The 243,793-nt window shown below is 46.4% G+C and overlaps 3 protein-coding genes and 2 long non-coding RNA genes across 10 annotated transcripts in view; 3 read left to right on the top strand and 2 right to left on the bottom strand.

Moving 5' to 3' along the window:
• Nucleotides 1-2,285: 2,285 nt before the first annotated feature.
• Nucleotides 2,286-53,394, top strand: LOC310900747 (uncharacterized protein). Its single transcript, XM_083839174.1, has 7 exons — nt 2,286-2,416; nt 6,256-6,369; nt 27,582-27,641; nt 28,244-28,308; nt 28,888-40,244; nt 48,123-48,330; nt 48,789-53,394. The coding sequence occupies exons 1-5, from the start codon at nt 2,384-2,386 to the stop codon at nt 28,937-28,939; spliced, it is 324 nt and encodes a 107-aa protein (XP_083695300.1). The 5' UTR covers nt 2,286-2,383; the 3' UTR covers nt 28,940-40,244; nt 48,123-48,330; nt 48,789-53,394.
• A 501-nt stretch (nt 53,395-53,895) lies between these two features.
• On the top strand, nt 53,896-178,017 carry PRKCH (protein kinase C eta). Of its 3 annotated transcripts, none has more exons than XM_083839154.1 (15): nt 53,896-54,040; nt 58,324-62,009; nt 89,101-89,164; nt 109,777-109,927; nt 110,745-110,779; nt 112,267-112,355; nt 114,046-114,175; nt 115,086-115,213; nt 117,363-117,506; nt 118,253-118,426; nt 132,135-132,289; nt 157,895-158,033; nt 158,853-159,041; nt 175,378-175,521; nt 177,002-178,017. In XM_083839154.1, the coding sequence occupies exons 2-15, from the start codon at nt 60,561-60,563 to the stop codon at nt 177,146-177,148; spliced, it is 3,138 nt and encodes a 1,045-aa protein (XP_083695280.1). In that variant the 5' UTR covers nt 53,896-54,040; nt 58,324-60,560; the 3' UTR covers nt 177,149-178,017. The 3 variants fall into 3 exon arrangements, with proteins under 3 accessions (XP_083695280.1, XP_083695279.1, XP_083695281.1); XM_083839153.1 differs by lacking the exon at nt 53,896-54,040 and adding an exon at nt 55,312-55,447; XM_083839155.1 differs by lacking the exons at nt 53,896-54,040; nt 157,895-158,033; nt 158,853-159,041; nt 175,378-175,521; nt 177,002-178,017 and adding an exon at nt 132,392-134,472 and having other exon boundaries at nt 60,421-62,009.
• Nucleotides 178,018-203,899: 25,882 nt separating this feature from the next.
• On the bottom strand, nt 203,900-211,974 carry LOC310899737. Its single transcript, XR_014584602.1, has 4 exons — nt 210,795-211,974; nt 209,794-209,876; nt 204,313-204,448; nt 203,900-204,038 (listed from the first exon to the last, which is right to left on the bottom strand). It is a non-coding gene; the product is annotated as an uncharacterized lncRNA (long non-coding RNA).
• A 4,066-nt stretch (nt 211,975-216,040) lies between these two features.
• The window catches only part of HIF1A (hypoxia inducible factor 1 subunit alpha), a 33,601-nt gene continuing 5,848 nt past the window's right edge, over nt 216,041-243,793 (top strand). Inside the window, exons 1-13 of one of the 4 annotated variants that reach the window (XM_083839158.1) lie at nt 216,044-216,764; nt 230,687-230,877; nt 231,672-231,817; nt 231,918-232,002; nt 234,858-234,970; nt 236,068-236,270; nt 237,616-237,722; nt 237,870-238,017; nt 238,805-239,025; nt 239,210-239,490; nt 240,020-240,142; nt 240,377-240,771; nt 241,605-241,713. In XM_083839158.1, the coding sequence (XP_083695284.1) occupies nt 216,730-216,764; nt 230,687-230,877; nt 231,672-231,817; nt 231,918-232,002; nt 234,858-234,970; nt 236,068-236,270; nt 237,616-237,722; nt 237,870-238,017; nt 238,805-239,025; nt 239,210-239,490; nt 240,020-240,142; nt 240,377-240,771; nt 241,605-241,713 (2,157 nt within the window). In that variant the 5' untranslated portion in view covers nt 216,044-216,729. Of the gene's footprint in view, nt 216,765-228,798; nt 228,831-230,158; nt 230,185-230,686; nt 230,878-231,671; nt 231,818-231,917; nt 232,003-234,857; nt 234,971-236,067; nt 236,271-237,615; nt 237,723-237,869; nt 238,018-238,804; nt 239,026-239,209; nt 239,491-240,019; nt 240,143-240,376; nt 240,772-241,604; nt 241,714-243,793 lie in introns of those variants that run through there. The other 3 variants (XM_083839159.1, XM_083839160.1, XM_083839161.1) reach the window with 3 other exon arrangements.
• On the bottom strand, nt 228,690-240,495 carry LOC310900750. Its single transcript, XR_014585362.1, has 3 exons — nt 240,361-240,495; nt 235,305-235,467; nt 228,690-228,809 (listed from the first exon to the last, which is right to left on the bottom strand). It is a non-coding gene; the product is annotated as an uncharacterized lncRNA (long non-coding RNA).

The raw sequence follows: 243,793 nt of genomic DNA, 5'->3' as shown, positions 1-243,793 counted from the left end.
CCATGCTCCTTTTCTATGCTTGGTGTGGACACAGCAAGAGGCATGGGAAGATGGGCAGTGCATGCTGTTCCCTGGGAGAGCAGGCTCCCAGGCGTTTGGTCTCTGGTCAGTGGTGGTGGCAGAGCTGCTGTCTTCCCGTCTCCTCTGAAATGGCTCCTTTATTTAGCAGCAGCTGAAAAAAATAAATATAAAATAATAATAATAATAACAACAACAAACAATGAGCAGAACATAGGGCAAATAGTTAGAAACTGAGTTGCAAGGATAGAAGGATATCAAGACATTCCCAAGACATTTCTATTTCCTTTAATAAAGGGGCTGAAGCTATCTAATTGAGCAGAATGGGCAAGAACAGCAAGGAAGAAAGCAAACAGAGCACACCCTGAAGCAGAACAAAGAACACCGGCTCTGGGGCAGCGTGGGCCCTTCCAGCATGACGCCTGACGGATGGACAAAGCAGCAGCCTCCTGCTATGTGATCCCACCGTGCCCTGGCAAAGGGGGATCAGTTTGCGTTTCCTAAAAATAAATTGAGTACGGCAGTGAAGTGGCATCTGACTACAACTCAACATATGTATTCTCTGAATACATATCTGAAACCATCCGGGTCGAGGGAGGTGACCAGACATCCACATGTGTGTACACGTGTGTTGTACTGATATACCAGCAGTTACAGGTGTCTATATGTTGGTTATTTAAAAAGTTACAGAATTGCCCAATAACTGCACCAAAAGCAACACCCATTTGCTTTCAGCTCCTCTCCCCTCCAAAGAACATAAAAATCCCTCGCCTCTTGGGTCTGATATAGCCTGCTGTGTGCACAAAGAAGGTGCTAAAGTAACTGTTTCTTTTATGGGAAGGCGGGTTCCCAGTTGTAAAAGAGGAACATGAATTTCAGACACGCAGAACAGCCTGGATTTGCTTTGGTTCCAATACTCCTGCTCCCTCATTCTTTGAACAGTCATTTCTTTTGATCCCTGTCTGTTACCTCCTTGTTGCATCTCAGCTTTTGATATCAGAGGACACCTTTTGTGGGAAAAAAAAAAAAAAAAGTGAATTTTGAAGTGGACTCTGAATGCTTTGCATTTCTTCATCCTAACATTAACAGGAGGACATTCACGTCCTCAGTCTATGCTAAGACAATGTGTGTTCTCTGCGTATGAGAACTCCCCTGCAAGCATTCTTCTACCCCCTTCCAGCAGTGGGCCTTGAGCAGGTGAGCAAAGCCTTCGGTTTCTCAGTAGACTTGGGATCAGTCTACACTGAGTCCTGACCAGTGTGTTCCCTGGGTGTAGAAAGGATTGTTACTGCTTGTTGGGATATAACCCAAGCATTGCGCATAAAGCATTAAAAAATGCATGATAAAACTCTCACTTGATCACAGGCATGTATCTGATTTTAGAAGCCAGTAGAGCATGTAGTATAAATAAATAACCTTGTTTCCTAACATATTCCTGTACTTCAAAGCATAGAATAGTGGTGTAGCCTTTTTGTTTCCAGAAATGAGATTTGCTGATAATGCAAAATCTAGTTCTCACCCGTATAAATTACTACTTCACTTCAGAAATTACTGTGACTCTTAAGGTTCATGTGTCTTGAGAATTTGGCTTAGAACAAAGAGCTGTTAAACAGCTGTAAACCTTAATGTAGCCACAGTAGTCCTCAAGTCAGCAGACTGGAGAAGAATTGGAGCACATTTCAGGAGGAATCAGAGGGTTTGTCACTAACTAAAACCCAAGAATATCTTAAAACATCACATGACAGTTGTTAAGCGGGTGCGACTCCCGCTAGCTGCCTTGCCAGCCTCAGGAAAGAATGTGTGTTGTGTTTGGTTTTGTTTTTTAAATGCCACTGGGTTTAGCTGCTGAATGCCCTTCTAATCTGTGAGCAAGGGCTCCACTTTGGGGCTCTTCCAAAGCTGACACGTAGCAAGCTACTAAAGTGAACAGTTAAACTTTTCCATGGGATCAAACTTTTTTTTTCCTCTTTCAAGACATTCAGGAAAACAACCCCAAACTGTTATCCGGGGATTAAAACGTGGAATCTAGATATTTTTTTTTTTTTCAGCATCCCAGGCCTACAGCCCAGACGGGAGCAGTGGCGGATGCAGAATTGCCATCACTTTTCCTAGGCCAGCGCCTCAGGGCTCAGACCACCTGCACAGCACCTGCAGGCAAATTATCAGAGGTAATTAGCCTGAAGATCTCCACCTGCTGTCAGCTTCCCCTCCTCATTCATATCAGACCCTGAGCTCTGACAGAGATTCTGTGACGAGCATTTTACTTGAAAACAAGGGCCTCATGTTTCCTCTGCTAGAGGTACTGGGGGATTTAGCTATGCTTCAGCTGTTGTTGTTGTTTGTAAGGTAGACAGAAGCCTTAGGAATGCTGCCAGCAACAGAGAATGCCCTATTTCAGGTAACACAAAAGTGCTGATATTCTGAATATTCCCTTGATTTCCACTGAGCTACCTTTGCTGTGTTCTGCAGCATGGACCGTAATTTTGGTCTGTTTCTGTCTGTGATGCCATTCACAGGACATGAACGTGCTAAAATGGAGGCAGAAAGAGTGAAGTATTATGTTGTATAGGTCAGCCTTGGGGACTGGTGGCAAGCTAGAGCTCAGGCCTCTTGTCCCGCTGTGGTACGCGCTGCAAAGTGTGTGTGAGTGTGGGGAGCAACGGGGCAGCTGTGAAGACTGCTCCCGTGGGGCAGGTCTAGGGACAAGCCTGTGGGCAGGGGCAGCAGTGTGTCTGTGCACTGAATGTTGTGAGATGCTGAGCTCAGCGCTGGGAGAGGCAGAAGCATGAGTCTTCCTCTGTGCTGCTTGTTCAGCTGTTCCTTCTGTATGATAGATCTAATCCATCTCACTCTGTCTGTTGCAGGGGTAAAAAACTGGCTCTGAGGGTTGCACGTAGTGAGCAATGCCTGGCAGGGCTGGTTATCTCCTGTAGAATACAGTCTTTCTCATGTTGGAGGTTGAAATCCCACATCTCTTCCTGTGATGTGTTTTCCTCTATTTGACCTTTCTAAGGGGACTGATGTGTGCACTGCTTGATGGGACCTGGACTGGGGGGCTTCCCCTTGACCACCTGAGCCAACCAAGGGGATGTGGCCCTCTCTTTTGGCTCAGGGGATGCTTGTCCTGGATCAGGCCACGTGGCGGGGATGCCCCTTGTCATGAGGCCTACTGTGGGCTGGGCCAAGGATGTTGTGTCCTGGGCCTTATTGTTCTGGAGGTGGCGATGGCAGCAGGCCCACAGTCCCCGTGATGCAGATTGGTAGCTGCTGGGGAAGAAATGTTCCCCTGAGCTGCGAGGGAGGAGGCTGCACCAAGATGGTGGCTCCCCATGCTGTGTGCGCGCAGGGCCTTGCTCAGTGTGTCAGGGGACTTTGTGCCAGAGGGTCAGGAACTGCTCTGGTATATCATCAAGAAGTGGTTTGTACATCAGTGTTTGGGAACATTGGATTTCCCAATTCATCTGGCTTTCGGTCCTTTATCTAGCAACCACACCTTTTTAAGGGAGGGCATGCCAAGGTAGATTCCTGTAAACATGCAGAGCTCCAGTGTTTTTCTGCAGTGGCTTACCATATGATGGCTCTTCTTTGCTGTAAGAAAAAAAATGTTCAGAAACAAGCCCAAGCCACGGATTTCAGATCAGGATCCAGACTTTTTTAAAATACCCTGAAGTTAGGAAGCGCTTGCCCTAGAACAACAGTTGGACTGTGTTCAGCTTTCTAAAATAACTCTGCCCAAAATCCAGATTCTGAACCCCACCCTCCAGGCTCATGCCTCTTTCTTTTAAAAAAGGGGGAAATAAAAGTTGATTTTTTTTTTTCTGTCCAAAATTTTACTTCACATTCCATATTTTAGTTTTGCTTTCTTAATAATTCCTGGCTGCTCTAAAACTGATCTTTTTGACTTCTCTTGCCTTCTCAACCAGCAACTTTCCAAGTGTTGTCCTTCAGGGGTTAAGCAAAGGAGGCCTGAGAGAAACTGCCACTAATTAACTTTGACAGCTGAAATCCTTGAAATTGCTATTGAACTTGGAACCTTGTGTGCTATTGTTCTTTGCTCCTCTGCTGGAGTTTTGCGTGATGGTGGTTTGGATGGAAACATTTTTGGGCAGGTCCTTGGAAAAACAATGGGAAAAAGCCCTTTTAAACAACCCTGCAAAAGCCAGCAATGGCAATACTGACCAGAATTTACAGATATAATTTCATGCATCTGGAATCGAAGGGGAGCTTTCCCCCAGGTTGATGGCAAGCTTCCACCTGTCCATCAGGGCTCAGGGAAGGAGGGACCAAGCTTCTTTCCAGGCATAAGGACGAACTGATGGTGCAGCATATCTATCTGGGTGACAACTGTGGGTTGAAAATACCATGTGGGTGAAATGGGTTGTTTTCAGCCTAGCAGTCGGTTGCAAATTGTAATCTTGAAAGTGTAACCTATGACAAGGTTTCCTCTTGAGATACTCTTCGACTATTTTTCCTAATGAGCACAGCAGATCTGCCGAACTGAGCATTGAAATCTTCTTCTGGTTGTCTATACCTGCCCTGAGCATGACACAGAAGGAGAATTTAAAAAAAAAAAAAAAAAAAAAGGAATATGATGAAATTTGGTTCTCGTGCACTTGTGAGCAATACTGGTTTTGGTCCGATAGTTTTATTCCCTAACAGCATTAATAAGGACAGACTTATAAAATTATTTTGCTATACTATTTCAGCTTTGGTAAGGCATAAGGCTTGGGATCCCTCGATAGATACTCTTATTCTTTGTGGAATATTTTTAAGCAGAGGACTTCTGGATTTGGCCCGATATTTTTCATCTGGGGAATTATGGTTTTCTGGTCTTTCCAAATAAGAATACTATATCCATGTGTGTGTACTTGTGTCACCCAGTCCTTTTTTTAATTAAGATGATCACTAGATTCATATGAACCAAAGCAGAAATGTGGGACAGCATCCACAAGTTCTCCTCTGGCTTACCTAGGGTATGTTCCCTTACCACTTTCTTACCCATCAGAGAAGTATTACAGGAGCCAAGCAGGATGTATTTAAGTGTATTTTGTGATGCAGTGCTGTTGTTTGGGCAATCTCACCATGCTCCTGGTGGGACCCATGAAGGCTGTCGTGCTCTGGAGAAATTAAACCCAGACCTGCCTGCCTACAGCACAGTGCTATACCCTCTTCCCTGCAAAGCAGCATCCCACTCCCCAGCACAAACGTATGTCCAGACAAGAGAGAGACAGAAATGACTTTGCTTCCTTGGCGTTAGTTCCTGTATTAATCCCCGCAACAAGCGGCACAGAGTTTTGGAGTCTCAACTGGCTCTGGATGAGCTGTGTAATAATAAAAATAACACAGGAATATGAATCCTGTAAATCACTGCCCATATCTGAAAGTAAAATTAATCTCTTTAAAAAAAAAAAAGCGTTTAAGATTCATTTAGCTCTGTTTTTATGGCCAGCTTTTATGCTATAATGGTATGGCCCACTCTTCAGCTCCCAGAGGTTACACTAAAACTGTTTCATTTTTGATTTACAATTGCCTTGGTGAGACAGTCCCTGTGCTATTTCTATTCAGATGAGAAGCTCATGGAAGTTATCAGAACATATTGCACTCAATTTTTTCTGACTTTGGAGGAAGATAAAGCAGATCTTTGGAAGCCTCTTGAATTAGACTGATATACTTTGACTTTTTTTTAATATATTTTTTAAAAAAACTTTTGATTTGCATCTGTGATCATTCCTGCAAACTTATCAGGCCCTTGAATTTATTTCAGCATGTCTGAATGGCTGATTCTATTTGCTTGCTTTGTGATTAAAACTATCAGGAACAGAGCACAAATTCATTCTCTGTTTCTTTATAGCAAAGTAATTACAGAGGAGGCTTTGAAAGTTTATTTGCAATAAAGTTTGTCAATTTTTTATTTTTTTTTTTTAGTGGGGGATATGCCCACTTTTTTGAATATATACTTTCCATGTTTTTAGAAAGCTTATGGGGTTTATTCATACTTTAATGTCTGGCAAGAAATGCTTGTCAAACTATCACTTCTGCTCTTAGAGACTCATAGATAATTCATTGTCTTGCCATTTGTTAACATATCCTGAGCTTGAAATCCCTGTCATGTACTTGATACGAATGTATCTGTAACTGGAAAACTTAATTTTCCATGAAAATCTTAGCAAAGGCACTTCTGAGAGTACAAGCAGGACAGTGCACAGCACTGATTGTAATTTTGTGTTTGTATGTAAGAACAGTGGACTGGACAAGGGAGCAAACAGAAAAGGCAACGAGGGCCCTGAGCTGCAGCCAGACATGGTCAGACTGACCTTGAGAAAAGAACACAGAAGGGGAGAAAGAATAATGGTGAGTAGGTGTCTGCAATAGGACCAGGTGACGTCCCACCTGTTATTTGATTCCCACTCTGTTCAGAGAAGCTAAATTTTGTTAATAAAGAGGATTTGAATTCATAAAGTGGTTTTAATTAGGAACATGAAGAAGAAATTAACTTTTTAATAAATGCATACTACTGAGCTGCTGGAAGATACCATGGCAAGGACCAACTATAGCACTCGAGCAGTACAGAACAATAGTGCAATTTCTATAGCACAGGGTGACTTCATCCCTGTTCTCTTGGACCTCTTTTGTAAGAGCAGAATGGCCTAGGGGAGGCTGAGAAATACAGCCACTTCCCTCCTCATGCAGATCCTGCTTGGTGCATCAGAAAGCACAAAACAGGGCCAAGAAGACAGCTGCCTGGAGTCACCAGCGTGCTGCTGAGCCTGCTGAGGTTTTACAAACCCCCTTGTGTGAGGGGTGGTTGGCCAGGGTCACCCCGGGCACACGTCTTACCACCAAACTGGTCGGGTTATAAATCCTCACACAGACTGGACAGCGAGCTGTCCAAACCCATGGAAAAGGAACATCAGCCTTCGGTCTATGGTTGTTGATAATGGCTAGAAATGTTCATTTTAGCAAATGAGGTAAGTGTAAAGTTACTATAAGGTGGAAAGCTTCCAAGCCGGATCCTGCCATGTGCCCCTGCTGTTCTTCGGCCTGAGACCAGGCCCTAGTGGCAAGCTCTACCCTGCAGCAAATATTTACTGTGACGTTGTAGTCCCTCAGGGGGGAAAAAAGGGTTTATGATGGAAATGATGATGGAGTATTAAGTGCAGTGGCGCTCGTGAGCGGCACAGCTATAACAACAACCTCAAACCAGTAAATAGGAAAAAGGCCTTCTCTGTCCAGATGGTGAGGCAGGCAACATAGCCCTACCGTATGCAACACCAGAGACTTTCCAAATCCTACTCCAAATCTTTTAATCCCTTCAGTCCTTAACGGTTCAAAATTACATCATCATTTCCTCCATTTCAGACAGAGCTTTACCCCTTCTGCTTCATAGCTGCAGTCTAATAGGGCTCATACTTCTTAATCTTAAATGGAAAAATGTATGTCAAGTCAAAACAAAGCACAGTTTCTAGATCTCCACAGGGGGTGTGGGGGGTGTCTCATAAATCTGTATATGATTAAAGGCAGCTGCAGATTGACATGGACATTCTGAGCCTGTCAGTCCTTTGCGTGATGTATAGCTATTGCAGCAAGCCAGCAGTGGCAAGCTGAAGACAATGAATTTCCTGCACTTCCTAGTCTTATTGCCAAGGACCAGGAAATAGATGCCTAATCAGCCTTGAATTTGTAAAGGCCCTAACCTAAACCCCAGCACAAGCACTGCTAGTTCTTGGCCTGGTCATTTATTCTAAGATCTTTCAATCTCTTGTTTCACTAGCAGTGAATGTGGAGAAGTACACCAAATTCCTTTCTGGTAACCTGAGAATATCAGCTAATGGAAAAAACAAAAAGCGCTCTGCAACTATATTAAATTTTCCGTTTTTTTCACTCCTGCCCCCAACTGGCTGATATTAACATTTTTCTAATGTCTTTGAGATTATGGCAAACAGCTTGTGGGGGGCGTGGGGGATGACACCCAAGCTCCCTGAACAGCTTGAACCACATCCTCAGTTGGCATAAAACATAGGAGCTCTCCTTTTTATACCAGCTGAGAAGCCAGGGTACTGCTGCTTTTGTTTCCAGCTTTGCAACACAGTTACTGTAATAAAAGTAAGATATTGAGAAGCTTTGCTCCAAGTGACATCATAAGTTAGTGGGGAGCAAGAAATGTGTTGGCAGAGCTGAATGGGGTGCTGTGCACAGAGGCCGTTTGGCACTAGCAGCCAGACGCCAGGATCCATGGAGATGAATCCAAGGACATGACCTTGCGTTTTGTCTCCTGTTTTTACGAACGTCAAACTGCTCTGTGCATTTAGAAATGAAGGAAGGGAAAATAACGATGAAAACATACATCTGTAGCATGGTGGCGTCTCTGATTATGTAGCATGTTTCACTATAAAAGTCGAGTGATTTAAGAATTATCTCATTGTCTGTGAAGTCCTACCCATTGCCTACCTGTGCTGATATTTCTAGGCAAGCAGCTCCCTACTGATGTATGAGGCAAGTAACAGGTATGTAAGAAACACAGAAAGATGTAGCTGGTGGAAATTATCATGTTAATACCTCCAGGGTCAGCACCACTCCTGCATTCAGATCTTAACATTTTGGCTTAGACATAACCAGTTCAGATGTTTTCAGTCTCCCATGGACATTAGAGCAGCTGAAAATCAGGATAAAACAAAATGTCCCAAATAAGCAGTGAATGTCATGGCTGAACACTGGTTCAGGACATTAGCTTTCATCCCTGCTGAAGAAATCTTCCAGCTGGACAGATTTGACCAACTCATAACAATTCAGAGCCCTCACCTCAGCTTAAAGAGAAAAGAACATCTGGCCTATGCTCATCTTCAGCTTTCCATGCTTTTAGGAAAAGCAGAGAACTAGCTTATCCTTGTCTATACCCTCTGCAGGAGGATAGTCCTATATCAAAGGCATCTAATAAAGGCCAAAGCCAATAATTCCTCTATCAGCATGGTATTAAGTTTGAAAGATGGATCAACAGATGTCAGTTTTCCTCCTAAATCTTGGGAAGGCAATGAAGCTTAGGCTGATATTACAGTGCTTTTAAGTACATGGAAAAAGCCACAAAGCTAAGTTAGTTACCCAGGCTTTCTTGACAGCTCAGGAGGAAATATATGCACTCATAAATGGCATGTACGAGGCAAGTTTATTGAGCTGGAAGCTGCATAAACAGGTCAGTAGGAGAACCTGGGATGAGGTTGTAGCAGTAACCTCTTCCCAACTTTGGTAAATAGCCCCCAAAGGCTGGGTTTCAGAGAAGCACCTTCCTCTGCCATTCTCAGTTCGAGGATTGTGGTCATACCTAAAACCATCTGGAAGGAGAAGGTGCCGCCCAGTCTGAGGCATGAATTTAAGTGTCCAGCAAACTTTGCTGGTGGGCACTAGGGTTCCTTGGTGCTTGCAGGTTACAAAGTTGTCTGAATAGGAGTTTGAGGATCAAATTTGGGCCTAAATGCAACTCCCAAATCTCTCACAGGCTGTGGTACGGATTCTTATTTTATCTGGGAATAATGGTATTTAGGGTCCAGGAGCTTAAAAGTTGAAAAGCTCCTACTGATACCAGTAAGAGCTAAAACAAAAGGCCCTATTAAAATCAGAAGGACTATAATGTTCTCCAGAAGAACTTTTAGAAAAGCTGACTCCAGGTTTTAGCATTTGCTAACTGGAAGGCCTCATGGTTTGTGTTTGGGGGGCTGAAAATAACTGCATGGAATTTGGAAGCAATCTTTTCAGAAATGAATTCTTCAAAGACAAAACAGAAGTAAAGAACCTGAAGATCACTGTTGTCTTGTATAAAGTGGGTAATAACTGCTTTTTGGGCAATCTCCCTGCATTTTAACGACGTTGCAATGCATATTCCAACCATCTATAGCATAAAAATTTTCGCCTGGCCCCAGATGGCAGGCTTGGCAGTAACTTGTTTCAGAACTCTGAAAATGAGATTAATGAAGAAAAAGGTGTTGAGAAAGGGAGCCAGGGAAGTTGGAGATTGATGTTTTTTTAGCATGGACATCCTTGTAGCACTTACCAGGGTTTCCTGCTTTTAATTTATTCTTACATTATTCAGCTGGAAAGAAAAAAAATCTTAACTTTATGCACTTCATTGGAACATGCTGGTCTCCAAGAGAGATGTTAGCTATTTTCAAGTGAGAATGGTTACCACTTGGCATCTATTTTAAATTCAAAGCATATTGGGTTAATTCATCCTTGTAGCCTTCTCAAATCATAGAGTTACCAGTATGTATGTATACATTTGGTCCAGGGTGCTCTGCCTGTTTTGGCTCCAGTACTATATGAGATTATATTAGTTCCATATCCCCTGAAGGATAATATTCCTCCTTGGGCACTAAGCCCATTCTCGTCCCTGTGTACCCCTGAATTAGGCTATAAGGGATAGGTGTGAACACTGCCTAGGACCTTTACTGATCATGTCAATACCTTTTTAGGTAGCACTTTGAAATAACTTAGTGGTGGGCTTGGTGCATCCTACCCAGACGTGAAGGGTCTGAGTCCTTCTGCACAGCTACCCTTAATTTTGAAAAAGAATTTAGCAAAAAGGATAGAATCCTGCCAACCCCTTCAAAACATTGCCTATAACAGAAGTGCCCATTCAGCTAGTGCAGTTACAGCACCTGGGCTGTTCTGCTGTCTGGGAAATGTCCTGCATGCCTAGACCTCCAGCCTGCCCAGCCTTCAGCTCCAGTTGGGAAATCTCCAAAGTAAACTGCTCCCTTCCCCTTCCCAGGTGCCCCACATTCCTTGCTCCTAAGCTGCACAGAGCTCAGACGGTGCCCTCTCCACAGCAGCAAATGGTGCTGCTTACGGACAGAGGTGAGGAACTCAGTGGGCACTTCGGCGAATGCGATGTGGATCCCTTGTAGCAGCTTCATACGTGTCTGAACATTGCCACGTAGCTCTTACTGCAGCACGACACTACAGAAAAATGAAATACTGTCCTGGCCAAGGAGGAGAAGGGGAGCATGGTGTAGGGCCAGGGGTGCACAAGAAATCTGAAATGACCCTCTGCTCTGAACGCCACAACAATCTCCCTCAGCCATGCAAGTCTGAAGGGCCTCTGTGCAGCGCACAGGTGGGAAAGAAGTAGTAACAGAAGAGATGAGCTGTCGTGTTTTGCTGCTGTTTGATGAGATGTCTTGACCGGGAACAGAAACTGAACCTGCTATGTTTGGGGCTCTCGCCTCAGATGTAGAAGTGTGTGTGAAGACTTGGGGCATAGTTTTCCTACAGTCTTGAGTAAATCACTCATTTCTTATTTGCAGAAAGAGATAGTAGGCCTGTGCTTTTCTGTCTTGCCCTGGTAGACTTGAAGGTGCTTTGTCAAGGCCATAGTTTTGGAGGTGTTAAGCAAGTTCAGCTGAGACCCTTAGGTGTTGCTGTAATGCAAGGCAGGAAGGGCAGCAAAATTTAATGGGAGTCTCCCTGAAGAGGGAGGAAGGGCCTTTATAGAGCTGAAAACTGATGTAGTCTGTATTGCCTGCAAAACTAGATTGAATTTCAAGGTAAATATAATTTCTTCTCTTGTCGTCTTTACTAAAGCAAAAAGCAAACAAACAATAAGTTCTAAAAAATATTAAATGTATATCTAAATGACTCAAGATTCATAAGAAAACCAGTCTCCCATCTGGGAGTAGCCCATGCAGTTTTCACTGTAACGGGCAGGCCATAACCCCTCCATAGGCAATACAATTACTCAAATAATAAAATTATGTTTAAGCCAGTGCTGATGATAATTTCAAGGGATAAAGATGATTATTCTGGCTCACAAATAAAAAACAAAAGTAGTTGAAAGTTAGGAGACAGAGCAAATGGACGATTCTGAATCCTCCCTTTATTGTTGAGCTGTACAAATCTATTGCTTTTCTAATAAATAATCCCAGAACAGAGCATTTTCTTGCCAATATTTTCAGCAGCAGAAGCCAAGCCAGAAGGTTCTGAAACCAACATATTGGCATGGGTGTTTTTTTTCTCCTTCTCCTAATATACCATGGAATCTAGTTAAATATTTTTCCACTCCTTGCTTCTCTCTGCGTCTTCTGGAGAAAATGTGAGTCCTATTTCCTCATAAAAATATCTTAGCATTTGACAGGTTGGGTGTCTTTGATCCTGAAATGTTTTTGGATGATTTTTCTCCCCCACTTTGACTTTGTAATATAACGCTCCATAAAAAGTATATGCATATATGCAACTTTAAAAGGGGATCCTTATTTGAAATTAAACTTTTACACCAATTAACCTCCTCCCAGTGCGCTATAAAGTGCAGTAAAAACAGTGCTCTTACAGAGACCCTTGCAATTCTCAGATTGATGCCTCCCTGGCTGTGGAACCCAGAACATCTGCTTTAAATTAGCTCTGATGGAAGGTCTACTTGTAAATGCATGACTTAATCAGCCTTACTAAAGTAAATGGCACATACTGTAGCAGAGGGTGCTTCAGAGTCAGACTCAAACCTGTCTTTCTTTTGAAGCAGAGAAGGGGGGAAAAGAGGGGGGCACAGAGGGGGCAAACTTTAAACCAAAGGCGATTTCTTTTTTTTGTCTTTTATGAGCTGACATTAGCAGACGTGTGGCTGTACCATAGCCAGTCTAACTCCCAAGCAACATGTGCAGCTGCACAGGGAAAGCCTCCCTTGCTCCTCCCCATGCTCATACACCCATGCTTTCAGGCCCCATTTAGGTGAAGACTGAAGTTTATTTGTAGAGGTGTGCTAGACAGTCTTCTGGTTTGCTTGTGCGCTCTCTCCAAGCCTTTCTGAGAGTGCCCAGCTTGTCCTGAGAAGAGCACGGCCACGGCTCAGCCAGATGACTTTGCACAAAGATGGGTCTCTCTGTAGCGCCCAGGCTCTGCTCGCCTTCCTTGGGGGGGGGAAAAAAAAAAAGACCCACACGTTTCCTGTTGGTTTTTAATGGTGAGGATTGTGAAGGGTGAAGCATTGCAGAAGGTCCTCATGAGGCTGAGTGACTTGGCAATAAAATGACAGATGAAATTCAGTGTATATAAACATAAAGCAATGCATGTGAGGGAACAACAATCCTAGTTTCACTATAAAATGATGGGCTCTGGGCTGCCTATTAACACTAAGAAGTGAATGTTGAATGAAAACATCAGCTCAGGGTTCACAAGCCATCAAAAAAGCAAATTAGGAATGATTAGGAAAGGAATAGAAAGCGAAACAAAAATCACTTCACCACTCTGTGTGGCCATGGTTTACCCATACCTAAAAACAATGTGTGTTGCTCTCCCCTCATCTATAGAAAAGGATGTAGTAAACTGGAAAAGGTTCAAAAAAGAATTATCTGATGGTTGAATAACTCCTTTATAAGAAATGAACACCACAGATGGAAGGAGAGGTTGAGCCGGGATCAACTGTTCGTGGTCTCTTTTGGCACAAGTACTAGTGGGCATGAGACGGAGCTAGTAAGAGCCAGGCTAAAAACAAAAGTTACTGTTTCTCACACAGTAACTACCATACAGGAGTAACGGAACTGGAAATCCCTGCCAGAGGATGTTCTGGATGCAAGAAGTTTAGCATTTTCAATATAACTTAGAAGAGAGGAATAGAGCAGGGAACCTGAGGATGGAAAATAAAGACAATGCTGCTAACTAGAAAAGACCTAGAGAGGAACAGAATAGCAAAGGGGAAGTTTGCAATGAGAGAAGAGAGTGGGAAGACAGAAGAACTGAGCTGGAAAAGGGCTGCTTGCCCAAGCAAGGTGCATAAGATGCATGGGGATGCCAACAAAAGGAGATAAGAAAAAGGAGAGGGGCACAAAGGTAAATCTGTCAGGACTGGAAAATACCAAAGAGATTGGAGAGAAGAAGAAAAAGTGAAGTGGGAGAAATACTCAAGGAAGTAACTGCTGAGGAGATGGAGCTGCACACTGGGGACAGCAGAATGACACCATTTGGGGCAGCTCGTTACTTCATACTGGTTGTGTGAGGCATTACGCATCTCCAGTAAAAATAAACTGCAGGAACAACATCATGGATGCAAAATGGGGTCCACAAAACTCAGAAACTACCCAAACTAAGGCTGCCTGTGCAATCTTAAATTGGCCCTATTGTTCTTTACAGTACAGTCTAACTACACGAGTACAACCTTTTCACAAAGTCAGCCTATACACCTCATTTCCTCTGTCCTTGTCCAGAACAGCTTTTATCCCCTCTACATTTGAGTAAGTCTGCTCTCTACTTTGTGCTGGTTGAGCGCTAGGGGAGACGCTACAGAAGAGACACGGACTTCTCAGTGTCCATGTCCTCATACCCAAATGACAGAGCAATAATTACAGAGAAAGTCCTCCCGAGTCCCCACAGGCACCCATAATTGCCCTGTGGGGAAGTCCCAGCCCAGACTGAGCAGCACTAGGAGCAGTGAGGTAGCTGAACATGCTCAGTAAAAGTGGACATTTTTAGTTTTAAGTCTTAAAATGTCTCTTCTGAGCTTGTGGGAACTGTGACTCTTCAGAAGCTTCTTGAATGTGTTGTTAGGGGAGATTTTATAGGCACAGCAAAAGTCACCTTCCAATGCTTACCAGCTTTTGAGTTCTTCTCTCAGAAGGTAAGAAGCACTACAGCTATTCACTGAAAAGGCACTAGAATTGTTTTAACATAGATAAACAATGTGATTCTCCCAATCATATTTTTTTAGAGACAACTCCTGTTTTGAACAAATAAATCTTTACTGTATATATATTAATGTATTCAACTTGAGGCTTCTAGAATATATAGAAAATCTCAGTGCATGCAATTGCATTTTCATAAGTTACAAGCAATCAAAATGATATTACAGTGGACAATACTGAGCAATTGTAATAAGAGGCAGTACAATTGGTCCTACATGTAATGCAGTTATCGCTATCATTATGCAGTCTTTTTCATTATTTTGGAAATACCTGTACTTGGGAAGAGAGACATTTTAAAATAATGAGAATATGCTAAGAATACTGGAAAAGAAATGTGGAAAATGTAGATGCTATACCAACAGATATGGATTTCATTGATATCTTTATTGTCTGCAGTGTGCTTCACGATTGCATGCTAGGGAACATGAGGTTGGTCCTGGTGGATTCAGAAAAACCTTCATGTATGCTTAAGTGTTCACTTAAATTGGATTGAGGCTTTTCCAAGCCAGAAATCATACATTAATAAAAATTTTGATAGGCACGTTAATTTAACATTACCGTTCATATCCACACTCATTGAAGTGGGTAGGTAGACTTATAGACTGAGAAAATTTAGGGTCAGTGTGCACCATCAGATTATCTAATCTGGTTTAGCAGAGAATAATTCACTTACCAAGGGTAACTCTCTTTTGAGACCAACAATTTGTGTTTGGCACAAGACAAAACTGGGTTTGGCTGAAACCCCTTCTCCAGGAAGGCATCTTGTCTTGATTCAAACACAGACAGAAAGCTTCTCACTTTCCTTGATGATGAGTCCCTGCACCTAACTACTCTATCTGTTCAGTATTTCCTTCCAAGAGTTAAAAATCTTGCTTCCATCTATTGATTTTGTGATGCTGTTCCTTGCTAGGCCTTTAGTACTTCACATTTTTATGGAGAGACTTGCATACTGTTATTAAGTCACTTCTCAGTCTTGTTTGTTTTTGGTGAGCCAAACAGACACGGCTTTTTAAGTGTCTATCCGTCATTTTCTCCAGACCTTGATCAGCATTTTTGGCGCATAAAAACTCAACATCCAAAACATTCAGTGACCGCTCTCATTCATGTGGCTTACTGTATTTTAGACCTTCCTTCCCACCCCACATGTGACAGCACTGGACTCGTTCAGTAATCCTCTTGATGAGCCATATTACCAAAATGCTTAGATTTAATTTTTTTTCTGAAAGGAAAGCTCTGCAATCATGGCTAGTGTCTGTTTGGCAAGCAGCTTTGTCTTCCATTTCCTCTGTTGGGATACTTGGGACTCTTTTCTGAGTTGCTCTACACTTTACAATATAAAAATATGGCTTGTGGAAAAAGCCTCCTTTCCCTCTGCTGGTTCCATTCAAAACAACTAAGCCAGAGTTAAATGGGAGCTTTCAAACCCCAACATTTCCTGGGGGCCTGCTCTTTGCTATCAATCCATCATTTCTTTACAGCTCATTTTCAGATGCATTTATTAGAAGTTTTTCTCTGGCTACACCCTTCTTCATGTCATAAATCAGTTGCTTCTGGCCTGGACGCTGCTCAGGAGCAGTGCCACTCCTGCCAGCCCTCACAAAATGCAGCAGGCTGAGTCATACCTCAGCAAAAGGTTTGCAATTGCCCAATTTCATGTCATTTCTTTTCCATTAGGGAGCAAAACCGGGGGTGACCATTTACATTTTTGGGGTAATACATATTCTAAATAACACCTTGTTGCTGTTGTCTTTTTCCCCCTCTTCTCCTTTGTTTCTGTTTTATTCATTATATGTGAGCCTAAAAAGTATTTATTTAGCATTGGTCTTTTAGTGTTAGAAAATGGGAGACATATTGATTGGTAGTTGCTCATGTGAAGTTGTTTAAATAGTACTTTAAAAGACATTAAGCAGCATTTCACATCAAAAACCACTCAGACATGTATTTGGAAAGATACTGACTAGACTCATATTTCCTGTATTAAAATACTTGTATAAAAATGTGTTCTTCTCTGATTTATCAAACAAGCAAATGACCCTCTGGAGAGTTTCTGGTTCAGACGTGAATACCTAAGCAAAATCTTGGTGAATCATTTGAAATTGCTAGAATTTTCCATATGAAGACCATTATAAATGTATCAATATTATGGTGTGTGAATATTCAATACATGCCTGAACTCTGTATTTTTACAATGTTAGTTCTCGAGATGCATGAGTATAAATGCATACAAGAATGCCAGGAAGACACGCAGAGAATATCAATTCCTTATTCACATTTGGTTTGCAACATGCCGACAAAATGTTTAGCTGAACTTATCTCCTCAGCTCAGCGCCATAAATTTCAGCTGAGGTAGGAGGAACTCTTTTTCACATAATTGTTTTGCACATTTCGAGACAAGAAAACACTAGGGTGAGACCCACTGAGCAGATCTTAGCAGATAATTTGACCCATCTGTAGGATTTAGGAGTAGGTTGAAAGATGTCACAATATTTTAAGCAATTTAAAAGTCATGTGTCTAATTCAGCCCTCAGATATAGACGCATAAAAAACTCAGCCAGATGTTATAAGGAAGACAGGGAATTGTGGCAGACATGAAAATCAGAGTGAAAAGAGAGAGGACAACACACAGATCTTGGCATAGAGCAGGCCTTCAGGTCCTGATCTGAAACCCAACAGGGCTGATGGAAAGATTCCTATTGTTCTCAAAGGCTTTGGGCTTGTATTTCCTAAAAAACATTAAAGGTAGTGAGGCGCAGGGATGGCAGCTACAGTGCCTCGTAAAGATTACAAGGACTTTGGCTTGAGCCTGAATGAAGCTGAGAGACAAACATATGGATGATAAATGTGGGTGTGAGTATGTATGTGTGTATATGTTTAGTGTGGGTTTTATGGAATTACTCTCTGGCTTTTCCGGTTTGGATGAAGTTCATTTTCTGTCAGTCACCTTACCATCCCTTCCAACAAACTGCCATTGCCTGATTTTTCAGCTCTAATTCTATATAACCAGAAGACTTTCATTTTATATAAACCAGAAGAAATGAGGCCTGGGAGGAATGTGTTCCAGCCCCATCAGAGGCCAGACCTGAGAAAGCGTGACGGTCTAGGTGTGCTTCTGGTCCCCAGGCTACCAACAAGGAGCTAAATGCCCTTGTAGGCACAGAGGAGGAAAGCTACCTGATGTGCTGGTGCTACAATGAGGAGCTCCAGCTTGTTTGGCTTCTCAGATGATGTGGAACCTCCTGAGCTCTAAAAGAAAGTACCAAAAAAAAAAAAAAAAAAAAAGTTCCTCTCTTGGGAGGAGCTGGATTTCCCTTTCCACCACAGGAAAAGCCTGCTGCAGACTGTGGGGCCAGGGAAGAGCAGAAATTGAATTTTTGTTTGTATTGTCAAATACTGGAAGCTAAAACTTAGCCATTAAGTAGCGAGATATTAGATATTAGAGAAATATTAGTTAGGCATTAAAGAAGGAAAGAAAGCTACAGCTGACTGGCAGGCTGACGGCTCGGCTCAGGTGTGTAGGAACCTCTCGGTATTAGGACTGCTGACAGAAACCTCCTGTGAGAAAACAGGAATGCTCTCGGAGTGGGGGAAGAGCCTGCAAGTAGGCTACAGCTGGATGTGGTCACGCTTCAGGCTCTCTGGTACGCACCAGCCAGCGATTCTGGTCTGTGATCAGCAGCACGGGTGCCTGAGCAGTTCTGGGGATGGCTTTGGTGAGAAAGTCCCCAGGAAGTCTAGATGGGTCTGGTATCAACCTTAAAATAAGACAGAGAGTGGGAGGAAAATCGCCTAGTATACGTTCCCTGTGGTTTACATTTTTATACCGTTAAAATTTTTCCATAATCCAAGTGCTTGAACATCAGTTGATTTTGGACACTTCTATGAAATCTCTCTTTTGAAGGTGATTTATTTTAGGCTGGTAAACCAGACAGCATAGGAAACAGCTAGAGAGAAGCTGAAGGAGCAAAATGGGATGCAGTTAAAGTGCTACCTTCCCAGGGGGACTCAGTGCAGAAGGGATTTCTGAATATCCTCATGTGCTGGGACATCCAGAGGTTAAGGGAGAAAAAGGCCTTCTACAGCTTGTCAGCTTTGGGGTTTGGGGGAGGACAGGCTTTGGGGGCAAGGAGGAGACTCCCCCATGAGGAAACCCTTGGCGATCTGTCCCTAGCCACAGGTAGGGGCCCTTCTCCTCTGCGCATGCAGGTGTAGCCAGTTCTTCTAACGGCAGTCGCGCAGCTGTGGCGTGGGTATTACACAATGTGCAAAGTCACAACCCGTCACCGCCATCCTGCCTGCCCCTGGGGCTGGGGATGCTTCGTGCTTTGTGCCAGGGCTGCCATGAGGAGAGCTCACCTGCGCTGAGGGGAGGCAAAGCTGAGAGGAGCGAGCTGGGCCTGTGGGGTGCGCAACGCTGGTAGGGACTGGGGCATGGGGGTGCGGAGGATCCCTTAGGAGGGTCAGGTAGGAGGTAGGGCAATGCTGGGCTCCGAAGGACTGCAGTGTCCTCGTGGTAAACCAGACAGAGAGCTTGTTGCTTTGCGTACGCTTTGCCTCGGTGTCTTATGATGGGGCTCACATCTCAGGCTTGTTGGGTAAAGGCCTGTTCTGTCATAACGGGCCAAAATGTCCCGATTGTACGTGGCAGCCTCCCGTGGCTGTTGCACTTTTGCAGATCTCTGCTTTGGACAAGTGTCCACACGGAGTTAGCTAGGAAAATAGTGCCAGGAATTACGTGTATTTTTCTACTCAGCACTGAAACATATTCCCTTATGGACCCTCGGATTTCTAGACCTCTGCTAAGACGAGGCTGGTCAGCACTGCTGGAACGACAGTTAACCACAGGACTTCACTCAGACTATTTGTAATAGAAAGGCGTTGTAGGCTGAATATCATATTCAGTGACTCCATGCAGAAGAGTGTCTTTACTAATTGTTAGCGTTAGCATGTGAAAAGCTTAGATAAAATGGTCTGTGTTTCAGCATCAGGCATGAGTGTCACTAGGTATCCTCCATAAACTGCTGCCTGATGATGGTAATCAGCACAGTGGTCTCGGGTGTTGCTGTTCTGCTCTGTTACTGAAATGTGAGCACACCCCAGTTCACATGGGTATGTGTCTATCCATGTACTTCTGCAAGTGTGGGAATTAACTCTCACTGTATTTGTTTTTATAAGAAGGGATGATTTCTTTCACTTTATTCACAACAAGAGTTTGACTGTAGCATGTGCACTCTAGAGTAATGCCTTGTACTTCAGGAACTTCAAGGTTTGTAAACCCTCAATGGTTTCACTGCTGTGTTTGTTATTCTGTATTTGCCTTCCCTTATATATCTCACTGCTTCTTCCTTTTAGTTGTTAAAATGTATGCTATGATGGCCCAGGATGAAGTATGTAGACCATATCTGCATGTGGAATAAGCTATAGAAACTACTCCACGGTTTCCTTTTCAGTAAGAGGGCTTCGCGACACGAACATAAATCTTCAAAGTATGTGTTGAGCCAGCTGCTACATCATTTAAAAATAGTTAGGTTGGTGCCAACAAGACAGATCACTCGACTTGGGGGCCATAAACAGAAATCAAAGGCATGCATTAGCAATGCCCCAGTGTTTGTATGGTTCCACGAGGAACCCTCTGCCCCTTCTAGCACGTCTGTGATGGTGTTGCAGAATTGTCTGCTATCACTTCTATAATGCATCAATGCCGCCCAGCCTAGGAGGGTGCAGTATGTTGGAGGCTGTATGAAGGCGGAAGACATTTTTTAACTTTTTTTTTTTTTTTAATATGTTAGACTGTAGTCATTTTTCTCAACTTGACAATAAAGGAGAGTTTTAAAGAGTGCTTGGTCTTACATCCCCAGCAGCTTGGGTGACATGCCATTTGGATGTTAAATACTTGAAAAAGGTCAAAGCTTATGAAGTGGTCAAAGGGAAAAGAAACAAGGTCAAAAGTTTAAGCTATGGTACACGGTGGACAAGGAGAACTCATATTTTAAGCAGTCTAGACAGCATATTAGCAGAGGAGGCTTACTGTGTTGTACTCTGTTTATGGGAGCTTTCCATAAACTGCAAAAAATATTAGGAATGCAGCATAACCAAAGCTTTGCCTTTTCCTGTTGAGAATAAATTGTTGTGCAGTTTATGTTCAAAGAAAATGGCACCTATATAGACTTAATTTAAGTGAAAGGGCCACAGGGCTTCAGGGGAAAAGATGGGAAAAAAAAAAAAAAAAAGATTATTTAAGATGATTTTCCCCCCCTTAAAAAAAAAAAAAGAGGAAAAAAAAAAGAAAAAAGTAATTTACGTATCTGTCTGGAGAAAAGTATAACATAGCCATTGGTGCTTTATAGCAGATTTAGGAGGCGACTGCAGTATTTAGGCACCTGTGTTTTTTATGTTCACATGTATATATTTTCATGTTTGTAGAATGAAAGATATGCAGTCTTGATTCATTTACTTTGCTCGGCTTGTTTCAGGCTTTTTTTTTTCTTTTTTTTTTTTTTTTTCTCACTGAATAAAAAGCAAAGTATGTGGCATTTTCAGTCCATAAATCTTGCTTGCTGTGGGCCAACTTCTGCTCACAGCTCTTATTTACAGTAAGTTAATGAGGCCAATACATACCCCAGGGCAGAGTTTGGACCTCTGAGACTACCTGGGTAAAGCTGCCTAAGTGGAGGGATGGTTAAAGCACCGGCTGGGGACCTGAAAGGCTTGGGTTCAGCTCAGTTCAGCTCAGCTCTGTGATGTGACCTGTGAGCTCTTGGGGAAAGTTGCTTCCACTCTTCTGAGCTCCATGGCTGTGCTCCACAATGGGCCTGAATTACATCTCTTTCCTCTGGTTTTATGCTAAAAATTTGCACCCTCATCTGTCCCCATGCAGCACTGCAGAAGGGGAAATGATGGATATTTTGGTCTGCCCTGAATGCCAGTTCTTCAGGGCAAGGACCGCTTTTTTTTTTTTTTTTTTATTCCTTTCTACTAGCAAGTAAAATTGTCTGAAATGATCTGTTCAGCAGCACCATCAACAAATCTGATTATCGATGTACCATACATTTAACATTTATTAGCCCTAATCAAGTAATCCTTGCCAAAACTCACTTAGGAAATACTGCTGTTACCCTCTGAGGTTACCTGCAGATATGTAACTGAAAAGCAGGCACTGAAATTCTGCGAAATAGCTGCCCACGTGGGTGCACATCTAAAATATGTGTACCATGACAGTTTTATGCAGAACACCTCAACTGTTCCAGCTCTGCCTTTCACTCGGACAGACTGACAGTCTAAATTGTGAACACGTTCGTAGTCCTCACAAGGAAGAACCCCCTATCTGGACTCTGGCCTATAAACCACCATCAGTTAGGTTTTTCAAGGGAACACAGTATTCCTTAGGAATTGTTTCTGAACTTTAGTTCCCGGAGTTTAAAATACTGCAGTGGGATTTTCAAAAGCTCCCTTTAGGAGCTGTATTGGGCCAACACAGAGCAGTTTTGAAAAACCCACCGTAAGTATTTTGAGTTATGCTGACACTTACCTGCAGGTGCTTTATGTATTGTTGAGCATTTTGCTTTATTTGTGTGTATGGCTAACACTGCAAGGTGTGGCTGGATTTGTATTTTGTAAAGTTGAAACCATCAGAATAAGAAAAATGAGAAAAATCAAGTGGAATTGAGAAAAAGAAAGGCAGAAATATGGAAGAAAATAAAGATATGGGAGCTATATGAAAGACTAGGGAGGGAATAGAGAAAAGATATTAATAAACAAATATTATCTCTAACAAGTGTTTAATAGTCCACTCAGCTCCAGCCTCATGAGATGTGCCTCATCTGATACAAATATTATGGTATTGTGAAAGAGTTTTAAATTTTTATGATTTGTTCTTATTGCTTGTATATGTGTGTGATCTCAGAGCTTCACTGACCAGGGGCTGAGAGGTGGCAGAGCGAGCAGCAGTTCCCTGCCGGGAAGGTAGCTGGGATTTGAATCCCAAATAGGACTGCACTTTGCAGTGGCCCTTGCAACAAAGTCACGGTGCTGCAGGCCTGTTCACTGTGATGGAAGGAAAAAGGGAACTTCTCTTCCCTGAGGATGCCTGAACTTCTAGCAAGGTAAATTCACATAGAACAGAAGCCTTACTGTGAAGATGAGATGAGGGAGGATTTTTAGCAATGTGCAGTGATGAGTCATTGCAGCTTCTATTAATATAATTGGCACGTATGTAAATAAATTCACATGTGCTCCTCTGAAAAGTTAGCTCATGAGGTCAGGCAGCAATAATAAACCAAGAAAAAACGTAATTTTATAAAGATGGTGAGCCATGGCATTATTTTCCAGGCATTTTAGAAAGAAAAGGAACAACATGGTTATTTGCAGTGGGAGAAATGACTGTGTATCTCAGATCGTCTTGTAGCTCTGCGCAGGTATGTTTCATGCACTTCAGAAACCACGTTCATTTGCATGTGGTTTCCTAGAAAAGTTTGCTGAAGAGATCTGCACGTTCTCTGATTTCTCAAGGACAACGTGTGGTGTTTAGATATGTGGCCAGAGCTGGGAGTGCAAATCAGCACTGAGTGGAGCTTCACTGTATTGTACCAGTCGAGGGGATCTGACCGTGTATAACAGGAGCTGGGTGAAATCCTTTCATGTTTCAGGTGGTGTTATACTTTAGCACCAAATGCAGGGCTGCCTTTTTCCCTCCCCTCATAAAAGTCTGAAACCTGTTGCCTATTATGCCCTTAGCCACCCATTCATAGTTCAGATACCCTTGAGTCCAACAATGTACAAGAAGAAACTTGTGTTTGTTGAACAAAAGCTGCTGCTGCTCTTAGGGTGGGACTTTCCAGACTTATGGGTTATCCTAATAAAACCCAGGAATGTTTTAAAGGCAGTAGCACTAGAGACCACCAACTATTTTATTGTTGAAGGCTAAAAGAAAAATCTATTATACCTGAGATTGACCCTGTAGCTGTTTCTGTTAGCAGGCTTCTTAGAAAAGTAAAAGGGCTGAATTTTTACAAGGGCATTAATGCATTATTTTAAATTGCATGAGTCTGGATATTTACACACAAATATATAATAAGCTGATAAGAAAATAAGCTGGATTTGGACACTTCACATATCCTTTCTGAAAGAGAGTGCAGAAGAAACAGTGTAAACAAAGAGGACCAAATCTTTCCTGTTCAGTGTGACCATGGCAGGGGGGTTGGAATTAGATCATTTTTAATGTCCCTTCCAACCCAAGCCATTCTATGACCATTACTTTTCTAGATGTGTCCTGGCCTCGTCAGTGTTATAAGGGCAAAAATACACACATAAAATACGTCAAAACATATATACATCCCCACAATATTCCCTTGAAACAGATCACAGTTAATGAACAGGGATTTTATGGGTAGAAAACTGGATCACCAAGAGCAGTCACTTCAAAATAGTTCAGTGCATGATTTCTGTTGACATAGATGCAATAACGAACTGTGTTTGATGGATCTGGGCTTCCCATGCCCACGGCTGTGTAAGACGGCATCAGGTAATGACTCAGTTTTTCCTGAGAGCTCAACCAATACAGACACACAGACCACCATTTGTTTTAACACTTGTCCTGCTGAAGGTAACAAAGCAGATGATGTGAAAGCAAGCCACGGTCCATAGTTAATGAAAGTGTTAAGAGGCTGTTGTCATGGGCACGTAGCTTTACATTTGAGGAAATTATGGTAATAGGCTTGTTTATGGTACCCCAGCTTAGGTTCAGTGATTCAAATGCTTCTTCCAGGTTCCTGGCTGGTCGTATGGTTCTGCAGGATATTCCCTAGCCGTACCTTATGCCATTATTACAGCTTTGTTGGTTGCAATGTTAATATTTCTATCATGAAATACTGACTATGGAAGATGTGGAAATGTAATGCAGATTTTCAGAGGTGAGGATTTAATTACACGAGTATTGCTTACTCTCTCAAAAGAGCAATGTCCACAGTCTCTCTGAGTACAGGATGATATATGTAATTCAGAAGATCTGAGCCCAGCCATAAAACTCACTGTAGCCCTGACACTTGAGATATAGGGCCAGGTTGTCAAGCTCTCAGACAAAGAACAGTTGTTCAAAATACACTGAGGGAACCCGCACATGTGAATATCTGCCACAGTGTATGTGGTAGCCTAATTTACGCCTACAAATCCCAGGGAGTATTTGTACTGTTTGCTGGTAGTAAACATTACAAGAACTGATCTGAGAGAAGGCCTACAGAATTGGCTCCTTGCCTGATTAGTTTAGAGGGAGATTCTTGCTGGCTTGGCTGCTTTTAAGTCATACTTCAGATGACAGAAAACCAGAAATTAAGAGTGTTGGATACATTTTGGCATTAAGATAGTTTGATTTAAATTAATGTGTGATACTTGACATGGGACTATTTCTTAAAACCTCCTGGTTTGATTCCCCCTCTGAATCAGAAGGGGGGGGAACAGACACAAAGAAACAATGATCAAGATCTAGAGATTTAAAAATCAGCTGCTGTGCTTAGTCCAATCTATTCCCTGATCTGCCTACACATTTATTCTTTTGCTCACACACAGACAGAATTAATTCATCCCAAGATGCAATCGTGCATCTGTTTTATATATCTGACTAGTCACTTCAGAAATATTTTCAACTCATGGGGAGCATTTACAAGTGTAAGAGCAAGAAAGGTGACAAATAAAGGCGAGAGTATACATTTGCCAGACAAGAATAATGAGACGTAATCACTATGGACAAAAATCCACTTTTCTGTGATCCATCCTGTATGTAAACCCCAGGAGGGATTCGGTGATTTCACCTGGAAAGTATTGAGAGGTTGTAAGGAAATCCTGCCTGTTAATAGAAGGCATAGGTAGGAGTCAGCTCTTCCACATCTACAGTAGCACAAGTTTATGCTGCTTGCTTTGAAGGTAATTTCGAGCTGTCAGTTAAAGCGGGCCAGCTGCTATTAGCTGCTCATCCCAACCAGCACATGACAATATGAAGCAACAGTCAGGAATGTACAAGGCAGGATAAAGTCTAAATAAAGGACCCTGTCGCCTTCCAGACAAACTCCTTGTTTCCTCAGGTGAACTTTTGCCTTTGTTCCTACTCATGAATTCTTAATCTTCCTACTAAAAAACACAGTTGTTTTTCTCTCTGCCAGCAATTGGGTCTTATTGCCACTGTTTTAGCTGTGTTTGCTCTTGGTCTTAACGAGAGACCTGGCTTAATTGACCCTCACACAAGTGTGAGCTGAAAATCTGTCTCTGTTCTGAGCCCCTGCTTCTCTCCAGGTTACTTAAGCTGACAGGGTTTTGTCTTTCCTTCTTATCTGGCTATCCATACTGACCGGGCTGCAGCGAGGAAAAGAGGCTGACCACAAAATGCTGAGAAGTGAACTACCTCCGGCTTCCTTCGAAACCTCCTCCCAGCCCCAGAGGAATGCATTCGGAAGGCCAAGTGTCTCAGGAAGCAGCTGCCACGCTAAATACTTCTAGTTGGGGATCGGTCCTGAGACGGTGGGAAAGTTGAACTGGTTTGGAAAATGTTAGTGAAATTGCTGTCGAAACCAGCTTAGCAAAGAGCTGCCACTCAGCTCATGTTTCAGTGGCTTAGAGCAGATAAGAAACCCCCCTCACAGCTCAGAGGCAAGGAGCTTTTAGCACTTGATAAGTCAAATCGTGTTTAGGGTAAATAAGCGAAGCTGCAGTGCTTCGTTGCTTTGGAACTAGGGTGATTTTGTTTCTCCTGGAAGATGGCAGTCGATTTTTTGCAGTACACCCAAGGGTTGCAATGTCAGGAAAAGATGTCTGCATTCATACATTTGAGTACTGCAGAGTTAGAGAGGGATTTCACGCCTGCTGTAGTCTCCAAGGTTGTGTTCTGGTACAGCTTCAGGAGCAAGGCTGCATCCAAACGGGGAGAATGTGTGTTCATTTACAGGAGCAGCAGAACTGATGGCGTTAGCAGTTTGCTCTGTTGCCCATCTTGTGGCCAGAAAACCTTGGTTAGTGCAAGTGCAAACGTTGGGCTTAAAAGGGCAATAAAAAGACTTGATTTAGCATATTTATATCAAAACTCACTGGATGTGACCGGTTTATTCTCAATTACCAGAGTTTTGGGGGAAATAAGATTTATCATTTGCTCTTTTCTTAGGATAAATAATTTAGGAGCGTCATGATCACTATTTTTTTAACATAAATTATTATAAAAACAGTGCATCTCTGTTGTATAGATAAAGTTAATTTTGGGAAAGAAACCTTCTAATCCCAGAAGAGTTTTAGGCAAGCGGAATACACCTACCGTATACAGAGCAAGAGGGGTTTGTGAAGTGTTGCAGGCAAGACCGACCTCTGCAGGACGAAGTGAACAAGTCTAAGGAAATTTAGACTAAATGAAGCTGTGGCTTGTAGTAGTAGCACCAATAAAAACCAACTGTTCACCCATCTTTTGGAGAAAGTCTTTCCCTGTTTTCTTGAGCCAAGCTCATGGTTTACAGAATGGGGCAGGTGAAAGTTTGGTCTGAGCTCCAGCCCTCCTGAGACAGGACTTCCTTTGCTCCAGCTGATACGTGGAAAGGTTGTGAAGGGTATTAAACTCTAGCCACTAGTTCTGTTCAGGGTGAAAAACTCCTTCCAAAGCATTTCTCAGGCCCTAAGTCATGCTACGCTTTCCTATGAACTTGGAAGTTCACATGATGGTGAAACTCAGGCTGACACTGCAAAGGGTATTAACACTTTTGCAAGCCCCCTAGGACCAAACTTGAGATGGGGACAGAGTGTGTGTGGCAGATTGGGAAGTGTTTCTCCTCCTACGTGCTGATTTTTAGTTTAAATTTTTTTTTTTTTTAAAGAGTCCTGGATCAAAAAGTTGCCTCGACTCTTTTAATGGCTGTTCTGGTTCTTTTCCCTTTAATTACTTGCCAGAGCCAGAGTGAGTTGTTCTTGTACAGTCAGCACTGCAGATTCTTCAGAGACCCCAAATCAGTTGAGTAAAACCTAGTAAATCTCACAAGTTGCTCGGTGAGCAGTGGAACTTGTGAAGTCAGGCTTCCTGTGCCTCTTCAGCGTGGATTCTCTGGTGTCTAATAACATCAGTGTCTCTGAAGTGGTTGCACATGTGTATTCTCCGGTGGCTGATAAGAGGTGAGCTCACACTGTGGCTTTTTTCCTCTGAGGACTTTCTGGCTTGGATCTCTCCCCTCTTCCAACGTCTACGTAAGAGGTAGGAACTCAGTGTGTTTGAGTCCTCAGCCCTGCTGTCACATTTGGTTGAAGTTACCAGACAATTTTAAGAGCTATGGAGGGAGAGGGAATGAACAGCAAAGACTGATGAACACGTGTGCATGCCCACACACAGGCAGTTGGGTGACCCTTTAAGCTGGCCACTGCGAAACGCAGCGCCTCGCTCCCTCCACGCTCACTGCGGGCTGCCTGGTGCTTTTCTCTGAGTGTGCTTGGCACAGGCGTTCACATAGCTGGGTGGTGAACTGATCACACTCAGAAATGTGTGAATAATTGGGTTGGGATGTTAGGTTTGTGTTAATAAGGCTGCTTGGCTTATCTTTTTATTTTATTTTTTTCTTCAGCCAGCACCTGCTGCAAGGCTGCACAAACACCTCCTACAGAGGCAGAAGTGGGTGGCCAGGAGGAGGTAAGGAGGTACAGACACTGTGACGGCACAACAATGACAACTGCAAGTCATTGTTCTGGGTACGGGAATGTCAGGGTTGCATTATGCTGGAGATCACATTTGGTTATCACAATGATTCCTTATGGCCTAAAAATCCTTTTTGATAACAGTGCTTAGGCTTTGGCTACTGAAACAAACAAACAAACAAACAAAACAAAAACCAAAAAAATCAACAAACAAACAAACAAAACCCCACAGGTTATTGCTGAAATTCAGATTTGAGACCTGGTTTCAAAGTGCTGGAATGTTCTTGGTTTTCTGACGTGCTTTGTATGAGGTTCTCGCACTTTGGCACTGAGAAACAGAGCCTTGGTTCCTGTTCCTTTTGCAATGTGCTGTTAGTCTTGAATTCTGTTGCCACTAATGGTTTTCCAGAGCCACAGCTGGCAACAAAGACACTCTGATTCTGGTTTGGATGTCACATTTCTGGACCTCTACAGAGTTTCAGGATTTGCTTCTTACATGTCCAGGAATATTCTAAGTCCCTGCAGTTATTTATTGTTCACTATCACTGTGACTCTCTGTCCTTATTTTCACCAGTGTTGAAATAAACCCAGAAGAGCAGGATGAGCTCTCACCCCCAAAGACCTGATTGTTTTCACTACATGTTGAATACATCTGGCCACCAGCATACTGCTTTCATTCTCCTAACCCTGCACTACTCAAAGGGAAGCAGCTAAGGAGGAACTTATTCTCAAAATACTATTTTGGGAAGAAATGTTACTTCAGGTGGAAAGAAATGACAGACTCTGAGCACATGGATTTCCCCTTCCATGGTCAGTGTAACTGTGATGACTGCTGGGCTAGCTGTTTTGGAATTGCACGTCAGGAAACCCAACCAACAGTGTCACGGTTGGTAATCATCCGACAACTGACCCCTTTTCTGCTTAGTGCCAGCTGGCAAACACCTACCATAACCAATGCGGTGGAAAAACAGCAATGCTACGTCCAGCAATACCTACATTATTTCCCATATTCCCACTTCAGCATTTTACTGAAAATTTAATTATGGCCCTAATTACTCTTCTGTAGTCTATGTGCTGCAGCAGTACACTGGAGCTGATTAAAATGCCTATATTTTTTGCCCAGGGCAAAGTACTGAAGTAATTGATTTGAAGCAGGGTTTTGTTTAGACTATACCACAGTCACTGGGCTCGTGAGCTGCATCGGTTCCCTTCTTAGAATCGTAGGATGATGGAATATGCTGAGTTGGAAGGGACCCACAAGGATCATCGAGTCCAGCTCCTGGCTCCACAACTCACACAAGTGAGCGTTACTCGTACTGGAATGGGAAAACAGTTTTATTCTGCTTTCTTCCCCTGGAAATCTCTTCCTGTAATGGTTCCTATTTACATGTTGAATAATCTGGAAGTAAAAAAACTCACTTCTTGCTTCCATGAAGCTTTCTTTTTGAATAAACTCAATTTGTGCTCCTCAGCTATTTGACTTCCAGCATTTTCATCCCAATCCTCTTCATACACAAGCACGGATTACAGGAGTTTGTTCCAGCTCCAGATAAGTAGTAGCTAGATTTTTCTGTCCCAGTTGCCAAGCTGCCACAGTCCATCACAGAAAACATAGTTCAGCTATGCATCACAGCCTACAGGGCCCTGCGGTACTTGGCCTGCAGCCCCTATTTTGGCGACTCACGTGCATACAGATGTGAATATTGACCGAAGATAAATATCCCAGGTTCCCAATAGGGAAATAAATAAGTGTGTGCAAAGTTGATTACAGAAATCAATGTTTTCTTTCTTGAGGACGTTTCATTATTGCTATTCCACCAGAAAATGTAAACCAGCCCTAGTTAAACATGAGGAGTGGGTTTCATTCGTTCGAGTGGAAATGCCTACAGTGTAGTCCTTTATGCGGTGTTAATATTGCACATTTCTTTTTAGTCCACAGAGAGAGAGGCGCACCGTGTGTGATTTATCTTATTGCAGACCTCCAAAAAAATTTCAGAGGAACCAGGCCTGGAATTGCTTCATTCCCTCCAGTGGCTAAATGGAGCATAAGTGATTACAAAACAGACCTCTAACTGGAAAATTCACTCCAGCTCCTTAGAGAAATAAGATGTGAGAATGTCTGTAAATTTGTTGATTCCGGTAATGCAATTTTTTCGACATGTTTAGGCAAGCACCTACTAGACGTGAGTATTTTAGGGTGATTCCAACAATCAGGTATTGCAGTTGTGACATTGTTACCATAAGCTGCAGCTCAGAAATTCCGCCAGATTAGTTGAAATGTGCTCCCCATCAATATCAGGTAGGGACACGTCTCTTTGTCTTCCTTTTTGTTTGCAGGGAGGGGGCAGGGGAGCAAACCACATCTTCTGCAATTCAAAACTGCCAGAGTTCCCGTATGAATTTCCTATAGTACGCTGGGATCTTAAGGAACAGAGGATCTTGTTTCACACACATCTGTCTTTTTCGAACCCACATCACCACAACAGCAAACACTTGGTTTTAGTGACCTCCTGTGCCAGTACTTCTGTCTCATTGGGAAGGGAAAGGATTTTCCTCACTTGGCAGGTGAACGTCTAGATCGTGTCTCATATTCCATCTTCTCCGAGCCAAGGCTTGCAGAACATGCATTATGAAGGCAGCAGTCTTAAGGCCTCGGGAGAATGAGCCTATGTTATTAAACCTGTGCTTTTTTCTTTTTGCAACAGTGTTTTTCAACCTGTGGTCTCTGTACCTCTGGGAGTCTGTAGAATGCTTCCAAGAGGTCCATGAAAAACAACTAACAGAAGCAAGCCTATTGTCAGTTGGTTTAAATTCTCTATTCAAAGATCCATACCTCTTCTGTAAAAATTTTAGGGGGCTTGTAAATTGAAAACTGATGAAAACTGCAGCTCTATAATGTCATGGAGTAATTTTTCTAAATGCTCACATGCATGAAGGGTCAGAGAGTGAATTATTCAGGCTTGGTGGTTAGCACAGTCGCTTAGGGAACAGCAGTTGCCCCAGTAAGCATTTAATTATTTTGTATAAATGAGAGTCTGAACAAGACCAACCTCAGAATATCTGATACTGCAGTAATTAGGAAAATCTTTAGGAAGGTGAGAAGCTCAAATTGGGCAGGAAAAAATGTGAAGTTCAGCACATCGTGGGGAATGTCCCTGTGTTCCCAATACTGGATATAAAAGCAACACCTTTCCACCATCTCTCTTATTGATGTTTAGTACTGTGTGAGATCTGGTAAACATTTCTTGTCATGCATGTGCACAGTGGTGGAGCAGTTGTACGCATGCATGGCTTTGAGTGTGGTAATCTGGATATACAGGCTCAAGTAGCACTGTGGCTGGCATACTGAGGATCTGTATCTGTGAGTGAGGTACCACAAGATGCTTTGTGATTAAGCCCTTCATGATTTGCCCAAGGCCTCGCAGGAGGCCTTTGGTAGAGCAAGAATGTAAGCCTGACTTTGCCAAACATGAGGTCAGTACCTTAATTATAGGTCTGTGTGTCTTTATTTGTAAGATACACGTTATTTTTATTTTATTTTTTTTACAAGAGAGGCAGTGACCAGATTAAGGGTAAGCAAGAGATGCTTTTTTCCCTACAGACTGTTTTAAAAGGGAACCAGTAACATGGGAGTGCTCTCAATAAGCACGCTGTGCCAAAGGGGAAGAAGGAGAGAAGGACCAAGCTCTGGGTTGGGTGTGCAAAGGACAGATGGTGCAGAAAGAAGTGTGAGGTTAGGCTTGTAGATCCAAGGGGGTTTTACAAAGAAAAAGGGTTTTGCTGCTGCCCCACATTGTGCTTCCTATTGGGTTTCCACGTAGAGTTCATAGCATCCTAATGAGAGCCAGACAAAGATAGGCTCATGGTTCTAGTAGAAACAATATTTGGTTAAAAAAATGGGATCAACTTTGAGGATGAACAGCTTCTTATTCCTAGAAAGAGCTGTAATTGAAATCAAGACAATCTACTACTTCCCAAGGGCTTTGTCATACTGTTCAGAAATCCTGAGGAACCATAATTGGATTTTTACCATAAACAAGTGTTGAGAAACATGTTTCTTATTTAGGTTGCTTCATGTGTTCATGTCCTTTTTTGCTTCCTTGTTAGTCAACAGCATTTCTGTTGACACAAGTGGGAACAGGAAGTAAATATTTCAAGTGGGGAAGGGCAAACCTCCGAAAGTTCACAGAACTCAAAACTATTAACCTATTTTGGGGATTTGAAAAACAAAATGTTTACCTTCACAAACTTGTTTTGTCTGTAATTTAAACGCCTTTTCTCTCCTGTGCTGTTTAAGGAGATTACATTTCAAAAACAAACAGATTTTCTAGGGAGCCAACTTATGTATTAAAGATGACTGACAAAAGCAAAGCAGCCACAGATCAGTCCTCTGCAAAGATTTGTGTATGTCCTTTCATCAGACTTCCCAGCGCTTCCTCTGTTTTATTTATGTTTTTTAATTGTTGTATTTATTGTTTGTATTTATTTGTATATTTTTGTTCATATGTTTTTGTTTGTATTTATTATATTTATTGCAGCCTCTGTTTGTTTCTGTGCCTTTTCATTTATTGTGTCTCTGCCAACTTCTCTTGTGTGTGTTTTGCATTTTCTAGTGGGAGGTTATATTCTGTTTAGAAAACATGAATCCAATAATGTGGGAAGTAACTTTCAAACCTAATTTATTGGCATTGTCAAAGAATTTGGACAATTTCAACCTTCAAGGGAAGTACAGCTCAGAAAGCAAATGTTTAGATATGCTAAAGCTTGGATGATCACGAGTTATCCTTCTTCAAACTTATCTTTCCCGTCAATGGCATTTTGACACTTAGACCTGAGTCATTTTTACAGACTGGGTACTGTGCTTGTAAGTGAATAAAGTTCCTCTTCGTATTGCAGTAACAGCCAAGTGACTGATCGCACTATGGAGATCTTCTTTTTCTGAGTCATGAGGTACTGACGGGAAGAGCAAAAGTTGAGCTTTCAGCTGTAACTTGGCATGTTCTGACAGTCGTGTATTTGCTTTCTTAGCATTATGGTTATCTGCTAACCCAGAAAGGCTGGAACAAGGTTTGGAAACTCAGCGAGAAGATGGGGTTGCACTGTCCCTGGAAGTAAACAGTGTGAAAACAATTTGGCTGTAATATTTTAAACAGTGGTTTAAAATGAAAGGCTTTTTTATTTATTAAGGAACAGCAGCATTTCTAAATCTCACTTACATCTTTGTAACCTACATCCGGTATCATTGTGTTTGTTGTGGCTTTTAAGGAGCTACGTTTTATTCTTTTATCTACTCAGAAAGTTTTTGAACATATCAGTAGCAAAAAATGAAGGGTAGGTGGTTTCCGAAATGCAGCGCCGAAGAGCCAGACCCACATCCCATGGAAATCGGCGGATATATTCTCACCCCATTCGCAGTGGGTTTGAGTCAAAACCTCATGAAATCATTCTGAGCCTTCCCTTTCACTCGAGTTGTCTTTGGCTCACCTCCAGTGAACGGGGAGCCAGTTGACTTGTATTGCTGACCCCAACTTATTTTTATTTATTATGAGTGGACACCAGCTGCTGCTTTGTTGTCTAAAATATACTGTCTGCCCTTGAACTTCAACATTTTCCTTTCAAAAGGATGATTTAGACTTTGTCCATGGTTTGCCAAACCAGCAGGCTACATCATACTTTTGGACTTCCGACAGACCATGAGTGGCTAATCCCCCACCTAATTTTGGCGAGATACATAAAGTAAAATATGAAAAACACGCACAAGGCCTTATAGAATGGAGGAATTGATCGACAGGGCCACAGTCGGTGTGTCTCGCCTTTGCTGATATGTTCAATTAACAGTCTTGTCGAGCAGAACCTGGTTTGGGTCTCTCGGCCTTACTTCATTTAAGTTGATAGTCCTCAGTATCCAACAGTGGGATAAACCAGATTCCTTAGCTTTGTTTGTTTTGGCCTACCGTGTCTCTTTATGAGGAAAATGGTCAAAGTAAAGTGCTTCCTCTGTGTATTTTGACAGGAAACAGTACTAATATGCTTTCCTTTTGTCGTATGCCTTGCTCTTTTCTCCCAGTGTTGTTTAAATATTTTCAGTCCAATGACATATTTATTAACCCACCACTCTCTGCATGGGGTAAGACTTTGATTGGCCCATCTGTAAAGACTCTCGGTTAAGGTGGTTTTTTCAGCGAGAGTTAATAATATTACTACTATTCACGTAAAACTCTGAGACAATCTCTTTAAAAATGGAGCACATTTATCTAAAACAGCTGGTTAAGAGAGCATGAGGGCCCAGCTAGAGTCGGCAAGGTCGGGGGTCAGGGTTAACACCAATCTCTGTGGAACTTTGAAGCTGACATTTTACAGATTATATGTGTCTCAGTGCACAGTGGGCATGGCATATAAATTGGTCTTAGAGGCCCCTATTTGTTCTCTGCATTTTTATGAGCCCACAGAGTTGTTCTTTGAAGCAGCACACACAGAAAATAAAAACTCATTTTAATGTTGTGGAACTATTTGCAGTAAATCATGTTAACATCCTGGCCTTTCTTTAGAGAGATGCAGTGTGTATTTTCCCTGTTCTTGGGTGCTGCAATTGCTTCAGACGCAATCCTCTATTTTTCCACTAAATATCCCTTCATACATCTTGTCTTCTTTCCTGTTCCCGACTTTGGTATCTGCACAGTTGTCCTGTATGCCTGACCAACTTTAAGCTAGTAAGGACACCTTCATCTTGCTTCGTGCAGTGACCTAGCTATTGTAAGTCCTTACTCCTTCGTCTATCAAAAATCCCCTGGCACTATAAACCTCTTGCTATTGTATGGTACTGTAGCCTTACAAGAAAGCATCTGATTTCAAAGAGACTAAGTTCCATTCTGGAACTAATTATATCATTTACTTTATGGATTTTTTTTAATTGCTAGGTGTTTTAACTGGAAAATACTGAATTCTGGAGAGCCACAAGGAACAGACACGGTTAACAGAATCTGCTGGAGGTATTTTAGCCACCTAATTAATTTTCAATAAATGCTTCCAATAGGTAATTTGCTTCTGGCCAAATGTAAATCAACCGGAGACAAATAGGGTTAAAATTGGAAATGCGTGATGGGGACAATGTTTATGGACAAAATAACCTGGCACTCCTAGAAATAATTTGCTGACAGTAATAGAAAATTAGACCACACAGATGTTAACAAAAACTGAGCATTGCGTGTCACATGGCCCCAGCAGAGTTCCTCCAGCTGGACACAGAACTGGCTCCTGCGTGTGGGTCTCACCACACAAGGCCTGCCCATCCTTAATTTTCCCTTGGTATGGATTGTGTCTAACATGGCCTCCGTTCTCCTCTATCTGGCATGCTCCTAAGATGACTTTTCTCTGTTACCATTTGCAATCTTACTTGAGAACTCCACAGAGCCTCAGAGACACTCCAGCTGGTATGAATATCCTCTGCAGAGCTCCAGGCTTTTACAGTCCTTATTCTTAGAGGCCATCTCTTCGAAAGCATGTAGTAGCTGAAACACAGATACCTGATGAATGAAGTTTTCTAATTTTATTAATTAGTAACAGTATTGAGCTACTTCAGCTTCTGAAGGAAATACACAAGTCTTGAAAAAATAAGTCTGTCTTGCATATTTGCTTTTTTAAGTTTCTTCATCCATCTCACATGCTCTTCACTCAGAGCCTTCTAATTCTGGGATAAATCCTCTTGTCTTCTCCTCTAGAAAACAAAGTCAGTGTCTGTCCCTCCCTAAGAGAGCTGGTAAGAGATTCTTCTTACAACTTCCAGCCTCCCATGCTGGGTAGCCCTTGGACAGGTCTGTCAAATGACCAGGGTCCCCCATGGAGCAACATGTTGCATAAGTTCCTTCTTGCCCTGAAATTCAAACTATAATAAGTTTGACCTGGATAGTAGTAGACTGTTTACCAACGGAGACTTTCATATGAGAAGAAGATCGTTGAGGTTTGATGCCTCTTTATTATGGGTCTTATGTCACTTACCTTTGTAATTTGGAATACATTAGACAGCTTGGTTTAGAGAGTATTACAGGTTTGGTGTTACTTGCTACTGAGAATGCCTGTGACCTGCGGGTACTGGAACAGCCTTCAGATCAGCCTTCAGATAAGCATGGAAATATCTCAAAGCTGGCATTCATGGGCAGACTAGCAGCAGCACTAATAAGATGTGGTGGATTTGCATGGCATTTCTGGCCTGAAAAACAGGTCACAGATAGCTATGCGGTACTGGACATGACAAACATAGGCAGCTAATAAATAAACATATGGACAAGTCACCTGCAGAGGCATGCAATTACCTGTCTAGAAGGAAGCTTGCTTGAATATTTAGGATTATCTGAAAGCAAAAGTCAATGACACAGGCTTGTGATTTGTATAATCTTCTCTAAACATAAAGGTGACAAAGCGAACTATCACAATTCTCCAAGCATGTTCCTAGCCTCTGTTACTGGAAAGATCCTCCCATAGTCTTCCTGAATGTTCTCAATGTTTTCCTGAGTTTCAGTGGATTTAGGTCTGGCCATGTTCTATTGATGGGATCTCTGTCAACTTCAGGAAAATAGCTTGGGAGCAGATTTGCTGGTTGGTCTAGCAGGAGCTTTTAACAGCATAAAATCATGAGGGGGTCTGGAAAATTTTGTTCATCTTTCTGAAGTCTCCGAAGTTTATTTCTGTCACTTTATTTTTCCGTGATGGCCAGTGTATGGAAAATGGCAACATATCAGACTCCATTCCTGTCTCAAGCAGCCCCAAACAAGGTTGTGTGCTGGCTCCCACGCTGTTTTCCTTCTTTTTCTTGGCTGTGCTGGCGGAGGCATTTTGCTGACATTGAGAGAGGAGTATTTATTTAGTTCTATACCAATGGAAAGTTTCTCCATATGCAGTGCCGCTCATCAGAGATCTTCTTTTTTCAAATGACTTTATGCTGGTAACCTCTTCAGCTGAAGACATTTGTTTAATCAATGATCATTTTGCTAAGCAGTTGGTCAAGCTGATTTCATGACTGGACAACAGAATACCCATTGCTGCTTCTCTCCTGTCCAGGAGAGCTGTGCTGGTTAGTAAGAATGCTGTATCAGACGGCCCTACCTGCTGACGAGACGAGCCATTGCATGGCTTTGCATTTTGGCTGTGGTCGCACCTCTGTAGAACATCCAGGTTGTGAAACTAAGTAATAATAATGTCTGTCAAAACGTCCAGCTCCTAATAATCCTTCCTGGTTGTGAGACATGGGTAACATACCGTTGCTCCCTCAGAATACCGAAGCTATATAGCCTATGTGCTTTGGTTTGTCCTATTTGTGAGATTAAATGATGAGGGGAAATACCTGGTACTCAAATCCATGTATATTGATAATTCTTTTCCTTGCTGAGAGCTGAAAATGCCCGGACACCTTACAATATGGCTTGAAAATTCTTAAGGAAATATTTTATGCTCAAAACCACCAAACCAGCTGTTCCCATTTTGCTGGGATAACACAAATCCATCTGGAAATTGTGCTGGATTGACCCTTACTGAGGAGGCAGCAGCCCACAACTGAGCAAGGTGGTGGCAGTGGTTCTGTAAGCGTCTTTGGAACAAGTTGTGAGTCGTATGAAGAAAGAACACCATGCCTTGATATCCTGGATAATTCCACTTGTTCCACGTCCAGCTATTCTTATGACTTTTGCATAGGTCTGGTTTCCAGCATACCTGTCCAAGTTGCCTGTTTTCTGGATTCATTTAGGCTGAAATCAGCATGAGATTTCATCATTTTGATGAGATAACAAGGAATGCAGGTAAGTGCCAAATTCAAACCGAGTTGTTCATCTTGATGCAGAATCCCATTATCAAATGGGTATTTTAGATGGGTTGCCCAGAGTGATGTTCTAAAGTAGTTTAAAAATGGACAAAGGAAGTAGCTGGATAGAAAAGATTTTGTAGAAATGAGGACAGATCCTCAGCTGGCATAAATTTACATAGCTCTGATGAAGCCAGTGGAGCCAAGCCATTTCATACTAGATGGTGATTCAACCCATAATGTTGGCCTTCTATATCCATCCATGTATAAGCCATATTTTCGAAATTCATAGCCAGACAAATAATTCTGTACTTAACATCATGACTAATCATGCATTAAAGAGTTACAGGAAGGGGGACAAATAAATGTAAAGACCAATATGTGAGCAATACTTCTCTGACAAGAGAATCTGATTCTGTAAGGTATTTTAAAAATATTTTTCTGCTGTATTATGGAGGAGATGACTTAATTAATCCTGAACTACAATTAATAATCAAGATTCAAACAATCAATGATGTGATCTAGGAATTCTGGTTTTATGACCCATCTACCCACAACAGCAAGTTATATTCACTGTGTTTACGATGAAGTTACTGTGAGCTCTTTTCACCGCTAAAAGAACTGATGGTCGTAACAGCAGATAAGTGAATCAGTTTTGGATAACAGAATCTCAACTTCTGGAGAATGACAGTTTTTCTATTCCTAAAATTACATTAAGATAAATAACAGCAATTTTTCTGTAATCTCAGAACTATCCAGTAGTACAGGTTAGTTAATAAGTGACTTATAAGTTGTTGGAAATATTTTATTTTTGAATTTATGGACATTTGATATAGTGCTGAATCCATATATTGCCTTTAAATGTAAAAAGCATAACAAAACTCTACATTTTCTGCATTAAGCTAGATGTATTTAATTAGCAGTAAAGCACAAGGCTAGGAGCCAGGAGGTCTGGGCTGTAACTGCTACGGGGATCCTTTGGAAGCATTTGCCTTGCCTGTCAGCTGGGAATAAAAGTCTCTCCAGGGAAGTTTTGCCACAATGGAACTTAATTTACTGGTGTTTTTAAAGCATTTTAAGGGGCTGAAATGGGAGGCACAGGAGAAATGAGGATTGTGTGTAACTACTGTACATCCTAATACCCTGGTAACTGTTAATGATGGGCATGTTTCAGAAAGTTGACAGATCAGCTTAGCTAGCCATGTCTTTGGGTACACACCAAACTTAAAGCCTGTTGCTGCTGAAATCAGTTGAAGTCCTATGCTAAGCTTAATGAAAGTGAGAGCAATCCTTGCTCTGGCTCTGTGTGAAAAAATGGCACAAGTACATGTTCTCATAAAATTTTCTCACCAAGACTGCCTGTATCACATTGACCTAGAAATTGCAAAAGAAGAGGAAAGTGAGAAGTGTATCTTTGTAAATTAAATGGAATTTTAGTTTTAATCTCAAGACAGGCTTTTCTTGAATGCTGTGCACAGATTTATTTTACTTTGCTATTGCCCAATTTCTGGAGCTGCTGCCGGTCATAATTAATTTGAGCTCTTACATCGTGATTAAACACGTTGAGTGAATGAATGAAGATGGGAAACGCCAGCCTACATAAATCACAGCAGACTGCCAGTTGTTCTCCATTTGCTTCATTCTCCTCTCCCCACACCCACAATCAATGCTGTTTCCTGTTTGCTTTACTCAAATGGAGATGCAGCCTGATCCTGCCTGCCTATACACAAAGTTTATAAAAGCTTCTCTCTCCTTCTGCCAAATACCTCTTGTTTCTTGGGGAAGCCTCAGTGAGCCCAGTTGTAACGCTCAGATGACTCAAACCCAATGGCCTCCATCAAAATTGTAGGGCAAGAAAAAAAATCAGCTTGAGTTTTCAGTCTTCAGTCACATGAGAAATGCCATTAATGTGGGAAATGCTGTAATAGTTAACTTACTCATATGTGTTCTCCTGTGTCTACTCCAGCAATGGCTTCTACTCCTGGTCAAAGTGTCTTTAACCTTGTTGCCTGTGGAGGAAAATGGACAGAAAAGCTACATTTTAGCTCTGATGGTTGAAGATAAGAAACATGCTCTGGGCTGCTAGCAGCTGTTTCTTTGGAAGAAGGTCACAAGCATGATAAGTGAAACAACAAGAAATGGTAAGTCAATGAGAAAAACTAGATCTATTTTGTTTTGTCCCAAAGTGTTTCATTATAATCATAAACTATAAGGTGTTAAAGGGGTTAACAGGCTCTCAACTCATTGTCAACTAATTATCTTTAAGGTGTTGTCATCACATACTAATCGCTGGGTTAATGCCAGTTCCACCACTGGGAGGTGCCCAACCCCAGGGTGACCTTCTCTCACCTAACAGATGCTTACTTCATTAACTTCAACCATCACTTGCACAAAAAAAGCTTTTAGGGACTTTCATCTTTTTAAAAGGGCAGGGAAAAAAACCCTAATAAACTGGTAGCCTGGTTAGCAGTAGGGGATAGCTTAAGCTTAAGGCACCATGGGTGGCTAAGATGTATGAGAAACAGATGTAAGGTCTTTGGTGATAGGTCTGCACTTTCTATTTATTGACAAATGAAATAGGCAATAGAAGGCAATTAAAAGCCAATGATTGCACACAAACAGTGCAAACCATAACAGCAGAGAGGAAAGAAAAGCAACAACACTGTGCAGCTCAGCTCGTTCAGGGCCAAGTGACGTTGATTTGGGAAGCAAAACTGTGATTTCTTTTTAAAGAAAATGTTTTGAGCTTAGAGCTAAGGAAGCTTGATATTTGTTCTTGCTTTTGTGTTCTGTTTTTCTCACAATGCTGCCTGGCTACAAGGCACTTTCCATTTGTTTGATATCAGTTTTGGGGGGGGGGCCTTCAAAAACGAGGTTTGGTATTGTGGAATTCCAATTGATGGAATGAATGAAATAGAGAATCACATGTGAATAGGCAGCAAAGGGACAGCTCTTTCTTGATGGGTCTGTGATTTGACGTCAAACTGCAGGTTTGATAACCTCTTTAGATTTTAACTTTTTCTTAACAGGCGGTTGAGACCTGAACATGAAAAGACAAACCCAAATGCCTTTACTCAGCTTCTCCTAAGAGAGAGATTTATCCGTATTTTACTAATCTTCTGTCCTTAGGAAATAAGCTTGCAAGATCATTTATCTCCTAAAGAACTTGAGGAGTGTGTGTTCTGCTTGCGGGCTGACCTCCCGACCCCAGAACGTAGGGATAGGTAATATGGGGAAGAGGAGATCTTCTTTGCAGGCATTTTAACAGCTGTTTTATGCTCAGACCTGGGATAACACCTACTTTTCACTTAATATGATGAAGGTGCAAATCCATAGGCCTAATTTAAATGCGCCTTTCTTCTGCAAACTATAATTTTGCACCAGAGGCAAGGGGAAAACCAGCTCACCCTCCCAGGATGATGTTACGGCCGAGCAGAATCTCATTAAAAATCAATTCCTCATGTCCATAAAACAAGTTTATTTTATCTTGTGGGAGCCTGCTGTTAGCACTCACACAGTCCCATTGTGTGGAATTCTTGCCTCTAGTTGTATGCCAAACTGCACAGCGTACCATTAACGAGTTTCAATTTTATGCTAAGCTTTTCAATATTTTTGGTGTCATTTACTGCAGGTTATTTTGCCAGCATGTGGTGTCTTATAACATATGTTATTAATAGTGATGACATGTTTAGGTTCTGAAGGTTTAAACAAGACCTCCAATATTTACATTTATAAAAACGGGAAATGATGAGAGAAGGACTGTGATTGGCCACTGAAGGCTCCAGCTGTGCAGGTATTCATCCTAACCTTTGCAGGTCAAGGTTTGCTAGCCAACTGTTACAAAAACATAATGCAAAACACATTTTATAAGCACCACAAGACAAGTCGATACATGTTAATTAAGTATTAATCTGCCCTTTTTGCAGAGGGTAGTAGGAAGCACGTTTTTGACCTTGTGCTTCGCAGTACCCCATATAGCCAAGGTGCACAGGGGTGATTACACACCTCTCCGGATGATGCAGGGAGTGACACGGGGCTCAGGTGCCCTAGGGACTGGCTTAACGCCACAACTACTCAGTACTTCTTCACTGGGGCCATGCTTTTAACCTGCAACAAAATCAAGGTAGGACACATCCACATAAATCTCAGTAAAAGAGGTTTGACTTAATGCATTTTATGTCTTATCTGCAATAGATTAAGAGTACGCTCATGCTCAGTAACCACAGTTCTGTTGACCTGTAGTACTTTAAACTGCTGTAACTTGATTGTTTCTCTGGGCCTTTTATTTACAGGCTTTTACATCTCTGTTTATCTGTGTTTCCTTTTCAAAAATTGCTATTTGGGATTTTTAGGCACTATTATAATCAATAAATAATGATCTCATATAAATTAAGAAATGTCACTGTTGAAAGCTGGGAAGAAAACATGATATGCTTAAAGTATTTCTAATCTTGTCTGTGTCTGGGGAGGGGGTGGGCTTTAGTCCTAAGTACCAGATATGATTAGGACAATTAGTCAAAGTTGACTACACTGTTGATTGTGGTGCTTGAGTGATGCTGTGTAGTGCTAGAAAATTACTCATGTCTAGAAATGATAAATACAGAGTCTTAAATGAATTATAATGTATTGTATTTAGTAATAATGGAAGAAGGAGTCTCAGTGTATTTCTGCTGCACCTAAAATTCCTAGGATTTTCAAAAGGACACTTTCAGTTTTATTTAGGCAGCCAACTGCTGTTGACTTTACTTGCTTAGTTTCACTTAGAAATTCCAGTGACACTAGTGGAAGTTTTCATTTCACCAAAAAATGCACGTGTGGAAAATGGCAGCTTAAAGTGCTACCTCCTATGAGCTACACAGAGTGGCTGTGTTTGGAAGAGGTAGATGTAGGTAGCAAGGAACTGATGGTCATAAACTTGCTTTTGGGCACAGATGCAAAACTTCCCATATGTTTAACAGAATTAGGCATGAGCATGAGATCTCTTGGGAGAAGGCAACTATTTTTTTTTTATTCTGTACTTGCTCGGCACAATAGCGTCCTTGAGGGCATCATCTGTTTGTTCAAAGCATTGAGTAAATGCAATATATTAAGTAATAAAATGATGTTTCCTTCTGATCAATTCTGACAATTCATCAGGTTTTTTAGATGCTTTGTATTCTAAAAGTCTTCTTATCCAGAATGAAACAAAATGTATTGCACTCAGAAATCATGCACAGGACCCTCACTTATTAAAATCAGTCCTGTTCATAGTAGAAGCCTTAGCAATATAGGAATGCCACTTCACATCTTTTGTCCAGTTGAGGGCAATGGCATGTACGTATAAAGAGGCCTTGAATATCAGTAATCTTTATCCTACATTGTGTCATGAGGTTTCACTACGTAGGAAATATCTATGAACCTTTTTATATCCGACTGGTGTCTGGTGGCTGAGGGCAGCAAGTAAATGACCGAGCCATTATTATGCTTTATATAACAGCAGTGTTATTTGCTGTAATCTCAAATGCTTGAATTAAAATACAGATAATAAAAAATATAACATGACCTCATGCTGGTATCTCTGAGAGGGATGGTTACAGAGCACAGCCAGGAGCTCTGTGACATGTCAGTTGTTTGGACCACCACAGAGCCCAAAGTCCCTAACCATCTCTGGGCATAGGAGATGTTATGGTTAGTCAACTTACTTTCTTTTCCTAGTATTTTGAATTGGAATTTCACAATAAATAAACTCATTGATAAAGTATTACTGAAAATATGGTTATGGATAAGGAAACAAAATTACCTTATACATCATTACAAAATTACCTTATACATTACCTTATACATTTTTTACCACACCTATGCTTTTTGGCTTACATTCACCCCAGAAAACTTTTTGTTTTAAAGGAATTTCAAGCAAATCAGACAAACAAGAGGATTCAAAATAGTGATTCAGAAAGGTATCCTATAGGTTTTATGGAAAAAAAAGGCATCTGTGCAAAAAAGAAAGATCTAAGCGAATACCCACATTGAGAGAGAGGCTGTAGCAGTCTGCTATATTAATAGAGATGGGAATTACATGAGGAGCAGTCATACTGAAGACCCCAAGAACAGAAGTCACCACTGCAGTTCATGCTGTCAGACAGCGTCATCCAAGTGTGAGACAGCCACAAGAAACCGGGATCCACAAATTACACTGCTCACAGAAGCCCTTGATTTTAGACCTCCACCATGAGAAATTACGGTTCAGTTTGAATTCACCATCATAATAAAACACGTATGAATTGGAATACTTGCCCTGTGGTCAGGACACTTAAGAGTGCTTTCTATTTTCTTTAAAGACTTGTTTTTATGAGTTTCACAAGGTTCCCTCAAAGGTTGCACAGAAAAGAAGTCATTTGTCCTTAAATTTCTTGAAGAAGTCAGGACATATCACTCAAATTTTATTTTCTTTTTGATAGTTAATATATTTCTAAATAATATTCGCTGAAGTTTTTCAAGGCAAACGAGCAAGTTAGGCATGCATCTCCTGCTGGCTTTCAATGGGAACTCAACAATTCACTGTCATATTTTTACTTTAAAAATCTCCCCCACCGGTATGCAAGTATTCATTTGGGCAGGACTAATTTTGTATAGAAGGAAGTGCCAGGACATTCACACGACTTGCCAGTAACAGCAGGCTCAGCTGGGCGGCGATCTAGGTTCTGTCTCGCCACGCCACAGCGCTCGCAAAAGCTAGGCCTGGTCTGAGGCTTCCAGCACTAGCAACGCACACTGGAAAAATAAAGCTGGTGACTTTTTGTTTTATTTTTATTGATCTCCTCGTCTTAAAAGTCTCCAGGCTGGCTAGAATTTCTCAGCAAGGCCCCCTGATGTCGGCGGGAGCAAAGTAGTTGGTTGGAGTCGGAAAAATCTGGAGAGCCAAAGCGATCTGATTTTCTTATTGATCCTCTTGGTCCAAACTGTGTTCTGTTTTGGGAAGTTGTCACCACCTCGGTAAGGCGTCCCTTAAAGGTCACCCGTGAAACTCTTCAGACTTTTAAGAGCCCTGGCCTTTCTGCAGTTCATGGGGTGGCGAACAGGAGGGGGAGCACAGGGCCTGGCCGCAGGCCCTGCGGAAGGGAAGCACGGCGTGGGCTCGAGCGTGCGTAGGCCGCGTGCGGTGACCGGCTGCTGTGCTGCGATCTGGACTCACTGCCAGGTTAACTGGGGGCTGAGTCCTGGGCATAACCCCACTGCAGGATCTGTTGCCTCTTCGCTGAAATGGGAGTTACTGGCCCAGCAGCTGAACACCCTCACGACCAGTGTTGTTCTTCCTCCTTGCCTAAAACTGCCCTTTGCTAGGGCTCTAACCTTGCAGTTCACTGCTTTGGGGACACAAGATGGTGGAAGCACAAAGAAACTCGAGTTTTCCAGCAGGTTCTATATCCAGTTACTGTTTTGAAGTGATTACTGTAAGCAGCCCCAAAATCATATAGACTCAAATGCACTTCCCTGCTTTCCTCATTTTTACGTACTCGTTGGGATCAAGTCAGAGCTCTTGCAGGTCCGGCCCCCTCACTCTTCCCGCCTGTGTCTTCCCTTCAGGACTCAGGAGCCTTTTCCCTCTCCTCCTTGGCTGGATTTCTTCATCTCAGCTGTTCTTGCAATTAACAAATATTCCTCTGTTACAGAAGTTTGCCCACCATCTCCTGTTTCCTGCACAAGGTGTCTTTCCCAGAACATACAGTCCCTTTGGTCTCTTCACTCCCAATTCACCCAGCACTGCTTTCTGCTCTATCCTCCTTTGTAGGTGACCCTGAGCAGCCTCTGAAGTGATCAAAGACCCCTACCCTATTTCTTTTCCCCACCTTAGTGCTCTTCCCTCCCTGCCCCTTAAGTATTTATCAGACTTAACAAAGGAGGTGGTAGCCTTCTCTTTGTCCAAGGCTGTTGCATCTGAACAGGCTATCATCAACATTTAATGACCCTCTTCTTTTTTTATTAGCTCTGTGCAAAGGCACAAAACTTTCTCCGATCACCTCCTGTAGATTCTGGGACACTGCAAGCCAAGGGGGCGCCAAGAAAGAAAAAAATTGCCTGCTCAGAATGGAGTTTGCAGCCTTTCAGACATGCAGCGAGAGCCCCCTGTATCGAGCAGAATTCACAAGCTCTATGTGGAGAGATTGCCCAAATTGTCACTTAAGTTAACATGAGTTTTTATAGTCTTTCCCTAGGAACGTATATTACTTTAACAAAATAAAAAAGACTTTCCCCTTATCAAGCATTATTCTTTACCATTTACAGTTTTCCTGACATACAGGAGTAATATTCCATGGTTTGCTACAACTTATAAGTTTATGACCCTTCTGTGGCAGATCAGACTAAACATAATTCATTCACAGCTACTTAGTGTTCTGGGAAATAACCCCCTGAACTTAAATAACTATAGTGTGACCTCTGTAAAATATTATTTATGGGTTAAGAACTATTATTATGTACATATCAAGTTGTGCCAAAGGATATAAAACAAACACTAGTCAGCAAAGTGCACTGTTTACTGGCCTAGTCACTCGTGGCTTTCTTTCTGGTTATAGTCCTACAAATATATGTAAATGGAGAAAACTGTTACTTGGCTGCCTCGGTAATTAGAACAAAGTTGATGCTATGGACCACTAAGGATTCAATAACAAATAATTCTTTATCATAAACAGAATGCCAAAATACAGCTAACGATTCAGTTGAAATACATGGTGTTCTTTGTTAAAAAACATTGATTGCTACAAGGGTGCAGCCACTGTCAAAATCAGCAGGGAAATGACAGTCATTCATCTGCTATTCATTTTGTAAATCAGTCAATCGAATCCAGGGAGAAAGCTCCAGGCACGTATGTAAGGCTTCCAATAGGGAGTTTCAGGCTCTGTTTCTGATATCTAATGACCCACAGGGGTTTTGGGGAGCGTGTGATTGTGCATTCATTGTACCACTTGTTCGTGTATAATCCACCTATATCAGAACACATCTTGTGCACAAAGCTCCTAAAATGTTTTACAGGCAAAGCTGTATAGACACATACATCAGAAACATTCACATTAGTCAAAACCACATAATATAATTTTATGTGAGAAATCTGTCCTAGTTTATTCCCCCTCACCACCACCCCCCCAAAAAAAAAGTTTGAATGAGAAATGAACCACCAACTTTATTTGGACAAGTTTTATAATAGTCAAGTTTAATGTTGCAGGACTGATCCTTGTATCCCTTTCTCAGACAGGAAAGTTCCCCAGTAATATCATAGGGTTTCCGTAATTATCCCAGTGAGGACAGACGTATACAGGTTTTCCTGACTTTGTCCACTAGTGCTCAGCTCTAGTGATGTAGTGATCTAATCTTTTCCATCCAACTCTGTCTTTAGACATCAGGGATGGTTTCTGGCATGCAAAGTAGATGCTAAGTGATTAGTGTGGGGAAGCAAATAATTTATCAGCCCTCTGAAGATTTTTTTTTTTTCTGTTATTAAATCTTTTTTTTTTTTCCCCCTCTCCTTTTACTACAAAAAATGCTGAGTGAATAAGAGGGCTGGTGCCAAAATAGCAAATAGCCCTGTGGTTAGGGCAGTCCCTGGAGGTGTTGAAGACCCAAGTTCAAGTCCTTTTTCAAATGTAGGATTTACACCTTGGTGTGCCACATCCCATGAGAGCGTCTTGTCTGCTGACCTGTATCTAACACTGACCACAATCCCATCCTGTGCTGAGCTGACTTCCCCTCGGGAGCTGGGTGGAAACCAGCACTTTTCCCATCCAAGGGTTTTGATTCAATGGAATGCTTCAATCCATTTTGCTGAAAGACTCCTTGCTGCCCTACCAGTTAATGATTCTTCTATTGTATTTGCTGTGAGGATACGAGGGACCTCAGGCTGTTATGTGTCTTAACGTTTCTTTCATAATTCCTTCATGTGATCCCTTCACATCAGTGATATGCCTGGATCAATTCCAAATACTCACACAAGCTGTCATTGTCATTGGTTTGAGGCTGTTAATTTTTTTTTATTTTTTTATTTTTAGGATATACAAAGTTGCATGTATTTTCCCTTGATGTATTCTAACCTGGGAAAACACCATGCTGTCCGATTAACCCGGCATCCACCTTTCATATTCCACCTTCATTGATGTCTAAAGAGTGGCGAGCAGGAAAGGACCTGTTGGAAAGTGGGTGCTGATGGAATGAATGGAAGAAAAAAGTGAGAGAAAAACTTTTCCTGTAGCTTCTAGAGTAAGTATGCAAATTTCTACCTGCTTTCTACCAGTTTGGAAGAGAGCAAAACAGATCTTAACAGCCACCTAGAGCAGACCAGGGGCAGGAAGTTCCAGAATTGAGGAGGATTTTGCTCCGTGTAGCCAAGAGCTCTCACTTTCCCTGGAAGTGTAATGGAGTTGCATGAATTCAGTAATTTTTAGTAACAATGAAAACTGACCATTGGCACAGCCAGTTACATGAGCCAAAGTGCTCACCGAATCCTTCTGAGCTTCCATTAGAATATGACAGATGCAGACGTTACCGCCAGTCTCCAGGGGTATAGGAGGTATTGGAACAGGCAGAGCTTGAAGTGCTGGGTTTAGTTTCCATTGACACAAAAATAAGTGTCATTTCCAAATATTTGGTTCTTTTTTCTAGGTCACAGTTTAGGCTAATGTTTGCTCACGCTAGTTCTTTCTTGTGACCTGCTTTAGTCTAGCTGAAACTGAGCTGCGGGGGACCTGGCGTTCAGAAGAGCTGTACATCCATGTTTGTAACGGAGCTGGAAGAAACAAAATACAGTGAACCAGGACATGCTGTGCACAGACAGCAATTGAGACAGCGTGAGCCAAGGAGGTGACTCTGGTAGGAGAACTGGGTGACCTGGGTCCTGCTCCCGGCTCTGTCCCATCTGCAGGGTGGTCTTGGGACACTTCTTTATCCTACTTTGCTGTGTTTTCCTTCCTTCTCTGTGCCTTGTCTATTTAGATTGCAAGTTACGAGGAACAAGCTGTGTGCTCCTTACTAGGTGTTTGTCCACTTCTGAACGCAGAGCAGGCCTGTGCTCATTTGGTTCCCCTTAGGCACTGCTATAATAAGTAATATTAGAGATCTGAACGTTTTTGCTCTTATCCTTCTAATAAAATTAAACATGTATTTTAAATGTGAGCTCCTGTGGGCCTCCTGTTTTTTATTTTTATTTATATATATTTTTTTTCCTTTACTCCCCAGGGTCATTTCCAGCTCTGATTGCACGTGAGGCTCTAACAGTTACGTTTCAGGCTGGAGCTGTTAGTTGAAAGCACAGCCGTACGCTGCACGGTGCGGTCCCAGCCTGCCCAGGGGGCTGCTCTAACTAAACAGAGTCAAATTAAAGCGCATCATAAAATTACAGCATGCTTTTCTGTAAAGTTTGATTTTTTACTTTCCTGTGCCTGGCCTTCAGGTTTCATTAGGAGCAGCATTCAGCAGAGCTTCCTGCGTGGCACCAGTGTGGGGCGAGGGTACCCTCTAGTGGAACAGGCGCTGGCAGCACTGAAACACAGCAGCTGACAAGGGAGGGAGGGCAGGGATGTCCTGCCTTCCGTGGGGCTTTTTTAGGGCTGGTGAGAAATTATGGGAAATGAAATGCTGGCTTTGGACCCTGCCCATGTGTGCTCGTCACCCCGTGCAAGGATAACAGGGTGCAGGTGGGTTTAGGGGTGATGCTTAAAGGGAGATGTGTGCTGCCTTAATCCTTCCAAAATCAGGGCTTTGCTGTCCTTGGGCCTGGCAGTGATATTGCGGTGCAAACAGGGGTGTAACATTGTTAGTATTTCCTTCTGTCTGGCATGGTTGTACCCTCAGGGCTCATTCTCCAGGCTTACAGGATATCAGGCTGAACGTGACACTCGCATGGTCAATTCTCTCCAGACTGGCTGGCCCTGCTGGAACCATTGAACTCCAAGGCTACCGCTGTGCCCAGAAGGGACAGGGCTCCCAGAGATGAACTCCCCCATCACAGGAGGCAGAGGAGTTCTTCAGTGTCTCTGTTTTTATAGTGTTTCCCTCTTCAAAGGGGTCTAGTTCAGCACTGAGCTGAGCTCCCAGTGCCACAGCACTGAGATAAATTAGCATGGCTGATCCCTGTCCTGCTGGGGATCTGGCATATTGATGACATTCAGGTCTCAGCACTCCGCCATCCACTTTGGCTCTCTTCTCACTCCCCAACATTGCTCTTCTGGAAGGGGTTACTTTGTAAATTAGTACAAGGGCACGGGTATCGTGGCTAGTGTCAGAAGGATTACAAAAATGCTCAGAATATCTAATGACAGCAAAACATGCATGCTAAAGGATGTGTACATTGCTGCAAATGCCTAAGCTTGCTTCCCTTACAAAGCATTAGATTTCTCTTGCCTTGCCTTACGCTGGCAATGCCTCACTATCTGATGCTTGGCTTGAAAAGAAAAGGGGTAGCTCCATCTAGAGGCGTTGGATAATAGAAGAAAACCTGGTTTTCTTAGCTCTGCTCTTACAGTTCCTGGCCGATGCAGCACTGTGTGCATGGGGGTGCTTTCTCTTGTGCAGCGTGGTTATACCTGGTCTCTAAATGTTTTACAGGTTCTAAGGTTTTGGAGCAAGGCCTTGAAGTTTTAGAGCAATCCTGAGATACTGATTTTCCTCCCCCGCTTATTTCAGAGCGAGCTGCAGCTCAGCAAGAACATCCGTGTGTGTACAGTTGGCAGCATCTGTGCAGTTTGGGGCTTCTCAGCAGAACTGGGATGGACAGGGATGTCCTCACCATTATTTCGTTATTGTTTCTCTCTATTTCTTCGCAGACATCTCAGAATTTCTCAGTGCCTATTTGAGAGGACTGTGCTTGAGCCTACAGTGGTGTTTGTTGTCTGAGCCTATACTCTGATTCGAAAGGGGAAGAGTATCACTGTGGTACCCACCACAAAGTGGGGATGGGGACATGCAGGTAACTTTAACGTGTAGGTGTGCACAAAGAGTGGCATTATTTTAAATAATTAGGAATCTAACAGTTTGTATCAAGGATACTCGGGATAGCATCTTGGTATCACAGAGTTATGATTTCCTGAGCTTTTAAAAATCTCAGTAAAAGTGCATACACAGCATGTGTTCTTGCTATCAGCAATGAGGGAAGCAGAAACAGAGAAGCACATCTGATATCCTAGAAGTACAGGCCTGCCACAGCACTGCATTTGTATGCTGAGGCATGTTTTAGGGTTTGCATTTGAACCAAGAGGAGAGTTCTTTGTAATGGACTGCAGAAATAAATCTATATTCCTTGTGTAGAGCTTAAAGGCTAATAATGCCCAGAAGTACCTCCTATGTGTTTCTTTTTCTTCTTGTCACCTAGTCTGGGTAATTGTTCCCTTCTCCCTTTGGACATTCTTCTTTATCACTATATTCTCTGTAGTAGACTCACCTCGATATACTTTGAACTCCATTCATTCTAACCCTTTCCTGCTTGCTTTTCAACTTCAATCTGCTCTATAGATATGAAAGACGATAGCTCTTGTGGTTACTAGAAAATGTACAGATAAATAGAGATTATTGGTGAACTCTTGCGTTTCAGTGAGCAGAGTTCAGCACTTGCGATGATAAAAAGAATGTGCAGTTCTCAGCAGATGGGATTTTTTTTCCTTTTTTTTGGTGAGAAAAAGGAATCTAATGAGAGACATGGCAGGAAACTGAAAGATCAGGCTAAATCCTGTCCAAAAGGAGAACCTTGAGGGCTTGTTTATCCTTTGTTAGTATTGCAAGAGCCAACTCAGTTAGGTATTGTTAGCTAACATAGTGAGTCTGCAACATGTAGTCATAATAGTCCCATAACTTTAATGCATTTATTTTTCTCTCTTCTTTAGCCTACTTACTGTTAAACAATATCTACTATTGTTTTAGCATGGGTCATAGTTCAGTCTTTTGAAGACTTCAAAAAAACGCAAAGTTAAACTACTCAGGAAAAGAACAACATCCTACTGCTTAAGGAATAATATTCATATTAAACACTTCTGGGGAACATTTGGAGGGTTTAATTCTCAAACAGATCTCCAGGAACCACTGCAGTGGTTTTGTGCATCAAGCTCGCCACCACTTGCTGTTTCACCTCTTTCAAACTCTCCCACGAGAACCAGGCAGCTAGGCACAATTCACGCTGATTTCTCACAGAGATTATTTCTCGCTCAATGCAAGCAGACGGGGTGTCTCTTTGTCTCCTGGGGGCCAGAGCACGGCAGCCCTCGAAGCTGTCTGCCAAACTTCTCCGAGTCTCCTCAGCAACGCAAACCCCAGCTCTCCAGAGCCAGCAGAGTTCCTCTCCCAGAGTCGTCGTGTTGGCACCTGCACAAGGTCTCGTGCAGCTGGGACTCTGCTGGTGATTCAGAGGCGTGCAAGCTGAATACACCTTACCCTACTTTGCCCTCTGCTCTTCTGGAGCAAACTCCAGTGAGATGGCAGAGCTCTGTAACTTTGCAGCTATTGCATTCTTCATAGCTACCTCCTAGTAGCCTTAGGAACAGTTAGTGAGCATGTGCCCAGGCCTTCGTGCCTATGAATCCTTTCACTATGTCTTTAATGAGAGTGGAACTTAGAACTTCTCCGGACTGTAATACAAACCATCTGTGATACCTGTCAGTATCACAAAAAATACACTTGCCCAGGTATAAAAGTGGTTGGACAAGGTTTGCTTGTGGGTACCACTCAGAGTCGGGGTTCAACAGTTGCATCTTTGGTAGTGGAGATAGAGCAGCAGCCCAGGTTACAGAATTGAAGTTCTGTTTGTCCTACAGTGCTATCCCGTGATGCCCTGGCTGGGCTTCTCCTGCACTCTTTTCATTTAATTCATAACTGAGACCTAACCAACAGGACCTCAGGACTTACTCCTTTCCTCAGCCAGAGGACTGTAGGAGATGTCCCTCTGCTGTGATGCAGGTTGGCCAGGGACAGCATTAGGATGCTAGGTGGCTCAAGGGAGCACTGCCCCCAGGTCAAGACTATCAGCTGGTGTCCAAAATACATGCACTTGCTGGATGAAGTCTTGATGGCCCAGACTCTTAGACCCTGGCCATTGCTCAGTAGGTGGATCCCTGCAGCAGGGACAGAAAAAGGATAGAAAAAGTTCTGGAACAGGAAAACGGACAGGAATGAAACGAGACGAGGTTTTCTGGTCAGGTGAAGTAGAACAAAGGTGCTTTCCCAAAAGTCCAGACTTTGTATGTTCATTAGCATTATTCATCTTGCCTTCAACTTGTTCCTTGGGGTTTTCTTGTTTTTGTCTGAGTAGCTCAGGAGCCCAGGAAATGGGCTGTCACCGTGAGGATTTCATTGCACAGTGGCAGCCAGAAGCTATTTTTCCTCCAGGGTATCTTGGCAGCTTTTACTTCAGAGATCTGCATCTGTGCCTGCTCAGGTGTGTGCTGCAGAGACAAGGGAACCACAGATTTAAAAGCTCAGTTCTGGGCCTCACTAAAATCTTGCTTCTCTGTTTGGGAACACAGGGGTTAGGTTTCCTTGATCTGAAATAAAGCTACATACTGTTGCAGCGAGAGGCCCTGGCCTGACACTCCCCTCTGAATCCTAACATAATTTCCTAGTTCAATTTCTTTTAAAATGAGCTGAACGTGAAGCTTTTGCCACCTGCAGTTAGGGCTCAGCAACTTGGCTCAGGTGGTAGCTTGTGACCTGAGTAGTATGGAGAGAATAAACAAAGCCATCTCACAAACGGAAGCATCAGCCTGTTGGTGCTGGCTGGATGGGTCCACTAGCAAACGGTAACGTAATTTTTGTTTGCAGTGACAGGATCTCTTCCTCTGCTGACACCCAGATCCTTGGAGAAAGAAAAATGATCCAGTGGAAGAAACAGAAGAAATAACATGCTTCATGAAAGGCACGGTGACTGGTTTGAAAGACCCATTCTCGCAAGGGAAGCTGGAGGCAGAAGGACGTGAAACAGGAGAGGGAGGTTGGTGAAGCTGCACGGCATCTCATGCAAGACCAGGGAGCAAGGAGCTCAGACTCTTTGTAGCAAGGGTCTGGAAAGCAGCTCTGACACCTGCTTCCTGCACGTAAAGCACAGACTGCGTTGTCTCCTCTGTGTTTGAACACTCCTGCTGTCCATGGAAAATCCTGGGCTTTAATGTTCTGAGCTGTACCAGGAACTAGAAGAGGCAGAGATGCTCTTTTTATTTGCCCCTCTTGGTCACTACAAGGTAGGGAGGATGCATATGTGCCCAAGGATCTGGGGCCATTCCTAGCAAGTCTCCACTGAGTCAGCTTCTTAATGGTATAATGTGCTCGTCTTTGGGCTTCTTAAATACATTCCCATTTCTTGTCTAACTGGTTCTGTTGCACAATATGTTAGCACGTGCTAGCTTGGGAAAGAGGGTAGGAAGGAAGTTGTTATCAGAAGCTGATAGGAGGGAAGTTGTATCCAAAGCGTCTCAATTATAGGCAGGAGCAGATAAGCTGACTTGTATCTTTCAGTCCGCAGCACTTCAACATTACACTTCCCCATGCACATACCACGGAGACACAGGCATGGGCACACAGAAGAGACTTTAACCTCTGCACCAGGGGTGGTAGAAAAGCTTTCTAATCACCTGTGCTGGTCATACAAACCAGCAGTGTCCTGTGCCTGCTCTTAGCAAAATCTCTCACCTTTTTTCCTCTTGAAGCTGCATAGTACCCTTTGGCTGCCATAGCATCCAAATGGATTTGCAGGTAGCAGGGGGCTATTGTAATTTGGCCAAATTTGCATGCCGCTGTGGCCCTCTGATCACTTTGTGCGTAATCAAACCGTGGTAAGACCCTATTTGATCAGCCAAAGAGGATCGGTGGGACGTCTCCAGTGCAGCATGCTCAGACACCGCACTGTGAACCACCTCAGTTGAAGGAGTGCGGCCTGTCGTCTTCGGGCAGTTAAGCACCCAGTGGTGTCACTACTGTGCTGGATACGGCCCTACCTTTCTGATCCACCAAAGCCTTTAGTGAATGGGTAGCATCATTTATACCAGACATATCCTTGTGCCTTTGTAGGAGGAGAGAACTTATGACTAGACGTAGCCCAACAGCTCAGAAACTGAGTTATTGCAGCCTCATTACACATATCCCACAGAGGGTAAGGCACAGTCTCTTCACGTATCTCCACCTCGGAAGCACTGATAGTTGTCTTGCAATACCAGTCTGCTCTAACACTGGCTGGTGTGAGTCCGGAAGATCCTGTTTCCAAAGAGGACTAACAAATCTGTGGGTGTCTCCTCCCTCGTTTGTGTATCGCGGCAATGCAGGGTGAAGAGAGCTGCTCAGACTGCTTGATGAAAGCCACCTTCATGACAAGCCTTTGTTGGTCCTTCGTGACAATGTAACGCTGGTATTGTTTTTCTGTTGCTTTGAACTAAATCAGGGTGAAGAAAGCAGAGCAAGGAAGGTGTGTGTCAGGGGTCTTTAGCATTCAGAACCTGGGAGGTCTCCCCAAGCTTAATAACAGAGTGATATTCCTCATGTACAAGTGTTTGCTCTAAGCTAATTTGTCAGCCAGAAGAGACCTCTGAAATTATCTGGTTTAAATGTCTGTGCGAGGCAGAAAGAGATCACCATTACTTGATGCATCAGTCCAAACAAAGAAGTAAAATATACATTTAAACTTGCATGTTGGATATCAGTGAATTAGGAAGGGAGGGAGAGGAAGAGAGAGAGACAGAGAGACAGAGAACCATGGCTGAGGCACGGGATCTTACAGCCTCCTAGATACACATTATTTTATCTTTTACTTAAATCCCATCCTTTTATATATGGATGGAAGCTGCTGCCCAACAAAAAGCTACAGAAAAATCAGAAAAACGGGCCGCTGCAGATGCCTGGTACCTTGCAGCTCTCTGGTTTAAAAGAGAGGTTTATGGGGCTGGGGGGCTGGCAGGAGGGGCTGTCTACATGGGTGACTTTGAACCCAGTCTTGAGCGTGTCAGTTATGTTTGGGAATAAGCAAGTGGCTGAATTATAAATAATAGGGCAAGACTGCTGGGAAAGAAATACACCCCAGTAAACCAAAACAATCAGTTTGTTCTCCAGTGTTTCCTGTACAAGTAATAAAATCTAATAACTGAGTTGCTGTTAACTGTTAATGACCACTGCATTTGTTAATTGAGCCAGACAAATGAGATCAGTTTAATACAACAAACAGGCCATTAATTGTATTAATGGTTGGCTTGTAGGAGTTAGTGCTCTTATAAACTATATTCTGCAGTTTATAACACCAGCACTTTATAAAATGACTTGGTGTTTTCCAAAATAAATAAATAAATAATAAAGTAACAAGGATCATGTGAGTTCCAGTTTAGCTGTGGAAAATAAGTATGCATCTTAAATAAGAAAAGCTGATATTAGGCTAAATGTCTCTTTCTAGTTTGCACTAGAACTATAAACCCGGAGTGACAGCAGACATACAACCCAGGGCTGATTCTTACATAGCAGCTTTGCTTGTAATTTCAGTAAGTTTTGGATTGATCCTGTAATTATTATCATTAGAGAGGAATTTGATCTTTTTTTTTTTTTCCAGACCACAAATGATTCCACACATGGGATATTCAGTTTTTAGCAGCTGTCATTATTTAGACATTTAACAAGCGCTCTTATAGAAAGAACTATAAAAGGGAAGTTGTATAAATAGGCTAAAATTAATAGAGGAACCAAATAGAGTTAGTTCCTGCTTTACTAACCTCCACAGCTCTTTTACTTTTTGTGTTTTTAAAATGTATTTAACTGCAGTTCCATCTACAAGAGATGTCAATAACATTTTTGCAACGGTGGTTGTGAAAGCCAAGGTTTTTCCATCACTTTACTGACTCACTTCTGAATGTACCCAGTGTTTGGTAGCAATTTCAAGTGGAGCAGTTCGAGCATTTGCTCTTAACTTGCCAAATGGGGACGATACTAAATTATTAGAGAATTATAGGTTATTGGTGAAGGGAATAGTGTACACTTTAGAAGGAAAAAGGAAGTGGAGGCTTTTACATGACGTGTGAATGGGCTCTGATTTGTGCATAGCTGTAGTGTGAAATGAGGCCAGCCTTAAATCATAAATTTAAATCATAGACTGTCTGCAAAACTAAGTGGCAAATTTCCCAGATAGGCTACCAAAAATATAAGAGGGATCTGGCATAAACTTATCCTTAAGGTTACTGTGACCTGAAGGAAGAATGCAAGAGTAATCTCAGGGAGTTGGTCCCTTCCTTGGCCATTTCCTCATCTGCAGGAAAGGTGACTAAGCCGGTCTCAAGAAGTGTCATTCCTGAGCTTTCTCACTTAGATATGGAAATTACAATCCACAGGAACAGAACAGGCATATTCATTCTCTCCTAGATTCATCGTACTTCAGCCATACTGTTCCAAAAAGTGGCCAGTAGCTGAGGCTTCAGAGTAACAAATAAGATGCTTAAGCATAAAAGAATAAGAAATAAGAGAAATACAGAGTGTTCCTTGCTCTGGTGAATCCTCCCAGCTGGCGATTTGTGGTTAAAGGATTTCCTGAGTTTGTCTGCTGGTCAGTAGCCACCACTAAGTCTATCCTCCCTAAATGTATAGCCCCTTTATGAGGCTGTTTATATTTCTGGCATCCATTTTTGGCAATGGATTCTATATTGTAGCTACACACAGCATGAAAAGGTGTTTGCTTCTGTATATTTTAAACTTGCTACCTCATAATTTCAGCAAGTGCCCCTTAGGTCTTATGTGGGAAAAAATGAAAAACCCTTCCCCATTCATCCAGCTCATATGGTGTGTGACTGTACAAATCTCCCCCACATTTTCCCCTTCGGTCATTCTTTCCCATACTGAGAAATTTTAAGCTAGTCAGTCTCTCTCCCTCCACAGCCCTGTTTCATGCCTTTGATCACATTTGTCATCTTTTTTCTGTGCCTTTTCTAATTCTGGTTTGCGCTTTGTGAGGTGGTGGGAGAAGCAGAGTTGCACACAATATAAGGTATGGGTGTATCATTTGTACTGTGCCTCAGTGGCGGCTTTGATCTCAGTTCTGTTCCTAATAATTACTAATAGTAATTATTAGTAGACTAATAGTCTGTCTTTCTGATAATCAGTGAGCACTAAGCTGATTTTCCAGGGGTCTCTTCACCACTGCTCTAAAATCTTCTCCTAGAGTGGTAGGTTAGTGGGAGTGCCTGTTCTCTGTTAATCCTGCAATTCACCTGTAATTCCGATTGTATTGCCTTGTGCTTTATTTTGTCTTTGTAGCCATTGCATGCTATCTGCCGTCCTGCTGCTCAGGCACAGCACCAGGAGATCCATGCCCTCTTCACAGTCCATTTCTTCAACAACTGTGTGTCATCGGCCGACGGCTCAGGAAACCATGCAGCTGGGCAGGAACTGCCAGGAAGAGCTCAGCCTCCCTGAACTCTCGAGGGCACAAAATGAATCAACCTGCCCATGTCAGGAGCCAGTTCTCCGAGCTCCTGCTGTGGAGGAGAAGAGAAGCCACGCTCCTGGAGACATCCCAGCTCCTGCCTGGCACCGAGTGCTGTGCAAGGAGGTTCAATGCAGCAGCCATCACCAGATGGTGCTGCTGCATACAGCCTTGCAAGGTCACGGTGTGCAGGGATGTTTTGATTCTTGGAAGAAAATACTCAACTGGGGATGTTTCTCCGCTGCTTGGGTGTCTGGAGAGTAGGCAGGGTATGTTCTGACTTTATGTCACTAGCCAAGTCTCTTTGAGAATGGGTCACTTGGGTTTTGGCTGGGAATTCAGAACAGGGGTGGGTTCAGGTGCTGTTTGAGATGATCTGTTCCAGAGTGGTTCAAGTGGATAAACAAAATTAATTATGTTCACATCATATGATCGCACAGGATCGATTTTTTCCTCCAGTGGAAAACTGGCTGGCAACGGGTACTGCCGCTAATCAGAAACATGTATCGCTACAGTTCACCTGCATTTTCCGTAAGCTTTACAATCTTGCTGTTTTTTTAAGGCCCAGGTCCAGGAATCATGTTATCACAGGAGAATCCAGTGTGCCACTGTGTAGAAAAAGTGATGTCCCCTTTCCTACTGCTTTTATATGTGAAAATTCAGTGCAGCAACGAACTTCAGCTTATGCGATTAAGCAGAGGAAACAGCATTGCCTGAACCTTTAACTACCAGATTTTAGTCTTCTCCCTGTTTGTGTCAGTAAATACGTGATTACTTCTAACAAGTTGCTTGAGAAGGCTTTCATCTCTGCTTCCTCAGAAAAAGGTCAAGGGAAAAGGCTAAGCCAAAAATTGTTCTTTTTAAATCAGCATTCTTGATTGCTATTGCACTGAGCTCTCTGAAGGCCTCTGGGCAGAGTAAAATCTACGTTTGATGATTTGAAGTTTACAGAGTAGGCACTCCAGACTTTATAAGGCCTTCAGCCTCAGCCTGTGGACATTCATGGTGGGTGCTTTAAAGTTCACTGTCTTTAGGTCTCATCTCCAGTTGTTATGGAGTCATGGTGAAGTTTTGTAAGAACTGTGGTTTGACCATCCTGGTCAGTACAGGATCTGTCCAGACTTCAAGGGACAGCTCATGGCTAGGAAAGACAGAGATGATGAAAGTGCAAAATGACAAATGATGATACACTTCAGAAAGTAAATGATTTTTTTTTTTTTATGGTATCATGAAAGAAGAATAGTTGTGAAGCAAAACTAGAGAGATAGCAGATGCACAACTGATGAAAAGAAACTATTTTTTTCTGACCAACTCACTGCTGTGGAATAGAGAAATCCAAGAAGGCACGAAGATTTAAAAAAGGACTGGATCTTTAGGGAGAAGAAAACTACCCAGAATGATGATAGTTAATGCTGAAGTGTATTTTGGAAGGAATATCAGACCAACAAGAATTTCCCTGAATCTTGAAGTAGATTGGGACAGGATACTCTGTGCTTGCTTAGCCATACCTTCTGTTAAAAGGCCTGGAGCTGGACTTTGCTAGAGACAAGATCCTGGAGCCCGTGGTGGCTGCATATCCTGCAGTTTGGCAATTTCTGAAATTGGACCTGTGTTCCTCCGCAGGATGACCTGTCCTAACCAAGCTCAAAAATTCTTAAACACTGCTTATCTCCAGCTAATAGTTATAGATCAAGGGCCTTATAAGCCTTGCAGGCTGCTTGTCAAAAGTCTGATTTTAAGGGTCTGCAAGGTTTTCTGGCAGAACCGTTTCCTCCCTGTTAGGAATTATCCCATTACTGAACCTGTTCCACCTGCTCTCTCCCGAGGAGGGAACAGGAGCCCTGCTCTGTCTGAGGCTGACGGGAGCCTTGGCTTGGTGCTCCTGCACCCAGCTCCTGTGAAATGTGGAGCACCTGGAAGGAGAAAAGGGTGAGGAAACGGTGGGAAACCAGAGGCAGCCTGCTACGTAGAATGTAGAAGATAAAGGGCCGAGGGCTGAGGAATAGGCTGAAAATGTGAAAGAAAAGAAAAAAATGAAAGAAACACACAAAAAGAAGAGAGCAGGGAGATGCGAGAGGGACAGGAAGGAGTGAAAATAGAAGACAGGACAGAGGGGGAAGGAGGACACCTCCACACCTGCGCAGGACTGCGATACACACAGCAGCTACAAGGAAGGAGCCGGATTAGGGCAGGGAGGGCTGCTTGGGTTAGGGCCAGACGGGAGGAGTCGGAGCAACACGGAGTGAGGCCAGCAACTCCTTCCACCGCATCCCAACCTGGGGCACCGCGGGGCTGCCCCCGTGGCCCTTTAGTGTCCGAGGTGCTTGCCCCTAGCGAGGGCCCAGCTCCCAGCAGGGCTCGGTGGCTGCGAGTCCTCGTCCCCAGAGGGGACCCTTGGGCGACCACGTCCCCTGCCGTGGGGATCGCTGCGTCGCTCGGGTGGCAGCTGAAGCGTCGCGGGGACGGCAGGATTTTGCTGTTCCCCGAACCCCGCTTCACGCCATTTCTCCTGCGGAGTCCGGAGCGTCGTTCCAAAGCACTTGACTGCTGGCTTTACCAAGCGCAGGCAGAGACGGGCAGACGCGCACCCCGCGACGAAGCCCTGCGTGCCAGCCGCGTGAATCACGCGCCGCTAATCCCAGCGGGCAGGGCTGGACCAGCAAACTTCGCGGCGAGCGAAAGCGCCGTGTCTGGAGGCTCGCTGCAGCCGCTGCCCTCGTTAAACCCCGAGCCAGAGAACACCACAAAGACACGGAGCCGCTCAGCTCTCCCGGCCGCCCTCGGCCCCTTCTCCCCGCAGCCACCGACCCCCAGGCCCGTCCCGCCCGCCCAGCCCCGCCGCTCCCAGCCCGGGCCCGGGCCCGCCCTCACGGGGCTGGCGGCTCCTCCCCGCCCGGCGCCGTCCCACGATCCAGGTGTCCCCGGAGCCGCGCCGAGCCGAGCCGAGCCGAGCCGTTCCCTCCTCGGCACGAGAGCCCCGGGCCGGGCGGAGAGGCGGGCGGGGAGCGGGGGCGGCGGTTCCGGGGCCCCGGCATGGCCCCGGGGAGGCTGCGCCGCCGCCGCCCGGCCCCCTGAGGAGGAGCGGCGGGGCTGGCTGCGGGCACGGCTCGGCGCGGCTCGGCTCGGCGCGGGTCCCGTTCTCCTCCCGGGGCCGGCCATGTCCGGAGCCATGAAGTTCAACGGGTACCTGAAGGTGCGCATCGGGGAGGCGGTGGGCTTGCAGCCCACCCGCTGGTCCCTCCGCCACTCGCTCTTCCGCAAGGGCTACCAGCTGCTGGACCCCTACGTGACCGTCAGCGTGGACCAGGTGCGCGTCGGGCAGACCAGCACCAAGCAGAAGACCAACAAGCCCACCTACAACGAGGAGTTCTCGGCCACGGTCACCGACGGCCACCAGCTCGAGCTGTCCGTCTTCCACGACACCCCCATCGGCTACGATGACTTCGTGGCCAACTGCACCTTGCACTTCCAAGACCTCTTGCGCTCGGCGGGCCCCAGCGACAGCTTCGAGGGCTGGGTGAGTCGGTTGGCCCGGCGTGAGGCCGGAGCTGGGCTCCTCCGAATGAATGAAGGCGCTCCAGGGGTGCTTGCAGAGCCGGGGCTTGCCCTTGCTTGCCTGCGCCGCAGATGCACGCGGCGCGGTGTTGCCTTGACGCAGGTGTACCCTCGTGGGGCGTTAGGTTTGTGGCCGGACCGATGGGGGTAAGCGGCCAGCGTCGTTTCAGGTGACGCGTTTTGGGACCCTGAGAGCGAAGTCTCAGCTGTCGTAGCTGGAAGGCCGAGACTTCGTGGCTGAGGGCTGTGAAGTCTCTCCCCGTTGTAGCCTGGCAGAGAGGAGATTTGTGATACGTACCCGCCAAAGTACACCTGCAGACTCGCAGGATTTTGTTTTGCTTTGCACGCAGGGACCTACTTGGAAACGCACGTACCCGGGGAGGGATGCATTTCTCCTGAGCTCTACACCTCCTCGCACGATTGTTTGATGTGTGCATGCAGGTTTCTTGGTCTTTCTAGCAGAACGGCAGGACTAGTCTCGCATGTGTTATGTACACCCCTGTGCTGGTTGAGCACGGTTTCACTTGCAGTTAATTCTAGGTTATTTCCAAGTCACTTACATCCGGCCCAGAGAACCTCTTTTATGTCTTAGTCCTAAGTGAAAGGAGTAGCACGGGCTGTAAAGCTGTGCCTTTGCTTCCAGTGCTGTAGCAGAGGAGGAAGTGGAGGTATTGATCCAAACTGGTTTGCTTGTAAGTATTAAGTTAAAAAATAAATACTTCCAGGCAGAGAAGGTGCAGAACACAGAATTTCTGAGGCTAGCACAGGTATTAACTTTGAGACCAGGAAGTTCAGTACCTGTGGTCAGGTAACCACCACAATAAAATCAGACGTGGAGGAAAGAGAGCTGACAGTGTAGAGAACAGATCGGTATCTAGATGGTATCGTTGGAGAGAGCGCTGGTGCTTTCTGTTCTCAGCCAGTGCCTGTGACTGGGGTGTGATGCTCCATCTCTGGGGTGACTACGGGGAAATACCAGCTGCAGGAGCGCTTAACAGACCTATATTGGTGCCTTTTTTTTTTTTTTTTCTCCCCCTTCAGCATTCTTAGGTACCAAGTTCATCAGGGTGAGCTCCGTGGGTGCATACCCAGCTTGCCAGGCTAGTTGTGCTGCCGGGGAGAAACTGCTCCTGCGACTTGTGCTAAAACAGTTTTAAATATGGAGCAGACCTGTGTGGGACAGGGCAAGGGAGTGTGCTCAGCATATAGGGTCGTGGATTTGAGGATATTTTTGTTTGTTTGATTTGTTGGGAGTGATTCCTATTTGCTGTTGAGAGTGACCTTACCCTCTTAGAAGGCTGGAGTCCTGGTTGTGCAGGGGCTGGCCTGCGTGTGGGGTTTGGACATGCCCTGTTGTGGGGTGTTGGCCTTATTTACGTTACCAAAATATCTATAGTAATATTACCTCCTGTGTGGATGCATACATGTCCAGGGGCCCACTGTTTCTTTCCCTTCATGCATCCCGCGGCTGCTGATTTTTAAGATGGATGCAGTGTAGGGCCTGCCAAGGTGCTTGAGATGCTCGGTGGCGAGGGAGGAGTTTCTCCTCCCTGTTGGACAGGCACATGGTCTGCGAACTTCTGTGTCTGGGAGTTGAGGGCTGCAATGGGATGGGAAGGCAGCAAGTTTTATAACTCGACTGATGTAAGCTGATGTTTTATAGGGCACGTAGACAGAGATGAAGGGTTGCTTCTGGCCTTTCAGTTAGTGTCCAAAAAAAACAACCAGGGTGGATTTAGTGGGGAGGATGACCAAGTGTTTGTCTTCTGTCCCTTTCTCCTGCCTTCCCTTTCGACTTGCTCCGTTAGCATCTCGTGTAGCGTGCAGGCAGAATCGCATGATGACATGGGAACAAGATCTTGCCCTGATAATTTAATATTTCTTGATAAATCCAGCAAGGCTGTCACTGGGTTTTGTGCAGTCTGAAGGATAGGAAGTGCTGCTGTGTACTAACACAAGGTCCGTGAACTACCGGCATGATAAAAGACACCGCAAGGGTTTTATAGATGATTTGCAACATCTCCACTCTGAAATCCCTCATGCTGCCCTTTTTCCAACCCCAAAGAACAAAAGCACATGGGCTAATACAGGCAGGGAAGGAAAGGAATGAAGTGAGGGGAAAATCAGTGAATCCTCAGAGTTTAACTTGGCTTATCCTTGGCTGTATATAAAAAAATCACTGCAATAGCAGTCAGATTTTTTTTTTCCCCTAAAGTTATGTAGTCCTTTGATATAAAATGATTGAAAAACAGTCATGAAGAATATCCTGGGGGATAGAGCACCCACAATGTTCAGGTATCCCGAGAGAGAACTGAAGGGAGAGCAGAGCTGGAAAGAATTTTGAGTGTCTGGTAAAGGAGATCTGGGGCAGAGGGAAGTAAAGGATGGCTTTTCATTTTGATTTGAAATAGAATGTTTATGTTTTCACTTCAGAGAAGATGCAAGGACAACAATACGTTGGTAAACTCCAAATGCACCTGGTGTGATGCAGCCCCTGCTCCCTGAGCGCTCCTCCAGAGAGGGGGGAGCGCAGGAGAACAGCCCGGGATTACCTGGGACGTTCCCTCAGCTCCCACAGTGCCTGAAAGGTTTGGTGTGAGCTCTCAGGCTCTCGCTGTTCTGTTGGTAAACCTGGGTCTTCTTGTGGGGAAAATAAGTGCTCAGTTACAGTTCTCGCAAGGTCTGGTGACGAATGTTGTAGGAAGTGTCGGTGAGAAGCGAGTAGGAGCATTCGGTGTGTAAGCGCTGGTGCTTCCCAGCTGACTTGCAGGTACATCGCTGCAATTATCACCCCAAACACTTATGCAGATGAGTAAGCGTATGGACATGAATCGTCTCATCAGTAATGCTTACACACCTGAGTCATCCCGCTGGGTACTGGACAGGGTATCGTGGTCGTAGTTTGCTTTAAAATCCGTGTTCTGGAGACTCTTTAAAAATTACCTTTTTCTTCTAACCATTTTGTTTGTTTCCCGCAATCTTTCTGGTAGACAAATCACCACAGCCTGAATATTTTTTAATTTTCATATTAGTTGTAAAACACATTTGACAAACTTTACACAAATCAAATCTTTAAAAGCTTATTAACTTCAGCATCCTGCTCTCTGTTTCCCATTTTTTATATTTACTTGTCAAGCGGCGGAGTAGCAGTAGTTTTTATTAATCCTGTCAAATAAATGCCATCTTGCCTTCAGCATGCTTTGATGTAGCTGAAACCGGCGGCGATCTCGCCGGTACCATGCTCTTTCTGGTAGGCATTTTCCTGTGGATGAGTGGGTGTGAAATTGTGCAAACCTGAATGGTAGCATTTTACGCAGGTGCACATGACCCTGCCAGGTGCAAAGCAGTACAGAATTAAGCCGGTTGTTACCTGAAAGCTATGAAGTTGTGATTTACAACAGGTGTTGAATAGTTTCTTTTAAAGCACGTCTTTAATTCTGCTCTAGCATATACTGACATCTTTTTTTTTTATTCTGCGTATGCACCTCTACAAGGTGTTTTCTCCTTTTCAGCTGTCTCTGAGTGCAGTGTAGGAAACAATCGTACGTCAGTGAGACACCAGAAATAATTCAGCTAATACTGAGCTGTAGTTGAAATGGAGAAGTTTACGATATGTAGAGTTATTCCTACAAGGCATACGTAGTAGCAGAACTCATTTTTAAGCTCGGGGAGATACTATTTACAGGAGACACTGAGCTGCATCGCTACCAGGGAATGAGTTAATTGTGAGTGTAAAAATTGGTAGTCGATGGGTAGAGGTGTCATTCCTAGCACTTGAACAAGGAGTTAAAATTAAACCTTCTGTGACTCAATCTTGAAATAGCAAATTATCACAGTATACTGAAGGAAATTAGATAACAGATGGACTATTAGATTAATGAGCCAATTGCAACTTCCTGATGAGTTTGTTACCATGTGCTCATGTGAGAACTGCTAGGTTTGTTTGCAGGAAGAGATTTAAACAAATAATTCCCGTGCATTGCTTAACCTGAACTCTTTTATCTGCTCCCTTTCCTATGATTTTTTCCTTTCTTAAAGCAAAAAGAATTGTTTTTTACCCTTGTTTGTATAAAACTGTATAATTTATTGAACATTAAATTTAAGAGTTAAAGGAGGACACAGCTTCTTCCCCTGAGCGTGGTGACCTTGTCAGAGAGCCAAGGCGTGGTGGGCCAAGTACTACAGGGCTCACAGGTGGACAAAACTTGCATCAGGAAGCCAAAAATATTGTATAGCTGTTGACAGAGTACGTCGTGATGTGTATGGTCACTGTGAGTTTTCGGAAGGCCTGCTTGAAAAGGAGGTTTGAAGAGAATGATGTGACTGCTGGGCAAAACGTCAGGTGAGGCTGTCCGAGTACAAAAAGAGGATGCTGTCCAGGTTGCTTCTCGTCCCTCCGCATCAGCCTGTGCCCATCTGCAGGGATGGACTGCGTCTTGTAGAGCTGGAGTAAATGGTTTGTCTGTCCACAGGTCAGTTGTAGGCTGAAATAGCGGTAGTATTCTGGGTGTATGAGTTCCCATCTCCACATATGGGACAACCACGTAGATGGTGTAGTTCTCTGACCTATATGAAAGTTGAGCTGCACGTTAATTGCAAACCGGGCTTGAGTAAATTAAGGTCCGTCCCTGTTTCTTGTGAAGTTTTCAGTTGTTTCTGTAATTGTTATTACTGATACGCTGTCACATTGTTGAATGGGAATAGTGGGGAAACACACTCACTGCGTGAAGGTAAGATAGTTCTTGAAAGCTCCCACACTTTTGTCTCGTTTGGCATGTAGCTGGACTTGGTGCCTACGAGCAAACCCCTCCAAACACCAGTTCAGTGCACCAAGGCTACTTGAGCATGCCTTGCAGCCTCATACAAGAGTTGCAAAAAATAAAGAAGAAAAAAATGTTGCTGTTTGTCAAGTATTTATACAATCCTGGGCTGTGTTGCTAATAACGGTTCTGCTGATCAAGGCAGGTGAGAGAGAATAGAGCTGACTGCGTGGCAAAGAGCTGCATGCTTACTGCCCTGTTTCAGCATCGGGGGTTGAGCCAAGCCAGTTCTCTACGTCTCTCATCCACGAGCTCCTCCCTAAGAAAAGGCCTGTCAGGCAACCGTGAGCATCCTTGGAGAACGCAGGCGTTTTGCTTGAGAGTTGTTTTTTGTTTCTTTCCTCCTAAGGATATCCAAGGCTTGAAATGTTTGGTCAAACCGTGAGAAAACCCAATTTCCAGTGATCAGAGCCACTGGAATGCCACGGGTCTGTGGGAGTGGTGCTTGTGCCCTGGCTTTGAGATGGATGCAGCAGGCTAGGAAGCTGTCTCTTTTTTACTCGGCCAGGTGCCTGGTCCTGCCACAGCTGCAGTTGGGAAGGGTGCTGGGAGCCGGAAGCGTGCATGGAGAGGATGCACACCAGCATCACCACCTCGCCTTCCCCGGCTGCGAGGAGCTGCGATGCCAAGAGCTCACCCCAGTCCCACCCAAGGGTCCCCAGTGCCTCATCTCCGTGGCGAGTGCGTGCTGGGCTCAGGTTTGCAGCAGGAGCCCAGCCTGCTCTCTACACGGTGTGCTGTCGGCGGAGCTCAAAGCGAAACTTCAGCCCGTGCTGGCTTCTCCTGCCCACGCGTGCGCCGGCGCGGGGCCGTGGGCTGGCGCTCGGCACCTGGACTTGGTGGCAGCTTCCAGGCACGGGGTGGAGCGGGTGGCTCCCTTTCCTGCAGACACCCAAGGCTTTCTGGAGCTGTTTTTTCAAGCCCTTGCTAATTTGGAGGCAGGTGGTGGGACGCAGGGTCTCCTTCAGCAACGTCAGCGTCAGAAAAAGCTCGTGGGGGTGTTTGCGGACCGGCCATCACCTCGCTGCTGTACAAGAGGCCGCTTGTGCAGGCGGAGGAGTGAGGCCGGGGCAGCAGCAGCAGCATGTGCACATCGAGCGCTGCAGGAAGCTCTCAGTCCCGGCCGTGCTCTGTGCAGCCCCTGCCGCTTGCACCGGCGGGGGGAGGCCTCGGTCTGTCCGCGTTTTATTTTCAGCTGTTACCACAGGTTTTTCTGTTAAAACGCGTCTCATCCAGGCCGTCCGTGGCTTTCTGTTTTTGAGTAGTTTCTGAGTAATGATTTGGTTTCTAGCCATCTCGAGCTTATAGGCAATAAACCCCCGCAGAAAAGATTGTCAAGGGGGCAGTTTGAGCTATTGAAATGCCATTAAAAAGTCAACTGGTTTACGGTGTAATTCAATATGAAAGCATATCCCTTACTGAACCGAGGCAGACTCCCACCCTTCCTTTGCAGACTGTTAAAGCTCTTTTGATGTTTTAGGACGATTGTAGCTGTTGTGCTTTGCTAATACAATCAAGAAGTCGGGGACTTCTTGCGTAACCGTGGGGAAAAAAGACAAGCAGGATTGTTGCTGGCAGCTTCCGTGAGGGATTCTGGATCAGGCATCACGCCCTGCCTCCGACATCTCAGCCGATTTAAGCACGCACTTAATGCATGTCAAACCCTGCCGTAGACCTCATTTCTTCTGGCGACAGCGAGCAGTTTTGGTCTGATTGCTTATTCCTCCCCTGCGCTGCGAGCGGGGCTGTGCAGCGCGCGGGCTGCAGCCCTGGCTGACGAACCCAGCGCAGGTCACCCCGTGGTTCTTCCTCCCCGAGCCATGCCCTCGGTTGTGCTGGAACAAGGAGCGATGGCTGGATGTGAGGGAGAGGCTTGCTTTATAATTATATCAAAGATAGCAAATGTACTTCTAAAAACAAAGTGCATCCTGGAGCATCCAATTAATGTTGCTAAACCACTTAAGGTAAGCCAGACAAACGACTGAAATTTCTGCAACGCCAAGGACGTTTTTTATCCTTTGACGTCACGAAATGTTCTGATCGCCCAGTGAAGTCAGTCGCTGAGGAAAGCATCCTGCTCTATTTTTAAGGGCAGCACCGCGAGCGGATGCAAGCCACGTTCAGGCGCGCTAGCACGACGCTACGTGAGAGCAAGCATTTCTCGGCCATCCTGCCGCCGCTGGTATTTGATGCTAAAATCTTGGCGTCTGTGCTGGGCCCAAGGTGATGGAAAAAGTGCTTTTTTCTTCCCGTGTGAGGCCTCGCGTGCCCTTGTGCCCTTGTTACATGAGACCAGAGGCACGTAATCAATGACGGGATCTGTCCCGCAGGCTGCCGGAGCACTTTTGCTGGCTGCCGGCCTGCTCCCTGCTTTGTTCCTCGCACGTTGGGCAGGGGGGACGCAGAAGAGTTGCTCTGGCAGCTGCCAGTTTGTTTTTGACGCCTGTTTTCCTCATGGGACCGGTGTCTGCTGACTCCTCCAGCCAGCCTCGTGCTCCCTGGCCCACCGGTGCCCCGTGCCCTGGCGGAAACTCGCAGGGAGCGATGCCTGCATTTTGTCCGTGTGATGGATGCGTGGCAGATCCAGGTGGCAAAGGGATTGTGCCCTCTGAGGACAACCTTGCAGACAGACAAAGAGCAGGCTGGGAGCCCTGGCTCAGGGCTATGCAGACACGAGGCACGTTGAGGACAAGATTTCGGCTCTTCCGCCAGCCCTCCTGGATGCCGCACACAAATCACTTCTGCGTGCCTTTGTTCGGTGCAGACCTGCCCTTCGGGTTGATGCAGCTCATACCAGAGTGAAAGCACACGGCTATAGCTAGCCTGAGCTTTGCCAATACAAAAAAAATGTTGGCAGGGGAAGAGGGAGGGGAGTGTGAACCCGTAGATGACACTACATAAAAACTTTTTCTTGGTGTGCACCTGCCAAGTTTCGTAAGTATCGAGTTTCATTAGTTAGGTGATTGTGTCTGAAGCGGTGATGGGGTGGCAGCTCTCCAGACTCCTTCCAGGAGAGGTTTCCTTGCCATTGAACAGATAGGAGGTGAAGTGTTGGTGCAGAAGGAAAAGTTGGGCAGCTTCTGTTTGTGATGTGGGAGAGAGATTTATTATTTTTTAACTAAAAGGATGTTGCTGGCACAGGCCTTACTGGAAATTATTTGACCATTTATTTATTTTTAGTTTCTTGCATTACAGGTATATTCTCTCAAATGTATCCATAAAGGACATATTTCTAAAAGTATGATACGTGAGTAGTACGTGTCTTCTCTGCCATTTAAAAAAAAAAAAAAAAGGCAAAAAAAAAAAGATGATTTGCAGTGCAAAATCACTTGACAGATCAGCAGTAACCTCTCTGATGCAGGCTAGTGAGGGAGAGGATGTGAGAAGCAGGATGTGTATCTGTTCTGTCGCAGGCCATTACAACTAGTTTACTACTAGTTGTATTCTGACAGCGTGCATCCAGGGGTTTAGAGGGATTTGAGATGATAGTTCCCTATCCAAACATCGTTTTTCCTGCCTTTGTCTCCTATGTTTACTATCAGCCATCCTCAAAGGCTGCATTTTGACTGCCAGCCGGTCTGATTTGATCTGAAAATGCAGCTCGTCCCTTCCTACAGCGCCTCTGGTTTCTAGCCCTCCGTCTAGCCTGTTTTGTGGTTTCTGTTTTTTCTTTGCTTGTTTCTCATTTGCTTCGTGGCTCTTTGTCAGTGGTCTCCATTTTGGCCTAGTACCAGACTTCGTGCTTCTCTCTTGAGTGAATTTATTTTACTCCGTTATGTAAGCAAGATGCCACTTGTAAATTATTCTTTATACATCTCCGCTTGCTTTTGTGTCTTAGACCTCCTACAGTAGCAACAGGGTCTTAGTTTGCAAATCTTTTTAGTGCTTTTGGGTAGAAAATATTTGCAGTCATTCAGGTTTATAGAGGAGGTTCAACCTGGGACCAGTCATAACTGTGCTGAGTGCTGTAGGCCTGAAGAAGAGAGTGGCGGGCACGGTCAGATCATTTGGGATGGTGTCAGCTCGCTGGAGCTGGCTGGCCCTGTAGTCGGAAGGAAGGAGGGTGACAGTTTTACTACAACAGTGAAAATGGGATGTCCGTGTTCCCAAGAGCTTTTATGTGACAGAACAGCTGAAACAGTCTGATGTCTCTGGTAGTGTCGGGGCTGGCTTGTGGACGCCTGAGTTAATCTCCAGAGTGCTTCTCTCCGTCCAAACTGGTCAATGTGCTCATTATTACATGTATTCAGTTCCGGGTTGAGTTGATTCAGAATAAGGAAGGTCTTGTGGATGAAGAACTGGTAAAAGACTAGCTCATCCTGTTTGAATTCCTACTTTGTCCTGCATTTATTTTCCTGTGTAAACAAGGCCATGCAGCCTGTCGGCTTTTTGCCCAGGATCCAGAAGAGGAAAAGTATGTTGGTCTACGGGCTGCAATCTGGGGAGTGATTCACTGAATGTTTTCTTTTATCTTGTCTCTCTTATTTAATTTCATTTAGATTTAAATGCTTTAAATCTGAAGAAGAGAGAGAGAAATCTTTCCTGCGTGGGGCCCGGTTCCTGTCCTTCCCCCAGACTCTGTCACGCTCCATGTGACGCTGCTCTCCGTATCTCACTTCTTTCTAGCATTTGTTCTTAATAACCTTGAAGTGAAAGTCATCTTCTTTCTCATTTGTTGTGAAATGTTACCGTAAAAAGTTCATCCGCATGTTTTATGGGATGTCAGCACAACAGGAGCCCAGCGATTTCTTCTGTTCCTGCTTGCCAGGTCTACACCGGTGATTTCCAGTGGCACCGGTGGAGGTGCCCACTTTGCACCACTGTAACTGGGAGAAGAACTGGACATGCTTCTTTCCTCCTTCCTGCATGCAACAAGGATTTATGATAGCTGGGTTATACATTATTTACGGAGCACGAAGAGTGCTCCTGGAGCCCTGAGAAAGAGGAAGAAATTGGCTTCTGTGCAACGAGTTTATTATCTAGGTCATTCGCAGACTGAGGCATCTCACATTAATATATTCAATGACAATTTATTCTGTAAGGCAGCTTGCTGCTAAGCCTGGAAGAAAATGTAATCATGTGAGGAAAATGTTCCTGTGTGGTCCAAATCTATGGTGGGATTTCTTGTCAAAGTTGGTACACGCTCTTTTATACAAAATCTACAGCGGTGTCAAATGTGTAGGGTGTTCAGCCATCTCCTAACAGGGCTTTGTAGGAGTGTTGCTGATTATCATCGTTTTGCAAGATAGAGCCCTAAACTTAGCACTTCGTTATCTGTTTACTTTATGACAGTAAAAAGTCGAAAGGAGGAGCTTTGAGCACCCGCAAGAATCGCTCCCACAAGACTGACTTGTGAGAGGGGGTCACTCACAGGACACCGTCTGTCGGGCCATTACCAGCCCTTCCCTTTCTTAGAAGTTTCAGCCTCTTGTTTCTGGAGGGGATTCACGATGTGGCAGCTTACAGACCTGCAGGAAGAAAAATGCTGTTTTATTAAGTCTTCTTAATGAAGTGAGATGTAATTGTGGTGGTTTAGTAGCTACGGTACAAGCAACTGAGCTGTGCTTCGTTTGGAGTAGAGCAAAAATGGGTAGAAACCCACTTAGGCTAGGGTAAGCTGTCTTCCCTTATGAAAATAACCCCATCAGTTCTTAATGATAGTAACTGATTCTGATCACATTTTCAAATAATAAGCTAAAGTAACATTTATCCTGTCTTGCCAGTAAAGGTAACAGAAAGTTTTCTCCCATCCTCTTGAATCTGTGAAGGAACGTGCTTCACCTTCCTTAGTAAGCTCGCACTAAACAATTTCTGGAGTGAGCCTGGAGAAGTGTCATGTTCGTAGTGCTCACCATGCTGGTCAGCCCAGCCAGCAGGGCCCTGTCCTCTGCCTTTGAAAGACAAAAGGGTGTAGGGAAGACAAAAGAAGGAGTAAAGCATCAAAAATCCAGGGTATAATGCATATATAGGAAGGCTTTCAGCACCTTGTAGACAAAATACGTTCTTGCGTTAGCTAAGGATGAAACATTTGGGTGAATGCTTACAAAGTCATCCAGTTTAGGAATGGGTTTCGTGTTCAGCCACGATGGAGCCCTTTTTCAGCAGACTCATGACTTTGTGGCAGCTGGCACAGGGCAGATGGAAGAGGATGCCCAGCAGATTTGTCCCCTTGTGCCGCATGGGCAGCCCCTGTGCCGCAGGAGAGGTGGAGAGCTTCCTGCTTGTGGCTCTGCTTCTCACCTACCAATTTCACAGCCCAGTGCGATGAAGAAAACATCAGTCAAAGCAGAGTGAGTTGACGTAATGGGCTGAGAAGTGTGGTTTTGGGGATGTGTGAAGGCAGCGTCCATTCTGCTGCCCATGCAGGGCAGTGCTAACGTCCGGAAGGAAAGGGGGGCTGGGTACAGTTATCTCCTTCTGATCAAAGGCTGATGTCGAGATGGCTTTTCCCTTTATTTCGTGTCTACTGTAGAGCTTGGCTGATGATTTGTCAGTTCATAATCAATCCTATGTTCTTCCCGGCATTTAGCTACTGCTGTTGGACATACACAGTATCAGAATATATAACCCTCTCCTCTGCTCATTGCCATTTAATGCATGCTGAAAGCCATGCCTTTTAGCTTGTCTTGGGTGGGCAGTTGCTGCACCTTTGCAGAAAAAAAAAAAAGTGTTAACTCTGGTGGTGTAGAAGTGCCTGTAAATGTGTGCGCGGTGAGAGGCAGACAGGACGCGGCACGTACTCGTTTCAGTGCTCACTTAGCGCTGTGCCTACCAGAAATCCCTCTGGTTGTGTTCCCTCTGGTTGTGGCTCTGCTGGGTAAAAGTCTGAGGGTTAAGAACTTCAGAAGTTCAGAATTTTAGAAGAACCTTAGAACTGAGAACTAAGTCTGCATTTGTAATCGTCGGGTGATTCATTTTAGAATTACTCTTCTGATTTTTGTCAAGAATAAAATTGTAGGGTCTGGGTGGTTTTCTTTAAAGAGAGGGAATGATCCTTCAAGTCGTCACATTTTAGCTTATATGGAAGTGATCTCAGAAGGCGTCTGACACTTCCTTCCAAGTTTGTCATTTCCCTTTCCGTAGAGAAAAGTCTGCTCATGATTAATACAAGGCCGGTGGGTTTATTTCTATATATAAATAAGCTTACCGCAAATATTCGCCTCAGAAATGGGTATGCAGTATTCATTGTTTTTTAAGCAATATCACTTCCCATTTTTGTAACATCTTGTAAGTGCCCGTTTCTGTTCTGGATGTGAAAATTAGGTGAGAGAAATTTTCCTGAGGTTTGCTGGTTTTAAACAACCTTTGGAGCCCCTGTGCTCGACTCCTGGGAGATTGTTCAGAAAGAATCTTCTTGACCTCAGAAAAGGTCCTCAGCGTTTTCCCAACATAAGTTTCGTGGTTTAGTTCCTAGGTTGGCTAAGCAGCCTCCTTGTATTAATAGTTCTGGGCATATAAAATCTTACTTGCAAAGAAATCTGTTTTCTTTCAGTTATTTCAGCCACACAACAATAGTCCCTCTCTGTGCCTCGTAGTTTCATTGACTATCAGCAATAAGAGCAGGACTTTTTTTTTTTTTAAATATATATATATATCTCCAGTAAATAGGTAGTTGCCAAAATCTATACATCTATAGTATTTTTTATTCCATCTCTTGAAATATAGTAAGCAACTGTTTCCACAGGAACAGTGCTCTTTACAATAGACAGTGTTGTGGCTGCTCCGAAGCCACAGGCAGAAGGTGTAGGTGTCTGAAGGGCACCAGATCTTTCCGTCTATTGCTATGAATTTTCCAGTGGGTCATTACTTGTTCAGACTTTGTATCTCCCTATCCAAACCACTCTAGTGCTTCGTATTACTGTGTGTGGTAATGTCACAGACATTTTAAGGGCTGCAAGAGGAATCCTCAGAGTCATACGAAGCCGAAACTCACGGTGCAGCCACAGCAAGGTCTACTCAGCAGCTCCAGTTCAGCTGGTTGAGGATTTCCCCACTAAGGATCTAACTCTTCACTTCTGTAATCTTATCTATGGCTCTTTTAATACCACGCACATTAGCTGGATAGCTTTAGGTAGTTTATCCCCTTTCTTAGGGGATTTCATCTGCAATGGTTCACTTCGCTGGATGTGCGGCAGTTATTAGGACTGTATCTCTTTCATTTTCTTCCCCCACAAGGTCATTACCAGGCGTGCTGCTTGTACAGAGGCGAGGAACTGTTTGACTGGCTTCCTAGCTTTATATTACAGGGCTTGGTAAGCCTTAAAGAAGGCAAGTTGTTTGGTTTTATTTTGAAAGAAGATAAATGCTGTCTGGGGGATTTCTGTCCTCAGCTGGTGAAAGCTCTCTGGTTAAGGTTATAGAACTAAAATTGATGTGGCTTTTCCTGGAGTGAATAAAATTTTGCTTTGGGAATTAAGGTAGGGTGCCCCCTCCTCAGCAAGGGCTCTTTGTCAGTGGGAAGAGGAGCATAAGGTCCACATTAGCAGTGCCACCCAGGTAGGGAAGTACTTTTCTCCAGAGGGGAATTTATACTTTTAAAAATATTAGCTAGTGGGCTGGAGTTAAAAGCATGTGTATTTGTAATATAAAGCACATGCATCACTGGCTGTGCCATGGATAAAATACCAGGCCTTCTGTTCGCAAAGAAACTAAACATTTATTAAGGAGGGAACATGACAGCAATTGTCCTAAATAGGATGGCTTCATAACAGCCTGTCCTGTTTCTGGCTTACCTAGGTTTGCCGTGTGCTTGGACTCCCAGTGACCCCCATCAAAAGCTCAGTTTGGAGAGGAGAACATTTGTCTGCAGCTCTGCAGGTTGTGTTACATCTCGGCAATGCTGAGCTTCGGATGGGAGCGTGGTCAGCACCGAGTTGTGTTTTTGATGGACATCTGAGCAAAACCGCTACAAACTGTGTTCTGACCTTTTTCCTTTATAGACCCTTTCTGGGTTTCCCTTCCCCGCTCCCTCTGTAATCTCCTTTAATCCAAGGCACATCTTGGTCACACTGCGAAACGCTTTCTCATCTCGAAACCATGCTTTAGAAAGGGAAAAAGAAATATTAATAAGGGGAAATACGTGACAACGCGCTGTCGTTAGATGCTGACATGCTGCCTGTCAGCTCGCAGTTGCACGCGAAACCCAAAAGTGCATCCTCCTTCAGATGGAGGCAGATGGCTGGGTCAGCTGAACAGCGTTTCCCACAGTGATGCTGCACCTCGTCACCCACCCAGTGGCCTGCAGAAGGCTGGGGGCTGGTGCTTCTCAGCTCCTTCCTGTTTCAGCCCGGTTGCCGGAGTCACAGCTATGACTGTACGGTCACAAGTGCGTGCTGAGATCATCTCCCTCATGAGGTAGATGAGGAAAACTGTAGTCACAGACTTGATGGGACTAAAAATTGCCTGGTCCTGAACAGTCTGTCTCTTACTGCAGTGCTTGGCTTCAGGATTTTAATTCCTTTTTTTCCTAATTCGTTCTGTACAAATATACGAGCCAGTCCTTCGCTATGAAGAGCCTCATCTATGCACCCTTCTTTTAGCCACTCTTGTACAGAAATATGTTATTGTACCTCCCTGACCCTGCCCCCCCCCCCGAAAAACCCCAAACCACTAAACAAACAGAAAAACAAACGCGCAAAGAAAAAACACGATACAAACAGGGCACGAGCTAACTTGACAAAGCAAATGCTGGCAATGGCTTGTCCTGTCGGGGTGTTGCCAGCTGCCTTCTGGATCCCAACCTACATTCTTCGTGCTCCATGAGGACTTGCCGATGACTCCCAGCGCTGGATGTCGTGGGATTAGAGCGCAGGCACGAGCAGTAACATCTGGACACCAGGAGTGAGCATCATACCTTCAGGAATGCTGGGGGAGTGCATGCCTTGGCACTCCTTTTTTGTACCTTCAGAAATGTCTAATTGGTTATGTGGCTAAAAATTGCTACTGCTTTTACATGATGTTCTGGGATGTGTTGTACCAAGGGATGTTAAACGATCCCATGAGCAGTGGTAAGGAATGGGAGAGGAGTTAGTGTGCAGTCTAAACTACTTTTAACCTTCTCCTCCAGCTTTCCCTGTGCCCTGAGTAGATTCTCTCCTGTAAGACACCACCCATATTCGTTAGCTTGTTTTCATTTCTTCTCTCTCAAATCATTTTATTAATCGACTTGCAACATGGAATGTGAAAGGAGGTGTGGTGGATTAATATTAGCTGGATGTAAAAGCTAGTTCATAATTGTTTCAGTGTGAAGAAACTGCCAGATGAGGAGGGAGGAAGTCACTGAGATTAATTCAAAATTGGGAAAGAATGGTCAGAGCATAGGTGGCTGCGCTTTTCCGTGGTGTCGCAGCCCATACCAGGACCCAGGTTTCAAAAGCTGCTGGAACTAATCCCTCTTATTCGTACCCTCGCTAAGGATCCGTAATGCAGTTAGGGCTCTGCATGGGGATATCCATCACGGGATCTGTTCTAAAGACTGGCGTGCCGCTGAGACCTGATGTCGGAAACCATGCATTTTGTCAGAAGTATTACTGATAACTCGATTCTGCACGTAAGCTAATTCATTGCGATACTGACAGGGTGGTTTTTTATTTGTGCCGTTGTCCTTATTTTTACCCCCAGTAATGCACTTAGAGCAAGGCTTTGCAGTCACAGAAAAGAATGACGGCTTCTGGTGCCGTGGGGAAAGGCAGCTTCTCGTTCACAAAATGAGCAGTTGGCTCTTGTTGACGTCTGGACCTCTGAAGTCCAGACGCGCGTTGCTTGCATGGGTACTGCAGAGCCTTCCTTGCAGTTCTGCAAGCCCGCGAGCCTGCTGTGCAGTGTGCGAGATCAGGCTTTGGGAGCCCACAGAAGGTTCCTGGCTCTGTTCCTGCAGTCCCCAGACATGGCTTTCCTTGTCTGTAACGGTGTAAGGTTTCCCCCAGCACCTCAAGGGGCTTTGAGGTCTTTGGGTGAAAAGGTGGAGAGTTATCTCGTGTGTGCAGCTCCTTTTCCTCTCGCACCCTGCCTGTAGGTGGGCAGCGCCAGGGCTGCAGCAGGGGAATGGCAGCCTGAGCAGGAAGCTTCCCCGAGTGAAAGCAAGCAGGCAAGAACCTCTTCTGGTGCAGAGGTTCCCCACCATCCACCTTTGGGGTTTTAAGTGTTGCCAGTGTGGTCTTACAGCAGCTCTGGAAGTTGAGCTGAGGTGAGTGATGATCAGGACAGATAGCTGTTGGCTCTGCATTCAGCCAACACATTTGCCAGCCCGACAGTGAGGTATTGCAAGGCCTTCCACTAATACAGATCTCCTCAGAAATGCTTGCTGTCTGAGGGAAAGAGTGGGCAGGTACCTGCAAATCAAGCCCTTTGCAGAGTTTTTTGGCTGATGTTTGAATCCCTGCATCGCGGAAGCCCAGCTTCCTGCATTCAGGCTTTAGGCAGTGAGATATTTATCTAATTGCACTTGGGGATCCTTTGAAGCTGCTGCTACTGGGCAAAAATGGGAAAGCAGCAGTGCACCAAAGTGAATTGTGTTTAGTAAGAAGATGCTGTAGAAATGGTGACACACCTAATGGGGACTTGAATGAGAAGAATTCCACAGAAGTTCGAGACAATGCAATAAAACCTGTGAAGAACAAGAAAATATTTTCCAGCATTAGATATTGGAGAATAAAATAAGTATGTAAATGAGTAAGTCCCTGGGAAGACAACTGCAAATGGATTCTTTGCAGAGTTTTGCAGCTGTTCTTAGGTGTCCACCATGCCTTGGGTTAGATTCATTAACAGGATATTGAGGGCCCCGTTCTGCATTGTACAATCCATGGATTTCCCTCAAGTTACTCAGCACTTTCCTGCTGTAGCCATGTGGCTGGCAGTCCCGAGGTGACCAGCGAGAATGCCTTGAACAGAGAACCTCAGACCATGACGCAGACTTTGCTGCTTAACTTAAAATAATGAATCATTCATAGGCCAGCTTAGATTTGTTAATAAGGTTAATTAAAACTGCAGGTGAGTGCAGTGCCTTGGAAGACTTCTCCTTGAGACCGAGAGCCCAGTCTTTTTGTTTGTCCCCTTCTGTTTCCTTCTGGTGCCTCTTCTGCTTCTCTCCAGGCAAAACCCAAGTCTCTCTGTGGGCTGTCTGGTTCCTGGGCTCACACACTCACACTCAGCTGCCATCTCCTTGTCAAGGGACGCTCTGTCAGTGAGGAGCTGTGTCAGTGATGTTTGTATTTTGAGGAAACTCCGCTCACCGACTCGTTGCTGCAGCCCTTGGTCCGTTTCCAAACGGGAAGTGCCACCAACGTGCCTGCTTGGCACCCGTCACTGATTTATTTCTCTATTACCGTGGGCAGCAAAACTGGCACAGTTTCCTGGGTTTTCTGCCAAATTATATTGAGTTAATAAAGATGATGGAAAATGTGTTTGATCCTCTCCGGAACTTGGGGATAGAAAACAGTACTTTGTGCGTTGGGTACTCAGAGACCTAAACTTTGAGTTGTCATCATCGTCCCTTTGCAAGTAATGTGTCCGAAGCGCAACAGCTAACGTGGTGCCTCGGTGGCTCTGTGGCTATTGAAGGATTTTTACTTCATTGGTAATAATTTTGATTCCTTTGCTAAGCAACTGGCTGTTGAGGTCTATTGATTTGTTGTTACTGTTCATTGAGTGGAAATTGGAGGGGTTTTGTTTTTGTGTTTTTTTGTTGTTGTTTTTGTTTTTTTTTTGTCAAAGGTCCTAAGTCCTACCAAGAACGGAGATCTTGTCCTACTTTCAGCCTATTTTACCTGCAATTGCATATGGTTGCTTGTAGGCAGATTTCCATACGTTGCATGTGTAAAGCCGATAGTCAGCAGCTACCAGGTGTGTTTATGGCCATACTTACTGTAACTGAGTTTTCAAGCAGCTGAAATAAAGCCCTATATTGCCACCCTTTAAGTTAGTGGTCCTGCATTGTTGTCAGCATCTTCCTTGTAGGAAATGAAAGTAATCTGTGTTTTCCCTAAGCCCTTTTAAAAAAATAATAATAGCTTTAGGAAGAGGGCAATAATAGTTGGGAGGAGGATCCAGTGATGGATGGATGTGGTGGTATTTGGTTTGGTATTACCAAGCAAGATCTATGTTTATTACTTCGTGCAGAAGAGCTAAGCCTCTGCTTGTACACATGCGTGATAGGGAAAGGCAAAATATGTCCTGCCTGTGTGATTTTTGTTTCATGTGGGCTACAGCCATGCAACCCGCGGGGGAAAGAGGCCCGGGGGTGTCCTGTGGGCCTGCCTGGGGTGCTGCCTTCCTGCCGCCCTCCTCTAAGATCAGCTGGCTTGTGAGGATGCTCGGAGCTGGCACAGAGCAACCCGTGCCCACCTCTGCTCACTTCCTAAGCCTTCCACATGCTCGGCTGACGGTCCCTAGGGCCATCGAGCTGCCGCTGGCCTGCCAGGTGTGGAAGCGGAGCAGGGTGGCCCTTGACTCGGTGTCTCCCCACTGCGCCCCTGGCTCCAAGCGGGCTTTGGGCCTCCTCGCTCCCCTCTGCCCCCCGCAGCTTCTCCAAAACGGGGAAGCCTTGGCCTTGTGCTGCTCGCCCGCTGGCTCTGTGTGGAAGCAGTGCAGCTCTCGGGCTCGCCCCCCTCACAACTCTGTGCTGGGGGCAGGAAGCCGCTCGCCTTCGCCTGGCTGCGCCCCGCTGATCGTCTGTGGTGTGCTCGGGCTGCGCGCCCCGCTTCCGAGGCAGCCGAGAGCGAGCTGGCAGCAGCAAGCAGACCACCTTCCTCCCGCGGGCCCGCTTCGGCAGGGTTGACAAAACACCCGCTGACTCGAGAACAAAGGCCTCGAGGTGGGAGCTTCAGCACCTGCGCCGCTGGTTGCGGGTAGATGTGCAGAGCCGTCCCACGCGTGGTCTGCGCTGGGCCCTCACAAACGGGGCCCTCGTGGTAGGGTCCGGTCATCTGCGCCGCCTCCTCAGCCCACCTGCCATCCCCGGGATTTCTATCCCTGCGCTTACTTGGGGGTTGGGGATGGGAGACCTCCTCTGTAGCAGAATTCAGTCATGTATATGTGACTTTGCCAGATTATTTTCCCCAAGTTGCTTTGAGTTTGACTTAAATTTCTGAAAGAACAGGTTTTTGTTCAGAGAGAAGGTGGTGTTGGGGACAATACTTTGTCCTGGACAAGCTTCAGTACTGTTGAACCCTCCCCATTCCTCCATCGGCCCACCGTATAACTCAGGAAGATCTGAAATCCCTCCGGAGAGTAGCTGTTGTCTTCTTTAAAAGTGTAGGGAGAACAAAAATATTATTTAGTTCTTCAACCAATTGTCTGTCTCTCATTCTTAATTTTATGAGTGCTTTTTTTTCCCAAATATCGTAAAAAGCACCCATCTGCAACCATTAATAAATCATTCATTAATGATCATAACTACTATAATTAATGAGAAGTCCTTCATTGCCTTGTTTTAGAGGTAGGGCTTCTCAAAAGCAATATAAGGTGGTGTACCTCCAGTAGGAGCAGGCTTTGGCTCATGCCTCTGAAAATCTTTATTTTTTTCTTAAAGTTTGAAACCTCCTTTTTTGTCTATATTTTATTTGTAGCCCTCCAAGCGGGTTTTCTTGGCAGGAGTCTTCATGGGAAAGGATAAGTCGCCTTGCAGCCCTTCCTCTTCTGAGCAGATCTCCTGTTGAGATGGGGAATCTCGAGTGAAACCAGGCTAAAATTGATTAAAGAGTCCGGGATTAGCTAAGAGTGGTTAGTTATCCGTGATTGTTCGTGGCTGGGACTCAGCTTATAATTACGCAGCCTGACTGAAAACAAAAGTAATATTTTAAACAGGTGTCCTGGAACAAAAAATTAGAATGACAATATTACAGTAATAGCTGGAATAACTGGTTGTAGGAGTTAGGAGCGAGACAAACTTTCCACCCATTTGCGGGTTTACCTCCAGAGCGTCCAACACACGGCAGTAGCAGTCACTGGGAGAGTTTCTTTTCCCCACTGAAACTCGGACAGTTGCAGTCACAGGAGGGATGTAGAAGCCCAGGTTTCTGCTCGCCAGGGGCAACGGGCAGCCCCCGGAGACCTGGTGTCAAAAGTGAATCCTGGTAGGAGCAGGGAGATGCTGCTGTCAGACAGCTTCAGATTTGTAGCTTGGGTAGGATGGGAGCTAGGGGCACTGCTTTGCGCCAAGTGGTGTCACTTAAGGTCCCCTGCGCACGCAGAAACTACCCGTGGGTGCCCTTGGCACCTGGGTGGAAACGAGTGCCCTAAGCACTTGGCGGCAGTGAGAAGACATTTGGCACCCCGGGCTTTTTAGGCACCCTGATTTCAATCCTAATGCATGCGGTGCTTTTTTAGGAAACGTACCTTAATCTGCTGTCGGTCTGGAAATGTAAAATCCTCTTTCTATTAGAGAGCTCTAGGGAGTTTTTGGAGGTGTTTCACTTGATGTGCAGGTGTCTGTCAGGCTCAAAACATCCAAGAGGGCCTGATTAATCCCGATGTGTATTTGGCTGAGAAAGTTGCTACTTGACCCGTCCAACTGAAGCCTGCTCAGGTGGAGGCTCAGGAGGATAGCTCAGGAGGCTATGTTATTAAAATGCAGAAAGAGCTGACATTCCAGAAGCATGACTTGGTAGGAGCTTAAACAAGAAAAAAGAAAAGAAGTAACTAGAGGCATGTGAAAAAACAGCTTTGGACTAACCCAGACTCTTCGAGACTTTCAGCTTCACGACTGAACAGAGCCTTGGGAATTGCCTCTACAAATGACTGATTATATATGCAGTTCTGTTAATTAAATGTAAAAATTGTGTAGGAAGTCAAAAGATACAGCTACTTGTTTAATTAAGCTAATTAAGTCCCCAGGTAGCTTTTATATTTGCTTTATTCACTGCAAGTGTCTGGCTTGTTCTGTTTTTGAAGCCACGTCAGCACTGACATGGCTCAGAAAGAAGGTTGTACTTCTAGGATGCTGACTAACTGTGCCTGCGGGGAAGAAAGGACGGGGCAGCAATGGGAGAAAGGATGTTCTGGGCTCCAGGGTAAACGACTTGTCTTTCGTGTCTGATCCAAAGACAATAAAAAGAGCTCCATTGATTTCAGCGTACTTGAGCTCAGGCTTCCCAGCCTGGATTATCTGTTGTGGGGAGGGGACAAAACATTTAAGTTTACAGGAATTACCGCTCATGCCAGAGGCAGTGCTGAAGATGCCTTTTTATCCCGGGGGTCCATCTGACTCACATTTACGCAGCTCCCCGTTTCAGAGGCTTGCAGGCAGGCAGCCACCCTTGGCGTTTGCCTCTTCCCATCCGCGGGGAGGTTTTTCGGAGAGGCATGCCAGGCTCTTTGCGAGGCTGACTGACTATACCTGCTCTTCGAGTTCAGCGGATGCTTCAGTTGGGTGTTGATACGTTGCCTGAGAGATTACCCTCCTTCTGAAATTGTTTTCCAAACCTCTTCCATTGATGAATCACGCACGACCAGTTTTTATGATGTGTGTGAAGGCATATGATTAACGAGTCCTGTTTTGGTCTCTCTGCATCTGTTCGCTCGTTTGCTACTGAACTAGCTTTTGTTTTTTTGTTTTAACACAGGTAGGGGAGAGGGGGAGTTACTAACACCTGCCTAGTTGTCTGGAGTGATGTTAATGCAGTTCTTTTGGGGAGAAGGTGTGTATAAGATGATTGACTGGGGCCCCTCCTGTGGGAAACAGATCCCTCGCAGCTCCCTTTGAAGTCGCACGGAGCTGAGCGATCTGAGCAAGTTCAGGCATGGGCCACGGTGTAAGTGGTTTGAATTACTGAGAAAAGTCCTCCGCGGTCCTGTGCTGAGCCGTGCTGCCAAAGTGCTGCATTTCACAACGAGAGCGTAATGAAACCGTAGCTGAACTCATCGCTCCGTACCTGCTCGTTTCCAGCTCACTTGCCAAAATCCTCCAGAGCTTGTTTTCTCTTAGGTATGTCTGTAAAGTTCAACAGAAGTTAAAGTATAGGCTTAGCTCTTGGCCAAATTCCTGCTTTCTTACAGATATGAAGGGGGTTAGTAAGCTCGAACAGTCAATCCTACCCATGGTTTGTGTTACAGAGAAATGTGCCATCTTCCATTTGCTTGAACTAGAAGAGAGCGGTGATTAGAGGTTTCACGACTGATAAGCACGTACTCCTCTCCCAGTTAGCTAAAACTTTGCCAATTTACCTCTGAAAGAGCCAAAAAGTCCGTGTTTTTCTTCCAGTTGTTCTCTGGGGATGAAAGCACCGGAGTGGGGAGCATGATTACCGTTTACAGCTACGCGTGCCGACCTTACGCTGTTGCACCGTGTGGGCTGCTCACTGCGCTGCACGCCACCGGTTTGGTTATTTGGGGGTCAGCACCTTTGCAGCATTCTCAGTGCTCCACGTGCCAAAAATCTGTGCTTCTCCCAGCGTAGCAGGACTTCTCCCACTGTGGTGTGTGTGCTGCTCTGATACTAGACCTTGCAGACAGTATGCTGTTTCCTAAAGGAAACCATCCTGTACCAAACAGAAACTTTTCTCTGTAGAAGCACCCTCTCTTTTAATATCATGTAGTGCTCTCTGAATATCACTGTCAAGTACATGCAGATGATCACATTCCCTTATCGCTTATCTCACATTTCATACACAGCTCCTCCTTTGTGTCATATTTTCGCACTGATGATTTTTTTCTCTGAGCCTCTCCAGCATTGGCTTCACCGTTGACCCAAACTGACTGCACGGCCTGTTTTTGGCTTTAGTAATTCTGCCAAGAATTACACTGTGGCTCCTGCTTCTCTCTAAAAACACGGTTTTTGTCTTTAAGCAGCCACGGTTGATGCTGGGAAGAAAAGAAAGGAAAGAAATGAGAAGCAAAGCTTGGTGGGTGCACAGTATGTGTGTTGCTGGATCCCACGGGTGCAGCTCTGCTGGATAGGGGTGTCCCTTCTGCGGCTGCACGGCCAGGCCCTTGCCAGCTGCGTCCTTCTGAAGTGCTCAGATGTCATTAAATGCAGAGCGTAGTGAGAAATCTGCTCGTGCTGGGGAAGTGCATGCTAGCGATAGATGCTCTTCACTGACTGAAGAGATTGAACGAGGGCTTGTGTTAGGAGTTCCTCCTCTGGGGGAAGAAGTGGGGTACCACGCTTCTCGTTTGTGGGTGGCCGGCTTCAGATTGGTGCGGGCACGTTTCCTCGTGCCCAAACGTGGCCGCGGTCGCTTGCTGGGTCGGTAGGGCTGTCCTGAAGCGCGGGCTGTTTCTGTAGCTGCAGCGCTGAGCATGAAGGCGCTACTAAAGGTGTAAAGCAGGGACGGGAGCACCGGGAGCCGTGCCGCGGGGATCGCAGAGGTTGGCCCCGGGGCCTCGGTTTAGCGAGCGGCTCAGCGATGTATCACCGCGGTGCGTGGTCGTCGTCTGCTCTCAGCAGCACTGCAGCTTCCAGTGCCCCGAGTGCCAGGAGCCAGCACGAGGCCCCTCCACGATGCATGGCCGTGGGACATCGAGAGGAAGCACGTCCCGTCAGGTGGGGCTGCTGTCGGGAGCTGCTCTGTCATCTGGTCTCGGGCAGGCTCGTCTGCGGTCAGGCATTAAGGCACCAGTTTGCTTTCGGTTTTCTAGGTCAGAGATTATTTTCTGTTTCAGGCACTTTCCACGTAGCTGCAGGTTGATCTCAGATACCCGGCTGGCTGCCGCTTGGCTGGTCACATTTCATCTTTAAAGAAAATGAGGGCGGTTCCAAAAGCCACACTTCTATCAGGAGAGTATTAAATTCAATGATTTTATTCCACTGTATCTTATCTTGTTGCTGCTATCAGTGTCAGACCAGGGAGACTGTTAAGATGGTCTGGTTTAACCTCTTGCATAACACAGGCTGTATGTTTCACAGAATCACAGCATGGTTTGGGTCGGCAGGGACCTCCCAGCCCCTGCCATGGGCAGGGACCCCTGCCCCCAGCCCAGGCTGCCCCCAGCCCCATCCAGCCTGGCCTTGGGCACTGCCAGGGATGGGGCAGCCACAGCTCCTATGGGCAGCCTGGGCCTGGGCCTTGCCGCCCTCAGAGTGAAGAATTTCTTCCCAATATCTAATCTAAACCTACCCTTTTTGGTTTAAAATCATTACTCCTTGTCCTGTCACTCAACACCCTCAGCCTGTCCACACAGCAGAGGTGCTCCAGTCCCTTGATTATTTTTGTGGCCTCCTCTGGACTCATTCCAATACTTCCACATCCTTCTTGTGCTGGGGCCCCTGACCTGAACGCAATACTTAGGTGGGGTCTGACGAGAGCAGAGCAGAGGGGGACAATCCCCTCCCTCGCCCTGCTGCCCACGCTGCTGTTGATGCAGCCCAGGACATGGGTAGCTTTCTGGGCTGCAAGCACGCGTTGTGGCCAGCTCATGTCGAGCTTCTCATCCACCACCACCCCCAGGCCCTTCTCCTCAGGGCTGCACTCAATCTATTCTCTGCACAGCCCGTGTTTGGGTTTGGGATTGCCCCGGGCCAGGTGCAGGACCTTGCACTTGGCCTTGTTGAGCCTCATGAGGTTCTCTCAGGCCTGCCCAGGCCCCTCTGGGCGGCAGCCCTTCCCACACAGCTTGGTGTCATCAGCAAACGTGCTGAGAGTACACTCGATCCCACTGTCCGTGTCACCAACAAAGCTGTCAGAGGATGTCAGAACAGACGAAGATGTTAAACAGTTCAGTCAGTCGTGCATCCAGCAGGGTGCTGGTGTGCCAAAACACATTCTGCTTCTGCAACACCTGGTGTGTTGGGGCTTCGCTCCTCATTTTGGAGCCTTTCGGCTGTAATGTTTCACTAGATCCTGCCGACGTGTGCCATGAGGAGGTCTTGAGTGTAGCTACGTCCTCTTAATTCAGTGCTCTTGAATTGTTGTATAACATGAGCACGGCTGCTGAGTTGGTGTAGGGGATTTGAGTGGTCTTTAATCTCAGAGTCTGGAGGGGAGAGAGATTGCTTTATAAACCTCCTGCTACTACTTGCACAATGTTTGTTCTTTGTTTTGTGAGACTGTGCTACCCTGGGCAGAGGGATCTTCTTTGCAGGGAGGGAGAACAAGGTGTGTCACGGAGCTGCGACCAACTTTTGTCTGTGACCTGGTGGATGAGGCTTCTGTTGCATCTCCTGGCCTCAGGCTGGCTGCTTGTATCTCGACAAACCTTGTTTTCAGGACAAAACAGAGGGCTCCTCCTTGCACTGCAGACCATACATTTCAGAAGAAGTGAGAAAAGATTCTCTTTGTGAATGTGAAAGCAGGAGTCTAACATATCACTGTCCGTGGAGGTTGGTAGAAAAACGATACGCGCTGAAGGATGACTTGGAAACCTATGTGAACAAGGATTTTGCCCTACGTCCTGAAATCTTGATGTTCCATAAATCAGTTTGGGGGACTGTATGTATATGCTGTAAATACTATGTGTTTTGAGAGAATTATTTCTTTTCAAAGTTGCATGTCTCCCCATTGAACTGAAATTTAGACAAAAATGGTGTATGGTATCACTAAAACTGAACTTTTGGGGGGGAGTGTTTTCCACGTTAATGGGGACAGAGGGCTGTTCAAACACAGCTGCTGTGAGCCAGTGCAATAGGCAGCCCCAGCAAACCCCAAATTAATCCTGAATCAAAGCTAAACATTTAATTCAAATTTTTGCTGAGGAGTGTGTATGTGTACATATATACATTTAGAGGGTGGAAAACAGGGTATCCATAAAATCAGCATTATGATAAGGTTTTCCCAAGCAATTCTAGTTTCCGTGATTTGCATCCCATGAAGACCGTCTCCTCTTGGCTCTCGGCACGGAGGCTGCAGGTAGCATCCCTAGGAGCGGTGGTGTGCTGGGGCTGGTGGCCCCGGCAGAAAGCACTGCTCTGTGGCTCTCCCACTAGATATATAGAGCTCAACTTTCTCTTTTTACCTATATTTTAATGTCCATCCCTTAGAAAGTTAGTGCAGATCCCTGGATTAGCCCATACGCTTTGCCACGAAGCGTTGGAAGGTTACGTATGGTTCCTAAGACAAAAAAGGGAGCCCGTCCTTTCTTGCAGGGCAAGGAAATACTTTTCTGCTCCACAGTGGGCACACAAATCAGAGAATAAAATGGCTCGGGTTGGAAGGGACCTTAAAGATCACCCAGTTCCAACCCTCCTGCCGTGGGCAGGGATGCCACCCACTAGATCAGGTTGTTCATGAAGGTGTGTTAAATGCACCTCCGTGAGGGAAGTTGGCGCTGTTGATGGGGGAGGCTTGCTTTTCTTTTTGGCGGACCAGGAAAAGGTGACTGCGCAATGGCAAAAACGGTTTGAAACGCTGCTATTTAGTCATCCCTCCAGAGAGCTCTATTTTCAGAATTCCTGTTCCACACGGCTTATCAATACTCACGAGGTGTGAAGCTCCTCTTCGCTAATTTTATCCGTGCAATTTGGGGGTGTACGGAGGGGGTGCTTTTTTTTTTTCCCCCTTTAAGTGAGGTTTCTGTGTGACAGTTGACACAAACTTCAGGGCTTCTCAGCTGCGACTTTGCTAAAAATTAGTTGGTGAACAAAAAAGAGAAACAAGACCTTAAATAAAATTGCAACTGAAAACTAAAAAGCTGTTAACCCCGCTCAAAACAAACAAACAACAACAAACCCCCTCCTTTCAAGGGCGACTTGACTGACACTGGGATTGAATCTCTAATCCCTAAAATGCTAGTCTGTATCTCTACCTGATTTAGATTAAATAACAAGTCTTTAGGGAAAGCACTGACCGTTCCCTGTTTTCCTGTGGTTTAAGGTCAAAAGGTGATTTATATCAGAAACGGGAGTTTACCCTGGCACAGATGGTATTTTGAGAGGCTGAAACAATTTCAATGGGATAAGATAATAGGGAAGAAATAAGCATATAATGCACTAAACAGATAGAATTGAATCTTTTGAAATAATTCTGTGTGTTTAGTGTTATTCCTGCTTCGCTTATCTGACAAACTGGAACACTATTAACCATTTCTTCTTTTAAATTTATTTTATTTTAATCATTATTTCTTCTAGCAAGAAGAAGAAAGTGTTGAACAGTCTCTCCTTAAAAAATAAGGAACTTATTCCTTCTTTTTCTTAGAAGTGCGGAACAATTTGAGCCATGGATGCTTAATTTCTTGTAAAATTAAGGGTGAGCATGAGAGTACATATAGCTTCATATGTTATCATACGTTGGTAGGATCTGTCATGCAAAATCCTGAGAAAAGTCTTTGAAAAACACTCTCCTAACGTTGCCTTTACTTTTTCAGGTGGATTTGGAGCCAGAAGGTAAAGTGTTTGTCGTCATAACCCTTACCGGCAGCTTCACAGAAGGTAAGGGCCTTATTTTTGGCTTGTTTCGGTTAAGAGCTCACCTTTGGTGTGTGCTATTGCCATCGGTCACCAAGCAGTGTGCAAGTGAACGCCTTTGCCCACGCAGGTTGCACGTTGTTGCACACCAAAGGCTTCCCAAGCGGCTGGCAATTTTGGAAGGGCTGCTGCTAACCTCGCGTGCTGGAGTCCATCTGGTCTCTTGTTGCTCTGATCTGGGGCCCAGGGAGCTGATTCGTGCTCAGCCTGGTTTATTTATCTGAAGTTGTCCTTCAAACGTATTGTTTTTGTCACTTGTACTTTTCACCTGGGTGCCTCTTGAAGGGCAAGATCAGGAGCATGTAGAACATGTTTCAGACATCTGGATGGCTTTTATTCCATAATGATTCCCATCTACTTCATGTGCATTTCTGTTCCCAGAGTTCACTTTGCACAGGAAACTTGGAAAATTTCTAGTGCAAAAGCTGCCCTGAAAAAGTATATGGGCAGATGCTTCTTTCCATAGCCATCTTTTACAGTGTGATGGTTTTAATTTCCCTGCTGTTTGTTGAGATAGCAGTGAACTCTGGTGTAAGTGTGGATGTGAGCTGTGGCGGAGGAACCCAGGAAATCTGTAACAGGGCTCAAAAAAAAACCAACAGCTTATTTTCCTCAGACCTTTACAGTTGTTACTTGTTTTAGCTGCAGCCTTGAACTTTGTTTGGGGGACGTTTTCTGTACAGAAGCCAAGAGTCAAGGCAAGACCTGCTCCACTGCCCTTTACCTTCAGTCTCGGGGTGCTGGATTTCTAATGCTTTCTCTCATTCGACGCGGGAACACGTTGCTTGGTACAGAGGGAGCGCCAGGGCTGCGGCAGGGGCAGCTCACCCTGCTGCTGCTCTGTCCTGGAGGCGAGGAGGGCTCAGGCTGCAGTGGTTGCTGCAGGGGCTGCAGGCGGCTCTGTTCGGCTGCTGGCTCACGTAGCTCACGCGTCGCGCTAGGTGCCCAGGACAAAGTGTGTCAAAACCCCCGCCTTTTGTTTTTCAAACACGGGTTTGAAAATAAGCTCGTGATTTGCTCTGACCCTTCTGGGGAGCTGTGTCTCTGCTGGTTCTGCAGCCTGCTGTGGTAGGTAGGGAGCTGCTGCATCGCGGGAGCTGACGAAGAGCTCAGCTCATTAGAGGTGATGCATACCACAGGTGTGTGCTGCTCTTTGCAGGGCAGCTGTGGCCTTTTAAAGCGTTTGAGCCCAACGTGTAACCAGCTGAGCTGTACCTGAGGGCCAGGCAAGGGTTTGCAGAGAGACGGTGTGCTCTGCAGCAGCGTTCCTGGTTGGGTGGTGTGGAAGCAGCAGGGCTTTGCAGGTATCTCTGCATGCAGCCTGGGGCTGCTCGTACCCCTAGGGACCGTGGGCAGGGCGTAATCCTGCTCGTAGGAGGTATGTTAGGAGAGAGCAGCAAGCCTGGGTTTGACGCCTGAGGAAATTTATGGTCTGGGAGTGATGAAGAAGACAGGGAGTATCATACCACTGTGCTGAACTTTTCCAAGTAAATATCAGGTGGCTTTGTGCCTCTGCCTGTTCCTGGGGTAACAGAGGTGCACAACTGCATTTTAGCTTCTGTATTGCATGTCCATAAATGACCAACAGCAAGAAGGAGGATCAACAGCTTTTTGAAGGGCATCTCAGTAGGCTGAAGGAGCTTTAGTCAATGCTGTTATCTCCTGTTAGTGACCAGAGCTAGAGAAAGGAGAGAATAGTGCCCAGAGGTGCTGCAAGGACCTTTCCTTGGCTCGTTTTGGTGGCTTAGCAGAAGGAACCTCCAGGCTAATACGTTGCCTTAGATGCATCTAAATGGAGAGCTGTTCTTCAAGATGTGTTGCACTGGGGGAAACCTGGAACACGTGGGGGAGAGGGGCTGTTGGTTAGGGAGGTGGGGATGCTTCGTGTAGCCATGGCTCAAGGCAGCAGGCCAGGTGAGTAGCAGGGGTGTTGGCCTGGGCCTGAGCTGATGGGGGACTGGCTCTTTCTCATCCTGTCTCCCAGTACGTCATTACAGCAAGTAGTGGTGCTGCTAGTGGGAGCAAAGGCCGCTGGCGAGCAGCACGTCGTTGATTTGTAGGGTGTCCTGATGTTCTTAGGCTATGATTGATGCAAGAAGTCAAATAGCATCATCGGGTGTATAGTGAAAGCCAGTGGCTTCTCGGTACAGCAGCGATGCAGTCTGCTCCTCTTGTTTTCAGAGGATTAGGGAATAAGAGTGAAGAAAAGCCCCTTGGCAGGGCCTCGCAGCAGTGCAGAGAAGACCAGAGTTCAGTTTTCCGTTGAAACTCACTTTCCGCGTAAATCTGTGCTGGCCGCAAAGTATTGCTTCAACTTTCAGTTCTTTATCTGTCATAGAACATGTGTTTTTCCATCTACATATGGACGCTGGGGTCTGGTAAGCACCCTTGTGGCATACAATGCAAGCAGATCATTTACCATTTCTCCTCTGAGGGATGCTCCCTACAATTGTGCTTTGGCAAGGGACTGTAGGGGATGTGCAAATGGCTTTTTTGAGTTAATTTGGGAAGAGCAAATTTGGGAAGACCTCTGGTTTGTCACCAGAGATAAGGGAGAATACAAAGGTGTGCTAGGGAGGAGTTTACTCTTCTTGGAAGCCTGGAGGCTCTTAGGCAGCAATAGGGGTGAAAAGACATTAGAAACAGTGTTAATTGTCTAAGTTTTGTTGCTAATGGGGTCTCAAAGGAGAGAGATGGAGAACTTGGATGTCTGTACTGCTTCTGCTGTCAGAGGAAAACGGGCAATGTTGGAAATAGTTTACTTCTCTTTCTCCTGTAGTAATTGGAAACGTATGGACTTACAGAGCAGGAAGATCAAGGACAGCTCTTAGGGCCTTTCTTGACTGGTCAGTCCCATGCGTGGTCATATTTAGGGTTTCCAAGAACAGACGTAATCCAGGGCAAGGCTAAGTGCAAGTACTGTACTGCACTTCTTCCAAGTTGGGAAGCTGAGGCATCAGTCAGGGAGGGGTTTCCTTCTCAAAACCATTGAGGTATTTGTCATAAGATCGTGTTTTATTCTTTTTTTTCCTCTTTTTTTCCTCTTTTTTTTTCTTTTTTTCCTCTTTTTTTTTTTTCTGGAAATGTGGAGACACAGTTGTATTGGAAATTTAATTTTTGGAAAGCAGCCCGTAAGTAACGCACAACTTGCAAGCCCAAAAGGTGACTTTCAGCTTGTTTGCCCCAATCTAGAGGGCAGCCGCTACCACATCCTCACTGCTGGTTATGGCCAGCTTGGCAGAGACTGCTTGAAGGCTGCGTGTGTCTATCTGTACGTACACATAAAACCCAAATCTCTACATTAGGAGCTTGCATTAGACTCCATCGAGGTAGAACATGGAGTTTCAAGCAATGTGATGTTTTAGGACTTCTGTTCATTTTCTTGTGACTTACGGATAGTGTAATTCTGGTGTGTTTCCTGCTTTGAAATGTAGCCAGCAACTGTGACGTGGTGTTGAAGAAAAAAAGAAAAAGTCAAGTAAAGTAAAAAGAAGGATGTGCCAGTGTCAGTAGATCCACTTTTCGAGCCATCCATGTGCTTCCACAGCATCTCTTTCTTACTTCTTTCAATAGACGGTGGAGACAGGAGAAAAATGCAATGGGGTTAGTGTGAACCGTGGGGAGACTCTAACTTTGAGAAAGCCTCCGAGGGCTCTCACTGAGCAAAGGTAGAGAGAGGGTCAGTGCCTGTTGCTGGTCTTCACACTGACTGGCCAGCGTGTGAATCGTTTCAGAGGTGGTTTTTTTGCAGAGCTAATTGTTTGTCTATAGAAATGGCCAAGTTCACTGAACCTCAGCCACCATTATGTAATTCCGGTAAAGCAAAAGACCGAAAAAGTAACTAAAGAGAGGGACAGAGAGGGGAGGAGGGAGGAAGAAAGAAGTCCCAAACGTTAGGTACACCCGAGACTCAATTATTTCGCTGTCCTAGAAAACATACCCAAAATAGACGGTCCCGGTGGTGTTGGCAGCTTGTACTTTTTGGCTTTGGGAGTGGTGGTTTTCTGTTTGATGAGAAGTTCTGTTGACCAAAAATATAATTTGGTTCTGCTTTATCCATTGTGAGAACGGAGGAAGAGGATGGTGCTTCTGTGACTGAAAGAAGCGTTCACGTGCCGTGAAGATGAGTGCCGTATAGAAAATACACGGTTGGTAGAAGATTAGTCCTTTGTAAATTCCTCCATGCCCATCTGTCGCTGCCTCCTGAGGTGTTTTGGCATGGACAGAAGCAGCAGAGCCGTGTTTGGGAGCCCGTTTGTAGGATTCCCACGTGTCCAGCTGGGCCTGGCTCTGGTTGGTGAGGGTCCCCCAGGGGAGGCAGAGGTGAGGCTGTTTGCCTTCCTTTACCTATTTTAAAGTCCAGCACTGGGTTAGTGGTTTTCTTTTAGTGCTGACGTTACTGCTTCTTCCTCAGACCTTTCTTCTCCCAGCGGGTGTCCCAGGGATGGCAATGAGACAGGAGCTTCTTCAGCAACTTGAACCCCCCCCAGATTTTAAATGTGTTACGTTTCCCCTGGAGCCTCTTGCTTCCTCAAAGGGAAACTCCTGTGAACATGGCTCTTCTGCCCATCGGTGGTAACCTGCTGTTCTGAGACAGGGAAGTACACCTGTTTCAGTTGTTAAAAAGAGAGGTAATTTTTCAGGAGAAAGGAACAAAGTGATAGGAAGCGAGGGAGGCCTAGTGAAATTACCCCTGCCCGCCTTTATTTTCCGTACTATGTGTATTTGTTGCTGCGCTAAGCCATATCCGATTATATTAACCCCCCTCGTTCGGCTGCTATTTCCTGTGCAAACTGGCCAGTGCAAAATGAGAATGGAAATCTCCTTACCTCGGGAGCAGATTTACCTCTCAGAGGCACAACCGTGGTCCTGCTGGCGGTGTGTGCGGGGCCTGGCAGCGCTCTCCTCTGCCCCGCATCTCCTTAACAGGCCTGAGACCCTTTCTCTTTTTCAAGTAAATAAAGTGGCTTCTGCTAGAGATGCCTTTGCTGTGAACGTGCTATGTCTATGAACACGAAGTGCGTTTTCAGCTGAGGAGCTGGGGATGGGAGCGGGGAGCAGTGGGACCAAGCAGCGCTGCAGTAAGGCCGCCGGGCTCTGCCGCAGCCCTGAGGACCACGGCTCTCGAGGAGGCTCTTCTGGGAGTCCCACCACTCCGGGAAGGCACCTGGAAGCACCCTGGCATGAAGACAGCGTTGGCAGGAGGCAGCTCCATGCCTCCAGCCCCGTGTGGCTGAGGTCCGTGCTTTTCCCAGCGTGGCACAACTCTTTGGGGTCAGGCTGGGCACCGCGAGGCCCCTGGCATGCACCTGGAGGACGACGTGAGCCTCTCTCCCTTCCAGCACTGGAGCCCCCCAGCTGCTTTGCCTGCAACACTGCCCTGCCCGGGATTCGCCACCTCTCTGGCTTATTTGCTATTTTTAATTTGGAGCGAAGCTAATGAAAGTAATACAAAGTAATGATTTGACTGAATTAATGAATGAAGCAAACTCCGTAGAAAATGAAGTGCTTCTATTTTAGTGCTTTGAACTCTTGTAATTTGCCTTTTTTTTTTTTTTTTCCTGACATTGCCACTCAAAGTGATAATTCTGGCTTGAGGTTCAGTTTTAATTTCAGTGTTGTGAGGTAAGTGGTGGTGGTGTTTTTTTTTTTCTTTCTTTCAGCGTCAGGAAAGACAAAGAAAAATTTGAGTTCTGGGCAAGAAATAGAACAAAGAGAATATTGAAAAGCCAAGTGGTGGAGCAGATATAGCACCCCTTGCTAAATATTTAATGCAGGTAGGCTTTGCAGCGGCAAGGAAGCCTGAACCTGCCTCTGAAGCAGGAAACGTTTCTTCAGCTTGCAGCTGTCACGTGGTGGCTTTGGGATGGTTTGTTCTCAAGCACCACAGGCTTTGTCTTCTGCTGTTGTTTTTCTTAGAACACGTTGTGTTTTTCTAATGCGAAATGGTTTTTGTCGTAAGAAATAGCATTTCCTCAGACAGGCACCAGCGAAGACCTGCAGCCCTGAAGTTTTAAGTGGTACAGCCTTTGTGCTAAAAAGGTCCGCGCTGCGTGCGGCAGTGTGGCTTCTCAGCCCCACCAAAGCTCTGTGGCAGACGCGTTATTAGCTTCTTGCACAAGGCAGAGAAAAAAAAATGTTTACTGGTCCTCAGTGACCTGCAGTAATAACTGTTTTCAGCCTGTTTTTTGAAGTCAGGGGAATAATTATTTGAAACTAGGAACCAAGAATGAAAAAATGTCCTGTTCTCAGCTGCTGGCTAGTTGGGCAACTCCTCTGTTTTGGGTTACTAGCCCGAGCCAGGCAGTTTTAAGGCATGTATTGGACGCTGCCCAGAGATCCTCCTGATCTGAGCAGGAAATATCAGTGTGGGACAGGGTAAAAATATGTTTGGCTGTTTTAGGTGCACAGCCTGAGAACAAGAAGGTCTTTAATGATGAGCCCAAAGTCTTACGTGGGACAGAGCAGCAGGGGAAGTGTTTTTCTATACTCCTGTATTTTTTTTCCCCCGATGCCTGATTGCTTTACAGTGGTCACAAATGTGCATGCTTCAGGCAAGGGATTTCCAGATGCAGCCTGTGTTGGGCCAGCTCTGTTCTTTGAGAAGGGAATAGGTCAGAACAATGTTGAGTTCCATGGGGGGAAAAATCCCCCCAGAGTGCACCCTTGAGAAGGCTGCGTCCTTATAGAGACTGGGAGCATCATCCACAGATGCTCTGCATCTCTGCGTGGGAGGTAGGCGAACTTCGGCACCTTCCAGCAAGGCTGGGGATGCAGTGATCAGTTTGAAAAGTATGAGGCAGTTCCAGAGGCTGATCTCAGCATCTTGATCTGCTGTCGCTCCCCTGGAGGTCACACTATGCCCCCCTGCGCTCCCGAGTCAGCCAGGCCAGCGGGAGTGAGAGTGGCTCCGTCGGCGTCACTAAGCCTGCATGAGCTAACAACAAGGATGTTAAAAATTTTCAGCAGCACTGAAGATCCAAGGAAAGAATTTTAAAGTCTGAACAACCACAAAGGACGACTCGGAGATCCTTTCTGCAGGGAGGTGCCTTTGGGTGATCTGAGAAACATCATTTGGGCTACGAAATGCCGGGAGCAGAAGGGGCTGGACGGCGTCTTCCTTAGGGTTTCATTTTTTTGTACCCTGGCACTCTTACATCTCACATATGACTGTCATCCATTAAAAAAAAAAAAAGGCAGTTTTTGAAAATTGAGTTTTCACAGGTAAGAAGGATTTCAATGAGGGGGGCAGAACTGTCTCCTTATTCTTGACTGCTGGAAGATCTGCGCCCTGGGAAATGAAGTGCTTTACTCGATGTTATGGAGGGGCTCTAATGCAGAGCCAGGAGGTGGACTGCCCCCAGCCCATTGTGCAGTCACCAGACCACCTTTATTTTCTGGAAGATGACTGATTTGAGCTCCATAGGTAGAGCAGTAAATCTAAAGCTGAGGGATTCTTGTAGAAATTCATGACTAGCCAAGATCTGCCAACTGTGTAGATATCCAGCCACTGTAGAAATAGAGCAAACAGCAATATTAGGGTTAACTTCACTTCCAGTGGGCTGTGTTTTGTCTAGGCTCTGAAAACCTAAATATAAATATGCAAGCTTGCAATCTGCTCTGGGATTTCAGTGTTCCTGGCGGTAATGAGGAACAGAGATTTTATTTTGCTTTATTTTGCCGTGATTCCTGGAAGAAGTGACGGTGGTTCCCAGAGGAGCTGCATCTATCTGCTCGGCCTTGGAGGACAGCGCTGTGCCGGAGTGCGTGTTTGTGCTGCAGCACAGCAGAGTGGCAAACGTGGGCTGAAAGGAGCAGAGCACGAAGCTGCTGGAGGTTGGGACCCTGATCCTGCGGCCGGGGATGACGACAGCAGCCCTGTCCTGGCTGCTCCCTGCCTGCTGATCATCCTCTGCTGACAAGGGCACCTGGATCACATCCTGCACCAGGGTGAAGGTGGGGTGCCCCGGGACATCGGCACACCTTCTGGCTGTGTTCGCCTTCCCCTAGGCCACAATTCCCGAGGTACCTGCCTGATCAAATAGGTGAATGGCTTACCAAAAGCCCAAGTAATTTGCATAGGGTCACCCTGTAAATCTGTAGCAGAAAAAGCCTGTATAGTTTGCTGTTGTTGTTTTTGTTAGGTTTTGTTTCATTTTAACCTCACCTCCACCAACTATTAAACTGGGCAACGTACCATTTAATATCCAGGCCTGACAACTCTGGATTTTGGAGGAGACTGCTCGTTTAGCTGGTACCACAACAGGCAAGGGTTTTCCTCGTGTCTGACAGCCCAGCCCGTAAGGAGTCCAGAAGCCTCTGGCACCTTGGGGCAGCGTTGGACTCGATGTGTGAGCAGATCCGCCGGGACTGTCAGCATCAGAGGATGTGCAAGGCTGTGAGGTAACAAAGTCCCAGTGGTCCACAGTGCTTCATTACCTGAGTTTACCTGGAAGGTGTTCATCTGTCGTTAGTGCTTGCTGGCCCCACAGATACGAGGAGAACCGACAGCATCAAGCTGCTTCTTGTTGTAGGTGTTGTGGCAGTCAATTCCTGCACTCTGTGGGAGTAGGATAATGCAAAGCCTTGGGAAATTTCCCCACAATCCTAAGAAAGTCTTTGGGAGGGAAAGAAAGCATCTGGGCTGAGCTGATCAGTGCCAGACAAGGTAAAAAGAAGTACAGGGACGTCTGCCACCTACATGCAACCCTAAATGTGCCCACACTTTTTTTTTGCTATTTAAACCTTGCCTTTCCAGTCTCCTCTACCCTTTAATTTGCTTTCTAAGATGAGGTAGCAACCTTTTTGGGAGAGCTGCTGGCCGCCAAGCAGAACAGGGTCTTCAGCCTTAGGTGAGCTGCAGTGAGCAGAGCTTGTCTTCAAGTGGTGCTTTCAGAGGTGGATCCTAATGCTCACAATTTATACGCCCCTGTTTTGGGCTGTTCCTGAGTGTTCCCAGCCTGAAATGCTGTTTGATGGGGTTTGGTGCCAGATGTTTTATGTTTGTTTTCTGGAATGCTTCAGCCGAAATGATTCAGTTGTTTTCCAGAACGAGATGCTGGATCAAAATACGGCTTTGAACAAAAAGAGCCTGGTGTCATTCTGCCAGGGTGACCTCAAGCTTGGCAGAGGAGAGGGTGGGAGGGATGAGAGCCTCCGCAGTCTCCATCTGCCTTCTGCTGCCTTTGGGAAAATATACCTGGGAAGAAGGACAGAGGACAAGAAGGTAGAAGGACAGAGAAATATAAAGAGAGATGGAAGGAAAAAGGAGACTGGGCAGGATAGAGATGATGCATGGAGGTGGCTAGAAGCTGTCAGGAACAAAGAGCTTAGAGAAGCTCAGAGGGTGGATAGGGGAGAAGAAAGATGTGTGGTGGAGGAGCTGGGGGGACGAGGAAGGGCCACAACAGAAGAGCTGTGACCAGCAGTGCCTGTTTCCAGCTAGAATCCAGAACCAAGTTTTTATTCCAGAATCTCAACTCTTTTCTCCCATCAAGGTGTGAAACTTGTTGAGCCAGTGTGTCCCGCTGTCACCAGTGCTGGATCTGCACAGCAGAGTGCAAACCTTGTACCTGTTTCTCACTTTGTTCCAGGGAGTGAGGACGGCGCTGTGTGCATGGGGCCTCAGCCCTGCTGGTGAGCTAGGGGAAGGCTGCCGCAGTTCCCGTGGCTGTAACTTGTTTTCAGTGATGCTTTAATTTGTTTTGAAATCATCTTAAAAATAAAAACCTTTTAATTTGAGGGATATCACTGAAGTTACAAAATCAAACCCTCAAATGTCAGGAAATGCTGAAATTTGTGCCTAACATCTGGCCTCCCTGTATGTTCGTGGTGCACACCCTGATAGCAGTCGTACTGCAGACCAGCCGAAGGCAGAGGAAGATGTCTCACCTCCAGCCTGCACAGCCCAGAGCACTTCAGGGATGGCTGAAGAATCTGGGGCCCCCGTCTGGTCCTACACACATTTTTCCCTGCATTGCCTTTGGTCCTGTATTTCACCTGCTAATGTGGGGTAAGGCGAGAAAAGCCAGTCCTTCAGAGAGAGGTGCCAGTGTCACAGCCCAAAGGGCTGATGGCCTCCAGCACACCAGGACCATCGCACACCGTAGCTGTTCAGGCACCCTCCACCCCGTGCGCGGGCACAAAGGGCTGAGTCCAGCAGCACGCAAGGCTTCGGGCTGTGCTGTCAGGATGCTTCCGAAGTCTGGATGTCAGTGACACAGATCCTGCAGAAGGCACAACGAAGTCTGGCTTCTTTTCCTCCCAAATTGTTTTCACGCCTCGCGTCGTGCCAACCGGGCTGTTTGTAGGGTGCGCGGCTAAACCAGGTTTGGGACCTGATCCAGCAGAGAAGTGCCTGTGTGGAGGGGAGTGCTGGAAGGAAGGCACGGCGCTGCTGTATGGGGGAAGAACTGCTTAACTCAGTGTAAGTACACTGTTGCGAGCATCAAGCCGTAGTCTGACTTTCATCTCGTGCCATTTGAGCCTAACCAAATTCCCTCCCCGTGTGTTCCTGCTCCATGGGGCACTGGGAAGGAGATGAAAGGAGCTGCAGACTTAGGTGTCTATCGCAAGCTGGTGGGGAAAGTGGCTTTCTTCCCGCTCAGCCACCTCTGCATCTTCATTAGTCGAGGAGGGTGAGATGGGAGAGCCCTCAGGGAGGCAGAGCACGTCCGCGTTACTGCTGCTCTTACACCTCGTGGAAAGGGCCGTCGGTTTGTGAGAAGGAAATTGGTTTGGTGGCGCTGGTGGCTGTTGGAGAGCTGGTGAAACCTGCAGGGGCCCTTCCCTCTGCGCAGAGATCCCGAGCCAAGGCAAGCAACGCCCTCTCCATGTGGCACCCAGCATTTTCCAGGCTGTAGCTGTGTGGATTTGGGACATCTGCTTTTGAAATCTCAGAAATGTATCTCCGAAATGGAGAAATATGTATCACAGTGTGAAAACCCTGTTGGGGGAGAGGTGGGGCAGTGGCATCGGTCGTGTCTGGCTGTGTTAGCCGAGCGGGAGGCTGTCTGGGACAGATGTCTTTTCCGAACACTGCTCCTCCTGGCCCACAGCCCTGCAGGAAATCCCTCTGGGGAACGATGATAATCCGCCGGCCCTGGGACAGGTGCGGTGCGTGGGGCAGAGCAGAAATGGTCCGCGCCATCTGCAGGAGTGCTTTTGGACGGGCTGTGAAGCGAAGCCAAATGCTATCTCTGGGCTGAGCACTTGCAGACAGATTATTTCCTCGCCGCATTACCAAGGTGGGACCGTCCTGACGAGAGGTGCTGCCTTTTGGCAAGCCTCTTCATGGCAGCAATAAGCTTGGGATACAAGAGGCTGAATTTATTTATTTTTTTGACAAATGCTTTGCTGCGGCGGCGTTTTGCTCAGCCTGTGGCGTGTGGGAACCTGCGTGGGAGAGCGACATGGTAAACAACCTGCTTTTTAAGGCTGTTGCAATTAGGGAACTTATTAGCAAGCTGCCACATGGAAATCTCGAGAGTACCAGGGATCGGCTGTGCAATCAGGGCTGAGTGTGCGGCCGGGCCGCTCGGGCTGGCTCTGTGCGACTTGGGTGACCAGTCGGCCGGGAGCTGCTGCAGGGAGGCTGCTGGTGACTCAGGTGCTGGGCATCCCTCCAAGGGAGCACAGAGCAAATGCCCCAGCAAAGACTTGGGAAAGGCTGAGGCACCGGTGATCTCTGCTGCACGGCCCCAACAGCAAGAAAAGGGGAGTGTTGAAGTCGCTTGTCCAACTCTGTTAACGTTCCCAATTAATTTCTGCCTGTCTAGGTTCCAGCTGTGCTTTTGGTTACAATTTGCTTTCCCACCGCAAGGTGCGGTGCCCCTAGTAAGGAAACTTGAGGTTTTATCCCAGGGATGGCTGCAGTGTTTTGTAACGTGGTTGCAATTTGTCAAATTGCTGCAAGACCTCGGGTCCTGCTGGATACAAGCTGCTTGGGTATTCCCATTTCAACAGGCTTTCTCTTCATCCCAGCTTCTTTATGCTTTTTGTCTCGTGTTACATAAAGAATATCTTTCTGGTGCCCCCTCTTTGGGACAGATGTTGAGCCTGTATCTCTCTGGAAAAGCTGCATTGTTTAAATATAAAGGCATGACTTCTAAGCAAATTTACTCGAGCGTAAAACCTTGTGTAACCACGCTTGTTTTAATACTCTTGCCTGATTTTGATTCTGAAGCTGGTCACGCAGCCCAGAAGAAGGACGTCCCTGGAGCATCTACTTAAAAATAGCACGAAGCTGCATCTGGTTAAAAATAGATGCCACTTGGAAACTCATGCTTTCCTGGGTAGGTAGGGCCTCCTCGTCGCGTGTTGTAACACCGACTGCAGAGCTACCGACGAGCGTGAGTTGCTGGCTGTTACAACACACACAAGCCCCGAGGCGTCGGGATCAGGGGAAAGTTCAGGATCTCCCTGCTGTTTGCCCAGCGTGCCAATTATGTGTTTCTCAAGGATTTTGCACAGGTGCTGCTAACTTTGACCTATTAATGCTGTCACCCCATCAGTAGTACTCGTACCCTTCAGCCAGCGCAGCGTAGTTTGAAATCTTCTAAAACTTATGGTACAGAGGGCTTCTGGTGCATGAATTAATCATGGGAAAGATCAAAGTTGCTTTGTTAGTTTTATTTTCCTGTTTTTAATGAATAATATATTTAAATGGTTTCCTTTCCCAATAAATCACATCTCAACATTTTTCTCTTCGGTTTAATAGATGGGAAGGACTAACAGGAGGTTTTACAATGGAAATTCACTTGCCTAAGCAGAAGGAAATAATAATGAGTATAATTGGCAAGGGGAGGAGAGAGAGGAATCGGTTCGTTAAGTCTTTAACGAGTGATGCAGTAAGAAGTACAAGGTACTAGTATTATTTGTACATCTTCAAGCAAGAAGGAGGATTTTCCCCATCTTATGGTAAAACTGAGACTCCAAGCAGATGTTCTGCTCTGTCCCCAGCTGGGGAGGGGACGCGGTTCTTACTGTTGTGTGGGTCAGCTTCAGGTTTTGGTTTCCTTTGTTGTTGCCTGCCCCTAGCCCAGATCAGCGTGACAGGGCTGGGTCACACTTGCACGCGGAGTGAGGCCGACAGGTCCGAGGAGCTGGGGAGGGGAACGCATCGTGAGCAGGCAGCACGGGGCTGGGGCCGGGTGTCTTTGCCCAGCCCGGCTGCACCTGGAAGATCACGTTCAGCTGCAGCCCGAGGGAAGGTCCCGTCTGTCATCTCGCTGGATATGACCTGACTAATTTATCCTGCTTTTACACACCACATGGGTATTGTGTGCCTCCTGCTGGGTACAGGCACAGATAGGAGTGGGCCTTTCAGTCACAGGGCCTATCTGGGGCTCCAGGGGGCTCCGTTCAGCCCTCCAGGTATCTGCTCTCTGTCAAGTCCCTCCTCCAATTTAAAATTAAAAACCTTTTCCCCTGGCATCTCCTCCTTGTGCATGTTGAGGCAGTTCTTAGCTGTTATCAGCCCAGCCTGGTATCTCTTTCAAACAAATATCACGAGGTTACCATCTCCAAACTAATGCAGAAACTTGTAGAGACAAAGACAAACTGAGCGTAAGAAAAACGTTTCTTGCTGTTGGCAGAGAAACACGTAGGTGAAAAATGGAGCTGTCCTTTTCCTTCTCTCACAGTGGTGTGGCTGAAAAGAGAAGGAAGAGGGAAGCACGGGGAAGTGGCTTTCCCATCAAACACATCCTCCTTGGCAGCCAGCATCTCTTCTGCAGCCTGTGGCCTGGACAGCACAAACTAGCTGGCATGTGATGATTTCCATTTCAGAACCTGGTCTTTTGTGGCATGGGGTTGTTCATGTTCATGGAAATCTTCCATTAATCTCCACATCCCGTTTCCTCTTCATTGTTACTCGCTACAGAAATGAATGAAGGAGCCTTACCATCACGTGTTGCAGCCTTGTACAGCATGCTGCGGTGCTTTGCTTCCTAACTGTCAACATCCACAAGCAGACTTCTAAATAAATTTAAAAAATCACAGAATTTATAAGAGCAGACATGGAAAATCAGATTTTTGAATTGCCCTGTGCGTGTCTGAAAAGCTGTGTGGCAATCATCATTAAATCTCTATGCAAAATAACTTGTATAGTATTCATAGCTGGTCTGTAGACTCCAAGTGGCAGCAGAATACACCCTTGCTGGTTGTTTTAAGTTTCTCAAGCTGCCTTCTTCCTCCTCTCTCACTTTCTCACAGGATTTATGCAAACAGATATAAAGCAGCTATTCCTCCTCGAGCCTTAGCACTAGGCTCTGCCTTCTGCTTCTCAGCCCTCTTTTCTCCCGTGCCTGTGGATGGCCCCTTGGCAGCCACGTGCTGGGCTCTCCAGCTCCGCAGAGCTCTCGCCTTGTCCCTGCACTCCTACATCCAAATGCTAGAGACTGCAAAGCAAATTGAACTTCCCCCAAAGGTCCTGGTGCTAACTTGAGACGTGTCTGCTCAGCATTGTGATCTCTTCCTCACCTGCTGTTGCTGCCGGAGCTTTGGCATCACAGTGTGATTCCAGAAATAAGCTTGTGATGGGATTTATAGCAGTAGCTGAACGCTGTCATGTTCACTAGCGCTGTTGATTAAACTTCATTGATCCTGTTCTCACTGCTGCTGCACTCCAAAATCATTATTCAGCCTCGATACTCAAATGCTGCTGATCACTTAGCACTGAGGGTGAGAGCTGAGACCAGTTTGTCTTAAACAGGGAAGAAAAACAAGGAAGGGGGTCTGCCCTACTTCAGCATGTGGGCGAGAACCAAAGGCCTTGCCTTGAGCGCGTAATTCTGTGTGACTTGATGCTCTGTTTGCGGCAACGATGATTGCACGTTCTGTGCATCTCTGAGACTGCTGAGAACACTGCTGCATACTCATGAGTGGGAAAATTCCTTTATTTTGGAGTCAGAGCAAATTGCTCTATTATTTCTTCTTGTTCTTTAAGACAGTGTTGACTGGTTGACATCTTAAAAGATGAACTGCCCATTAAAATGGCTTTTCTGTCAAGTGCCAGTAGAAGACACCCCAGCCCCGCCAGTACAAGCTAGTTCTTTCTCTGGTCTTCGTACCAAACTTCTCGCACTTTCAGAGGGGAAAAACAGCAGCTGGCTCAAACACGAGCCTCAGCCTCTGTTTGATGTGCCACATGTTTTCTTTGCTGTAAGCTTCTACTGGGATTTGAACCGATCTGTTTTCATGCACAGACTGATAGAAATTGCAGGAGGACAGAAGCTCACATGGATGTGAAGTGAAAGCGAACCGCTACCCATGTAGTTAAGAAGTTTTCTGGGGATATGCTGTTTCCCTTTGGCAGATTCACATGTCCAGGTAACTTATGAGGTGAACTGAAGAGAAACCTTTGCAGTCCTTAAGAAAGGAAAGGCTTTCAGTCTACAGCACATGTTCTGGGGAAGCAGAACAATCAGCTGTGGAAGTACAACTTTAGGTCGTAGCTTTGAAATCCTTTTCCCCTTTCAGAGTTGGGCTATCAGCTTCTTCAATGCTGCATTGTGTTTATAATGTTTTAATTAGGAAGGCTTCCTGTGGTTTTGACTATCCGTGGGATTGTGAAGATAAAACTCTTGGTTAACTGATATACCGAGTCCTTGTAAGGGATTTTTTCATAAGATACATGTTTTCCAGCTTGGAAAATAAACATCTGGGTTTAGCCTCTGTTTATTTTCAGTAAATAGGAAGAAGCCTGCTGTTAGGTGAGCATTGAGAGAGCTCCTGCACCACTGATGGCTGGAAGGGATGGGTGTGTGTTTTCCTTCCCGCCTCCGATGTAGGTGATGGTTTTTGTATCTGTTTCCTAATAAACCCTCCCACTACTCGCTGCCAGGACATGGGCTAGGAGGGCTGTCAGCCTGATCCCAGCGGTTGTTACTCTGTGCTGCGGCGCTGGTGAGGGGCTGTGAGCTGCAGCCGCTGGCCTCCAGTCTGCTCACATGCTTTTGGCAGTCTAGTGTGTCCTGTGCTTGGGCTCCACTCCATGCCTGTATGGTGTTCAGTATGATGGGATCTTGCTTGGGGTGCTCCTAGGGGAGCACAGGGTAGCACGCATACTGGTACAAATAAAAAAGGCTTTGTTTTTAATCTATTAGCATTATTGCTTAAGGCTTTTTACATTGTTTTTTGAATGTCTTTCTTTCAAAGGCAAGTTTTGTTGACATGTGCTGAACTATAACACTAGAGAGCTTCGTGTGCCAGGGCGTACCCGAACACTTGTAGTGCCGGCGTTACGGCAGCAGTGCTGAGATTGGTTTCTGATGGGTGAGCTCTGACACGCTTTGACTACTCCGAGGTGAGCAGTGACGCCACAGCACTTCATGCTGCAGCTTTTCCGTCTGTCTTACTGCTGTAGTTACGCCACCGCTGTAAGGACTTAACTGAAATAAACCCTTGGAATAAAAAAATTTTTAAAAAAGTGTTCCAAAAAGGCTTGTTGAGAAATGAATTCACCTGTCTCTCCAGCAGAGCTTGCTTTGTCTTTCCTGCACCAGGAGGAGCTGAGCTCCAGCCAGGGCTGCTGGAAGGAGCAGTGGGTAGTGGCACTGAGCAATACGGATAAATAACTTCGTTACAGCAGTTGTGCTTAATTGTCCGAAAGGTATGCAATGGGGAAAGGGGGTTCTCTGTCCGGGAAGGCAGGCTCAGGTGGGCTCGGGGGCAGGCAGGGCAGGGTGTCTGTGCTGCTGGCTGGGTGAGCGGGGCACCAGTGCCTGCAGCCATCCCCGGATGACTCGGTGGGTTATTTATTCTCCTCTCCCTCCACACGCATAATTTCCACTGGCATAAACACGTGTTGGGCCTGAGTGGAGAAGAGGAAAGGGGAAGAGGCTTTTTAGTACTTGACTTTGTAGTCACTTTTACAGATAGCCAGGCGCAGTAAATACCCCATAGTTACAGACATCCAAATTTAACCATCAACGCAGACAACTCCCTTCACTGGGTAATTACTTGCTTGTTTTTATAGCAGTATGTGGACATCCGAACCATTCGTGGTGGCTTGTTGCTTCACCAGAGATTAGAGGCTTTTAAAAGTCTGGGTCTTCCTAAAGTGGTCTAGAGCTGCTTTGTTTGGCAAAATCCTGTCAGCACGTGAGCAGGAAATCCATGTTCTGTAGGAAACTCTCCAGAGACTGTGAGCAGAAAGACTTCTGCAGCGACCTTACACCCTGTGACACTAAAGGCACGGGGGCTGTGCTGGCCACCACCAGTGGGTGGTTTCGGCCCACAGCCTCTTGAGAGCGATGCTGTGGGTGGCTTGGCGTATGTGGTGCTTGTGTGCTGAGGAATTGCCATCCTGGTGAGGGCTGGCTCTCGGGAATAAGGTGGTTTTGGTGGTAAGGATAGCTGGTGGTGGTGGTCCGCCATTTCAGAATTCAAGGGCCTTGTTGTCGGGGGGCTGAACTCACCCGCTCCGTGCCGTGGTGTGAGGGGTCAGGGAGCGCTCGGGCCCTCTGAAGGAGGAATTTATTCTGTGGGACGTGGCCGTGTATTTGGATCAACCAGATTGCGTGGTGGATGTCCTCCTGCAGCCCTGAGGCGTGCTGGGCTTTCCCTCGCATTTTCAATCCAGACAGCATCAGGAAACGGGGGGAGCAAATACCCAAAAGAGCTGATTCCATGTTGAAAGTATCGCAGGCCCTGCTGAAGTCAGTCTTCTGTTTAATAAACCCTAAATTTGCTGTAACTTAATGGGGGATGAACATAAGCATGGGTGTGAGGATCACCTGGAAGACCTGTACCTGGAGAAATGCACAGGATAATGCAACAGCGTAACGTGGGAAAACGTGAAATTTGAGGAATGTTTTAAATATTAATAACCCTTTGTGAACCATTTCAAAACCGTGGGCTGTCTGAAAGCAGGCTGAGCCCCAGGCCGCGCTGCGTGTCCTGCTTGGTAGTGCCGTGGGCTGCTTTGCTCTTATCCGCCTGGGGCCTGCTCGTGGCGGGGGGCTTTTATCCCATGCTGGTCCCCAGGGGGAACCGTGACAAACAGACCTACGTGAGCTAAACTGGGAACGTAATTCCCTTAAACTCTGGTAAATGGGAGCGCATGAGCTTAGGGGGGTCAGCTGTTGGGCTTCTAAAGGAGCAGCCGGTGCGAAGCAAGCTGGTGACCGGGCTGCTGCTTTCGGTGATTGAAATCTGTGCTCAGCACCCACTCCCAAATGCTTCTCTTCGTTTTCCATTCCTTGGAAGTTCTCCTGTGCGTGCTGAGCTCCAAGCCAGAAAACTGCCAACTGAGGTTTTTGGCCCTGATCCAGAAAAACACTTAAGTGTAAGCTTACACCTAGACAAAGGGTAAGTTCGCTTGAATTTAAAGGTGGGCAAATTCCAAAATAATGGAAGGAAATTTCTGATTTTTTTTGTTTTTTATTCTCTCACACGAAGTTTGAGCTCAGCGAAGGAACTGGCTTCCTCTTTTGGGGAAGAAGGATGAACTGGTTGACCTCTTGAAGTTCTCCTCAGCCATGTTTTCCGTGGTAGATAACAAGGCTATTGAAATTGCGCAGCGATGATTGAATGTTTGGAAGGGATATTAAACCTCCGCACGTCAGCTCGCACTTCTGGAGATCAAAATGACATCTTGTGTGGGGGAAAGAGGCAAATTATCTCACAGCTGCAGGGTTCCTCCATCTTGCTGTCATGTGTTCCTGGTTGCCCACCGACAGAGGCAGGATGCTGAACTAGATGGGCCAATGTTGTGATTCAGCCTGGCAATTCCTGTGGTCCCCTGAGTCCTGTTGGCTTCAGTGAGAATTAAACACACATTTAAGCACTTCCCTAGAAGGGCAGGCTTTTCTACACTTGTCTTTCTGAGCAACTGCTTGAAGCTCGGCAGCGAAGAAGGCAGGTTTCTTTTTAAGTGCTTGGATGAGCCATACTACATCCTTTTTTCTTTTAATGGGAAAATCCTAATTTATAGTGTGCTTCCATTTTAAAAATAAATGCAAGCTGTTTCACAGTCAGGCCAAGCTCCGTGTCACAGTTAAGTCGTTGGGTATGAAGTTTCCAGTCGGTGCCTATGGAAGTGCACAAATGGCTGGGAGAATGCAGTAGAAAAAAAAGCAAAACTGAGCTTTATGGCTGGCTTTGCTTCGAAACCTGTGTGGCAAGAACACTCAGAGGAATACATCATGTGGCTTGCATCCCTTTGAAGTGGCTGGGTTCAGCGCTGATGGGACGGCTTCCCTAATCTCCACTCTTAGAGAAAGGACCAGGAAATGTGCCTGTGATGTGGGACTCTTACACTTCAAGCCTTGATCAGGTCGATGGCTTTTTTTTTTTTTTTTTTTTAGCAGTTAATCAACAAAGCTAGTTGAAAGCAGGGAAATGCTCTGCCCCCTTTTTATGGGCAAATGAAGTGGTACGGGAACAGCTGTGTTTGGGTACGGCTGCCGATCAGCTGCTCTGGGACGATCAGAGAGCTGGGAAGTTTACAGACCGCCTGCTCTTCCTGTGGCATTATATCTATGCAGAGGGGTTTGGCAATAGCAGGCTTCTGTCTTGCAGCAGTCTGCCCTCGAAACAGGCGTCCTGAGTGTGCTGGTGCACGCTGTCCTGCAGCAGACTCCAGCATGTGTCCCCAGGGTGCACTTGTTAGGAGGGCCTGCTCCCATCCTTTGGAAGGCAACTGACTTGAACACTGCAAATTTTCTTTCTTTCTTCTGAGGCAAGTGTGGCCCAGATGAGGCTTTGATCTGGGAAGCTCAGATGAGTCTGACCTGGTCTGTGCAAGGATCCCAGAAGCCAGATGGCTGTGGTTTTTAAGACAGATGTCTGCTGCTGTATGTGAATGACTTTCTGGATCCAGGGCTCAGTTCTGTGTTTTAAGAGTGACTTGTTCTGTGTAAACTGAGCTTTGCTTGGGAATTGTTATATGGCTGAACTAAACCTGCTTTTAAAAATAAATAAATAAATAACAGTAAGTTTTGAGATGATTGAGTTTTGCAGTGCCAACGGCTCCTGGTGCGTTGCTCTCTAGAAATATAAAATGTTATCTGTCCTTTGGTAAATGAGCCCTTTAAAGAAAGTGGAGAATGACACATAAAACCAAACAGCAAAGTCACTACAAATGGTGATGCTGAAGCATAGCATGAGGATACTGAAGGTGGATAAACACTATTCAGCAAGCAAGTGATGGCTTTGGCTCAGCACCACCACACAGGGCTGGTCAGTCAGTTGCACGCAGTCACATTTTCAGAAGTTACTACCCAAAGAGCTGTGAGTTGTGATAACTCATTAGCCTTGAGCTTCTGGTCTGTTTACACCTTACGAATCAATGTGTTAGTGACATGTCTCAACATGGGAGAGGAGTGAGAGGCAGATGGGAAGACGCAGTTATTTATAGATGAAGAATGTAATTTTGAGATTTTGGCCTTTGCCATTAACGTACTCTGTTGCCTTTCCCAGATGCTTTCCTTGTGCTAGATCCTAATTATCCAACTTCTAAACCAGGGATGTAATCGTGGCCTTTGAAAGCATTTTGTGCCATAGCAAAAAGTGGGGTAGCAATTGTGCACAACAGTGCTAATGCTTTGTTGCTTTTTGTTTTTCCTGCATAGGAACCCTCCCGAGGGATCGAATTTTTAAGAACCTCACTCGGAAGCGCCAGCGGGCGATGCGAAGACGAGTGCATCAGGTGAACGGGCACAAATTCATGGCTACCTACCTGCGACAGCCAACGTACTGCTCACACTGCAGGGAGTTCATCTGGTAAGAATTGCTCAAAAGCAGTGGTGCGGACCTTCCTACCCTTTATGTCTTGGGGACTGACATGCCATCCAAGATGCTGAATCAGTTACCCAGTAGTTTACCAAGGGCTATCAAAGTGACTCCCCATGCCTACCAGGATGACCAGGGTACTTTTACACTGCAAATTGGAATCTGCTGCAGAGAGGCCGGAGCTGATGTGTTGGCTGGATGCTGGAAGCCAACTGGGAGAATGTGGGGATAGGACAATGTTCCTTGCTTGTAAGTGCAAATGTTATTTCAGGAAAAGAAGTAAAGAAAGACCACAAATGTTAGTTTGAGCGGAGTTTTGAGGTTACAATGAGAAAAACAGTTGCTTGAAAAACTAGAGAAAATATCTGAGAACAGAAAAGCCATCAGAGGAGGTGTAAGGTGTGGGATGATATGTGTGGGGGCGTAGGCAGAGCAGGGAGAAAAACTTACATATGTCTCAAAAGAGCATGGAGTAGGAGAGATAATAACAGGGTGTGGGCTGTTGGGATCAGTCTAATAAGTGTGGTGTGTGTTGTAATAAAATGAAGTATTTCAGAAACTAGAGTGAGGGGGAATTTGAAGAATAACACGTACATTGACAGCCTTGCACTGTAAGCTCTGGCCCTGGCAGTGCTTTGCTACACTTACACCCCCCCAGTACTGAATTGCACCCTTATTGCTGGGCAGTTTTTCCCCAGGGATCTGGTCATTTGGGATCCTCTTGCCTTTTGGCTCTCTTTTCTGTAAATGGTCTGCAAGAAGGCTGCTTTACTGCTACTAAATTCTGTTCATGTTTTGCTTTGCACAGGGGCGTGTTTGGGAAGCAGGGATACCAGTGTCAAGGTAAGGTGCTCTGCTCGGGCTCTGTGTTTGTCGGGTGTGCTGCCTCAGGAGCACTTCCCTGTGCAGCTGGGATGTCCTGTGGTTACGAGCTTCTCTGAAGTCACCACTTATCTTCCTCCTCAGCCAGCCAAAACCGTGCACTAGAGCAGCTGTCAGTCTGGTGGCTTGAATGCGTGTAGGAACAATCACCCACGCTCATGCAAACACCCAGGGGTCCAGTTGCTGTGTTTCACCCACAGTTTTCCTCCTGTACAGATCCACCAAGTTACTGAGTGTGTGCAACACCTGGCTAGGCTTGAGAAACCCAACGTCCCTTCAACACAGTGTCCAGCTGATACTAAAACACAAAGCACCTTGCTGGAATGGCCACCCTCTTCCTTTCTCTCCCTATGTAGATAAACAAAGTGAAATTTAGGATGTGACTTCAAAGGGCAGTCTCGGGGCCTGGTGCAGCACTTGTGTCTGAATGCACGTTTTGGCTGAATGGCTGTACAGATGTATGTGGTCCTCGTTTGCACTTTATTTTAGTTCCTTTCCCTTTTTTTCTATGGTAAGGTAGCAGAACTACTTGCTTCACAAGTGCATGGTCACCCAGGCCTTCTAACACAGCCTTCTTGTGCAATACAATAGGGCACTGGAGTGTTGATATGCAAGGAAGCTGCATGTAAACCAAATGGGTATCTTGCATAAAATCTCTGGGTGAAATTGAATGTTACTGGTAGACCCTTGTGTATGTAAGCTTAAGTCAGCTACAGGTGGAATAGTGCGGGACCCTGCAACGCATCTGCAACTTACTTCTTCCATTACAAAAATCTCCTTGCCCAGTCAGTAGCTGTGGCCATTAGTGTTGGCTCCAGTGCACGCAGGGTTATGGAGTGGAGGAATCCAAGTTCATTCCAGCCAAGCCAGCTTCAGAGCTGCAGAGAGCCCTGCTGTGCTTTAGGGCTAATTAATCCTCTTGATTGGGACTAGCTGATTAGCCTAGACCCAGCACCGTTCTGCTGCAGTTGCCCAGCTTCCCAGATGCAGGCATTGCACTGACCCTAACAAACTAACCTGGACAGCACTCAGTTGGGTATCCAACAGGAGAGACGCTTTGCCACTGAGATGTAGGGATGGCTTTTGGTATCTCAGACCTGTGTTCTCTAATGTTGTTTGTGTATGTGTGTGAAATATCCCAGGATAAGTACAACAGCATTTTTAGGGAGCTCATTTTACACTCGTGTTTCTCTTTGCATCTCCCGTATTTTGTGGCAGCCGTTTTCTAGTCAGTATGAATGATCCAGTGCAAAATTTCTTTTGCAGTGGGTTGTAGATGAACCTCCAGATCTGTTAGGAGATTTTGGAAATTCTGAGCCACCCTGATTATTTTTCGCATTTTTACTGTGTCCTGATAATATAAGTGAGCCATAAAGAAACCAGCTGATGGGGTGATGTGTTCTGAGTCTTTCAAAAGCTCTTTTCAGCATGCCTCTTTTATTTCCTAGTATGCACCTGTGTTGTACACAAGCGCTGCCATCATCTAATTGTTACAGCTTGCACGTGCCAAAACAATACTAACAAGAACGATCTCAAGGTAAAGTCATGTTTGTTGTTTTGGGTCATCGTAATTTGTGAATCTTCAGGATTGTCTGGGCATTTCCCTGTCATAGAACCTATTCTGTGCTACCTTCATTCATGGATTTAAAAATGAGGAAGAATGATAGGGACATGCATCCCTATCATTATGATATTACATAGGCTGTGTAATATCATCTAGCTATTCCACTATCTAGTTAATTCCACTAACTGGTTGGACCACCACATAGTTTAGGAAGGGTCTTCATCTGAAGACATCAAGAAATAGCAAACCAAACTGTTTGCCTTGGTAATTTTCCTTCATGATTAACCACGTCATCATCAAAATTTGGTGCCCACCTCTTAATGTGGATTCCTCTGGCATTAAAATCCAACCACTGCTCTTTGTTTTGCCTTTTTTATTTTTCTTTTTCAGTAATTTTAAGTGCCCATTTAGTCACTGCACCACACCTTTACTCTATGAAATTATTTATGTTGTAATAAAGAAACCCTTGCATAACTTGTGTTTCTGAAGGCTTTCTTCTGTGCTAGTTTTGGCTGTATTTGACAGGAATAACATCCCCACCTAAAACAGCACTGTGCATTGCATCTCATTTCTATAACTGGAAATTGTTTAATAACTCTTTGAGGAAATTCAATTGAAATGTTCTTAATTGGGAGGTAGATCTATTGTATCCCATGCAGAAACCTTTCTAGTGCATGCAAGCAATTGCCTTTCCTCATTATTTCTTGACTCAGAACTGCTGAGCTAGACTTCTTAAAATGACCCCTTGCCAAACCAGATAAAAATAAATTAAAATTTTTAAGGCTAAAGTGCAAGTCTAATACTGAATCATCATCCCTGTACCTCATCCCCCCTTTTAGCATTGTGAATGGTATATAACATATTTAAACTGCTTTAAAAGAAGACAGAGGTGAGGAGGCACCACTCGCTTTAAACTCATCATTTCAGTAGCCCCTCTAGCTTTTCCTAAGTGATGGCTTCCCCTAGTCACTCTTCCAGGAGCTGCTTGTTGAGACACAAATTAGAAAGTAATGAAGAGGTTAAATGGGAATGGATTCTTTCAGCTGATGTAACCTTTTCTAAGGTGTCTTTGAGATCTGAAAGATTCACAGTTGGAAAAGAACAAAGTCAAAAAGGGGATGACAGCAAGCTATGAAGCTAAATGTGGGCCTGAAATGAAAGAGGAGGGTGAGAAAAGAAATGAGAACTTTAGGAGGAGCTGGGAAAACTATTCAATATTGAATTTAATGAAATCAGCCGTTTGACATAAAGTTACGTGTTCGCACATAGTATGCAAGTTAGTCATTTGAGAACTATTTAGTTACAAATTGCTGTAGCTAGCAATTTATATTTGGCACTTTAGTATGATAGGTTTGTGATGAGGTAATCCATGCTTTCTAATTCTAAGTTTGTTTTAAGAATTTAAAATTGCCTGGGCAGCCTTCTTTAAAATCTGCTTTGTCAGATATTCGAGCCTGCCCGGCAAGTAAGCCAGAGTAGATTCTCTGCAAACGAGATTTCAGTCAGGGTTCTTACAATAAATCTCAGTGAAGTGATGGATTGGGATGTTTTCTGAGTTGGAATTATTTTCACGGTTCTGCAGTTAAATGTCAGTATGTAAATGAACTTTGGTTTATGTGTATATTTGGATGTTTATATCTCTGCTTTTCTTTTGGTCCCTCAGGTGACTGAACAGAGGTTTGGAATCAACATTCCTCATAAGTTCAGCGTCCACAACTACAAAGTCCCAACTTTCTGTGACCACTGCGGTTCCTTACTCTGGGGAATTATGCGACAGGGCCTACAGTGTAAAAGTGAGCAGCTTCTTACTGTAGTCTTTTCACATGATATATATTTTTAGACTCTCAATGCACTGTGTGAGCTCGATTTGTGCAACCAAGAGAAGGACAAGCAATAAATATTCATCTTTGCAAGAGTTACAAAAATGCACATCTACTTTTTAATATCAGGTTTCCAGAAGGACTCAAATTTTTACTCTCAGCACAGCTCTGTTTAGCTTGCACTGTTGAAAATATTCTTGGGTGTTGCTGCTTCCTGCATCATTTTTTCTCTTTACCTTATCTGTCCTAATTAGATAAGGCAGCAAAAGGCATCCAAAGAAAAGAAGGTCATTGCCACAGGTTGACTAAACTGTCATACTGTTACTTGATGACAAAACATCCACGTTTTTGTTTCAGTGATCTAAACTGTAAAGTCCTATAGGTAACAATCTCCATTTGCCTTCATCTCCCACAAGAGGTCGTATGTGCGTCCATGAGTGAAAGCAAGAAAGATTTTACTTCCCATTAATCAACGTATCTCTAAAATTAGATATCTGCAAATGCAGGGAAAGTTTGTTGCTAATTCTGTGGCATTATAAATCCTAATTTTAATTGAAGGCATGGCTGCAATGTTATTTATATACCTCACAAACATACTTGAGCTTATGAATAGCTTCAGGTAATATAGCACCCTACTTGGAGTGTTTGAGGTATGCTCACGTGATTTTCAGGAGTTTATTCGCTTATACGAGTGTTAATCTTGTTTCTGCTGAGATCAGTGGCAAAAATACACTCTTTGTTCAGATCCAGGGTGGAGTCTGGTCAGTATATTTCCTGAAGCTGAGCAGTCCTTTGCTAAGTTATTTCTCAGCAATAAATCCCTCTAAGTTACTCTAATTGTTCCTTTGCTTTTACTTTTCACCCCTGCCATCGCCCTTGTCAGTCTGTAAAATGAACGTCCACATCCGATGCCAAGCAAATGTTGCACCAAACTGTGGGGTAAACTCAGCAGAGCTCGCTAAAACCTTGGCGTGCATGGGCCTGCAACCTGGGAGCATTTCCCCAAATTCGGTGAGTCTTTTTCTTTTTTCCCTCCTCTATTTGTAAATGTTTACATCTGAGTCCAATCTGTATGCATACAGGAGAAATCAGAGACTTCAGTTATGACAAGTGGCATTGGCCAGGGGGCTGCATGTGTAGGCTGTTGCTCTGTGAAACTTGTGGCAAAGATTTCACCTGAAAAATGGATGTTTTCTATCCAGATTTACCATGGTGGAGGCATCAGTCTATAAATGTTACTTTGTTTATGTTTCGTAGTGGTGTGACTCCATTGATGCTTGCATCTGTTTGGCCTAAATGAGAGTATCAGACCCCAAACTAATAATTGTCAATGCAATTCATGCCATACCTTTCTTCAGCCTTTCCACAAATACAAATGCACTGCCTCTGTATGTGGTTGGTGGTAGAGCAAAAGACGAGCTAAGCAAGAGGCCCACGTTCTCTTCCTAGCTTTGTCACCAGTTTTGAGTCATTTGGGGCAATCCGTTTCATGATTTACCGCTCTTTCCCCAGCTAAAATTCAAGGTCACTGTCAACATAGCATCATCTCTGGTCTTTGTGGCCCAAGCCAGGGTCCTAGTGAGATTACTGCTAGAGCTGGGACATATGTGTTACAATTTTTGTCTGTCAATATTTAAGGCACCCTAAAATTCAGCTGTTGTGTACCTGAATGTATTTGGAGAATTTAAAGGACAGTATAAGAGCTTGAGTGATAATGTCCATACACAATACCAGAAGTCAGAGCTGTTATTTGGTAATAAATTGGTTTTCATGAAGCGTTTTTTTTATTTTTGCTAGCAGTTTTGAAAAGTCAGTTTGAAACCCCAATAACCCATAGTAAAACACTAGACATTTTTATTTGACCTACATATATGTATTCAAAACCAAAAGATAATCGCCAGCTGTAGTTAATCTTGTTAGTCAGCTGCGCTGATCGACCACATCAAGCTTTCTCAGCCTAGCATGCTCATTAAGCTGTGCTGTCCTTTTTGATTTCAGTTGGCTCATAAAAAATGGGACTTCCTTGTTTTCCTGCTTCGTGCTGTAGCAGTTCAGGGTTCAGTAATTCCTGGAGGTACATGGAAACACAAGCCACACACCCCCAACTTAGTTTTGTAAAAACCATCGCTTTTTCACGTTCATGGTTTGCATAATATATATGTCAAAAGAAAATGAGACCAGGAAAATAAAAATCTGTGCTTGGTGTTTAGCGATCTCCTCTTCTTACGTGTCAGCTAAAGGCTCCAGTTAGTGTTCAGAAGCTTAAACCTGGGAGTTTTCTTGGGTGTTATCCTGAATGGTTTTGGTTCTTTCTGCATGGCTGAGGTTACCATTTCTGTGGCAGCAAGGGAAGGCTTCCTGTGCAGGGAAGAATTTTGCTTTACATCAGAGCAGTCACAAGGTGGAGCTCAAGAAGTCCCTGTGACTTTGTTCGCACCAATAAATTAAACAAAAGTACTTCTAGTTTGTGTGCACACTCGTACGTGAAAAGCAGTGAACAGAGGGCACTGGGGATTGACTTGGTCTTCACATACTGCAAAACCAGAAACTCTAGAAATGCTTGCTAATGCTGATACAATTCCTGAAAATGCAGACACACATTGCTGGTGTGGGCAAGAAAAACATTCGTTTGAATTTGTGGCAGTAGAGGAAGCCAGGAGCACGGCTGTGGGAAAGAAAACTATTTTGAGGCTTGGGTTCCACTATGGGCTTTTCTTAAGAGTCCTCACATCAGGTAGAAATGTAAGAGAATCAGAGGAAATCTGTTTGGATTCTGGATTTCACCAGCACCTCTCATACTGCAGAAATGATGCTTTTCGCTCTGATGTTAGAAGGAAGACGTTTATTTACACACTTGTCTTATTTTTTCTGGGAGTGAGGGCAGAGAGAGGCAGGCTTGCCTTGGGATTTACAACTTAAAATGCCCAGGTCAGGAACCAGCTCTGACATCTCAGCACACCTCTGCACAGTGACAAGGTTGGCTGGTACATGTAGCAGCTGTGTGGGGTGGCAGTACTCATGCACTTTCTGTTCCAGTGGCCACGCAGTGCATCGGAACAGCTCCTAAATGCCCACGTTGGGTAGGCTGCCTACCTGTGATCACCTCTGAGGCAAAGGACGATTTCTGTGCAGAATGATACGTATTTACTTTTCTTCACAGAAACTGGCTTCAAGATCTACTTTGAGACATCAAGGAAAAGGCAGCTTGAAGGATGGCAACAATGTTAGTGAAAATTCAGCGAGCAAACTTGGGATCAAAGACTTAACTTTCCTCCGTGTACTGGGAAAAGGCAGTTTTGGAAAGGTGAGTGTTATTTGTAGCTCTTTGGGGAAATACCATATTCCTTATTTGAGAAGCTCCAAGGTATATGGAGTTATTTCATCATGAGAAGTGCAGATTGTCCAGTGGACTCTGCTTTTGGTGCCCTGTGCGATGAGGCTGGTTTGAAAGAGAAGGGAGAAAAGGGAAGAGAAAGAAAACTGACAGCAAAGTGAAGAGTGGGATATCACAAAAAAGAAGAAGATTAGCAACCAGAAGAACAGCTGCATGCCAGGGCTCATACCAGAAACTGCACGTGTGTGCATTAGCACTTGTTTGGGCAGCATTTCTTGGAGCATGTGAAAACTTTTCCTTTCAAAGAAACAGAGCAGAGGTTTCAAATGTAATGCAACTGGGGTTTCATTTCTCTGCCTTGCCACAAAGCCAGCGTGAAATGGCGCACTGGAAATTGATAACTGAGGAGGGAAGCGGGACAGATGGTGATGCTCAGAGGGCCTGTCCTGGCACAGCATTTTGGCTGACGGTGGATGATCTTTGAGCACCTAGCCCCACAGCAGGCTTTGGGGTGCGTGGGCAGAAGCCTGCTGCAGGCACTAGCACGTGCCGTTGACTGTACGCTGATGCCCATACTACCAGTCTGATTCACTTGCTTCCACAAGCCTGCTCATGAGATAACTGACCTTTCTAGTGTGAGAAGCTGCGAGAATCTCAGCATTGCTCATAAAGGCTGAGGGCTCAGCCCTTGCAATTCACCCTTCCCTTTGGTTTAGGTGATGCTTGCCAAGATGAAAGAGAGTGGGCAGCTGTATGCAGTGAAGGTGCTGAAGAAGGACGTCATTCTCCAAGATGACGATGTTGAATGCACCATGACTGAGAAACGCATCCTTTCCTTAGCAAGGAACCACCCATTCCTCACCAAGCTCTACTGTTGCTTCCAGACTCCTGTAAGTATAACCCAGGTAGTGGACAGCCTTCTTCCTGATACTGGCTGGCGTGTTCAGGATAGAGGCACTCTCCTGTGTGTTTGTTCCCCTGCTTGTTCCAAATGTCCACCTTAAACTCAGGAGAAAGCTCTCTGCTCAAGGGTGAACAGAGCACTGTGGGCCTTTAACATCTGATACGGAGGCATTTGTCAAACGAAATCCTGGCTTGTAAGCTCCCTGACAAAATGGAAGTATCGGGGAAGCCTTGTTTTGTATATCTTAGATATCTTTCCTAGAAACATATTTATGCCACTGAGCGTTTCCAAATGCATGTGTGTAAATGCCTGCAGGCCCGAAGTGTCCTCCAGTTGCTGTGGGATCTCAGACCCTACTGCCCTGCTACCTGAACTTTAATAGTACTGCATTTGTCCTGTCTGCTCAGAACTGAATGAAATATCCTTCTGGGGTTACTGGTAGGGATTTTACTGGCATGGGTAGACACTGGCTCAGGCCCATATACACGGCTGGTATTCCTTCTCGTGTAGATAAGACAAGTGACAGCACTGCTGTCACCTGTGATTTGTATACCTCAGTGGAAGACTGCACGTGCTGCCTGTTCAGCTGAGAGCCTTCTCCTGCGTGTGCGTATGGGTGGGAGCTTGTTGCTGACGTGGGTGGTGGCAGGAGTGGCTGGGATGGAGGCAGTGGCCACAGCAGTATCCCGGCAAGGTAAGTTTGGGAGTCCCTGAGCTAAGCTGTTATTAGGACCAAAGCATTTTTGCAGTGTAGCTCTTCCAGACTGCCTGGGCTCCTTTCCAGTTGCTTTTTGTCCATTGCTAAATGCTGATAGAGTTTGTTTTCCCTCTTAGAAGAGACAGGAGAATTTTCACCTATTAATTGTGGCTTCAATCCTTCATAAACCCAAAATTTCTCAAAAGAAAAAAGAAGGGGGTGGTGGGGAGAAAGGCCAAAAAAAAAAAAAAAAAAAGGCATTCAAATGTGTCCTGCCACTTACCTGTTTCTCTTCTCATTGGGGTGATGCAACAGCCAGTTATGGGGTTCGAGAATTGAGCTCGTTTAGGGTGGAGCCCATGGGGTAGACTCATGTAATAGAAATGAGGTGGTGTATTTCTTCTTTTTTTTTTTTTAATATATATACAGTTTACATGGTTTCACAGAGCAGCCACGCTATACAGCAGAAACAAAGCTCGCTGTTGTCACCAGTAACCAAGGAAACTCTTTTTTGTTCCATAATATGAAGAAGCGGGGCGCAATTTTAGTGGCCTTACTGAAGTTCTCATGTAAGATATCAGAAATGCCCAGTACTGATGAGTGCTGTTTGAGGTCAGATCTAGGACAGCAGCCTTTTTTGCAGCTCGTTGCTATGCTCTTTGCTATGGCTTTCTTTACAGGATTGCAACTTAGATGTGAAAACAGCAAATGCAGTCCTGGTCTGTGTTGGGTATTTTCAGTGAACTTGGGGAAGAGTTAAGGTCACCGTGCTATTAGCGTCTGTCACGTTAAAAAAATGAATGCAATCTGCTGTGAGTGCAGAGGAGGTCTGCTGGGCTGTGAGGTAATTGAGGAGTCTTTTGCAAAGGGAAGAAAGGGAAGAACTCAGCCTGTTTAGACTAGCAAATGGAAGGCAAAAAGAGGATCTGATTGATGTCTGCAGATGTCACAGAGAGGGGAAACAAAGCTGTCAAGATGCTGGCTAAGATTAAATGAGTCTAGACTGGCCATGGGTACAGTTAGACTGGAAATGAAAAGGAGGTTGCTAAACAGTAGAACAGTCTGGAACAGGAATTTCTGGACCAACTTTTAATCAGAGGAGTGGAGGGAAGAACCCCTCAGCCCTCACTGCCCCGAACCTGGTCAGTCTCTGAAAGGATGCCAAGGGGGTGGTGCTTGCCATAGCAGACCCCTGCTAGTTCCAGTCTTTCTCAGGTTCTTCTTTTACTTGAATCCTGCATTGTTTCGTTATCTGGATTGATAACTTCCCTCCAGTAATAAACAAAAACAAAAAGAGAAGCATTTACAAAAAAAAAAAAAAAGAATTTCAGACTTATGTGGTTTACCATGTCTTTTTGTCCACCTTCTGCACTCAGTGACACCCACCTCAATCCAGAATAACCAGATTTAAATTGCTTATAAAAGCATAATTAAAACCCTTTGCCATGATGGAGAAATGATTGCAGCAACAGGGTATACGTTGCACAGGAGGGCTTAAATGGTGCTGATACAATATTTAAGGTTTATGCTTGTTCTTTACATGGCATTGAGTTATCCCCTTCATTAACACTAACTTGACAGAAAATAATATATATATATATAGACACACACATACATATATATATATATATATATATATAAACTAAGAGGAATCACTTACGTAAAATGTCAGCCTGAAACCATGTTTAAAAATACCAAAGCACCTTCGTTTGGTTGGAGCTGGGGGGAGGTTTACTCAGAACAATACCTGGTTTCACTTGCAATTACGTGGAAATTACATCAGACGTACACTTACAGCCCGAACTCTGGAAAAGTGGTATTAAAGGTTCGTGTTTTTAAAAAAACAAGCATGACTCCAGTCTGCAATGAGCGGAGATCCTGGGTAAATAATGACTTAGTGAGCCTGTCTTTAGGAGTTTTTAGAGAAATAGCCATTTTGAGGCTTCTTACTGTTTTTCAAAAGAAAATAAGAGCCTGATGCTGTGGATGCATCGATACAGGCCGGAACTAAGTGACTGGGTAGCATCCCTTCTGGAAGGTACCTGGGGCTCATGGTAGGTGCCAAGTTCAGTATGAACCAGCAGACTCATTATGAATAAGGTAAAATATATCCCAGGCTGATTTAGGAGGTCAGAGAAGTTGTTATCCCCTCTGCTTGGCGCTGGAGCGGCCGCAGCTAGAATACACGTGTTCAGTTACGGGCCCTGCAGTTCAAGAGGAAGTTACATGAGCTGGGAAGAAGGAGCTCAGAAGAGTCTGAAATGCTGCGTGCTTTCAGGGCAGGTTCTGAAGGTTTGGATGGAGCTGGAGCCATTTGAATTCAGACTCTTGTATTATATTCTACCCAAACCAGCAAACTCTTCTGACTTAGAGCCTAGGGCTGACTTACAGAGCCCAGGGCACGTCTGTGCTGCACAGCGCGATGCTGCATAGTGCGGGTAAGCTAGCTTTAGCTGAGCTGGCACAAGTGCCAGAAACAGCAGTGCATTGTCTGAGTTAATCTATATTGTTGCTACTTTTGCTTGCCTGTTTAGAGTTAGCTGATTTTTTTTTTTCTGTGCTCACATCAGTTGCTGATCGTTTTCAGAAAGGTTTCCTGTTCTTTGGTGCTGCCTCTGTGCCTCATCTCTCTGTACTGTGGTCCTCTGGAGTCCCAGCTGCAGCGTAAGTGATGCACGCTAGCCCTTGCTGCTCTAATAGCCCATGGTGGGCTGAGGCTGCCCGACCTCCAGCCAGCCTTCTTGCTCTTTTTGCAGAGAAATATTGCAGCCACTAGGTGGTAGGAGCTGCAAGTGTTGTCTCTGCCCGGGAGGTCACAGTTTGCAGAGCCCAGAGAGGAAACCCTGGCTGTGCAGCAGGCCGGCAGAGGCTGGCCATGGCCCTGTGCATGCTCGGCCCTGGGCAGGGCCCTCACTCTGCAGGGAGGGAGGCAGTTTTGGACCTGCACCTCCAGATTCCTTTCCTCTGAAGGGATGGAGTTGTGCTGGTCCCTCGCAGGGAGTGGGTTTGGCCTGTTCCAGCAGCACCTGTGTGAGGTCTCCCTTGCTCACCACAAACTGAGATACATCTCTGTTATTTTATTTTATTTTTTTTAATTGAATGTCTTGGTTCGAGTACTTTCAACCTTGCCTAAGCCGTTTGCTTCTGCTTTTTCTAGGGCCTTACAACCATCCTTTAGTGTCAGAGAGGATTATGCTCCCGCTGCACTAATCTGGGAGTTGCTGACAGGTGCTGGGGCTGACCTGTGGCTAAGCTTGGATTCTGCGTTAGGGGTCACAAGCACCCAAAAATGCTCCTTTCCGTTTACCTGCCATTGGTGTCATCCAACACCTCAACAATACAGGCCTCGAACAGGTGAAAGAGGCTATCCATAGAAATAGTGAAGTTAGTAATTTTATCCTGGGGAATGCAGATCCTGGAATGTTTTAATTAAGATGAGTTTGCAACAAGTCCATCCTGTCATCTTTGGGGTTTAGGCACCATCCTTCCTGCACAGGTGGCTTGCTTTTAAATCCTTTTGTCTCACCTCTTTTGCATGAGAATGAAAGGGCTGGGGGAGATCAGCTTCCCATGCAAATAGTGTCAAATAGCAGTGGATAGAGGTTTCTGCCTTTTATGTTTATTGCCCTTATCCCTTTTCTCATGACCACAGGGCGCTTTCAGGGGACCGTCCCCCAGGCGATGCTGTTTCCAGCACTGTCCCTGTTAGTCTGATCGTTATATGGATTTGCTTTCTGTGTGGCTCTGCTGACAGTTGCTGAGGCACAGAGCCCGTGTGTGCTGTTCCAAAAATAGTGAGACACGAGAACTTGGCGGAGGGACGTGACTTTCTGTAACAAGCGTCCTTCAGAGATAATAGCTAGTAGGGTGCTGTTGAAGCCAGGAGGGATTCCAGGGCAGCTAATCATTGAACTGGTACCATTTTATTTTATGAGGGCATGCAGCTTTCTGCCCCCTTTACAAGCTGTGGGCTGATGTCATGCTTGAGACAGAAGGGGAAGGTTTCTCTTCATCACCTCTGGCTCCCGGAGCGCTGAAACAGTTCTTCCAGGGTCAGCACGGGCATTGTGCTACAGGTGTTTAGGGAGATGAGCCTGCATTTCACCTTCTGTAAGTGTTCAAGATAACCTGGAACCTTTGACAGGGGCATAATTTTCATGCGAGAGCCTACCAACCACCAGGAAAAGTGGTGGGACTGAGCAAGGGCGGCTGGCTGACTGCTCCCCCGTCCGCTGGGCCACAGGAGAGGACTGGCTGTGCTCGCATGTCCAGGGGAATCCCTTGGTCCTGATCCTGCAGGGGTCTCCAGGACCAGCCTGGTTCTCCATCAGCTGCTCCACGCTGTCACAAAGTGAGCAGAGCACGGGGCAGCCCCGGGGCAGAGCTCAGCGCGGTGGAGGTAAGGGACTCTAGAAAGTGAGCAGCAGCCTTCCTGGGTCTGGTGAGGTGAAAAAGCATCCTGACAAGAGGCCTTGGAGCGTGCTAGTGGGAGACAGGGAAATGGTGAGGCCTCTTTGATGTGCTGTTTGAAGGGCGCTGAGAGGGAGCCCGTTGGGAGCAGAGAGGAGAGCTTTGATCATCTCCCAGGCTCTAACCCCCAGCCTTCCCCCTGTGGTGTGTCGGGGAGGTACAACTTGCTGTGTGCGTACACCTGACAGCCAAGTGCGTCTCTGTGGTGCTTCCCTGCAAGCTTGCTGGGCCTTTTTGCCCTTTTCTTAAGCATCGAGACTGGTGCTAGCCCCAGGCTGCCGTGCTGTAAGACCGGTGTGTGCTTCAGTTTCATTGCTGGCAGCCCAAATCAAACGAAGATGGTGACAGGGACGTCGTGTTTATAGGCCTGGCATTTTCCAAGAGGTCTGAAATGCTTTTTGGTCATAAACACTGGCAAGAAAGGGAGGCAGGCACCCTGCTGGGGGCTTGCTGCAGGGTCCTTTTGAAGTCAGGGTTGGTGGAGCTTGTGCTGTGCTTTTCGTGGGTCCCTGGGGAGGCGAGCTAGGTTTTTCTGGGGGTGGGCTGTCCGACATGGATAGATACAGGGGAATTTCATCTCTCCACCCCTGTGCTCCTGCTGGGCACCTCAAGCACCGCCGTGTGCCTTGGGTACCCACGCACTGTGTTTTGTGACCACCGGCTGGACAGTCGGTGTTGGTATTTATTGCTCCTACATAACACGGAATAAAGGCACACCGGTCAAAACCGTGCTTTCTTGTGGTTGTGTAGTCACCGGGTACACCAAAAACCCATGACATCTTTGCTGGCACAGCGGTTTAACTTGTAGGTAAAACAGATGTGGGAGGCTCTCCGAGTTTGGAAGGCTCGGCTTGTCTCTGACGCGCACCATCACACCTCTGGTGGGCTCGTCGCTGCAGGAACGTACAGGGCAGGGTGGCTGTGTGTTTTTTTTTTGTAGGCAGAGTGGTTTTGGCTTCAGAAGGTGGAACAAGATCAGGCTGACGTTTCTGATTTTATCTGTGAACTTCGCTGGGTGTCCACACTTAACGCTGCACACCGAGGTGATAGGAGCTGAAGTGAAAATATGACCTGAAGTGTTAGCTACCATCATCTTAGCACTGTTGTAGCCACTTAGTGTAACTTTCGTGCCCTAGTTGCTGACGGACTCGGGCTACTTCTGTTTTTATGAAGCTAAGAAAATGTCTGTCCCCATCTGCAGTGCCTTGTGAGAGAGGCTGTACCTGTTAGGCAAAGCTATCGAGCTTAGTGCAAGGGTAACAAAAGGACGTTGTGTTGCACATCGTTAACCACGGTAGATGGAAGTAATATTTTTCTTTGGCCTTAAAATCAAGGAAGTTGTGGCATTAAAAGGGTTGAAATGAAACCAACTCTCAAACAGGGTGACCAAACAAGTGCCAGTTAGCAGGGAGGAAGGGAGGGGAGCTATCAAAAGGCAGAGACGAGCTAACTAGCTGAGGCTCAACCCAGCAGTGCTTTAGGTCTAAATCTCTTTGAACCTGAGCTGCTTTCCAGGCAGCGTTTCAGGTGAGAGGGTGGATCCGCAAAGCCTTTGTTTTGCAGCTCAGATTTTCCTGAAGACCTTTAGCTGAGCTTCCAGAGGTCTTTAGCTTTCCCCAAGTGCAATCTGAGGCCAGGAGATGTTGCAAGTAGTGGGTATTTTTGAAAAACAGGCCAGAGCTGTCTCGGGTTGATCAGCCCAAACCGGGAACAGCAATTCCAGTAGCTTGTTCTGAACTGGGAGATGTGAAAACAGCATGATATTTGCAGAGCTGCCCGCTTCTGAGACACCGGGATGTTAGCAGCTAGCTGAGGGGTGCAGATGTCCTATAAATCTTTGATTAATGAGTGATGCATACAGCTTGATATATTCTAGTTCCTTATTCCGGAATTTATTCCTAAATTCAGCCAGCCCTTTGGGTTTTGATCTTTCAGGTAGGAAGGAGTGTTTATGTAATTTTCTATGCTGTTTAATAAGGTCCGGAGGGGAAGATTTTATTTCTTCTTTCATTCTGTGTTTTATTTTTAGGAGAGTCTGTTTTAGTGGCCAAGACAGCACTTTTTTTTTTTTTCCTTTTTGAATTGGGATTACGTTGTTGGGTTTTTTTTGTACATAATTTATCTGGTTGATGTAGTGCCTGCGATTTTGGGCTCTTTGTTTTGTTTCTAGTGAAAGAGATACAAATGAAGAAAAGTGATTAAAAATTGTCCATTTGCATTTATGTTGAGTGAAGGTTTCTGGCCATAAAATGAGCCAATCCCACTGTGATTTAGACCATCGTGAGGGGAGGGGATGAGGAGGGAAGCTATGCGTGCGGTTCACTTGCAGATCCCAAAGGCTGTGTTGTCGCAGAGGGATGATCGCATTTGACCTTACATTACAAAAACTCTTCAGCCTGTGAGTTTGAAATTTCAGCCCAGCAGTGAAGAAGACACGCGCTGAAGTCTGAAGGCTGTAGCTGGATTCAGGACTTTTTTTCGGAGCAGGTGGGAACCCGCGGCTGCCGTCGGCTTGGCCTGGGTTGTGGCTGTCGTTGTGCAGCCCTTCTGGAATTAGCTCAGCATTAATGCTGTGCTGTGCACGCATGCACACGCAGGGCAGCCTTTACCCCGAGGGACCCCAGAGAGTTTATTTATGCAAATGGCAAGAGCCAATTTGTTACTCTCCGGGCGATGTTTATGTGCCTGGCTGCCGCTGCGTAGGGAAGGCAGCGTTGTGCCCACTGTCAGCGGCGTCGCGGAGCGCAGCGGTGAGCGATAACTGCTCTGTTCCCGCAGTTGTGACGATGACGGCAGCAGTTCCTTGCTGAAAGAGCCCGAAATGGGGGAAGCGACCCGTGCTTCTCAGAAGTGCCTTCGCTACCTCCAGCGCAGCCAAGCCGCGAGGAAGCGCAGCGTGCAGCTTACCCCACCTCTCAGTCCAAATTTTCACTGCACCTCCTTCTGGCTACAAAAAATAAAAACAAAAACAAGTGGAAGAAAGCAGCCTTCTCTTTCTCAGCCCTTCGGATGTGGCACGGCACACCACGATCTCTCCCATCTTGATAGCCCCGGGGCTGTACGGTGCCATCCACTACACGCTCCCTTGCCGTGGTCTGATTTCTCCTGGGCATGAGTGGTTGTTGGGGCTGGCATGTGCTTCGGAAGCCACTGAAGCAGAGGGAGAAAATGGCCAAGAGAGCACCAGCGGTCAGCCAGCAGGCTGCTGTAACGTCTGATGCCTTCCACTGCCTTGTCCGTTTGGGGGTCTGGGGCCGCGGCGGCAGAGCAGTGGCAGGTGCCGGTGGCAGTCGTCGCTGTGACTGTGTTTAAGAAACGTAGCGAACGCCTACAGATAATTCCAGCTGAGCGAGCACGACATGGAGCTGTTTCTTCTCTTCTGCTTCACATAGCTGCTCTGATTTGAAACCAAAGGACCGAATCTTTGCCTGGCATCGGCGTCTTGCTCCATCACAGCCGGGCGCTGCTTCGACGCCACGCGGCTGTTTAGGGCTGAGCTCGTTTGGTCTCCTTCAGCTCCCGTGTGAAGGTTGCTCCAGCAGCTCCTTTGTGGTGAGCCCCTTCTGAAGGTGCCTGTGATCCTCTCCGGGTTGGAAACGCTCCCAAGGGTAACTCACCCATCGGAGCAGCCGGTCCTGCTGCAAACCACATAGCTGGGAGCGGCGGGCAGCCCGCGGGGACGCCGCGCTGCCTCGGCCGAAGGGCTGGGCGCGGAGGGAAGGCGCAGAGCGGCGTCCGAGCGTGGTTGTTGGTTGTGTTACTCCTGCGAGAGTAAATATTGGGAAACAAACCTCCTTATTATTCCTCCTCCGGGTCCAGCGCCTTGACCCAGATACGGATGGTCACTGGCGCTGCTGGCGGAGCTGGACGTGTGGCTTGCTGAAGCCTGGTCCTGAGACAGCGCCGCTTATTTGCACGCTCCCAGCGAGACCGAGGGCAGATGGCTTTGTGTGGGGGTTGCGGACCACAAAGGGAGAAAGGGAACATCGGGAGCGCTGAGGGAGCCTGCCAGCTCTTGTAATTATCTTGTAATAATTTGCTTACAAGCTCCCTAAGCCCTGCTACTCATTTTTGGAAGCAATAAACTTTTGCTGTGTAGCAGTGACACAGCTGTTTCTGTGTGGAGATAATTCTGAAAGCCTGCTTTCCGCTCTGCAGAGCTTAAACTGCCAAAACAGTGAAAAATGACTGTTTTCTTGGGGAAACCCTTTGGCTTCAGTGAACTCAGATCAAGCCCAAAGCTGATTTTCTAAGGAGTTGTGTGCATGAATTACTTCCAAAAGGATGAAGTGCAAACGTAGCAGAATTCCAGAGCCAGAAAATTTTTTTTGAAAAACTGGACCATTTCTCTAAACCACATTGGACCAGGTCTCATCTCAAGATGCTGCCTTCTGTAGCAGTGGTCAGCTACAGACGAGGCTTCTGTAAAATTGCTCCACCAAAGCCTCTCTTGAGAGAATTCCTCTCTGTCTTCCACGCTGTCCGTGGCACAGCAGCTTTGTTACTTTCTTCTGTGTCTGCACATAGGAAATACATCTCTTCCCCTCCTTCTCTCTCCACGCTGCTTGAATTGGGGTGATGGTGCTGCCCTGCCACATTTACTTGGTGTGAAAGGAGGTGAGGCTCTCACCCTGGTTCTTTTCAGAGGTCCTTGGCGTGACACCAGTCTTGTGTGGCTTACACATGGGCATCGGCTGTGACTCTTAGCTGGAAGTGGGTAGAAACTAGCCTTTGCACTGGCCTTTTTTGGGTATGGGGAGGGAAAGGATGCTCTTTTAATAAAACCTGTACTCTCCCCTGCTGGGGTGCTGAGGAGGCAAGGTATAAGGATTCAAAACAGCTTCCTAGTGGAGCTGGTGGGGACAAAGGGCTAAACCGGTGTTTGAACTGGAGCTTGGTGAGTGCTTGTGTTTGATAGGTGTGGTAACCAGTATTTGGACGGGTCTTAGGACATCGTGTGTTCTTCTAGCGGCCCCTGCCCTGCTAGCAGGCAAACAAACAGACATGGAAAACTCACATTTAAGCAAAAAAAATAAATCAACTAACAAACAAACAAACAAGACAAACAACCAGTTGTCTCTCGCTGCAATTGTCAGGGCTAATCTCGAGATGTAAGCCAGCCTTGAAATGGGCCCACCTGGTGCCATGGACGTTGTGTTTCCTCCAAGTGTTTCTTTTATTTACAGTAACAATTGTTCTGTGGCTCTATTCGCCTCGATCCCAGTACAGAAATGGTGCAATGTGATTTCCTCGTGCGGCCGCTGCTGCTGTAGAGGCTTTAGCGTCACCATTTCCTGTTGACTCAAATGCTCTTTCTTACTTTGCTAACGTCAAGACGAGATAGTAAATCAGGGAAAACTTCTGAGCAATGCAAAACAGAAAACAGTTGTGAGGATTGCAGCACTGAGCCCTGGCAAAGACACTCCAGCTTTCTCCTCCTCCTATTTCCCACTGAGAAGTCCCCAAAAAAAGGGGGCTCACGACTCCACCTGGCAATTGAGGGTGTACCCGAGGGAGGAGCTGTAGTGTGCCAACACGAATCAGAGCTAACCTGAGCCTCCTCTCACTCGTGTTCATAGCACCTGGCCTCAGGAAAGGCAGGGAGAGTCAAACCCTCAAGTATCTGAACTATCTGCTATTTTAAGGTTTCCCTTTCCTGGCCCCTTTTTAAGCTATTTATCCGCTCTTATTCTGCGTGCTGCAAATTGACTCCCCCCCCCCCCCCCCCCCCATAAAATACCACTGTTTATTTTACTTATCAACAATTCCTGGAAGAGTGTTTGGTCTGTGCAGTTTGGCAAGCTGATGACCTCGTTTAAGAGTGGAAATGTCAGACCGTGCTTGGTTCCTAGATCCTGGTCCCAAAAGGATGCTCATTAGTGCTGAGCTTTCTAATACTTGTTGCCAGGTATGTAGGAGGCCAATGCACTAATGCTGTGTTATGGACAAGTTGTAATACCCATCCTGCTCTTCTCTTCAGCACATACAAGGGGTTTCTGAGTGTTAGAAAACTGTGTAGACGATTAGCTGGACTTTAAAAAAGTAAAAATAAAAATTTGGGTAATGAAAAGTCCTGCTAGGCCTAAATGGGAGAGCTCCAGTAATTAAATAATCCATATTTACATTTGACTTGTGCAATGAGACCATGGGCGGAGGAGAAGTACCTATCGCACTTGTGAGTACCGTGTAACACAGGCAAAGGTACTCAGGTTTGCAGTTAGTCTGAAGCAAGAGCTTTTTGTACCAAAAAGCTGTTAATTCCGATGTCAGTCGTATATAAATTTCATGATAGACTGTTTCTGTGCTCGCCTGGAGGCCTGAGAAAGAAGCACCTTCCTTTAAGCACTGCAGTACATACAAGTATGTCCAGAAGTCTGAGATAGGCCCTGGAGTTTCACCAGCACCAGAGCAGCAGGACTTGTATGTTTTGAGAGATGAAGGGTTAACTTTGTTTCCCTGAAGCTTACCTTTAAGGAGAGAGTAGAAAATGTATGTTCCTAACTGTATGCGTGTTTATACAAGAATATATCTTACTTACATAAATACACGCGCACATACCTTGTCAGGGTGCTGGTAAGTTAAATTGCTTCCTGTAGAAGACCTGGCAAGAGGGATTTTTTTTTTTATTTTATTTTTTTTAAAGTGTGGGCTTGAAAAGACGCCTGAGCAAGCTGAGCTAGGTAAGCACGTGGCGTGTGGAGTGATCAGCGTAGAAGGAGGGGGGAAGGAATAACAAGGAGATGTAAAAGCTGGCCCAACTGGCAGGGCAGAGGCGATAGCTGCGCTGCAGCTGGAGGAGGGCTTGCAGAGCAGGCAGGCACAGCAGGGCCAGATTCAGCTTTCCCAACTGCAGCAAAGATGTGGCAGTACAAACCTGATGCGGGCCGGACAGCCAAGGTCGCCGGTGCCTCTGCACAGCTTGTGCTGCTCTCGCTAGACGGCTGCCACAGACGAGCCAGCCCGGGTGTTTCGGCTGCCCTAAGATAGGAGCAGGGTGAAACAATGAAGCACTGTTGTCTGCAGGGACTGGAAGCGGCGCGTAGCGCGTGGCCTTGGTGCCGCACGCAGCTGCATTGTTCGCCCGCTGGGAACCACCTACCTGAGCTCTGCTGCTTCTGGAAGGAGCCCAAAGAGCTGTTCGTCTGAGCCCAGGACGGTGACGAGAAACGAGCTGTCCTCTTCTGGCATGAGCAGTTCGCTCTCCTGCTCGTGTATGGAGAAGGTCGAAAGGATTCCTGGCTGCTTTTTTTTTTTTTTTTTCCCCTTCTGTGTGCATCCCGGGACGTTAATTCCAGTAGTCGTTGCAAGCTGGCTGCCTGCCAGCAAGAGGAGACTGACAACGCTTATCCTCTTAAATTTAGAGAGGGTTTAAAACTAGCTTGTAGGTGATTAATGTCAGGCCTGGGAAGGGGCTGGAGGGGCAAGAAGGGCAAATTGTAGCATTAAAAGGCTGGCTGATCTCGAGTGAATCCTATGCCTCTTCTCCAGCCTGCTTGTTCCTGTTACTCAGAGTAAAACTGAAACGGTCAATGCTGAATGTCCTGAAACAAGTACTAGGGGAAATTTTAAAAGGGTCTGAAACACTTCTGGGCTTTACTTTTGTGACAAATCGTTGTGTAACCATTCTCTCACGGCTAAGTGGGCACCCCTTTGGCACACTGAGCCTGCACCCAGACTGTCGAACGCTCAGAGTTTAAGCAAGCGTCTCCCTATCTGGAGACTTTTGCAAAAACCAGAAGAAAGCGAAGAAAGAAACCTCAGAGACCAGCAGCTGTGGTTAATGAGCTGAACATTATTGAACCAGTTGCTTTTCTGCCCGGTAGAGACTTCGCTTTATACTTTGTCCTTATCAGTTCCTTCATCGCACAAAGATCTGGAGGTTAATCAGAGCTGCCAGGAAAGCCAAAACGTGAAGGCCCAAAAGGCAGCTGCCGTGCAAGTGCATGGCAGGAAATCTGTCTCTGTAAGACAACGCACATTCCCTAGAAATAGCATCGGGGTGCCCCAGAGACAGAGCCGTTGCTGCTGTTCCACAGCTCTTGTGCTGTCGTGGTGAAGCTGCAGCCTGGTTACGCACAGGGTATTATGAAACGTTTCCCCCCGAAAGCTGCAACGTTTAGTAGGGACTAAATGTCTTTTTTTACAGTTTTCTCTTCTGACTGCTCAGCTCAGAAAGCGCTGCTGAAGGGGTATCACACGCTGCTGGATTCACGTTAAACAGTTAAACAAACCCTCCAGAAGCCAGTTAGTGATGAGCATGCAACTACTGATATGCCCAATCCACATGTAAACATCTGCCATTTCTGGGGGTAAAAGTTCGGGAGGTGGAGGGAGGTGGCAAGGGGGTATTAACAGATCTTCCTGGTATTGGCTTAATCTTTCCTGAAAAAATGAAGATTTTTTTTCCCCCAACATCTCATGGGTACTTAATCTGTCTTTTTTTGGGAGATAATACTTAGAAAATTGTAAGCCTGACAGAGGATGTGATTAATGCTCTTCATATCTGTTGTGTTTGCGTGTGTTGAAGGATCGCCTGTTCTTTGTGATGGAGTTCGTAAATGGCGGGGACTTGATGTTCCACATTCAGAAGTCGCGTCGCTTCGACGAAGATCGGGCCCGGTTCTATGCTGCAGAAATTATTTCAGCCCTTATGTTTCTCCATGAAAGAGGCATCATTTATCGGTGAGCTCTGCTTTCATTCGTTCTCTTTGTCTGAACCCCACGGCTGGGATGATGGCTTGGGTTTTCTGCCTGAGTAAATAACTGTCACTTGCTGCCCACCAGGAACAAGTTGTCAGCTGGGATAACGCTACCTCCGCTTTCCCACTGCACAATATCTGAGGTGCACCCAGCTTCCAGGAAGGAGCGAAACTTCTGGCTGCCCTGTTGTCTGCAGGGAGGGTATTCCTATGACGTGTGCAGACACGTAGAAAACGACGCTTCCCTTCCGAGGCACGGGATGTTTGTGTTGGTGTCGGTTCACATCGCTCTGCAGCCTTGGCTGCTCATCAGCCCAGAACTGCCCCTGCTCTGCCCTGCCAGGTGCCTGTGTTCAGCACGGGTCTGCCTGGCTGCAGGGTGTTAGCTGCTGAGCGACAGGAGCCTCCCCCGTGCTGCTCCGGGCCTGTGCTGCTGCTGTGGGGCACGTGTCAAACTGATGACAAAGGGGCAGGCGTTCAGAGAAACCTTCCTAGATTTTCTGGGAGGTAAATACAAGCCGCTGTTGCCTTTGCTGCTATATGCCTTGTTATTTAAAGGCTAATCGGTGCTGGTTATGCCCAAGTGTGTTTGTTTCCCTGTATTAGCTATGGGACTATGCTTAAATCGTATTTATTCAACATACCTATCCAATGCCATTCAGCTCAGTTACTAATTGTCTTTTCGTTCCTGCCATGATCCAACAGCAGGTTTTCCTTCCTATCCACGTCCGTGTTTGGCATCTTTGTGTTTGCACCAGGGTCAGAGCACCATTACCCCACATCTCAAGGCTGTTCTCAGGAAATGTTTTCCCGTACGTAGCTCCCTGCTTTTGTCCTCCCCCTGTACCCAGGAGGGCAGTTTGGTTATATTTTTTCCTTTCTGCATTGCCAAACACCAAGGCATGGACCAGCCAGCGTGGATCAGCCAGCCTGTCTGCCCTTCCTGAGCAAGATGACCAGCATCTTTTGTGTAAGGCAGAGGCAGAGCGAGACCTGTTCTGGAGTGGCACAGGACCCTAGAGCAAGGAGATGCCTGTTCTGAGACAGTCTAGTTAAAGAGAACGGTTTCTTTCCGACATGCATCGTATAATGCCCCTGGCATCCTCTTGCCCAGAACACTGGAAGGAGGAGCAGTCAGTTGTTTTATTTGGATACTGCTACCTGGGTTTTGTCAGCAAAGCAGGCATATTTGGGCATGGGCTGCTGTGACCCTGCCCAGTCCTACTTGTGGCACGCAGCACGGCACAGAATAACGTCACCTCTGTTTTCAGTGCGTGGGTACAGTTGTGCAGCAGGACCCGCATCTGGTCCAGGGTGGGAGCAGTTCCAGTGCAAGTCAGTCTCTGTATCAGGCTGTGGGTTGGGCCACATGCCATTTGATCTGGGGCTTTGCACAGTTGAGCCCAGGTGATGCTGTTCTGTGTTTAGCAGGGTGTTTTCCCATATCGATTAAACCCGTGCAGACAGAATAGCTGAGGGCTAAACTGGTGAAAGGGCCAGGGGTGGTGCGGAGGGCGATCTCCTATCTGATGGTGAGATTGAGATAAATCAAGGAACTGCAACTTCTCTTTCTCTTCCTAGCTTGAGTTCCATAAGGAACAGATGGTCAGGTGAAGATAGAGAATATCACATTATTTTTAAAGTATGAAACCATGTGATATATGTGGCACAGTAAAATAGAGGAGTATCACTGTAATATTCTCCAGGTCCTGAGAGTATGAAAACTACCAGTGATGTATATCCCATACGTATTGAGCTTCTAAAGCACAGTGTTTGTCTGCGCAGAATAGCAAATCTACTGATTCTACAGCTGGATTTCAGTCCGATTCTTCCCTCGTGAATAATGCCAGCTGCTGAAGAGAGACCCTGCCAGATAATTACGCAAATGACATTATCCTCAAACTAGTGACATCCAGTAGTTATTGTCAATCATTCAACAGCAAAACTGTGCCTGCACATAATGTAATGCCACTTCGCTTCCAGCTTTTCCTGTACCCTTCAGCCCGCTGCCTGTCACAGGGCAGGAGTAATCGATCCCTCTGGGTTTTGGCACTCTTCAAGCGCTGCTGTAATTCGTGATGGAAACTGGAGGAGTAATTGAAAAGCTGCTTGAACAACTGCATGGGCTTTGATCTTGGTAGGAGACTGGTTGAGCCGTGGAGTCAGGTCAGTTCAGCTGCAGTGGGTAGATGTAGCGGGTGAGGGTTTTGTTCATGTTTATTTTATTTATTTATTTATTTATTTATTTATTTTTAATCACCAGGGAGACTCCATTCTGGAGGGTGTAAGGGGAGAGAGCTGCTGGTCGTAGCTGCGTTAAGCTGAGGTTGCTTATGTTGGGTCACAAACGCCAGGCTTTGGAGAGGTGTGTGAAAGTGGGCACCAGGAGGGAGCCTGCGGATGGGAGGGAAATACTTGCAAGGGAATCATTGCATTCGTGTAAGAGGGTTTGATGAATTAAGTGTTAGAATATTGAGTGCTTTCATAGGAAGCTGGGAGGAGTCGGGGGAGACACCACGAAAAACCTGACCAGAAAGCGTTGTGCCAGAAGCTGTTCAATGAGCCTCTGCTGGATTCCCGGGGTCAGTGGAGTAAGTCACTAGCCTAGAAATACCCTGTGTCATATGTTTTTCTTCTGGGCTGGCCTTTCATATAACAATCCTGTATATCCCCACCCCCCACCCCTCCAAGATTAAGCAATTCAGGAGACAGCCTGCATTTACCAACACAATGACTGTTCTCCTGGTACGTCAAGCTTTTGCAACACCTACTGCCAAAAGCCGGGTCTTCTCTCCTTTGAAAAGCCAGGGAAGCCTGGGAGAGAGCACTCAAAGTTCATCAAGAAGTAGCTGAGTTGTGTCACTTTGGGCTGTGGTGGCAATGCTGGTAACAAAGAACATTGGGTGTTTGCTGAGTCCTTCTCCAGCCGCATGTTCCCAATCTGAAATATCTATAGCACGGTATTTCTGTATTTTTGCTACTGTGAGGCCATGCCCATGGAATGGGGTTCCTTGGGCAGATGGTGTTGGTTGGATGTGACTTTCTAACATTGCGGTCAGTCCTGGTGCTGGACTGCTGCTCTTACAGGCTGATTTCACGTTGCAATTGATGTAATTTTCAGTGGTCGCCCTTCACTTCAGTGAAAGTCTGCTTTTTGCTACTAAGCCTTGCCCAGAAAAGAAGTCCTATAAATGTGTGAGTGCATATTTATGTTTGGTTTTATTTTTTTTTAGGGAGCTTTTAGTTTCACAGTGTGTTGTTTTTTTTTCTTCTCATTTCCAGCACTGCAAAAGAGAGATGGCTTTCTGGCCTTAACGAGGAAACATTTCTGGCTTGCCCTAAGCTGAGGTTTAGCTGTCATCTCAGCAGTGCCTATTTATAGTTGCTTCCTGAAAAAAAAAACGTTGACAAGTGTAGTGTGGTTCCATATCCTATCATAGAAGGAACAAAGCTAGAATGAAAGCAGACATGAAAATGAGCTTTTCAATGTACCAAATCATGGCATACTCTACACCCCTAACCATAGAAGGGTAGGACGAGGACATACATAGGATCAGCTCATGACGTACGCTGCCAGGAAAAGGTTAGGTGCTAATCAAAGCTATTGTAGATAAAATCTTTGCTCGCAGGGCACTCTTCTTGCACGGCTTCTTTCATTAAGGATGCTTCTAAAGGAAAACAGCGTGCTGGGCCCTCTTGCAGGTTGGTAGGTTTGTTTGTGAATTTTATGTAAAGCCTCTATGACCTATTTTTCTTGAGGCAGCTCTTTCCCGACTTTCACTTTTCAGTTCAGCAGTTCCCAGGCTGCGGGAAGCATATTTTGGCTTCTGTGCATGCCAGGAACAAAACAAAACAGCATTCACAGCTGAGCAGTATGAGACTGCAAGGTGGCTTACACGGAGCAAATGAGCTGCTCCACTTGCAGTCTCTAAAAACAAAGAGATAGTAAATAATTATGAGGCTTTATAATTTTCCTTCCAGGTAGCAGTATGTAAGAACGGCTGATCTGCCCTACTGCCCGCCAGTTCAAACCTTGTGTAGGGTGGTGTACAGCTTTGTTGGTGGCTATGTCCCCTTGCCAAGGTCACCTAGAAGGTGTCCCTGAATAATGGCATCACACCTGCATACTGAAGGCAAACGTAAATGTTTTCTTAAACTGGGTTGTCTTGAGGGGGGAAGGGGTAGGGGTTTGCCCTGCAGACTTTTGAGGTTTCTGAAAGGTAGCAGCCTTTTTACAGCAACATAGAGCAATCAACCCAACCTGCTGGCATGGTCTTGGTTTTTATGGTGAACTTTCTGCCTCTGCAAGTGTATCTCCTGAAGGGTGATGAAACAGTTGCTTTTTGGAATGTCTCTGCTATAGGTGGAAGTGACAGAGGAGATGGTGATGTACCTGAACTAGCCTTGGGTCAGCAGTTACCTGGAAGCAGAAGCAGTGTCACACGTGCACCCTGCACATCAGGGCTGGTTTTGCCAGTGGTTGGATAGCAAAGCTGGCCCAGCTCACCTCTCAGCACAGCACAATGGCAGGTAAATCTTTAAGGGTACAGGCAGTGTGGCTGCTTAAAAGCCAGAAGCACTAAAAGGCTGGGCTAGAAAGCTTGGGAAAGGACTGCTTTTTTGGATGAAAAACCTTTCAATTCTGAGGGCTTGTGCTAGTTAGCTTATTCCATTGCCATTACGGCTGTCTGATTTCTGTTGCGGGTGGCCTGTCTAGAGATCCTTGGGGTCTGCTTGTGCTCTGTCAGGCCTCTGAGCGTGGGATGGTGTGCGTGGAGTCCCTGTGCTCCGATGTGGCACCAGGCTCTGAGATAAAGGCAGCAAAGCATTAAGTAGGTCCTGTGACTTGACTGTGTTTAATAGCACGCACGGTCCCTTTGGAAGGCAAAAGGTAATTATGCAGTTACCCAAATAAGAACGTGGTCTTGTCTTGGAGCTGAACGCTAGCTCTTGGGGAAAGTATGATAGGCTCATTAATGGCAAGTGTTTACTTTCTTGTGTGTTATCCGCAAGCATCGCCTTCCTGTGTGCGGTGCTCTTTACAGCAGGGAAAAGCTCCTCCTCCTCTGAGATCTGCAGGGATTGCTGGATGCCGGCCAGGTGTCTGAAATCATCACCTTCCTTAGCGCAGGAGGCCCGTCAGGTCTGCAGCTGTATGTCTCATGACTGTTGGCTTTTATAGGCAATGAGGTTTTTTGCAACAGGTTAATTCACTGCCAATTCAAACAGCGAGCCTGTGACATTTGGAGGAAGGTTTACATAAGCCTTTTAAGGAGACCAGTTTTGCTGGAAAGACTCTTATTAACTGAAACAACACTAAAGTTTCTTTCAGCAAAATCAATTAAAAATTACATGCTGAAAACAGAAGCTGAATGCCTTTCCTAATTACACAGAGCCACTGCTAACAGAGCAGCTCTTATGAGCGTGCTGTTTGCTTTTTCCATGGGTTGAGACATTGTAGACATAGGATCCCTCATGTTCTCTCTCTGTTTCTTTTTTTTGCAACTGGCGATTTTGTTTATTCTCATCTCACGTTGCCCTTTTTCACATCTGGGGTGAGATCTGGTTTCTCCTGAAGTCAGGAGGCTTTCCCCAGGGATGTAACTTGGCAGTCGGGCTGGGGCTGCCGCTGATACCAGCAGTGCCCTGCAAGGCAAACCGACGGGCTGGGAGGCTGGCTGGGGGTTCCTGCTGCTTTGCTTAGCTGCTGTGCAGGGCTTTGCTTTCTTAGCAAGTCAAGGTAAATCTTTGTTGCATGAGGTATTTTAAAGCTGGTAACTCTTCTGAAAACTATTGGGTGAATACGCTACGCTAGCTGCACCTGGAAGCAGTCTTTTTGTGTTTGATGCCTCCCTCCTCCCCACCCTGGTTTGGGATAACCTCAGCTGTGGGGTCTTGTCCCTGTTGCTTTGAGACCTCGATGGGATCCTGGATTTGGTGCTTTCCTGAATCGGGGCCAGGAGGACTGGAGTAGATACATGGAAGCAGGACCAAAAAAAAAAAAAAAAAAAAGGAGGGGGGGATCTACACGAGAGTAGCAGAAAGAATGAAATATAAGCTGATTTTATGGTGAACAAGTGAAGCAAATCGGCTAAAAGCTGCAAATTGGCACAGACTAGCATACCAGCAGCCTAGTCCCTACAGCAACTGCTTAGTGTAGAAGAGAAATTTTCATGCTGGAGTCCCTGAAAGTGCTTCATTCAGCTTTAGAGAATATAAAGGAATGTCTCTCAGGGTGGGGAGGGTGGTAATGTCTGCAGCTATCTTATGTGAGAGTCAACAGCTCTGTAGGTTGATTTGTGCTTATAGGGGGTACATCCACTACATAATTTCTCACTAACATGTGGCTGTTGCATGCGTGCAAGCTGAGCTCTCGGATGCACCGTTTAAAGTGTTGTTTCTCTGCACTTGATCAAATGGAAAGGGCAGAGACAAAAAGCAGCCTTTCACGTTTCCATGTCATGTTTAATCAGTCACTGTGCCGGACGGTTCAGTCCTGATTTACAGTTATGCTTACGAAGAGCAGTCCTGTTTTGAGATCCACATATCAGATCTCTGTGCCCCATTGACTCCACTGTATATAGTCTGTGAACTTTAATGCAACTTTCCACATGACTAAGGACCGCTGAATAGCCTACAGAACTTTTTGGCTCTGCTAGTGTCTACTTTTTCCTTTATGCTTATTTAAAGGGATTGATTTGAAACCTGCAAACCCTGCACATGATGAGTTTGTATAAATCACTAAAAACAGAGCTCGAAGGGGCCTCAAGAGTTTGTCTGGTTCATCCAGCTGCCTCAGGGCTGGATAACCTCTACATAAATGCCTGGCCCTGGTGCTTCTACTCTTGTTCTCCTTTGGTGTAGGTTTACTTTTGTGTGTAATAACTTCATGCTGCGCTCTTACAGACATGGACTCTCACTTACCGAGTGCTTGATATGAGAGCTTGGTGTTTCTTGGTAACTCTGGTACCAGCAAAAATAAGCAATATTGCTCATCTGTGGCAGGGGTACGCAATTAGGCGTGAATTGTATTCTGGTATTTCTGGTGACTACTGCATCCTTATGAAGGCGTTTCACAATTAGAAAGCTTACAGATACAATACAAGTAATCGCTGTGCATAATGAGTTCTTAAATGAAGAAGCCCAGAATTAGACTCAGATTTTTAGGTCCCAGAGTACTTGGAAATATTTAGGTTCAAACTTCAGAAAATAAGAAATGATCTTATCTACAAATACTGCTTTTCTTGCATTCTCTATTCCTGTTTGAAGGAGTGAAGGGCATGAGAAGGAGAAAAAGTAAAAGTAAAAATATTTTAATTTTAAGAAGTCATGTAAAATTTATTTTTTAAAGCTGCCCCGAAATATTATGGCTACCTTTTTTTATCCAGAACTGCTCACCTGACTTTTAATTTGTTCCCTGATACCAAGGGCACTCAGGCTAATAATTTTAAGCACCCAATTTTGAAAACTTTTGCTCTGAGATCTCCAGAACTGCCCAGCATTAATCCAGTCATTTTGTTGATCTTTGTACCCACCTGCATCCTAGAAATAACATTGAATCGAGGAAGCTTTCAGCGTTAATGTCAGAGAATATGACCCATGAGTTAGCATTCGGGAGGCTGATATTTATAGCTGAGGAAAAGGTCCCTGTCAACCTTAATAAATGTTCTGTACAATGTTTTTGAAACAAAGATTATGCCGACAAAATGCTGTTGCATCTGCTCCCTCTGACTTGCTGAAATGGAAGATTTCTTGCAACATGACATGTTGCAGTGGGTGAAGCTGCGAGAGATGTGAGAGTGACAATGAGAAAATCGGTGTTGTTGACATACTTGGCCTGCAGCAACTGCCATCGCTTTCCAGGCAGAATTTGACTTATTCTCGATCTGTGACAAGATCAGCTGCTGACGTTTCCTTGGTCAGTAATCCCAATGCCTAGATTTTGTTGTTTGTGCCGGTGAGCATGTAGATACGCCATTTTAATGCAAACAGGGATTTTGTAAAGTCACCCAGCAGCTTTTATTATCAGTGGAGCAATTGAATCATCTTGCCTTTAAATTCTAGTTCAAAGTCATCAGCTGTCTGTAATGAGTACATAAATAAAATAGAAATAATTATGGTAGAAAATTTCATCATTATATTGTAGCACTGCAGTAATTGCTGTCAGTTTTGCATTCTGAATTTCTGTGGAGGAAAATCCTAAAATTTTTACTTTTATTCCAGAAAAAAAAAATGAAAATTTCCAACTGTAAAGTAACTCTACAAACTGGAAACTCCAGGTGCTAAGCAGCTCTGCTTCCTTAGCAGTGTTTATCCATCACCGTAGCCTGAGCTTCCCTAAGCCCCTCAAGAAGCAGCAGTAGGCAATATCACTGTGTGGTGGTTGTCAGATGGAGTTGTCAGCCTGGCCTTGCCGTGGAACAAGGAGCTCATCTCGTGTCCGTGGTGCCCTGGGCAGGACAGCGAGCACGGCTTTGCATCTGCCCTCTTCATGCCAGGGGGTTGTAGCTAGCTGCTGGCACAGGCCGGGATGCAAATTGCAAAGCTTGTTCCCATGGAGCAAGGGGAAAGCATTGCTCATCATTTGGCCTCTGAGTCATAACACCTTTGCTGTTAATGGGATTGAGATCCTCCCGTTTATGAGGCTGTGCCTAAAGGCACAATTTAGTCTCGGAATTGTATTACCCAATTATTATTCCACTAAAGCTAGTGGAGATATTCCAGCTGACAACAATGGGAACAGGAGCAAGCCTTCAAGTCTCAACTATATACATATATACTGTATACAAAGTGTGATACATTCATAACCGCAGAGATACACCACTCTCTGAACTGATTTCTTCTGAATCAATTAAAGTTTCAGAAGCGTGATTTATTATTAACAGCTCGAGCAGCTTTCACAAATCTCTCGGCAGCACAGGAATAGTAGAGAAGTGCTCCTGAATCGGGAAGATTATTTACAGCTAGGAGAGTTTATTTTCTAGCTATATCTCAAATCCAGGAGTACTGTCGTGCCAAAGTTCATCGAATTGGGATGCGAACGTTCGCATCTGAACCACCAGAGCAGCGAGGGAACATGGGACACTGCGAGGTGTCCCGGCTCCTGGATCCGTGCCGTTTGGGGGCAGGCAGCAGCGTCGTGGTGCCTTGTTGAAGTGGGTCGTGGCTTCGTGTGTTGTGGAGGACACCGAGGGGGGCTGGAGGAGAGGGTGGGTGGGAAAGCAGGGAAAGCAGCCCGGGGAAATTGTCACGTGTAAATCCCTGTGGTAAAAGGGGCGGTAGGAAGCCGTTCCTTCAAACTTGATCATCTTTCAGACAAGGCCGAGTGTGATGGCGCTGTGCAGCCGCAGCACATTTCAGCAGGCAGGCTCTGTGGGACACGTGTCGGAGGCTGAGCCAGTGCGTGGCATTTAGCAAGCGGGCTTCAGGTTTTCTCCTCCCCTCTCTGGATCTGGTTACGTTCCTTTTGACATTTACCTGAGTAGGAAAACGTAATAAGCACCAAGCAAGGTCCTGTATCCTCGTTGACTTGTGCCTAAAAGCCGAATGATTGTGCTTTGTATTTCAGTTTGTCAGTATCTCAGGAATTCTTAGGTGGTTATCAATGTTTTGGGGATTTTAACACAATCATATCAATTTAGTTTAGTCATTGCCTGCATGTTCTCTTAAATTTTTCCTCTTGCTTTATAACCGTTCTTCCTAGCTGGAGCTTGCCATTTCAGTATTTCTTGTGTCACTGGTTCAAAGCCCGGTGCCCAAGCAGCAGCATTACAGCCAGGCTTTCTGCATTCAGCCTCTGCTGTGCAAAGGGAGCAAAGATCTTGGCAGTGGGCTACCGCTTCCTGCGTCTCTGCCCAGCCTCGACATAAACGAGAAAGCCGAGGAGCTGCTGTGCCTCTGGCCAGCTGGCCATGCTCCCAAACGGTCAGCCCACCCGCCGCGGAGGTCGGAGCTCTGCCTGGCTGCTCTGCCCCAGCACCAGCGACCTGGGGCTGCTCCTGCTGGTTCTGCTCTGCGGGGACTCGTCGGGGCCAGGGAGGAACCCACAGGAGGGCTGCAGCTCTCCGTCTCCCTTGTGCTGCTCGGGAGACAGCGAGCCAGCAACTCTGGCTCTGGCTGTTCCCACTTGAAGCAGCAAGGTTTGTCCAAAAACACCGGGGAAGAGGAAACGGCCTCCGTATCCGTATTCATCGCGGGCCGAGCGGAACGGGGGCTGAATGCCGCGATTTGTTTGAGGGACGAATTGATCACGCGGACAGAGCCAGCAGCGGATGGCTTTACGGCGTGTGGCCCAGCTCTCCTTTGTGTCCTTCCTTCCACACCTTGCTCTGAAGGGCCCGAAGCGGAGCGGCTGGTTTTGCTTCAAGGCAGCCTCACGCCTCGAGCTGCAGGGTTAATGGCGGTGCTGTGGTGGCCGACTGATGGCAGCCGGTCTGCTGGTGGCAGGGTTGGGACGTGATCAGTGTAACTCACAGCTGATCTCACCAGTTGTTCGGAAAAGGCCTTTATAGTACCGTATCTGCTAAATAGATAGCTTTTATCTGTGAATGAGCCACTTGAAACACATTTTCCTGTCAGTTCTCAGGAAGGAGATACTTACCTGTGCTTCTTGATGGAAATCGTGATGTTTTGGATAGGAGTCAAAGCAAAGTGGGACTGGCTTTTGAACCTCTGAAGACACAAAATATCTGCAGTTTGAGTGGGCAAAGGTCTGATTCATGAGTGGAAAGTCTCAGCGTTTTTTCCCCTTGCACTCTTTTAATCTCGTGAAATCGCTCAGCTCACTGATAGCCCAAATTGGTGACTAACCTGACAGCAGTAGCCCCAGAGAGAAGAGAGAGATTTTGTGCGATATAAATAATGGAAAGCTGTCTTGAAGCCTGCCCTATTTACTGCACCTCAGCCTTCCGACTCACAGCAGCCTTCAGAGTGCTTCAGGACGGGTGGCATCCCCCAGGCCACTGGGCAGTCAGGTGAAGCTCCTGCTGGAGCTCTTTGGGGCTGCTTCCCAGCACCAGCTGGTGGCACATCTTGAGTGACCTGATCCCCACAGGTCGGGAGGCACCCTTTTTTTTTTGGCCTGTAGTGGTAGGGCCGCTCACGGTATCAGCCAAGTGCATGGCTGTGTCCCAGGTGCTGTTACATAAGGAAGAACTTCAGCATTCATTGTGTGTCTTGGCCCTAGCGTTAATTCTGTCACTCTGGGCACCAGACGTAGTCTCAGAAGTTTCAGCGTGGCTTCTGCAAACCAAAAAACAGCAACAAAACAAAAAAAATGCCCACACTTTATTTTGCAGCCAGTAGGTTCCAGTGCTTTCTCCTGGAGCATCCCCTTTTTTGGGACATTTTCCCTTCGTTTCCCTGCTGCTGAGAAGGGACAGCAGCTTTTCTGCAGAAGTTGCTGAGCACAGCTAACGCAATAAAGTATTGGAGCTGCTCAAGTCTGGCAGCTCCAGTCAGACCGATGGAAAAGGCAAACCTAAATGTTTCACTTCGCTCTCGGCCACCTTTCTCGGTCCGATGGTCTGGAGGAGGGATGGCCAGGCAAATGGGGCACACAGCTGGCCGTAGAGGCTGTCCGTGGCAGAAGCGTGTGCTGAGCGAGAAGAGAGGTCGGTGTAGATCATGTTCCCACCCTAATAGCTTCCCCCCCCCCCCCCCCATCCTCGTACAACTGAAGTCATTAATGCTCGTTAAGCCAGGATGGAAACAAACCCAAACAACAACAGTCTACAAAATAATTTGGTCTCTCCAGACAGTTTTTTGGTTTTTGTTTTTTTTTTTTTCCCTCCAGTGAAGCAATTAGTCTCCTGTCGTCCCCTTTTTAGCCACGCTGAAAACAATGGGTTGGACAATAGCGATTCCCCTGGCAGGGCAGCCACCCGATCCGCCTCAGTTATGGGAAAGGTGAGCCGCCTTTCCTCGCGTCTGTTTCCTTGCGTCTGTCTGTTGGGAGGAATCCCTGGAGAAATTCCTCACCTCTCCGTCTGCCACCGAAAGCCCTGTTTTTGCGCAGCCCCTCCTGGTGAGTCACAGCCCTGGGTATAGATAGGTCTCTTTTCCTCTCAGCCCACTGCAGGGTTAACCCTTCTGTGGTTCATGTGCGTATATAAGCCAGCCCACTCGCCGGCTGATGATGTGGATTGTGGGTGCTGGAAAATCGTGAAGTAATCTGTGGTTTGTACCAATGACAAGCCAATACAGCACTCGCGCGGCGGAGAGGGGGGAGATTTTTCCAGTCTTGCTCATCTGTGTGGTACTTGATTCTAGGAACAGCTCACCCCGTGCGCTGGGACAGCGCTGCGGAGTAGGAGAATACGTGAGATGATTAAATGCTTTGGAATTCGGCAAAAAGCAGGGCATGTGATGGAGAGCACAGGGGCCAGCTGAAGTCCTGTGGCAGCACCACGAGCCTTGGCACAGCTTTGCCAGGGCGATCTGGGAAGCCTCTTGGTTCCCCTAACAGCTTGTGACATGAGTAAAGTGAAACGCGGTCCTCTGCCCACGGTGAGGGCTGCTGCAGTGCCATGCTCTTGCTGCTGGGGTTGGTTGTAGCATGTGGAGAGGCACTGAATGCCCACGCTGTTGCTGCACCTTTACCAGCCCAGCACCCCAAAATCACCGATAGGACAGAGCAGGGAAGGACAGGTGTGGGTAGGAAGGTACCACGGCCATGCTGCTGGAGAAGAGGCCAGAGCAAGGCGGCTTACATCGCCGTGAAGAGGAACCTGGCTGTCCTTCGCTTATAAAAAGCAACCCCGCTGCTACCTCAGCAGCTGGCCAGTGCTAAACCTTTAACATGCTCCTTCAAAGATGCGGGAAGAGGCTGAGCCCAGATCCATGTTCTGTCTCATTTCTGCACATGGAGTAGCAGCCACGGGCTTGCTAGTCAGGTGCCAGAAAAAGCTCCAGCTGCCCAGGGCAATCAAGGGCAATGAGGAGCTCTGCTGGGCTGGCTGCTGGTTTTAACAGCAAGCCACCGCATGCTTGAGCAATGCGTCACTGGGGCTGGAGCTCGGCGTCTGTGGCATGAAGGAGCGGTGCGGGCAGCAGAGCCATCAGGCTGCGGAGCACTTCGCCTTGAGGTAGAAAGAGGAGATGGAGAAGTGCTCAGTGAAGAAATCTGACCCACAGCCTCATCTTTGGATGTGCAGCAGAAAGCGGTTTCGCCCAGTCCCCAAAGCGTGGGTTAGCTCCGTGGCAGAGCCTGCTGCGTTCAGACCGCACACTGCGTGTCGGCTGCACCCACTCTGTGTCTGGGCAGAGCTGCGCTGGGAGCATGCTTTGGTTTCTGGGGGGGAATGAAAGGCTGATGATAAGGGTTTTCTTGTTGGGCGTTCTCTGCTTTGAGTCACTCCAGCCGTGATGCAGGCTGCCAGGGGTGCCAGGAGTGAGTGCGAGCGCTCGGTCAGGGGGCAGAGCACCAAATGCCCGAGGGCTGAGCTCCGGGTAGCAGGGATGGCTGTGGAGACAGGAATGCGTGTGGAAATGCAGAGATTCAAAACAAGTAATAATAAAAAAAAAAACATGGCATGGGCTGAAGAGGAAGCAAGCTGGGTTTGCGTTCATATGACTGTGGTGCTTCTCAAGTCACCGCAGGGACAATGCGGGGTGGGAAGTGAAAGTAGGCATGCGTTTAAAAGCTGATTCCCAATGCGCAGGGATGTAATCTTGATGTGAAAGTAGCTGCTGGGTCATGGTGTGGTTGCTTTCCTGTTGTGGTCTAGCACAAAGTAGGCTGCAGCGCCGTCCCCGCCATCCCCACCCAGTGTTCTCTGCTCTCGCCACCCTACCATGGAATCATTTCTCATGCAAAACGATGAAGAGGTTTGCAAACCATTTGTAAAGTAAAGTGCTGTGAAGTCTGCCTGAGAACAGAAATGGGAGACAGATAAACCACGTGTGTGTAGCGTCCCCAAAGTGCAGAGAGGACGCAGGTCACCTCTTGCTCCTTGTCTGCCTAGCCCATCTAGAACAGTGCCAGGAATTCATCAGCTTTAATGTAGCTTTTGTGGTTGATGCATTTCAGCATGTAAAAATTAAAATAATTCACTTTTTGGTCCTTTTTCTCAGGACGGTAGAGAGTGATTCTGCTTCCCCTGAGCTTCTGTGGTCTTCCATTAGTCCTCAATCAATTATTTAATGATGGGGAGAAGATCTGAAAACGGCAGCCCCATCTGAGAGTAGTGGTACTTGACTGTGTAGGTGGGTCTGGTGTACTTGGTGATTGAATCCCCTAGGATTGTCAATAACATTAAGAATCACTTTCCTGCCACAAAATAAAAATATACCCTTGTAGGTGGAATGTGCTAAGATTTGATGAGGACATGAGCTAAAAAACAATGCACTTCAGATGTCACTTGGGTGTTTGTACCTTTAGCAAGCACAGACAAAGGGTTCTTTGAAAAACTTCGTGCCTTCAGGTTGGCTGACTTTGGTGTTGTGATAGAAAATGTGCATTGTTGTGCAGTTCTGTCCTGTATAAACATGGGACGTTCAGATACAAGATCGTTAATTCTAACGACTTTTGATTTGGCGTGGTGTCATCACAACTCTCAGCAAAGATTTCTCTCTGTTTTGCCTGTTGCTTCTTGCCTCCCTAGATTAAAAATAAGGTCAGTGAGGATTCATGGTGTCTTCTTCCAGTAGAAAGGGATTTATAATCAAAAACCATAAGCATGTAGTAAAGGATAGTGTGAAAAAGAGGGACCTGACAGTTTCAGATCTTCCCCAATTAAAACAGTAAAACCTGAGGGTCCTGAGGTCTGTGGTGCTGGCCTGCAAAAGGGTGAGTTAAGAAGAGTTGTCACAGGTACCTTTCAGTAAGCAAGGTGTCCTGGTCCTGGAAAGAAGAGTGAGCATACAGAGTCGGAGTGTGAACTGGCTCTGAATCAGCTGACTGAAAGGCACACGGGCAACATCCCCAAATTTCCAACATAGCTAGAGCTCGCTGCCCACCGAAGTTAGTCATTATTCCCATTCCTGTCCTGAAAGTGCCCCTTGTGCTTCCTTTATGCAAACTTCCCAGTCTCCTTCCTGGAGTTGGTACTCTGTGTGTTGGATTATGAAAGGAGAGGGGCTCAGAGACAGGGTTTATTTTTCACTTTCTGATTCATTTGTTTCGCGTCTTACGGGAACGGGGAGTTGGCAGCCTTCCCTGCACGGTAACCGTGTCAGCTGAGCATTGACTCCTGCTCGAAGTTCCTTCTGCTTTGCTTGCAATCGGGCAGCAAGCTAAGGCACCTAATTTGGTAACTTAAACGGCCTTGCCAGCCGGTGAGTCAAATTTTAGAGGGGCTGAACTGCCTTGGGAAAGCTTCCCTGTCCCTGCGCGAACTGGAGAGGGAGCCCCGACCGAAGAGACTCGTGGGCAAAGGAACTGATGGGATAGCACAGGCCGGCGTTGTTCGTGGGTGGCTTTGGGTCTGGTTGCTGCCAGCAAGGCATTCGGGGTGGCACATGAGATGCAGTCTGTCCCTCTCATCCCGGTGCAAAGCTGGGAGGAGTCCCCAGAAGCGGGAGCGGGATTGCAGGGAGCCCGGCATGCCCAGCCAGGAATCGCACCCGGCTCTGCCCTGCTTATCCAGGATCCTTGGGCTTTGCAGAGCCTGGAGTGAATCACCTGTAATGAGGGAACAGCAGCAGTAATCCACATGAAATGAGAACCTAAATCGTGGGATAATGACCCATTTTCTAGGCTCTTGCAAAGACTTCTTCCATCTGATTTCACTGCTGCTATTTAAGCGATTGTTGTGGCGAGAAGCGGAGAGATCAGAGCAGTCAGGAAAGCACTTAGTGTGCCCACGGGTTTGCCGGAGTCTTAGAAAAAAAATAACCAATGATATCAGGGATGGTCTCAGTTCTTAAAATACAACAAACATCTCAAGACAGCATCTCCTAGGACTATGTTTAAAATTTGTTCCAATGGGGGCTAGACAGTACCCCCTCCGGCACAGTCCGTGCGTTTTATGCCCACAATGTATCACTAGCACTGACACTGCTCTTTCATCGTGTGCATAAAAATTCTGTGTGGATGGTGAGATTTTCAAAATCATCCATTCTGGCCCAGAAAAATGATTCTTTGAAAGTTAACAGTAAATTTGGCAGTGGTAATCCGGAGACTAGAGCAAAGTGCTTTTAAAAAATCCCATCTGAAAATACAGAATACTTTTGCCTTCAGCATTGTTCAGTCAATTATAGAAAGGAGATTAGTGCCTATAGCTTTAGCTTTATAAATCTGGATCTGTAATTCAGAGCCTTAATAAGGTTAAGTAATTTTTTTTTTTCTCTCCTAAGGGCTTAATCCAAAATTGACCAAACCTGACAGAATATCTTCTGCCGATTTCCCTGGATTCGGGATGAGGGTCAGAGTGGAGTGAATCCTAGCCGTTTATATGAATATGGAGAAGCCTGACTAGACATACAGGTTCAGTTCAGGAGTGTCTTCTTCCCCACAAAGCCCTGCTGGCATTACAAATACTAGTACAGGTTTGTTTGCTGCCCGAGCTGTTGCCAGAGGCAGTCTGCACACATGATCATGATGGATGGTGCCACTTCTTTTTTTTTTTTTTTTCCTTTAGGTATTTCCTTGAGTGAAACGTCCCTCCTCAGAGGCTGAGTGTGGGGAGGGTAGATTTCACGAGCAGCTGTGAGATTAGCAAGGAGAGCTCAGGAGAGTCGCTTTGGTTTGAGCTACCGTCTAATTCCCCCAGGGCAGGCTTAGTGGCAGACGGTGGCGAAATGGGGACGTGTGGCTGTGCTGCTGGAAAGAGGAGCCTCTTGAGCAACGTGGTCCTGCTCTGATCCTGCTGGGACAGGGCCTTAGGGCAGCTCTAGGGTGGGCTGTGGGCTGCTGGTGACGGTTAATCGTGTTGGATAACTCTTCCACTCCATCTTGAAGCACTGAGACCACATTGTACTGTGGGCACAGGCCTGATTTCATTTTAATTTCTGTATCAGGCTTTGAATCGATGTTGCTCTATTTTTGTCAAGGTGACATAACAGGCTTATGCTTTTTAATCTCTCTTGGCACCATCCGTCATAAGTCCACATCTTATTCTTGTTCACGCATTTGGGTCTCAGGCCTGTTGTACACCTCCTCTGAAGACCTCAGGCAAAGGGACTCACAGAAAGAAGGGTTGTGTTTTGGATTTTTTTTTTTTCTCTTTCCCTCTTCTTTTGGCAAGGATAAAATAGCAGCTCTGTTGGGAGCAACTCAGCAAATGATGGTTTCTGGGCCAGCAAATTCCAGTGTTGCTGCCCAGTGGGACCGAGGAGTCTATCACAGGACTAGGCAGTCAGCCTGGCAGCTCATCCGGAGAGGGTGTGCGCGGCGTGCATACCAAGGCTGGACACGAAGCCTTTCTCTGTCCACCTCTCTCCTTCCTGCACCAACTGGGAGGACGTTTGCTCTGGGATTCTGGGAAATACCTCGAGTGTAACTCCTTTTTCCTGACAAGAATACCACATAAAAGTGCGGCGAATAATGCATGTATTGTATATATGTATATATATTTAAAAAAAAAAAGAAGTATGCGCACACATGTGGACATATAAATATATATGGATTGCGCCATCTTTGGGATTACTCCAACGTAGCAATCTCCAGCGCGTCTGTGTTTCAGCAGTAATGACCCTGGCTCTCTGCTGCCCCATTTCACAAGAATGTCCTTCTGTCCTTGTAAAGCTGCCTTTGGAGACTGTCATTAGCTCTCTGCCAGCTGCCGTGGATACGGTAAAGGGGAAGCTCCCAGAGGTGTGCCCGACCCTGGAGGGACTCACGGCACCTGTGGGGTCCCCCTGGATCTGTGCCCCTCGGGTTCAGACCCACCAACGTGATGGGAGCTTTGTGGTTACACATTGTGGTGCGCCGAGGCTTTTTGTAGTCTGTGCCTGTAGCTTTAGCCTACCACTCTAATTTAACTGGAGGATGAATCACGCCCGTTCATCTCAATAGCAATGAAATCATGTCAGTAATTGTGTTAGCTTCCACAGACACTTTGCTGAAGTGCCCGGAGGGAGGGGAGGTGGGACTGCTGATGTTTCAAACCATCGGAGAGGCCCTGGATCCCGAGCTGTGCCAGCTGCTCTGCCCTAAGAGAAGCCAGCCCCTTGGGCACGAGCAGCAGCCCGGGAAGGGACCGGCCACGGGAAGCGGCTCGCGGAGGGACCCCGCCAGCAGGAAGGGGTCAGGCAGAGAGGGAGCCTGGAGCGCCGGTCCCAGCCCGTCTCCGCCAAACCCCAAATGGCGCTGCCCTAACCTGGGCAGGTGGCTTGCAGGAACTTGTCCTTACGCTTGGAGGGCTGCTTGACTTTGAGATTAAAACATAATAATAGAGCTCCTGGATGCAGGTGCTTGCCAATCAGGGTTTAGGCTGAAGCCCAAGCGGCTGAGCAAGAATGCGTTTTAAAGCTTAATCGGTCTTCTCCTGGGGAGTGCATAAGGCTGATACAGAGTGCCTTTGGACATGCAGGTGGGCACAGATACAGGGGGCCATGAGGATCTCCTTGTCCTGCCTGAGTTCAAACACCCACCTTGCCCTCCAGAATGGCCCTTGGTTGTGCTTTGGCTTCAGTTTTAAGAGGTCGCTCACACGTCCTGGCTTTGTGTCTGACCCCGACAGGAGTGCGTGTTGCATCACCGTGTGCCAGCCTGGTGTCTGCGAGAGAGGTGGAGCCTGCTGCGGAGGCCGGGTGGCTGTAATCCATCACGCGTTTCTCCCGATGCGCAGGGCAGAGCGTTTCAAAAGGTGTTTGTGCTGTGTGCCAGGGTAGGTGGGTTAGGTGAGGCAGAGAAAGGGCACGGGGCTCTGATGTGCTCTGCTGCATTCCCCCTCTGCAGTGTTCCTTGGGGTTGGTGGAAGCGTCGTGGTGGGCTGAGGGTGTAAAATCCCCAGGAATGGGGCCGGGCCCCTGGCTGGAGAAGTGCTCAGGTGCTGCGATGTTTATGGGATCGACCTTCCCCGTGGGCCTCTGCTCCCTCCTGGCTGCACAAAGCAGCCAACAAGGACAAGCGGCTGTTAGCTGTTACGTGGCCTAGCAGGGAGTGATAATTTTCAGAGGTTCACACACTTGTACCGCTTACACTGGGTCTGAATGTTACTCTTGTGTCATTATGTCATATTTCTGCTTTTACTTTGTTCCCGAGAAATGCAGAAGTTCAGTTTGGAGCCGCTGTGGCTATATTTAAGGCCACTAAACGGCTGAGTGTGGTCAGCTTTTGAAAATAACTTCTGGTTGTTAGGACAGCGGAGAAGGGCACCTTGCTCTGTTTCATTCCTACTTTCTGGTAATTATGAATTTATTTAAATATACCGGGAGAGATCTTCCCTTCATTGCTGTCCCATGACATCGCACTGCAAGTTGCGGTACGCCTGCTGTGGTCAGCCTGTCTGTGTGCACACCGGCAGTCTGAAAGAGTTTGCCACTGCAACTCAGAAGTTGGTTGGAAACCAAATGGAACATTTTCTGTAGCCACAAGAACATTTTTTTTTTAAGAAAACTAGAAGTTGAATTTACATTTTGCAATCCCTGAGCTGTATTTTGGTTTACCCCATGCAGTACCTGGACGGATGAAGCATGCAGCTCCGCCATCCTCTTCCTCATTTAATTGTAAAGCTGAGGCTGGGAGAGATCAGGATTGAATCCCCCAGGGGTCTAGGGACTGTGTTGTGAAGCTGTGGGTGCATAAAGTAAGGCTTACTGTACCGGCATGTCAGCCCCATGGCTGCACTCTGGTTAGATGTTGTACAACGGCACAGCGTGGTACCTTCAGGTCTTCTTTCGGTTCTGGGCTCTCTGTAAGCACAGTGAGCTTCTTGGAGTTACGGTGATTTTCCCCTTTAAAGAACCACAGGAGCTGAACTGGAACAAGCCTCCAAGGCTGAAAGGGAGCAAAAGCTCTTCCTTTTTTTTCAGCAACAAACCTCAGGCTTTCAAGCTGTCATCCCAAGTTCGGTGCAGCTTGATCTTTTTCTGATCTCTGCTTTGTGGCTTCCTTTTTCAAAGGCTGGTAACCTGGTTTTTCATTTGTGATTTCATATTTCTCCCTACCCTACAGATGTGGCAGCAGCTAAACAAATATCAGCAGCTCAGACTGGGTTTTTATGTCTTAGCTCTGGTAGAATATATTGCAAGTATCTTTAGCCAGTATTTTCTACTACCTGCTGACACTCAGCTATACCAGTGCTTAGGAAATTGGCTTCCTTAATGAATTTCTGGTTATATATATGAATTTCTGGTTATGGAAATTAACTTGATCCTAAAAATAAATAATGCCTGGTTGTTATTAGAAGAATGTGGGAGATGTGAACCATCTTCTGTGAAGGAAATTTTAAGCATCAGCAAGTTCTCTAAAACCTAAGACACATGAGATTGGAAATTAATTTCCAAAATTCCTTAATTCCCTTCCCAGCCTTAGATTCCTATTCCGAAACCAGTGGAAATGGCATTGTGAAACAATTATTTTCTTTGAGTTTGGCTGTTGAGCCCCCAAAATTTAGAGTGGGAAGGAAGGAAGGAAGAATAGAAAAGAGGGAAGAAAGGAAGAAAGTTGTTTCGGTTGGGCCCAAAATAGTTGTTAGGACTTATTAAAAATATTTTTTTTCCAAGAGAATGCTGGTTTCAAGTAAAATAAAATATTACATTTTTAGTGTTATGTTTGTATGCAAAGGAGAATTAGAACGCTGTTAGCTTCTCATGGTTGTTTAGAGACCTCCTCCTGCTCCCCTCGTGCAATGGAAGTGTTGGTTTAAGTGTGTTGTCCACAGCATTTGGAGCAGGGCCTCCGTCTTGAGAATTCTTCCTCTTAGTTAAGTATCTTAACAACTGTGCTATTCTGCGAGCTAAATGTCTTTCATTCTCCTCTGCTGAAGTTGTTTCATTTTACAGAAAATAATTACAATTTCACTGGAGCAGCAGGAGCTGGAAACGTGTATTGCTCTGGCTTCCAGAGCAGGCAGTAGAAACACGTTTTTCTCCACCACGATGGAGATTTCAGTATTTCTACAAAGTAAAATGACTTCAACAGAAGAGATGGAGAAAAATCAAAATCTACTCCCTGCTTGCAAAAGGGGTTTGAATGCACTTTTGCTCACTCTGAAGGTGTTTCCAAAGGGCTATCTAAATGACCTTGCATGCTGAAGAATAAATAATCAAAATGTTCGCATTCAGAAATGCCAAAACTAAATCATTTGGCTAATTCCAGGTTTGGGTATTTTATTTTAATTGTATATGTACAATATAAGTATGTATGCATATTTTCACATTTGACTAAACCGTTATATTAGTTGCAGCTACATTTGTGGCTAGCTGCTGCTTCTCTGTATCTGCATCTTTTGTGACTAAAGTATTTGCCTTGAGATGGGATCACCGAGCTTTTACAAGCTTTAATCTGGGCTTTGGGATTACCAAACCTAGAAGAACCTTGACATGAGCAGTTCAAACTGGAAGCCATTTTCTGCTGCCCCCACTCCTGCAGAAAAGATCCTTACTACATGGTAAAACAGGGTGGTGAAGCCAAAAGAGGGGAAAAAAATACAAAGCCTCATCCTTTAAAATATATTTCTATGTCATAAGTGAGGTGGTTTGAGCAGAGCAAGTGGCAGGTACTTGTATAACACCTATTAACTGGCAAAACTCTCTGGTGAAGGGGAATCATATTTGACGTACTTCAGAAAGGACTGGATCATCTGCAATTGTAATTTCACTTTTTTACGGATGTCAGACTCGAGTGGCAGACGTATAAAGAACACCTCTTCCAGCAAGTGACGCTTAGGCAGCTCGTTTTGTCATTTCTTCTGGGTCTAGAATAAAACGATGCCGTTAAGCCGATGTGCCGTAACTGCGTGCAAGGACAAAGCTGCCTTTCTGAGTTGGGATGAAGTCTGTTTTCCAAGGGAAGTTTGCCAGCAACAGGCTTAAGGCAGAGTCTCATCAGGACCTTAGAAATGCAGCCCTCAGAAAACCTTTCTGCTGTTATTGCTTCATCGAGCTGCTAAAAATATTGAATGGAAAATGCAAGTATTAAGGAAATGAGGTAGATCTGGGCTTTGTGAGCTGGATGGTTTCCAGTTTCATCAGCTTCCCGGAATCCTTGCTGCTCAAATGAAGAGCTCCTTGTAAATCTTCGAAACCTGTCAGTGTTTTTCCTCTCATGTGACGGGCCTGGCTCACGTGGTGGGACACACGGGGAGCCCCGTCAACGTAAAGCAGCGAGCACCGAGCGTCTGACTGCTGGAATTGCTCGGTGCAAATGCTGCACGCCGTGTGTGAGCTCTCCCAGAGAAAGCTTTAGGCTGGGCCTGGGGTAGCCGGAGGGAGCTGCCTGCTGCCATGCTGGCCCACGAGGCCTGTGCCAACGGGACCTGTGGGGCCTTCTTCTGTGGGCCCGGCAAGGCGACTTTGGTCGTGGGAGGTCCTCTTCTGAAGTGAAACACACGTAGCGTGAGCAAGTGAGAGGAGATCAGTGGCTTGTTACCGCTTATGTGAAAATAGAAAATGCAAGGTTTAGGTTTCACGTTTCTGGAAAGAAGCCGGGAGAAGCCAATAGCCCAACTGCAGGAGGAGACAACAGGCGTTCTTAATGGATTTAACATGCAACGCGGAGCGGCCAAAGGGCTGGGGGTTTGCCTCGTGTGGTTAAAACTCTACTAGCTCAGCGAGAGGCAGACAGTTGAAATTTAATGGCAATTACATCCACAGAGCTTCTCTGGGAGGATGCAGCAAGCGCTGAGCACTCGTGCACCTGCAGAAGCTCCTGTGTAATGAGGGCAGTGCGTTACAGAGCCGGCAGGGACTGCAGGCTTCCTGCAGCACGTCCTGCGGGGCAGAAGCTGCCAAGTGGCAGAGCATTCAGGAATCTGGTCCGCAGAGCAGGCCCCGTGTTGCCGCAGCACCTTGCCTCTGCTCCTCAGGCTCCGTGTGCGGGACAGCAACCTGCTTATTCAGTGCAGGTACGTGACTGCGTTTCTGCTGGCTCAGACGTACTGAAGGCGTATTTTGAGGTGTTCCCAAAGCACGCCAGGACATGGCGGGTGTTCTGGGGAGTGGGGGGAAAGTTTGGAAGGGGGATCTCCAAGCAAGTTCACCAAAATTCCCCTTCCAGTCACATGTTTAGGTGCACCCTCCCCCAGAAGTCAGACCTGCCCAGCACTGAAAAGGCGCTTGCTGTGCATTTAAAAGCAAGCCAAGAATAAACTGCGCGTTTTAACCACATCACTGCAGATTCCTGGAAACAAGGCCTGCCTTTATGCTCGGAGGGCTTCCCTGCTCTGCCAGTAACCACAAGGAAGAGCAACAGGAGCTTTGACTGTGAACCGCTGTTGAAGGCATACTGTCATGGACGAGCATGTACAATACCTCTCATTGTGCTCACCGAATCCTTAACAAGACAAGCCTTTGCCCACACAGCTTAACAGCCATTTTTAATTCTGAGAAGGGGAAAAATAAGTATCTTCTGCTGGGCATCCCACCCAGAGCAAACACTGCAGCGTAAGACAAGTGTGGGCACTGTCCTAGACCTCCAAATTTCGCTGGCCACCAGTTAGCCAGCCTTCTGGGATAGGCAGCATCCTTCCAGAGGGGTTTTTACTGGCATCTGTGCTGTGTTAAAAGCTGGAGAGAGAGGATGTTGTGTGATCTTACGATTAAGATCCTGAGCTGGAATTCAGGAAGCTGGTGTTCAGTCCTGGCTCTGGTGAACATGGGCAAATTCTTAACCTCCAACCCCCACTTTTCTATCCATTCAAAAGAAGCTAATAATACTTTTTTCTTATCTCCTTAGGGCAGGATGTGGCTTTAATTGTCTAGCACAATGTGGCACTGATCTTTCCACTGTAACAGTGAAGTTGCAAGAGAGCTTGTCTCAAGCTCCAGAGAGGCTTCTGGTGGTGGTGTGGGCTGTAGAAATGCTAATGCAAGACAGAACAGTCAACCACCTGATTGCCACTTCAGGATCATAGACAGAGGATGAGCAGGATCAGGCTGGATTCAGATTTCAGCTCTCCCCAGGTTTTCATGTCGGTATGGAGATGCCACCTATGTTACCACCTTCTCCATTGCTCCCACTTTCCAGGGAAATGGATGTCCAACCAGAGGACAAAATGGATCAAGTTCTAACATGGATTTCATAAAGGGGCCCTGATTTCATAAAGGCCCCCTCAGATGTATTTACTTTTCTATTTCTATCTGGTCATCCAAATGCCTTTGAAAGTTGTTTTGTCTAAGCCTATGAGCCCGTCCTCCATCTCAGCAAAATGGTGGTAACATTTCCCTGCTGCAGAACTGCTGTGAGGACTGCAAAGCTCTTGGGCAAAGTTTAGCCATACCTAAGATAGCTTCTGTGGAAGAGCTGTGACCTGGAAATTCATTCTGTGACAGAGATGTTCAAGTGTATCTCGTGCGAGAAGCAGCATAAATTTGTGTTCAGGTATGCTCAGCCAGCAAGATGCCTTTCTGGCCCCCACTGGTGCAGTTTTCTCCAAACCTGTAAAAAATAAAATAAAAAAATGAAATACACAAAACCCAGAAATGTGACCTATTTGCACTCCCATCGTAGCTGCTTTCCTCCATCTGTGACAGTGCCTAGAGCTCGTCTGACAGCTGAAAAGCGGAGGTGCCAAGAGCCAGTATGTATTTTTAGGAAGGCATTGCCTAAGTCTGCAGATGACCCTGAGCTCTCTGGTAATGGTCCTGACAGCGCTTGGAACTGCAGGCTGATCCCTGAGGCAGTCTCCCTGATAAGCTTTGTGAGGGCTCTGTCATTTTGGCAGCCTGCTTTTGATTAGGTGCTTGCAGGCTGTTGCAGGTGAGGTATTGGAAAACATGCTTTTCCGTGGCTTGTTTGCTATGGCATTTGGCTGCGGGACTCTCATGACAGGAAGCAGGTATGAAACGAGGAGGCACTGACCCCAACAAGCACCACGGGGGAAGATTGGTTCTTCGTTAGCACGGTCTGGCTGGGATCAGTACACGTGGGAAGACTTTCAGCCAGCACGGGATGTAAAGCCTTAAACTTCACCCTGCCCACGTGGCACTGTGTTGGCAGGGACTTTCTTTCCCTCCCAGCTTGGACAAAATGCCAGGTGGGATTTATCAGTCAGGTCTACCCCAACAAAGGGAAGTCCGGGACTTAAACCCTACACCGTGGGAGAAGCGAGGATCTGCTCCCCACCGGCACAGCGCTTTGCCGAGCTGGAGCGTGTCGTGTGCGGCGCGTTTTGCTGCATCAGAGCATCCTTACGCAATTTGACAGCTCTGGCAACCTCTGCTCCAGTGAGTGAGTCCCTGAGCTGAGTGAGCAGGAGCTCTGCCAGTCGGGCTTGTGGTGCGTTTGGAAAGCCATGTGGGCGAACTCGTATAGTACCTGCCCATCTTAAATGCCGTTCGGCAGAATGATGTTTGTTCCTCCCTCCCTTTTGTAAGAGATGAGGCAAAAGAAAACCCCTCCTGCATGACTTCTGTTTATTTTTTTATGATGATGAGGCTTGTCCAGTTTACAGGTTAAGCTTGTGAGGCCTGGGACGCTGCCTCCAGTTGTGCTGGGGCCGCTCCAAGCACGTAGCAACTCGGTGAATGATTCTCGTTGCAGGGACTTGAAGCTGGACAACGTGCTGCTGGACTACGAGGGGCACTGCAAGCTGGCAGATTTTGGAATGTGCAAAGAGGGCATTCACGATGGCATCACCACAGCCACCTTCTGCGGTACACCAGACTACATTGCTCCTGAGGTATAGGGAAGCTTTCTTTGGCTAAGCAAACTTGGTTTTGAGCAACTAGTGTGCTCTCTGGAGTCTTTAGCTACACCTTATTTGTCTGCTGGGTGCAAAGTTTTCTAGGCACCAAGATAAGCGTATATTTTTCTTAAGGAAAGGTGAGGTAAAAAGTGGAGCCACAGCTGTAAAAAAAATTAAGAAATAGACACACACAGATACTGTCCCAGTTTGATTTGAAAGGAGATTGAATTCTCCCTCATTTCCCAGTTCTGTTTTCTACCTGCTCCCCTTCCCTGTCGTTCACCAACCTCACAACAAAATTAATAAACACCTCTTTAAGAAACAGCTGTCCTCCAGATGCTGACAGATGATTTTTGTCTGTGGTTGGCATTTGTGCCTTCTTGCACAGTCAGGCTCCTTCCCCTCCCCAGCTGAAAGTGTTGCTGTTGGAGCCATGTACACTTTTCCTTCCTGGGGCAGGGAAAAAGCAGTGTCAGCCCATGCACATGGCTGCTCCTCCACTTCTGAGGCTCAGCAGGATAGCCGAAAAGCCCCTTTTGCTCCTGATAAAACCTAGCCTAATTTTGAAGACATTGTTTCCAAGATGACCCAGTGAGCAGCCAAGTTAATTCGGCCCTTGCTTAATGGATCTGTTGTACTTTAGCGTAGATCAGGGGGTTCCCAGGTTGAGGTCACATAAATGTTCCTGGACATCCAGCCAGGCTTGCTAGCTCTTAGCAAGATCTTCAGCACTGATGTTTCCAAACCCATTTTCTTCCCCTGCTCAGTTTAAGAAGCTCCAGGGGTGCTATTTCATTCCCATCCCTTTTCCAGATTCTGCAAGAGATGCTGTATGGCCCCGATGTTGACTGGTGGGCCATGGGTGTGCTGCTGTACGAGATGCTGTGCGGCCACGCGCCCTTCGAGGCGGAGAACGAGGACGACCTCTTCGAGGCCATTCTGAACGATGAAGTTGTCTACCCGACGTGGCTCCAGCAGGACGCAGTGGCAATCCTCAAAGCGGTGAGTTCCCTCGGCCGCTTGTCTGCATCCTCTCCTGGCTTTCTTCAGCCTAAATCTAGCAAAAGAAAACAGGGTTGGGGGATGGGAGCTCAGAAATTGCGGTTTCCCTGACCCTGACCCTTTCTTATCTTGGAATGAAGGATAAACTGAAAAAAAAAATCCTGCCACACTTCAGTGTGTTTGCACAGTTATGTCCTTTATATGGTTCAGCAGCCAACTTGGCAGGCAGTGTGTGCATGTCTGCTTCTCTGGGCATTCCCTTGCTGGCTTAATGATTTACAGCATATGGTCATCTTCCAGAACAGAAGGAGCAGGTATACACGGTATTACCAGCAGTGGCTGTACGACAGGACAAGGGGTAATGGTTTTAAACAACAAAAGGCTGGGTTTAGGTTAGATACAAGGAAGAAATTCTACGCAAGGAGGGAGGTGAGGCCCTGGCGCAGGCTGCCCAGAGCAGCTGTGGCTGCCCCATCCCTGGCAGTGCCCAAGGCCAGGCTGGATGGGGCTTTGGGCAGCCTGGGCTGGTGGGAGGGGTCCCTGCCCATGGCAGGGAGCTGGAACTAGATGGTCTTTAAGGTCCATTTCAACCCAAACCATCCTGTGATTCTGCAGTTTTATGATTCCCATGTGACCAGAGTGTCAATGAAGTAAAGTCTTCCTGAAAATCCTTTGTTGGACTGCTGTCTACCTGCATGCAAAGATTTCTGATTTTTGTGTGTTTGGGGGGAAAAAAGGGGTCTGTACAGCAACCAGTTTGAGAAGAGCTGTTGCTGGCTACACCTAGTCCTTGTTGTAGTCCTAGCATGTATTCCTGAATTTTCCCAGTCTCTCTCTTATCTTGTGCCTCGTATCTTTGCCTGTGACACGGGAATGAAACTTTCTAAGATTTCAGGCTGTGCATGTACAAACACTGCCTAGCGTACGGGAACTCCCTGGCTTTGTCATGAATCAAAAGGTGATTCAATGATAAGGGTGTTAACCAAGGAGCCAGGGGACCTGAGTTGGCTGTTCAGCTACTGACTACTTCCTGCTGATGATCACATCACCTAATACTTTTAAGCACTGTGAATATACATCCATTTAAGTCTTAATACCACTAAATTTTGTGTTAATAGAGGGCCAGAGAAATAGTTGGATAAGATAGCAATTCATAATAACATGTGGAGAACTGACTCAAAGAAATGGGATAATGAATGATTTACAGGACCATTTAAAAGAGATGAGAGTTTGGTTTTGTCAGATCTTTAATCTAGTAGCCAGAAGTTGGAAGATTTCTCCTGAAAGCTTTCTGTCAGATAGTAAATCGGCAATTACATGCTGCAGCTGAAAATGCATCTCATAAACTTGACAGAAATCAACTGAGCGTAAAGTCCAGTTCCTGAGGAGGCAAAGGGTTCTGTTCTGAAATCTCAGGATGTGCTCAGGAGGTATCGCTTGTCATGCTGAAGGCCCTCTTGGTCTATGGAAATGATCTACAACAGTTTAAAATAAAAAAAATGAAGTTCTGACTCATTGCCTTTTCTGTCATTGAATTGGTACTCTTGAATATGTGAGTCGATTCCTTTTCTGCAATAATCGGTAATAGTAGAGTAGATTTGTGGCAGGTGTCTTGTATAAAAGTGGTAGAATGGGGCCAGATAGATGCTCATCATATCAGGAATTTCAGGGTATATTAAAATAAGATTTGCATTTTAGCCTCTTAATGAAGAAATGCTTATTTTCCTCTTTCTGATTGGAACCTCGTAGAAGCAGCCAGCACAAACTTCATTCACACAAAGCTGCTCTAACCCATATTCAGACCCAAACTTTCAACAGCAGATCTCTTCTGGGATTAGCAAACAACAGCATGAGGAGTGGCACTGGAGAAAGAGGGAGCCAAGGATTTAAATAGAGATTGACTGAGCGTCTCAAAAACTGCAAAATTAACGTAGCTACCGCTGGGTACTTACCTGCAAAAGGTCTCTCCTGCCGCTCTGCTTGTCAGCTGTATCACAGGTTGCTGGTGAAACCCAAATGAAAGCAAAACTGCCTCTTTGAAATTCACGTGTGGCTCAGGAGAAGCACTGCACTTTCAGGAGATGACTGTAACTCCAGGGAGAAGGATGAAATTTGGAGCATTAACCAGGAGCCTTGTGGTTAACTGATGGGAGGAGGGAATTGAAATTTTTACTGCACCTTCAGTTCTTCAGTGTTTCCGTTCCCTGGGTGGCTGCTACCTGGAGGTGAATTTTGTGTCATGTTTTATAGCACTGGTGGTAGGTCACTGCAGCCGGAATTTCTGCAATGTCTCAGTGGCTGCTTTTGGGCTCAGACCTGCTAGCTAGAAGAGCTCCCTAATTCCTCCTCGTTCTCATGGTGTTTCAGAAGCATCAGAGCACGTTGACTTTAACATGAAGGAAGCGTCCTGTCATGAGATTTTCTGGGCTCTAGATTGAAAAGAAAAAAAAATACATGCTTTAATTTCTTTTGAATGGTAACAAATGCAATCGCTGCTGTGTACTATATTTGCAGTGTACCGATAGTATGTCAGTAGGACAGTATTTTTAGTAGTCAGTGTAACACAGAGTGGGGAACCCATTTTGTTCCCTTGTAGCTATTTTCACAGAAGATACTAGGTTTTCTAGCTGCTAAATAAGTAGATTTGCTTATCATTACTTCTGATGTTAATGTTATTTTTAGTAAATATAACATCATTGCTGTGTGAGCATCTTTGTTCACACTAATAGTCACTACTGGGTTTATCTCAACAGAAAGTGAACTCAAACTCCCTGATTTACAGCTGTGACAGTGCTTTCTAGCCCACGATATTAAGAGCTCTGGAAAATCAGGGCACTCAACTGCTGCAGTGATAAAAATGATTATAAGTAATTACACGGCATGGGAAATCTATGGAAGACCAGGGAATTAAACCTGGGGTCTCTCATATTGCAGACCGAGGCCTTAATAGCCTCAATAATTGGATCATCCCCTCACTAAAAGTTCTGGCCTCTAACCTTGAACAGGAGTAGTGAGAATTCACTTAGCACTTGAGTGACGCAAAGCTCGGAAACTGAAATCAAATTCCCCAGCCAGGAAGAGGCGATTAGGTGTAGGTGCTAAGAGATTCTCTACAAGTGCACATAGCTAGGTTCAGAAAGCACTTGATCAGTTTGTCTTCACGAAGAGGTTCATTATAAACAAGGATAATAGTTTTTAGGACATGGTTCATGGATGCTGTTATTTTGTTTTGCTTTCGTTTACCATCACTGTGTGTCACCGATTTCCCCCCATGAGAAATCATCTGATTTCTGAAGATTGCATCCTGTTCGTCTTCGCAGTTTCCTGATAATCACCAAGATACGTCCGTAGGACCTCATTTAGATGGGTGGGTGTTCCTGATGTGGCTTTGAGCACCGCTACCGAGGAAAACAAAAACAAACTCAGTGCCCTTGGACCTTGTTTAGAATTCAAAGCAGAAACATTTGTGCTCTAGAAGAAAATTTTACCTATTTCCCTTTTTATTTTTTTGTCCTTGGTATTTTCCCTCAAGTTCTGGAAGTAGGGCAGAGCTAAATCGGTGTAAATCAGCAGGATTTTGCTGGAGTCGATGCTCCCAGAGAAGGAAAGAAGGAAATCCCACTCATATACCCTACACCGCTGGCGTGTGTCACTGGGGAATCGGTGGAATGATGATGGTTCAAGTCAGGCAGAGCGGGCTCAAACTGAGCTCTCCTGCTTCTTGTGTGAGCAAGTCTAACTGGGAATGGATTTGCTTGTGGGAGGAAAAAAATGCAAAAAAGGAAAATTACTGCTGAATGGATTCAGACCATTTCATCTCAACCGGAAAGTAATTTTTGCTTTCTTTCAAATAATTCTTTCAAATACTCTCTGCTATCAGCTGAGTAATCACCAGTGCCTGAGGATGAAGAGGCTGTGAAAGAGAAACTTCCTGAGCAAGCAGAGACTTTCTGAGAGCAGAGATTGCTGCGCCATATCTTTTATGGTGAGAGAGCAGCCGGAGTTTGCTTTGTTCTGGTGTGTTGATTTTCTGAATTTGTGAATTGTCACTAGCAAAAAGTGCTTGAGCAAAGAGGGTGGCTTTCCAGGCAGCTGGAGGCTTTGGGATTAAGCTGAGTCGTAAAATGAAATACAGTCCTCTTGTTTCCCAGAAGCAGGGTGCGTTGTATTTTGGCACAGGTTTCTCTTGCTTCGTGTATGACTTTCAAACACAATCCAGTCACACTGTCTTTGTAACAGTCGGGCTTGGTTGGAGGGAAGAATGAAGAGACGTAAGGAGAATCAGGGCTCAAAAGCCAGTGGTGTAATGGGAAGGAAACTCTCAGGGAAAGCTGCAGGGCTTTTCCTTTCCAAGTCTGCTGTCAGGTGAGGAGAGAAGAGCCAGGTCTATTGAGTCACTCCATGGACTGATCAGCTGAACGGTTGGCCCAAAGGCTTGGAGATTTGGATGAGGAGTTACACCTTGGATGTTTTCATTCTCAGGGCCAGGTGACAGCAGGGGCTTAGGAAGCAGCATCTCCCTGGGGAGGTGTTAACCTGGCTCTGCCTTCAGACCCTGGATTTCTGAACTCCTGGTGCAGCTGAGCCTAGTGAGGCTGAGGTTGTCTCTTGGCATTTGTGTGCCAACCTCCACTCATAACGTGAGCTCCGAAGCACTTCTGGTCTAGCTGAAATGCTCCTTCAAAAAGTGCAGCCGTGCATGTGGCTGGATATTTTGGGGACACGAATTAGATGAATGCCTGTTCACCCTCCAGCTGGCTAAACACAAGCGTTTTGGAGAAGACTCTCTCAGAGTTAAGACTAGGCAAAAATGGTGATTCCCCTTCTGAGTGGCTTTCATATGAAAAATAAATACCAGGCAAGAGAAGAGGAAGGTGCAGAGGAAATTGGCTGTGGTTTTAGCAGCCTGCAGTCCCAGGCAGTGCAGGTGGAACAGCACAGGGTGGTACAGATGCTGGAGGATTAGTGCGAAGAGCGTAACTGTGTTAGAAGGAGGAGGAGGGATTGAAAGGTTAGGGAGCTCCACTGAGAGAACAAACATGACCCGTATTTCAGAGAAGAAATGATGTCAGCAATACAGTGAAAAGGATGCAAAAGAGAAACCTGAAGTTAATCTGTTATTCTAGAGAATAATAGCCTGGAAGTGACGCTGAGTCAAAAGGCAAATGCTTTGGTTTTCTGAAGTCTCTGCTGCTTTGTGTTACTGGGTTCACTTCCCCCACGGCTCCTCTGGCGCCATCTGAACCCCGACAACACCACTTAAGTCTAAACACCCACCCCATGTTATGCTTTGCTCTTGCAGACTTGGTTAAAATCCCCTTGGTGTTGCCAGGCTAACACCAAGGGGCTGTAGTGTCTGTGGGTTAGGGCTTCAAACTCAGTTGTGGTTAATAAGGATGTTCTGGGGGTCAGCTGAAGCCAGGTCCTGCTCTGACGGCCCAAGTTTTATGGACTCAGGTTTGGCTGTTGGAGCACAAGGGGATGGAGCTGGGACCTCCTGCCTGGCTTTTGTCAGCAGCTGGGAGGGAGCTTGTGTGGATCTCGGGAGCAGCAGGAGGGGGAATGGTTGAAAGTGCCACACTTTAAATCCAACCACATGGTCTCCAGACAGCCTTGAAGCCTGATCTAGAAGTCAAAGAAGTCCTGCTCTAGAAGGTAAAGCCTTCTCCCATTCCTGTGAGCCCATGACACAGACCGAACCCAAGAAACTCAGTCTTTTCAGTTAGCTTTTTTGGCTTGTGTGTACAACTAGTACCTACAGCAGCATTCAATACCAAGTGCTGCAAGGCAGCTCATCCCCCTTTCTGAGGAGGCAGCACACACGGATTTTTCTGGAGAGCAAGAAAGGGCTCAGGAATGTCGCAGTGCAGATGGCGGCAAGTCACTTAATTCAGGGAGAGAGAGAGATTGGGACCATTCCACAACAGCTCAGCCAATTTTCGTCTTGCTAATTAAAAAAGCCACTCAAAACTCTCTGCAGAAGTTTGTCATTCCTTGGCTGCCCAGAAGAGCAGGTATGGGGCCGCCTTAGGTCCCTCCACCCCTCCGGTAAGTGCCAGGGCAGGCAGGAGCCCACCAAGGGCTCCCACGCCGTACTGCTGGTGGCGTTGTGTCAGAGGTAGTGTGTTGTTCAGCAGGGACTTCTCTCTAGCTGGGGAGGGAGGAGGGAAGCATGCACATCTAACTGGAAATGTGGCCAAATTCTACCTTAAAATCAAGAAGTTAAGTTAGAAGGCACTGGTAGTCGGTTGTAGGAGTGCTTTATGCTGTTTGGTTATTCATATGTAGAAAATACGTTAAATGACAGTAGGAAAGGTGGGAGTCTGGGAGCTCTTCTCTACTTCTCCAGGTGGTAAGAGATGAGGAAAACCTAAATGTGAAGCGTACCCTCCTCTGACCTTTCTTCCAGTGAAAACGAGCGGTGTTTTCCGTTGTTTCTCGGGAATTAGGAGTGGTGGCTCGTAATGAGGGAGAAATATTATTTTTGTGTGTGTAGAAATCAAATCCAGGCATATCTGGGGAGTGCAGATTGAGAGTGGCTATCTCCTACCAGTTCAAAGAAATTCTGAGGAACTTGTATTACTTGGTGAGGCCAGAGCACAGGGCAGCTCGGTTTGGTTGGACACAGGCTAATGGCTCCAGCAGAGCCCTTGGAGACCCTGGCTGTGCTGTGTGAACTTACTGTAACAGGCTGAGAAGAAAGAAAATCGGAAAGAAATTAAAAAAAAAATCCCCCAGGGCGCTCCACCCAGGCCCAGCTGCAGAAAGCAAAGTGACGACTGAGCTGTGCCATGGGAGGAATAAACTCCATGGCGAGGGGATGCCACCATGAGTGCCTAAAATCTTGGTGAGCACCCCTTTTGTACATGACAGCCTAAAATCTTGGTGAGATTCTTTTTACACATGTTGTTTTCAGGAAGGCTTTCTGCTCGGTGTGTGCTTGCTGCTGAGCCAGACTGGCCCCACGGCTGTGAGCAACTTGAAAACGTCATTAATGAGGCGAGAAGGGAGTTTTCGCAGCAGAAAGACTTAGAGGCAGATTTTGAACATGACCCAAGCAAGCAGCCTGCAGTGACAGAGGAGCAGAGGGAAGGGACTGCTTGCTTAGACATCTGAGTCCAGGAGAGCTGTGCGTGGTCCAGGCTGCCTGCGGTACACAGCCGCTCGCCTCTGCAAGTCATCACGGAGGGTGAGGCCTTCTGGGCTGTTCTTTGGAGGTGTTTCTTCTCTCCATGCACTGTCCTTGCTTGGGGTCCAACCCACCTGGCTACAGGGAGGTCAGAACCAGTCAGAGCTGTCATCGGCTCGCGGCCACGGTAGGTGTCCGCATCCTCCCTGCGTGCTGCAGCAAGCAATGTATGACTCAAGACACCTCGGCTCTGCTTTGCTTGGCACATCCCAGCGCAGTACGTATGTGCTTCCTGGTGCCTTTCTGCCTCGCCTGTTCCCTCAGTCCTGGGCGGTCAGTTTGGCCGCTGTGTGAGCCCGACCAAACCCCTGTGTTTTTCCTCCCCAGTCCTGTCCTAAACGCTGACGAGGTGTGGAACGGGGCAGCCAGATGGTGATGGTGTAACGTTGCCTACGTTTCTCGTACGTCACTGCACGAGGCAGACGTCTCTGCTTTGCGCCTGCATCCCACAGGCCTGGGCCAGGTTCTTTCTTTGAAACGGGCAGAAAAAGATAGTCTGTTTCACGTGCAGTGCTGGACTAGCCAGAATGAACCTGGGTCTGAATGAACCAGATGCCGGGAGGATTTTTCTAGACGGAGGAGATTAAAAGGAGAAGGAACAACACAATGGTGGACCCACTGAAATCAAAGAGGGAGCTAGATGAGCTCAGTGCTTTATTCTCGGAGCTGAGGAGCCAGCTAACAAAGGCAGATATTAAAAATGCCTTCAAATATGCCAATAAATTATTCTCCTTGGCATCTCTTCAGAGTTGGCAGTCTCCATAAATCCCCTTTCGCAGTTTGATTAAGCTTTGGCTGTCAGAGTCAGGCAGATATTTGAATCTCTCTGTGAAACTCTGCGTTGGATCTGTGTAAACATTTTTTCTTTGTTTTGTTTTTAAAAATGCTTTCATCTTGCATTTCCTGGTTGGCTCTGGAACCTGTGCAGCGAAAGCAGGACTCCGGAGCTGGTTGTTCCCCAAGCAGAAGGAATTCTGCAGTTCTAAGTGATCTCTCACCTAAACCATTTCTGCCCTAAACATGCAGCGTGGTTAAGTGACGAGGCTGAGCTCCACCACAGGTTGTCTGCATACCTCTTTTGCTCGAGCTTGCGTATCCATTTCTGCAGTGTGCTGTCTCTTGGTTTCTTAATTCTTGAAAAGCGAAGAGTTCTCCCCAGTGATTTCAATCTCTTCTGTTGATTGATCACACCCCTCTCTGATGTGTTCCTCTTCCCCACAGTAATAGTCTCATGCCTCTGAATAATTCACTGTGAAAGAAAGCTAATACCATCCCCGTGTAGCTTGCCAGAGCCAAATTCATCTTGAAGGTCTTTTACCTTTCATCATGAGGTCTTTTACCTTTCCCTTTCCAATAGGCTGAAATTAGCTTCTTGTTTAAGCCCAGAGCATGCAGGCTCAGATTTGCTTCACGACAAAAGCTCCTAACCCTGCCTATTGTAGTGTCAATTATGATTCATCCTTCTCTTTCCTGCCAGAGAATTGAAAAAAAAAAAAAAAAGTGAAGCAGCATTCATTGTGTCAACCTTTTTTTTTTTTTTTCCCCTTTTCTTTTTCTGCTTGCTCTTAGGTGCTTGGGAAGAAGCAATTCCTGCGGCCGAGCCTGAGACCTGTGGCCTGGGCTCACTTCTCTGCTCTGCCCCAGATAAACACTGTGATTATAGACCCTCCGGGGTATTCTGGTGGAGTTCATTAAAACCTAATCTTGGGGGAAGGCCCGAGAATTCCCTTGAGAACCTGGCTCCGACCTGGCCATGAGAATAATCCTTCCTCCCTTGCAGCCGGGACCATCTCTGGCTGCCCAGCCCCAGAGGAGTGAGCCAGTGCGTCTAACTGGGAGGTCTCAGCGCCTCGGTAGGAGCCATAAATCTCCGACTGGCCGAGCTGTTCAGGGCTGGAGGTCTTTCTCGTCCCCTCGTCCTTCCAGCTTTGACCTTTCTGACCCGCTGTGTCTTTTCAGGAACTTTAAAATTACAAGAATCGAAATGTAACCAAGACCATGGAAAAGCTCCTTTGAAGTATTTTCCTGTGATTTTTTTTTTCCTAATTGGCCTTCACAGGTTTGTCTGGGGGCACTTTAGTCCCCTTTGTACTTGACCCTATGTAAATAGGCCACCCAGGGCTGTGTTATAAATGCCTGGTTCCTCTTGACAAGACTATCAGAAAAGGATTAATTGTTTTCCCGGGCAACCCTAGGGAGGTTTTACCACTGGTTAAAAAGCGAGTGGGATCATGCCCCCACTCCGTTAATAAGTGTGCTGCTCATTCCCTCTGTGCGTTTGTGTTACCCTGATTGATGTATCGATTTAGTAATCGACCTGCGTATCCCCATGCTGTATCTATAATCCGAGCGGGGTGATTTAAAACCGGCAGCCTGCTTTTGACTCTCTGAGCAGCCCCTGCAGCAGGTGACCCACGTGGGAGCTGGGTTTTACTGCTCAGTTCTGAAAATACAGATTTCTGGGAGGACGTCTTGACCGAAACCTATGTTAAATAATCCACGGATCTAATGACTAAAGTTAAGTTCTGTTCATTATATATTAGAGGAGTACCAAAGGCAGAAGTGTCTAAAATCACCGGCTGCCCTCGGGGGCCAGTATAAAGCTCCTGTGCTTGGTGTTTGTGTACTTGTGGCCTTTTTATTCTGCGGTAGTGGGGATGAGTTAAATTGGGTGGGAGAAGGCAAGGAAACAGGTAGATTTTTTGGTTTGGAAGTTTGTAGCTATTCAAACACCATTTAATTTCTGCATTTTAGGCCGAGTTCTCTCCGGGTGATAGTCAGCGAAGTTGCACCTCCAGGCAGTTTGGAGCCAGATGTGCCTGTCCCACACGTGAGGGGCTCTGTCCACGTGGTTTATTTTGCTAGTCTCTCGCTCGGCACTGTTTGCAGTGCAGTTAATCTTCCTTGTTCCCTTGAGCTTTGACTCGGCCGCATCGAGCAGCCCTTTCTGCACCGGGAGGGAGCAAGAGCAAATTTCTCTGCTTAATATCCACTGAGCTGACATTTCGTCCTTCTTGCCTGCGGCTGGCACATTTAGCACGTGACTGCTGTCATGCTTAGTGTCACAGGATGGCTGAGGTTGGGAGGGACCTCTGGAGGTCTTCTGGCTTTTAGGAGCAGGGCTGACGACTGGTTTTAACCTCCCTTCCCATTCCTATATTATTTGGAAGGGGAAATAACTGAGAATTCATGCTCCGTCTCCCTCCGCCCATGTTGCTTTCAGGGCGGTCCTGTACTCTGAGTCCTGGCACTGCGCTCACCGGGCCTTTTCTGCACTGAAGGACTTCTGTAGCTAGGAGCCTGATGTGGAGGAAGAGGTGCCACACGCACACGTGGGTCCTAGCCTGGCTCAGCACCACGATGAATTGCACTGGTACAAGCCATGGCTTTTAGCAGTCAGTCCCGCTGCCTGCAGGGTGGAAAGCCGAAATGCCGTGTGGTCTCTAGCGGCTGCGGTCGGGGCAAATGCAAAACAGAGGCAGCATCCAGGAGACCGCAGTGACCCCAAGCCCTGATCTCGGCAGCACAGTTCTCGCTGCAGGTCTTAGGACTCGGGCTCCCTATGCCTGCCTCACACCCACAGCCAAATCGCTGCAGTTTAAGTTGCCGGGCCCTGAGCTGCCCTACGAACAAGCAGGTCGCTGCGAGAGCTCTCATCTCACCCTGCTCACTTCATGGGACAGCCCTCAGTGAGCTCAGGCTGTGCTGCTGGAGCAGGCACAGGTCCCAGAGCTGCTCCGTGGCCGGGTGCCGGTGCCCTCGGTCCCTGTAACCCGCTCGTGTGTCTGAGCCCTGGGCTGCTCTTGCATGACGAGCTAGCCACGCGAGCATCGCCCTGGTGCAGTGGTGATGGAGAGCGGTGGGAGCCTTGCCCAAGAGACCAAAATGCAAAACTGACTCAAAAAAGCAGCTTTTTATTAAAAAAAATAAAAAAATAAAAAATGCTCTGCTAAAGCCTCCTGGCTTCCAATCATCAGAAATAATCCAGACGTTAACAACCAGAGCCATACATCCGTCTTCTCTTTGTTAGGGCTGGGTGAGGGCTAACGAAAGCCCGGCCTGTGGGTTTGTTTGCCTTACACAATGGGCGACCGAACTGTTTTCAGCAACTGCAGCATTCAGCCGAGAGATTCATGGAGGGAAGCCTTAATTAGAGTAATTGCTCTATTTATATAACGATTCCCTTTTGTCTGAGATCAAATGGATCTTTGAGAAATCTTACTTCCTTTCGAGTTAATTTCTGCCCGAGTTAATTTCTGCCCTGTTCGTTTAGCTCATGAATCTTAATGAAGGTGAGCATGTCGGGTATCTCCTGATCTCCCCGCTCCTCCTCGTTACTAGAGGGGAGGCTGCGGGGCATTAATCTCCTTCTTGCTGCTTTTCACCTTGGTAGCAACACCAGAAACACCACCAGGCAGGAAAAGTTAATGCCGTGAGCTGGGAAGTCTTGCTTTGTTTTAGCAGTTAGGGGCTGATGATCGCACAGCCCCGAACAGGGACCCTTGGAGGCAAGTGGAAGTTGTGATGGAGAGGAGGTGGGACCGAGGGTTTGCTGTCAGATCTGTGGCACGCTGCCTAGGGCTCAGCAAAGTGATGAGTTTCTCCGCTCCTCTCCTCCCTGTCTGCAGGACGGGGATGTTTCTCCGTCTCTGCTGTGGGCTTGCATTTGAAAGATGAGCTGCTCGGGGGCACGTGCTTTCTCTTAGGGGGTAAACACAGCCTGTCCGGTGCAGCTGGGTCCTGGGGGAGCTGGCACATCTGCGACTTTCTTTAGTACAAGAACATTTTCCTCCTCTTTCAGATAGCTGATGATGTGAAGGGTGGGGTTGTATTCCTCTCCTGAAGTGCACTTCTTCTGGGAAGGGGTCTGGATTTGTTTGTGTCTTCCTAAAACGTGCTGTAACTTCATGTAGTCTGTTTGATGTAATACCACTGATGACGTGAATTATCCCGACGCAAATCGCACGCAAGTGAGTCACATAAAAACCTATCGGGATTCCAGTATTGAGAAAGGCAACCTGTAAATTCACGGAAATCAGTGCCTGCAAACATTACCTGTCTGCAAACAGCCCTTCACCGCCCTCCAAGCCATTCGACTTGTCACCTGCCCTGCCTCGTGACACACAAGTGGCAGCGCTGCACACAAGCAGCCCTGGGGAAGCCCAGAACAGCCTTGCCCCACGGCTGGGAGCTCTGGAGCATTCCCCAGCGGGGTCCAGGGCACGCAGCAGCCCGGGGGCAGGATTGGTGCGGGGGTCCCCACACCCCCGTGGCAGTGATATCCATCCTGCCCTCCCTCACCTGCTGGCGGGCTGCGCTCCCAGGGCTGACGCAGATTTTCCCCCGTGCTTGGCGCTGCTTTTTTCTGCATTTTTTCCTTGTAACTTCACGGGCCGTCCGTGGACTGATCTCCACCTCTTTAATTTCTTGTCGTGGCTTGCTGCGTTTTCTTTCAGTAAATGTTTTCAAACGATTTCATGAAGTCATGGGTTTTTGGCTCGTTCCAGCTGCTGCTTTTGGCTGTGGTGTTGCTGAGAGGGTTAGCTGAGGTCAGCGAGAGCCTCGCTCCAGTCTGCTCAGCAGCCTGGCAAAGCCCAAAGGGGCTCTTGGATGCCCCAAGGGGCTTTTTTGCACCAGGAATGGGATAATTCCCATTCCCCATGGTTGGATGTGTTCACACGCAGGGCTCGATGGCCTGGTTCAGGCTGAAGACTGATAGGCTTGCTATTGGTTTTGCCGGGAGGCATTTTGGATTTGGGCGATTATGCGTTTCCTTTTGCTCAGGAACATCTCTGGTTTGCCTTGTTGGAATTACAGTTGGATTTTTTCTCTGTTTCTTCACGGGGCTGTGCGTGCCGGAGGCTAAGATTCATTCTGCATTTCAGATTACCATGCAAAATTAGAGATAATAAACATTACGAGGTGACGTTTTGCCACGAAAAGCTTTTTGCAGACCTCTTTCGCCACCTGCAAAAAGCACTGGAGAGTTGTACTTGGAAAGACACTTGGGACTATCCAACCTGAGCCTAATTGTGAAGCAGGAGTCGAACTCTGGCCTTTGTGGGGCCAACACTTTGTAAGCCTCTTCCAGCTCCAGAGCTCGGCTATTTCTGAATGCAGCGGAAGGGATCAGGTGAAAGATGAGCTGCATTTCCGAAAAGCTTCCCCCTGCACAGCCAGCCCATGGGCACGGGGCAGTGCCCGTGCTCTGGGCACACAGCTGCACCTATCCTGCTGCTGGTTGCTTCGCAGGTGCTGCTTTCGTGGGCAGAGCCACGGGTATGGGCTCCAGCTGAACGTGTGCCTGGCAGCTGGGGAAGGTGCTGTGTGTCCGGGTACCCATCCCATCCGTCGGCTCGCTGTTTTCGGAGGCGAGGATTAAGTCAGAGGGGGGTTGTGGCAGCCCGGCACCACTCTCAGCAGCCAGCCGGGAGGACGTGTTCCAGCAGTGGGCGAATGTGAAGCATTCGCCCCCCTCCTGCCTCCTTTGTGCACCTAACCCGGAGCAGAGGGTGCCTGGGTTGCCCTTTGCCTGGCGTCAGCTGAGGTTTCTCGCCACGCAGGTCGGGCGCACAAACCAGAGCCAGCTGCTGGACTCGGAGCAGTCATTTTGTTTTGACTGTTGGGTTTTGTTTTCTGAGCCCAAAACAGCCCAGCTGAAGGGACAGCCCTTGGCTAATCCTCATTGTCCTAACAAAAAGGGTGTTTTAAGCAGCGAGGAATGCATTTACCTTGGCTCTCCGGTTGTTGCAGCGGGTGCCTTTGCTTGGTGCAACTTTGGCATCATGTTGAGTAAAGCAAGCAAACAGGAATGTAAACACACTTTTATATCCCAGGGCACTGAACTGGTCTGGGAGTGGGCAGTCCAGTTTGGTTTTTGGTCTTATATGGCTGAGCATGAATGGGAACCCAAGCAAAGCACGTTACCAACCCTTTCCAGAGATTAATTTCTTTTATGTTTTCCCCACACACATTTAGCAGAAGCTTCCTGGTGTAATGGAGGAGGGGGTAGGTCAAGAGCCAGGAGACATGGGACTTATTCCCAGCTCTCCTTCTCTCCTTTTTGTCTTCTCTTTTTGGACTGTTTTTGTCTTTACCACTCCCAGCACCAGCGAACTCTGATCTTGTTTGAGCTTTCTAGATGTTCCAGCAATGCAAATCACAGCTAGTGAGGCGCAGATATCCATCTGTGGGGACAAAGAAGCTGCGCAGGGAATTTCTAGACAGAAAAAGGGGTTTAACAGGAGATTTCTGGCCTGTTTTGCAAACCAAAGAAGTTTAGGTAAAGACTTGCAAAGGCTTGCCTGAACCAGGTCTCTGAGAAATTTTGGCTTGACCCATTTCTGGTTTGGAAACCAAAATGTTGTCTGGTGCTCAGAATCACACAGAAATTTTGGGCCAGAGTTTCTTGGGAAAAAAAAAAAAATCTGTGTTTGGTTTCTGCTGGCAGGAAGGGACAAAAGCAGGTTGAAAGGGTCAGGGGGAAACACAAGTTGTACTTGTACTTGGCCTGCCTGACCTTGGAAAAATACTGCATAACTGGGGAGTTCAGGGAGAGCATGGGGAGGCCCCAGCCGAGGAGAGCCCTGCTGGCTTTGCTCCTGTCCTGGGTGCACTCAGCAGCCCTTTCCGCTGATGGTTTTGGGTGGGATGGTGGAAAAGCTGTCCAGTAGGGGGTCCTGGGGCAGTACGTGTCCTCAGAGGGGTCGGGAGGGAGGTCAGGTTGGAGCTGGGGTTTTGTGCTCATGTCAGCAGAGTGTGGGCTCCTGCGGGGTCCCTGAGCTGCAGATACCCTGCAGATATCCCATCCGTTCGGGTTCTGAAGCCCCCTCTGGACAGGAGCACTGGGGAGACATCTAAAACCAATCCATGGGTCTTCTTTCTTCTCCCTGTCACCTCTCTAGGTAGGGAATGCCTACACCTTTTATCCACACGTCCTAGGAGAATTTGTACCTGCTGAGAAGCTCCTGTGCTCAGAACGATGTTCGTCTCTCCCTGCACCTCCCCTTCTTTTCACTTCCCCACGGCAGAGATGCAGCAGACTTGGTCATTCCCGAAACAGTGACCGATTGTCTGGTTTGGCTGGTTCGGCTGTTTGCTGAACATAATGCTCTTTCATCTTCAAGGAAATCGTCTGGACACCTCCACCAGAGTGAAGCTTTATGCTGCTATTTCAATAGGCAAATACAAGTGGCTATTTTCCCGGTTTAAACATAACCTGATTTCTCTAATGAATTAGAAATACTCGAGGGGAAGGAAAAGATTGCATTTTACTGAAGTTTTAAGAACTATAACCCTAAATTAACAAGCACACAAGCTCTTTTCCTGCCTTGGGAAAGGATTCCCCTCCTCCCCCACTATTTCTTTCCCCTTACGAAATACCTGTAGCGCTCACACTTCATCACTCTTGTCAGGATCTAAAGGGCACCCGCGACGGCCCTCTGCGCTGTGTGCGTGATCGATGGCTTTTCTCAGGGCTCCCTGGCAAATCGGGGCACTTTGGCTGGAGTTTGAGATCTCTTTTCACTAGTAGCAGAGTAAAAAACGTTACAAAAGGAAACCCTCTTTTGGAGTTTCGCCATGGAGAGGGGACGGTCACCTGTAAGCATTCGTCTATCTGCTCAGCGTTCTGGGAGCTGTGAAAGCCAGTGCCTTGCTCATTTTCCTCTGTTTCCTAAGATGACAGGAAGGAAAGCGTAGGCTCCTGGCCACACTTCAGCAAGCTGAGGTTTAGGAAAAAGACACAGCTCGGGACTGACTCCAGTCCAAAGCCTGGCTGGCTGGCGAGCAGCATTTGAGAGCGAGCTTGTATTCCTGAGAAATTAGTATGTAAATAAATAACCTCCCAAAACGCTGTGCAACATCTACAATGTTGCAAACGATGCACTTCGACTTTCTTTTCTTGTTGTGGTAACCAAGGATTTGACTGAAATAGAAGGGATCAGGGAGAAATACGCCCAAACTGCTTCCTGTAGAGAGTGAGTCAAGGTCTTTGCACACAGTCCCAGTACAATGAAATCGAGAAGTCTGGCCAGCAACTGGGTTCAACAGGAAAGCTGAGGACAAGCTTTTGTGCGACTGCTAATGGGTCCTTCTCCCGTGGCCCTGCTGGACGGGAGGAAACAAACAGCCCTTTTTGTTTTGCAGTTCATGACGAAGAACCCCAGCATGCGGCTGGGCAGCCCGGCGCTGGGCGGCGAGAACGCGATTCTGCGGCACCCCTACTTCAAAGAGCTGGACTGGGACCTGCTGAACCAGCGCCAGATGGAGCCACCGTTCAGGCCCCGAATTGTACGTGAGAGGGAGGGGTGGGGGAAAGGGTCTTGTTATTTTTTTCTCTTCTGGGTGTTTTGAGCACGTTTATTGCTGTGAGACCCAAAAGGAGGAAGGGCAACCTTGACATGAAAGCCCTGGCCTGGGACCCAGGAGGTGGGGTCTATGGTCTTGGCTTGGCCGCTGGTTGGCCACAGGATGTTGTACAGGTCGCTTTTCCCTTCCATGCTGGATTTTCAAAGCCAGCTCAGTGCCAAAAGATGCAGGTTTATAAGAGCAGATGCAGCAGATCAGGCCCTTTGCCTTGCCCAAATATAAGACAGGGTAAGTAATCCTCGTTCCGCCCACTCCATCTGCCTCTTCGGGTCTGGGCCGCCTCGCTTTTGTCTCTCTATGCACATCACCTCTGTTTTTGTCTCTCTGTGCACAGCACCCAGCAGAGTGCTCCCTGCTCAGGCCACTATCAGCTGAGTGGTTCACATGGCAAACAGGCTGCAGAGGACACAGGGCTGCCCCTTTTCCCAGTGCCACACAGCCCAAGGGATGTTCCACGATAAGAGATGTTGCTCCCTGTGGAGGGACTTTCCGGGGTCGTCTGTGTGGCCTCCCTGCCTTTGAAATTCTCAGTTGGGGTGGCCGTGTCCCATGATGTGGTCACACTGCTAACTCTTAGTGGCAGTGCTCGGTCCTGCTCCGTGGAGATCCCTGGGTGTGGGACCAGGCATCCAGGGGAACTGCAGCAGCACGAGGCCAGGCTCTGGAGTTGCTTCTTGACCTGAATGAAAGGCTAAGGGAGCCTCCTCAGTCCATCCGTGAGCTGGGCAGAATCTGGAAACGTTAGACTTCAGCGTCAATAAAAGATCTTGTTCTGGATGCAGGAAAAACACATGCCTTGTCAAAATGTGCCACAAACTCCGTTTGTTTGTGTGCACTGTAAACAGTTCCACTTTGTATGGTGCAGTGAGGAATCCAGCACCTGGAGGCAAGCCATTTGTCTTCCTGTGACCTAGTAATTCATTATTGTGCAAGTTTAATGACTCGCACATAGAGGAGTGTACCCCCCTCCCCCCCAGCAAACCCAGCTGAGACGCTCTGCAGATAAGGAAGGGCTGTGTGGAGTCAGCTAATTGGAAACACTGCTGATAACCACTTTGAATGGCTGGGTCTGTGCTGACACTTGAGGCAGGGAGTTGATTTATGTGCCCTGCCCTGCCGTGTCGGGGTAAGCAACCTTTCAGAGGTAGTATCAGTTAAATCAGAGAGGGGTTTGCCTGTCAAAAGCCTGCAGAGGCTCTAAAAGCCTTTATACTGTACGAGGCTCTGTGGGGCAACTCAGCTGCTCCCAGTCCAACCCCAGAAAAAACTCTCAGTAAGGTTTGCCTGGGTTATGGAGGTAATGGTTCATTGCACTCAAGACCAGAGTAAAGATGCAGAGCGAGTGTCAGGCAGATGATACATACTTCTGACATCTCTTCCCTTTGTCTTTTCCATTTGACAGAAATCCAAAGATGACGTGAGCAACTTCGATCCAGATTTTATAAAAGAGGAGCCCATTCTGACTCCCATTGAAGAAGGAATTCTTCCGATGATAAACCAAGATGAATTCAGAAACTTTTCATTCACAAGCTCGGAATTGCAGCAATAGCTATGGCTCTGAGGAAGGGCTGCTCAGCAGACTGGCGGGAAATGCAATGAAAACCAGGTTTACCAGAAATTTCAGTTACCAGAAGTAACAGTGCACTGACTTTACATGATACAGCAGCACCACTGTCAACATTACCTTAATGTGAAATTGAAACCTTCCTGTGTTTGTAGGTTTATTCAGCTCTTTGATCAAATATTGACAGGGGTGGAACAAACGTGATACTGTAAATAGCTGATGCAGACGGAGAATTGAATACTGAGCTAGTTGGCTCAGCCTGAATGTCATCGCTTGCAGCCTGCAGTGGATTTGAGGAGTCGGCGTGAGCACAAATCAAGCGTCTTGCAGCTCTGAGCCAAACGGACTTGTAATAATTCTGATTGTTTGCAAGGCTGTTTCGTGGAGTCCCAGCACTGTCCAGCGTTTCAGAGCCATGAACCAGCATCCCATGGCCTGGCCGAACCAGATGTTCCTACTGACTTTACCTGTTTCTGAAGTATTTATTTCTTTCTGAAGGACAAATGGCTCTCTTTGCCGCTGTTTGGGTTTCTATGTGAAATATTTCATTGTGCTGACTAGCAGAAGGAAAAAAACAAGTGCCCTGTGCCCCACACAGATTCTTCCAAATCAAAGGGAAGTCACGTGCTCGTAGTGTTTTACTGTTTGTGCGATATGAAAAGTTCTAGTGTTTGCATTCTGTGAAATGCCTTTTTACATCATGCATCTTCAATGCTCCTTTCTTTGCATCCCAGCTGTTTTCAACTATAATGTAACTAGTAAAACCTTACTGTTTATTTACGCCCATTCTATTTAATTATGCTATACAGAGCCCCTTTTGTGGGTTTAGTGCCTCATTAAAATTTTGATCCAAAGTGGTAGTGCTTAATTTATTTGTAGCATTATTGTGATGGGAGCTGCAGAGCTGGCAATCTCCTTGAAAGCAAAGTCGTTGACCAATAGGTAACACAAAAGGACAACTTTCTCCCAGGAGAAGGATAAGGCTTATCTAAGAAACGGGGTGACTCGGTTTGGTTTAGATTTAAGGGCTTATTACTCACAGGGCACTTCTTATCAGTTGCAGCCTCAAGCCTCTGCCAGGCAGACTGAGGCAATTTTTTAGTGCAGTTTGCAGAAATCAGACAAAAATCACACTAGGAGATAGTTCTGTGATTTCTGTGCTCTTCTGGAAGTTGAGTGATTTTTCTGTAGCTCCATGGCACAACTTCGTGTTCCATGCTGGGCTTGAAGCTGCTATGTCAGGATTATAACCTCTTTCTTGAGCTGGTATGAATTGCTGGAGACGGATTTAAAACCTCTTGCAAAAGAGTTTTTACTTTACTTTACTTTTACCTTTTACTTCCATCCCTAAACCATTTGCTGAAGTGTTTGAGAGGTGGGGCACAGGTTCAGTTACCCTTGGACACTTCTTGCCTTTGTGCTTGTGTATTGTACCAAATCTCCCTCTTTATTTCCTGCATTTCTTCTTTCATCTAAGCATGGCTTCATCCTCTGGTCTGTTCCGTTCCATGGACATCTTCTGGCCACATCGCATCCAGCCAGCCTCTCATGCCTTTGCTGATCCCTGGATACCCAGCCTCTTCAAAGTGGGGCAAGAGAGGAGGAAGGACAGGATGTATGCGTGAGAAGGAACAGTGGATATCCAGAAAAACGATCCAAGAACCAGCTGCGCAGGCTAGCTTGAGTCGCTTTCTCATATAGGAAGAAGCAGCACAGGGATGAGTGCGTTTATGTGAAGGGGCCACTGTGCCATCATATTCACGTGGACATTAAGCATAGCGTTCACCTGTTTGGTGCAGACATGGCCCTAAGGCAACTCCTCGTGCAGTATCTCAGCGTTACTGACTGCAGCAGTGCTTCCTCAGCAGGGCTGAGTGCGGTGAACCTGCCCACCAGGAATGGGAGCACCAAAACTTGTGTAAGCAACTTGCTGTGAGTTTTGCGATGACGGCTTTTTGAGTCTCTTACTATCAAGGATTATGAATGACCTCTCCTTCCCTGGGGAAGTCAGTGTCACTGCAGGAGACTCATAACTGATAGGCCTTTCTGGCAACATGTTGGTACCACCCCAGGCGTTCATTGGTTGTGTTATTCCTTGGGGCTCTGGAGACCTTCTGAAATGAAGCCTTCCCCTCCTGGAGAAGCTAGCGCCGTAGTGTTGCCTTCAGCATCAAAACAGATCCTGTCTCCATGGCCCCAGGGTCCAAGTAGCTCTGCTTATACCACTGAGAGCATGAAGCATGTGGAAGACTCACCTCTGGAGACTTGTAATGGTGTAGCAGGTCCCTTACCCACCAATCCACGTCCTGAATGCTCGGGGAATGGAAACTAAAACACTTTTGTAGGTGCACCATTATGATTTTTCTGAACTGTAAATCAGAAAGCTTGTAGATAACTGGGATATATAAAATGGTGTCTGAGGCCCTCACACAGAGCTGGAAGAGCTCCTGCTCTGGCCAGCCAGTGCCTGCTTTGTCCCAGAGGTTTTTGACTTGATGGGGCAAGAATCAAACATCAAAGGGAGATTCTTCCCCAGCTTCACTTCTCTCGATTTCAAGTGCTGTCAGGGTCACACCACCCTCGTTGAACAATGCGTGCAGATCCGTGTTGGGACTAGACGCCTAATATTCTGCTATAATGTCCTGGATTTTCACAATTTCACCTGGATGTTGCTTCATAATTCAGGGCAGCTCTTCCCCCCCATCGCCTGCCTGGAACTTACATGTCTACGTAATGACTTCAGCCACTCGAGTCAGCAGATCTTGAGTCAGCCACATCTGGCTGAGATCCGTGAACTCTGCCATACTTTTACGAAGAGCTGCCATCTCGGTTGTGTTCCCTCCAGACTCTGTCGGCAACATGGATTAAGATCAGCTCATTAAAAAGTATCTGTGCGATGGCGTTGCTTTTGAAAAACCTGAATTAGTTTTTACACTGCCACTGAATATGTAAAGAAATGTTGATTTTCAAAACAAAGCAGGAACACACACAAAAAAAGAACTTCTCCATGAGCTAGCCTGACAGCTCTTCTGGCTTCATTGTTTGCCTAAGTGGATGCAAGATGGTTTTAGTCTATTAATTTGGTTTTGGCTTTAGGAGTATATTAAGCTGGCAGCCGCAGGTTTGTAAGGTTTAAAGCATAAAATGCTTGTATTTGCTCCAGTGCGAAAACTGGCAATAGAGCAAATTGTAATTAGTTCCCATTGCACTGCTTTTAGTGCTTGCATGAAAAGGGAAGGTCCCTTTGATGTCTCTAAATTTGTGTTCTGTGCAATCCTTTCATTTTCAAAGAGGTTCATGAAATTTAGCTATAAAATTCAATGGCCTACGTCTCATTCAAGGCCTTTGAAAGTTGAGGGTAAGAAGCAGATGGTCTAGAATGAATAGATTAAAATCATCTTGCATCTACCCAGGCTGGCTGTGCTGCCAAAGACATCATTTTTAATACCACTGCTTGATAGGCAATGGAAAAAAAATCTCACTAGACTCCAAGTGCCTCGGGGATTTTAATGTATTTGATGCAATTCTAACCGCTGGGTAAGGATGCTTTGAATGCATTCCCAAGGACTGGCACAGGTTCCTTACTCCTTGTGAAGTCCTAAATGGTTTGCAACAGTATTTTCTCTTGAAGCTGCGCGCTCCCCCTGCAGAAGTTGCTGTTTCCCCAGCTGGACAGGAAAGAGGCTCCAGTGGCTGTGGTGTGAGGCCTTGGTTAGCAAAGCCCAGAGCGAGGAGAAATGAAAGGGAAAACGTGTCTGGGATCATCCGCTCTTTCCCAGCCAGAAGGAAAAGAGCTGTTCCCTGCTGCGTGCTCTGCTGGATTGTTCAGCTGTTCAAGTGGGTAGTCACGGGACTTCTGCTCTTCCCCAGGGAGAGCGTTTCACAGCTTTTACAACTCTTGCTGTTAGTTAAATTTCCTGATATTTGGAAATGACGTGAATGAGATAAAAATCTGTCTTATCATGCCATTAGGATTCTCATTGGAAGCTGCAAGTCAGGGTTTGTATTACTAAATATATACAGGGCTGCCAAACCCCAGCATTCAGAGATGATGAGTCAGGTCTTCTGAAAATCACGGCTCATTCAGAAATCAAGAGCTTTCCAAAATAATAAATGTCAAAGTCTTTCTGTTTTTCTTTTTTTTTTCTTTCTCTCTCTCTTTTTTTTTTCCATCTGGATTATGAATATTTCAGATTCTGACTTGCGCTTCTCCTCCACATCAATAGGAGCTGGAAAGTCTTGTAATTATAATTTATTTAGATGAAAGCCGGCGTCCATGAATTGATGTGAAGCCAGGCATTGGAGCTTGGAGGAAAATGGCAAATACCAAAAGATGGGTGCTAAAACTGTAACAACAGAAGGCATGGTATGGTTTTTATGTACTTTTCCATCTCTTATTCTTTCTGTACAGCCACCACAGTGCAGTCCCTTGCCTCCAAACTGGAGCCTCCTCCCTGTCTCCAAACCCATATAACAGGGCACGCGGCGTACAGGAGACACAGGAGGGAGGAAGGAAAGGCTGGGGAAGGCGTTTACACCTCGTATCATTGCTGCACGTGGGGCTCGTTCAGCAGCATTTCTGAGCTCCTGCATCAGCCCTTGCACAAGTGTGTCACCTCTCGCCTCCGGTGCTGCCGCTGCCCCCTGCGCACCGCACCGCACTCAGCATCGCCCCTGGCAGTGCCCTGCTGCTGGAGCCAAGCCCGAGAGAAGAACAAGAGGTCAAAAAGTGCAGAAGAACAGCAAGTGGTGCTGGTGCTCGGCTGCCGGAGCGTCTTCGGGTCCTGAATGAGGTGGTGGGAAGCTGGGACAGCCAGCGTCCCCGTGGCATCCGTAGGGAAGGCAGGCTGCCTGCCCCCTCACACCTTGTACTGAAGGCAAGGAAAGAGAAGGGAGAGGAGGGTGTCCTCTGAGAAGTGGGGTCACAGCTCCAGGTTGTGACTGAGAGGGAGGAGTGTATTTTAGAAGTGCCTGAGGCCACTTGTAGGCAGCTAGTGAAGGCACGCGATAAAGTTGTCCTTTCATCTCTGCCCCCATCACACCGGGGAAGGCAAACGCCTTGCCCTCAGTGAGGCCGGTTTGATCTCGGAGGCTCGCAGACCACAGGTCTTGGAGATGGTGGGAGTTAGAAGCTGCTGTGGCAAAAGGCTGCTGGGCAGGACTGCCCAGGAACGTGCCCTGCTCCTTTCATCCCAGGAAGGAAGTGTGAGACAAGCTAGGGTCCGGCAGAGAGAGAGACTTTGCGGTGTGGGCTCCCGCAGGTAATGTGTCAGCATCAAGGTTTTAGCCCTGAAACAGTTTTAACTTGCCTGTGGTGTCAGCTCTCCTGCTCCAGCCTCGAGCTCCCATGACTGTTGTTGGCAACCGGTCTTAGAAAAGTGGAGATGAGAGATTTTAGCAGGGAGTTCAGGGTTGCTCAAAACCAGTGACTCAGCTCCTCCAGTGCTTCTTTCCCTCCCTCTCCTCCCTTCAAAAGAGGGGTTTATTCATCTGGTTTCTCATTTCCAAACACGTAACGTGGGCTGGGGTCAGAGTCTCAGATTTCCTACAACAGTAAGAAATAAAGCTTTTATTCCTTAAATCAAACCTGCTTCCCCTTCATCTCACTTGACTCCAGGAACAAGATTTCAAGACATTCAAAGCCACGGCAACAACAGCAGCACTGCCACCACTGCCACCAAACGTGCCAAGACAGAAGAACATTGCAAGAGCTGGCAGTAAGGCCACTTTTGGAGACCAGCCAAGGTATGCTGTGGTCGGGCTGGGAGTGAGAGGCAATTTTATATATCTCCATCTAATCTAATTCTAGATGCAGACACGGAACAGTTCCAGGCCTCCCAGTCATTACAGGCTCGTCTGCTGCCCAGAGATGCCTTTTGCACAAGTCTCGCTTTTCCCCAAATGCAGAGTCTAGAAGAAAGAGGAACTTAAGAACCTTTATTGGAGCTTGATGCTAAACCACAAATTCTTTCTGAACTGATACTTAGTGTCACATTTGCCCCAAGAACTGGGCCGTTGGGTTTGCAGATGCCACCGAGACACTGTCTGAGATCTCCTCTAGCTTCTGGGATGTTGGTGTGTCCCAAACTTGGAGTGAACGTGGCACCATGGGTAGCTCAAACCTCCTGACTTGAGGCAGGGAGGCAGCATTATGGATGAGTAAGTATTTCACCTAGAGCTGAGTCACCATTATTTTTAAGCTCTGTGAACACACTCTCGAGCTGGTACTTAAGTATTGTTATCTGATAGACGGATCTGAACATGTTGCTCTCCTTAGGGCAACCTTTCTCCCTGCTGCTTCTCAGGCCCTTTATTCTCGCTCCTCGCTAACCCTTTCTCCAAGGGGAAGGCACGGTGTTTGTTTCCTTCAGCTCGGGGCTTCCGCCACTTCCCTGGGGACTGGAGGAAACCTGCTGCCTAAGGAAACCAGACAAGCGAGCCAGATGTCACAGGACAATGTTCCATTTCAAACGGTAATCTCAGCAGCTTAAAACTCAATTTTAACTGGAGGAAAAAAAGGTAAGCGTGACCTTTAAGCCAGCTAAGCCTGGACTTCACTTGTGGGAACCTTCATCACCGAGTGTCACTGGGGCTCCGTGCAGACCCATGAAAATTGCTGCGTAGAGCCTGGGTCTAAATTACACCCTGGCAATTGAAAGCTCTCTTCTGTTTTTGCTCCTAATGAGCAAGAATTCCCCCTGCCAGCTCGGGATGCCTTCTCTGATCTGTTACCCTGGCTCCTTTAATTTTCCTTGCACTGCAACAATTTACCGTGGCCCCAAGTCTCCTGTGCACAGCAGGCATTTCCGTCGTGCAGACAGAGGAGAGCTCAGCTCCTGCCTAGCTGGTGAAGGCTCCGTAACCCAAAATTGGGTTGTCTCGTAGCTGTTTTGGTGGAGCCTGGTAATTTGTCTGGGCTGGAAAATCCCCAAACTGCAATCACTGCCTGGGACGCTTGAATGGAAAATGACAAAATCATAACGTGGCTCATCTCCCCGTGGTGAATTACTGTGTGTCTGCATACGGACCTATCTGTAGGTCCGTGGGTCTGGACCATCCAGCGTGACGTTAAGGGTACTCTGGGCCTTTGGTTTGATGTTGGCCAAATTCTGAGGGTGACTTCATGTGGGTGCTTCTCAGTTTTGGTGGAGCACGGGTGTATCTGGGGCACTCCCAAGCACTAGGAGCTGGCTTAGGAGCCCCCAGCAGCAAGAGGAGTCCAACACGGGGCCCCCAGCCCCTGGTGGGGCCTGGTTCCTACACAAACGCAAGGCACGAGCAAGGAGGTGCCTGGAGCTACCCAGACCTGGAGTGAAAGCCTAAACACAGCAAACTCATTAGTGCTGGGCTGCGGGAGGCACATGAGGTCACTCGGGGACCTTGCCTTAGTCCTCCACCCACCCGTGTCCTCAGGCCGGGGCGCGACGAGCAGCTCCCAGGGGCACGGAGCGGCCTGGTGCGCAGGGCCTTGCAGCCGGGCATGGAGGCCGCAGGGACAGGCACCCTGCGTGGCTGGGCGGCAGGAGCAGGCGGCCTTTTCGCAGCAGTAGCACAGTGGGCATCCTTGCCAAGGGCCAGTAGTGAAGCCCAAGGTGCTGCTTGTGCCCAGACCCCCCCCCTTGCTTCCCACTCCTGCCCCACGGGGCACTGCTGGCCATGGGGCAGTGACCACGGGCAGCAGGAGCCCGGCTCTGATTTAGGGTGGTCAGCAAAGGTCACGCAGGCAACGCCGCGTTTCTGCATCTTGGCGTCCAAATAGAAGCAGGATTCTGCAGCTTCTTTTTATTACCATCATAAAGTGAATATGGCAGCTTTCGGAGATGGGGTACGAGATAAGCCTGCAACAAACCTGAGCATGCAGGTAATTTTCTTGTAATTGCTGTTGTAGGGCAGTAGAAATGAAAAACCATGTGTCTAAGGGTATACACGCCCTCATCCCCTGATTAGATGCATATAATGAGATGGAAAGCTAATCTATCATATTTAGAATCAGTCAATTAGAGGGTTAGGGCTACGGATGCATTTAGCTTCGGCATTAGGGAGATATTTAAACCACACACTGCACTTAGTCATTACTATGCTAAGTGATAGTAGATGCGGGTCACCCTATATATGGGCCGTGGTAATCAGCTTGAAGTATTACTAATTAAGCCTTTTCACCTTTGGGCTCCCTTCCATGCCACCACGCACAAAGTGGGCCATTAAGGTCACGGTGACATGCTCTTTAAAACCCAACACCCACTGTTTGTTTGGAGTTGAGAGTGCACCGAGCGTTTTGGCTTTCCAGTTCAGGCTCTGCTGCGTGGGGAGAGCTGTAAACAAGGATTTTTTGTCAGGTACCTTGGCCTGCCCCAAGCAAACGTGAGGTGGCAGCTGCCTGCTGGGCACTGCCAGCCCCTCGCTCGCTGCCCCTGCCCCTTGCCCACCTGCCGTTCTTTGTAGCCCGGGGACCACCAGGTGAAGAAACCAGGTCAAACCAAGGCTGGCTCTGGCGTCCCCCTCCTGGCCACCTCTGCTCTCGTTTTTGGAGGACCCGATCACCCGGTGGAGGTCAATGAAAGCTGCAAGTGCTTTAGGTACTCTGCAAAGCGGCTTATGCGATTAGGCGGCAGGTCAAAAATAGAGAAGACCACGAAGGAAGTCCTAAAAATTGTGGATGTGATACGGTGATGCTTGGTGATGGCTTTACCTGCCTCAGCTGCCCCCAGCAGGACACAGCTGGGCACCCCAAGATCCCTACTGGCCTCTGGTACCAGCCCCTTTTTCCACAGGCTTTGATGGACTCCCTCTGGCCAGAAGCCCTTCATAATGTTATTTTTTGTATGAACGGGGCTTGCATCTGTTTTTAAGACTCCCCCGTGCTGGTGGCAGATTCACAGGCTGCCCCCTGCACGCAGCCAGGAAGCCTCTGGAAAATGGAGCTCGTCGCAGCGTGACCGCGCAGGAGGAGGTGGAACACCAAGCGCTCTCCAGCCCAAGGAGAGCTACTTCCCTGGGCAGTTTCTCTCTCACAGTGGTACTGAGAAATTCCCAGCAGGGAATTCCAGGCCCCGCTTTGCTGAGAAACAACCGCCCTGACCTTAAAATTTCACCTCCCCATCCCTTCATCACATGCTAATTGTTCCACTTCAGCCCTAATTTTTGGTCTGCAAAGGAGTGTTGCTGGGCAAAATTGTGTAGCCTGTAATGGGTAAATCTGAATGTGTGCCCATAACAACAATTTCAGGCACCTAAAAACCTTGTCCCTCTGGGATGAGTCTTCGCAAGCAGGTAGGAGCTTGCACGGAGGTCTCCGAGGAGGGCGCAGCGTTTGTCTGCCTGCTCACCAGGTCTTGGCTTTGGCACAGCCCAGAAATGACCCCAAGCCCCGGGCGTTTTGCAGGGCACGGGGGAAGCGTTTCCCCGTCTCCTCTCATCCGGGTGGGGCCAGTTGGCAAAATCCCCCCTGGCTTGGAGGTGCTGGAGCCCTGCCCCGGGGGTGATGCAATGTGCCGCGGCTCTTGCACGGCCGGGGCAGGAGAGCGGCTGCAGTGCCCGCGGTCTCGGGGTGGCGCAGGGCAAGGGAGGAGCAGCCGGAGGGCTGCCGGGGCTGTTGGACTTCTTGGCAGCCCCCCGGTGTTTCTCTGCCTGTTCTTCCATGGGGAAGGGGATGGAGGGTGGGAAAGGGGTACCAGAGCTGTGCATGGGGTTTACGTGCTGTATAGATGCTTACACCTCCTCGTGACACCTGCGGCTGGTCTTTTAGGCATTGAAAAGGATCCATGAACATCCATGACCCAAAGCCATGCTATCAACAGAGCACGAAATCGCGATGCTGAGTTGGTTTAGCTGCGAGCACCCGTGGCAAAAAGCCCATGACGAACATTTTGTGTTTTCCCCGCTTGCTGACCAGTGCATTGGTGGCATTGGTGGCCCCGCAGAGCCACGCTCCGCAGCGCTCTGTGTCACTGCGGGCTGCTCCTGGGCAGGCTGCTTCCACCAAGAGCAAGGCGCTGCCGAAATGGGGACCGTCAGGTCATGTCCTCGGGTCGTCCATACTTGCTAGTCGCAGAGGGACTTCCCACCTCCCGCTGATCTGGTTGGCAGGTCGTGCTCAGCTGCATCTGGGCTCTCTCTCGCAGGCCGGCCAGTGACTGGACAGGTCTTTGCAAAGCCACGTCAGGCCACGCCAGCCCGCGGACGTGCCGCGCTGTGCGCGGGCTCCTCGTCGTCTCACCCTTCCGCGTTGTTAGGGCTGTGATCCTCCGGTGTTGTTTCAGCTCCCCGGTTGGGAGGAGCAGTGTTGCACCAAGGAGAAAGTTTAAACCTGAGCTGTGAAAAGGCGATTATATCACTGCTTGTGCCATGTTTTGTTTTTCAGGGGGGTTGTTGTCCATTTCCCAGCTCTGCGTGCTGCTCCTGTGCTCTGTCAGCGCTGGAAGCTGACGTACACAAGCGCGGCTCTGCCCGTCTCGTAGGGCCAAGCAGGCCCGTATTGCTCGAGCGGATTGCTGCCATGGTTTTGAAATCCCAGCCCTGCATCGCTCAGCACCACGGTGGGGACGGAGTTGCTCACTTTTCCTCACAAAACGATGGACAATGGAGTCCCCACCGCTGCGGCTGCTCTCGGTGCTGGCAGGTGGGCCCACTGCTCTCCCATCACAGAGAGCATCAAGTATTGTCCTCCACCTTACACAGCTGTGGTGTGGAGCCCCAGCTGGCCCACCACCGCTGCTTCTTGTGGTTATTTCGGCTGTTGGTTATTTTTGACCTCTGCTGGTTTCCTGTGGCCACCAGAGGTGTCCCACCAGCCCCGCTCCCACCAGCTGGGGAGCGGAGGGGAGGAAAGAGCCCTCAGGTTGTTTCGGGGAGGTGTTGGATTGTTGTGTTTTTTGGTTTTTGGTGTTGTGTGTGTGTGTTTTGTTTTTTGGTTGTTTCTTTATGTTTGCTTTCAGCCACGGCAGCTCTTGGTCTCACTTAAGACACCTTAAGCTTGAGGGAGGGGGCTCAGCCCCACGCTCGCATTCCTGGAGGCAGCACTGGAGACTCAACCCGGCGGTGACGCTGCCTGCCACCGGTGTTGTTTTACCGGGGCGCGTGGCAAACAACGCGCGCTGTTTGTCCTGGCCTCCTGCCCGGCGCCGCAGCCGGCCCCGCGGGATGGAGACCCGCGCTCACCGCTGGGGCACGCATCTCCTCCTCCCTGCTCCGTTTTCAGTGAAAGGCAGCCCCAAAAGGCTGATTTTGGGACCCCATGCGGCGGGTGAGCAGGTGCTGGGGCTCCTGTGCAGCGTCAGCCGGCAAGTCAGACACTGCAAGACGCACACTGCTCTCCTTCCTCCGTCTGCTGCTGCTGCATGACTCAATATTTGCTCTGGTTACAGCTCTCTTCTTATCAGAGCTTCCTACTGCTTCACCCCTCCGTTTCCCCCCTTCCCGACAGCCGTGGCTCGTCTCTCCCCACCTCACGGCGCCAGGCAATGAGCGCCCAACGCCGCCGATCCCTGAGGAGCGCCCGTCCCGCTGGGGCGGCCCAGCCTGTCCCAGCACCCTGGGCAAATCCGTCCAAATAAAACCAAGGGAAAGGAAAAAAGAGCCCTGAGGCCTCAGCCTGCTGCGCCCATAGGACCAGATCCTGCTCCTTTGGAAAGGGAACGGGGTGTTAAGGGCTTGGGGGGGTCGAGGGGAGGTGCTGGGGTGCCTCAGGAGCTGCTCGGCCTCCTCGTACGTGGCAGAGCTGTGGGGTGGCCTTCGTGTGCCCGTGGCTTCCAGCTGCAGCTCCGGGCAGCCAGCACCGAGCCAGGGACGTTTCCCAGGCCCTGACGTCTCAGGGCTTTCTTGTCTTTCTGCCCTTGGTTTTGTTTGTGTGTTGGGTTTGGTTTTTCTCCCCCTCTCAGAAGTCAGGTGCCTGTGTGTCACGCTGGCTTCCAGCGGGAGGAAGCCGGATCCGGCGACTGCTGCCCCACCTTCCCATCTCCTGGAGCTGGAGAGCGGTCGAGACAGGCCTTCATCCAGGCATGTTCTCCGTGTGCATCTGCGTGTTGGATGTGTTGATTCGCCATTAATCTCAAGCTCGCTTTGATCAGCAATGTAATAACTCGCTGGCATGAATTCCCGTACAAATTTTGCTTTTGTGCAGAGAAGCTCCTTGGCTTGAGCTTCTCCCTTCCTGACAGAAACGAGTTGTATCTGACAGACTCACCTTGCTGCTTTGCTCGCAGAGCAGTAGTTCACCCTTCAGGCAGCGGCAGAACAACTTCTCATCCCCACAGCATCGGAAAAACAGCCATGGGGGCAACGCGGGGTGCGAGCTGTGGGGCTGTTATCTGCTCTGCGCCAGCTGGCTGGGCTTCCCCCGGTGTATTTTAGGACACATGAACCCGCAGCGAAACGCTTTTCTTCATGCGAGGAAACTCCAGTCATCACAGGAGCAGCTTTGTCCCCCCAAAATCTGCCAGTCTACTGGCTGGTAGATCCAGTGGGAATGGTTGCAGGCAAGCAAACGCCCCCCAGCCCAGGCAGCTGCGGGGTCGTGCAAAGCTCAGACATTTCCCTGCTCAGGGCTCCTATAAACACGTCCTGCAGGCCTGACTCCTGTCCAGCCTGGCCTCCAAAGCCATGCGAGCCGAGCCAGAAGCTTCCAAACAAAATTCCATCAAAACTTCCCAAATTTCTCTGGTCTGTGTTTTGTGCGGGGCTCTGGTGGGAAAATATTGATTCTGGGCTTTAGAGCGGCTGCTTTGTGCATTTGATGAATTTAATAGTACCAAAGTTTGGCCTGAGCTCTCCTTGTCTGGTTCCTTTTTTATCTTTTTAATGCAGCCCTAAAAGCCTGGTAGGTATTGACATTAGGAAGAGCCAAATTCAACAATGATGCAGCAGAACTCCTAGATTCAGCCGCTGCTGGCCAGCTCGGCCGCAGGCAGCTCAGAGCAGCATTTCTTTTTCCTTTTTAACTTCCAGATTACATTCAGAACAAAACGTTTTCAAAGGTCATTTCTGGAGAATTTCGAGCGCTTCTGCCGAAAAGTGAGAAAATTTAGTCTGAGCTGTTTCCTGGTTGACAAAATTAAAAACAAACAAGCAAACAAAGAAACCAGGAGCGTGTGCAGCGCTGTGGTGCTGCTATGGGCAGCGCGAGGCGCTGAGCTCCAACCCGAGCGTGTTTCCCTCCCGACTGCCGGAGCTGCTCTGCCCCAGGACCCTGAGCCGGGTGATGCCATGGCTGGGGTGGTGTGGGTGGAGGTGAGAGGCGAGGACACCTGGCCAGGACACCATTCAGTAACGCAGCAATGAGACCTCAGACCGAGAAAAAAAAAAACAAGTAACTACCCAGGGGCTAAATCCATTGCGAGTGGGGCTGTGTTTTTCCCCTGCGTGATTTTTAGGGGCTCCAGCCCTTGCTTTGTTTTCTTCTAGCATCCTTGCACAGGGCATGACGTGGTCTCCATGATCCCATAGGAACCGTGTCCCCAGAGGTCTCAGAAGAGCAGGGCTTAGACATATATATATATATATATATATATATATATATATGTATATATATATGCATGTATATGTATCATATATATGTATATCATGTATATGATATCATGTATAACATATATATCATTTATATCACATATATATATAAATATATATGATATATATGATATTTTATATATATGTATATGATATACATGGTATACATTGGTAAATATGCTCTGGAGGCCAGTGCAAGAGGGCTGGGACCAACCAGTGAATTGGGGTGACCCAGGGAACTGCAACGCGCTTTGCATCCCTGACAGCACCCTTCAGCTGCTTTAATCGCACTGCCTGCCTGCCTCCTGCCCGGCCTTGCCGCCAGCAGACGCAAGCAGCTGAAGGGCACTGAAAGCCCTGTGGTGCTCGGGAGCCTTCTGCTTTGCCTTTCAGGCTGATGCAGCTTCGCCGTCATGCACGGGGAGACGGGAGTTGCTGCTGCACACTCCCCACCTCCGTGCTTCTCAGGGGCTGATCCAGCCCGGGCGCAGTTTCACTCCCACGTCTTCCACAGGATGGTTTTTGATAGCCCTGTGACACCTTTCAGTGACTTAAAGAAACGAGACAGAGCATCAGGGATGGCACTGCCCAGGGATTTCTGCGCCTCCTGCAGAGCAGCCCTGAGCAGGGCTCCGGTGATGCTGTGCTTTGGCTGAGGTGTGCCTGACCCAAACCCCTGTGGCACAGAGATGCTCACCAAAGAGCACTGCGACCTCCCTTGGTGGTGTCCCGGCAAGGTGCCACGCTGAGCCGTGCTAGAGGGAGCATCAGAGATAACCGGGAAGTGTTTTGGCATCTCTGAATCAAAGCCTTTCCAGGACTTGTACTGCTTGGACCCGGCCTAAAGCAAAGGTGTTGGTTGCTCCTTTCCCTGCACAGGGATTTACCCTCCCAGGGGCTATCTGAAATACCCTAAAGTGATGAAAAGGGGGAAAAATATTTTAATTGGAGAGCTTGCTCGGGACAGAGAGGGAAATTACACTCAGAGGAGAGGCAAAAAAGGAACCTCATCTCAGCATCTGTGCTGTTTGTGCCCTTTCTGAGTGCCCTGGATGGGCGTCTTCCTCACAGCATCTGGTGAAAGAAAGTCTGAAGTCTGGGCTCCGGTTTGGCCCGGCGGTTTATTTTTAGCTGGGATGGCTTGTGACAGCCTAACGGCGTTGCAACACTGCAGCTCTTGTTTGTGGCTCCCTTGTACTTTGGTCCTGGATTAAGCTAAAGGCTCCTGACAGGGTCTCCTTGTGCTGGAAGTGCCACGGATGTCGCAAGAGACGGCTCCCTGCGGGGCGGCATCGCCTGGCGAGGAAAGGCCTGCAGGGCCAGGAGGGGGGCACGCAGCCAGCAGAGCAGAGCCACCGACTGAAGTGACGGGGCCAGGGAGGAGGCACGGGTGAGCCCCAGTGACAGCTAAACCCTAAACCTACAGCTCGCGGCTGTCACCGACCCTGCCTGCGCAGAGCAGGCTTCACGATCCAGCTTCTTACCTGGTGTAAGAGATGAAACTGCAAAGGAATGAGGACTGGGCCTCCTCGCTCGTCCTTTATGTGCACGTGCTTGGTTCCCATGTAAATCCCTTCCCTTCTGGCCAGGGTCGTGCGAGAGGAGCGAGACATGGAGGTGCCTCGGGTGGGCAGCGCCTGAGCCCGGAGCTGCACACCCTGCACGCCGCCCCGAGTCCCACCTTCTGTGCCCCTCTCCTAAAGTGCCGCAGGATGCCGGCAGCTTTCTGCTCGCTTCATGATTTCATGGCGGTTGCTTGACACATCAGCACAAGAACTAATTAATTTTGGCTACAGGGTAGGCAGCAGCTTCGGCAGCCTCAGAGCGAGCGAGGTGAGGATTTCAACACGATCCCATTTAGAGAACTTGCCGGGGCTCAAGCAGAGCAGCCTCTCCGCTAGGATTTGTGTTTGGATTGCTGCTTCCTTGCCTTGCTTGCAAGTCCTGTCCTGCTGGCGAGGCCAACGTGAAGCCAAATCCCGAAGACGTCGGCGGATGACTCTGTTAGACGCACGGAGCGGCCGTCAGGGCCGGGGCACCATTGGCTCACAAGCGTACAGTCACTGCAAAACAATTATTGACTTAAGAAAATTCCTTTGCTGGTGTCCCAGCTTTCATTTGATGATGTTAAAAGGTCAGAAGGAAAATTAGAGCTCTTTTTGCCCTAATCCCTTTAAGTGCTAAATTCATGGAAAGCAATTGAACCAACAATTTAGATTAAGGCAATAGCTTCAGATGATGGAGAAACTCTGATCCTCAAAGGATGCCTGAATGAGACGCGGCTTTTCAGAAGGAGATTGAAATTGCCCGTGGCCTCCTGTTACAAAGATCCTCCCCTTTGGCCCGGGACATGAATAATGCGAGAGCACCACGCTGACTGCGGTGCTCAGCTCCGCAACGTGCCCTTAGCTCACAGCGAGCAGCTCCGAGAGGCAACCATAAATACAGGGGAAGAGAAAGGTCTGTGTCAGACTGGCTCCAAATTCATCTGTTTCCCAAACAAATCATTACTGCTGCTAGCGAATCGCATTTATCACATTGGTGCTAACAGTCCCGGGTAGGGCTGTAATACCCTTTGGGTTTTTTTCCTCCCTGTCTAGCCCTTTTCCAAACTTCGTCTGGATCTCCAGGGCTGGAAAAGGAGCCCGGTGAGCATGGCAAGCCTGCAGATGGGCTCCTGCGGCAGGTGGGGAGGTGCTGGCGTACCCCTAAGCTGCGGTGGGGAGGAGGCTCCTCTTCCTCTCCTGCAAAGCCCCGGGCAGGCCCAAAGAGGCGACTGTGCAAGGAGAAACCACCCCGGACACCTGCACCGAGCCCAAGGGGTGATGGCTGGGGGCATGTGGTTTTCTGTCCTATAACCCTATACACAGCCCCTATCAACTGACAGTTTTACTGTCGTCATTCCCGTGTGAGGCAGCCCTCTGAGATCTCAGGCACGACCATTAGCCATCCCGCTGAAGGAGAGAAGCCCTCTTATTTCCAGCAGCAGCGTGTTGAATCCCCACGTGCCACTCTCACACGGCAGTTCCAGCTCGGTCCCGCGCCCCCGGGTTTCGACTTTCATTTTGTTTCAGGTTTTAGATTTTCTGAGGAAATTTCTTGCCCTGAGAACAGTTCTCAGAAACGTATTTTCCATGACCGGCTCCTTCAGAAATGTTATTGCTGGCTTGGGATAATTCTTGTTTAAAATTGAACAAGATTGAATTTCTCTCACTGGAAAAATTCAGACAACAACACTTTTTTTTCATATCAAAACCCAAACAAGTAATAAATAATTTCCTAAGAACTTACACAACCTAGCATTGGTAGTCCTTCATGGGAAAACACTTCGTTCCACTGCCTGTGTGTATTTCTAAGGAAAATATTGGTGAAGGGGGTGAAAGGAAAAACACGGAGGATAATTACAAACCCTGCTTATCAACCTGCTCCTAACCATTCTTTGGAGTGGTAGGAAAATATGCAAAACGCTGAACCACGCTGTATTTTTAAGCTGCTTTGAAGTGTGACTTCCAAGGAGATTTTCACTCGCAGCGCTTTAGCATTTCCCTAACTGGGGAACTGTCTTTGAACAGCAGCCACCGCTGTGCTCTCCGGAAAGAAGCCCGAACAGACGGCGTGGCCGGAGACGGAGCTGCCGTGCCCTTAGCCAAGAGAAGGGCCGGGCAAAGCAGGGAGCTCTCAAGGTCTTGCTGAGCGAGTCCCACCTCGGTCCTTCTCCTGCAGCACAGGGTATTCCCACCACACAACCTCCGGAGGTGCTCAGTGCACCATCTTTGAAAAAACAAACACATTTGTGGTGTGCAGAGGGGAGGCTGAGGTCCCCGAGGACATTCAGAGGTGCCCCTTGAGGGATGCCATGGGGTGTGCTCCCCACCCCAGCCTTTTCCTGATGCCCGTTTTCCCTGGGCTGCCGCTGATGGCCCCGCACAAACCTCGAGAGGAGCTGGGTGTCGGCGCCCGGGACGCAGGTGTTGGCAAGTGCGGGCGGGCTGCTAAAAATATCCTGCCTGCTTTATTCTTGTTTCAAAGGCCATTAAGTGTTTCTATTAGTCTTTTTCATCTTCGGCATGGAGAACTGCCGAGTAGGCAGTTCTCAGTCTCTTCCAAACGGGAGGGCCTGGGCACGGGTCTGTGCACCCAAACACTCGGCGCTGTGCCGTGCCGATACCCTGGGCAAGGAGCTTGAATTTCGGCTGGTTCCAGCCCCTCTTACACCACCATCCTTCCACCGAGTGTAGGCTGTGGGCTGGCTGTACGGAGCACAACCAAATCCAAACACTTCACCTGAGCGCGATCCACGCACACGAGATTTTCGTGCAGAATATTTGGGCCTGCTTCTTAAACAGCATCTGGGGCGCTGCGAGGAGGGAGCTGCTCACCTGCTTGGTGCCTTGCACAACCAAAGCTGAACCAGGCAAGACCAAGGCCCAGCAAAAGAGCAGGGCTCGGCCTCCTCCCCAGCTCTCCCAGCGAACAAAAGCGCGGTGCTTTCCCCCCGTCCTGCCCCGCTGAGACACGCTGCCGCTGCCCTTCCGCCTGCGCACGCCGCCATTCCCAGCAGCGCTGCTGTTTTAGTCATCCTAATGTGTTTGCTTAGGCACCGACATTAGTGTCAGGAGCACTTAATGCAAAGGAAACTTCCCAGGAGAGCGCCGCTCGCTGCCAGAGCAATCAGTCTTGTGCACGGAGAGCGTAAACTGTGCGGCGTTTACCGCAGCGGGCTGGGTGATGAATTAGCCACCAGTTCCTAAGCCAGAGGTCCGCTTCCAGCCAGGCCATCTGCAAAGAGTCTGCTCTGTCCCGTGTCGGATGCCCACAGTGGCACCTGATGGCGTTGAATCCGGAACCGCCGCTTTAAAACAGACTCACCTGAGCCCAGCAGCAGGTTTTTTTTGGGGGGGGGGGTAGGATTTAACGTCAGCCTTCCCGTGTGACCTGAGCTCCGAAAGCAACTGCAAGCCTCTGTCTGTGCAGTCAGGGCTCTTCTTAGGCAAATGAGCAGGGACCTGGCTGGCTCCCTGCTTGAGAAGCCCTCGCTGCTCTGTGATTTGTTTGCTGCTTTGATTTTTTTTTTTTCAAGTTTCTTTGTCTTTGATGTAAAGGAAACAGTTAGGAGGAATTTGGGCTTAGCTGCGGAGGTGCAGAAGTAATTGGAGATTACATTCATATCTGAGGCCTGAGTTTTAAGGGCAATTCTTGGAGCAGTTCTTGCTCTCTAATCTCTTCTTCCAGACCCACTGTAATTGTGGCTGCATCAAAACTGTGCCTCTCCGGCTGTGTTATGCCTACGCATGGTGCACAGGGGGCCTGGCAACGCCAGGTCCCTGGGGTCCAAGGGCAGAGCCCGCTGGCCGTGCCGTGCCACACAGCCATTTACCACAGCACACAGCACCTCGCGCACTGCCGTCAGTGTGCTTGTCATTATTCTGGGGGATTTTGGGGCTGGATTTGCCTAGGGCTGGTGCCTGGGCCGGAGAGGCCATTAATTAGCACAAACAATATTGAGTTTCAGCAGCTTTTAGGAACTGCAGATCCTCTTTAAAGAGACAGATGCCTCCAAGTTGGTGAGTTGGAGTGCAGGCAGCCTACCCTATCCCATCCCATCCCGTCCCGTCCCATCCCATCCCGTCCCATCCCATCCCATCCCGTCCCATCCCATCCAATCCCGTCCCATCCCGTCCCATCCCATCCCATCCCATCCCATCCCATCCCATCCCATCCCATCCCATCCCATCCCATCCCAGGGATGCACATCCTGCTCCAGCCAGGATTTAACATCCCCTCTGTGGATCCTGAGGGCCGGGAGCGCGGGGTCCTGTAACCTCTGTCCCTGTCCATGTGGGCTAACACAGCGAGGGTGCTCAGTCACCGCCTTTCTTTCCACTTATCTACCTAAGGAAAAGGGAAAATTATGAACGCAGTGATGAACAAGAACATGCAATGACCACATCACACGTAATATTTAACCCCCAAACCCTCGAATTCTCCACCCCATGGAGAACATCTCCAAGCTCCTGCTCCCCTGGCTGGCTGGCGGTGCCGAAGCCGGTGGTTTCTCGCTGCCGGAGAGCAGGATTTGAAATATTCACATGAAGGGACAGCGCGGGCTCCTGCAGATGCTTCTCCAGGGGCTTTGGCAGATGAAACACGCAGCAAAGGGCACCCGTCAGTGGTCCCGCCACCCGGCGGTTCCCTGGACCCCTGGCATTTTGCAACCCTCGGAAAAGGTTTCTTGCTCAGGGCTGTGTTCGTGTTTGATGTTTTTAAGACACTGAGCAGACACCACGCTGCTAATCCTGCCAGACTTGCAATGAAGCAGATATGTAATCCTTCACGGGGATTAAATTTAATAGCAATAAAGTATATTTAAGAATTACACTGTCAAATGCCTGCCTAGGCAGGGGAAAATATTCTGAATTTGAGCTTCTCGAGAAATCTATTTCCAGTTGTTATTGCCTTTGAAAGCCTCTGCTGTGTGTGTGGGAGTAAGAGTGAGAAAAAACAGCACCAGGCAGGGCCAGGTCACCGGTTTCTGGACACTTGTTGGAGAAATGTTTGCCTGTGACTTACGACAATATTCACAGGCGTGTACCCACCGCCGTACAACTGCTGTTGTGCACCTAACAGCAGCTGTAGATGTGTCTTCAGGGGCACCCCTGCGTACAGGGAAAAGCCTCAAGCTGAAGGGCACATATTGATGCCAGCCGAAGGATTTGGGCTGTGGGAGGTCTGGGAGGTCTATGGGAGGGCTGGAGGAGGTGCTGTGCGCCCTGCTCACGGCAGGATCAGCGAGCTCCTGCCTTGCCCTGCTAATGGGGATGTGAGCAAGTGGTGGGGATTTGAGTAGGGAATGGGAGAAACATCCACCAGGAGCGGGGCAGCAAGGAGACGTCCCTGAGCCTCTGGCTTTGGATCCCCACCTAACTCAGGAAACGTGGCTTTGATTTGCTTGGGGTTTGGCCCAAGCATCGGGGAAACCAGCTAGGTTCCCCAGCTGAAAAGCAGGTTTCTTAGCTGAGCAAACAGCTGAGCTGACAACTTAATTTAACGATGGTTTCAGCAACTGATTTAAAGCTTTCACTCAGCCTCTGCCATGAGCCCAAAGCAGATGAAAGACCCTCCTCTGCCCCCACTCCCAAGGCTGTGGCCAGGAGCCCTGGCGCAGTGGGGGACGAGGTGGAGATGCTGCAGTGCTGGGTGCCCCGAGGCATGGCTTGGGGTAGCTGGTGGTGCCCTGGAAAAGGCTTTTGTGAGACTTCAGGTCCAAAAATAAAAAGTGCTGCCCTGGCCCTGAGTCCCGTGGGCAGAACAAAACACCCCACGAGTGTCTCAGACGCTGAGTGACTTTCCTCCAAGATGCAGCTCCCATCCTGCTCAGGCACCAGGAATCGGGATTGGGATCACTTTAGAGGTAAGCCCTGCAGAAACCCAGCTCCTCCGGAGCCTGTCGCTTCCTATCAGGGCACCTGACAGGAACAAACTAATCCTGCCTGTGACGACTGCCCCATCCCTCCTCCGCTTGCCTCCACCTCCAGCCAGCCAAAGGCACCGTTTCGCTGCGGTTTACACAAAAAACTTTTTCCACCTGACAGAACGAACCACGTGGTATCGCCCAGGCCCATCTAGCAGTCAGCACAGGAACTGCCCGAGACCACAGCCTAATTAAGGAGCCTTTAAATAGTTTCCGGCAGCGATATGATAAAGTGCTGACTCTCGGAAGGAGGAAACCTGGGGAAAGGTGGCGGGGTGCCTCGCCACCCTCTCATTTCCTTCCTGGGAAAGTCACCGAGATCCAAGGCCGGGCTGGAAGACGCTCCTTCCCTATCAGCAGCCCTGATCATCCGCCCCATGGGCTTTGGATCTGCGAAGGGGAGCGGGGACAGTGATTCTGCCTGTGGCACGTCCCCGTGGGGTTGAAGCCACCCCATCAAACTCCTTCACCGTAATGGGGTTTGCCTTCATCCATCCAACCTCTCAGCAGCCTGTCCCAGGCTGTTAGGGGTCCAGGCAAGGCGCTGGGTTGAGTTTCAGGCTGATCCCGATGAGAACAGGGCAGGAAAAGTCCCAGCTAATGCAGCCCCTGTGGCTCTCAGCCTGGGGTGACCCTATGTAAAGGGCTGAGCTCCAAAACACCGCCAGCCACAGAGACTGGGTACATGCCCCTTACAAAGCATGTAGTCCATATGGCGTGACACCAGTTGAAGCTCCGTTCCCTGGAAGATAAACGTCGTTTGGATGGAGAGGTTGAGCTGGATCCCACCGCAGAATAAGCAGCGCTGTGTCCCCTGTGCCTGCTCTTGCACAGAGTTAGAAATGTGTGATAAAAGGCACATATTTTCGTAGCTGAGTCACCTCCCGCAAACAGAGCGTCACATTAATGTTTGTCTAGAAACACCTTCCCTCACAGCAGCCAGCCTTGACCCTTTCAGACAGCAGAGCTATAAAAATACATATATATAATTTCAGTGGCTTTTCACACTGTCTGAACAGCTGCCAGGAGCCGCCCAGGAGCTGCCTTCCTCTTGCGGCAAGGACACAAACGGGAACTCGAACCATGTCCTCCATTTCCTCTTGAAAGGTAGAGCTGACTCTTTAGCAAATGAGAGGTGGGCCTACCGCGGACCGTTTCGTGCCCCCAAATCAGCAGCGCTGCCGTCAGCCTGATGGAGGGGGGGCTGAGGACTGGGACGGTCGGGTTCGTGTTGGCGTGACTGCTGGCTCCTGGTTTTGTTGTTGGGAGAAGGAGAAAGGAAAATCGCATCCCAAGGCGGCCGCTCACCTTCGCAGCACAGCATTGGCCTCTTAGTTTCCTACTGATTAAACTGTAGGGAAAAAAAAAATAAAAATCTGCTTTGCCTGGGGCAACTTGGCTTCTGCTCAAGAGCTTCCTCATCAAAATGAGATATCATTTGCTGTGAGACCGTTAGCAGGAGAAGGAATATCGTTATAAAAGCAGCTATTTGTAAAACCCAAAGGGGGAGCGCTGATCTGCGGCGGTGTTATTGTTTAGGGGGAAACCTTTGGAAGAGCCCTGGCGGGCAGAACTTCCTATGAAGACCGAGTTTTGTGGGGTTGCCTGTTTACTGGTTTTGTTCAGCTGGGCTTGGGCTGCGACTTGTCTAAATGACGAGCTGTCTGGGGTGGCGTGGGGTTACCAGGACCTTCCAGCTCTTGCCCCGCAGTTGGACATCGTTGTCCCCAAGCCCAAACGCCAGTGCTATGGGACTCGGAGATTTGCATCCTGCTCTCTGGGGAATTTGTGTTCCCGGTGCAGTTGGTGGCACCTTGTTGGCAAACACAAGGCAAGAAATTGTGCTGCAGCCTCTCAAACATCCCCATACTGTCGTCAGCGAGGTTTGGTGCTGGAAAATGAAGCGCTAGCAAAAGAAGCAACCTGTGTAATCCCATACAATAAGCAGCAGGTTGTTTTAGTCCTTGGATGTAGCCACAAGAGGGAGATGTGATTGGATGTACCAAATCTAAGTCTTTGATATGCAGAAATAGGGAGGAATTGCCTATCAATACAGAGACCAGCAGCAGTCCAGGCAGAAATGTCACCGCAAGAGCAGGCAGTTTTGGAGACACCAGAGTTGAATTTAGGAAGTACTTCTACAGTGATAAAACTACTCACGATGTTTGTTTGTTTGTTTGTTAGCTTTTCCTGGAACACCCCTAGTCCTAATGACAAATCGTTTCCTTGAATATTGTCTGAATCGCATTAATAATTTGGAGTGAAAGACAGAAAAAGGTCAGCTTCCCCCAAACCCCAGCAAAACAAGGAGCGGAATTTTCATTTCGAGTTGATTTTAAGCAGGTTTTTGATCAGTGAACCAAAAAATCAGTGGTTCAGACAGCACAGCCTTAATTATCCCACCCCTAAGGGCAGACAGACGGAGCGATGCTGAAGCGTTTTGTAGTGCCTTACAGAAAGGACAAACCTTCTGCAGCCTGTGCTGTAGTTTTAAATGAAATGTGCTTTCTGAAGGTGATCAATCTGTCCCATTTCCCCTGTCTGAGAAGCTCACCCAGTAAAAATAAATCTATTTTTTTCTCTTCTCCCTCTTTTTTCTTCCCCAGTCCCCCACAAACCCAGGCTCTAAAATCAAGAGCTTCACGGCGCTGAAGTTTTAGGCAGGATCTTGTCAGCACAGCCAGGGCTGTGGGTGCTCCCTTAAAATCACGGCCGCTCCCTTTAAGTCCTCTGACCCGGGATAGCCGTCGTAAAAATGGGGAAAAACAGCATTTTTCTGCTCTTAGCACCGCTTCTGTTAGGTAACTGCTCCGACCGCGTCTGGCTCAGCCAGCCCGCGAGTCCTTGGGGCTCCGAGACCTACTTACACACAAACAGACTGACATCCATCTGAAAGTCATCTCGGGCGCAGACAAGCAATCTTTTTGCCTCGCAAAAATAGCAGATCTTTTCGCAGGGCACTGAACAACCTTTTGGCAAACCGCGTGCCAGGCTGGCGCTCAGATTAAGCTGCTTAGCTCGACTAACACAGTTGTGCAAGAGTAGAAAATACCCGGTCAAGTAAATTATATCATCCGGGGAAAAGCTATGCTAAAGAAAGAGCACTTCATAAGCCTGAGCAAATTCTTGTTCAGCTAAACATTTACATGCATTTATAAGCAGGAGCACGGGCTTGTGTGCTTTCTTTCCTTATGGAAAATAAAAAAAAAATAAATAAAAAAGGGGATGTGATTTTTTTTTTCTAATAGAAAAGCATCTGACTATATTAATCGCTGGCCAGGACCCAGAATGGATTATAAACCCATTATATTTTTTCTCAGATCAGTAGTACAAGGTATGTAAAGCCCCCAGCCCAGAAGAAAGTAGGTTGAGGTGCTGCATAGCATTGTACACAAGAAATGGCAATTCCCTGGCTAAAATCAGGGCTGGCTTTGAAATTTTCATTCCTTCTGCCATCGATTTGTCTTTGTAACAGCCTCCATCACTTGATGCTTCATTAAAATCTGTTGCTGTCTCTGCAGTCTTAAATACATTACGAACGGGAAAATTTGAAGTTTGAGGGGCTGGGGGAATTTAGAGGCCACAGCCATATGTGGATTTAAGCACTTAGCTCCTGTTGAGTTGGTTTTTGCTGTCCTGATCTGAAGTGTTTTTAGAGGAAGATCTGTTGTCAATAGTGAGGGTAGGAAGGGGCTGATGGAGCTGCCTCTGGCTGCGAGCAGCTCCCTGGCTAAATCTTTTAGGCTGGTCCCCTGAAAGGGGAACCTGAAAGGGGGACCAGAGGATGCATTTAGGTCTAAGCAAAATGAAAGATGGGATCAAACCAGAAGGTTTTATCCTGTGATGAGACATGAGCTGCTGCCATCCCCCCCAGCGTGACCACGGTGCTATTGCAGCGTGGAGGTGAGCTCCTGCTCACAGCATCACTGGGGTGCCTCGGGAGCCACTGCTCCACAACGGCCCAAAAAAGAGGAAAAACTGCACCCATGGATGTGTAGAAGAGCAGCCTTGGTGGCTGCATCGTGCCTCTGTTTCGGTTTTACTTTGGAAAAAAGTGCTGCATCATACCAGGAGCTCCGTTTCAGCTTTCTGAGGTTTTCTTGAAAGCTCTCCCCTAGCAAAGCTGCTCGATGTGGGCTGAGCCTTAGACTGCAGTTTGGTCCTGAATATGCAAGTGCGTCACATTGAACATTCCCACAGAACGGAATAAAAGTATATAATGTGGTTGGACTGAGACCGTATTTAAACTTGGTGGCTTTTTTAGCCCTGGTTGAACTTTGGCTTGACAGAAAACCAGATTTGTGCTCAAAATATTCTTTTTTTCTCCCTTTCCCCTAAACTTGTCTGATCAAGCCCCCTTCAATTTTAAGGACACCGAGAGATGTCATGTATATTTATCTTATTTTGGAATAACCTTTGCTTGCTACCTTTCCCTCCCGTCCCTTTTCATCATCTTTTTCCATCTAATTCCCTATGGCCTTGATTCACTTTAGTTTAAACTCACATGTAATAAGAACGGCCACATTAGTAACAAAAAAAGATACAATCTCTACGAGCATAATTGAGCCCTTCAGGATTTTATCTGCTTGCTCATGAGTGTTAACAGAAGGACCATTAAGCTAAAGTGAATTTTAAAACTGCGTGTTGTATGTTATGTATTGGCTTCTATAGGGCATGCACGTGATCAGCTGGGAGCTGGGTGGACGATTCATCATTTTAAGACTTAATATTGCTGAAGGGTTGAACCGGGCAGCATTAATCAGGGCTCTCACTCTGGCTGCCTTCCCCAGCCTGTTTTTTCTCCAGCCCTTCTGCAGCTCCTCCTTCCCCTTTATTCATCTGTTTGATCTCACAGACACTCTCAGAGACCTACCTTCACACCATCGCTGCAGATAATCACACCTCTCCCCTGTGTAAATACAGCCATATTCATGTCTTTGCAGGGTGATTGTCATGATATAATGCGCATCTTACTATATGCATAATGCTTACTATGTTCATAAGAATGAGGAAAGTCCTTAATAAGCATTATTATTATCACTGCTGTTCAGTGATGGTTCGTCACTGGCGTAAGCATTCCTACGCGTGAGTATATTAACTTCATATTTAAACTCCTTACTCTATGTTGTCTACGCTGCAAATGAGCTGATAAATGATTGCAGCCTGTTCAGACTGTAATATGAATTGACAAACAGGAAAAAAAAATGGTCAAACTCCATCTGTTCAGGTTACATAACTCGTGATCTCAAGCAATTTCAGAGGCAGGATTTGCTGCATAAATAGTACAATTTCCAGTAAGGAGATTAAGGCTCCTTTGCTAGGAAAGGAAGAAATTACCAGAAAAGCTGCCATTTCAATGAACACAAATAAATCATGTTCCAAAATACACATGAAGGCAGATGTGTGTCATCGGGTCCCTCTGCCCCCAGATGCTCCCTCCACGCTTGTCACAGAGAGCAGTATTCTGCCACAAAATACAATCCATCCTTTAAACCTTTATGAAACTTTCCAACTCCATTTTCTACTTATGTCAAGTCTTTTAAAAGTCAACGCTGCTATTAATATTTTATATTAATCATGTTTTTTAATCCCGGTGCCTTTTTTTTTTTTTAATATCCGGTGGCTTTCCGCGAGTTGCCGACGTCAGTAAATCCCTGTGCAGGAAAGCACAAGACACATCTCACGAGTGTGAGCGGAGCACGGGGCAGCCGGCAGCAGATCAGGCTGCGCGGGACGAGGAGCAATGCTTTCCCCCGCCGGTCTCTGCGAAACTCAGGGGTTTTGGGTCGCCTCCAGCCAGCTCACCGCTTTCTCCAGCGTGACTCAGGAGACAGCCCCCTGCTCGGGCTATTTCTGCAGACAGACGGGCGGGTGTTTCTGCAGGCTGTTACCACGCGTCACATCCTCCAGAGGCAAAAGATGCCATTAAAAGGCCGCTTGCGAAGAGCATTTATTAAAGTAAACAGCCGAAAGCAGCAATGGCAGCGCCGCTCCAGAAGCAGCAGTGCTCAGCGAGTGGCGCTGGCTGTCTGCCCCGGCACAAATCCTCTGTCCTAGACAGGAGAAGCAGACAGGCCCCGACGGGGTGGCTGCGCATCCCCAGCACCACTGAGCCCCTCTGTATCCCATTCCCACCCCTCACGCATGCACTCTTGCCTGTGGCCCCTCTCACACTTACCTGGCCCCAGGCACCCCTCTGGGTTTGTGATGGGAGTTGCTCCTCATCTTTTGTGTCCATGGTGATGTTTTGGTACGGGTCGTGCCATGGCTCCTCAGCAGATCCCTCCTTCTTCTCCCTGGTGCCTCCTGGAAAGCTGAGCAAGTGTGGTGTGTGGTTACAGGAAGCGTGGTGTTGGTAGCTCCCATTTTATTGCTTGTGCATTGCCATCCCTCTGCTGAAACCGCTTCGCCCCTGAGTCATGTGTTTACTATCCCTGTGCTCTCCAGTCACCTCCATCCTTTTTTCCTCACCCCCTGTGCTGGTTGGTACCTCGGGGACCTCCCCAGGACAGTTCAGCAGGATGCCCAGGGAAAGCCTCTCTCCTCCCCTGCTTGCCTTGTCACCTTTCCAAGTGTGCAAACAAGCAAGGAGCCCAGACCCTCACTCTGCTCTCACGGATGCCTTCCAAATAAGTCTTTATCTCCTTCTTTCATAAGAGGGGAAATGGTGTCAGCCATGCTGATATGCAGAAGAAATGATGCAGCAAAGGGGAAATGGCTTGTGTGGAAGCTCTTGCATTCAGCAGCATCAGCCAAATACAAAATGTTTTGGAGAAATGTCCCATTTTTGTACCGGGAGAGAAGATGTTTATGACCTGCTGGAGCAAAACGTCAGAGATCACTCGTGAGAGCAGGGATTATTTGTGAAGGGAGGGATTACAAATTTAGCTCCATCTCACTGCCCATCCTCCCCTCGCCACACCTGCACCCCCGGAGCACAGCAGATGATGGTTTCTCATTTAAACCCCTGCACCCCAGCTTTACAAAGACCCTGGTCCAAACTGCTGCACTCCTGGTAGTGTAAATGGAGATGTAGGGTGTCACATCTGGGCCCACGGTCCGGGGACAAGCTGAGAACTGGAGAGGAAAGTGCTGGGTTCCCCTGCCCTGCCAGGCTCTGTGGCATCACAGAATCAATCACACAGTGGTTGAGGTTGGCAGGGACCTCTGAAGGTTTTCTGGCCCAAGCCCCTTCTCAAGCAGGGCCACCCAGAACAGGTTGCCCAGGCCCATGCCCAAATGGCTTTTGAAGATCTCCAAGGAGGAGACCCCACAGCCTCTCTGGGCAACCCTTGCCAGTGCTCTGTCACCCACACAGCACAGAAGTGCCTCTTGATGGTTAGACAGAACCTCTTGTGTCAAGTCTGTGCCCATTGCCTCTTGTCCTGGCACTGGGCACCACTGAAAAGAGCCTGGAGCCATCCTCTTTGCACCCTCCCTTCAGGTATTTACAGACATGGATAAAATCCTCCCAGATCTCCTCTTCTCCAGGCTGAGCAGCCCCAGCTCTCGCAGCCTCTCCCCACAGGACATTTTGCTCCAGTCCCTTCAGCATCTTGGTGGTCCTCTGTTGGACTCGTCCCAGTATGCCCAGGTCTCTCTTGTACTGGGGTGCCCAGAACTGGACCCAGCACTCCAGGTGCAGCCTCACCGGGGCTGAGCAGAGGGGAAGGATCACCTCCCTTGGCCTGCTGGCCGTGCTGTGCCCAGTGCAGCCCAGGATGCCATTAGCCACCTTTGTGGCAAGGGCACATTGCTGGCTCATGTTCAACTTGGCGTCCACCAGGACTTCCCAGTCCTTCTCTGCCAAGCTGCTTTCTGCTGGATGGACTCAGGGGCTGGTTTCTGCCCAGAAATACTTTTTCCCAAAAGCACATCTCTTGGCATATGTGCTGTAGTTTGCTCTAAATCAAAATGAGACCAAATCACCTCAGGAAGGACGTGAGCAATGGGCTCCTCTTGCCCATTTTTCTAATTGTTCCTGTTCCATCAAGACTGTCCCCGTTCCTGCGGTACCTGAAGAGCTGGCCAGAGCCTCCCAGGCCTGCTGTCACCATCAGCCAGGCCGTCTCCTGTCACCCGCTGCAGGGCCCAGCCCGTGTCCCGGCCTCCCTCAGCCAGCCTCGCGCTGAGAGCTTGGGCGCTTTGTAAAGGCTGGGACAGAGTTGTGAGGGGACATGAACCCTGACAAGGTCTCAGGGTGAGTGACGGATGTTCCTGGTGCTGGAAAGCAGACAGATATGAGGCAGAGCCCCGCTGTCACAGACAGGCTTCGCAGTGCTCTGCGGCTTGCGAGCCATTTTATAATACAGGGTTGCTAATGGACTTGTGCTTTAATTGCTGTTTAGCAATGAGGCATTTGGGAGGAGCCTCCCAGGCAGGAGAGATTAGAGAGGGCCACCAGAAGGAGAGATAATCATCGATGAGATTGACTTTCTCTGGTCAGATGTGTTAGCTAACTCCAGGAAACGCTCTTTTCCTCATACCCCTCCTATGAGGCTGCAGGAGCGTGGCCTGATTTCTCTGACACCCGGCACTCCTGGCCACATCCAGCCCCAGGAAACTGGCACAGGCCCCAACCCCGCCACCAGCAACTGGGCTGCGTGTGTGGAGCAGCATCCTTCAGGTGAGCATGCGCATGCATGAGTTAAATGCTTATTTTAAAAAAAAAAAAAAATAAAAAGCAGCCTGGCTGTGCTGCCTCAGAAATCACAGGCAGAAACTTCATTACTGTTTCCATGTGGCTACGGTAGCAATTTCTTTACCATCATATGCAGCAGATGCTGCGGGATGTTCATACATTTTCCAGAAACCCTGAGGTCATGTGGAAACTTTTCAAATTAAGGAGGGCTCCTGGACATGAGATAACTATTTTATTTTATTATAGTTTTTTTTTTTTTTTTTTGCCAAATAAACATTGCTCCTTGATAGTTTTCAGCTTATTTAAATCATTTTCAACCCATTTTTTTTAAAGATAAGTTTGCTTTACATGGAAAATATAAAGTCATATGATGCTAGCTACTTGTCTCTTCTTGACAAGGGAAAAAAAAAAGCGAGGGACTTTTTGCCTGTAAAAATCCCTGCCAGGAAGATTAGTGGTTACTGCACAGATCTGTGAATTTGGAAACTTGGGATGCATCCCTGGGAGTTTCACTGACTGTGTACGTGATCTTGAAGAAGTCAATGGGCTGGCAACGAGCTGACCTTTTGGTTGAGCCAAGCCTGCTTGTTTGCATTGTGAGGGAGGAAGGGGTGTTTTCTGCTGGTTTTTGTTATTGTGGCTATGCTTCCTTTTTTCCTTTGAGAAGCCACACAGCTGGAGCAGCGTGGCTGTCCCTGCCCGTCCTGCTGTGGCACCGCCTGAAGCACGGAGCTGGGGTCACCTTGCACCCCTGAGAGGCATTGCTCAGTCTCAGGTGGGCTACAGAAGAGCCTGAGATATCACCGATGTGTTTCTTCTGCCTAACACTACCACTGTAGGCCTTTCTCTGTCTGTCCAAGCCCTAGGGATGGTTGGGAGACGGGTGAGGGTGCGGGGCTCTGGACACGTCAGGCTGAGAGTACCAGGTGAGCTCTGCACCACGTGCACTGGAGCCAGGCGTATGTTCCTGCCCAATAAACCACTTCTAGGAGTACAGACACCTCTAACTGCTGCTGCTGAGACTCTCTGGCTTGTGAATTCCTGGTCCAGTTTGCATCGATGGTCTCTCCTGCAGACCTTGGTGCCTAATAGGTTGATTTGGGTTTGTTTGTTTTCAGTTCAAAAACATTCCTGTTGCGGCTGGATGGATCCCTCCTTCTCCAGAAACCACGCTTTGCTTTGCGAAACAGATTTCTTCTGTTGCTGTTTCGGGAGAATATAGCTTCGTTTTAATGCTAGTCCTATCAATAACCCACAAGCTGTTGTACTGTGCTTGCTTTTACCTGGGGGAGGTTGCTGTCAGTACTGTTTCCTCTCAGCTTTGTGCAGCAGTTTTAGTAACATAAATTAGTGTCAGAGCTGCTATTGGTATGCTCCTTTGCACTTTTTTTTTTTTTTAATAATGGCAGCAGACAGGAAGTAGTGATGAAATGGAACTAACTACTTGCTGACTTTGCTGTCTAGATTTTGGTGAGGTATTTTGGTCATGATGAACTGAGGGTTTCCTCAAGTGTCTAAAGCTGAAAATCACATCCATGAACTAGATTTATTATTATTATTATTATTATTATTCCCAAGACAGGAAAAAGAAAACTTGATTAGTTTGCATGTATCTTTGTCTGTTGGGTGCATGAATACCTATATGCACTAAAGACTTGTATTGAGAAAAAGCTGGCAGCATAAACAAATTTTCATTTGGTTCTGAAAATGGTGAGGTCTGTGGTCATTCTTATCTAGATCCAGTTGCTATGAGATCTTTGTTTCCCACGCTCATGAGTTGCCTCTTATTGATAAACAGTTTAATTACTTAACATTTGATCTCAGATAGCAAAGAGAGGTTTGATGCACCAACTTTGTCATTATGGCCCTGAATTTTGCTTACTTAGTTCCTTGGCAGACACTTTCCATCCTGTCTTGACATCTTTTGACATATGAACCCAGGGTTCTCCTGTCCTCTGAAGTGCTGTGCTTGTTAGCTCCAAACTACCATAACCTGACAGGACTGCCGAATTCATCATTAACAGTATGGGAATGCCCCCAGTCCATGCTATGCCTTAAAAAATTTGTCTTTAACTTTCCCACCTGCACTGACAGCCCAGTGCTGGTGGTCCTTGTTTCACTGCCCCACACCTCACCCTTCCTGCTCTCCGTAGTGTCTCCAGCTACCGTCCTTGGGAAAAAAAAAAAAAAGAGTTTGAACCAAGGAATATCTGGAAGCAAGCAAAGGGGGGATCCAGATGTTGCTGATGGAGGTGGGTAGCACTTGGTAGCACTGAGTACACCTCGAGAAGACACTGGGCAGTGTGCTCAGATGCTGCTTTGTGGTCAAATACCTTGCAGGTGTTCAGTTGCTGCCTTTCCTGGTCTCTGACTTGGCCAATGTCTTCTGTGACGTGACTCGTAGCAGTTCTGCTGCAGCACTGGGAAGTGCCTGCTACCCCTTAGTAAATGGGGAGCTCAGTCTCTCTTACAAAGGCCCAAATCCACAAACTATTTATGTACACAATTCCAGCTGATTTTTATCTCAGTTGCCTGAATATCTTTGCATATCTGGGCCTAAGTGTTTTGTCTGTGGTCATGCAGGAAGTCTATGGTAAGCAGAGAAGTGAAAACACATCCCAAGTTAAAGCTGTAATTACAGTGCCATCTTTCCCTTCATTAGGATGTTTTGGGGGCAGGAGAAGATCTCCACTTGCTTTGAATACAGAACTATTTTGCTCTGCATTTTGATATTTGGCTTTAAAATAAAAACCTGTAACGCTACTGTGAATGATGCCTATTGATTATCCTCTCATAAAATGGAGAGCTCACTTAAGCTGGCATTGCCATGGCTGAAAGCCAACGCTGCAATTGATCATTTAATTAACTGGAAGAAAATTAAAGGAACTGTAATCTGCTGTGTCTCAGCTCTCTTGTTATCAGGCTGGCAAAGTGCTTATTTCTGCCTAGAGCAACGATCAGCTCCTCGACCCTGTGATTTAGAAACACGGGTTTACACATCGCCCCTCACCTACCCACCTGGCTTTCCGCAAGGCAGGATGCGGTGCGACCTGAGACCTCCTTCACCCCCTTGTGGACCCCAGACGCCGCAGTACCTGAGTCTGAAAGAGAAATGGATGTTCTATAAAAGTCACGTTTTAGAGGTCGGGACTAGAACATGGGAGTTCTTGACTTTATTTTAATACCAGCATTTCCTTAAAGGGATCGAGGTATTGATTTTCATGTAGCTACTTCAAATAAATGAGAGAACAGTGTGTTTGAGACAGAAATTACTGGTCCTGAAAATATGGCGATCTCCTGAAGCTTTGCCTTCAAAAAAACAACCTGAGCGGTCCGTGAACACAAAGAAAAAAAAAATAACAGATGTAAGAAGCCATTGTTTTAATGATTGTGTTGCCGTATCAAGCGAAGAGAGACAGCTGCCTCTAACTTGTCTTTGCATGCCTAAGTAATATATTAATTACCTCATTCCCCCATAAATGCCTACAGCCCTCCAAAAGGCATGTTATAACAGACGTAGTCATTAAAGCTTGCACTGCATTTTTGATGTGTTGCGGGAAAACAAACAAACAAACAAACAAAACCTCAAGTCCTTTGTGTTTCAGCTAGATCCAAGTTGGGGAAATGTTAAGTAGAAACACTTAACAAACTGTATCGTTCGAAAGCGTGTTTTAATGCCAAAACAGGAAGAAAACAGAACTTGAAACGGTTCCCAATGTTTGATCGGGTAAAATAGTTTGTTCCGCTTTGCATTTTAATTACAAGTGAAACCCGTTCAATTTCATCTTTGCATTTATTTCAGCCTTTTTTGCTTTGTGTGAGAAACTTGCGGTCCAGGCTGTAACATAACAAAGGGCTCGGTAGGAGGGATGAAAAAGATCAAAAAGAGGAAAAAGAAACTTCTTTCAAAACGTCGCTGCTGATCATAAGTGGCTGTAGGAGTCAGATATCTGCTTGAAATTGAAACCACTGCGCCTTCTGAGACACGCATTTTCCCTCTGCTCTGGGTTATAACTTACGCACGGACTTGTAGCAGGGTTCATGCTGCCTCTGCCGGCTGCTGCTCTGGCTTCCCCCGTGTGTTCTCAAGGCATTTCACTTGCGTTTGTAGTACCTTCAAAAGGGAAGCTGGGCAAAGAAGAAAGTAAAACTAGCCTGGTAGGTATGAGGTATTATGGGCTGATTGGCAGATTGGGAGTGTCTTGCTGGCTTCTGAGACGTAGGTTAAAAACACTTTGTTGGTCACAGGTAAAAACAGCCGGTGCCCTGCTTGTTTGTGTGATGACAGACGGCGCTGCGCTGGTCACTGCGGCCTCATGAGAAAGTTGTGCTCTGGGTGTGGGAGCGGAGGCGAGGAGGCGAGGAGGAGGAGGAGGAAGAGTCCGTGTCCCTGTGCCACACAGCAAGACAGACGGATAGGGAGACAGTGCCTGGGGTGTTCAAAGGGACTCAGGACCGAGATGAGGAGCACCAAACCTGTGGTTTAGGCAGCTCTGCACCTCCAAATGCAGAGTGGGGCAAACCTGTGCCCAAATCTCTGTTCTGCCTGATATGGAGTAAGGATATAAGCCCAGCTCCCCCACGTCCCCAGGTGCCTCTCTGTAAACAGGAGTTAAGGGGCCAAAGGGAAACAGCTCCCAGAGGAGAGGAGCGAGGTTTCCCCATGCGGGTACCGCAGCTGGTCTGTGATGGATGGGACAGAGATGGAATACACATCTCTGAACCCCAAGAGCCTGCTCTGCCCCTAGGTCTTTGGCTACTCTTTCCGAGTCCCATCATGGTGCCAAATGCAGGCCAGAGACAACAGCTGAAGAGGGGGAAATATCTTGAAGGCCAAAAACTGGACCTGGCCTTGGCTCAGCCGCAGATCCAAGCAGTGCTCCTTGTTCAGTGCTCCCGCTGTGGTCATCTCAGCTGCTCTCTGCTCAGCTAGTTTTGGAGTCCCCAAGGACTCCCCGAGTCCCCAGGTCTCCCTGTGCACTGCATGGGGAGCTGAACTCCATGCCTGGCACACCGTGAACTCCTCTGCTCAGCGTGTGGCAAAGGATTGCAGCAATGAGATCTGAAATCCTTTCTCTGAATGATTTGTACAGCGTCCCGCGGGAAGCCTGTAACCGAAGCATCCAGGGCTTCGACCACAAACCCTTCTTTTCTGTAAGGATAATTTCAAAATTCCATCCTGCTTTTTGTCCACATCAGGAAAACCACCATACGAGTTGCAATATCTGCCCAGGAGTGGCCTGGGGTTGGCAGGAGGTAGCCAACTGGTGAAACTGCATGGCGTAGCCTGCCGAGCACATGCTTGCCTCATGCTTTCATCTGTTGAATTCCTTTCATGGGTAGAAAATCCTTCCCTCAAATCTAATTACACTGAATTGGACATAGTGCTTTTATTATACTGCAGAATTTGTTAGCCACATTGGTGTACTTCTCTGTGCAGAAATCAAAGTCAGGAGAGTATTTCCAAATGTCTGAATGTGCACTGAGTCAAGCAGGCTTTATGAGGTGGTCATAGTTTAAAACAAATATATTGTGCAAATGTGAAAAGAAGAATAAATAAGATCCTGGCACAAGAAGGACAGGAACTAAAGTTAGAAAAGACCAGTGGAAATAACAGATGCCAAGGAGAGACTCTGACTCCCCTTGTGTGCTCCTGTTTCAGACAATATTCTGAGTAACAGCAGCATTAGCCTTTCACTATCAATGTTTTGGTTTGAATTTAATTCAAATTTCACTTCACTTTTCTATTGTGAAAGGAGCTGGCGATCAGACATCTCAGATTCTGGCATTGTTAAGCACGGTGAGTCACAGTAACGAGCCTTAGATTGCTGATAGCGAGTGTGCAGCAGAGCCAAGGGGCTGCACAGCCTTAGAGACCTTCTGGCACTTCCCTTTCAGGTAGATGCTCCCACAGGGGCTCTGCGGGCATGGCATGTTTTGTGGCCAAATATTGATAGATTGGTATGTTCTCTTCACTGTAGCATCGTGCTTATTTATTGAATCGCTGAACATTAAATCCCTAAATTCCCTGTGCTGCCAAGTGAAAGCCCAGGAAAGCCAGAGCTGTCGGTGGTTTGTCACAGTGGCACCCCATGCGATGTGCGTCACCAACTCGAGTGACGTAAATGGAGGGAGCCTTTGCTGCTCTTTAACACCCCCCATTGGGAAGTCCATACTCAGAAAATCTAAGTGTTCTTTGGAAGAAAGATTCCTGAGTAAATTAAGGCCCTGAACTTCTTCCCACTGGAGTCAGCAGAAGTTTTGCCAGTCATTATTGATGAGGGTGTGATAGGGTCCCGAGAGTTAATGCACACAGTGCCCATCGTGGTGATATTCAGCCCATCAGCAGATAGATCTGAAGCCACAGACGGGAGCATATCTCACATCTTTGCATTGATTTGTTCTGCTGCTGAATCCCTGCCACTGTCCTCGCCGAGCCACTTGCCGACTCATCAGCTCGCCTTCTCTGCATTTGCCCTAATTAGTCATATGCAAACAGTATTTTGTTCAGGAAGTTCTTTTAACGTAAGTTGGAGTATGAACTTAGCACAGCAATAAAGATCAGGAAAAGTGAGTGTGCTATACTGTAATAAGGCTCTGTTATCGGCCACTGGCAAAGCGGAAAAGAAAATGTATATGCAGAGTTTTAGTGACTCAAAAGTTTAATAAAGGGGAGGATGGTGGAGAGAATATTTGCTTAACATCCCCCTAGAGATTCTGTAGCATGAAATGTTTAACTGCTGAACAAGTTTCCACTAACATCATCCTGAAACACAATTGGGTTTTGATGCAGTGTTCTTTATTATGGGCTTGGGGAAAGCACGTTTGGCATGAGAGAAATGTGTCTAGTAAGGAGACCACAACACTTATTCACAGTTCCTCAGCCAGTTCATGCTGGGAAGTCCGACATCTTTGAACAATTAAATTGAGCAATGTTAGTAATTTGTACACCAAGATTTTTCTGCAGTGTCTTCTGCTCAGAGACTGCTAACACATCTAGGGCTTTGGTGCCTCAATTATTAAAAATGATCAGAACCTAGCATGAGAGCATTCAACGAGGAACTGTTTCGATGCATTGTACGGTATGTAAATTTGGATAATGGTAATAAATTTGTACAAATGAATCCTGAAAAATCAGTGCTTATAGGCACCAAAATTAATCATCATGCAAAGGAGTGACAGCTAAAAGATTGAAAATAAGAGTGCTGAGTGGGATCAGGTGGGTTCTGTAGCGTTAGAGCTAGGCTGCCCCTGGTCTGGATCACATTGGTGCTGCTTGGTCTCTAAAGGGAGCACAATCACCTTTGTGTGAGCACTGAGACCGCAGTTGAAGTGCAAAGCAGGCTTTCACTGCTGTGTGGCAGCTCATCAGGAACCACTTCATCCTCACACCCACATTAGAGAAGCTGAAACAGTTGCTCAGAGTTGCACCAGCCTCCTCTAAGGCATGGGAAGTACCTCTGCTAGCAACACTTCACTACCAAAACTCCCCTGGTGTGTCCCAGTGACAGGGGCTCTGGTGGGGAAGGTGGCACTTAACTGTGTTTGACATTTCTGCCCCTGCCAGTGCATCCCCCTGTTTCACCAGGGGAACTCCTCGGTGGCTGTTAAAGTGACTCTGAGACTGTATTAAAATAGTGCAGGGCTGCTGTGCAGGAGTGCATTAACTGGCTATAACTCATTTGGAAAGATGAGGTGTCTGTGAGCTCCTCTGTTTGGCTTCTTGGTACTTATGCAGGAGACCCGAGTTTGAGTCTTGTTCTGATTATTTCTCTTCTTGAGGCACCAGTGAGCACAGAACAATAAATATAGCAGTAGTCCACAGCCACACTGCCACGGGCTATCGTGTTGTCACATCTCATAAGCTAAGTAAAGCTGGGCTTTGGCAGTATGCGGATGAGAAACCTTAAAGGAATAAAAGGAGTCTGTAGCACCTGTTTCTCTTCTGTGTCTCAGACTGGTGCAGGCAGAGGCTTCCTGTGATTTCCTGTCATATAGACGCTTCCTGTGATTTCTATTAAATGTCACGGTCACTGCTTTTTCTTCAAAAGAAATTAAAAACAAGCCATGTCTGTATGCAAAAATGACTGCTCATTACGTGGAAGCTCAGAGACCACTGCAGAAATGTTAGGAAGATACAGTACTGTAACGACATCATTTTGCCCTGCAGGTGTTTCCTACAACATTACATGTACATACAGCAGGGCAAGGATGTTACATATGCCTGTCAAAGCTTCTTTTTAAAAGGTATCATTACCGCAGAACTGTGAACTGAGAAGTGTCATATGGCGACTGAGTAGTGTCATATGGCTCAGCTCCGTATGATCACTTATAGTTCCTGTTGGAGGAAACCAACAAGATCATAGAATACCCTGTGTTGGAAGAGACCCACGCAAGGATCATCGGGTCCAACTGCTGGCTCCACGCAGGATCACACAAAATTAATACCATGTGTCTGAGAGCGGTGTCCAAGTGCTTCTTGAACTGTGGCAGGTTTGGTGCTGTGACCACTGCCCTGGGGAGCCTGTCCCAGTGCCCGACCACCCTCTGGGTGCAGAACCTTTCCCTAACCCCCAGCCTGACCCTCCCCTGTCCCAGCTCCATGCCGTTCCCTCGGGTCCTGTCGCTGTCCCCAGAGAGCAGAGCTCAGCGCCTGCCCCTCCGCTCCCCTTGTGAGGGAGCTGCAGGCCGCCATGAGGCCTCCCCTCGGCCCCCCTGGAATCCCGGAGCTCCCTGCAGTTCCCTTGTACCCTTCCCACCTCTCCACAGAACTGAAAACACTTTATGACTCAGGGAACATAGCTGAGATGGCTGCGGAGCCTTTAATTTTAAACGCGTGGACCTCGGCCATAAATTCCCTCCCTGCAGCGTGCCCTGGCTTTCCATCCCAGAGGCTACCCCTCAGCGCCCACACCGGGGCTGCCTCCCCTCGGGCCAGGAGGCGACCACACTGCCCTCAGCCCCCAGCCCCGCTGCAACGGCTCCTCAGGAGCCCCGGGCTCAGCCTGGAGCCGGCTGCGGGGGCTGCCGGGGGCTGCCGGGGGCTGCCGGGCCGCTGCCCCCCGGCCCCGGCCACGGCCACCCTTGGGCGCCCCCCGGCGGGCACGGAGCGGGGACACGGACACGCGTGGGCGGCTGTGGGGGCAGGCAGCACCCCCCACAACCCCCGTCCTGCCTCCCGGCTTTGGGTGTTTGGGGTAAAAATTGTGGGTTTTTTTTTTCAGTGGTAAGAGCTTGCTTCGGCTGTGATTAACTGTCCGTGTCTCTCCCTTCTGGCCCACCTGGCTCTCTTTAATTAACGTGACTTTTTAAGCTCGTTAGCTGGCCGCCTTTATGACTTTGGGGAAGAGGAGCTAAGAATTGATGAGAGGCTTAAAACAATTTAATTTGAAGAAGCGACGCGCGCCGGGGGGGGGCGGCGTGTGGCATTTCGGCTCCCGCTGACCGTGCGGGGGCAGAGCCACGGCGGGGCTCGGTGGGCGGCTGGGCGATCCGCGCCCCGTGTCGTGTCGTGTCGTGAGATGTCGCGTGTCCCGCCCCGCACACAGCTCTCCACGTGAAGCGCCGGCCCCCTCCTCCCAGCTGTTTGCTCAGCTGACCCCGGCGGCCGAGGGGCCGGGCTCCGCCGCCTCTCCTCACTGGCGCAGCGCAGGGCCCGGGCCGGCCGAGCCCGCCTCTGCCTCCTCCTCCCTCTCCTCCTCCGCCGCGCACAGCCCCGGCCGGCCCCTCGCCGCCTCCAGCCGCCGTCCCCGCCGCCGTGCCCGGCTCCTCCCGCACCTCCCCTCCCGGCGCAGGCCCCGGCGCCTGCCCCGATGCTCTGAGCTCCGCGCGGCCCCAGCGCCGGCCCCTTCCCGGCCGCGCCGCCATCTCCGCGCCCCTCGGCGGCCATTGGAGCCGCCCCGGAGCCAGGCAGCGAGCGGCAGCAGCAGCAGCAGCAGCCGCCAGGCCGCCGCCATGGACAGCCCCGGCGGCGTCAGCGACAAGAAAAGGTACCGGGGGGAGAGGGTGGGCATCCCCCTCCTCACCCTCCTCACCCTCGCCGCCCTTCCTCCCTTCCCACGGCCGAGGCCCGCGCTCCCAGCCCGGCTCCCCGCAGCGCGCTTCGCTCTTTCATCCTCCCTCCTCCTCCTCCTCCTCCTCGTCCACGTCGCCATTTTGTCGGCGGGGGGAGCCCGGCTCCCCGCTGCCCGGGGGGCTCCCGAGCCGCGGCCCCTCAGCGCCCCGCGGCCCGGCCGGCTGGGGGCGGCGGGTTACAGCGGGGTGTATTCGTAATTAAAAACCCAGAGTGGGGGAAGCGCCTCGGGGACGGGGTGGCGAAAGGGGAAACGTGTGTGTCTGGCTCGGCACCGGTGCTGTGGGAAGTCTGGTGGGGTCCTAAATGGTCGTGCTGGGGGCGACCGCGGTCCTTCGGGAAAAGGGAGGTGGGATCGGGTGTGCTCCACGGGGGGCGGCCACCGAGGCTTTGGTTCCCTGCTCTGCCCGGGTTTTGTTCGGAAAGGGAAGATTTTAGATTACCGAGCTTGAGAAAAGCAAAGGGGGGGGGGGGGAGAGGAGGAGGAGGAGGGCTGCCGAACAATGTGAGTTGAGAAGTATGAATAATTCACCGCGGATTGCTAGCTCAAATTAGAAAGGTGGGGGGGGGGGAATAAAAGCCTTGAAAGCTTTTGTTACGTAGCGAAGTTCTGGAGTTGGAGTATTTAGGTGATCGGATTTTTTTCGATTGGATGCTCCCCCAGCGTGCTTCGTGGAGGGATTAATTGCTGTAATTGCTATCTGCAGAAAACAGCGTTTGTTTGTATTGATGCCGATGCCCTTTTTTACATGGGTTATCTCTGCTTTTGTACCAGGAGGGCATCCGAGCGGGCTAAATGGAGTGAGGATGAAGCGTATAAGTCGCGTTGGAAGGGAGTCTGAGTGGCTGGCCTTTAAAATGGATGTTTAGCTTTGTGCTGAGCCCGAGCTGTGTCCGCAGAGCGTGGGGCTCGGGAATACGGCGTGCTGTGCCCCTGGGCTTCACCTCCAGGGCCGTATCATCTGAACGATGATTTCAAGTTGTGAGAGTGGTGGGGTGGAGGAGCAGGAGCTTTTAGTCTAATGAAATATCTACGGTCCTGTAACCTTTTTTTTTTTCTTCTTCTTCTCAAAGCTAATAACTATTGAGAAGCCGCCGAGAAAATGTTGCCACAGAAATGACTGTTCTGTTCTGTGCTCTGCTGGCCTAATTTGGTGGCAAGGCTGGCAAGGGGCTTTGAGACTTTTTTTTTTTCCTTCTGTTGCTGTTTGCTTTGTCCTCGAGCGTTTGTTATTTTTTACTTACCATTCTGTCCCGCTTGGGTACTTTTTTTTGCAATTTCCTTGTCCTGGATGTAATCTGCTTTCTTCAGAATGTAAGAATCAGTATGCATAGCTTATCCTGCCCTTCCTAAAGGGAGAGCTTAAGAAAGAGCATTTGTTGCCTTCTGCTTCCTGTAGACCGAGTTCAAGGTTGGGAACGTTTCTTATAAAACAGCAAGGAATATTGAGGTTACCTCTGTTGTAGGGTATGTTTTAAATTAAAACATAAAGCTGTGTCTGTGGTACGCTCATCCTGGGGCCGCGAGTCTGCAGTTGAGCAAAGATGGCTAAGCAAAAAAGGAAGGATGTGAGCTCACAAGAGAACTTATTGAAAATCCCAAGCATTGCTCAAGAACCGGGGGTTGTTTTAGAAGGCTTTAGGTTTGCCAGTGTCCCTGTTCAGGATACCTGTAGGGAAAATACCTTCCAGACTGTCCTTCGATGATAAAACTTTGGCTGATTGTAGATGTAGTGTGCCTTGCTTTCACTATGTGTTGGGCTCGTTTTGCTCCTCATCCCTCTGTGTGCTTGTGTTTGGGTAGTGTTTAGCTCTTGAGAGTTAAAGTGAAGCTTGTTGTTTGCTAATTATGTGCTGTGGGATGCAGAAATTATGAAATTTGACCCAGTGTGTCCCTCATTCTTACATAAGTGAAATCTCATCATCATATTAACTGTTAGCACAGATTCACTTACGGGTTTGTTGAACCCATTCTGTTAGGCAGTCCCGAACTTCTGTAGATCTCATTTGAGTTCTTTTGGAATCCTGACCCCCTGTATGCATGGGTAATGCTGTTATGGATTGCCGGCTCTGTGGGTTTTAGCTGTTCTTCAGTACCTGGGTCACTTCTGTGTGCTCCTGATCTTTTTTCACATGTGTTGCAAGGACTCAGTTTGTTTCTGCATATAGAGTGAATAAAAGAGCATTGTTGGGAGCTTTGCTTGCTTATTAACTCCCATTTTTAGTCAAATTTAAGGCTCTTATATAGAAGTTTGACTTTCTCAATTTTCTTTTAACGAACTGTAGTATACAGATGGCTCATGCCATGAAAAGTTTTTCCTCAGTTCTGTGGTATGACACTTTGTTATTAGGAGAGCACATCTTGCAACGCTTTAAGTAAATGCACCACTTAGGGTTACTAGTTGCTTTGGTAAGGGCCCGCAGCTGGTAAATAGATTGGAAAAATGAATCTTGGATTGTTTTAAGTCCTTACTTGTAGCGTAAATATATATATGTAATGGTATGAGTGCTAAATAAAAATGACAAGCAGAAGGTTTTTAAAAAGTATTTTCTTGAGTGCCCAGTCTGGGACTTAAGATGGTGTAAAGCACTATGTTTTAACATCCTGACTTGAGCGTCTTGCAGAAAAACTTCAGCTTTTCAGTTTCTCATAGTTGGGACTTTAACTGTATCGTCTGGTATCTGAGAGGATGATCTGAAAGACCAGAGGTTTTTCTGTTCTGTCTCTGCCACTGTGGTCCAGCTCCAGAATCTGGCCGAGAAGCCCTGGTCCTGTGCCACTGCCTATGAAAGGGGCAATGACTGCTGCTGGCTTTCTTAAACCTGTGTGAGGTTTTTAGGATTGTACACTGCTTTTTGCCTGTTGATTTCTTTCAGTGCTGGTGGTAGTGAGCTGCTGTTAATGGGGTTGAAAGCTAATACAAAACCCTTTTGTATATACTATAACTGTACCTTTCTGTGTTGTATGAAGAGGAGAAAACTTTCTAAATCTTATGCAGAATCTACTTGCAGGTACAGGGAGGGGAGAGTGGTTTATGGCTTCCATACAAGTGGTTGTTTTTACTGCTTTCTGGATTTTTCTGGATTGTTTGGCTTGCCTTAGGACTCGAATGACATTGCCTGAGTTGTCTGTTCTTTGTCACTTCCTCAAACAAAATGGTTTTGAAGTGTCTTCAGTAAAAGTGATTGGAATCTACTTTTCAGTGCCCACTAAAGATGAAGGCAACAGCACGTTGCTGCAGCTCTGCCTCATGGTTATCGGGGCACAGAAAACCAGGGAGGAACAGCTGGGGAGGGTTTGCCTGCTGCAGATACACTTAAAATTTTGAACTCTCGGCGCTTTGGTCTGCTTGTATCAGTGGAGATTTGAGTATCTGGTAGCACGTTCATGGAAGTAGCAGGAGAAGATTTCTGGGTTATGTTCAGTGACACTTGCTCTGTCTGGGGCCCTTGGGCTGGCTTTTTTGGGAAGCTACCTTCTGTATAAATGTTATTTGTTTCTCGGGAGGCTTACCTTGACGCGTTTTGGGCCGTGGGGAGGGAGGGCAGATGTAGCTGTGTACTGGTCATGGCACCCAAAGCCTGGCAATTAGTGAACTATCGATTTAAAGGCAGAGGTGTAAAGTTGATAATCCACCTTATTTCCTCTTCTAATTGCGATCCCCATTTTCTGGTAGGCTCCTCTTTCCTGAGGAATGTCCATCGAGGGCTTCTTTAGCTTAGGTTAAGCCTACGTTAGGGTCCTGTAAGCCTTGCGAAGCGGGGTGGACACGCGGTGCCGTGCCGATCCTGCTGCCTCCTGGAGAGAGGCCGTCCTCTTACCAAGAGTAAGACTGGGCAGCAATGCAACAGCCAGAGTTTACTTCCTCCTCTGCATGTTGTGAGCACAGCTCGTAGACCTTTGTTCCTTCGTATCCTTGAATTGTATGCCTGGAGTTCATAAAGTTGTTTCCAGGACTCTGATTGCTGATGGTGAAGTGGAAAAGGAACAAAATCAACTCTTACCAGCGCCAGCGAATGTCAGCAGTGTTGTGGTGTAAGCACGAGCCGTTCTGAGGTTCCTACGAGTGTGCCTGTTCTTTGGTGTGCTTCTGATCTGAAAGCCTTGGAGACTCTCACCGAGCCGATCTAACAAAATGGATTAAATTCTTGTGCGTTCGTTCTGCGCGGTAATAAAATTACACTAATGCGTGTTAGAGGGCTGGATTTCAGCTGGGTTCTCATGAGACTTTCCAGAGTTCAGGGGGATGTTGTATCGCAGAAACCGCTGGGTTTGTGTATTCAGTTTTGTGTACTGTAGGGGAAAAAAATCAGCAGTATTGTCTCCACTTATTTGTGAAGAGCTTGGTGTTATGATATGCCAACAAAATAATTCTTATGCATTGTGAAGTAAACCCAGGTGGGAGGTACCGCCTGGTTCAGCAGTGGCAACGGGAGTACCCAGATTTTCCTGATGATACTGCCCTTTCAAGGAGATGCAAATACAGATCAGATTACCATGTGTGTTCTTTAAAAACAAAGCAACTTCAAAACAAAAACACATCTTGCAAGAACCTTAGTAAGGTGTAGTAACCTGTTTCCCACCTCTTGTGTTGCTAGCTGATGTCCAAAAGGAAGGAATGTTCCAGATTGCGAGTCATCAGCCCAAATGCTGCTTTTATCTCAACATAGGCAGGTGTTTACATGTCTCAAAAAATCCTAGGCAATGCATGGAAAGAACGTAGGCCTTACTCATCTTTTCATGTCATAACAGCCCTTTCTTTTTTGGATTTGAGAAAGTTTGAGCATTTTGGAGCCTCTCTCAAGAACCCTCTTTTGTATTAGGGCAGGCAGAAGATCATGCAGGAGAATCTGTTTTGCACCGAGTATCGCTCTGAAACAGGAGGTGCTTGGGGCGTTTATGACATTGGGATCTACAGAAATGGCCCAGGAGAAAAGAGGAGCCTTTGCGTTTTAATTAATGACAGAAAATTCAGGAAAGATACAGGTTTCCAAATTAGAGTTGGATGTGAATGCTATTAAGTTTTTCCTCTAGTGAGATCTGTTATTTATCTTAAAATAAAACTCTATGAAAATTAAGCTCTGAAATTTAGAAACATGAAGTCAAGTGAGTACATGCCAGCATATATGTATTTTTAAATACAGTTTATGTTGGTGACGAATGCTTTAGGCTTCTTTGATGTGGAGCCATAGCCTCAGTTGATGTAAATTAGCACGGGTTCATTGAAGCTATGCCTGTTCGTACCAGCCTGGGGATTTGATCCAAGATATCAGAATTGATATCTCGAAGTGCATTGATGGGTTTCGTCATATGCATAATTCGTCATTTCTTTCTGTTGCAGCCTGATGATGCGGTGACTTGTAAAAAAATGTGTTGTTTTAAAATGTTGAAATATTTTTACCAACCTATTTCACACGGTGTCTGTGGACGGTGTAGAACTGGTGCTTCAAGTAGATCCATTCTTAGTTCCTTTAAAATATCTAATACATAATAAACGCCGTGTGCATTATAGACTCTAGAGAAACTGCAAATTCGTTTAATTTGGGGTGGTATGAATGAATACTTGTTAAGCATTCAGAGGAAAAATGTTACAACAGATTTTATAACTCTCCACGTTAAAATAGAGCCTGAATTTCAAGTGAAGAATTGAGGAAACTGAATCATCGCGTTTGTATGAAGAAATTTCTGCTGTTATATTTACAGCAGTGGAAGGTTTTACCAAACAACTTATTAAATATCCCAAGTACCTTACTAAGTATCCCTTTCAACTCCTTTTGTAACAATCCTGGACGTGTTACCTGAAAAAGCTGCCCCGTGTGGTTTACCAGGATGCATCGTGGTCCTGTCAGTCTGAACTGATAGCGCCCATCTGGTTTTGGTTTAGGAAGATTATGTTTCAAGAAGGAAAAGAACACCGAGGCCAGGAACCTTGTTTTTGTGGAATTATTTCATGCTGCTCACAACTAAGAGTTATTAATGAACCAGCTAGGCTGGAAGGGAGTTCAGAGGCTTGCCTCCTCTTATTTTCCCCGTGCTTACACCTGCTGGAAGAGATGGGAATATATTCCACGGAACAGAAGACTTAAAGTAATCATGTCAAGTACAAAGGCTGCAAACAGGACGCTCTAAATGGAAGTGATTCAGCTGATAACAGGAGTATTCAGTGCTCGGTCCTTCAGAAGAGGCTTTTTTTTCTGGCAAACTATTGAATCTACTGGCTGTGGAACTGACGCTGCGGCAGGCTCTTTATCCTGGCTATTGATGTAAGCATTTTTCTTGACTGCTCAGTGGATCTGTTTGTTCTTTATTCATACAGAAAAATAAAATTTTATATCGCTTATTTCTATTTTTTTTAAATTGTTCTTAAACAAAACCTTTGATCATGAAATACACTACTAGGCGAAAGCAGTTGAGGAATGCAAGGTGAAGAGACGAGGCGAAGAACCTGCGTTGAAGCAGTGAGGAAAAACCTTCAGCCTCTGCTCCGGAAACCTTGAGTCTCCACCTGTGTGAAGATGGACTAGTTTATAACTAAAACACTGTTAGCTGCGAGGTCAAGTGATGAACCCATCTTAGGGATGTGTTTTTCGTCTTTGTGAGCCTGGCTGAAGCAAGAGCTATTAACAGCAAGTGTTGAAGGGGGGAGAGCACTTGGAGGTTAGTTCTGTCCAGGCATCATCTTCGTGTAGTTGGTTTTTTTCTTCAGTAACAAGCATGATTTAACAACCATGCATCATTCCTCCTGAAGGATAGAGTACAGCTATTTAAAAGAAAAAAAGCCAAATAACATGGTTGAAAAAAAGTCAGTTTGCTTACAAACAGCCTTTGTATGTCCTATGGTTATTTTTACACAGTAAATTACTATGCACAGTGAAAATATCTGGGGGTTACCCTGTATAGTAAGACACAGCAGAATCACTTCACCATGTTTGTAATTAGAAATACTAAATTTGGAAGCTTTTACCTTCTTATGCTTTCTAAGCAGGGAGCAGGAGGGTTTCCAGGTCAGCACAAGGCCAAACACAGTTGATGGATAATCTTGGAAGTGTGGTCTCGCACTAGGTTTAGGAGTGCCAGACTGCTGCTGGCTCTTTTATGCCATCATTTACCTGTTTGTAAGACATCTGTTTATGCAGACCTCACGGTCCTGGTAGTAAAATCTCTCACTGTATTTTGCTTACTATGTAGCTCTCAAGGAGAGCCAGCCCCCACTGTCACTCTGCAGGTAGCGATGGGTTTCAAAGCACTGCTCGTTCAGAAGCTAACTCAGTTTGAATTGTCTGCTTGCTCTTAATTTGTTAGTTTTTTTCAGCTTAGAGGCTTTTACTGGTGTTCAAATTACGTTAAATGCCCTTAAATAACCATAATAATGTGAAGAAAGCAGCTTAAATTGCTTTGTCAGAAGAAAATGTACAAAGGAATGAAGTTTAACCAATAGTTTACATATAGAAGTGTTGTTTCTGTGCCTTAATATTACACTAGTTTTTGCCGTTAAATTTCTTTTAAAATCCTAGAAATTCTTTAAATATAGTAACTAATTTTCTGTGTTAGATTACTGGGCTTTAAAGTTCATTAATTCATAACGAGCACGACTTTCATCTAGAAGATCACATGCTTGTGACTGCGCAGGAGATCAGGGTGTTGGTTATTCTACACAGATTACAAAATAAGGAAAACTGATAAATTGGCCGTAATGGCAAAAGCAGCGGTACTTAAAATCACATCAAAGCGAGAAGAGATGAAGCCGCAGCCCGGAGTTCGTCGTGAGCCGGTAGCTGAGAGCTCGTGCTAATTGTGCAGCGCAGCTGGAGCAGGAAGGAAGGAGCACCCTTCCACACCAACCTGCAAAGAAAACCTTGTGGAAAATTTGCATGGAAGTTCACTACGGTTCCTGGAAAGCCCGTCCCTCGACAATTCGTTCACCTGGAAGTTCCGACTCTGCGTTACGTGTCGGAGAGTGGCGTCTGAAATGCCTTTCCCTGCTCTCGGGAGGCCGGGTGCCAGCAGCAGGCAGTCCTGCGAGGCGGCACACGGGATGAAGGTCCTCTGGTCCTCCTCTTCCTCATCCTGCTGCCTGGCTTTCCTCCTGTTTTTTAAGGCGGGCAGGCATATTCCCTGCGTGTGCTGGGCAGAAGATGGGCTGGGGGTTGTTTTTGTGTTGTTCTAAAAAAATACTTCATCATGCGCTTGCTGTATGTTTAAAAAAGTGGATTAGAGTGGTGCTCTCTGCTTACATCATAAACCTGGTTTCCTTATGAAGGCCTCTTTATGGAAGTTGAGTTGTGCTGTGCTAGTTTGCGGTAAGCGCTGGGTTCATCTGGGTCCTCTTTCCATGGAAGAATTTGGTAAGCGTTGTGACCAGCAGCCCTGAACAAATCTAACCACAGCGAAATCAAACAAGTGCGTGTTCAGCGCAGCCTGAAGAGCAGAGCCCTGCTCTAGCATGCTTTTGGGCAGCCCATGCCCTTCCAGCAAGCCCATGTCCACGTGTACTGCTGCGTGGTGGCAGGTGAGAGCTGTCGGCGTGAGGTTTTGGTTACGGCAGTGTGGCGATGCCCTGTGGAGGTACCTGCTGGGACACGGCTGCGGACCAGGAGCTGTGCCTCTGTCCCGCACAGCCGTGCTGGCAGAAGCTCCCTTTTAGGCTGATGACCATTTCCTTGCAACTGCAGGAGAAAATTCAACCTGAAGGGCTAAACACCAGGCCACTTACACGTCTCCTTTCCGCGTTCAAATACCCGCAGTCAACATATAGCGTTAATGTATGGTTCTATTGCGATAGCTGCATCTTGTCCTCTTTATTGCTTAAAGAAAAAAAAGCAAAGCTGTGTTGTAGAAAATGTGTTCTTTGTGACCCTGGTGGTCTTCCAAGCCTGCTATTGCTGGTGCTAGTTTGACGGTCTCAGGAGAGTTTGCTTCTGACACGGAAGCGCTGCGTATGAAATCTTGTGTTGGTAAATGAAGGAGATGAGAACTGAAAGCCACTTAAAGCTCAATAACGAGATGTTACTGCATTTGAGACGTGTTATTCGTTTGGATTATGTTCTTTCCACGTGGTACACTTCTGTGAAACTGTTTAAATGCAGTATACAAATTCACTCAATTGTAGGAAACAATTCTGAAAAGGAGACTGAATCACTAACACGAGATGTTTATAACTTTCTAAAGAACGTTCTCAGACCTGAATCAGGAACGATGAGGCTGGATTAATTCCCGTGTGCACAATAGCTGTTTTACATGGGAGTTGAAAACACCTACAGAGGGAGAAATCTGAGTAGAGGAACAGTAAGTCAGTATGAACAAGTGTGCAGCTAGGAAGGATAGAAAATAAATAGCAGTAAAGCAACGTACAGAAGAAAATAAAACTTAATGTAATGCTGTGTACACGGTGTAGTTTTCTTTGACACTGGGTGATGATTTAAGAAACTAGGAGGAGACAAAGTTCATATGCCACACGTATAAAAATTGGTCAGTGTGCAGGTCTTAAATCTCATTAGCAATTTTTAACTTAAATGTACTGGTTACTAATGGCATTTTCCAGGGTTGTTCTTGGTCTCTGTTAGTGGTGTTAAGTAAGGAGGAGCGAGGCAGCTTTCAATGTGGCCATGGACTGGTTTTATACTTGAGGAGAGGAGAACGGGATTATTTTTTAGAAGACCGTGGAGCCGCTTGTAGAAACGTGCTGTGGTGGGGTCTTTGAGATGATTCGGTGAACAACATGTTTAGGAAAGATGCTGCGGCCCCAGTAGTCCGTGTGGCCGTAATTACAGGAGCTGCACGTTCGCATACGGAGGCTGCGTTGATGTCTGTAACTGGTGCACGCGTGGTTGCTGCTGGTGGGCTCTGTCTGAAGGCTGCTGGGCTGGCTCTTGCTTGCTGCGAAAGCCTGCTGTAAAACTTTGTTTATATTCAACCTGCCTTCTTTTAAAGCCCTTCTCGTTTGGGGCAGGAGTGGGAGCCTGGGTAATATCCTTCAGCTGAGCCCTCGGTTCAGCTGCAGTGAATCCTGGTGGTGAAATACGGTTTTGCTTCGGGTGTCTGAGTCGGGTAGCTTTGGGAACTCGGGTTGTTTGTTCAGCAATTACATGAGAACATCTTTAACGTGTAAGCTGTGCCCAGTATTGGTCTTAAAATTGTCAGCAGAGCGCTGTTTTCTGTGAGCTGCAGTGTGTATCCTGCGTTAGATTGATTTCTGCTTCTGTATTCTGGTGGTGGGAACACAAAATGGAAACGAATGTCTGGCACTGAAATCAGGCAGGAAACATACCTGAAAATGCATGCAATTTCCTGCCTAGAATGGGCATTTCTGATATTTTCATTGCATGTATAATCTACTCTTCAACGGAGATCTTTCTTCTGAATCCTTAGGTGATTTTCTTTTATGCGAAACAGATAGCAGAAGGTTGCAGTAATTCTGAAGTTTTGTCTTTTAAATGGGACTCGGGTTCCCGTTCCCCTTACAGGATATGTCTGCTGTGGAAACCACGATTTTTAAGCATAGACACTTCTGAAATGGCTCTTCAGTTATGTGACTTATTTAATCTTAGTGCCAGTTCACATCCTAGCGTCTAAAGGCCCCTTCCTTGAGCTCCCTCTTTATTCTAGCTGACAGAGCTCACTCCAGAGATGTATTTTCTGTATGGGAACTCAAAGTCCTTTAATTGACTACACAGAAATTTGTGGGCAGCTGCATACACCGTGCTTTTTCATTTACTTTGTGCAACTAGAAGCAACAAAGCTCAGATTAGTTACAACAGTAAAGGTTTTTTTTTGCCTTCCTTTTTTGTATCTGGTGACATCCCCTGTTGAGGTAACTCTGACTTCACTTGGTAATTAACCCTCATTTGTGAAAGACCTTTTCCCCATTAATTTGATCCAGTAAAGAAACGCTCTTTGAAGCTGGAGATTAATCTTCCTATTTAAATTGCTGGGTTTTACTCAGATTAGTTACAGCTTAGTTTTCAACAACAGCTAAAAATAGCAAGCTGTTGTGCTGTACAGTTTAACCATCTATCTATAGTAGTAGCCTTTCTCGTGAGGAAATATATAGTAAGAGGGAGACCTGAGTCTGCCACTTGGACGCCAGCTCTTGGTACTAATATTTTGGCTTTACGTGAGTTTTGCCCATTGTAACACCGGGCAGAGCTCCAGCAGGCAGCACCCAGTTCTCTTGCTCTGGGATTAATTTTTAACGGCGGTGCTATGAGCTTGATTTGAGCAGTATTTCAGGCGGTAATTAATAATTCAGTGGCCCCACTTTTGGCCAAAAGTTCTCACTTTTTCTGTCGAAGTCTGCTGTCGAGTGTGCTAAAACCAAACAAAATGTAGAAACTGGCTGAAATATTTTCAAGAACATGAAGCTTTCACGAAGAAAACATAAGAGGAAGGGAGAACTTGGTGAGGCGAGCAGCTGTTTACATTTTTTTTTTCATTTTTTACATAAAAGTGCTGCCTGCAGTTTAAAGAAAAGCCATAGTAAGGCTCTGGCAGCCAGGCAGATGGAAGTCAATTACCTCAAGTAATTCTCCCTTCCCTCTCTGTAGTAGAGTGAATTTTTCACAGGTGAAGGGATCTAGAATGAGTAGCTAACAAGGGGGAAAGCAGAAGTATAAAGGTGAAGCTGTCTTAAGGCAGCATAATTACTTGTTTTACCTTTTGTCAGAGGTGAGATCTGTGGTCCAGAAAAAGGACAAAGAATTGGGAATGGTTTTTCACCTCCACCCTTAGTTTTCCTCCAAGAGAGAAGATACTTGAGGCCTGATTTCAGTAAGAAATAATTAATCAGGTTAAAAAAAACGGAATATTTTTTCAGTATTGTACATTCAGTATTCAGTTTGCCTCAGCCTGTCCATTTCGGGCTGCTAGTAGTGACATCTAGAATACACCTGTACGTCGGGATCCTCAAGCTTCTCAGACCAAGATACCATTTCTGGAGCAGGAATATCTGCCTTCCGGTTGAGACTGAATGGAAAGAAATTTGCAGTAAGAGCTCATCAGCTATTTTATGCCACCTTTCTGAGGAACACAAGCTAATAGTCACAGTAACTAATTGACTTATCGCATATCAGGGTTTTATTTACTAATATACCCCTAAGTTAGTTATCTGAAAGCCTCTGTTACTATTATTTTGATATATTAATGTTTCTCATGACAAAGAGGTGCTGCTTTTGTGACCTAGCAGTCTGATTCTGCCACAAAGGAGGTAACATAATCACATCCTTACCTATTATAAAATGTAGGATTCTGAAAATTAAGCTTTTAATGTTTTCTCCTGTTGGCAGCGCCAAAGGGGTAGGAGACAGGCATGGTGGGGGTAGAGACAGAGGGGATGTCTTACAGTTTTCTGAAGTTGGAAAAAATTAAGGTAATCATAGAAGAAATTCTGATGGCTCACTTTGTCTTTAAAACAACTCTTTAAGCTTCTTTAATATTTCAAGGCATTCATGCTTCTAAGGTCGGTCTTATATACACCAATAGTGTGGTCACTTGGATGCTCGTGCACAAACGAAGCAGGTTTTTTGGCTGTTGCGAGGAGCACATCATTTACATCATTTATACATGTATTTAACTGCTTACATTGAACCTGTTCGTTATTGCCTGGGTATTATCAGCCAGTGAATCACTTTCCTCTGTCATTTGTGGTACCTCTCGCAAGACAATGTGCTAATTAAAAAGATTTTTTTCTTTTTCCACAAACCTAGCAATGAGAAATTGGCAATGCTACTGCTTGCCTTTTAAGAAATGAGAAAAAAGTATTTCCTAAACTGTTGGTAGCAAATATAAACCTTTGTTATACTGTATTATCTTCTGTTGTCTTCAACTAGTGACGCTTGGTCTCTTTATGGTAACATTCATGTGCTTTGAATTATAAAAGCAGTGTTTATGGGCATGTTATTTATCGTACAACTTGCATTGGAATAAATGGAAAAAAGGGGATCCTACAGATCAGTACAGCTGTGTTTTGCATCTCAGTTCTACGTAAGAAGAAGATGGGATGCCTTTGAAAGACACATACATATGTGTGTATATATTAAAAAAAAAAAAGGAAAGATGCAAAACCATATGGTACTACTTTCCATAGTCCATTTAAAAGTAAAAGCACATTTCAGTGCAGTTATTTTCCACTGATGTGGGCACCTGGAAAAGGGAGGGTTATTGGGATTATGGCTGGGGAGCACAGCTGTGTCTGTGCCTGCTCTTAGCGAGCTGCCACTGACTTGATGCCCGCTGGGGGAGGCGAGCTTAACAGAGGCAGTGCAAGGGGCTGTGCTGGAGGAAGAAGTGGGAAGGGGACTTCTTGAAGCACTTGCAAAGCAGGACACCTCATGCTATATGGGTAGGCCTGCTTATCTGACCTGTTTGGCAGGCTCCGTAAGGATGAATGACAGCTTTAGCATGTGAGGGATGGGATGGTAAGAGGAAGAACTTGGAGAGTGTAAATGATACTACCCGAATATCAGACTAGAAATAACTTAAACTGTGGTATTTTGGGTGGACTTCAGGGGTTAAGGACCAGGACGAGAGAGGTTTTGGAGGCTGGAGAGGCAGAGTCGAGGTGTGAGACAAGGACTGCAAGAACCGTTCTGAGTTTGTAGATGTCTGTTTGAAGAACTGATTCCTTCTGCTGGAAGACTTTGTGGTTTTCAATCTAATTCTGTCAGAGCCCGATTTGCTGCAGAGCTGTATATACAGAATTACATTTAAATTTATAAATTGAGGTTTTAAATTATTCCACTTCAATAACTGGTTAATTGGCTCCTGGGCAGCTTAGACAGCTTCAAATTGAACTTAAGAGAATTTTGTAGTTTTCATATTAACCCCAAACTTTGTTTATATAGGATTAGTTCTGAGCGCAGGAAAGAAAAATCGAGAGACGCAGCTCGATGCCGAAGAAGCAAGGAGTCGGAAGTATTCTACGAACTTGCTCATCAGCTGCCTCTTCCACACACGGTGAGCGCCCACCTTGACAAGGCCTCCATCATGAGGTTGACCATCAGCTACTTGCGCATGAGGAAGCTGCTGGATGCTGGTAAGCAGATAAATCGTCAACAGGATCTGGAAAAGGGGCCGGAGATACATTGAGGAAGGAGATATTTCTAAAACCTATCAGCAGTTGAAAAATAATTCATCCTTCATATGGAAAGGCAGAAAACCTTTCAGCAAAAAGATGGCACAAGAAAATATGGCCACTGTTTAATTTAATGGACTTTGTTCCTTTCTGTTCTGACCCTTCTCCCAGAGTTAACTTCTTTCATTTAACCCCTTTTTTTTTAACCCTAGGGAACTAAGTGCTTTACTAAACTGTAGAAGGTTGGTGTAGGGCTGACATAGCTCACTGTATGTGTTTCTCTTTAGTGTAAATTGGAAGGAATTTTTGTGATTCGTATTCTACTGAAGGTGAAGTTAACTGAGGGTACATCTGCCACTGATGCTGTACTAGTTACTTGTACTCATCTATGCCTACCTATACCGTATGGAGGAGTAGTTTTGTTAGACGTATTCTGAAATGTCTCCTAGGAAGCCCCTGAGAAAATTTTGTGAGGTCTGTTTGAGGCAAATGGTAGTATTTTTGTCGACTAGACCTTCCTTAAGGTGAAAGGTTTATTGGTGTATGTATCAAAGCACAGATGTTAAATGTCACTCTGATTTTCTCTGACTCATGGTAGACCTTGAATTTAATTGATCACTTATTTAAGTAAATTATACTACTTTTGAACAGTCCTGCAAGATTGGCTCCTTGCAGACTGGTGCCAGAAGTCATTCCTGATAGTAAGTGAAGAATGATTGATGCTTACTTTAATATAAATGTGTGGGTCCTTATAGGTGAGCTGGAGACAGAAGCCAAAATGGAGAAGGAACTGAACTGTTTCTACTTGAAAGCTCTTGATGGATTTGTCATGGTTCTCTCTGAAGATGGGGACATGATTTACATGTCTGAAAATGTGAACAAGTGTATGGGACTCACTCAGGTGAAATATTGACATTTCCTAAGACTGCTCCAATTCTGTAAAAGTTGTTACGCTTCTGTGTGTATAAAGTTAGACACCTGTATACCTCTTCCTTTTGCAGTTCGAGTTGACAGGGCACAGTGTATTTGATTTCACTCATCCATGTGACCATGAGGAGCTGAGAGAAATGCTTACGCACAGAAATGGTGAGAATGAAAAAACAATCTATTTAATTTACTTATGGATAGTTCCTATTGGCATTAGTACAGTTGGATATCTGCCAGGTAAAGGAATTGAGAGAACAAACTAGTATGCTTTGCTGCTTAGATCTCAAAGTAAGTCATTTTCAGAGATACTAAAAACAGAAATAGGCAGAATGTTTTGGAAATACTCTAAATTTAGGATACATAAGACTTTATTAGTACACTTTTAATGTTAAAAAAAAAAACAAACTTGAACAGAATTACTGAGGGTTGAAAGAACTAGCATGCCTACAGGACTGAATGAATTTAGGGGTAGGTTGAGTGAGAATGATCTTAAGTGATTGCTAGAGAAGTGTATGGAGAAGTGAAGTTGGTACGTTTGTCTTGGTCTCAGCTTGTCTTTTCAGGACAACTTAAAAGCAAATGGTTTCTTCCAGAAATCTGTGGTGTTACATTTAGTATGCAGAGATGATGGTATATTTAGGAAACAGAAAAACTAGTTGGGTAGTGGTCTTAGGGATATCAGATGCTCTTTGCTTTGATAAGAATTAAAAAGAACACTTGGAAAGCCCCCAAAAGCAACTGTTAATTCTGGGCTTCGGGATTTATGCTTCACTGCACCTTTTAATTGGTGCATGAAATTGGTATCTTTTCACAGATTTCAGACTTTTCCTTTCTCCATGGAAGGGAATAGAACACCATATTCACATATGCTGTACGCTTTGGGATTTAACAAATGCCCATGAATTACTGCCTTTAAGTCTTCTAAAGGTTTGTTAATGACTCTAAAGACTTGGCAACATGCATGTCTCCAAACAAATCTTCTTTACTCAGTTGTTATAAACCTAAAATTGGACCTCTCTAATTCCTGTTCCATTAAACAAGAGGGTTATATAGACTCTGAATCTAGATGGTCATAAATTACCATGTCATTAGGACTGACCTCTGCTTTCTTGTATCGCTGTAATTGTATTTAATTCAGTGGAAGCGACCAGATACAGTATCATTGTGTTAAGGGCCCTGACTTTGACTTTGTAAGCATTTTCTAAACTTCTCTGCCCCTAATGCTGAAGTGTACTTTTAAGGCTAAATTAGACATTTCCCTCTTTTCTTCTCCCCTCTTGGAATACACTGATGTATTTGGAGGGGAGAAAAAAGTCACACTAAAGCAGTGCAAAAGCTGGTGTAGTTGCAAAAACATTTTCTTAAAAACATAGTGTGAGTGAGTTTCATGCAAAGCAACTCTCGCATGTCTAAATTGACCAGACTGGCATACAATGTCTGGAAAACATTATTACTAAATCTGTTTCGCAAATGAAGTTGGCAGACAAAAGTCTAAATTACAGTAATAATAGTACATTTTTATATTTATTATTATTCCCAGGTTGCAGCTACTGCACCTCTTACATCAGTGGAATTATTGCGATTTGAGTATTAAACGCTCCTCTTTGGGATTGTGCAGGTGCAAATGAAAACAGCTGCGATTGGCAGAAACAGAACAGCATTCTGATTTTAGAAGATTGCTTTTTTACTTTCAAAGCTGGTGACTTTAAAAATAATGTCCAGTGCTGAATCAGACTTGAGAAAGTTGCTCCCTATTTTACAGCTGCTGCTCAAAGCAGAGCCTTAAGCATCAGGACTTTGTGCCAAAACATTGCATGATTTTCAGTTATGAACATCTAGATTGGTTTAGCTCTTTTAAAAGCATAATGAAATAAGGCTGTTTCTCTGAACTCTGCATTATTATTATCTTTCCCCCTTTGCTGAGGGTGTTATGATGTGGCATAGAGTAGGCTTGTCCCCATTAGTCTTTGCATCTGCTGGAAGCGATAGACAAAGCAGCGTAGTGGCTTTACTGTTTTCTGACGGGTTTTATCAAGCTGGTAGTGCAAACCACCACGAAGAACTTCATCGCAACTGCTGCCTGTGGAGGATGGGCAAACTATTATAGAAGCTTGTATAAGAAGTAAGCTTACGTGTTCTGAACTTCCACACTGCCACGATTTGGGCCTCACTCTTTAGTAGCCCTCTGCAAGCTCACTGTTTTCCACTGCTCTTTTTCCTAGGTGTTTGTTGCCTTCGTCCATGCACAGCGAGCTGCTTGCAGCTCTCCTGATAGCATCAGTTTGTGTTTTCTGTGCCCAAAATAGGCTTTGCTTTTTTAAGTAGCCTAGCTAGTAATTGACTTTGAAAGGTTCTCCTCTATAAAGGCAAAAACTTAATTTAGAGCCTGCTGCTAGCAAGTAAGACTAAAAAAACTAGTACCACGGATATTAATTTCTATCAGGTTGTCTTGACTTCTTTCAAGAATGCTAATAAGTGTGTTTAAAAACTTGGTCCCTGCTTACTCTAAGAGCATAAATGCCTGTGGAAAAACTTGGATGCATTTAAACATTAATTAACACTTAATTCTGAATTAAAAAACTTAAAATACTGCAGTCCTGAAGAGGAATGGGCCCAAAACATGTGGACCTCCCTGCAGTGAATTACTGATCTGTTTTAATGCAAACCAGCTTAAAGTACTTCTCATTCTGTATATGCTTCTCTTGTCCCCCATTGCAATTTTAAAATATGTTAAATTCTCAGTCTCTCCCTGCCTTTTTCCTGAAATCTGGCAGTGTGGAGTTGGCTACAAATATGAGACTGATCTTAAAACATTGAAAGTTCATTTTTTGCCTACCTCACAGCAAAACTCATTCTGAAAAGCTTTATTAATCAAAAGTGCTTCTAGTTTTATTAGCCTTTTTCCACAGTCCTATAACACGGGTTTTTGAGTTGTGGGTTTTTTTAGTTTTTTTGAATACGTTCAGAAGATGCTCCAAGAGTTTAAGAATTGGTTTACTATTTACTTTTGCTAGGTCCTGTGAAAAAGGGCAAAGAACAAAACACGGAGCGCAGCTTTTTTCTCAGAATGAAGTGTACACTGACTAGCAGGGGAAGAACAGTGAATATAAAGTCTGCTACGTGGAAGGTAATGAATACAAAGGAATACTTGCATAGGCTGGCAGCTTCCTTTTCTGATGTCATAACTTGCATAACTTGCTGTATTTCAACATTTTCCCTTCATGTAACTTGAGCTGGAGTTTCAGTAAGTACTTAACTAATTTAAGATTGTGCTTCAATATGCTGAATTTTAATGCTGAGTGCATCGGGATGTAACTGAAATGTTTCAAAATTAGTTTTTCAAAAGGCTTTAAATTAATTCTCCATTTTAAATTAGAGGTTGTTCACTTATTAGAAATCACAATTACTAAACGTTTGTGTAAAGCCCCCTCCTCTGAGAAAATATACTTGACACCACTTACAGTGATACCTGAGATTCCTTTTGATTTGGCATTGTAAATACGACATTGAGGTCTCTCAGAAGGACTTGTATGTTGTTCTTTCTGAAGTTGCTGGCTATCCCTTTTGTAGTAATCAGAATAAAAAGAGCCCAGTCTGGTAACTCTGAAACGAATGCATTTTCTCCTGTGGAAAAAATGTAACCTTTTACTGTAAGAAGTGGCATTACAGCTCAAAATATTCTTTTTAACTTACTCTTGATCAAACAACTTGTTCCTTGTTCCTCTTTGCTGCTGTACGTAAACAATTTCTACTTCAGTATGTTTTTCTTTTAAAAAAAAGAAAGGGGGGGGGGGACAGAAAATGCAAAGCTGCTCTTCTTTTGAAGAACACACTTGATTTCTCCTAATACCTAAAATGGAGGCTGCTACTATTACCATAGCTTTCAAGTTGACATAGTAGGATGCCTTTTGCTGAGGTAATTGCTTACCAGTGTAATTAATGTAACTTTAAAAGAAGAACAACAGACAGAAAAGCAGAAACTTCTAGCATTGCTTCTGCAAACACCAGAGAGGAAGGAGTTGGCAGCCAGCGTAGCATGAGGAAGAGACCTGGCTGTATTTTAACAATCAGACGGAAAGGAGGACTGCTGGGTTCCTGCTGTTGATAACACAGCGTAGAGAGGTGGGGAGGGGAGAACTCCCTCAGTGGGTGCCAAGGGAAATGCAGTCTGTGTGGTCTGACAGAAAACAACCTGATCTCTTTTTAAATGTAACTGTCCCACAGGTACTGCACTGCACTGGGCACATCCGTGTGTACGACACATGCAGTAATCAAACTCACTGTGGCTACAAGAAGCCTCCCATGACGTGCTTGGTGTTGATATGTGAACCTATTCCTCACCCATCCAACATTGAGGTCCCGCTGGACAGTAAAACGTTCCTCAGTCGTCACAGTCTCGATATGAAATTTTCCTATTGTGATGAAAGGTAATCTATATTTTGTGCTTAATAGCTGTGCTCATTTGAAGGATTTGCAGGGGTTGTACATGTGTTGGCTAATGTAGGACTTGGGGAGTGAGACTATGTAAAAGCATAACATAATTTTTCTGTAAAATGGAGTTGTTGGTGGGATGCTTTGGGTTTTATTAGCTGATCAGGATGTCTTATGTAAAAGCCAAATTCTTAACTTTAAGGAAGGTGTAGGGTTATAACTTGAGAATAATTCCGCTGCCTGTTCAAACTGGCCTTTAGTATTGTGGCAACAATTAAATTGAAATGAGAAAACTCTACTGGACACTGAAAAAGATGGGAAGGATTTTAAGATCCTTGAAGATGACCAAAAAGAGTACATGTATAGTACTTGTCAAGCACATTTCCTTGCAACACCTTCCCCACCCTTTCCTCAGGAGATCAGCGTCTGCTTGCTCCAGTCAAGGAAAAAAAAAGCTCTGTACTTATAATGCAGTAACATCTGCCATTGAAATTGAAATTTTGTATTCTGTTGGAAATCACAGATGCAGTCTAATACATACTGCTCTTACTATTCTCTGGAAACTTTAGCTTGACCAATTTGAAAAACAGAAGTGAAAGGAATCATTGGCCTAAGGTTTTTTCAGTTGGGTATTATTTGTTACTGCTTGCTAAGACTTTCCTTTCATTTATACCTGAAATTAATTTCTTAATTAGTTGCTGTAGTTCGATACAAAGGTATGTTAGTGCAGGTTATTTTCTGACCTCTGCAATACCTTCACCTTCCTTGGATTTGTGGTATCACATAGAAAGGTACTTATTTGGTCACATTGTGTGCGTAAAATAGGGCAAAGAAAAGGGCCAAATAAATTCTTTCTTCTAGTTAGCACTGCCCTCTAGGGGCTGAAGAAAATACTGTTTCCTTTGTTGACAGTGGGAAGAATAAATCTGGTTGCTAATTTGTCCTAGCAGCACGGTTAAAACTGTTAAAGCATATCTTTATAATTTTATTATGTTCTCATATTTGTGTAAGCTGTATATTCTCATCCACAAGTGGCTTGTCTATCTTTAAGCAAAAAAAAAAAGACTAGAGAGCAGGGATTTACTTGATCCTGTCTATCACGGGACATGATTAATACATATTCAGTGAGAAGTAAAATCTTATGCCTGCTGAAACTTCTCTTTTAAATAAGCATTAAAAAAAAATAGCACTTCAAAATGAACTCACACTACACCACCATTGCTGCTAATGTATATGGGAGAGATTCTTAAGAACTCTGTAGATCTGCAAGCATCCATGTGCTCTAGTATTTTCACTGCTCAGTATCTGCTTCTACTTAGCAACTTCTCCCTTGTCTTAAAGAATTACAGAGTTGATGGGATATGAGCCAGAGGAACTCCTGGGTCGTTCCATCTATGAGTACTACCATGCGCTGGATTCTGATCATTTGACCAAAACGCACCATGATAGTAAGTGAAAAGATACCGGGGGAAAACAACAAAATAACAGGGGTTTTCTTTTAACTACAGATACGAATCTGCAGAGAATACTTATCTTGAAAACTGACTTTTTTTCCTGCCTGTTGTTAAAGCTGATGTCCTTTCATTTTTTTTTAGTGTTCACGAAAGGGCAGGTGACAACAGGACAGTACAGAATGCTTGCTAAACAAGGTGGCTACGTCTGGGTTGAAACTCAAGCAACTGTTATATACAACACTAAGAATTCTCAGCCACAGTGCATAGTATGTGTGAACTATGTGTTGAGGTAAGTTGAGTGGACATTGCCATTTTTGACACAATTTCTTTGAAGGCTCAGATTCTGATGGCGCTGCTTTTTTTCTCCCCTGTTCAATGCACTGTGATGTTGCTATTTTTCTTGCCAATTAGATTTTTACTTAAAATACTGCTAGTCGAAGGATTAGCAATTGTATTTAAAAACAAATAAATACAAAAGCCACTTCTTTGATCTAGTGATGCCAGTTGGAAGATCTCTAAAGGCAAATGAGTACAGGACCAACCCCTTCTGGGTTTTATCACGATAGAAACATCTGAGAATTTATGTGCATTCTATACATTTATTTAATCTTTGTACACAGTCTGGAGCAATTTATTTCACTAATCATTCTTAGCGATGCAGTCAGAGCAGCAATAATGGTATCTCAATCCTATTTATCTTTCTTAGGATTCTTTTAACTGAAACCTTCAACTTAAAGCAGACTTGTTAACTATTTTTCTGCAACTGTAGAGTAGTCCTAAGTTTTTCAAAATTTTAGTAAATGCACTACTGTCAGTCTATCAACATATGGTACATTTGTTTAAAACAAATAAAAGTTTTCTATGGAAATCTGTAACTTTTTCTTTTTTTGATGCTTTCTGAAAAGTATGTCTATTTACTTTTTATGGCACCAGAATTAGTGGTTGCTTTGTCTATTACATTTGAGGAAATATTTTTTTGTTAGCTTCTAATCACTTGCAACTTACAAACCATTAAGGCTGAATTTTAGCTGTGTGTTAGTTGTTTTTTAATAATCATCTTCCTTTCTGTCTGGCAGTGGTATTGTTCAGAAGGACTTGATTTTTTCCCTTGGACAAACCGAGTGTATGCTGAAACCAGTGGAGTCTCCAGATATGAAAATGACCAAAATATTCAGCAAAGATGACCTGGATGATACGAACAACCTTTTTGAGAAACTTAAACAGGAACCAGATGCTTTAACTGTGCTGGCTCCAGCTGCTGGAGACACAATTATCTCTCTAGATTTCAGCAGCAATGGTGGGTGTGTGTTTAAATTGGAGAGCATGCTAATTAGTAAAGCTAGTGTTTTACAGTAAACTTCAGAAAATAACCTCTGAGTATCACTGCCTAGTGATATTTCAGTCACTATTGAAATTTAATGAGGTCCGTAGACACGCTCAGTATTGTTACTTAGGTTGATGGTCTCTTTTAATTTTTATAGAGTCTGATGAACAACAATGTGATGAAGTTCCTTTGTATAACGATGTAATGCTCCCCTCATCCAGTGAGAAATTGCAGAATATAAATATGGCAATGTCCCCACTGCCTGCCTCTGAAACTACAAAGCCACTTCGTAGCAATGCTGATCCTGCACTCAATAGAGAAGTTGTATCAAAGCTGGAGCCAAACACAGAGACACTCGAACTTTCTTTTACCATGCCTCAGGTGCAAGAGCAGCCAACCAGCCCTTCTGATGCAAGTACCAGCCAAAGTTCACCTGAGGTTAGTTACGTAATTTGGATATGCTGTCATTAACATGTATGTGCTGTGTTGGGGCTTGTAGAGCAAATCTAGTTAAAGATGCAGCCAAGACATGAATTTTAAAATTATTTCTAGGTTGTGACTTAGTTAAGCTCATACCATGCTCTGAGGAAACAGATAAATTTTCATAGGCAGAATTACATCTTCATGGAAGTGAGTCTTGCAAATGCATGCAGTGTGACAGAAAGAAGAAAAGCTTGGGATTGGTCTTTCTAGAAAGGATGAGTCAGAGTTGACTCCTGCAAACAGCAAATTAGTTGCAATAATTTACCTGCAAAGGCTACTTCTGGGTTCCAACTAATCGTGTGCTTCCCAAATGGGGTGAATTTAAATGTATACAGATAAAAGTAAATGTTTTCCTTTCCCATTTTAGTTTTGTGCAACTACAGGTTGGAATTAGTTTTTACATTCATACACTTTTAAGGCCATCTGTAGATACAACATAAAATACTGACAGAAACTTAAAACTGCATTCAAAATGTTTTCACAGCCCAGTAGTCCAAATGACTATTGCTTTGATGTGGATAATGATATGGCTAATGAATTCAAACTGGAATTAGTGGAGAAACTCTTTGCAATAGATACAGAAGCAAAAAATCCATTCTCTACTCAGGTAATGTACATTATCTTGAAATCTGTATCATCTTAATACTTACTCTCAATGTGCTTCTCATTCTCTTAGAATGCTTTCAGGGACCTCATTTTTTGTTTATGGAACATGTTATTAAAATAAATTCTAAATAATTATTCTAAGGATTTGGTAAAAAGAAGAGACTTAAAGGAACCATGGAAGTCAGAGCTGAGATGTTCTGACCTATTTGTAAGTTTTACCTCTTTTGTTTTCCAGGAAACAGATTTAGACTTGGAGATGTTGGCTCCTTACATCCCGATGGATGATGACTTCCAGCTACGCTCCTTTGATCAGCTATCTCCACTGGAAAGCAGTTCTTCCGGCTCCCAAAACGCAGCCACTATTACCATATTTCAGCAGACTCAGACACCATCGACTACTGCTGATGAAATAAAACCAGTGGCAGAACGTGTGGATGATGTGAAGACGCTAATTGTTCCTTCATCTCCTGTCCACATCATCAGTGACACGAGTAGTGCCCCAGCGTCACCTTACAGTGGGAACAGGAGTCGAACTGCGTCTCCAATCAGAACAGGAAAAGGAACATTGGATCAGACAGAAAAATCTTGTCCAGGAACACCCAGTTTGCTAACAGTCACTGTGAATAAAAGGTATTTTAAAAATGAAGCTCACTTTCAAGGAGTTTAAGAAATTAGATACAAAGTGTTTTTAAATACTGCAACTGGTGTATGTTGTATTCAGTGTTCTACTTCAAAGTAGATATTGATATGTTGAAATCCGGACACTTCATACTGTATTTTTTGATATGCTAATCTTCCCTAAAGTTAATTCCTCAGCAGCTTTTCTGCAGTAGCTCTTACATAAACATCTCTTGTAATAAGCAGCTACTATATGCCAACTGTGTTCATAAGTTTATTCTGCTTTTTTATCTGACATACAACCATTTAAAAAGAATGCAGTAGGCAATTTAGAGGTAGTTGTACCCACACAATATTTCTGATATTTTTTGTCCACTTCTTAAGAGGTAAGAGGCATCTACAGTCTCTGTGCTACACGTATTACTTTTAAAATTAGCTATAATTCATAATGACAGATGATGGCATACGTAGCACATTATGATAGAAAACTCTACAAAATCAGAATGTCAGACTTTAATACACAGAAGCTTTATCTGTACATAGAAATACTCACTTTCGTCACCCTTCCCTACCTCCTTCCTGTAGAAAATGAATTGCTGAACTTTTATGCTTTGTTTTTTTCCTACAGACTTATTTTTTTTGCTAAAACTCATTCTGAGCTTCACAGCAAGATTAAATGCTAACAATTTCTATGCTCATAGACAATAATTGTTGAAATGAGTCAGTTACAAAAGAAAACTAGTATAGTTCATAAATTCAGTTTTGTCATATTGTATGTGTCCACAAAAAAAGAATGGCTTGAGGATAGTAGAAACGTCTTAACAGCCTGAATCAATTTTTCTTAGATCTACTGCAATGGATGAAGAACTAAATCCAAAGATGCTAGCTTTGCATAATGCTCAGAGAAAACGAAAAATGGAACATGATGGTTCACTTTTTCAGGCAGTTGGAATTGTGAGTTTTGTTTTACCATTTTAAAATATTCACTTTTAACCTTGCAATTTCTGAATCAAGGCTTCAGTGCAGACTCGTGAGTTTAGCTGTTGGTATGCAATGGCCTCTTGGGATCAGAGATGATTGTTAGGGCATGAAATTCCCTCGTATATGCAGATACTGTTTTTTAGTTCTCTTACTGTCAGTTGTTTCAGAAGTGCCCTCTGTACCCAAGCACATTTCTAGATTAGGTAGAAGATGCTCATTTGTGAACATATATGCAAGGAGGCATGCTTCATCAGTAGAATATGCACAAATGTAAGGCAAAATTGTCATTTATTCTGTCATTTGTTCCTGGTTTCAAACTCAGTTTTCATATTTGTGAGTTCTGGACAGTGTTCTTACGCTTCTTCCTATCATTTCTCCATTGAGTCTGAGGTTGCTTTCTTTTTTTAATTTGGTCAGATAACAATACCATCTGATCTATAAGGGCATAGATTGTAAAAATTCTATCTGGCAAACTTACATTACTATCACTTTCATTTCATGCACTGTCTCTCTAGTTTTAGTATGTGATAGCAAGTACCTCATCATAGTCTAAGCTATTCAGAAATAAACTTTTTAGGTATTCTTAGACTTCTGTCACTTAACTGGGGCTATTAAACTTGTTGCCTTCTGTAAGGGTATTTTATCTCTAAGATCTTTGACACTTACTGTCATTTCTTAGTATTTTGGAACCTTGGGCTTTGCGATGTACTGCATCTCTCCTCTTGCTTTCATTGCAAATTCCCACTTCTCTCAAGTTTTTAAGTGGTTAGATCTTAGTTCCTCTACTGCCTTGTTGCCTTTGAGATTTTCTTCCTCTAGTGATCCATCTCCTAGACGTAGTCATCCATCATGTCTTACAGTGCAGGGTTGTTTTTCCTCTGAATTATGAACTATTCCTGAGTTAGCATTCTGGTTTGGGAATGCGACAAGTCACTGTGTATTGCCTTACCATTGGCCTCTTCTGTGAGAGCTGAGAAAGCATTCATACTTCCATTTTTTCTATGAGCCTAGCAGACTTTATTAAAAAGCAAGCAACGTACTGATGCCATTGTCCTTATTTGTTAAATGCTTTGCAATTTTCATGCATGTTGTTCTGTTGCTACCAGTAGCTCTTCAAGAATTCACAGCTCTGCTAAAAATTTTATTGCTTCTCATTGCCTTTTTCTCATGCAGTGGTGCTATGGCTGTGATACAGTGTTGCTGATAGATATTTTAAAATAGCAGAACGCAAGCCGTTTTATATTGGCTACTATAATGGACATACACTATTGTATTTAGTGCCTTTTTAATGCTTATAGGTTCAAATTTCATCATCTGCTAAACCCTTTTCTTTTTTTTCCTGTATGTGACAAAACTGTTGTATTTTGAAGGTTTCTGCACAGTCAGAAGCTGATTTTTTTTCCATGTAGCTGGGTCTTACTGACATTACTACAATCAAGTACTTTTGTCATCTGGCTTCTTTCTCCAGAATGGTTTTGAGTTTATGAACTAGGCCTTACACACGCATAGAACAAAAATTACATTAAATCCAGGCTTGTATTACATGATGAACGGGGATTGTGCAAAAACTTGCCATGACTTCCAGGAATGAAAATAAGCAAAGACAATACTACTTCAGTTTGTTTTTAGAAAACAGGAGAACTAGACGAGGGCAAAATGTGTTATAATAAGATTATGAAATAATGATCCAAATCATTAAAGGGGAAAAATGTGAGTTACATCTGTCTTGATATGGAGGGCTGTATTGCATTCACAGTTTAAAAAAATAAACCAGGAACAATGTAGGTGACTTACCTTACTATGAAATGCAGCTTCTGAGTTGTTTAACTTCTATTATACAACTGTCTTTTTGACTTGCATGTGTGTTTTATAACCTGAAATCATATCCTTTACTATTTTGAATGTTCAGGATAACGGCAGCTTTCTGAAATACTTTTTCTTCTTTTGCAAGTCACTACTACTAACAAGACACAGCTTTGCTGATTCAGCCACTGTTGCTAGCAAACTTGTTACTAAAACTAAACGGGCTTCTCCTTCCATCCCATCCCCTGTT

This window comes from Anser anser, assembly GCF_964211835.1.
Source record: "Anser anser genome assembly, chromosome: 5".
Classification (NCBI taxonomy): Eukaryota; Metazoa; Chordata; class Aves; order Anseriformes; family Anatidae; genus Anser; species Anser anser.
This window is presented reverse-complemented; position numbering and strand designations above follow the sequence as displayed.

What these genes read in the sequence shown, in the direction of transcription:
- PRKCH (XM_083839154.1), top strand. Translation starts at nt 60,561, where the DNA reads ATGCGAGAGGGACAGGAAGGAGTGAAAATAGAAGACAGGACAGAGGGG. An exon ending in GGAGCATTTCCCCAAATTCG is followed by an intron (nt 115,214 to 117,362) that starts GTGAGTCTTTTT and finishes TTTTCTTCACAG; the next exon opens with AAACTGGCTTCAAGATCTAC. An exon ending in CAGTGGCAATCCTCAAAGCG is followed by an intron (nt 159,042 to 175,377) that starts GTGAGTTCCCTC and finishes TTTGTTTTGCAG; the next exon opens with TTCATGACGAAGAACCCCAG.
- LOC310900747 (XM_083839174.1), top strand. Translation starts at nt 2,384, where the DNA reads ATGCTGCCAGCAACAGAGAATGCCCTATTTCAG. An exon ending in GAAGGGGAGAAAGAATAATG is followed by an intron (nt 6,370 to 27,581) that starts GTGAGTAGGTGT and finishes ATTACTTGCCAG; the next exon opens with AGCCAGAGTGAGTTGTTCTT. An exon ending in TCTTCAGAGACCCCAAATCA is followed by an intron (nt 27,642 to 28,243) that starts GTTGAGTAAAAC and finishes TTTTTTCTTCAG; the next exon opens with CCAGCACCTGCTGCAAGGCT.